Source organism: Lepisosteus oculatus, chromosome 9 (genome assembly GCF_040954835.1).
Source record: "Lepisosteus oculatus isolate fLepOcu1 chromosome 9, fLepOcu1.hap2, whole genome shotgun sequence".
Classification (NCBI taxonomy): domain Eukaryota; kingdom Metazoa; phylum Chordata; class Actinopteri; order Semionotiformes; family Lepisosteidae; genus Lepisosteus; species Lepisosteus oculatus.
In genome coordinates this window covers 14,105,002-14,393,359 of record NC_090704.1, presented here as the reverse complement: position 1 = coordinate 14,393,359, position 288,358 = coordinate 14,105,002, and the positions used below count along the sequence as shown (strand labels likewise).

Sequence of the window (288,358 nt, the reverse complement as noted above, 5' to 3'; positions counted from 1 at the left end):
GGAAAAGGAAATAGAGAAAACCTCTTCTATTTTTCAATTTCCCCCGTCTTCTGAATATTGGCTAACAACTTGCTTTACCTTATCTGATTTCAAAGGGAATCAAAAGTTTTGCAATTGTGAAAATGCCCCTCATGCCGAGAGAAGTATTAAGTTCAGGTCATCTTTTTAATAGTACAACTCATTCCTTGCAATATTCAGCACAAGCAACCGAAAGATTTAGTTATTAAGGTTCCAATGTATTTCTGTGGCTCTGTCTGACACACATTAGGCAGGTATATGTTATTCCACATTCTGTCCGCTGCACCTAAGGCTAAAGGAGAGTGGCGATACAAGGCTCAGCCTCTGACACTATCACTATCAATTGTCTTTTGCCAGCTCCGATCATCACCTCAATTATCCGCTGTCCAGCCTACCTGATAGGTTTTTGCCAACTATAACTCCTCTGTCGATGAACATGGAATAATGACAGCTGGGGCCAAACAGACAGAATACAAAGGAGAATAGCCAGCAGTCATTCCAAAAGAAACACCAGAAAACTAATTTACTGGCTGGAAAACACAGAGTTTCAAACAGCATTTCGAAATCATTTCAAGAGAAGGAAAAATACTGATCATTAATCAGCATATTCTTGTTAAGTATCTTACCTATGCTTCTTTGCTATTTGTGCACATATACCGATTATGATTTTTTCCTTACATATTACATACACTTTGACAATAATCCAGAATTTATATGCACCATCTAATAAAGGGGAGCTATAATGCTATTTTTATACTGTATTTCTAGGGTTAGAAAGAATCAGCATCGATGAGTGTATTTCACGCCACAATAAAAGAAAATGAGCACAGTAACTTGTAAAACCAATTTACATCACAAAATAGATCAAACTTCCAAGTATGCACTGTACCATATTGTGCGATTTAGAATGAGGCAACAAGACCTCCAGTGAGGTGAGAAGCAGCTCAATTGCATTGTAAACAGGCAGGCTTGTGAATAGATCTCTTTTCATCGAAATATTGCTTTTGATTTCGAGACATTTGTGGACAAATGCTACTCACTTGTTAACTCTGTATGCAGATGATGTTGGATCATTTTTGCCGTACATCCTATAGTTATTTGCTTGTACATCGCATTACATTAGTTCTGGCAGTGAGCAGGAAGGGTCACATCTCCTCGCTGTTCTTAGGAACTCGTAAACGAGTTAGCAACATACTGTACTTTCACAGAGTTCACAATTTTGTGGTTAATTCACATTTTCTCAAATATTTTGTTACCAAGATTTAATAACCGGTCTGAGACATTGGCACTGTAGTTCCACTTTAGAACAAAAATCGTTTTTTATTTAGTTTAAGAGGATGAAAAACAGTATTAAGAAATTGCTGTCATACCATCAAGGCAACCTCCTTTACTGTATGGAAAATGTGTCCCTAGATAAAGATCTAAAAGGTTCTGTTTATATGTACAGAAACACCTAAGAAATGCAACACATATTTTCTTGCCAGATTAATTACGCAAGTTCAAGTTTGGTCTTTCGTATGATCAAATATTTTATATTATATGCCTATAGAATGCTACTATTTAGCATTAACATGTTGTCAGATTATTCACTATCATGGACTTAGGCTTCATGACTATGCTGACTATACTACTGTTGCAGTTTCTGCACTTTTCAAGTGTCTCTGAAGATACAGTATATATATTTTTTTCCGCTACTGTAAACTGTGACAAAAGTGATGTTATTTGTACTCCTAGGCTTCTAACAGTCCCAAATGCGTTACCTTCAATGTTTCTGTTGTTGATTATGTTGAAACATTAATGGACCATTGATCAACTATCACTAAACTCCAAAAGTGGTATCAGCTTACAAGAATGAAGAATGATACTTAGTTCCAAAGCCATTCAACGAGATATATTGTTGGTTAAAAGTTCAGTTAAAAACATAGGTGTTATTTTGGACCATGTACAGTATTTGGATGTTGCATTTAAAGCGCATGTTAGGAAAGTCACAAGGGCATCTTTTTTCCAATTGTGCAACACTACTTACTCTATCTGATGCTGAAATATTAATGTATGCCTTTACTTAATTAAGATTAGAGTTAGATTACTGAGTTAGATACTAAGGTACTAAATAGGCTTCAGAATTATGTACTGTGGGTCATTTGCTAGCCATCGACATAGAACTCCTATCAGATGTAAATTAAACTTGGTGGGTGTCCCATTCATAGTGGAGGTTCTCCTTAAAATTGTCTAGTGGTCTAGCTCTAGGCTTGTTAAAGACTTTATTGTGTGAGTATAACAAGTCTTAGATCTGTGATTCAGTCTTCCTTATATTGCTGACAACTAGACACTAGTGGGTAATTGAGGCTTCTTTGGTCTAGGACCACATCTATGAAAGTCACAGCCCAAGTCCATTAAAGACTCCGCAACTGTCCACATTTAAAAAATTTCATGTTGTTATTGTTCACTTTCTGTTACTTTATGAATTGTGACTTCACTGCTTGTGAGTTTTGCACATTCAAGGTGTATACACATATAGAACACATTTATGACATAAACAATTATGGAACACGTATGTGAAGTATACCTAAATACGTCTATAAAGTATATGTAGGTGCAGAACATTTATGACATATACAATTATGGAACACATATGTGAAGCATACACTTACAGAACAGACATGCAGGTTTAAACACAGTGCTACAATACGAGAGCTCAGTGGAAGACAGAGAAAATGTGCTCTGCAACTGTTGAAGATGGATATGTCATATACTAGGGCATTTAGAGACTATTCATCAACTAACACTCCAAGCTTACAATAATGAAGCACCTATCTTCTGCCTATGTTTAACCAAATAAACTGACCCAGGGTGAGGTCTAAGAGATCACCTCTGCACAGCATCGACTATGGTTGGTACCATGGAAGACCCATATACCTGACTACATGCATCAAAGAATTTACAGCTGCAGCTGAGCAATTTGTACATGAGTTTAAAGACTTTCTGAATATGGGTAAATGTAACTTAGGTCAGGACCCTGTGCAGATGGTATAATCCGGAGGAAAGTGGAAACGGACACAGGGAAGAGCCAGCAAGAACTGGGCAGGTTGGAGAAGTCCAAAAGTCCAGAACTGGGCGATCCATCCCCAAGACAAAAACAAGACAATGTTTAAAAACTTGAACGGGATCCAGTGCAGGGATGGGGAATAAAAATGGGTTAGGAGGTCCGAGCCATAGACCCAGATGGTCAGGACGCCGTGGTGAAGCCTATGCCGTTGGGTCACTCCAGTACCTGCTGCTAGGCGGGCTTCCGGGCGTCCATCTTCCAATGCTGAGCCCAGAATAGTAAGAGCATTTGGCTTACATAAGGAGGGGCAGGACAGGAGGCAGGTTCACATTATCAACTAAAATGTTAAAGAGCCGGAGCACCCTTAAGAGGAGGGATTACGACACACAATATGGCATTTGTTGAAGAACCACAATTCTCTCTCTTATTTTGTGATGGGTGAGTATGGGCATGTTGGAGAACCCTCAAAAGGCATGTTGGGGTCTTTGTTAAAACACAAGTCAATCAATGACAACATTAGGGGCTGGCTTGTTGTCAATAGTAGTCTCACTGCAACGAATTATGGTGATCACATTATGAAATCTGTGGTTAAACTCGCTGTTACAGAGAAGCAATCTCAATAATGTTATACTTGGTAAATCCTATTACAAAAACAATGCCATAGAAAAATGTATTTGTCATCTTCATTCTTACAAAAAGTCTTCTCCTTTTTGATTTCAGTGATAAAACCTACTGTAGGTAAGTAATAGGAAACTAATATTAACAGTAAAATTGAAATGGAGAGTTATGAGACTGCTGAGTAGTTTTCAACCTCCAGAGGACATTTATTTAAAAAATAAATAAAAAGGAATAATATGTCTCGACCAAGACAGCAAAAGCAAAGGCCACACAATCATTCCTTTGAAATCTTTTTTGAATCAACAAATAGAGCACAGTATATAGAAGAGGCTGGTCTGCAAAAAAAAAACTTTTTCTGTGGCAGAGTTCACATAAGCTTTCAGCCTCTTATTGAAATGGTTTAATTATACTGAGAACAGCACTGAAAACGTGAAAGATACGGTAGCTTTAAAGACACGTCCCTCGCTGTAGCCTTATTTAACTGCTGGAGCAGAGCATTTTGTCGACTGCATGCCTAAATAAAATGCCATTAGTATTACCCTCTTAGCTCACATTTATAAATATTTTGATTTCATGAAAGGCTATCTTTGTATTTCCTATCTTTTCTGAAATAATAAATGGCTATAATTACGGTGCCTGATTGGTTGGAAGGTCATTGGTAATCCTACAATTTTTCATTTGTGTTAAGATTTGTTTGTGATGAATGTACCCAACCTTTCGCATCCTTTGTGAGATTGCTCTGTGCATAAAAATGCAACAGCAAATTAAGTTGTTCATTGCCTTGCATTTTTGGAGCCTGATTGTGCAAATTAACAATTGGAACACTACATTTCAATGATTCCCTTAATTAACATTTTGCTCCCATCCCTGCATTTCAGATGTTTGAAATATTGAAAACTGAAACAGCAACAGTGTTAGACAGAGTTTAAATGGCTATCTAATGCATGTATTGTGTTTTTTTTTATTTTATATGTCAATACTGCTGTTTTAAATTCTGTGAAGTCCAACCAGTTTAATTTTCAGATTTTGAAACTTTCTTTTTAGAAATAATTATTTTGTTAACGCATTTCATAATTTGTAATTAAATGGTTATTTTATAAAAATATATATAGAATATGCAAGATGCCATGAGTGTGAGATGAACATATTAAATGAATTTAAATAAAGCGTAAATGGTAAATTTGAATTACAGAGTAAAAGAAACCACTGGTCAGCATATGTAGCTTTTAAGCAATTAAAAAAAAGAATTCTGCGTTTAATGTTTTATCCAATTTCTCTAGCCGTAGCTATATTGGATATATAATCTATTGTTGTCACCATCAGGCTCCAACTTTCTGAACTATCTTTTTAATGATGCCAACCAATGTGACCCTTTACTGTGCTATGCCAAGACAGTGAGTAGTTACAACATGTGTGGTACCTATCTCTCTTATTTATTGGATCATTGTCATTTGCTACACCACTGTGATCTACACCACTGATTCAAAGTTGGACAGTATTTTGATACAATGACTTCACCATATTCACTTGCATGCACAGCTCCTTGACACAAAACAAAAAGTGTTTATGTACATTAGATTAAATGTTCTAGTACATTAGATCTACCAGAAGAGGTGCCACAGTAATAGTCAATTTATTCCAGCATTGCATTGTAATAATGGAACTAGAATTTTAAACTGTAATCATAATTATAGGTAGGATCAGCTAAATACGAAGTATGCTTAACTCTTTGAAAATAGAATAATTACCAACTCCTAAAACATGTTCATTAAGACCTGCAGTACAAAACTTTAATCAAATTATTTTCAGTTAAATTTTATTTAACATAATTTAAAACTCTACTGATGAATTCTAAGACTAGAAATTCCCATTACATGTTTTTTTTTCTTTTCCTGACAGGCAATACTGAGGTTTTTGTTGAAATACATTCTACAAAGAAAGAAAACGGCGCAGGAACAGAAATAAATAAGTAAAGCTCGATTTAATCACATTAATTTAATAAAGCGTAATCAATTGACATACTGCGTCGAAAGGTCTAGTTCAGGCAGCGATTACGATCTCCCCATTCTTTAACAACAATAGGCTTTAAGGGCAACTTAACATTAATAGGCTTTCACTTTACTAATCCACACTTCCTGTAGTAACTGAGTTTTGAGCAAGAGCAATTTAAAAGCTGTCTTATTACTGATCTAAAGAAGGCCTGTGCCGCCTTCTGGGATCAAGCCCCCCTTCCTTGTCGAGCAGCACAACAAGGAGATTCTACCCTTAATCCAATTTATTCAGCTGAATCAGTTCTACAGTCTCAGCCTGCCGCAAAATTAAAACCCTGCTTCATAAAAACACCTCGGATTTCAAAGGTATTGGCTGCTTCGCTAGACTTGAAACTTCATTTATTCTGGCTAACTTCTCAATTATCTTCCCAGTAGTGGAGATGTGTAAAAGTGCAAAAATCAATAGGATTCTATTCCCCTCGTATTGGAAAGGGAAAAATTAATGAGATAGGACACTCTCTTAATCAGAAATAAATGTTTTAATTCAGATAATGACATAGTTTTCCCTTGCAGAAGGATGACAAATGCTAGGTTGCACCCCCAGCAGAAGCAGTTTCAATTTTATTGTAAATATAAAAGGTATTGATCTGTGAGATGTACAAACCCTATTGCTTACAAAAGCCATTCAGGGGGACTGGGAAAACTATTAAGCGTTGGGTCAGAAATCAATAAACAACACTGAAATGTAGCCACGCTTGCCCTTTCTGGCACCTTGGAAAGCAAAATGGCAGAACTAGTGACAGAAACGTCTCTTGTGGAGCAATGTTAGGGATGAAGGGGTCAGATGTTTAATCTCTTCCGTGGTTTGACAGGTCCAGTGACACTACAGATGTAGTCCTGCCAATCTACCATTTAAACAGACACTGATTCATCAGAGTGTCACTACAGTTATTGTAGCTCTATGGAAGCCCTTTTCAGGCAGCTACTGTAGGGTTCGTTCTGTCACAACAAAATTGTGCTTGGTAATTTGAATTAAATAAATTACAAACACAGTCCAGTGCTTTTAATTAATATCAAAGTTTGAATTCTGTGTTGAAATCACTACATACAGACACCCGTGAGTCTGCAGCCATAACAAATTCTGAATTTTACTAATGGAATGCAGCTTTTAAACATTAACTATACCTTAAAAAGTGTATACTGTATAAAATGTGTCTTAAAATTGATCTACGACATTAACTTGCCTCTTAAATTTACGATAAATTATTTACAGTGTTTACTTCGTTTTTAAATGGTTCTTGGAGATCATTTTTAAAGATTGTATTTTTTTTTTGGTGCTTTAAAGCTTTCTTTGCATTTGTGCATTCCTGTCTCCACAATGGAACCATGAAATATTTTCGCACTCCAGTAGTGTTTTCTGCTATTGTAAGAAGTTTATTATTGATGCAGCTTAGTTTGGCTGGGAAACCACACTTGTCATTTGGAAATTCACATTTATCAGTATCTCTAAAAACTTGATCACAAGTATTTCAAATATAAAACATAAATAAACACAAAATGAGTGTTGCAATAGCTAATTCAGCACCTTTACCAACTAAACCTAATTGACTCATTTCAGGTGTTCCTTATTAGTTACCTTTCTTTGTCTACTCTCTACATATCCAGAAAGACTAAGTGTACCTTTTGTACTGTAAAGTACAGGAGTAAACTGTTAGTATGGTAGTTGAATTGTGGCCTAGAATTGTGCTTCTGCATTAAAAAGGACACGGAAAAAAGCAGGGCAATAAAACATTTCGCACAGCACCGTATTTGTCTGGCTACATTCTTATTTTATTTCTATTTTGGTGAAAATGTTTTAAAAGGGGACACGAGTTCTGAATATCAATCAGTGTTACGATCCTCTAGCTCTGTGTAAATCTACTTTATATGTTATTTGTTGGTGAAGCACACCAACACTAATAGCGTGAAGGGGTAAAGTAAATAAAAAAGAGAAGGAACTTGTGATGAGTGTTTAATCAGTCGCAGAAACTTTCAGCCTCTGCTCAGTAATTATAGTGAGGAGGGAAGATCGGGCAGGGCAGATGACTTAACCTCAGATCTATCAGTTATCGGACACATGGAGGGTCAAAACCTCAGTCATACCTTCTCCCTGAGCTTCATTGACCAAGCCTTAGGCTATATTCTCTGTGCAGGTGCAGCCGGAGACCAAACTTGCAGCTCCAGTCGAATTAAAGAGAAAAGCCATCTTAACAAACATTGCAAATTGATAAATCATTGCAGCCAGTGGGGACTTTATCTGGAGGGAATCCACAGGCTTAAGGGGGATCAGCATGTGAGTATTGCCATCCTCAGCTACATCCTTTAAATAAATAAATAAAGGTATAAATATATACAAATAGAAAAAGCAAGGAACATTGTGAAAAGGCTTTTGCGGGGCACATTTGCCTAGCAGAAGATCCTTGTCTAGCGTGCTCGTGATGATGGGATTGAGGAGGGTCAGTGTTACCCATCAGCAGGTGAAACGTTTGGGTCTTGAGGATTTCAGTTCCATCTCACCTCCGTTATTGTGTCAGCTGCATGTCACTCTCATCACCACACGGAACGATTTGGAGGCTTGTTGTGGCCCCCCTGTTGTCACGGTCACTTGACCTCCCATGTAATGCCTGCTTAATGCCATCATATTAACAAAGCCAGGATATGTGGCATGCACAGACCTCACTTGACCTCTGCTGCCCAACACAATGCAATTGGCTAAGTCATTATATCCACCTGTCCTTTCCATTTTCCAACGCATACATGCAAAGAACTGTATAAATTGATTTCCAGCCACCTTAATGCCAAGCCAGCCTAGATGAAAGTGTGCTAAATGAGAAGGAAATTGGTAATGAAAGGTCACTAGATATTTCAAAATATATTTGGAAAAAAAGGACACTAAATAAGGGATATGCAGGAAAAAAACATTTATCTTTCAGAATAAATCCCTTAAACTATTTTCTATAAAAATAAAGTGACATTCCATATAATTAATGTTTAAAATTCTTTATGAGGTTTACCTAATATTTTTGTTTAAATTGGTGATTATTGAAATTAGTGCTTCTCACATATAATTTTATTTTAAAATATTTCTTAGAAGTCTAAATCTAGCAAATAACAATGCAGAAGAAAATGCATAAATGCCATATGTTAATTCTGTACTGTAAACAAATGTACCATACTTTGAGTTAAATAAATGAGTAATTTCCCCTTTTCACATTTCAGCACTGGGTTTCGTGTGAATCCACTGAAGTCTCTCTACCTCTGTTTTTGTATACCCATTAAATATTGTTTAAAGTCATTAGACAGTTGTTTAATTTTTCTTGTCAAGAAAAACCTCTGTACACATAAGATCATTTTTCTTTGTCTGAAACATGTGATTATGTTTCAACAAGGATCATTTACAAATGGGGTGTAAGAAATAAAGCTTCTGGAATTTTGGGATAGAGTTCTGATGGTAGAACTGTACAGTGCATTACAGGATACAAGATAATTTAGCTCTCTTACATCTTACTTAGGAAAAGCACTTTCTAAGGTGCACAGTCACAAAATATATGTATATATTTTTGTCCTAAAATACAGCTCATCTCCAACCACTACAAACTTTTTACATAGGGTGCTTGCTTTTCTTCTATTTTATAGCAGAACAAACTCCCCATTTTTCACAAGGCTGATGTATATGGAGCCTGTGACTGGTCCATAACTCAGTGTAAAGAATACAGGCACTTTTCGGCACTTTGTTGTCTCATGAACGAGAGAGCCTTGCACGCCACAGTACCGGAGCGAGAAAGAGGGAGAGACAATTTATGATTCAGCGACACAGGCAGAAGGTGTGATTTATAGTTTAATTTGCTGTCGTAATGGACAGAGGATAATAACATGTAAAATATTAATCAATGTGTAGCAACAGCAGACATCATTTGCTAAGCTTGTTATCTGCTGCTCTACCCCTGACAGTGAACAATTAAACTGACATCTGAAAAACAAGGCAGAATGCATGAGGCAACATCAGGATAAAACAGCACAGGCTACCCAAGGCCAAGGCAAATTGAGCAGATCAGAAGCTAAATGTGCTGTTACTAAATTGGAATAAATTCCCTTTTCAAACACTCTTATTTAATTTCTAACTGACACTGTTTTCCTTTATAAGACCTTTGTTTCTTTAGCTAGGGTCCACTGATAAATTAGCTGCTTATTAGCACTTGAAGGATATGCAAGATATTTTGAAATATGTCTAAATAATGGCTGCGGCACAATAGCCAATCTTAAAACGGAAATTGAATCAGTTAATCACAGGATAATCTAACACAGGTTGGATAAAGCAGCAATTAAATGTCAACAGTATCTAGCAGTGTTAAACGATAGACACTAATCAAAGCTTTCACACGTACATGGTAAAGCCATATCTAGCATACACTAAATTCCCTGTAAGCACTTGAGAAAATAAAAAAAAATCCACAGAAATATAATCTAAGAGGGGGGAAATGAGTGCAATAATGCCCTTTATCTATTTGCACATAAAATAAATATTGAATTAAAATGAATAGTGTGGTAATATAACAAGACCACAATACAAAAACAGAAAAGAAACGGTGAATTTTCCCCCAGTGTATTCTTGAGTGGTTTATGAAATAAAGTTGTTCTAACTTTCAGGATAAAAAAAAAACAGGAGGTTTAAAAGGCAGGGTCTGAGATCAGATATATTGTTACAAGCGCACTAATGCCACTCTGCTATTTTTTTATTCTCGGTCCTGAAAATCTTTCTGCCTTCTTTTTTGAGCTTGTTTTTTTTCCAAATTCCATCACCACACTCTCTGCCAAGGGCTATATAGGCGCCTGGGAACTATGGCATCAGATCTATGGAAGGTCAGCATGGGAGATGAGCAAAGCAATGAGAGCTTAACAAGAACCTTTCAAAAATTCAATTACAGCCAAAGAAATTAATAAATCCTTTCTGTTGGTATGGAACAAAAATTTGTCAACCTGTCCATTTTTCAGCATCTCCCCCTGACCCCGGTCAATTACATTGCTTGTAAATAGTTTTTATACATGTTCAAATAATTGCTCATCCTAATGTGCAGTGATCTGTATTCGTCATGCTCTATGGCTTTAGCCCATCACTACTCCGCCACCAGGAGCCATTACTCGGCTGTAAGTGAAATTGAAATTGAAGTTATAATTGATATCGGGGCCCATCACCATAATGGGTTCATCATAGCGCCATCTAAAATATTAATTTTCTAATTATGGATAAATGATCAGACAAGCTGAGCCAGTGCATGCAATGGAGCCCCTGGGAATTGGAGCTCTCCGGATGGGAGGACAGGGCCTTGTAAAGCCCACAAATCTTCTCTAATTCTCTGCTGCAGAACTGTGAGATTCAATTCGCTCAGATAATGGATAAATAATAGTTAAGAATCAGGCTGTTAGGCTCAATTTTCTATCCTTTAGTCTCTCTTTTTCTCTTTTATATTTCACTGTTCTTTATTTTCCTGCTGTTCTACCAATGTTGCTTCAGCCAAAGAACCGTGTCACAAGGCCTGAAACATGATTTAATTGTAATAATTTAAAGCCGTGGTTATTTAGAAACTCTCCTATTTCTAACACATCAATTTCTGTGCTTGCATCTAGGTGTGCTCTGTAGCTTCATAAATCTGTTCAGGCTTTGTGTTTGTACTTCATATACAGTAAATACAGTGATACTATCTATGCTTCCCCCTGATTTTAAACTAAATAAACTGAATAACATCTGCTGGAATTTTGAGTAGGATATTCATTATCTGCGAAGTGCAAACCTAAGTAATTAAACTTGCGGTAATTGTTTAAAATGCAAAGCAAACAGTAATTCAAGCTTTTCCTGTGTTAACAATACATGAAGAAAACAAAAGGTATTATCGCACGGTTGAAAGTTTATAGTTACGAGGCAAAAAAAAAATCTTTTTAAAATGTTCAGATGATTACGAGACACCTGCACGCACGTGGAATTAAATATGCTCCGCCAGAACGTAAATTTCAGTTTTATGTGGCGATACTTTCTGCTAATTGTTTCCCTGCACCTTGATCCCATAATTAGGACCTTACTAATTATCTAATTACCCAGTAGCAGAAGGGCAGGTTGACTGCAACATTTCAGCCATCTTTCAAACCCTCATTATCCTTGTGAAAGTCATGGCTCTCCTTTCTTTGGCTGCAGGGCTGCAGGAGTCAGGGAGAGCAGACCAGAATGCTTTGCCACCTTCAGCATTTGTCAAGCTGTCCATTACAATAGTAAGTTTGCCACATCACAAATGCCCCACTGACAGGCAAGTTTATATTGCAACGGGAAACGGAATGTAAAAAAAAAGGCAGAGAAAGGGAGCGAGAGAGAGAGAGCTAAAGGAAGAATGAAAGTAGTAATTTATAGGTGGTGAATTTGATTTGCACTAGTGGTCTTGTCTTAAAGCAGAATATATGTCAGTGCTTGAGGATAAGGGAGAGGATCAGCCACAGCAGAAGCTCGCCCAGTGCCTGAGGGGATCTTGGGCCTGCTCAGGTGCACAGAGCCTGGCTCATTTCATGACTCAGTGGGGCTCCCAGACACAGAGTCGCTGTCATCCCGGACTCTAAGACACAGCCCTGGTCCAGCGAGAGACCCTGCATTTTGTGCCTGGCAGGAATCTAAACTGACAGGGACAGTGGACCTTTGTGCTGCCCAAACCATCTGACTGGATTTGCAATACTGCAGTTAATTGCTAATCCAATTTTGCTTCCTTTCAGGTGGTCTGGAATGTTCCATATTGTTGTCACACATCATTAATGTCATTACCAGTAATTACCTTTTGTTTTCGGGTTAATGCTGTTACTTGCCCTGCTTGCAACAATCAAGCTCTTATCCAGCAGAGGGGGTTGATACCTTACTAGGCAGGAATCAGGAGCAATCTTAGAGTTACGTTGCAGGGAAAATAATCATTTGAAAAAAGATGGACTCCACGTTATCATTATTAATTTTACGGAAATGCAAATAAAAAAAGAAAGCTAATTCAAATGAGTAATCACCATAGAGTTTCCACTGGTGTGTGAAAAAACCCTGAATAGTGTTCATGTCTTAAAAGATTTAGGTACTATCCACATTTTACGTAGTTGTTTTGTACTATCATGGCATTTATATCAAAAGTTAATCTGACTTCATCTTGCACTTGAATATGCATTTATGCTCTAGCCATGTGTTGTAAGATTAAGAGTACTATAATACCTCATCTTGAAATCACTGATGCGTCTACTATGACTGTATCAAACGTGTCTAATTGGCATGAAAAGGCTCTAACAGAGAGCTTGTGGGGTTTCCATTATCTCCTTAGACATCTTATTTTGGTTAGACTATGAAGAGAACTGCGTGTCAGCTGCATTGTTTAGCATCATTGAACAATCAGTGTGTAATAAATTTAGTTTCATAGTAATGTGCTTTCTTAGAAATATTAAGGATTATTACAGCATCCCACAATATTTTGAGGACAGAAAAAACACAGGGGCACAAAGAAAATATAATCTAGCCAGCATGCCTTTTCTAGAGGTGGGAGGGAAAATCCATGTGGACAAAGGAGGAACGTGTTAGCACCACACAGAAGGTTGCCCAGACCAGTATGGAACCCACAGCTCAAGGGATGTGAGGCAGCAGCGCATACATATACAGTATATATGCAGTTTATTTCCATATTATATGGTGAGATATATAACGTGGCAATTTTATATTTGTCTTTATGCCTCTGTGAGACTGACCATTCAATACTTTAAGAACAAATGATTGTGTGAAAAAAAAGACACCATCTCTTAATAACAACATTCCTGTTGCAATTGAGTTTTCTAAGTATTAAGAACAGTGGTTCTAAAATGCATCCATTAACTTCACAAAGATCAATAGAATGGAGGTGGCTGAAATTGCAGAGAAGGGAAGGATTTATTTATTTCTGAGATGTTGCTCAAACGGTGCTACTTATAACTGAAGGCCTCCTAGACCGCGCACACAAGATTAACAATGCGGCTCATTACAACGTGTAAATAAAGATGGATGGCCAGCAATATTAATATGAATTTGTATCCCATTACATTCCTGCTAGTAATTGTGTCTGCAACCAGCTCCCTGGTGTGTTCTTACAGTTACATTCATATTACTGTTAATAAGCTTCTTAACAAATTGTTACATATCCCAGTGGTGGGAGTTTACATTTATTCTTGCAGTGGGGTCCTGCTTCCACAACACTTCAGCTTTTTCCCTGAGGACCCTGGAGAGTTAGTGTTTCCAGCTTTGGCACACAGGGAAAGGCAGGTTGCTCTGTTATGACATGTGTGGTTTAGCCCAGGCCTGTGTCCTCAGGGCCTCCCGTGTTCAGATCTTGCTTGTTAGGGAAACCTCCGAACACTGTCATATCTCTGACAGCCTGGGCTATGCTTAGATTAGAGAATCTCAAGAAAAATAAAAAAAGACACAACATCATATCAAAATGAAAATCGTCTACTACAAAAACTGCACAATATTAATATTCTAGAGGTCACTGTTATAGTTTCTGCTGCTTTTCAGTACAGATTGACCAATATAAATTTCAAAAACTGCTGCTGTGACAACAAAATCTTCCATCATTTCTGGGAAAAATAGAGTTTCAGATCCTACTTATTTTACATTAGATGGTTTACATTAGATCCTAATGTTTTTACACATTTGTAAATTTATTTTTCTCTAGGTTTTTCTATTTAGAAAAATCTAGAACAAATCCCCCAAATCTAAGCAGATGGAGCACAGCTAAGTTTTCCTCATTTAACTTGATTTTTTTTGTAACATTTATCAGTTCATTTAAAACATGTCCAGAATATTTTATAAATATAGTCTTAGTCATATATAAATGGTATGAACTAGATACTAGTAGCCACTGAGAGCTGTTTCACTGGTCAAAGTTAACCATGTCATACTATATCCATTTGTGGTGGCTAACTGTCACTTTTTGACTTTATATATGCAAAACATGGAATAAATAGTTTCTGTTTGCATAGTCTTGCCTCTCTCATTGTGAAGAGTTAATTCAAAATGATTCCCACAATGCATAGCCACTACATGCTCTAGAAAGGAACCCATAATCCTTAAAGGAGGTCTTTGTATGAGACACATACAAAGTAATATATATAAGTATATATAGTTCAGGTGGGTAGCTGCGTCAGCATGCGTAGGCTTCAAAGGAACAAGTAATAGGTTTATTCCATGCTGAGGAACAAGTAATAGGTTGAAGAAGGCTCCACGGCCGAAACGTTGTGTTCTCTTTCTTCTTTTTTTCAGCATGGAATAAACCTATTACTTGTTCCTATAAGTATATATATATATGCCTGATGATGCATCGGATTAAATTCTTGTTACAGAATATTAAATTGTCTGTACATTTAATATATTAATGTTTTTGTTGATATCAATGATAACAATGATATCAATGTTTTTGTTTTTTTATATATTTGTAAAAACATCTGTCACATATTTATGCTCACTGTAGCCTTTACCAAATCTTACAGACTTAACCCAAATTTGATTCAATAGCATATGTTATTTAGATTTAGTTTATTTTTTATCACATACTTTTCATGTGTGGCAAACATTTTAAAATGATCTGAAAATATATTTCTTTGACATATGCTGGAAAGCATGTTGTTGATGAACATTAAAAATATTTCTCCAATCCATATTCCATTTTCCCCGTGAGCTTCAAAAAACCTGATGAGAGAAAGTAGCTCATACACAGAAAAAAAAAGAACCCTCAAGACGTCAACCCCAGGTAAGTAGAAATAGCTCTTTCAGTTTCTATCTATTGATTTCCATTCTATCTTTCTGAAGAAAATATATAATACGTGCTTAGTAAGAGGGAGGACTAGTGTGGTATTGAGTCGTTTTTCCCGTCTTTTTTGAAAAACCTTTAATCAAAGTTAAAGTGAAATACTAACATGTCACTTGACATGACCTTTTAGCCCTTTATGAATCATGTGTTTTTGAAATCTCCTACTGACCATCTTTTATCAGCAGCATAATAGATATTTCCAAATCAGAGGATCGAAACAGAACAAGTTCAGTGGTTGTAGCTAATAGTTACCAAAGGGGATTGGTGACATTGACCTTTGACAGTGCTGGTCAAGGAATCTATTTACTAGAAAAGAGCAGAAGAATTGGTATACAAAACCACCTCAAGTTTGGAATTTGCCTGTAATAATGAACATTACACATATATATGGAACCACACTGTTCAGTACACATATGATTTCTTATAAGTAGATGTATGAATGTGAATATAAAAAACAGCCAATCCAATGATAAATACAAAATCAATATGGTGACCTTAATTTGCCCAAAGCATAACGGCGTTGTAGTACATGGTCATTCATTTAAAAATAATAAGAGGCAAGACAAAGTGCAGGAATAGGCCATGCCCTTTTGAACTGGAATATTGGGTAAAAGTATAAATTGTGAAAAAGGGCTGGCTGGTAGTGCAAGACCACAGTCTGATCACATATTGGGAGCTTTAGGGCAGACAATAATGTAATGCCTGAAGTAATCTTTTTCAGAAGAGTGAACAACAGGAGATTGTAACAATTTGTTAGTTCAGCTTGATTATAAATCATACTTGGAACAAAGAGAATCATGGGAAAAATACATATGCAGGCAAACCAATGTACAAATAATAAGAAAAAAAACTAATAATTGTGGAAATATTCCTAGTTCTATATAGTTCTACATCCTAGTTGAATAATTTCATAGTTAAAAACCCAAAAGACTCAAAGAAATACTATGAGTAGAAATAATGACTGGCTTTAATTGTATGAAGTAACCTTACCTAGCACAGCCAGAGGGCTGTTTGCAAGGGTGATCTGCAGCTGAATAAAGATGCTTGAAAGCTGATCTTCAGCTTAACAAAACTGTACATACTATTAACTCACACATGGAAAGTGCTGGAGGAAAGGTTGAATGGTCACCTGCTGTGCTGTCCCCCTGAAAACACATTTGTCCTGACTGTTCTTTTCTCCTGCCACTCCTATTGTGGCAAAGAGGAGCATCATTATGAGCTTGAGTCACCCTCCTGCTGCTTCAGATACTCCAGTCCATTCGGGCACAGAGCCACACAGTTGAGCAAAGGTTCTTTATTTGTGCTGATTTGACATCAGAACCTTCCACACTGATGTTTTATTAACTTAACTTACTAACTTCCTTTCTGTTTAAAGCTTTAATTAAATGCACAGAGGCTTGGAGCCGTGACCAAAAACAAAGCGTTTAATGGTTTATACAAAAAGATGTTGATGATTCAGAAATGCCATTGCCGCAAATATTACACTATTTAATGGGATGGAAGGATACACAGACAAACCTGTACACCAATATGCACCAGAATAAATCATTTCGAGTATACTGTATTAGTGTTCATGTCTTAAAAGACATGTAATGTTTTTCTCAAGACAAATACCAGTTACACATTCTATACAATATACAAATATATTTCATGAAAATATAATACAATCATAATTTCTTCATTCATTCTAAACATTATCAGAACAAAGCTAATAATTTTGTGCTTAAACTTCCAGCTTTGGACAGATTTGTAAACATCAGTGACAAGGCTGAAGACGAATAAAATGGAATTAAACCAAACAATAACTGATTCAATTAGAGATTCTGTACATCTATCCATCCATCTAATAACCAACAGGTTCACTACATACTGTCTATTGTTAGAAAAAGACTTTAGCAGCCAAAGTAAATTATTCCAGTTATATCAAAACCATTTATGTGGATCAGATAATTCAGTTTTTGATAGGTTTGTAATGGACTTTTCCCGTTCATTAACTGATTTATAGTGCTTGGATTTTATGCTTTGTAGTTCTAAATTGAATAATACATCTCTGATGTTAAAGCAACGTTAATATTTTTAAATCAATATTAGTAAAATTTTATGTACACTGTTGTATTTGTTGATAGCTGGTAGCTGCATAGAAAGTTGAGATTTATTGACCCCAGTGTTCTTTTTTACACTATTATCACAAGCCAAATCCAGACCATAAAAACTTAATTAAAAATTTAATTAACACTGGTAATCAATAGGGTGTAACATAACATCTCACATATTTTCATGACAGAAAGAAAAAAAATAATCAAACAAATACCGTGGACCAAAATATTAGTTTATAAAATTGAATAATTTTGGCATAGCCTGGTGAAATGCACATCATGAACTGAAAATACTTTATCTTTTATATAGATATATCAAGGTAATTAATTGATTACAAAAAACAGCAGAAAAGCAATGAGACAATTTGCCAATAACAAAACTCAGCAAAAATATGGCAATATGTTAGCTTTTATTTTGTAGTGATGGATGACATTTACATGTTTGTCAGATTTTGTCACGTGCTTATTTTATTCTGTTCTGTACAACATAATTAGCTTCTCTATATATGTCTACAAATACCTTATTTTATTCATTTGAATTTAAGAAAAAAATATAAAAACTCAGAGCCTTCATATATTTACACAGATTTTTAAATCATATATTCAAAGGCTTTTTAGTGTCTTCAATAAAACTTTAATGTAAGATCCATCACTGTCTGATGATATAAGAAATATAGTTTTTATCATTCATTATTTTTCTAGCCATATAGCTTATTGGTGTCTTCTGGGCACACAGCACATGCGTTTCTGAAATACGTGAACATTTATAAGCCTGTGGCCTTTTTGAGGTTTAGTATTCTATAACTTCCATTGCAGTATCATATATAAGTTTTGTAGGTTAATTAGTTTTCACAGCATGTGGCACAGAAACAAATAAAACAGCACAAGGCTGTGTAACTGAAGACTAAACGGTATGGCCTTGTGGGTGTGGATTTTGGTTAAGGTGGTACCTGTTAATTCACTAAAATGTTTGCCTTTATTTTTTCTGGCACTACTTTTTCAAGCCCTGAAATGTCTCTCTCTCTTTTGATTTTCCATTCCTTCACATCCCCGTATTAAAAGTACACCTTGAGAAAAGAGCTTTCAGCAACTAATAGTCAATGATGAAGAGTGTCACATAAAAAAATGACCTTTTGCTCCTCCAGAGTTGGGAGTAAAGTAATATTAGTACAGTGTACTCACAGCTGTTCTTTAAACCTGAAAGGAGTGCAGGAGAAGGAAAGCCAGGACGCGCAGTGAGGGAGAGAGACTGTCAGGAAGATGGTCCTGAGAGACTGGTTGTCTCTTTTTTTAAAACTAATCTTCACCAGCTCTAAGCAGGTGCACAACAGCCTGCGAAACCATAAATAAATTGGATTGGCAACAGAATAGGAATCGCATGTAAAGCAATAAAGCAATTTTCAATCACTCCTGTGCCAGGAGGCAGGTATACTTGTCAGCCCCAAGGTTAAGGAAACAATTCCTGAAACACAGTGCCAGTATCATGATTTTAAAAGGCAAAAGCTCCATAAGTGGTGCCCCATGTTTTGTTGCTGTAGTTCACCACAACTTATGATTCTTGCCACAAAATTACTGTTGCCTTGCCTTTTTACAAACAATAGTAAAAGGTTTGCACGCAGACTGTATGCAAAGCTATCTTGTGCAGTCACGTGCTTTACAGATTGCGCTCATTTTTTGAACCCAGGCCGCTGACTGACTCCCGGGCTTCTGAGTGATGTGCTGCTCCAGCTGTGTTTCCTTTTAACCTCTACGTGTAGGTATGTGTGCAAGCTCCAGACAGTGATAAAAGGCCTCTGCTCCTCGGACCTCTGAATAACCCAGCTATGACAAATAGTTTCCCTCACTGTCCTCTCATCATCACACTCGACCCTGGCTGTGAATTTCTTCAGCAAACAGGTCGATTGAATGGGCAAATGTTTGCCCAGCTTCGAAAGAGTGTTTGGTCTGAAATTTTTTGAGTAAACGTTGACCCTTTTGTTTCTTCTTTTTTTATTTATAGCTCCTTTTTCAATGAAAATTAGAATCTCATGCTACTTTAGGGCCGTAAATCTGTACAATCTAACTGAGCTAGGTGTAACAGTTCGCATTTTTTTGTTAACTTCTCATTTATTTTAAAGGAGTTATTTTAGAATGATATGGAACTTACCTATTAACTGCAATAATTGAGAACACACAGATGGTGGAAAACCTCAGTAGACAAACAGCCTCATTCATGAAATGTCCCCTGTGTCAAATCTTCCAGCTAGCATTTGCCTGAACAGATTTTTACTGCACAGATTTAATAAATATTTTTGCGTTAACTCAATGAAACACTGTGATGATGGAAATACAAATACTTCTTTGTAAATTATGTCCTGTCCAGCAGACCAATTTCAGCATCCTGCTGGCTTATATTGAATAATTCCACAGAAAAAAAGTATTGTTTTCTTTTTTGTTTTATCAGCATGTTTGTTTATATATCAGTCTTCAACTAACACATCTCCCTCAGTGCATCAAGTGCTGTCAGACCAGGTTTGCCTGAATCAGCTGCTCTTCTGCCTTTCAAAATCACAAAGAATATAAAGAAAAACTGTTTATCTTGTATTTTGCTTTTATATCACCCTTCTGAAAACTCTGCCAACTGCATTTAGATCTGTAATACCCACTAAAAAAAAAAAGAAATGTAAACAGCAGGAAGAGATGAAGATCAGGACATTTACAGGTATAGATTATGGGAAAGCGAATATTAATTAGCACTGATTAATTCAAAATATCAGAATGCTCAGTCATTAAAGCTGCTTCTAATTCAGTTTCTTGTATTTAAATATCCACAGTCAGTTGTTTTACTAAGATAAAAGAACAAGCTTCCTTACAGTGAAATAAGCATATATATATATGCTCAAATATAAGGATTTTTGGATTATTTTAAGCAAGGAGTAATATTCACATGGTAAAAAGGATATGAATTAAGTTTGACAATTTCATTATTTGATATTATGTTTCTGAATTCTGAATGTAAAAATCTTTTTAAAACAGTACCTCATAGCACTGTGAAATAATCAAACTTGCTTTCTGTTACAACTTAACAGAATGTGGTCCTTGTGAGAAAAAAGATTTTAGATAAGGCTACAAAATATTTAATTCTCCTACAAATACATTTGCAACCGTACAGCCCAACAGCACAGTGGACTGCAACTACACTCTACATACTATTTATTTCATGGAGCTGCTGGGATGTAACTTCAGAATATTGCCAAGAATGAGGCATTTCACTGTAGTTTTACCCCTCTTGCTGTTTCTATAAGGCACGGTTCCACTGCATTTTGTCCGGATGAAATTATTCATTTGAGCACATCCCAGCCGATTTCACCATTTTGCTATTGTCTTCTAGTGCTACAAAGAAACACGTGTTAAACACTTGCAGTTCTTAAATGATGATGTCTGCTTCCCCTTAATCCTAAATCGCCACTATGTAATAGCAAGACCTCCCTCCCTCCCTACCCACAGCATATTCACCACCTCTTCAGGAGCCAAGCGGCCAGGCTCTCATACATATTTGTTGCCTTTTTAAAGATTCACAATGGGTGTTTTCTAATAACAAATCATTTCTTTTTGTCTAACTTTAATCTGGCCCTGTGTGACAAGTACCATCCTTTTCAGTGAAGGGTAAGACCACTTAAAGAAAGGCCAATAAGCCTTTGCACTGAGGAGCTGACTGGGGTGATTTGTCAGCCTGTGCGGTGGTGGTCACACCAATGGATTTATCTCAAGGTAAATGGAGATACTGAGACCTGGGACCTGGAGCTTTGATTAAGGCCCCTTTTTTGTTGTGTTGATAGATGTTGCTTGTGTTTATCTATTTGAAATGCCACTAAATCTGTGAATACAATGGAGAAAAGAGAGTACTTTGCACTGGAAAACATAGTGATTTATGCCATACTAAGCAGAGCAATATAGAGACAGGGCTTGTAGGTGAGTGCCATTTTATGGTACAGGTACTTTAGGATAAGAGGGGTGAATTTTTATTTCTTTTTTCCCCAGCTACACATTATAAGAATAACAGCACTAAAAATAGACTAGAAACTGATCAGAAGGAAACAGCAGTTTCTGAAACCAGCCCCCAGATAAGCTTAGAAAATTCCTCTAAGCATCATTCAAGACGAAATAAAGTTCTTAAGGGCTCATCATCCTCACAAATTATGTATTTATCCCTCTTATATAATATTCTGTAATAAATTGTATATTTGGTTTTATAAATTCCTATCTACATTTTCTGGTCCTAAAAACTGAGATTTTGTCAAAATAACATCATAAATTGAGCTGTTAATTAATTTGTATAATACGTTATATACTGTAGTGCATGTACTGTATAAAATGCTACTGTATATAGGGTGTATACTGATTATTAAGTGTTTATCAAACAATGTTTTCGCCACATAATATTTCAGAAATGTGATTATTTAATGTTTATGTTTCTATATCCATTTAGTGCTTAAACAACTCTGCATGCCGTCATTAAATTCCCTTCCTCATCAGAAAGCCCTTCTCAACTGTAGCCTGACTTTTTCATTTGAATTTTTAGAATATTATATTAACACACATTTCACCCCTTTCTCTAAATGAAACTTGTATTTCATTGACCATTGTTTCCTTGGCCTCTTCAACTAAAGATAACTTGTGGTGGAAAACTGAAAGATTATACATCAGTAAAATAACGTGGAACATACATCACTGCCACCTGGACACACCCATCGAAATAAATTGGATCAAATGAAAGCAGTGCATCAGCCTGACTGGGGTGACAGTTACTAATGCCTTACCAGCAATGTATAATAGGAGTGTACAAACCAGGAGAGGTTTGTAAACTTTGCTTATTCCAAGCAAGACCCACTAGAGCCTTCTGAACAGTAACTAAATCAACAAATTCAGACATGGCAGAATGCAAGGGCAGGACTCTATTTAAACAGACCCATCTCTGGAAATATTCTTTCTGAAAATGAATATTTTTCAGAAATGTTTTGTTTTTATTAAACAGAAACCGTGCCGACCTGCAAGAGCTATTAGCAGCACACATTAAAATGTAGGAATTTCATCGGATATGGGATGCAAAGGAGAAAGATATTCTGTTAAAGAGTTTCAATAATTATAATGACAGTTTCATTTTCTAAGCGTTTTGGATATAAACACTTTCTCCAACGATTGACTCATATTGTCTCCTCTCTGCTTTGAAGAAACACAAAACATCACAAGGGCTAATACGAAAACAGTCACATTTCTAAATCATGAAAACACAAAGACGCTCAGCAGCCTCAAACCTGAAGCCGAACAGGGTGAATAAAAATCAATATGGGCTATTTTGTGTAAAATAAATCTATTACATGCATCTGTGACGCGCACGGAAGAGGCCTGCCGATTAACACGGGCGTGACGCAGTTTGCACTTCTGCAGAACGCAGCGCGATAAAACAGCTTTGTGCGATGTCTCGGCACCTGGAGTGGGGGCAACCGAGCTGCAGTGAGCTATGTACCAGTAGGGTGAGACTCCGGTTGTGGCTTGGCAGTGGACTGACAGTCTAAAAGCAGTGCTCAGATGTGGACAGCACCTGTATCCCATTCACTCTGCTGCAGCGCCCTGACCTGACTGCTGATTGCGAGCTTCTCTCCCCATTCCCCTTCCCACCCCCCCACAAATAGCCCCCCTTTCATCCCTGGGATTATGACAAGTTATTAATTGCCGCCATTATCCGCAGCAGCTTGCATGAGATCGCCGCCGCTCTCTGGAGGTGGGAGGCCGAGTGTAGCTGAATGCAAAAGGGGGGAAGCAAAGGCAAGAGGTGTAATGCACCACAGCAAGCGACGCAACACTCTGCCCAAAAGGGATTGTGAGATTGTGAATAATTTATTAGAAAACATTTTTCTTTGTCCTTTGCGCAGACCCACAAATCCTCCCTAAGCTCTCTTTAGCAGCCTTGTAGATAATGTACTTACACATCTCAGAGCTTGCTAAATAGACTGCAGAGGCCTCAGGGTGCAGCCTCACACAGCTTCTTGGAACAGGAGTAGGGGCTGGCTCCCTGCACCCCTCCGGAGTCCAAACCACCCTCCAGTCTAGTCCAAGATGCAGCATTTGGGGTTTGGGGGCCCTGCTTCATGGGGACAGGCTGCCATGCGACTGCATTTCCCCCAGGCTCAGACAGAATTGCTCATGGAGTTGTGTTTTTGTTTAGGAAATGAGCGTTTTCAAAAACGTCCAGTACAGCAGGGTTTTTTTTTCTTCTAAAAACAGTAGGTTCTGTTTTTAACTTTTAGCTATTTTTTTTCTTCTTTTTTTTTAGGACTGAAGCCTTTCCAAAACAAATTGTACAATCAATGAGACATTAAGGCAGTACACTGAGACTGGTAACAAAAATTAAATTTATATGTAGCTACTATATACCCAGCTACTGACAAAACTGAATCCATTTCTGTAAGGACATCTACTGAGAATTAAAGGCAATGGACAAAGAAACTAGCAAATTACATCTAAAAAACACAAGGATTTTACATAACATAAAGTGTGCCTACTGTCCTACTGTAACTCCCCAGCTTCTGATATGTATTGATATTTAACTGAAGTGAAATATTTTTGACTACAGTGCATTTCACAAGGATATGATTGTCAACTGCATCCTTCTTGTAACTCCCTAAACCCATCCATCTGAAACAGAAAAAAAAACAGTTACATGAACTGTCACACCAAACTCTACTGTTAATTTAAGGTAATTAGTGTCAATGTGATTCCCAATACATCATGGCCAAGCTGGCAGACTCAACAATACAACAATATTTCACAGACGATCTGCTTCTCATCCTTTGTCTTTGCGAAATGCAAGCACATCTAAAGTTCTTTATCTTCCCGTGGAGCCATCCTGGCAACTGTTCTGTTAAACGCAGGGGGAAGACGTGATGATTTGATTTCCACAAAATTAATTTTCTTTTTAAATGGGTCATGTGTTTAGGAATGCGCTCAGAAAGCCATGTGCATAAAGGAATTAAGTTACAGCTACGGGTTTGTTATTCCCTTGAAATGGTGGAAACATTTGTTTTAAATGAATCTTATATTCAAAAATCATTTCTTCATTTACCTCCATGAACCGCATTCTCCTTTGCTTCATGTTTAATTGTGATAGCTTTTTAAAAGATGACATAGGTCTGCATTGAACAAGCATTCACTTGTTAACATGAACACTCAGACTTGCACATATTTTAAAATTCTGCTGTCACTTCCAGCTTTATAGAAAAAAAAGGACTAAAGTTATGACAGCCAGCAGTCCAGCAGTTAACTGGAATGGCATCTTCAATACACATGCTAGCTATGTTTGTTTCTCTAGGAATGAATGGGGTGACTGTGAGCGGACGAGTGTTATTTTAGCACCTATTTTCATCTTTGTACTCTCCGGCCAGTTCCCGGCTAACACAGCAGCTCTTGGTGCAGAGCTTCCATCTGTGTTTTCTCACCTGCAGGTGTTACAGTTTTAATTAAAAGCCCTAACTAATATGTCAGTATTTTGCAGAGGGATGTGAATTATGGCAAAGACAAACTATGAATGATAATGTGCGCCAACGTGTGCAGCATTTGGAATTGCTTTTTTTTTTTTGGTCTTAAATGGCATTTCTTCAAAAACTCCAGGCTTGAGGTGGAAGCTTGCTATGTTAGAGGGCATGAAACACAGAGTACATTGCTGTACTAGCATCAAATGTGATGTTAGCATTTTATCACCGTTGGCCAAAAAGCTCATTATCTCCTTTTTAAATCTTTTCCAGATATTTATTTTAATTTAAATTTCAATGTTAAAAGTGGGTAGGGCTAGAACTGAAAGCTATATTTTAAAATGTTTTTCAAGAGAGTGAAATAATGTTTTTCCTGATATGCTGGTATTTTTACTCAGCAATGCTCTAACCAGGGACATTATCATCTTACCTACTGGATATGCTACCTTCTTAGAGGATGTTAGTAAGGCAATAATATGTTTAACAACATTTTGTAAAGTTGTCTGCGTAAATTAATGGTGAGTGTCACTTCAGCTTCAGACATCACAGAAAACTTATCAAAATCTAAGTAAAGAAAATGTGCACTGCTGTCAGCCCCAGTCCCTGTTCCCAATTACATTTATACTTCTGTCTGGAGACTTGAGTCATAGATAGATAGATAATACTTTATTAATCCTGTAGGGAAATTGATGTGTTACAGCAGTCCAGCCCAAGACAAGCAAAACAGACATCAGAACAATTATAAAACAAAAGACAAACAATTTAAATAAAAATAAATACATAGGTGTGTGCAAAATGTGCTGATCATAGTCACTGTAAAAACAATAAAATATGTGCAAAATGTGCATAGGTTTATACAGACTGATTGTCCAAAAAGTACAATGAAGTAAACATGCTGTCCATAGAGGAGCAAATGAAGGGCTAAAAGTCCTAGCCTAGGGCAGCGTTATACACCCTGACAGCCGCCGGGAGGAAAGACCTGCGGAAACGTTCCCTTGAACACCGTAGCTGGAGCAGTCTATTGCTAAATGTGCTCCGCTGCCCAGTAACAGTCCCATGAAGCGGATGAGAGGTGTTGTTCATGATGGCTGTGAGCTTGGTCAGCATTCTCCTCTCAGCCACCACCTCCATGGGGCCAAGGCTTATCCCCAGCACAGTGCCAGCCTTCTTGATGAGTTTATTGAGCCTATTTGCATCTTTTGTCATGATGCTGCTGCCCCAGCACACCACAGCGTAGAAGATGGCCGCCGCCACCACTGATTCATAAAAAATGTGTAGCAGTGTTCCACACACACCAAAGGATCTGAGTCTCCTAAGAAAATAGAGTTGGCTCTGACCCTTCTTGTACAGGGCATCAGTGTTACCAGACCACTCCAGCTTACCATCCAGGTGTACCCCTAAGTACTTGTAGGAATGTTCGCCCTCTATGTCCTCACCCTGGATGGAAACAGGGTTCAGCGGAGACTTATTCCTTCGAAAGTCATTTCAAAAGATCAAAGATCATTTCTTTGGTCTTGCTGGTGTTAAGCTGGAGATGGTTAAGATGACACCACTCCACAAAATTGGTAATCAAGCTCCTATATTCCTCCTCCCTCCCTTCTCTAATACACCCCACAATTGCAGAGTCATCTGAAAATTTCTGCAGATGACATGTCTCAGAGTTGTACCTTAAGTCAGAGGTGTAAAAGGTGAACAGGAATGGAGCAAGGACAGTCCCCTGTGGAGCCCCAGTACTGCTAACAACCTGTTTGGACACACAGCTCTGTAGCCGTACATACTGTGGCCTGCAGGTCAGATAGTCTATAATCCAGGACAGCAGAGGAGTGTCCACCTGCGCCGCCCTTAGCTTATCTCTCAGTAAAGGTGGATGGATGGTGTTAAAGGCACTGGAGAAGTCAAAGAACATAACTCTCACAATGCTCCCCGTCTTCTCCAGGTGAGAGTTAGCTCTGTGTAGCACTCCCAGGTGTGACCGGTAGGCAAACTGCAGTGGGTCCAGTGCTGTACTCACCAGGGTTCTGAGGTGGTCCAGTACAAGCCTTTCCAGAGTTTTCATTAGGTGTGATGTAAGTGCCATTGGTCTGTAGTCATTCAAGACTTTAGGGTGCCCCTTTTTGGGTACTGGCACCAGGCAAGATGTCTTCCAGAGCATCTGAACCTTTTCTAATCTCAGGCTGAGGTTGAAGATGTACTGCAGCACTGAACCCAGTTGGTCTGCGCAGATCTTTAGCACCCTGGAGCTGACACCGTCAGGACCCGCTGCCTTCCCTGCATGGAGTCTCCTCAACTCCCTTCTGACCTGGTCAGCTGTGATGGATAGGCCGAGGAGGGCAGGGGAAGATGGAGTAGGAGTAGGAGGGATCACATGATAGGGTGACTGAGGACATGAAGAGGGTGTCTGGGGTGAAGGCCTGTGAGGTGAATGGACAGTGGGCCCTGTATCGAATCTGTTGAAGAAAAGATTAATCTCATTGGCCCTCTCCAGGCCTCCCTCACTCTGTTGGCCGCCGGACAACTTGTATCCGGAGATCTTCCTCATGCCATTCCACACTTCTCTCACATTGCTCTCCCTCAGCCTGTCCTCCATTTTCCTCCCATAAGCCACCTTGCTTTCCCTAACTCTCACCTTCAGCTCTTTCTGTGTTCGCTTCAGCTCCTCCTTGTCACCTGCCTGGAAAGCCCTCTTTTTCCTATTTAGGATGGCCTTCAGATCACTGGTGACCCAGGGTTTATTATTGGAGAAGCAGCGCACTTTCCTGGTGGGCACTGCACTGTCAACACAGAAGTTTATGTAGTCAGTGATGCAGTGGGTAAGACCATCAATGTCATCTCCATAAGGCTCACAGAGTATCTCCCAGTCCATTGTTTCAAAACAGTCCATCAGTGCATCATTAGCCTCAGCTGACCATCTCCTCACTGTCCTGGTGGTTACTGGTTGCTGTAGTACAAGAGGCTTGTACAGAGATAGGAGGTGAACAAGGTTGTGGTCAGATCTGCCAAGGGGGGGGAGTGATGTGGAGCTGTAGGCATTCTTGACATTAGCGTACTAAGAGTCATGCCACTCTGCGTAAATGTAGTGCATTTATTTTTCTTAAGAGATAAACTCTTAAACTGTCCAATTCTTGGCCGGGCTCATCACATGCTGGCAGAATGCCAGGCCTCCACACAGCCCCTTCACCAAACCTGTAGCCTACCAAAACAGTTACACCATCTGCGAGGGGTGTGAGGGTAGTTTAGCTCGCTGCACCAGATCAATCCACAACTCTCCCTTGAGCAAAGACTGTCATGTTTGCTACTGCAGTGGATTTGTGATCCAGGCAAGGTGCCAATGTGGAGGATAACCGAAGCAGAACCTGCATCGCACACGCTTAACGATGGCACAAGCCCAGCGAAAAGGAGCCATAAAGAGGCAAGTTGAACGGAAGAACTGATTTTAATTCAGAGAAAACTTTAGGCTGACTAGGTTTCTTTCATTTTTCAGCCCTAAATATGCATTTGGGTATTTGGAAGAGAAAGGAAACTCATTAGTTTATTTTGTTTGTGAATGGTCCCGCTGTTTGTGCATTGCTCGCCAGCTCGCCAGCAGCCATATCACCCTGCAACTCACAACTGGCAACCCACAGAAGATCAGCAGGTGTAAGTCTGGTCACTACGTGGTCAAATTTCCCACTGGTCTTTACCAATCATGGCCTCCTAATAATCCACATTTATGAACATGGCTCATCTAGGTGGTGCTGCATACTGGTGGTGGTGGAGGGGAGTCGCCATGACCTGTAAAGTGCTTTGAGTGGAGTGTCCAGAAAAGCGCTATATAAGTGTAAGCAATTATTATTATTATTTTATCATATTAATCTGAAGAATATATTTATAAAGAGTTGCCCACTGTATAACAGTATACACTCATAAACATAAATAAATACATATATAAAGGTGTGTGTCGGTATTGAAGAACTTTATAGAGTTCTATGGCAAATGTACTTACATGTATTAGTGTTGTAGTGTGTAGTATTCTGGCCTTTCCATAAGTATGTAAGTTCACGGTAGGTAGTAAGGTCACACTGACCCATGCAGATGAAGCACCTTTCAGGGTCCCTGAAGGCAGGCTGGCAGAAAAAACAGAAGCAGCAGTCACCAGTGACACAGACATAGACATGGTTGTGTTGAGAACTAGATCTGAACACTTACACCTTCTCCCAGATGTGGTATGCACCTCGTTTATATGACATAAATACCACCATTCTATTTTTGGATGTCTTGCAGGCAAAATGTACTTACTCTTCTATCATGGCTTGCTATTTAAACCTACACATAAAAGTACATGTATTTTATCAAAGTGAATTTATATTAAATTAACTGTTTATTCAATTTAGTGCCTTTATTGCTGATACAAACCTGACACAAATGCCTTTGTAATTAATTGATATTATTATATTACTGCTCACTGCTTAAAGAAAGCATAACCAATTTTAACTCTTATCATTGACACATAAAGAAATCCATATACATGTCATTTTGAGGTGGGTGTAATTTTGGCCAAGCAGTTCCCAATTAAACGTTTTAAATGAATCTCCAAAGGGTTTAGTCATTTGTGCCTTGGAAATCTTTTTAAGAGAAGGGTATCAATAAAATGCCAGGAACAGGCTGTAATGATTCTTGTACCAATCCAGATTTGATTTGTTTTTATTCTCTATCTCAACAAGGGTCTTCTGTCTTTGTGTATGTGACGATTCAGGTCACGTTGCTAGGTAACTGACATTTGTGCGCATACATGCTAGCTAGGCCTATCCGTCTCCCTGCTCTGTCTGCCTGGCTCAGGGTGCCTTGCTTCCCTAGTGCTGGCTGCTGGCAATGCAGCTGCTGAAGATGAGCATTTATCAAAGCTCTGCACAGTAATGACCACTCAGCACAGGGGAAATTGAGCTGACCCAAAGGGCAAAGCTGTTAGGGAGACTGGTGGGAAGGGTAAAGGGGTCATGGCATCCTTGTCCCACCCACTTAGTGGGCAGTTAGCACCAGAACAGTAGTTTACTGTTGGCCCTTTATATCCTTAGGCTTAATACGCAGCACAAAAATGTTTATTTGACACAAGTTGTTTAAAAAAATAAATCCACCAAGGCAGTAGGTTTCAAGGAATGAGGGACACCGCTATTAGTCCTGATGATTATAATTATTGATGATATTGTTTGTAGAAGCAGTCAACAGTATCACAACAGCTTTCATCGAGAACTCGCATTTTTCCAACAACAAACACTGTCAGATGCATTTTTCAGATTACAGATTAGGATTATTGTGTTTTCTTGTGAATTGTGCTAAAAGGGCCAAATGAGTTGGTCTTTAAAGTAATGACCAGTATGTCCTGTTACCCTCTGTGACTCTGTCTTTCTGGGCTGGAGCTTGTTTGAGTTGATGTATGAGGCTGTGGGACATTGAGACACCAGTCTTCAACTCTCGTCTTGTCAAAATTCTCTTGACAAGGAGCCTTTGATGAGGAACTGGCTGCCTTGTGGTCCCTAACCTTGTCACTTGGTGATTGAATTCAGTCCTTTCGCAGGGACAACATTCAGCACACTGTGCCCAGAAATGAAGAGCTTTTGCATACCAGTAATTCTGTAGACGAGGGAGTGACAATTTTAGATTTCTCAGTATCTTCAGAGAGAGTATATATAAATTTGTATAAATTAATTTATTCTTTTATTTTCTCCATTTCCCAGGATTACACGGACATCTGTCCCACGCTGGAAGGTTTTGTTTTGTTAAAGGGTATCTAATTTCACCAAGCACAACTTTTATTAATTGCAAGTCCTTAATAAAATCCATTCTTACACCCAAAGGAAGACGACAGAGGTGTATTTACAAAAGGTGTGTACTTACAAAACCGCTTGCACTAGAAGAGAATATAAAAAAAATAATCTCCATGATATGCAAATTACATTTCATTGAAATGTATGATATTTGTATGAGATTATAGAAAAACATACACACAAAACAGGGAATATACTTGTTGCAAAAGTTGCAAATTAAACATTTTCTTAACAGCTTCTTGCAAATTAACTCAGGAACTTTCTATGGAAGATTTAAAGTGCTTGTAAGGGCAGACATTGATGTTCACCAGAAGTTTAAAAGGGTTTATCATTTCGCAGGGATGACCTTTCTGAATATCCACATATGACAATTATCAGATCTAGTTAATAGAGGGAGACACATTAAGACAGATCACTAGTCTTAGTTAGCATTATTTAACTCTACTAAGCTTCAGCCTTGAGGCCGAAACAGTAGCTCACGAACGGCAAGAAAAAAAAAGACAATCAATAGAGACAGATGGAAAAAGAGAATAAAAGTCATTTTCAGTTTAAGCGATTCCCATGAAAGTCATGAAATAAAAATTTGAACTTTAAAATTGATCAGGATTGATTTTGCTGACACTGAATCATAACATACACCTCTTTAGAGACCCATTGCATAGGCTACAGATGCACGGTACATAAAAGAAAGAAGTAAATCAGAATACACCGCAGCAATTAGACTTTTACTGTTTAGGATATGGGAAATCTTTAGTGTTTCATCAAGCAGCATTACACATCATTAGACTCCGAGTTATTTCTGAAGACAGATGCTAAAACAAACTGGTTAAAACACAGATATTTGATCTTTCAACAGATCTGACATTACCCTTTAAACAAATTCATCTATTCACTTGCAACTGATTTTGTTTTACATATCAAAATGTAAATTTTATTTTTCTTCATGAAAATATTAAACATAATACCTGCAGCTCAGTGCTTGGCTTCATATGGCATTCCACTCTAACCTGTATTGACTGACATTAATTGGGATTATTTTTTTTGTTTCATCAAAACAGAAACACATTAACCTTTTCTCACAGTACATACATATTATTGCCATTCAAATTATAATTGTCTTAGAAGACAAATACAACTGGTATGTACAAAGATAGCTTCCCCTGAAATACATAAAAAAGGAATTTTAGCAAAAGCATAGTATGAAGTGAAATATACTTTTTACTCAGCTGGTAAGAAAAAGTCTAAACATTGCTGAAGTCCTAAGGTTTACTAATATGCAAATAAAGGGAAAAATGTATAATATTTAAACTTTTAATAAGTATATCTTTTCATTAAGAGCTGGAATCCTACTCTGTTTCTAAATGCATTCCTTGGACAAAGAAGAATTTTTCAATTAATCATATAGAGATGTATTATAAATAAAATGCCTTTGTGAATGTACAGTACAGTATGTAACACTAATCAGAAGGCTGTTTTAATATATTATATATTAGTCTAAAGACAAATGTAATGATGGCTTCCAGAATGGCACAATATGAAATATCAGTACAACAGACCAGACATTTTTGTCTCAGGTTTGAGGGAAATCTTAGAAGGATGTGCTCGAAAAAGTTATTAGATTAGTGACCAAAATTTTAAGATAGTTATGATTTATCCATGTGGCATGTTTCAAAACACTGGTATTACAGTACGTCTAAAAAAATACATGAATAGCAAATATTTTTAAACAATGCAAGAAAAGCCTATATGTTATGTATATTTGAGTTTAAAGTCGCTTCCAATAAGAAAAAATGATTATGAACAATTTGCAAGTAGGTAAGTATATTATGAACAATTTACAAGTATATAGAGTATGTATATATGGTACATACAGTATATAGTATGCAATACACTGAATAACAGATGTACAGTAGTGCTCTCTATTTCTCCTTATATGTGGAATGATAAAATTCAGTATTTTTATTATAATCTTTCATTATGAAAAGGGAAACATCGTCATTATCTTTGGAACTTCATGAAAAAATAATAAACACAATAACTTCAAGTTTCTTGAATGTTTTTCTTCTTGTTTCTCCAACTAAAGGAAAATTAATTACTCAAGCTTACATCACCACAATTATTGTCTTAAAATAATTATAATCTGTATACACTGAGTGTCTGGATGCATGCCAAAAACTGCATAAAGCATTTAGTATATTACTTCCATATTAATTGCTTCATATACATGAATAGCAGAAACCAATTGACATGCTGCACTTTTACAAGACTCACAATGTATTCAAAATGCTGGTGTTGGTGTTTACTTTATGTTCTTTTTATGATTTAAGATATTTACTTTTTGTACTTTTCCTATTTAATGAGGATTTGTTTTCATGCTCTGAAACCTCATACATCTTACTAACACTGCTATAGTATCTAATGAAGTCTATATTATTGAAATACAGTATATTGTTCTTCTCGCTCTCTGATTTCCTTAAAACAAAGAATTATCCTGATCTGTGGCAGTAGATAATGAACATTAGTTTTACCTTTGTTTTGAATTTATCCAGACAAATGCATTCTTTACGTGAGTTCAATTAACATCTAAGCTGAGTGATCACCTAAATATACCTAAATATACATTTTTGTTAAAGATTATTTTAGAATTCCACTGTTGAGACCTCTTTGTTGAAACCAATTTCATGGTTTAAGGTTGATGCTGTTTCAGTTGATTTAATGCTGCACCTTGTATTGTAGAGTTCAATTTTTAGAGAAAACTTTTCTCATTTCAGTAGGATGGCTATGCTGACTGATTTTTCCACCATTATCAGGCTTTTCCTGATGAAATACAGTACTTTTAGGTGTGGAAAAAGATAAGCCAATTGTGATTTACTATTGTGATGCCTTACCTACGTGGAAAATCTATAGTTGGAATATTAAATATTCAAACTAATAAATAGGCCAGCTTCCATTAATCACTGTGTAGCTTAATGTGAAACAGAGAGAGGTAAATATACAATATTTATATATACAATATAAATATACAAATACTATATATACCTTGTTTCACTTTTTCATCTTTTGCATTGTGAAGATTAATAATAATAATTACTTACACTTATATAGCGCATTACTGGACACTCCGCTCAAAGCGCTTTACAGGTAATGGGGACTCCCCTTCACCACCACCGATGTGCAGCATCCACCTGGATTATGCGACGGCTGCCATAGTGCGCCAGAACGCTCACCACACACCAGCCATCAGTGGGGAAGAGAGCAAAGTAATGAAGCCAATTCATAGAGGGGGATTATTAGGAGGCCATGATTGGTAAGGGCCAATGGAAAATTTGCCCAGGATGCCGGGGTTACACCCCTACTTTTTTTGAGAAACACCCTGGGATTTTTAATGACCACAGAAAGTCAGGACCTCAGTTTTACATCTCATCCGAAAGATGATTAAACCACAATGATTCGATTACAGGTGAGGTGTCCATCTGATTTAAAGCAAAAATTCTAATATTATTTTTTGAAAAAACTGGAGGTGTCCACAAGCACGATGGTGACTTGGTGAAAAAAAGGAAATATTGAAAAGAACAAGAGCATCAAAAATGCAAAGAAATAATGTTTTCTAGGGGGAAAGAAGTTCAGTGTTGAGCCCATTTGACCATTCTGTTTTGTTCTTTGGGAACAAATTCAAGCATTACTTCTACTTAAGCTCTCCTGCTCACATGATCTGGGCAAGTTATAGTAGCTAATCATTCCTAACCTGCATGGCTTTAGAAGGCAGGAAAGGACTCAGCAAAACTCAATGCAAACACCACACAGAGAGGAGCTCCAAGCTAAAACCAAACACTCAGATTCTATCAATATGGCGACAAAACCAAGGATACATAATTACTCCAACGCTGGTCATAGAAGAGGTGTCAAGATGCTGAACATATAATTTTGACACAATATTGTGTCATGATTTGCAGTCAGGACTGTCATCTTTGCTAATAATGTTAAACAACTGTGACTTTGAATTCAAATTCCCTGCAAAGGAAAAAAAAATAAAAAATAAAAATGAACAGTTTATTTCATGGACGTTTCCATCACTTTATATAGAAACTAAGGTTCTCTATGGAGGGACAAAGTAGACCTTTAAATAGCCATTTTGCCTTTTCAGTTATGATATAGGTTGTGAGTTGAGCTGGTGGTTGACCATAGGGATCTGCCTACAAAGAAACTCTATAAGCTTTTCTTCAAGAATAAGAATTCCAGTGATCTTCTACCAGCCTGTCAAAATTTTCAGTGTCCAGCTCAAATCTGTAGAGAACAAAGGATATGAGAAAATCACTAAGATATCACTAAGATAACCCCAGTGTGTCTCCCTGATTTAGGTGCTGCACCAGAAATCTGTTTTTTGGGGGCATTTAGTGTTTTGCTTTTGAATGTGGATGTCTATTTGCTTATAAAAAGACATAAAAGGATGCTTTTAAATCATTAGTACATCACTGACAGATACTTAACAGATGCACAGAACGAGAACTGTCAAGGAAATCAATAAAGGATCACAATTGTGTCAATATCTTTGGAGTTCATGTTAATTGTCTTGGTCTCGGAGTACAACCAGAGATTCTTGTGTTACCCAGTGGCTGTTTTCAGTCCTACCACTACTTGTACATAACCAGTTGCAGTATTTAGACATCATTCATGAGAGCTTGCTATATTTAGCAACACTCTAAGCATACAGAGTTACACATTGACAATTATCTACAAGCCTATATAAAATAACACCCTTAGTGTGTTTCGCCCTAAGTCAGGATTGCAAACACTAGGGAATAAAGAGCATTCCTTGATAATGTCCTTTCTGAAACCTCAAGTGTACTTCCTCTCAGTCTGACAAATCCTTACTTTGTGACGTGCCAATGCCCTCAGTGATTTATATCCCTTCCGTTCTACACTGAGTAAATGCCAAAAGGACTTTTGAAAGAATGTGGGATTATATAGAGTCTTCTATGTGCATGTGCTTTGATCCTTCTGTGGTTTCAAAGCATTGCAGTGCAGAACATGTTCTTGTTGAAGAATACAGCTACACTAATAAGATAAGTGGGCTAATGCTAACTCTAGAGGTTTGTAATGCATCTTAATCTGTTGTGTTTAACACTCTCGCAGGAACAGCCCGATTTTAAATGCATGTTGGCTGCCAAGACGAGTCATGTAAAACCACGGCTCACTTTTACAGAACATCAGTTGATACAAGAAAAATACAGCTGTTAATAAATCTCACGTAACAGTCCCGGACTCAGGTTTCTCCCTATGATATATCGGAGTTGTTCATTTTAGACTTGGCATTTGGGAACTCTGAGCCCTGTAGGTCATTTGTACAACTTACTTTTAAACTTTAATACATCAAGAAGCATAAATGTCGAGAGATGGGAAGCTGGCCTTTCTGAAATGGAACATCACCCGCTATCATTTATCTTTGTTGCTTGTACTTCTCTGTTTCAAAACAGTATCTCAGATACTCATTGCTTTGATTTCCATGTTTAGATTTAACTTCTAACATGCCAAGCAGTTTTCTAAGCATTGCCAGCTGCCTGTCATAGTATTCTGCCATTCAGCATAATTCTGCATATTAATGCGTTTTGAATTTTTAACAAGATACCTCAGTGAGTGTTTATTTCTGGACGTCTCCAGCATAGTCAGAATATATCATATTGCTATGGATTAATTTATTTTTACCTCTCTCTTTTCTAAGGATTTAGTTGTTGCTGCTGTATAAATTTGGAATCTCCAGTTATTTGTACTGTTTTTATAACGTGTTTGGGCCTACCATTCGAATCCTCAGTACTCAGAGAAAGCTATGCTCTTCAAAACAGAGACATCATTGAGACATCTGATTTTTTTTTGTTGAACAGTAAAACAAAGGTGTACAGGTGTCAACAAGAGAACAGATGCAAGCTTTTCTGACTTTTCTGACTATGTTCTATAGTTACCTGGGCAACCATGTTACCAGTATGAAGGAAGTAAAGTTTCCCCATAACCTCATCTTTCAGCAGAATACAGTAATTTCTGTGTAGCCTGAAATAAAACCAGCACCCTCCCTAGTGTACCGAGAAAAGGTTTTTATCATAAGAACTAAAGTAATCCCATTTATACATATTTTCCTAACCAACTAAGTGATATTTAAGCAGGATGTTAAGAATACATTGATGAACACCCTAAGTAAGTCTCGCTGCAGTCAGTACAGAAATGTTGAAAACTTCTGCGAATCACCAGACGAGGCAAGTAAGTGTTGGATTGTCCGCAGGAAAATCAAGGCCTGGTGGTGTTTTCGCATAACAAACTGTTATCTTCACGTTTTCTTGGTCGCTGCGTTGCACGTTGTGTGATGTGCAAACCTAATCCTTTCAAATTCAAGCACTAAAATAATTAAGGGGCACATGCTGGAATTACAATGTGTATTTTAGGCCGTCGGGACATGTGTTTGGAGTCTTGAGATGCCTCAGATCCTCTTGACGGGTCACTTGTTAGGAAAACTGGGTATACTCTTTCATTTCCGTTGACATGACTGCGGTATTACTGGAGCTCCTTCAGTGTCAGCCACCCCCTGGCAGACCCTTGTAGGATGTTCATGTTTACAGAGATGTTCTTACAAACATTTGAGCAGCACTGTGTGTTTGTCCCGGCACTAATAAGTGTGGTTTACAAACTCTTAACTCAAAAGAATTTTTTTTTTCATTCTGTGTGTCTCTCGGCACAGTGACTAACAAGGCAAAATCTGGTTGTTTATCATTCTTTTTATGAAGATTTTTGGAGTTGTTGCTTTCATGAAAATTGCAAAATCAGCGTATCATCAACATCATAAGCCAATGACTCAAACCACATCTGTTAAATTAAATGCTAAAGCACAAATTTCCTTTGCTAGAGGGGATGGTGGAAAGGAGGCGTCCCATTTTGTATTGAAATCAAGGCATATATGTATATGTCACAGCTTTGAAAGACTTAGTCAAATGGAAAAAACACTTTTTTAGTTGAGGGAAAAGTCTCAAACATGTTACATATGTTTTCATAAAGATGTAAGATAAAATGAAACTGTCGCTTAATTTCATGGTATTTCTTGCAGCTCTGGTGTCTTGCAACAGTATAACACATTCTTCAAATGCAAAAAGGCTACTGAAGATCATGTCTCCTATTAATGTTCAATTTGTTTGATAGAAAGTGCAAGCACTGTGTGGAAAATATTACCCTGAATATCTACATTTACTTTTGCATGTTAAAAGACTACAATAAATGAGAGTAAACTGTCTTACAATTCTTCTTATCTAACTGAAATGTACTTAAATTACTTTCCTTCAGAATGAAAAACCACTTCAAGTTTGACTGTCACTTCTGCCAGCTCTTGATATATAATTCTTCCCTGTGTGAGTCTTCCTGTTGTTCTAACTTCTACCCAACTAGGTGTCAAAGCATCCTGCCTTCAGACAAGCTGGGCAGTTCTCACCTTCCAGAGCCTCAACTGGATTCTTATTGTATGAATGAGCTGCTAACCCTATTTAAATCTTTCATATAGACACCATCTTACATTGCAAATTCTAATTTTTCAAATACGTCTTTTAAACTTCAAGGGCATCAAAACTTTTCATGACATTGTTATTATCTGCTTTTTTTCCTATTGCCAAACCCTTGGACTGTATTGATACAAAAAATGGTTGTAACATTTTTTATAAAACCAAACAAAAGGTCAGAATTTTGCCCAATTGAATTGCCCGTGAAAGTCAATCAGGAGTAATCAGGAGTAATATACAACAACACAACATTCAGGACTACAATTTACCTGATTGTATTGCAACTGGGTGACAATTTTATTCAGATCAGTGGTACAAAAATATTAAATAAATTGCAGAAGGAAAAACAAAACAGAAATAATATATATACCAATCAAGAGAATCACCCCATGACTTTAGTATACATTCACCCATAAACCTACAAATATCTTTAATGCTAACATGTACACATAGGGAACTGAAATCATGACAATCTTTTGGTTGCACGAATATGTTTGTTCGTGATGTTTACACTGAAGCAGTCAGGGGGCAAAACTATTAGCATTCTTTCTACTCACAACGTAATGCAAAACAGCTTAGCACAGGCTTGCTGTGCTTTTGAAAAGCCGCAGTCAGTAATGCTGATCTCTCTTTTCTGTGGATTTACATCACCTCTTTTCAATGTGTCACTGTAAACACACCATGCTGTACATGTGACATCAGGTTTATGTTAAATGTTCCTCAAGAATTCCATGCTTGGTTTAGAAACCACTTTATTCTCTCCAATACTGAAATTAAATTGTTAATTTGAGTGGTCTGACTGGACAATCTAACAGAATCTAAATGACACAATGAAGGTTTAATAATAATAATAATAATAATAATAATAATAATAATAATACATGAGAATGACATACAGAAAATGAAGACAGTTTTAGATTAGCCCTGCGTTCTCAACACATATTCAGGAACAAATAATTTGCTAGTTACTATACATGTGCCAACAGTTCAGTTGTGTAAATTTACTGATGGAAAAAAGAAACGCAACACCTCCTCCATTCTCTGGCCCTCCCGTCTGCGTGGAACAGGCTGAAGAGTGACTCATCCATGAAGAGGACCTGATGCCACTGCTGACGAGTCCATCACAGCCTCTGTCTGGCCCAAGCCAGTCGGGTGTGATGTCTAGGAGGTGTGAGCAGAGGGCCTCTGACAGCTTGCCTTGCTCTAAGGCCAGCACCATAGAGCCTCACTGTCCTGTTACTGATGCGGGCATTGTGTCTGCCGGCAGTTTCAGCAGCAGTAAGGGTGGCAGATCCGAAATGATCTCTCAGATGAACAAGTCTGATGTGTCGATCCTGCTCTGGTGTGGTCACTCAAGGGCGACCAGATCATGGATGGTCATCTGGACTGCCGGTCTGCTGAAACCTTCTCTGTAGCTGGGACACAGTGGAGCGGCTTACTTCATAGTGTATGGCAACGCTGGCACATGTAATTCCATGCCTGCAACATGTCAATGGTCCTATCCCTTGCTTCTGGTGACATTCGAGGCATTAAGGAATGCACAGAAAATTGTGTGGCCTTTTTCTTGCAGTGACCTAAGCTTTAAATTCAGGCCTTTTTAAAGGTGACCTAATCAGGCATTGTTTCACCTGGACCTCCTTGTGTAAAAGTGCACCTAACGAGCTTCCATGTAATTGGCAAGTTGCACTGCACAAGCTGTATTGCTGATCAGAGGGCTTAAAACAAATTGGCAACTTTTTATGAAAGTACATAAGCTATAACTATATTATTCTCATTCCAGAAAATGTTGCGTTTCTTTTTTCCATCAGTATATATTGAGAGCTCATTGCAAACATTCACACTTTACCTGTAATTGTTGGTGGATCACGAAAGAAGAACAAAACCAAGCTGCTTTTTCAAGCACTCCTTTTCTTTCTGCATTCTACCAAATAGATTTACCTTTTCCTGTGTCACATTATGTGATCTGACACTGCCACATGAAATCCATATTATAGCACCAATGAAAGAAGCAACTACAACTGTGATTAATCTGGTTCAAAAATTGACTTGATCATGTTAATGATCATAGATTCACATTCAATAATAAAGCTTAGGTTCAAAGCACCTATTAGGTCTTATTTGAATGACCCTACACCCCCCCAGTGAGAGGGGGAGTGATGGGCAGCCTACTGTACGCTGCATGTCTTTTAATAGTCACTTGAAAATTGCTGTTTCAGCTTTTCATCATTGTCTTTATGATTTCCACTTGATTGCAATCAACTCTATCAGTTACGCCTGCTCGCAATCACCTCAATGTTAAATGCGCTGTATGGAATCATATAGAAATGTGGCTCAGCAGGAAAACTGCCAGAATGAAGGGAAATAACTTTCAAACTGCAGTTTGCAGAAGTGAACCTGAAGAAGCCTGTAAGTAGCACCTGAAGAAGGCTCCACAGCTGAAATGGAGTGCTTCTTTTCTTTTCCTATTAGCATGGAATGAACCTGTACCTGTACCTGTGCCTTTGCAGCTTAAGCACGCTGACGCAGCTCCCTACTCTTGTGTAAGTTCCAGCTGATGATCTCTTAGACACCAGAAAACCACAGAAGACACAAAGTGACATGTTGGATTACGAGATTAAATATTTTCAGCTATCACAAAAAAAATATTGTTATCCATCGATCCACTTTCTAACTGTTTCTTCCCATGCAGATTTATAAGGGAGCTGGAGCCTATCCTGGCAAGGAAGGGGCATAAGACAGAGTACACCCTGGACAGGACAGCAGTCCACTGCAGGGAACATCATAGCATACAGACTCCACACAGAGTGTGCCCGTAGTCAGGAATTGAACCCATGGCGCCAGATCTACAAGGTAGAAATGCTAACCACTCTGCCACAGCCCCTTCTTTTATATTTAAATATTATTATAGTTTCTTAAATGGATTGTATCCAAAGCTGGTTGCACATGACATTACACTGTAATTTTGTCAGCAAGACAAAATTGCTAGGTCCACACATCACGTGAAGAAAGAATCTGATTGCACGTAACATCTGTGTTTTAAAATCTACACAATTTAAATACTTATAGGACTTTGCATAAGAACATGAATAAGTGATCAACTGGAATTATGTTTTTTATATTCATGATGCATCGGATGCTTGCATTCTCATAAGCTTGGCAAAATAAGGCACGGAGCAGTGCAGTTGATCACGTACATATAAAACAAGGTTGAACAACAGTGCGTGCAGGGAATGCACTCCTAGGCAACAGTGTGGACATCTGGAATTCAGTGCCAGAAAGCTATCATCTTCTCCATCAGCTGGGGATGGGGTGAAACTCTGATCTCACTTTTTCTCCACATCACTGCCCCTAGCAAATTTCCTATAGGGTTCATGTCAAATATTGAAATTGGATGAAGAATTATGGTTTGGCGTAATAATGTAAAGGGGGAATGCACTTAATTATTGCTCAACACAACGTGCCCTTAAAAAAACCCTGGTCATTTTTCTTATGGATTTGAAGTATGAAAACAGATATTGTAGCTAGCGGCAAATTTGGTCAACGTGTGTACTGTATCAGTGAAGGAATGCTTACTTGGTGCGTTAAAATACAAAGCAAACTTTCCAACCACATGGAGAGAAACAACATGAGTAACACTGTATAAAGTTTAGAACATGCTATTGTGGTTTTAACTACACTTAAACACACACTTTCCTCACAACAGAAGCTTCATATCTTACTGAGACATATAATTCTATAAGATCAGGCTGGAGATGAGTTCTCCCACTACAAACAGAGGACAAGCACCAAAAACAGGAATTAAAATTAGGGGTCTGTCTTACTCTAATAGCATTTTAGAATATCCGTAATATTTTACAAGTGTCATAAACTGTGGGGGTGATATTTCAAAATGAACTTTTAAGATCTGTGAAAAAGGATATCTGAATAGTAGATTAATCTCCTCTTTCCTTGTAAGTGCTATAATATGGACAATATTATAGCATTTACATAAATATGTGACATAAATAATATTTCACAACTCAAAAAATAAACAGTTAAAACAACACTGATGATTAATTAATGTTAAAAGTTCGTCCTATTAAAATTAGATTGTATTGTTGGAAAATGAGCATGGAGGCACAGAGCCTGCTTCTGTAGCAATAGTGTAAAACAGAAGACAGAGCTGAGTTTTGGAAAAGAAAAACTCATAAAGGCATTTTGATAATAATTATGGTGAAACTCAGAAATATCATTTAGTCACTAATGTCTCAATGGATATATTTTTAAGATTTATATTTTAGCATTAAGGCACCGTATTAGTAATCTACCTCATCCTTCAGGGTCAATAGAGATGAGTGATAATCTTATGCAAATATATTCTAGAGGAGAATTATTTGATTATCCCCAAATCCAGTAGCACTGTTCATTGACATATTCAGGATAATATCTGACTTCCAGAATATATGAAAGCAGTCTTTAACTTGGTTGAAGGAAGATCTAAGAATCTATACAAGCTGATCATATGCTGGTTTATAAGTTTAGATTTAAAATGAAAACTGTTCCATATACTACAGTATATTATAAGATCTGTTCAGCACATAGTGTACTTTAACTCATCGATGGTATTGATCATATTCACTTTTAAATTGTATTGATACTTTATATTATTAAATAACTCACAATTTAATATATTCAGGAAGAAAATCTAGCCTATATATTTTTAAATGCAAAAATCATATTTGTCAACTTTTATCAGTTCATCATCATTAAAGAATAACTGCTGTTGCTGCAGTCTTTTCTTTTTATCTAAAACCTGTGCAAAAATAATATTTTTGGCCATTTATGCCTTGCATTTCACAGCACTGCAGAACATCTTTAGTTATGTTTCTGCTTAAGTTTTCCTTTACTTTAGGGGTATTACAAAATCAACTCAACTTAAACTTTAAACCCCAGCTAAGGAACAAGATCTTCATAACTTATACTAACAGTTGTTACAGTCAATCAATTCCTGATTTTTATCAGAGTAAACACAGTTGTTTTTATGACAAGCAGCAGATATTGTTCAATAAATTCAAATGTACAGTACAGTCAGGGTTTTTCAGAAAAATAAATGTTGCCAGTTGCATCATTTAAGGGTTTAGTAGCTGGACAATTAACATACAATTCAATCATAGGATCTTCTCAAAGGTAGTTCCTTCAACTGTCAAAAGGATGCTATTGAGGGCAAGTAGCAAAATTCTCCAGATTATATGCTGTATTGTTTAATATTGTATTTATAGCAAGATCCATCCACCCTAACATTTTCTTACAGTATTATTAAATTCAGCATTGTAGGGATGCCGGAACCCATCCTTGCAAACAGCGGGTGAAAAGCAGGATAAAACCTAGACAGGACGTCAGTCCATCACAGGGCAAAAACAGACACAAACATGCACACACACTCACACCAGGGCCCGTTTTCCCAGAAGGCAATTAACCTACTGACAGTGGGAGGAAACCAGAGCACCTGGAAGAGACCGACACAAACTCTACACATTTAGAACCCCAGATCTGGATTCGAACCCAGGGCCACTGCACTGTGAGGCAGCAATGCTAACCAGTGCACCCCTGTGCCACCCATTCATGGTAGGATGTGCCTATTTTATATACTTTCAATAACCAATAAAGAGAAATGGGTTTAATTTTTTTTTCTGGGAGTATGAATCCTTTCTGTGTGCAGCAGAGTGACTCCCGGGTTAAAACAATCAAGATACAAAACCCTAACAAACACACACCAGAACAAAACCCTCATCTCAACATGAATTGAAACCTTGTAATCCCACTCAGAAATTACTGCCACATAGGCCTTTTTGTTTTGTTAGGTGGTGACTTCAGAAATAACATTGTGTAAACAACCCATGCTTACCATTTCAATGGGACTGCATGGGTGTTTTAATTCTTTAGCACTTTTTTCATTTCTTTGCGTAAGCCAAACTTTGGACAGTTTCCTGCATTGCATTTGTCTTTTACGTTTGCGGAAATGCAAACAAAACACTTTCTTGTTTTAACCCGACTTTGGTTTCTCTCTAATTGTTGTTTGCACATTTTTGACTCAGTCTAAGATTTAAAAAGATTGCCCTGGTGACTATTTAAAATTGTGGTTTATAAATGATTGATCTTAATATGTATTTATTTTGATACTGTAAGTTTATTTTCATTTGAAAACAATTTTAATGAATACTAAGACGATAATATTATGAGTAAACGTATCCTATTAAACAGACACCTTTATATAAGATATGTTTTATCATGTTTCTTACTTTTATTAAATAAAAAACACTGAAGATTGTTCTTTTCCCATTACAGGTTTACTGAGAACATTTTTTTAATAGTGTCTAGTTATGTACCAGCACCAAATAACACTTTATTGCCCTTAAATTAAATATTAATGACAGTGTCATTACATTTTCATTTATAATTAATGCCGGTTAATGACTGACATTGCATATTAATGTAATTAAACATTAGTAAAGCTCCAAAGCAATTTTGTTCTACAATTCTGTAACTGCCTTCCACAACTACGTGAAATGTTTGAAAACCATAGTGGACCGAAGGAGACAAAAATATGAAGGCAAAGCTGGGAGATAGCAAGGCTCAACATTCCCATGCTTTCAAGCTCAATTTGGGCCCATCTTGTTATTAATTAGTGCAGTATTAAACACAGAGGGGGAATGGTGAGGTAAAAAAAGATTTGTTCCACAAAATCAACTCCTGTGGTGTGAAAATGGCTTCTAACTGATAAATAACAAACTAGATGAATAGCACCCACAATGAAACCATTTTTATATGTATTAGCCCTATCAACAGGACCTTTACCGATCTCCTCTCACCCAGATGTGCTGGGTAGAAACAATGCGACCAACACACTGCTGCTATTGTCTGCAGTTAGAGTACCAGGGAGTCATACCCTTAAGGGCTAACTTCGTATGGGCATCATCAACTGTCTTTCTTCTACATGCCGTAACCTTAGACCTTTCATCTAAAAGGTCAGGCCAACTTATTTCTTTGTGAATAAACTGATGCTATTTAAGTCAGCAGTTTCATTTCCTGCTCATTTTATTTTTACACACTTTTTTTTATAAGTGAATTTCCAGCAGAATTCCCAAATTACAGCTCTTCCCTGCTTGTAAAATGTACGCTGGGCTTTGAGGTCTACACTGAATATGTTTCTTCTAACTGGGACTTCATGTTCACCCTCTTGCATTGCTGACCATTTGGTATGAAGCATAAAACCAGGCAGTAATGTGATCAGATGGAGTCTTATATTAATCCTGTGGAACAAAAAGCATCTTTGACAGATCTAATGATGTGCGCTGTGTTGTTTTAATCACATGATGAAGTGATAGGGAATTTGTCTTACCTTGACAACAAAAATGGAGTACTTGGAATAATCTTTTGTTTTATCTTCTAGTAGCATTTCATTTGAATACCTGTCTCTGGCGACACACATGTGAGTTAGGATGTTCAGTAGGATCACAGGATGTCCTCGAGTCTAAGAGTCTTTCAAGTCACTCTTTGAGCTCAACTGAAACAAGAACTTTCATCGAATTGCAAAAAAGTCACAAACTTGATCTCAAATGTGGGATAGAAGCCAGGGACGTTTTGCAAAAGACAGACATACAAAAACCCTGAAAGAAAAGTGATATCATGAAAATCTGGTCTTCTTTTTCACAACATGCAAATTCTAGAGCAGAAATGATTATGATTAAATTATAGATTATAGATGCAGCAAAGAAATCTAAAGTACATTAATAGCAATCGACATTTCTTGGTGCAGTAAAGCAAGAAGAATTAAATTAAAAGTTCTTGTGAATACAAAAATGGGAAAGATCAAAGTCTTATAATAGTCTATAGAACATCACAATCTTGATTTCAAATATGGGATAGGATAAAATGTTTGTAGTCCTTGGAAAAAATAACATAGCTGGTGCTTCTGCCTAAAGCAACAGAACATGACAGACAAAAGCAGAATTCCTGTCTTGCAAAGCATACTGCAGCACTGTGGCAAGATATCTAATGACAACTGATGGGGAAAGAATAAACATTTTCCGAAAGGTAATAAAAATAAATTCTTCGCCTGGGTATTATTGAAAACCGTGCAGGCATTTACCATTAAAAAGCAATCGACACTCTCACTGGAAAAACAAATAAATGTGAATATTCTGCATTGTTATTCTCTGATGACATTAAGATATCCCGTGATTAAGGGGATTCTGCAAAACACAACAACGTAAACAAAGCATTTTTAATCACTCAACATGTTGTATCAACTGTTTGTCAGCACAAAACGCTGACACTGCTCTTTCTGACCTTCTTTGATCCACATTTGTAAGAGGTAGTAACTTCGAAAGAGGCCGATACACAGTCTGCATTGTTTGTGAGTTAGTTTATAACTTGAAAATGAGAACCTTAAGGGCTTTCTCAAGGCACTGTGAACTGGCCTCTCAGTTAGGAGACATGGTGCCCAGACCAATTCATTTCAAAGGTCAAAAGAAGCGGCATCCTTATGTGCAAACTCAAATTCTACCCCATTTCAAAGCTTCCAGTAAACCAAAGCACAAATATTTATGGCCCTATATTCAAAACACTTATGTGCTTAAATTCCCTTAGGAAACAGTGGGAAATTAAGTCTCTAAGTGCTTGAATATGTCACGCTTATAACTCTGACAATTTAAAAGTGATCAATTTGTATTTCTATAGCTTAGATGCTGCTCTTCGACATGTCCAATCTTCTAAAAGATGAAGTTTTGTTACAGTTCAAGACGCTTGCAAGAAGGAGAATAGCTTTATGGCTTAACTTACAACGTGGAAAACTTTCATGGGTGTATGTGGGTTTAATCACATCATAGAGAATGGTACGTAACTGATTGGTGTTTACTGCAATAAGAACACCATAAGAGATTTGGACAAAGAATGAGCATTAAATATAGGTTCTTTTAACCTGTGAGAAAAAAAAAGTTTTTCTAAGAAGTCTGAAACAAGAACAGACTTTAGGTGTTCCTTGAAAACTCTTGCTTTGCCGTCCATCTTTAAACTTGAGTTTTTGGTGATCTTCCACTTTTTTCTGTGGCACAAGAAATTAATTCACAGCTGGCAACATACACATCTGTCCAGTCATTTACTTGACCTAAAATAACAGGCAAATTTAACTGGAGCTAGATGGGTTATTTTTTCAATCCCATCCTTAATTCCTAGTTAGTATTCCTACATATATCTAGGCAGCAGAAAGTACTCAAAAGGAGTCTTTGTAAGTTTTTCCCAAATCCATTTTGCTAACAACTTCACTTTTGCAAAAGTGTCTTCTGATCTTATTACAAGAACTAAGTTATCTTGTAAATGCGAATGACAATGCTGTCTTGTTTAACACACATCTCCAATTTGGTACCACAGCTGTGTCATTGATGCTTTACAGATGTCTGAGATATGAAAAGGTCTGATATGTTTCTTTTAATTCAAAAATTGAATTTGTACATTTTATATAATATTTTGTATGCATCACACTTTATGCATCTCATTCCTGTTCTAAATCAAAGGCACATGCTGTTCATTAGGATGCAAAGACATTTCCACCTCTTTCTTTAGTCCTCATACAGAAATGACACCCTTTGAAATACAGTATGCCTTCGTACAGTCCTGTCCAAGCAAAAAAGTATTACACCACCCCTAGCTTGTGATGCTCTCCCTCGAACAAAACTTTAATATTTATTATTTCTTGTACAGTACCATTCTACGAAAAGTGAGATTTACTCAAAACAATGGATAATACCTTTTTGTTGACTTGGTTTTGTAAAAAACATCAGTGACATTCTGGCACAGTTCTGCTGACTGGCCTAAAGAAGAGACTTCATTTCCACTTCTAAAGTCGAGAAATAAAACTAATCTAAAAAAATATGTAAATAAATCTTGATCATTGTTCATGATAACCGCTGTCGTATTTACTAATTCATTTTTGATTAATTTCGCTGAATTTATTTTCCAAATCGTCTTACATTTGCTCCCACTTATACAGCTTATACCCCAAACACTGGTCAGCAATGGAGACAACACAAAAAACGTTTCAAAAACTCAAGGTATGGAACATTGTTTTTCGTTATACTTTGGTTTAATGTTATTAGAGTCAGAGTGGCTCAGCTGTATTGCAATATTGTCAGACATCTCATGAGCTTTACACCAAACACAATATTAGATGAACCTATAGCAAGTAAACCACAAAATGTTCACAAAGCAATAGCAGCAGGAAAACAAGATTTTCTTTTTTTTTAATTCAATCTCATTTGCTGCACAAAACTATCCCACAAGCACCAAACTGACACTGTTCACTCCCACAGTGCCCCACTGTGCTGAGCCCTAGCCTCACAGTTCTACCTGACAGCAGGGGTCCGCTGGAAATGAAATTCTGCAGCTCTTTCACACCCTAAAGGGATGAATAATTTCAGGGATAACAGAAAGCAGTAAAGTAAAAATTAAAAGGCTTTTTCCAAATAGCAAAGTTTTCACTTGATAACCCATGACTAATCGGTTGTTTTTGAGCCGTTAATGCTAAGACCAGCACTGATGGCCTGTTTATCAGTGTCTATTACCACAGTCACTAAACTCCAGCTACTCTGAAGAGCCTTCTCTGGGCTGGTCCCTCTCTGGTCATGTGCAGCTTGAAAATCAAGATATGAAGTTTAATTTCAGATTTCATGTTGTTTGTCCTATGTTACAGGCTTTTAGAAAACAATTCAAAACCCCAAAAACAATGTTCTTTTACTCATAATGAATACAGTCATCTATACTACCATGAATAAAAAGATATCACACTCAAGATATTTATCAGAACTTAGAACTGTGAGGGCTCTACATTTATGAAGCAGATTCTTCCAGGCAGTTAGTGGAGAGGAGCAAAACAGGAACTCTATCTGATAATTGGCAAAGTAATCCCAAGCATGCTGCTTAGAAAAGATTGAATTTACCAGCACATTCCTAAGTGGAAAGCACTACATTATGAAGAAAGGGGTATTCATAGCTAATATCACAAAAACTGTTGTTGTATCTTTCCTTTTGAATGTGTTAGCAAGCATTCATTCAATATTAGATGTGAATGTACAATTACAAGATGATACGCAGTACTGTGTTTCTAAAGCTGAAAACATATCACTTCATTTATATTGAAAGCCGCAACTAATAGATGCAATATGCAAACAACATTTTCATACAGAAGTAGTTACTTTTCCTGCAATACTCTATTTTAATACAGGTGGCAAAACCTTAAAAAAATATTTAGCTCACTTGTAGCCTTGAACTGAGTTGCAGGCTTGTGGAATTGGGCGTTTGTCATTGAAAATTACTCTGAATTATTACAGCTGAGCTGAACATTAGGTTTATAGACAAGTGCTCGAAGACTAAGGCTCCAGGCATGTGAAATCTGGATAGATTCCAGGTCTGATGAGGCTCTAGGCTCGAGTGCGGACTTTATTTTTACTTTATTTTTATTTCTGACACGATTCAACAGATGATCAGAATAAACTATGTATATAGTCGTGCTTTAGGATTATGTTTCAAGAGTACTTTTTATAGAGCCAGTCCTACCTCCCTTAAATGCCTCCATAAGATTTTTGAGGGCCGATCTGAGCTATGTGTTCATTTCCCTCACTGGATCTTATTAAATTATCATCATCAAATTTCGACAACAGAAAAACAAGCCAAGTGCAATGAGTGTTTTTGCCAAGCGTTTATTAAGAGGATATGATATTCTGGTCTCATAGCTGGGAGTATTTGTTTCATTTGGTCTGAAAAAGACTTGTATTTCTCTTTCAAACAGATGAGCTGCTCTTGTTCACGTTTTAAATAATTCACCAATCCTTTGGTTAGTAAATTACTTAAATGCAAACGAACTCAACAGCCATTCATTCCCTGGACATCTTGCCAGATAATTATAGTGAGCAATGCAACATCTAATAATCTAAAGAGATAAGCCAAATATGTACTGACAGTCAATGTGTTTTGCCCGTCTGCCACTGCGTTGTTCTTTTTCTCTTGACAGAGAAATTTTGGAAGACAAAACAATGGAAACACAGCAAAATGTTCAGCAGAATTTCTTGGCAAAAGGAGTCTAAGCAAAACTCTAACAGAATCACCTGGGCAAACAAATTGTTTGGACAAATTGAACCCCTTCAACCAGTTCCCATTACTTCCATTTCCTGTTTTAATAAATGTCTAGATCTTAGACTGTACCCATTAAAAAGAGTCAAATCTAAAAATAACATGATAAATACATAAATTGCACTTTATCCCTCAGTAAGGTGATAAATGCCTGTTTCCCTATATTGCCAGATGGAGCAAGGTCAGTACTGTGCCTCCAGAAGCCAGAGAATGAGCTTTGCTGCTGTTGCTGTCTTTTCTGTATCAGGACCTTGGATGTGGACCATGTGCTCTATGAACTAGTACACTGAACACGTTTTACAAATGTTAAGAAGCAGAAGCCATCAACTTCTCCTACAGTTTTCTTATTACTGTTTTGTACAAACATAACTATGGTTGTGTACATGAGAGAAAACACAAAATACTGTGGTAAATGTTTCTAAATATAAATTACCTATTAGGTATTATTATTACCTATAATATCGTTATAATATCGATACATGCATATATACACAGTACATTTATATGACTATAAAAGTGAAATGTAGCAACACTGTACCATATATCACTCTATGAAAGTATATTTTTAAACTTTATTCATTAATCCAAATAATTGTTGTGTGAAAGACAGGTTAACACATTCCTTTCTGCCAATTTGAAGACAATAAGATGTTTCTTATAGCATGAGAGTCATACTCATTACATTAAAATGACAAAGGCTGCATTGCAAGTATGGTGATTAACGTGTTAGTAGGCCCAAAATTTGCAATAACTCTGTTTATCTATGAAAACTTTCTTTAGCCTGTTGCAACTCAAAATGTCTTGCCTGTTATACAGGGGCGTATGGTAAAATATACTGAATAAAAATTTACAAAGACTGATTTTTCTCCAGCCTACAAAGGATTCCTGCTTTTGCTATTCATGCAGCTGCCTAGAATAGACTACAGTGGGTCTTTTGTGGAGGGATTCAAACTGAGTGGGTGTGAATACATTAACCCTCCAAACAGAATTATCCTATTCTTTGGGTTTTTTAAATATACTTGAATATGTTTGTGGCCATATTTGGATCATATCCGGCTTGAACTGCGATGACAAAGGAAGAATGAGGATCATTGAGCTCATAATTAGCTTGGACTTGTAAGGCTAGGATATAGCGCTAGGAAGACAACACTAAAATGTTGTTTTTTGCCAATGACAAAGAGCTTTTTAATTGTGAGTGGACATATTTAATGTCTGACTCATGTCTAGAGGTCTTTGCTGTAGTCCATAAACCTTAAGCTTTTGTGTTTATTCATTTTAATCAAATCTAATGGGTAACTTATGGTTTCAGGCAAAAAAAAGAATGAATGGGTTCAGCAGAGAACATATTATGCAGCTATGTTTTCCAGTATAGAAGGGACTGTTTTATAATTGTCATAAACCCTTCCTTTTGTATTGCATTATTCAAATGGGCATCTTTTAAAAGACTTTGGTTCTATGCTTTGAAAGACTGAGGCCATTACACATAAAGGCCAACTGATTATGAAGAGTCACAGTGCTTTAAAATGAGTCTTGTAAAGTGGCTCAGTTTCTTTCTGTTAACTGTTTGCACATTGTAATGAAGGTAGAAAGGAGGAAGCCTCATAGCTGAAGGGACAGAAAATGCCTTGTGTTTAAAATATACCCTGTTTCAATTACATTTTATTGAATACATGTTCCATCCTGTCTTTAGAAGTAACACTGAACCCAGTAATAGAATAACTGTGATCATTTTGGAGGAGTCTGATCTTTAAACCTGGTGTGGGACACATAACACGTGTCACAATAACAACCGCTTCAACAGCATTAGTGCTGACATCTGATGCCACAATGCAGTAACTGAAGCTCAATAATTGGTGTCAAAGTCTTACAAATTAAATAAATGGGGTAACGCTACGCTGTATTAAACATACTAAGGCATCTAATGAACAAGCAAATGCTACCAGTAACTACAACACAAATAAAAAAGATAAGTGTTCTTACATAAATGAAAAGCCAAAAAAATGGAATGAACACAGCTCTAATTATTGTGTCAGCTAGTCTACACTGAATGTAAGACTTAACGCTCTGACATCCCAGTTATGTTTTTTGTTAAACAGAATGTTATTTGTGATATCCCATTTTCTGTGACCTTATTTTAATAATTCAAACACAATAGTTTAGAAAATTTGAAAATTCAGCAATTATTTGCCAGTTAAATTCAAAATTTAATAATAATAATAATAATAATAATAATAATAATAATAATCTACAGAAGCTGAACAAATGTGTGTGTGAAACCAAAAGCAATGTTTCCCTCTAGATGTTGGCTTTGGCTCTATTTGAAGTGAGAGACTGGAATGCAAATGCTCAAGGTGACACAGCGATTCAGTGGCTCAGTGAAAAATCAAACGAAAAACACGCCATTTTACTTCAGCAAACAGATCATAATGTCTCCTTCTTAGGCCACGCCACCTTCTTTTACTTCTGTGCCTGAGCATCTTAACTGCATTAATATTAAGTACAATATATAAGTGTTACTGAATTGTGGGAATCAATACACCAGTTTGTCCATTTACAAAGCAGAAATATTTCAGGAGCACTGGCCAGACCTGAGCTGATGAGCAAATCACACGTTTAAGCAACCACACAGTGGAGGTGATAGCTCAAATTTAATTAAACACCCAAAACAAACCCATTTCTTGACCAAGACATTTGTTTGTTTTTAAAAACCTCTGTTGTATGGCATTGCAATAATAATATGTGTTATTTAGAGATCAAGGTGAGCAAACTTTTGTTTTCTTTTCCATAACAGGGCGTACTAACAGTAAAACTGTGTACCAGATAAATGCATTAGCTAGTAATCAGGGATCCCTCATCATAACCCTATATAAAATCTTGTGTTTTGCTGTAGGAGGCAAAATGGAATATCCATTGTCTAAAAAGGGGTTAAGTACTAAGGTTACCCATCCAAGGAGCATAAAATGAAGGCTCTCACTTTGATGGACACCAGTACCGAGATCCCTGATGTCCCAAAATATTAGGTTTCTCTTCTAATAATGTTGGAAATATTGCCTACTGTCATGATTAATCTTAGCAGGCTCTTACCCTGATTGCAGGTGACACGGTCACAGCACAGTGCCTGTGTTAGTTTCCACACACCGTCAAGTCTGCTACAAGCACAGGGTGAAAGGAAAAGAACTGTGATACCAGGTTTCCTAGCGACTAATAGATTGTGACAAGAGAGAAGGAAACCTTTATTTTAATTCAAAAAACAAAAGCCAAATAGCAAAACTTATGTACGTGCCTAACTTTTTCTTTTCCTTTTTTTTTGGGGGGGGGGGGTTATCATGTAGAAAACAACATTCACTTTGCTTGCTGCCTGGCTAACAATTCTTGGCCGCCACTGAGAGAAAGTGGAGGTATTTGCAGATGTGGAGGAAGGCACAAAAACATTTGTCAAATCAAAGGCTTGAATTATTACACAGAGTTCATGAAGTTTCACAAGGCACTTAGACACACCATTGTCCTAGGCCTGGAACAAGCCTCTCTTTCTTCGGGGTGAAAAACAACCTACCGATTCTCATAATCAGATCTGTATTTTCCAGTAGACCATCCCCTGTTTTTGGAATTCTTCACATTGGCCATGGTTAGGGTGCACTGTTTGGTTCAACAATGGCAACATTGATTTTAGTGCTCCGAGAATTTTGGTTGAGCTGTGCAAACTGAGCGGAGAAAGAAAATTGTCTCTGCTTGCGAAGAGGCAGCCAGTGTCCCAATACAAACCAGTCTTGACGGCCCGGTTGGTATTCGATTTGATCCTTTCAGTCAACGTTATTGAAAGCCATCTATAAGAAGATTTATGCTGCATTCGTGCCGCCAAAAAGTCACTTCCTTCCTCCTTTCTTTTTTTGCTCTTACCACAGCATAATCGGCAGAGATCATTTACCCTGTTGTTCCTTAACAATCGTTCCTTGTTTATGGAGTTGCGTTTAAGAAGAGAGTATTTTGAAACTGATGTTACATTGATGTTTGGTTGCCATGGGCAGCGGCCATTGCATAAAGTCATGACCTTCCTGTTTTGCCACATAGTAACTTATTGAGATGATACAAATTACTCTGATTCTTTATCTACTAATTTAGCTGCTGGTAGTGGACAGGGGTCAAATGGCCCCTTTTCATGAGGCAGCTTTTGAAGTATCTGCCACCACAGAGAGCCGCCTGCCGCAAAAGCTGAGAGTCCTTGCTGCTCTACCACATACCGAGGGAGGGAGGGGAAAGGCACCAAAAACAATGGCTTGGCTGCCTATCCCCCCCCCGATAATGGACATCAAAAGACCCCCCTTCCCATCAGTTTGTTCTTGTCGCCAGGTCTGGACATGGCTTTCCAGATGGAAATAAATGTTTTATTTGGGGCAACACTTCAGGAGGCCTCTTTGCCATCCTTCCATTAAATATCGGCTATGAGTGATCCCCCTTCCACATTGAAATAAATCCAGGTAGTGCAGGACTTTATTTTGAACCAAAACAGTTGTATGTTTGAGTAGCCAGACATAGCTATGACTGGGAGTCATTATGCTATATCTTTCCCTGTGTTGTTAGATCTGAATTACACAACAGAAATTTCAGTTATATACCTTATCGCTTAAAAAATGAAATATAAAATCAAACAGAAATTTTGCATTAACTTATTGTTGCCACTACATGACTAATGTTTGCTGAAAACCGTAAGTCACAAAATCTGTCAATGCTATTATCCAGTAAATTAACAATATGAAACCTTTCAATGCTATTGCCTGTTAATATAATATAAACCAACAGTACGAAACATTTTAATGTACTAAATGTTGTTTAGGTGTTTGAAACAGGTTTATCCATAACAGCCAGGCGTAATGCTATCACACCACTTTAAACATGGGTGAATGTCCTCCTTCACATTTACATAGTTTTAGTGCGAAATTTAATTTGTTGACAATTGATACGGATCATCCTAAATGTCTTTTAATTGATAACAGCACGGGAGCGATGAACTTTAAATAGACATTCTAATTATTGAATAAAAAGCAGGGGCTTTTTTGGAAATGTTATGGCATTTGGAAACAGATTAATAGAGCAGTAAGGAGACTGCCACCCTGCAGCTAAATGACATTAAATACAGTTATCAGCAGTATCCTGAAGGGAGCAAACCCACTAGTCACAGGAGCCAAGCCCTGGACATACTGTGTGGTTGGCAGTAATCTAGGAATACATTACTTTATTTAATCGGGTCTCGCTTTGGTGTCATGTCCTAAGAGTGAAATGTGGCTACTAAATGCAGGGAATATGAGACAAGAGGGGGTTACTGAAGACAAATGGTTCCTGAACAGGGAATCCAAAGACATGATCCTTAGAATATTCTGGATTTTTTTTTTTGCTCAGTCCAAAGAGACACTTGAGCAGTGAAGGAAAAGGATATTAGTTTTATCATTTGTTGTACTGCAACGTAAATCGGGCATTTACAGGCTAAAAACATGAGTTTCTATCTCTTTGTGTCTACTTTACCATACTTCTAAATATTTGGAATTGTAATATAGAAAACTAATGGTTAAATAATCTCATGTTTGAATGACGGCGATCTCTGGTTGTCAGCCTTTGATTGTCCAGTAAAAGAAGGACTCTCTGGCTCCATTCAGTTTCCAGACACCTCCGTTTTTCTGCCGAAGAATCAGCTGAGTTCACAAAGTTCAGTTCAAACTATGGAAGTTGCGTTCGCCAAGCCTTCAGCTGAGCATCTGTACTGGAGGGCCTTTTTTTTCCTCTCAATGAGCTGTTATTATGGAACTCTAATCCCATTACTTCATCCCACCCGCAGGGGCTTTCTTAAACAGCAGTGCATCAGACAGCACGGCAGTATCTTAAATTGCTTGTGAAGTTAGGAAACCAAAAGGACCAGATACCACTTTGGGTATTCCAGGGAGTGATCTATATTCCCCTGTCAGCAGCTGTGGCAGCTTGGGGATGGATCTTGATGGATCTAGTTCTTTGTGAAGGCATGGGTACAACTCCTGCTTAAAGTACCCTTTCATTGTTTAATGAAGCAGTCAAAACCCTAGGGGTGAACAAGGTGAAGAAAGGAGGATAGCCATCACAAGACCTTAAGTTTAAAGTTTTCTCTTGTAGTCCAATTTCCAGCAAATGTGTAGAAAAAAACATTTTTTTGTTGTTGTTTCTAATTCAAAACTAGCACAACTGTTTATTGGGCTATAGGGGATGAAAAAACAAAATTCTTCATTCTGAAGGAAATGTAAACAAACAACAAAATAAATAAACAAGTTAACAACAGAAGGCCTGCTTTCCTGACTTGAAAACTGCAAGAGGAACCTTAAACTTGCTCATATAAAGAAAAAGTAGTCAGGCTAACAGGGTTAAAGAGAGAATGGGTCCCTGGGAGTAAAGCCATAGTCTGTCACATATGGGAGTGTACTCTCTTTACTAATCCATTAGGATTCACTGTCATAATGACCTGATATCATTAGGTGGCCCAAACAGACAATGGGCCTCACTGAGTTGAACAGTCTTGTAGTCTCCTTTAAAGAACAGCAGCAGGCTACAGTCACAGAAAGACCAGACAATTCGGCACACTTCGGCACAAAAGGCAGACTGTCTTGCCAGGCAGAAGAGAGGGCATGGCTCGTTAGGCCAGAATGGAGGTGTGATGTTGAAGCAGGCATTCTTCATGTCTCCTGCAGTTGATCCATGCTCTTTAAATCCAGTCTAATTCTTCCGCCTCAAAACAAAGTTACCTACTGCAGGATAAGAGGACATAAAGCCTAAGGTAAAAGCCACTGATATGTAAAACAGTATTCTTAGTGTGAAAAAAATAAAAGATACAACATTATTATAAAAAGAAAGATGGCCAGTGTCCCCTCCTGACTTTTTACCTGGTACTGTATGTTAGAATTAATGTCAGAATTCTCAATTTGCTGTAAGATATTTACAGAATATTTTAGTCAACAGAAATTAGAATAAGTTGCGATGTTGGTGCAAGGAGAGAGTCAGTTTCTCCTTTCTGAATAAATATGCATAGTCCACTTCCCTTAAGATAGTGTACTGTTTTCACATCACAATTTTAAGCTGACTTTCTAGTTCAAAGTGAAATAAAAGGTTTTTAGGTCTAGTTTTAAATGCCATTTACAATGAACTGTATAATTAGAAATAACTGTAGATGATTGTAGATGATTTATAAATGAATAATTAGAAATAACTGTAGCGAGACATCACTTATGTGAAAGAAAATCACACCAACAACATACAGAGAATTTTCCAAGAAATCTACCTCAAGCACCATATGTAGTCATGAGATGTTTATCATCATATAACAGACAAGTGAAAACAAAATATTTGCTGTTATAATCTTTCATTTATTTTCAAACAGACCTACAGAGAAAGTAGTCTGTTGATGTTCCACTTTTTTGTTTGTATTTGAATATATAATGAGGTACTATATACACAAAGCAAACATGGTACAGTAGTTTGAAACTAAGAATGATTGTTAAAAGTCACACAAGGCCCAAATGATCATAACGATATTTGTGTAGACTTGGAACCTGTACGTAACTAATCTCTATCATCGAGATTATGATTAATTATGATTAACGATTTGCAAGCTTGAAATTGTCTCACATAAAAAACTAGCTATATACAGTAATCAGGAATATGTGTTACCATCTCAGGTCTTTTGCATGTAAACAAAGACCGGTAATTAGTTTTTTTTCAGAATAGTTTAATCAGAACCGGTCTGATGAAAAAACAAAACACATAAAGTGCATGATGTCCTTTTTAATTAAACAACCACCAGTGTAAACATTATTCTGTTCTTTATTTTTTAGCTTACATTTCAAAAAGCATACAAAAATGACCATGTGAATCAGTATTTATAGTTTGTTGTGCTGTATAAATGAATTATTTAACCCTACATATCTTATATATACTGTACATATATTTCTCTAAACAATTAGAAACATTTCACAAAAACAGAAACTTTCTGTGAAAGAAACCAAATGAAAATGAAAAATATTTCCTCAGAGAGCTCAGAACATAACTATTAGATGTTGAAAGGTTTCGAGAGATAACAGTCAGAGATAGCAAACAAATATCGTGCAAGGATTTAATTTTTGTTAATACTCAGAGGTGTCATTATGCTACAAAAAAGTATTGAATGTGCAATGTTATACTGAACAAAAACTTGGATCTTAGTAGGATTTGTCTTACTAGTCAGATGTGAAATAAGAAAATAATAAAAATAAGTGAAATCAATTTAATGTTAGCAAGAAGAGACATATTTACAACTAAATAATTTAAATAATTGTCACTAAATTTACAACTACCATATATATAGTAATTAGATAAACCAGAGTTGTTAAAATTATTAAGTTAATTATAATTATTAACTTCTGTTGCTTTTATCTGAAAAAAAATGTCCCGTGGATAAAATAATCAAATTTAATGTATCACAGATAGATGAAAACTGTTTAAAGGCGCATAAATCTAACAACACTTTAAAACATTAAGCAATTTACATAATTAAGTACAGACGTTTACAGTGTCAAGACAGCAATAGAAAATAAATATGGGTTTAATACAGTAAAATGTAATGATTCTAATCTCCCCAGAGAAGTAAAAATATATAATAACGATGACATTTTAAAAGGTCAGTGGTAATGAAACAGGGCAAACTTTGATTCAAAACAGCTTTATTAACACTCTCACCTGTGGAAAACAAAAACACAACACAGAATATTTTAATGATGACTTTCTACTAAGGCAAACAACAAACTGCAAACACGCCCCTCAGTGCAGGCATTAGGCCTGAAGAAAGTGAAGAGATAAGAGAGCAGAGATCCAGACGAAAAGGCCCAGGAGGTAACAGTTTAGAAGTGACAAGATCTCACGATAAGATAAAGTGTACAGTAATTTGATATATAAACCATATCAAAGACCAAAGCTAATTTTTCAATAATTTCCAAGTTAATTTTAAAAACAGGTTTGTAATGTTAAGAATCTAGATAAGGATTGAACTAATACTGCAATTCCTGGGCAGCAAATAATATTTTAGAAATGAACGATTTTGATAATGATCACCCAATAGAATGGAATTAAGATTTTTAATTGCAATTGTTTCAATATGAACATGGACATTGTCTGCATATCTTCACAATCACAAACACTTAGAACTTATAGAATGTCAAAGAACTTTTGGTCCATTTAAAAATATTTACATGGTTTGGTTTTTCAAAAATGATCACCACTAATGTTTTTTAAAGAGTGTGTAAAAGATAACAGAAAATCGAGCGTGGCTCAGTGTATCATGTTAATGAAGCTTTTCATTTCTTGCCAAGAATCCTTTAAAACACGTTAACACGTCAAACCTCACATAAGTCATTCCTAAAAAGTAGCTTAAAGAATAATGATCAGTAATGAAATTATTTATATTGCATTTATTGCTCTTAGAATGTATTAAACCTCTATCGTGAATTTTAATTTCAATTGTTTCTATATGAACATGAGGATTCTCTGTATTTTTCACAATTTCAAACACTTAGAATCCACAGTACATTTAAATTATTTACAGCTTACTTTTTCTTAAAATTACAGTATTAGCACTGTACTGTATGCAGAAATGTACAGTCCCTTTAGAAGACTTAAATATCTTTACGTGTATCAATATCAATATCCACTCATATAAACTGTAATGTGTACTGTACTGTATGTTTCCATCCGTGTCTGTGTGTATGCACTACTGGCCATTATCGTAGCACACACATTATGACAGCTGAGCAGATCTAGAATGCCTCCTTTTTAAGTGTTTACAAATTGTTTTTCCAAGCTGAAGCTGCCAAACAAAAGAGTTTGGCCTGACTGTTGATCCTTCTGACACACGGCCTTATGGTGTTGCACATGCGAGCCATTAATAAACAAATTAAAATTCACCCCAGGTCTGGTGCTCAGCTGGCCCATCTGTGCTCGTGCGGGATGGGTTTTGCAAGGGTCTGGGTGTCTGTCATCCTCCCCTAACCTTGTCTTTGTCAAAGGGACACAAAAGGCTGTGCACTAGGAGCCTTACGATGCTGATTAGTGTGAGTGACAAAGTGGAGCAGTGAGTCCACTCAGGCTTTCATAATAAATCTATCAAAGAGTAATAGAATTCCATCAATCCTGCTCCATCCCTGAGGGTCACTGTGCAGGGATGAAGAGCCTGTTCCTTTGGGATTGTACAACTGTTATTATTCAATTACGCTCTTTTCTTCCCAGTTAAAAGACCATGATATCATTATCACTTAATGAATATATATAATTGGATCTGGACTCTTCCTTTGGCTGATGAATACCATTCACTATTCATTCAGCCTCAGCTCATCTTCCAAGCATTTATTATAGACTTTTAGCTGGAAATGATGATGACAGAGGGAATTTAGAATTAGCTCAGTATTCATTCAATGCTTAGTTAAACACAAAGGATAATAAAAATGAAATTCAGGGCGAAGGCTGGAGGCTGTGTGTTACCTCTAGCTTGTTAATGCTTCAAGTAGTCTTGGAAAACACATGGACCAGCCCTGAAATTAGGAACCTGTCACACTTGAAGGTGGGCAGGTTAATCCTATGGACAGTGAACATACATGTGTGTGTGGGAGGGGGGGTTCTGATTTCAGTGCTACTCTGTGTTTCTACTATTTTTGCATTGATTACTTTCCTCTTTAATTATATAAACTGATTGGCTAATACCTTTCCTACAGTAAAACTGCATGTTTCTTTCAAACAAATTCACAAATATCAAACAGCAACAACAAAAAAGCAAAAACAATGCCAAAAAATACTCTTTTTTTCATATAGTAATTAAACAATATTTTTGCCATGTGATTAAAAAAATTCTACATTAAAAAAACCTAGTAAAATGTTTAAATGTAGTTCATTCCAGTCATTAGGAGTTCATGGGCAGAAGCCACAGCCAAGTATATTTTGTATCTTAAATTCAAATTGTGTCCTCCCATTGGCAACCAAAGGAAACTGACCCTCCCATTCACATTGTTGGAAGTAAATGTAGCATACCAACCTTTAGATCAGTGCTGAACAGACACTGTCATTAATCCTAGTTAGGCAGTGCTGTTGGCAATGTGGAGAGGCCCATTCCAGATGCTACCCACAGAGCCACTCCAGGCAGTGAAGGGATCTCACACAGTAGCACCTCAAGTCTTCCATACATCACTTCAAATTAAATTTACATTAAGTGCTACTCCATCAGAGCCCAGAGAACCTGACATCATTAGAAAATGCATGACGATAATCCATTAAATCCTATTATACACATGTCTCTGGATTTTACTAAAGTTCATGCATACCTAAGTGCAAGTTTATGTTAAAAATTAAAGACTCTTTTACTAGAACAAAAGACTTTATGAACTGTTGACTTTGAAAGGGTTTTATTATGCCGTCCCACTATTCCTTCAAGGCAGACAGCTCTCCCTTTTGTCTGTTCCTGCTATTTTGGGAAATATAATGGTTTTCCCTCTTTATCCCCCCCCCAATATTAACACTACTCCTGCTCGATTCATTATAAGCCTCGTCACTCAGATCTCCTGATATTCTCTTGGAATCACTGCAGATCTCTCCAGCCTAATCAAATGTTATCGAAGGAAACACAGAGGCACATATTGTCTCCTTTCGCAATTAAGACAATATTTGCAAACAGCATCCAAAAGCAACCCAAGTGAAGAGACACTGTAAAATCACCAGAGTGAACAGCTCGTCGTTTAATTGCTTCATTATCACACACACTAATCCCTCTGCAATTTTACAGTTTCATTTCCCTTCTAATTTGTTTTAAGTCTCCCTTCATTTCTTTGTGGTACTGTTGCTATTTTCTTTCTAAGTGCTGCTAACATTTAATGTTTCTCTCTGCTACTCTATTTTAATAAAGCTTTTATAGCCAAAAAACAGACATTAATGTGTATTGTATTTAAAATGAGCTTTTTATATGCTACAGCCACAAACATTAACAAAGAAATAGGCCTGTGTTTCATTTGTGTCCCTTCATGGGAGAATGCTTCCATGCATAGTATTTGGAAATCTCGTTCTTCTGTCATTATGTCTGCAGAAAGTTTTGTTTATTTCAGAAAAATCCCATTCAAACACAACTTTGTCTGGTAAGTAAGTTCGAGCTTCTTCACAAATTTAACTAGAAAAGGCTAAATCTAGCCTTTTTTAGAAAATACATTTACATTTCAAGTGCAAATTATTAAGAACAGAATATATTAACATGCTTTTTAAAATAAAATACAGATCCCTTTCCACAATAACTCTTCAATGTTGTATGACTTATTTTGCTATTTGTTCTTTACAAAATAGACTAAAGTAATAAGCAAACTTAATTTTGTACTACAATAACAATAACTAGCAGTAAGACAAGTCTATATTTTGTTAGAGAAAAGTTATTCATAAGCTCTATTTGAAACTACTATTAAATCACATATCAAAGTTGTTTATTTCCAAGTCCCCACTATGTCAAAGATTCTTTCATTGGGCATTTTAGTGTTAATTCGGTTTAGCGTTAACACAAAACATCAGTTACAAGCATGAAGTTGACTGGGCTCTGCCAAAGCATATTGATATATACATATATTTCTGGAACTTTTTAACAGATGAAAGAACTAATTAAAGATCCCTGACAGTGTGCCAAATTAAAATCAACCCCATTTTTTGCAGCTTGGGTTTTACAATTAAAAATAATCAAAAGAAATGCTGAGTCGTGTAAATTCATCACGAATCATACAATTCTGTAGATTGCAGATTTAAGCCCCATCAACTGCTCATTGAGCTATTACTCCTTGCCCATTTAGTCAAATACTTGTGCATGTAACTATTGTATCAGTCAGCATATACAGTAACTCAGACAGACTGGGCCAACTGATTAATAATAAAAATGCCAAAGTATCATTTTTCCACAAGTAAGCTTAAATGACTCATCAAACCAAGTGAAGTTGAATATATTTAATATACATCATATTTTGTATGCATTCATACTGTATATATTCCAGCACTGTATTTACACGAAATGTGTATATACATTATATATACATGGAACAAAATACTGTCTAAATGAAGGTTCTCATGCAGGGTCATATCTTATTAGCTAATAAATATCTAATATGATATTTTCACCCCACAGATAAATATTGATAGATCCTCGATTGTAACATAATAAAAATATTTTCCATGACTGTGGAAGTCACAAGCTGATTGCTGACCAAGCAGACAATGCCTCATTAAGAGCATTTTCTCCAGTTCCCCATCAGCACCACAAACATGAAGTAACACCCCAGGGCAACACATGGAAACACAAGGGGAAATAGGACGACTTTATAAGGAGTTCGATTTTCTTGAAAGGGGATTAACCAGGATGTGTGTGAGGCAGGTTATGTGTTTTGAAGAGAATTTGCTCTTTTTTTTTTCAGGAACCTTTTCTAGTGACTGGCGTTTCAAGAAAACAAAGCACTTCCAGCACAGGGTGTAAGGTACACAAGCAGAAAGAAAAAGACAAAAATATTTGAAGCATTTTGTTTGACATTGTTCTGTTGCTTGAGAACGTACCAAACTCATTTCAAATACACCAGCAGCAGCTATTAGATGGAGATGACTCCAATCTCCTCCAAGCCCAGGTCTGGAGGTGAGAGGCTTCACATCCAATTGCCATTCCACTGCTCTCTTCTGCCCTTTGTTTTGCTTTTTCAATTTTCTACTAATGCATTTCACAGCTCTGACTGTGGACTGGTCATTGTCCTTTTTCCATTTGGAAAAGTCTCATTCAGGCCACATGGAAATGCATGGCATCTCAAATCTTTATTCCATTTTATTTAGTCGCTTCATGATTTACAGTCATACAAAAAAGGCAATTCGTTCCCATGGATTGTTGTAAATAAACACGCCAGCCAACATTTTCTAATACAAAAGCTAAAGCAATATGTACATCTTCTTTCTTGCCGCTGCTGTTTTTTTTCTTTTCATCCACGAGTTCATTTTAGATAAATAATGTTTATGAGTTGAGCTGAAATGGGCTGAGTCAGGCACATTTCAGATGCGTTAATGAATAACTTAATATCCCAAAAGTGTCTGTCAATGGTTTGCTAAAAACACTCTATTAAACAACACATTTGCAAAGCACAGAAGTCATACAGTTAAAGATCTTCAAAGTATTTTTAAAGACCCTCTTTTGAGTTGATGCATTTGCCTCTTAATGTCCTTTCCTGTTGCACAACCTGACTCCAGTGATCAAGTGCACTAAAGTCTAGAAATCACTATACCATCATTTATTTTGATCTTTTTAGGAAAACACCAAAAGAGGTTCCTAGGGACATATTGGATACATAGATCAATATCTATTTGGTGACCTAGCCTCTGTCTAAATCAGCAGGTTATCTAAAAAATCTGAGAGTCATTTTATCTTGCTGACCTTGCCCTTTGACATGGTGACTGCTATCTACTCACTCCTAAGGGCATTGTTCTCAACACCATTAAAACAGAACTGAGAAGTTGTTCCACACTTGTCAAAATGTTGATGGCAACAGACGCCTTTGCTTTGAAGACAGTTGTGTCCAATGTCATGACACAAAGTTTCATTACTGGATTACACAGAAGCATTTAAGGGTGTGTTGGTTCTCAATTTTCCACAAAATCATTCATGTACTCTTAACAATTTAAGAATCGTGTGATGTAAACTGCAATAAAGGCATCTGTCATATTTTGTCATCCTTATCAATTGAGAGACTTAATTTTAATCTTGAAGAGGATTAACACTTTAGATTAGAGATTACAAATTCCAAAACGTTTACAAATTATAACATATTAACGGCACATTAATTTGAGTGTCAATAATTTTGGTACCTAATCTGTACTTATAGATGACTGTATGTTGACTTAAACATTTTGAGATTTTTCTTGTAAATAAATCTTTCGTTATATTGTATTTTTTTAAAATGAATAGTTTGTTTGATATGTGTAAGGTGTCATTTGTGTTTGAAAACACAAAGGTGTGTGGAAAAAAGGACTGAATGCTTTGCCTACCATTTTCAAAGAGCTCAGAGCTGCCTGGAAAAAGTCCCCTTGGTGCAACTACAAATGAAAGCCCATTATTGCTGGAAAGCATACCTGTATGTGATTCAGATGAATGCAAGGAAAGGTATTTATTTCCTACCTTCCTCCTTTTTTATGAGGTTTCTGATGTAACACTCCTAGGGAACAAATAATTAATAAGGGTAGCAATAATTAATAACTTTTTTTAACGAATCCTAGATGGAAAAACCCTAGCAAGTAAAATGAGCCAAATGTGGTTAATAAAATCGTCATACTGCACTGTATATCAAAGAATTTACAATAGATAAAAAAAAGGTAATTAACACTTCATAGGTTAAATCATTGCTTAATTAAGACATTATCGCATGGCCAGTCTACCTGCTGTAAGGCCTTTTTAAACAAAGATTTTTGCTGCCTCATTTCTTACATCAAGCAAAGGGAAGACTTATGTTTTTTTTTTAAAGATTTCTTCCTAAAAGGAACAAAAAACACAGAAAATGTTTTTGTCTGAAGCCATTTGCTTGGGAAAGGCATTAATGATTGGTTCAGAGGTTCAGTCATGTGAGTGACATTTAATATTGGCACACGAAAAGGCAGGAGAAGTCAACATTGCCACTACAAGGCCCCACAATATCAGATATTAAATGAATGTAGATCACTTCAGCCAAAGGCGCCAAGAGCAATGGATTGTCAGCTTTAGTAAGGCAAACACAAACATGGATAAATCCAGTAACAAAAACATTTAACCAAAACTTTAAATAAAGCTAACATGACATTGTGATGTTGACCTATTCTTTTTTACCTTTCCTTTTAAAATGTGGAAGCTGCATCTTTCATAATAACCAGGTATTAATCAACTATTATTGATTAATAGTTAATCAATAACACTAGCTAAAACTGAACTGCCACCAGCCACTTGTACAAGCTTCTTTACCCCAAACATATATACTGCCACAGTCAGTTGCCCCTTTTACACTGTGAGCTCCTTAATGCCAGCATCAGAATTAAAAACACTAAACACTAACACAAGGTCTACAGGTATTTGACAAGGACAAAGTGTTCATTTTGCATAGTAAGACAAAGATACCTTAGTGGTCTCAATGCAAACCCTCAACAGTCACTGGTCTGCCTATTGTGCCTCATTGCTAACTGGGGAATCCAGGACAGTCACCCACACTATTATTACTCTGTTAACGTCTTGTTTTAATACAATTTCAATTTGCAATGATGTTAATATGCTAATTCTCAAAAACAGAAAGTTCTTTTCAATTTTAACAAAGAGAAGAATTCTGAGGTGTTCTGAAAGAATTTTAATCTACCATCTGATAAGACATTGATTCTAATTAAACTGAATAATCTCAGGTGAAAGTGAAGGAGAAATCTGATGGTGAAAAAGGAACAAAAATCTGCCATTCTCCTGTTCACCTTTTATCAGTTTAAGAATCTATCAGCGGGTCTCTGACTTCTTTTTTTTTAAACTACCTGCATGTCTGCCTATCTTTTATTTTCCCAGCAGTCATCCATTCTGTTTCCACCTCTTAATCTCATCTTGGCTTTGACTTAGCAACAGAGGCCTTCACCACAAGAAACAAATGATCTGGCTGGGAAACAGAAACAATTCACTGTGAGCAGCTACCATTTTATAGAATTTTAAAACCGTTTTCTGTTTCAAATATGTATTATTTTAACAATATTTTTTAGAACGGTACTCTTTCTGCAATAATTAGCACTTTGACCTTCTTCTTGAACTTGTCTGATATAAATCATTTATGCCCTGAAAAAACAACATCAGTTGCTTCAGTTTGTCTTCATTTGTGGCAATTACATCTAAGCCTGGAATAAAAAAAATGTTGTCCCATCCGCCAATAACATATTATGAACCCCAGTGCTTGGTGAAAGGTTTTGTTTGCACAGAGCCAAAAAGCCTATGACAAACAAAAAGTATGCATATAGTATTCCATTTACCATTTAGGATTTGAGGATTTGATCCAGGCCTAAGCACTATTCTCAAAAGATGTTCATCGAGGGTATCTAGGCATTGACATTGTAGTTATTTTTTTGCATGTGCAGCTGTAATACTGTGTCTGTTACACCTCAGTAGAAAGGAGATGTGAACAAATAGGATTTCCCACACGTGGTTGGCAACCTGGGGTGTCACCAGCCTTCATGATCATAAGCCATAATGATCATTTGCTCACAACCAGCTGGAACCGTGCAGCAGCAAATTTACAAATGTTTTATCTACTAAATGGAGCCCTGAAATATTGTATAACCACCACAATGATGCTGTATGTCTAATGAACGTTTTATAGAGTGATTTGTTCATGGTTAAAATATTCTGAAATCTATTGCCAAAATCCATAAAACAATACTTTAGGATGAATGCTGAAGATATTATCATGACCGGCATCAAAGCTGTAAGTAAAATCATTAATGACTGCATGCAAGGCATGCCATTCACTTATTACAATTGACAAGAGCCAGCTGTTTCCAATCAAACTAAAATGCGTTATATTTGTTAAAAATGGCATAGTAAAGACAAATACTGTACATTTCCAAGTTTTCTTTGCAGCAAAGTATTTCAGTAGATCAATCACTAACTCATGGCTGGCTACAAGAAGTACCAGTCATGACTTTAGGAAGCCATTGGTATAGAGAGCTATTGTCAAAAACAGACAGAAGGGGTCATTTTAAATAATGTGTCACGAGTCAAAGTCAAGAATAAGGGTTAGTTTATACAACATTAAGTAGTCTGTACCACTGACACTAGTTAACAGTTTTTAGCCATATTACTTATTGTATTTCAGTTTTGAAGCTGTCTCAGATTTTAACAACATAACAAGTACCAATTGTAAAAAAAAACATATATCACAAGTTACACAACTTCTACGAGCTTTATTTTTATCATTTGTCTTTTAATGGCCACGGGTTTTTAGATAATTATTGGAAAAACTCTTGGAAAACAGAATAACTGGTGCCAAACACAGTTAACGGCGGGAATATCTAAGTGATTTTCATTGTTAAATTACATTCTTTTGTTTTGTCTTTTAAAAAACTAAATAACAACTGGTTCACATAAGGAGCATCTCATTCATTCTAACCTTTTTTTAGTGTGCACAAAAACATTTCTTTGCCATTTACTACTGCTTACACAAGCAATGCACACTGAGCAATATACCAGACTATATATGGAGGACAAAGTAGGCTATTGAGACTTTTCTTTATACACGTTGTCCGTATTTTTTATGTTAAACCAGTGATAAAGTCACTCTCATGTGAGTAATGAGTAAGCCCCCTACTATACACTCAAGACTAAAATGCAGAATGCATTGCATGTCAATGTATAGCAGCAAGGAGTATTGCTTCAGTTTAAAGTGTGGAGACCACTCATTCTTAACAGTAAAGCAAACAGTCCATTCTGCATGATAAACAACAAAGAAATAAAAATTGTTAGACAGGCATATGAGAACTGTCCTGGAGAAGAGTCCCAGCCAAGGAAGATTAAGTATGACTCCTTGACACTAAACCTATAATCTGTACGTTATACAGTGTTCAGCACAGACACAGAGGAGAGAGAGACTTCAGTGTCTTCACAGAGCTGCAGAGAACAGATTCAACTTTTAGGTACTACCAGCCCTCAGCAACCCTCTACAGGTTCAATAATAGATTAAACATTCGGATCTGTAGAAATGTTAAAAAAGCAGACTAAAGAGATGGGTAACACTAGTAATGGACTAAAAAGCAGTTTAAGACTGTTTAAATTTAAGATATCAAAAATACCTTCTCTCTAGCCATACCACCCAACACGCAATTTCATTGAAAAGATAATACGTCAAAATTTTACATTATCAGATCATCTGTGAAGGAAAACAAATTTCACAATGGAAGTGAGCCAGCTATGCAGATATCACATTAACCTGGTCCTCAATAACTTTCTGAGACTAAAATGTTATTGAGTCGTATGTTATTTTACGATTAATATACTGTATATATATTCAACTAAAATGTTGATAAATTACTACTTACAATACCTTATTCTGTTTTGTAATAATCTATTCTGTTTACAAATGTCATACTGAAGTAATAACTGCAATTGTAACTCTGAATGCTTAAGATTCTGACATTTTGCATGCTTTGTTATGATTTGCAGATTTTCTTGAAGGGAAGCATCTGTTCATATCAGTCAAGAGATATAAATAGACTTAAGATATCAGGACAACTACTTGTAATTGTTCAGTTGTCGAAACGAAGCCTTATTCTTATTGATGCAATCATATTTTATATGTTGTGTTGCCATCTTAAGCTGCAGCATTACAGCTTTATTAATTAGAACTACATTTAGCCCACAGAAACGACAACATAATTTAACGTTGATTCTGAGAATCAGCCCTCAGTAAATCATAAAGAAATACTTAAAAAGAATTGAGTGTCTTTTTATTTCCATTGTAATTTTAATGTACACATTATTAGGGAAATTTGGCATATTGTTTTGTTCTGTTTATCTAAATATATTTTGTGCTTGCAAACGTACAAGGGATTTGTAAAAATACCAGTATTATACACAATACACTTTGGCTCTATATATGTTAAAAACGTAGTAGCAACAGGTTTATACATCAAAAATGAATTTATACAAAATATAAAACATATTTGTTTTTTTTACATATATATACATCCAGTTACTTGCAAATTCATTTTTAGCAAATATGACTTGCAAACATTAACACATTTATTACCATGACTTCCAAATAGATCAGTACAACTTACCATTACTAACAACAATATCAATTGTCGTTTAAAGCAGTGTGACATATTATTATGTAAAGGACCATTATCTTTTTCCCTGTCAGTGAAATTCAATTAGATTTGGATAGTGGTAAAGAAAAGAAAGACTTAATTTGCAAAATTAAGAACAAAATGGTACACATTTCAAAAATGATTTGCATGTGGTGTGGTACAACTAGCATTAAAGGCAATTTAACATATAACAAAGATACGTTATTTGAAGAACATTGTTAAAACTCCTTGGATTTGTTCTTGATTTTCTAGTCAGAAAGAAAGACTGCATAAGGATTTCTCGTTTTCTAGACCTATTTTCTCAGTAACACTCTAGTTTTCCATTTTGAAGCAAATGATTTGCATGAAGCTAAATGTGACATAACTGCAACATGTTAAAGGTTTATTCCATGCTGAAAAGAGAAGAAAGGAAACACAATGTTTTGGTTGTGGTGCCTTCTTTGGGTGAGATCTTTTTTGCAAAGAAACTCGACTTTACCTTCACGAAAGGACAGGTGAAAAAGAGTATTTACATATGTGACCATTTTTTCATCCACATCCTTCTCTATGTCTTTTCCCCACAGATAATCTGACAATAACTTATCTGTGAAATCTGCATTTGAAATTCACTGTACTGAAGTTATTTTATTCAATACCCTGCCGCATTCATCATCGGAGTATTCAACTGCGCACATCATTTGGACTATTAATTAAAATGACATGTTGCTTGGGAAGAAAAAGAAAGGCAAAATGATACTGAGGAGATTATAAAACTGTAATCAGAGTTTCTTATATATGTCATATCTTTCTACATTTTACACTGAATAAAGGTTATTGGATCCATACGAAATTACATTTAACACATATTTTATCTTTCTTTAAACATCCATAGAGCAAAGATACCATTAAAACAGTCTTACGACAGAATTTGGCAGAATGCCCCATGTAGGCCTGATTTGGAAAAAATCCAGCCTCTTCGCAGTTTAAAGGAAAATGCCTACACATTATTAATGCTGTCTGTCCCATAAACGAAAGTCTTGTTTTAAAGTGCGTTTTTAATAATTTAGCAATTACACTCTGCACCACACTCACCAAGCACCACATACAAATTTCCAGTGGAATCACTGATTACACTTATCAGATTAAGCACTTTGTAAACATTTGATAACTTTAAAGAAAGGCTCGGTTGTTCGAAATGAAATTATCATAATGTAAGTCATCTGACAGGAATACTCCTAATTACTAGTATAGATTGTTTTCATGCAGAATTTTTAACATGATAATTGCATTTTCTGTTCTGCGCTCTGAAGTCACATGGTCCCATTACCCATTTAGCAAGTCCTTTGGTCAAATCATGGGTGCTTGTCTTCTACAAGACCAGGGCTAAGCTGCCAAATAACAATTCAGACCCACACTTTGATGATTTTATGAGTTTAAATAATATAAACGGCCCAACACCCCACAAATTCCCAGTAGCTAACTGCCATTTACAGGAAAGAGCACGCAACTTAATCTCATTGAAGACATGTAAAAATAAACTTTAAAAGTTGTTTAAAAACATGAGCTTACAGATAGAGAGGGTGTCTTTGTGTATTTTAGACACAGATGAGTAGAGTATATTTATACAGTATATTTAAGAGACAGGAAAAACACATTTAAACGGTTGAAAAGGAGCATTATAAATCTGCTCAGCTGCCTATAATGTGTGTGCAACTATAACAGCCAACATGCTTACAAACAGAATTGGACAGTATGGCGTATGTGTTTAAATCGAGAAATGTAATCCTCGTTAATTTTTTTCTATAGAAACTATAGATTTATTTTGGATGAGTAATGAAAACAAGATTATGATCGAAGTCAAAATAATTTTGCAACATATCGCATTACTACAGTACATATTCCTACATTGATCACTTCTCATTACCATTACCACTTTTAACCAACAGGTGGCAGATCACTGTAAGCACTAAAAGCAACGTTTTCAAGAATTATGGAGAAGCAACCATCCATTTTCTAACCACTTCATCCAATTCAGGGCTGCAGGGGAGCTGGTGCCTATCTTGGCAAGCAACAAGCGCAAGGCAGCCTATACTCTGGACGGGACACCAGTCCATCGCAGGGCACATACAGCAATGCTAACCACTGCACCACAATGGCACCTATTATCAATAAGATTCGTACATGTAATTGTATTATTTATAACTACTCAAAAACTCATATATATGTAACGACAAAAATAAATTATTAACTTCTATAACTATATTGAGTTCACGTGGAATTATATGTTTAAATCACAGTAATGCACATCAGGTTTTTGCATAATAGCAGTATTAAATATAAATTTTACTTGAAAATTAAATACTTTTAGCATAGGAAATTAATAAAGATTTAGTATTCTTAATTGACTTTATCATCAGGACCTACAGGATGAGGCCAATTAGAAGCAAATTAATTCTTCAAAAAAGGTACTCTTTGTATACTATACCTACAAATTTATATACAGTAGCTACAGATTTACTTAAGACATAAAACAAAGTCCACTTGTTTGTTTTCATGTGGGGAGATTCAAAAGCCTTTCAGTAAAATAGTTGTATCCTAAAATTACAATTTATTTACTGAAAGTCTTCAGAAGAGTATGAAGGTCATTATTACGCTGGTGACAAAACATGTTGAAACACATTACATTGAACGTTTGCCACTTAAACATAACTATGAGATTCGAAATCGGCTCTTTTTTGAGAGAGAAACATCAGGGCACATTTGGCATGAGAGCAGGATGCTTTAAAAGCTGTCCTGTGAATCATTTTGACACTAAAACACCTTTTCGACACTTGGAATCGCTTCTGTGTTGGGGTTTCTTATTCTGGTTGCGTTTTGTGTCGCCTAATGGAGAAGAAAAGTCCAGAAATGGCACTTATATTAAAATCATTTTCTTCTTTAAGGGCTATTGAGTTGTTTAGCATAAACAGGTATTAACACCTGCTTCATGCTGGAGTAACTTGTTGTCTATTTTATAATTATTCAGAAATACTATTATGCCTGGAAATACTGTATAATGCAAGTTGCTTATGTCTCCTCAAAAGACTCTGCTCTCTTTTCAAACACAACAGTTTTCATTTTTATAGTTACGTTTTTCCTAAGTACCGGTCACCATAAGTACAGGACAATACACTGTTTAGCTAAATAAATCACAATGACAGGGAAACAAAACTAAATAAGGCTTGGAAAATCTTTCTTTACCTGATATAAATATAATTTTAGTATGCCATAAGAAACTAATCAATAAAAATTCACACTTCACGATTTTGCTCAGTGACAGGTAGTTATTTCCACTGTTATATTTTCTTAGGACAGTATATTTTAATAAATTGTGTAAACTCATGGAGCTGCAATGGAAACCTATTAATCAACACGAACCTAAGAAGACAAAATTAATGTATCAGAGGTTGTCTTCTGCTACTGTATCAAATCCATTTAGACACCCCTTATTTATCATAATTATTAGGAAAAAATGTTTTCATAATTTTCTGTTTGCTTTTAAAGTGTAATATGAAGAAATCATACATTTCTTAATATTGCAATAAAAAGCATTTTCTCCCTTTTAGCAGTAAAAAAAGGAAATCAAACATTTTAAACAAAAAAAGTGCTGTTATTGGATAAGAGATGTGTATACTTTTATTATGACAGATATACACTAACAAAAATATTGAACTTTATTAAGAAAGATTATACAGGATCCTAAATGGCTTCAAGGAAACTAGCATTAGCTGTAAATAATACATTATGTTTTAAGAAAATAATGAAAATAAAAGGCTTTTTAAAATACTGTTTAATATCATCCTATGCACTGCATTCTACAGTTCTGTGTTTGTTCTCCAATATGCCTCAAAGACCTGCTAATTCAAATCTGCACAAATCCAGTACAAAGCTTTTTCCAGTTGCGACAGGCTGTATTATATGTGTATATCGCTGTATATGTTCAGGATGTTTTTAACAAAACAGTCATTCTTTCACTAATCAAAGTTATTTATAAATCGTCACCGTGTTAAAACTGTTCAAATGTTCAAATCAGGAAAGCTTGTTGTGTCATTAAAGTGAGCTATTTTTGTGAAAAAAGCACACAGTTTAACGTTCACTATTGCTATTATTTACTACTTTTTACAGTTACAGGCCCCCTTGCATCCTGTGCCTGTTGAGACAGGCTCCAATTCTGCGAGAGTAATGAAAATGGATGAGAAAATACTGAAAAATATTTAAGACAAAATATTTGTATTTTAATAACAGATCTTCGTAGCCCACTTTTTTGCAAATGTAACCTTATCACAAATCTTGTGTGCTGAAAACCACTATCACAGAAAAGTGGATTAAGATTGCTCCACGTTAAATCATAACCAAATCTTTGATGCGATGAGGAAATGTCATAATTATATGCGAGGGGGTACTTGTGATCTTTTTAATTATTCCGCACTTCATTTCAAGCCCACCATTCAAAATGCAATATGAAAATTGATTGCCTTAAAAATTCAGCCTTGGAATCAAGGAAGACCATAAATAATCCACCTTTGCAAAGAAAAAGAAATGTTAAAGTGGAGACAGATCCCTTTAATTTTCAGAGAGATATGCATTTGGGATAATTGAATGGACTGGTCTTTGGTGAAAAAGAAAGTACACTTGTTATCTTGTGAAACTCAACATGTAAGATAGGAATCTTTTGAATGTCAGCAACAGAAATGGAATTAACAAGAGATCTTTTTATTGTTCTGGAAGGTCATTAGGCTGCAAATTCGGTAATTATGGAAATTATCTGTTCGGTTCTGTGGAATGTTTTCCCCTTTCCATAAGGAATTGAAATGTTCAATCAGTTTCTCTCGTGGGAAAGTTCGGCTATAACTGCAAGTGTACCAGCAAAATCAAATTAAGCAAAGAGATTTCATTAGTATTTATAGCCTGAAGGCATCTGTAAAAGTACAGGGCAAAGAAGTTATGTGGGATTCAAAAGAGGAGAATGATTTGCTAATGACAAAGGCCAAACCTAAAAGACATACAAGAGGATAATGAATAAGAGCCATTGATCGTCTCTTTCAAGAGAAATCTGAAGAGATGTAAAATATTGATGTTCTTGTGCATGACTTTGGACTTCATATATAACTGTTTGGGTTTGTTTTCTTTGTTACTAAACAATATTTGCCATTGTAGAAGGTTACAAAGCTGCATTTGAAGAATGCTTTAAAGTACAGTTTATGCAAAAGGGGAAAGCCTTTGTAAACTATTACAAAAAGAACACCTTTAGCACAAATAGAATGTACAAGCTATTGAAGAGAACTCCTCAATCCTTTCTGTTCGAAAAAGAATACAAACATTTAAACAATATGCTGCACATTTAAGATTTTAATTTGTAATTCCAAATAAATATACATTTTTGAGACGCTCCCATTCCACACATAACTTATGATCTATTGCTTTCAGGGTCATTGGTCATGCACTCAGAAACCCATATAATGTATAGTGTAAAAGAACCTAAAATATCTCATACTTTTGATTTTATTAAGTTTGTATTTTAAGATTCCAAGACAGTGAGAGCTGAAATATCCTTCCTCATCACAACCAAGTGGCTCAAATTAGATTCAATACTACTGTTGCTCTAAGTAATTCCACAGTTTTCTTTTTTGTATATTATGGTGGTTAGTGGTTATAAATCACCATTGGAGGTGACATAAAATTTATTGATACTGATTAAATCAAATAAAGAGAAAAACGGGATTACTTCCTGCAAGAAGAGGGTAACTCATTTGGAGCTATAAAATCAGAACATGCATAGAAATGTGGATACAATGTTACATATGCTATTGAACCTGTTAAATAAAACTTGTTAAATAAAGATCTGTAGCCCAGGACACAGATTTTGGTACAACATGAAACATAATATGATAATATTTCAGAACACTGTGGAATGCAATCATTGACAGACAATAACCAGTTGAACCCTGCCATGATTAACAGAATTAACCGCAACATCATCTTCACATTAGGCCTCTCAGGCAGTGAGTGGTCCTCCACAGTGCCCTGGTGGGAGACCTCAATGAATCTCCAGTAAGGACTACAGGATTACAGTATTATAAGCTATGCTTTCCACAGCCAAAGATTTTCTCTAATCAGGCCTCATTCAGATAATTGGGTTTAGAGGTGAGCAGGAAAGTGGGTAAAACATAGTGGCGGAAATTCTGACAGATTATTAGAATGAGCCTTACTAAATTGAATGTAATTTACTGTGATATTATAGATATGTATGCATCAATAAGCAGCAGAAGATTGAGTTCAAAGGTCAGCTCCACTGCTTATCAGAAGTTGCCACATTACCAGGTTAAAGGAAGACAGTTTCCTTTAACCAAAATTAAAGACCATGACACTCAAGGTTTCATGCCATGACACTGGAATCTGAAATGGAAACAGATACGACACTGATATACAATAGGCACCAAGCCCAAGATTTACTCAATGGCTATAAAATGTGGATATGCAAGTATTCACATTATACAGCAATTACTTTGCAAAATACTCAGTCAAAACACTGAGCTGATATTCCACAAAAGTGACATGTAATACTTCATGAATTTTCCCTTTGAGAACTAAAGGATTCTGGGAAGTGATTTTCACACACAGCACAGGAGATATTTGGCGCTACCATTTTCTAATTTTATTTCAAGGCAATTTACATTACAAGCACAGTTATCCACACCAAGAGGAGCTCTAAGATTTGTTTGCAGAAGACAGTCTTGCACAGATATGAACATAGATATGAAAAGAGACATAGGTACTAATTTAACAAAACCTTTCAAACTCTTATCAAAGTATTTAGTCCTCTTTACCTTAGAATTCTGTCGATTTGAATTTTTCCCTTTTTTATTATTCACTGCTTTATTCATTCTCAGAGCGCAATGGGGTTTGTAGAGTGTAACTTGACATTCAAGAAACTTTTGAACTTTGAGTTTCAGAGAGATTATTGTACAAAAATGTTTTCTGACATGTTATGCGTGCCATTTTTAACCTTAACAAAGTTCTCCTAAACTTTTTGTTCTCATGATTGAAGAGTGTTGTCAATATCAGAGACATACACTAACAGTGAGTAGTTTCATTTGTTTGCTGTCAAATACATTCCTATTTTATACTAAGTGTGATCTCATTTTAAAATGCTGCCAATTCTCTGACATTTTGGGTTCCAAAATACTTGAAATGTCTTGTCTGCAAGGCTACATTCCATATATAAATAAGATGCAAATAGTAATGCTCTCTCTAAGGACTATTTTTTGTTCAATTATAATGATAAATCCATAAATATAATCTCCAGGCAAATGTATGTTGATCAGAAAGCACAACATTCACAAATGTTTAAACTTGTGTCTTCTAAGATGATGTGAGATTTAAGAAATAGTGTTTTTCAGATTGTGTATTTATCTGATAATTGAGATAACGGACTTTTAATTAACTCTCTAGCAAATTGTTTTTAACTTAAGGGGAGTGTCAATTTCATCCAAGAATTGTTAATGTTAAGAATTGAAATTGATAAGGCCTTTTACCTGCACAAATGCCATTTAATATACAAATCCCACTATAGCTTTGACTGGTTTTATACATTTAAATCCCTAATGTCCTATTTAAGAATTGTCAATTCCAGGTGTACAATATTCCAGTAATAAATATATAGGAATTACACTGCATGTTCTCATTTGCTTTTCTTCACATCATTTACCAAGACTTTATGACTTTATGAGGGGTCATTATACAAAATTCTACTTTAAGCTTAATGTTATAAGAAACAAAAACACAAATTGTATGGAACCACTTGCATTCTCTCACACACACTGAAACTTGTTTCAGGTTTAAAGATCATTTTTTTTATTTGTTTTAAAAGTAGTAATTATGCTATAGCGTAGTTCTTGTGTGTTCATTGGCAACACTTTGACATTCATCTCCTTAAAACATACTATACAATAATGAAGAATACCTGCATATTAGGTTCACAGTATTTTCTAAATATCTACCAGCGTCGTAATGACATTACATTACATAAAGACAGCATCCTCTTAAGGACAGTTTCTAAAGAGAAAATGGCCCACGTGCAGGTGTGAGGGCAGAAATGCTATCGATTTGAGGAAGATTCAACTGCCGAAACATCGTGTTTCTTTACTTTTCAGCATGGAGTTAACCTCTGCTTGTTATTTGTACCCATCTCACGCTGACGCAGCTCCTCGACTCGAACCGCCTTTGTTGTACTGAGTTCTACGTTTTTAAACCCCAATAAATGTACGCCAAGAGCAGTGGTCCCCTGTTGCTTAAAAACTCAAAATAAACCAAATAATCGAGGTCTTTGCACTTTCTAAGCCATTGTTATCAAATAACACTTCCTCGGTAGTGTTAATGTGCTACACCAGTCGTCTTAATCTGAATGACAAAAAACACACCTCAGACCTCACACACCTCTTACATAGCAAGACACGTTGGCATGCAAATGCATCCAACACATTTATCTCAAGGTGTAATTTTTCTATGGCACCACTCCATTCCAATGTGCACCTTCTCTGAAAATTTGCTCTTTCGGGGCCAACTACCGAAAACCTCCTGGTTGAATGTGTTTGTTTTAACAGTTATACCATACCAATTCACTCACAATATTTTTAATATTTTAATACAGTGGTAAATATATCAGACATTGCAAAATGAATGAACCAGTAGTTAAGGTTCCCTTATTTCTAACACGGTGTTTTGGATTATTTTAATGTCTTTAGCATTTCTCAAAAGGAATAGGAAAAGTATTGCTCCAAAAGTAAATACGCTGGGCACGAATAATATCAAATCACCTCCATCAACATTTCAAATTAGACCAGTGTTTCAATTACTACATACGAAACCTTCACGATTTATCTGACCATGTTTCGAACGCAAACATGTTTTGCATATTAGATTACAACCTACTGAATTCGATGCGTAGAGACTCATGTTAATATGACCTCCTCCTATCTAAATGACAACGATTTTTAACAGAGCGCACAAGTCTTCCACAGTCCAAGTACCTCGTGACCTCAGTCACAGACAAGTCTATCATTATTCTGAGCATTAATAGTATTATACGCCAAGAAAGTAGATTTTGTTCTGAATGAAACTGTTTCAGGGTGAAAAGGAATCCTTCATTTAATTCTAACCCCCCACGTATAAGAAAGTTATTTTTAATACCAGCATCCCGAATTACGCGTTTTTGCACAGGTATACTCCAATATACCTTAGGAAAGAAATATTATAGGGCAATCGAAATACCTGTGAAAGACTCATTAATCGACACATATATCTGAACCACAATAAAGAATAATATGGTGACATACAACACAAAAAGGACTGTGTTATGGATTGATGTTATTACAGGTAAATTAAACGACTGTATTCCTTCAAAAACGAAAACGAGACAAGAATACGTCTTTCCCAGTTGTAAATCCATAAAAATCATTCTTAGTCTAACGCTATTTTTTAAACTATAACTTAATTTTGCAAAATAAAACTATTACTTATGGTAATGTTCCCGTCACTCGAAATCGACGTTTAATTAAACGTCATGTTGACTGTTGAAGTCTGCTTGAACATTTATAATGTATTTAAAAAAGAAAACATCGTGTAAACTGCAGCATACTGTGTTTATTCAGCATCTGTGTGTTTAGATTGCAATTGTTATTCAAAATTAACATTAACGTTATTGAAACAAGCCATCAGTGGCAAATATAAATATATGCTGATTTCCGAAAAAAAAATCTGATTCAGACAAAATTAAGATTTTTCTTTCGTATTTGTGATTTTCGTTTCAGTTATAAGCGAGTATCTTGTCAGGGCCGATTTTGAAAACCATTGCATTATGTCCTTATTCAAACTTACGGGGATGCGCGACATCTCTACATTTTCTGTTTTGTCCCCGACATTGTTGCGACGGTGAGCCGCCTATGGTTTTGCAGAAGAGAAGATTAAAAATGAGCAACATCATATTGTTTGACAGAAAGTTGCAGGATGATAGAGTGGGTTCTTCAAGGGGGTGAAAATGGAGAATTCCTAAAAAAAAGCTGAGATTTTGCCTTCTGGAGGGTATAGCCTAGAGGGAATCACGGTGTCGACCATACAAAATCGCATTAAGGATTACATTTCAATGAAAAGTCATTTTTTAACGCAAATATGACGCAGACACTTCCCTTCGGAGTAGAAAAGAACAATTTTCCAGAGAATAGCTCGTTTTGATTAAATCTGACATGCTGATAATTCTGCGTTGATGTAAAATAATTAACATAATAGCCGTAATTAAAACCGCGCTAACAATGCCATTAATTTATCACAGTTTTACTAGCTTTCTGCCCCCAACTGCGCTCTCGTCCTTAATTAAATGAGTTGCCTTTCATAAAAATCTTATTTTCTACGAACTATAGTAATTCTCTTCATCATTATTGTACAAATTGAACATTTAGCTAAAGTAAAATTTCCGTTTTTAGATGTTTCATTTCGGCACAATATTAAAATGCATGTTTTCATTGATTTGTCACCGTACTCTGCATAGTAGAATTAAAGATTAAATAAGGCCCATGCCAGGTACAAACTATAGAATGCATCAATACTGTGACCCATCTTAAAAAAAAACACCTGGAATAACGAATAATTATGGAGAAGTGTTTCTTATGACCACAATAAAAGCTGTTTGACGAAATTGTCCATCTCTCATCATTACGAAACCGCGGCTTTATAAGTAAGGACTATGAACTTGCTGGTAATTCTCATACAAAACATAGTCTTTACATTACCCCCACATTTCATTTCATATCAGCTCAGACTGATTTCAAATCGATTTCTCAGAATCCCTATAAGTCGGAATAAAAAAAGGCCCATAGAATAATAAAAAAAAATCCATGCAAAGGCATAACACCTGAGACAGAAACAGCCTTCGCTTAATGCCAAAAGGCTTAATCCTTCTCAGCTCTCAGTTTTACATAACTTATTTACTGAAGGAAGAGGTTTTAAAAAGATGAGAGAGGACGCCTTTGATTCCAGGTTAGCTCTCTAAAGCGATTACATGACAGTGTTTTGGGAATCCAGAGCTCCTATATCATTTCCAGTACCTTCCATTCACTGCAGTCAGGACACTTTCATTCTTTCGGGGAGAAAACACAGAAAGGTACAGAAATCGTACATTTCAAACATTTTTGTGTGATTATTTACCTTCTTTAGAAAGCATCTACCCTAGTGGCACTCCATTATTCAACACAGTAAAGCCTTCAACGACTACCCTCCGATTTTCTTTTTATTTTCTACTACCTTGGAGAGACACGTTTTCTATCCTGCTCTTCCGCCGCCACCCTCCTTCTTTATTTCTCAGATTTAATTAGGCATAAATCTTATTCCGTATTACTATTTGCGAGCTATCTGTTTCTGACCTTGCTTGGTTATCACATCCAGAGACTGTATCCGCACCGTCACCTGCTGTAGCAGCGTCCCCTAATAGGTTCATGCTGGAAAGAGTTAGCTTATTATTCTAAAAGGTTTTGTCGGGCTAAGCCGTGCATATGTGCTTAAATGTACATTTCATTAACAAACTGCGAGACTATAAAACAGGATTTATGAAGCTTCAAAAGATCAGTTTAAGAGGACGGATTTTATCTACTTTTTCAACAATAAGGCCGATAACATTCTCTTTCAAAACCCTATGACACAGAAATTGAAAGACAAAGATCTGAAATAGACTCAAGAATCCCTTTAAATGTGTTTCTCTCTCACATACTTTTGCATTCTTGTCTTTACGGGATTTCCCGTCCACTCTTAAGTTTTATTTGCTACTCCTTACTCCACCCACGCGAAACTCCACACGGAGAATGGATTCGAAGCAAATATTTTGGCTATTAAATTTAAGTAAAGTAGATTCTATTTTCCTTATGAAATAAGTGGTTTACACTGTGGGGGCATCTCTAGATTGCCTGATTGTCAAGAATTGCTATCTCTGTAAGGCCATTTTCACAAATGATGTGTCTAAATTGATAATAATACACGCCCACATTAAATAGCATAATATAACGAGTTTGTCCAATCCTTCAAAAAAGAGGTTAAAAGTGTATATTTCGGTGTGCCCTGATACACAACGAACTGCTAGTTCTACTATGTGCTATATTGTTGTACATGGTGACACGTTTTTAAAAAGGAACTAAAAGTATTTAAAACGTTGAATGAGCAAACGACGTGTAAAATAAATGTTGGGTTTTGCTGAAAGGAGACCAATTTCATCTGCTAAGTAGCCGGTATTGACAGAGTGGAGATCACACAGGTCAGATGGTACCCCGCCTCAGAGCCAGATTAGTACAATACATACTTAATCTGGGGGAAACGTTCCTTTTGACTCAAGCCCCATTATTATTAACGATGATATGATTTAATTAACACGACTTTTATTGTGATGTAGAAAATAAACGAATCAACGAGATGCCGAATTACAGTTGTGATTTTTTATCTTCTGCCTGGAGAATAAAAGATACACTGCATTGTGGAGTTGTTTCATGAAGGAGGAGCTGTGTTTCGGATTATATCTTAATATTTGCTAAACATCGTGTATACTGCACTTTGCAAGGAACATCGCGTTATTCCCTTTATTTTTAAATAGAATGAATTACAACAACAAACAAAATATACGAAGAATATTATAAGAAAAACGAGTATTAGAATATTAGGTTACTAAAACGGGTATTATATAATATATAGATTTGTACTCGCAACGTAGTCTCAAATGAAAATAACAACCTTTATACATTTTATATTTAATTGTATTAGACTACATTCACGTCAAAAACAACTTATAACGCTTTATCTAAATACAATAAACAAAATATTAAGCTGTCCAAATGTCATTCGTTGCCTTTTCAACAGATGGGCGCTTTATTACATATCATTTCATATTCATTACAGTTATTGCCTGGTAATTAAGAGTTTTTTTTATCGAGTGTAGCCTACGAAATCTACCGAACAGAAAATGCAAATCCAAACATAAAACGTATTCCTGTTAATGCTCGATAAGAACGTGGTCCTTATAATACTTAGTACACCTTTTGCATTTTAATAAAAAGACATCTCTACAACATACTTAACAACAATATTACTTTTATACATATTGATATGAAATCCGAAACCTTGCATGAACTCCCATCTCCGTAATATTTGTGCTTATTTTAATTCATTTTTATTTAGCTTAATTTAGCCAACTGCACAGAGTGTCCAAAAAATACTGGAAATTGCGACAAGTGACGCTTTCAAGTTATTTAAAATAAAGAAAATCCTTCCATCGCAACCACAATACACTACGACGTCTAATTCATTCGCCAGCAGAGGCCTGAAGAATTTTGTTCGGTACAGAATAAGCCTTGTCACAGTTAACTGCTGCTCAGATCCCATCGTAAAGTCATTTACACATTTTTGTTAGTTCTAATAGAGGGGTGGTAAGAATAATTGATTCTGTTGTCAATTAAAGATATTTTCATTACGGCAGGAGGAGACTTGCAGACCAAATCAATAGGAAGTTATATTGCTAGTGGCACACAGATAACGAATTTAAAGCTCCTGTACTCTTTTTCTCTGGGCTACACAAATAGAACAATATAAAAGTTATCGAACATTCTGATAAACTCGTTTACCTCAATATGCAAGAAAACTGTTCGGAGGACAAAAAAAATCATTTAAAAGGTACGTGCGTATTGTTACAATTAATTACAAATTACACTGGGATAGAGAAAGGTTTTAATCTTTCTGAGGTCTGTGAAATCTATACAAAGAACCAGTCATTTTAAAGTCAAGGCTTTTATGTTTTTATGACAAGTTGTGTGGTGGTTCTGTTTTTCCCTCCTCTGTGTCACTGATATTAAACGGTTTTCTCGCAGGAAACGTATGAAGTTCTGTGTACGTTTTTGCATCCTTTTCATGGAAAACATCCTACTGACAAGACTTGCTTACCTTCATTGTTGTGAATAGACTCTTCAAATTCACCTACTCTCTCATTTCCTACTTTTTCATATGCTAACTCCAGCAATGATTAGGTCGTTAACACCTCTGCAGAGCCCGTTAGGAGTTCTTTATAGTTTCCCATTATCATCGCACGCCTTTCCCCTTCTCCTTTTCATTTGGTGAATGTAATACATTAATCGATTACCCTCCAGCACTTGCACTGTATGTTCAAGTTCAACTAAGATTAACATTATTTTTTATGCCGAAAACACCATAATCTTGGTTTCTAACTACACGGCAAATGTCCAAAAATTTCCACGTATTAACAGTTTTTCAGCGCATAAACATCCCTCTTCTCATTAGGAATATTTGCTAATTCCTGTACTTTTTTTTCTGGCTTTATACGCGTTGCCCGCGATATTTATTGAAGACGAAACGGTGAGTAGCTGCGAAGAGGTTTAATGAACTTAAAATGCAGACGCTTTCGCTCATCGTCTTTCAGCACAATTTGATTTAGCCAAAATTGGTTTTAGAGCTGCAGAGTTAATTCATAACTGCTACGGAGATTTCAATCAAGCAGGCCAGTTGTCTTTTTTCCCCCAACTGCTACTGTGAAATGGTCTATGACAGACGAATAAAGTAGGGATGTAGTGGCAAGTGGTATTACCGCTGTCCCTTTGTTGACAAATCCATGAAACAACTCCAGTTTGCATGGTTTAACAGGGGGAAGTCTGACGTCAGGCCATCACGTGACGGCACTGATAGTATATCTTTAACTGAAAAGTAATCTATCAGACAGTTCTTAAAACCGGCTTTAAAGCATGTGTCATCTTTACTCCCCACTCTGAATCCAGTTTCAGTTACTGGGAAATACGATTTGAAGGTGAGCGGGCGTGAAGCAAACGAGACTGTTACAACTTTAGCTAGGCGCTTCGCGGCTAGAGAAATATTTTCTAAAGTTTAAGTTTCACTGGCAGGCCGATCTGACCTGCATTTAGAATTTGTTGACATCCGATCCCATCCAGACGGGCCACGGCACTTACCTTCGTTTGTTCTTCAGTAAAGTAAGCTGTGATGACCCTGTCTGGAGGCAACAGTGCCAACGACATGTCCGGTCAGACGGTGCTTACAGCTGAAGATGTGGATATCGATGTGGTCGGAGAAGGCGACGAGGGGATGGAAAGGGACAGCGACTGCGAGAGCCAGGGAATTCACGACCGCGGCGAAGAGGGGGAGGAGATCGGGGTGAAAGAGCTGACGGGGAGCCCCTGTGAGAGCGCAGCCGAAGGAGAGACCAAGGGAGACGGCCAGGAGACCGCATCTGCGCCCATTCAGAGCAAACCAAAAAACAGCCTGGTGAAGCCACCTTACTCTTACATCGCGCTCATCACCATGGCTATACTTCAGAGCCCGCAAAAGAAATTAACCCTTAGTGGGATCTGCGAGTTCATCAGCAACCGCTTCCCCTACTACAGAGAGAAGTTTCCAGCCTGGCAGAATTCCATCCGACACAACCTGTCCCTGAACGACTGCTTCGTCAAAATCCCAAGGGAGCCGGGAAACCCAGGCAAGGGCAACTACTGGACTCTAGATCCCCAGTCGGAAGATATGTTCGACAACGGCAGCTTTCTCAGAAGACGGAAAAGATTCAAGAGACACCAGCCAGATGTTCTCAGGGAGCAAACCGCCCTAATGATGCAAAGTTTTGGGGCGTACAGCATCGGGAATCCTTACGGGCGTCACTATGGAATTCATCCGGCAGCCTACTCCCATCCAGCGGCTTTGCAGTACCCTTACATCCCCCCTGTGGGTCCAATGCTTCCCCCGGCGGTCCCTCTCTTGCCCTCCGCTGAACTCAACAGAAAAGCTTTCAATTCACAACTCAGCCCCAGTCTCCAGCTGCAGTTGAATAGCCTGAGCACAGCGTCGATTATCAAATCGGAGCCTTCCAGCAGACCCTCGTTCAGTATAGAAAACATTATTGGGGTGTCCAGCACGTCTTCTAGTGCACAGACTTTCCTGAGGCCTCCTGTGACAGTTCAGTCTGCTTTACTCAGCGCACAACCTCTCTCCCTTACCCGGACATCAAGTGCTATAGCGCCTATTCTGAGCGTGCCCACAAACATAATCTCCGGACAGTTCTTACCGACTGCGTCCACCGCAGGTGTTTCCAAATGGCCTTCTCAATGAGAACTTTATTTTTTTATACATAGAAATATATGTCACCTGTTCGATACCAAGCACTGGACTTTGACGGCAAAACTGTAGCCATTGTCAAAAAGTTAAAAAAAAAAGGAATGCTTTCTGTACAGGTAAAATTTGTAAATATTTGTACAAAGAAACTGATTTACTTGTTTGGTTTTTTTTCTAATTATTTTATTGTTTGAACTGTGTAACAGTTGTTGTTCACCGAGCTTCCATTTTTTTATTGTTGGGAGTTCACTGCCAGTAGTAATATTGAAATTACATTTTTTTTGTTTTATAAATACATATAATGCAAAAAAACAGGAAAACACTTCGTATTCTATGAAAAATAAGTCTGTTTATAAAAACTGAAATAAATGTATTCTATGTAGCTCTATCGTGTTGTACACTGGATAACTTTGTTAATAAATCTGGATAAAAAAAAACATGCATAATGTATTTTTTCCCCTATAAATGCATTTCCTAAATTTAGCTTTATTTTATTTTCAAAGGTTGGGATGACTAAATGATTGGAATTAATCAGTATTTATAACACACGGATTTATTTTAGATGAAACTATAACTTAATATTATATCCCACATGCTTAGAAAAAAAACTTCTTACGCACAAATGTATATAGAATTGGGTTACTTATATTATTTTAATATCACTATAGTATTTCTCTTGCTACATTGTTTTGCATACTCGCTATGAAAACGAATACATACAGTTGTTATTATTAAACTGAAACAAAAATTTAATTACATATATACGGCTTTTGTTTTTAGCTTGTTTTAGTTGGAGATTTAGTGTATTCTATTCTAACCAGCATTGGGTTATATATAGAGGCGTATTCCGAAACAAATGTCCTGGTATTTCAGAAGATGAAAGGTGTTTAATATTAATGCAATATATGTTCTAATATTCATAATAATTTAAAGGCTCAAATAATTTAAAGTTATACACTAGATACATCTTTTGTAAAAGTTATATAAATTTTAATCAGCGCTGTATATACCAAAATAGTTTAATGGACTAAATTCCTTAATCTGCGAATATAATATTTATTTTTCTATTACCCATGACTGTAAGGTAGCTACCGTGTATTTATTTTCGAAATCTGAAATGACTTTTTTTCCAATTTCGTGATAATTATATTACAATAGGTAAATTATTGCTATCTTAAAAATTAAACATATATAAATAATTACACGAATAAAATGTCTGCTAAACATAAAGTCGTTTTATTTGAGTGTTGAAAAGTGTATGAATACAATAAAACAGGTCTTCGGCGCTGAGCATATCATTTTATAATGAACAAATTAATTTGTGTAATGCGAATCAAACAGCCTAACATAATCACCATTATTATTATGCTGTTATTATTATTTGCATGTTATTATATAAGTATAGATTACAGACGTTATTATGCACATACTATTACATATATACACTACATTTACATGCTAGTTTTGAGTGAATGTAAAGGACTTCAGATGTTGTCTGAAAATTGGTGAAGAAATGGCTTTTTCAAAACTAGCTTTGGTATAATTTGAAACGAAGAAGTAAAAATATTAATGTAGAATTACGGTAGCGCATACAGTTCTAAAATCAAGACAGAGTCCGGTAATGTCCAATATTGCAGTACTGTTCTAGTACGAATACTGCGTATAAATAACACATACAGATATATACACTGTATAATGACAGGAACAACAGCTTTTTAAAATAAATCAGATCGAATAACCAGGGATCTCAAGTAAGCCCTCTAAATGGGGAGTTTCTGCAGTATCTTTTTACATAAAAAAATGAAGTGATCTAAAAATGTTTATACGGTGCTGCTATAAAAGTAACACTTCGTTTCACAGTTGTGTCTGGCTAATCAGTTCTACACAAACAGCAAATGGTAGATGATTTGTGCCACACAGGGGTTACTGCTATATTTAACTGATACCCATGGGAAAAGAGAAAGGGGTCTCTTCTTGAATTCACTTTCAGGCTCAAGAAGCTGCTGATCCAGTACTTCTCAATGACACTGGATAACAGGGGGCTCATTCCTGGACTGATTCCTTATTCCTTAAAATTAGGTTAACATTTCTATGTGCATTGCTATAATGCTTCCTGTCACAATGCAGTTAGACTGCCCATACCGCCAGTGATTTATTGTACTATGTCATGTTCGGGATTTTCTTTTAAAAGAAAGCTTTAACAAAAGAAACATGATCAAATATAAATCAAATATATTTTGTTGGGTGCCGATTTTGTGTAAGTTAGGCTTAATTAATGTGCGGGTTCATTAATTTACACGCGCCACACGGTGCATTTCACAACAAACTCACATTTTTTATATACGCATTTATGAAAAAGTAATTTTGATAATCGATAACATTGGTATACAACTAATTTCTTTGGCTGTTTGAGTTAAAAGCCGTGTTTACGTACTCATGAAAATATTTTATCAAGATGGAAGGCCACTTCTTCTTATCCAAACGTACCTTTCCAAACACAAAGGAGATGCACTTTTGCAGTCTCCTGTTTCTGTAAACGTTTTAGTGTTTTATTTAACACATGTTTATATTGTCTATACCTAAATTTCGTCATTAAAATTATAGCAACATATGGAATTGTTTCTTAGTATTACAACTACAAATGATACAATCTTACATAGGCGTGAACTCACCACGATTATGTTTTCCAAAATGCATAATAAAGAATAAAACCTGCAGGAAAATGATTTAATCAAAAATTACAATTTCACAGATTTTCTGTGCTGATCTGTATGTTACAATTTCCATTTAAATATCCAGTATTTCACTTCCATAGTCACAGTTGACTAAATCATCTGAAACCCGAGCGGGTAAATACTTAATCGGGATCATTACTAGAAATAAGCTTTTCTTTGCATTTTTCAGAATGCAAAAATGCAGAATGTATACATAACGGGAATATATGTATATGAACAATTGTCATTATGTTCTCTGCAATTTACCTAATGCTCCTAAACCTATTTTTAGAATTAACAATGAAACAGAAGCCACTGTGCCAGTCCAAAAGACCATCGCTAGGTGGCGTTTACTAGTGTCCAATTTCTTTTCAAACAACTTGAAAAGATATGAACTTTTGAAATACCACCGTAGCATTATAACAGTCTTTTAAAACTGGCATGTTGAAATTGATCAGCGAGAGATATAAAGAACCGAAGTTGCTTCAGGGATAGATCTTTATTTTGGAGTAGGAGCACTGTGAAATAGTTTAAATTCGGTGGGTTTTTAATCAAGTAGTTCATTTAAAATCTGGTGTGGGAAAAAGTCGACTCTTCAGCAAGTGCAGGATTATTGATAGATCCCTTTTTATAAAAATGAAGTCACGTAACAGCCATTCAACTCAAATTTGGGATAGTAATCTATATATCAATATAAAGAGCACCTTTAGTGTGTCACCCTCTGTTTTAAATGCAGTTTATTAGTAGAATGTAGATATAGCTATGACGTCGGTATGAACTACAAGCTAACATACAGGTATATATAAACAACTAAACCTCACGTTTCATGTTTATTTTCCTTACTGCGTACTGACAATAACTCGGTTTAAGACAGCAGCAAGAATTAAAAAAAAAATACATCGATGGTGAGTTAATTTCACTTCTAAAAAGTAAAAGTGATTGGAGTGGGGAAGTTAAAGCGGAAATGTGGAAAAGGTTAGAAATAACATCCTCTCTGAGCGTTTCCACTTGAAACAAAATTTCCAGGTATTTGTTTTTGCACAGTTCATTCATTACAGTTAAATTGGGTGTTATCTATGAAAAGAAATAAATGATTTCCCATATCCTACAACAAACGCGCGTTTTATTTTTATTCATTAACGAGTTATTTTTTCGTAGAAAAGCAGCAGGTAACCCATTCTGCGTGTTTTAATCCGAATGCGACGTCGCTAAAACGGAGAGGCAGAAACCTTCAAGCAGGCACTAGTGGCTGTTAGGGTATCTGAAACAACAGGAACTACATGGCATGTAGCCTAAGGATGTGAATCGTACTGATAAAGTTATTGTTATTGATGCTTATGCAGAAGATATCATATTTGACTAATGCCAACTCTCATTCCTAGTAAACGTTACTGTATGTGCCGCATATGTGCGTACTGTATATTGTATATTGTCCTGCAACGGATTGCAGGCTAATACCTTTAACTAAAGGGCAGACTGATATGAATTTTAATATTAGTACTACTCAAATATGTGACTCATACTTTGATGCATTCTTAAATATGTATATGCATTGTCTTTTTTTCATTGTCTTTGATATTAACAAAAATAAATTCTCAAAACAAAATGATCACTATGTAATCTCCGTTTAGAAGCGAGAGGTCGAATGATGGATAATGTGGAAAACTTGCTCCGCTGAAGACCACCGACGTGTGTCGTATTCGAGCCTGACCTTTGGTGCTGCACCTGCTCCTCAGCTGAGCACAGGTGGGGTGGAGAGAGCGCGAGAGCACTTCATTCCCACACCCTCGTGGAGTAAAATGCTTCAAGGCTGAGGGTCGCCCACTCCACATTAGTTCCAACCTTTGTGAGAATGACTAAAGATTACTTTTAAATTAAAAATGTGAAGCTCGCTTTATCAGAATATCAAATGCGAATTTAATTTTTGTATGTTCTCCGTACACAACGTCAAGGGAATGTCGTTTAATGAGGCTTAAATCTGAGGAAGTAGCATACATCTAGTCCTAACCGCCGCTGAATTATTTTTAGTATAAAATGAACAATTCGTGGTTCTACACTGCATCCAACACGAAACTAATGCAGTTTTTCTATTCATGACACATAAGTTTCCTACTGACACGTCGGAGCAAAAGCTATACAGAAGTGCTGTGCTTTTGCTGCTTATAATATAAATTTTGTTGAAACGAAATCGCTCAGATGCAGTACGCTGCGGTTTTACTAGGCTGGAAGGGAACGGTAATTTCAAACAAAGCCAACCCTAGTAGGTAAACATATTACACCGTGTAACGGTAAACAACACGACTCCAGCAGTAATAGTAGGTTGATACTCTACGGTCACGATCAGAAATTTCGAGGCACGCTTTGCCTCTAACGCCGACGAAATAGTCTTTAGATATGTGGGATCTACGAAAAGTGAAAACACCTTCATGACCAAATCACAGACAGTAAATGTAGATACAGCAGTTACTGAATATTTAAAAGGGGAAGAGATGAAGCAATAAATGACAAAGTAAAGCTGGCACACAGTGCATTAATAACTAATGGACACCTTCCAATGACTAATAGGCTTCCCGTTGTAATGAAAGTGTCGCTGCAAATCAGCGGTTGTCCAAGGTTATTATTATTTATAAATATTTGATGTATTAACTACAAAGGAGCACGTCTTATACAACAACTTTTTGACCCATGTAGAAAAGAACAATGGAACGGACGAACACACATATATCCGACTATTCCTTGGGGGCAGACTTGAACTTCTTTTTCAGAAATAAGCCTAGAGCTACCCGATGAGAAAACTGGTGGTTTTTAAACCGTTTTTTTCACCTCCATTTAAAAATCCTTCTTAATTCTCCACTCAAATGAATACTCCATACCAACTAGAATCTGCATTCCAACTCTTTTCATTAATTGCGTGAAAGATTATACGTAAGATTATAAAGTAGGGTTAAAATGAAATATGTTAACAACATGATCAAATGCTACCAATAATATCAAACAGTAGTTTTAAGAAATGTGTGCTGTCTTGGAATCTGCAATGAGTGCTCTTAAATGGCGTTTTTGAACACTGCAATCACACAGTGTATAGTGTCTTAAAAAGCTATTGACTTACCTTGTATTTGCATTACAGATACAAATTGTCAATGTCGAGCGGTACTTGACCTAAAGAGAACCGTGAATTTATGAAAATTAGTTCCACTCTTTTTGTTAAACAAAAATCAAATAATATTTCCACTTTTTTCATATTTGGAACAATGGTAGATATCTGATGTGAAATAAAGTAATTTTATGTTTAGCATGTAAACCATTAAATTGTAGCCTAGTTATGTAAAAAATAAAAATACATGATCTTAGTGCAGTTCAGTACAAACACAACTCTGACTTCTCACAATTGATCCACAAAGGAAAGTATTCTCCAGATATTTAACAGATTAATATCATTACACTGTATAGTGGAAGTTACACCTTTAACTAATAAGATGCTAACTGGGCTGGCCACTAAAATGCACCAAATGCCCCACAGCCGAAACGTTGTGTTTCCTTTCTTCTCTTTTCAGCATGGAATAAACCTTTACTTTTTCCACTTAAATGCATGAAGCTTTTTTTTTTAATTAGTTTTGAACATCGCCAGGTACTCGGTCTTTTAGTTAGGAATTTATTACTTATTGTACTTTTTTTAAAACGGGAACCAACATTTTACAGCTCACCTTCCCAGGTAAAACAAACTCTCAGTCCTGTGACGTCATAACTAAGCGCCGGAGTAGGAGGCATGTGTTTTGTGTCCCTAATGCTGACGTTTTGAATAAGGAAGTGTATGAAGTCTTTATGAAAGAAAGACGTGTAGTGGTACAATGAGCTGTATCTGCAATCGAGACGAAGTAACGTTTTGAAATAATTTAACCCGTAATGGAGAACTGGAGCCTTATATCGCTTTGTGTTCTGTTGGCTCTGACGGCGAGATGGGCAGTCTCTTTGAGCTCATATTCAGGTTGTAACGATAATCTCGGCAGTTAACGCTCCGATTTGTATATATCTTTTCATTTTTAAAGCTGTTTCTTGAAGTATGTTCACATTTATTCTGCTATTTTATGTGACGATGCAAGCAAAACTATGCAAAACGCTCCATATCAAAAGGATCCACGTTTTAGTTCTGTGTTTAATAGATGCATTTCTTTGGATGTGAATGAATGGAAACGTGTTTTTACTAACAGTTTGGAAGTGCTTAGTGTTCTGACGTGTTTGCTGCATACGTGGTCATGCCAAATTGCTTATTATTGCATATTAACGAGACACTTTTGTCCATTGCTTTGAGAATTTAACTTAATTGAAGAATCTGGTTGTATTACTCTTCTAAACTTATATGGTAAACAAGAGTCTAGGGAGCCCTGGGGTCTCTACAGCGTAGGACGTCCCTTAAAAAAAGAAAACATTGCATGTCCCCTTCTTGCAAATCAACAGTCTCCCGCAGTGCACAGTGTTAAGACATAGAGATGTGTTAAAAGGTGTTGCCTGAAAGGGTACGCTTGTGTTGGAGTGGTGTTTGCTTGCTAGAAATCACCTGGAATGTAAATTAGTTTTGCCTGTTGCAAGAAGGAAGGTGCATGAAGGAACTTTTCATGCCTTCTTGTAGGTGCAGGCAAGCCACCAATGTTTGGGGACTATGAAGCTCAGAGACACTGGCAAGAATTGACCTATAATCTTCCTGTTCAGCAATGGTTTGTAATTGTTTGTGCAATATGAATAAGTTGATGGATAAAAGCAGCAATACACTCTGCCTCTGGGTGTCTTTCACCAATATATCTGTGTTTTGGAATTTGAAGTCTTGTTAAAACTTTCCCTTTGAAGAATTCCCTTTGAGGAACTTGTACATAATCAATCTGATTTTGCCACATTTCAGACTTGGTGATGGCCCTCAAATGTTTTGCATTATATAAATCTCAAATTTATTTTTAAAAAGTCCTAGGAGAATAACAGTAACACTCTTCACTTTCAGTGTTGCAATGTTTTCAGGTCAGAATTGCATCCAGACTATGGGTACAGTAGTTAATTGCAGTTACCAGCTTTGATATTATTTTTGGATTCGAAAGACTGTTTTTGTGATTCATGATCTAAGAATATATAACTCTTCAGTTTCCTCTGTGTGTTCTCAATTGAGGTACTTCAATACCAGTGACAACAACCTCCTCTACTGGGGTCTTGATTATCCACCTCTAACAGCTTACCACAGTCTTCTCTGTGCTCACGTGTGAGTCTCTCTTTTCTCCTACAAAAATGAACATGGTTTAGACCGATAACTCCAGCACAAGTAAGTGTGCATTTCAGGAGTTGTGATGTAATGCGTTTCAGGTACTGATGTTTATTTAAGAACATGATTTACAGTTTACCATATATTTTGTTTTTAGTAACATTTTATTGAAGTGTCTGCCTGCAAAAATGTCTGAGCCTTTTTGTTTCCCCACAGAGTATTCTTTTTAGTCATTGTGGCCGAATGATTTAACATGAGAAATGGGCCAAGCGAATTACTCCAATGGGGAGTGCTCTTTTATTTTTACCTAAACCTTCTTCCTAGCTGCCACAAGCCTCCAGATATTTCCCTGTGATGCAGCAGAAACACTTTTGAAATGGATTTTATATGGTTTCTTTTTGCAGAGCTCGGTTAATAAATCCAGACTGGATTGCCTTGCACACATCACGAGGTTACGAAAGCATCACTCACAAGTTATACATGCGAGCCACAGGTAAGGGTTATTAGCATGAGCCATTTATGGAATTGACAAAAGGAATCCCATAATCCCCTTTTTTAATGAGCAATTACTCATGTGATGCAAAACGGTCAAACTGAGTATGCATATGTATGATATATAGTTCAGGTAGGTAGCTGCGTCAGCATGCGTAGGCTGCAAAGGAACAAGTAAGAGGTTTATTCTATGCTGTAAAGATAAGAAAAAAAACACAATGTTGTGTTTTCTTTCTTCTCTTTTCAGCATGGAATAAACCTATTACTTGTTCCTTTGTATGATATATAGCTTTCAAATATTTGAAGAATGGCGCATTTATGCAAGAGCCTGGAATTTTCATGCTCAGTAAATGCTGTAACTACATAGAAAAAAAACGTTGGCTGTAAATTAACACTGTTTTGTTTCATTCAGTTCTGGTTGCCGACATCTTAATATACATTCCAGTAGTCCTTCTGTACTGTTTCTGTTTGAGTGAAGGGTCTGCAAAAAAGAAGGTATGGGATTTTCCTTTCAAAGAAATGCCTTACCCACATATTCCAATTTGAGATAATTTCATCATCGTATTATTCTCCTTTCAGGTTTCTACAATGCTGTGCATCTTGCTGTATCCAGGACTGATTTTAATTGATTATGGACATTTTCAGTATCCTTGGAAGCAGGAAAAAATACATTTTTGCTCATGAAAAGGATGACCACATTTAGTATTACTTGCCTCAATTATCTTTCGTCAGTCGCACCGGGAAAGTATGAGTTAATGTACTTTTGTTTTTGAAGTATAATTTCCTTAACAACTGCACACATATAACTGTGTGAGTCTGGGTTTGGCCCTCTGGGGAGTGCTGGGCCTGGGGCAGGGCTGGGATTTGTTTGGCTCCTTCGCGTTCAGCTTGGCTCTGAACTACAAGCAAATGGAGCTATATCACGCATTGCCATTTTTCTGCTATCTCCTAGGGAAGTGTACTAAGCAGGGTCTGACAGGCAAAGGGTAAGTCAAAGCACTGTGTGTATTTCCGTTTTCACCCACAGTAGTGTACTGCAATTCAAACAGATGAATATAGCAGGCTCTACATATCTTCTACATACATTAGTTACAGAAATAGGGTTTGGCACTCTCCAGCTTCAGCAATGCTAGTCACTTAGCTGGGAAGCATCATGGGAGCTTTGTTAAACTCAACTTATTTGACAGTGACAATCTCTTCTGTGTTTTTTGAACTCTTGTTCACCCCAGCAGCTCAGAGAACTGAATGGCTTCTTCTTGTTTGTGATCGATCTGATGTTTTGAAAGGGCAGTTAAGATTTGAGATAGAAAAAAACAGTTTAGATGTCATCTTCATCTGCCATAAGGCATTTTGAAATCTAAGCTTGTTTGTGTTTTAACCAGCCTTTATCATTACGGTATCTAAATTATACACAATTACTCAGTTTATCAAGGCAATGAATAGTACCTTTGAGCGCTATACTAATCTTAATCGAAGATGTTGTATTTTAATGTGTGTGATCAATCCTGTGACTGTCCAGAATTACATCACAACCCTGTTACTGCACACCATAATGTTGAACCTTCTAACAATTCAAAAACATACAGTGGTACTAATAAATGCTTGTATGATGTGCATTTCAATGCATCAAATGCATTTCATTAGGACAGGGACACAGGTCAGCTACTGCTGAAGTACAACACCCATTTGGTGGCAGCCATTATGTGCTGGCGTCTGCCACCACACAACAAATCTGGTGATGAAGTGAGAAATTGCTTCTCTAATTGAATTAATGGAGAGCTTTTGGGAGGCCAGATTGTGCAAGCCCACAGTGGAATTTAGCCAGGATGCCAGGGTTAGCAGGGTTAGTTCCTTATGAACAGTCACATGGAATCTTCAATGACCAAGCTGTCAGGATGTCAGTTAAATATGCCCTTCTTTGGATAAGACATACTACAGCACAGTGTTCATGTTCACCATGCGGGGACCATATTCTACTGCTGTGTTAATCCTGGTTCATAGGGTAGAGCACTAGCTATTGGTCTGCCAACACCACTCAAAATATAATGTACAGTACTAACACACTTATTCTTTTTATTTAGCATTTATATTGAATGGTTAAAAATAAATACAGATTGGAGCCTGTGGTTGCTGGTAACAAATTATGCATTAGGGTAAATGTGCTATAACGTGCTTTGTATATGCAGTGGTGTACATTAATTTAATCTGCTGTAAAACCATGTCAATTGGAGACTAAATGTTTTGATTAAGTAACAGAATATACAGTATGTACTATCCATTAACTCATGTTCCTGTAGTAAGCCGTATAAAGTGAAGTGTCAAAGTTTAAGATTCCATTTTCTGCAATCACATCAGAAACAATGAGAAAAAGGAAATGTGTATAGATAACAAAAACAAGAAATTGCTTTTCAAGAGCACATGTACATTGCATGCTGGGCAGATATTCTTTCAGAGTATTTTTTGAAGCAGTAAAATTTAATGCTGTCACTAATGTCCTCACATTTGTTGATTTAGTAACAATGTACCAAGGGCATTTGGTGGCAAATGTATCAGTGGATTAGATTGCTTGCAGCAGAAATGTGCAGATGACACACAAGCTATGCAGGAGTTCTTCAGCTATTCCTGTTTGAACGACTTCATGAGAACACGCATTGACTAGTGGGATAGGCTGTGCTTCAAGAAAATGTTTTAATGAAGAATATAAAATGACATGGCCCAAGTGGCATTTTTCAAGATCTCAGCATTTGCAGAATAATTTAATCTACTTCATTTGGTTTGAACTGGTTTGATCTGAATCCATCTTTCTAACACATCTTTCAATTATGCAGCTATTGTGATCAATTTCTTGTGCATTGTCTTCATTTATAAAATACATTTGGGTCTCTAAAACTGTACAGCTTTCCTAAGGAGAAGTTTACTTTTGAATCAATGAATTGGTCAAATTTAAGGTATTTTGACATCCTGTACCCGTATGCTGTTGTGAACATTATTTCTGTAAGCGAATGTTTGTGTGCTGCAGATTGGTCCACCTGATGAAGATTGCAGTCACAGTGATAGGCTCCTTTGCTCTTTGCTGGCTGCCTTTCCTGTCAGACTCCCAGCAGATCTTTCAGGTTCTCCGTCGGCTCTTTCCTGTGGACCGAGGTCTGTTCGAGGTGAGCTCAAAGCACCAAGGTCACAAAGGAGAAAGGGACACATTTCTCTCGTCAACCTGTGTCAGAGTCTTTTTCCTTGTGGCTTTGTTCATGTCATCTTTCTCACTTCAAAATTCACCTTCTTCTTGCTTCCTTCTGCTGGTTTTAGTTTGTTTTTTTTGCTGTCGTTTAAGTGGAAATAATTTGTCTTCTAGTTAAAAGGCTATGGAAAAAAATAGATTTCAAGACAAGTCTTTGTTGGATATCAATCCACATAATTTATTGGGTGGGCATCTCATCACTTCATTGAGATCCGTACATAAGCAGTGTTTTGTTGCCAGGACGGCACTGTGTGGGTCTGTGAGAGATGATTTAAAAACTTTGGCAGCGGTACCTGTCCTTGAAAACCCTATACAGAATGTGAGCCAGCGCTATGAAGCAAAGCATCCAGTGTATGTTCACATCTGAAAAAATGTAAACCATGCGTGGCAAAATGAAGAATTAAGATGCATCTGAATTGGAACTGGAAAGTGAAAGTGTAAAAAAAAAATCAGTTGTACTTGAAGCCACTAAAAAAGAGGTTGTGTTCTTCAAACATCTCCCCCCCCCCTCCAAAAAAATTGTTTTTAAATTGAGAACCTATTAAAAAATAATAAGTAGATGACGTAAGTCTTTATTTATGGAATATAAATACAAAATAACAGGGCATGAGTGACTTTATAATAGAGCTGGAATGCAAGTGGCTCGATTGGATGTCAGACTGAACTAATTGTGAAATTGTACACGTAAGCAGGCCTGAGTAAGTTTATACTGAGGCGCCTGTAGAACATTCTCTGTCTCCAGTTCCCTTTTACGAAAATGGCAACAAATGCTGATGGCTGTAAGATTCTTCGCTGGCTTATAGGTGAGGTGCCTTACACATTTGCCTCTGTGGCCTAACCCAGTCTTCATGTGTTCCTTTCAGCAGATTCAAGGAGCATTCTCCCTGTTATTTCGAGTGGGTTGGTAGCGAAGCTGTTGGTTAGCTAGCCTGCGAGCAATAATGTTCACACAGCTGTGATTTGGACAGCTGTGTTTGAGAAGAGTGTACAGTATCATGGCCACGATAGCCAAGGCTGTCAGTTTGATATCAAATTTGATCCAAGCACAACTGCTAAAGTCTTCAAGCCTTTTATAAATCGCATTGCACTTCTTCATTCACCACAACCAAAAAAGGGAGGAAAATGCTTGTGTTTTGGAATCATTTTAACAGCAAGAACTTTGAGGTTGTATTGAGTGTCGGCTCGCCTTTTAATATTGTTCTTCTAGATGGTTTGCTTCCAGAGTGTATTTCTGGTGCGCGGAAATAGAGCTAATCTGATTAGCTGGATATGCTTAACCCACTGTCCTTTACGTTTACAAATAAGCACATACTTTTTTTACCTCCCTTGTGTTCGATTGACAGGAAAATTTATTGCAATATAAATTCTTCAGTGTGACCCCTCCCATAAAACAGAACCACAGAATGTCTCTGGAATTTTCATTGCACATTCATTTGGGAAGTGATTACAAACCAGCATACTACTTTTATTTTAAACCGCTAACTACTTTAAAATAGCTTTATGTTCTGTGTATGTTTAATAATTCTAACTTGTGGATGTTTTGTAATTTAACGAGTCACTTTTTCTTCATCTTTTTGCCAAACGTGTAATCAGAATAGTAACAATATAAGTATGGATTTTGAGGATTGTGTATGAAAAATGAGGATTTCTTTTAATGTAATTTTGTATGTTTGTTAGGATAAGGTGGCCAACACATGGTGCAGTCTAAGTGTTCTGATTAAGATAAAAAACCTGGTGTCTCCTCAATCACAGCTATATCTCAGGTAACCTTTTCCTTTTCCTTCTTTTAAACTTCTTTCTTAATCTTCTGCTCAATATCCTTGACAGAACATCTAAACTACTTGTACAAAATATAGTGCAGGGAGAGTAAGGGTAAGATATAATGACAGCTGAAAAGAGCTCTTGGTATCTGATCAACAGCTGGTAGGGACACTTTAACCAGAGTGCAGTTATTTTAAACTAAGCAAGGTGCTGCTGCATTAAGGGGAAACAAAAACATTTTAATAATTTATGGGATTTTATCTTGAGTGGTAAATATTTTCAATTTAGGTAGTCTAATCTCAAAGTTCTGTATCCAGCCAAGGTGTGAAGACTATAACTGAATTATACCTTTCTCCTTTCTTGTTTTAAGTGCCCTTGTGTGGGGATCTAAATTCAGAGGTTCTTTCAATCCATAATAGAGCTATTCTGCTAAATCTGATAATACTAAGGATTTAGAAGGCTCAGTTTACTGCCACATTAAAAATGTACAAATCATTAGTTTTTTTAAATAGGATAACTAACTACTTTAGTAAGATATGCAGGCAGATTGTTCTGTAGCTGGTCTAGGGATTAAAGGAAGGATAGATATCTTATGGATTATGGAAATATATGTATACTGTTTGACTTTTTGTCTGGCTCAGTCAGGGGCCGAGTCATGTTTAGTGCAGAATGTTATTGGATATGTACAGGTGCTTTTTGTCTCCTATATCTGCATCCATGAGTTCAAGTGTTCAGCACTTCAGGGTAGTTAAGAGCTTTGGTACATTCAAGGTGTTCTTCAAAACTCTGTAATTTACAGTAGTGAATTGCAGTCAACGACTGTAATTTCTCTGTTCTTTTTTCAGTTTTGCTGCCACTCTTCTCTTTCTTTTGCCCTCTTGTGTAAAATTGTTCATTGATCCTACATTCCGGGGATTCAAACTAGCACTGGTGAGTATTGTGATACTACTTAAAGTTTCTTTCATTTCTAGATAAATTTTGCTCTTTATATCCCAGTGCTTGAATAATAAAATAATTCATTCTTTTTTCAATTTTAGGTGAACTGCTCATTGGCATTTTTTCTATTTTCCTTTCAAGTTCATGAAAAGTCAATTCTTCTCCCTGCACTGTAAGTCAAAAAACTTTTGTTCCCTTTTGTGTGTGTCAACTAATGCTGGCGTCGAACTACACAACTTTTCCTAAGATTTTCAGTAGTAGCCTTCATTTACGTAATCGTAAGAAAATCACAGCGAGATGTAGAGAGTCGCAGCACGCGCTCGTTACCCTCTGTTTGTAGTGTGACACCCTCAGCGACTAATTCATAGCGCTCTTAACAGCCCCTATGACTCTCTGCGACTCGCTATGATAAAATCAAACTGGTTGGATTTTCTCGTAGCAAGTCACAAGTTGTAGGGGTTGGCTCTTGTGTCTGCGACAGTCAACAGCCACTCAACCGGAAGTACAATGCAGCTGCAAGGAAAGAAGGAAAGCGAGTGTTTTGGACTGCAAATGGAGGAGAGGCTCGTCGAACTTTGGAGCCAGCACAGATGTCTGTTTACTTTCGTGCCATGCCTTTTCTCTTATTCCGGTGTGCTCCATGTTAATTGGCTGCCAAAATGAGGTGAATTCGCAGGACTTTCGCAGTGCAATATGAGATTTGGAACCGTGATGAAAAGTCGTGAGGGAATCGTGTAATTAGTCACCCCCTGCGATTCCAAGTCGTATAATTGACACCCTCTAGGACAGAAAAGGCAGCAAATTTCAGCAACTGCAGTCATTAAATTTAACATGCTCTCTGACTAGAAGTGGTGAAGAGTCATGTAGTGTGGATTTTGTGAGAAAAAAAACCCACGGGAAACAACAGTTTGTTTAATGGATTTGATGAACAATGCATTAACCAAAAAGCCTACATGAACCAAGCTTCCAATATCCATCTTAAGGGTACATGTTCAAGTTAGGGCCTGTCCTTGAATCTTTATTCAGAGTCTGAAACGCTCCTCAGATGGACTTAAGCCATTGAGTTCCTGAATATAGACTACACATTACACTATAAGCATCCTTATCTTTACTTTTTAGGCAAACTAAGTTTACCTTTAAATAACAGCTCTAGTTAGAAGTGGACCCAAATGGAAATGGCTGACCAAAAGTCATACTTGACTTTTTTCTTAAATTAGGGATATTAATTGTTTACAGCACAGTGTATAAAAAGAGAGAGCAGCTGTATGCTTAGTTCTTACAGCATGGATTTTGTTACAGATTTTACTTATCTATTAATCTAGATTATCCAGATTGTTGCTTTATTAACTATTGAGTTATGTCTTGCACCTGTTTAAAAATCAATCAGTAATGCGTGGTCCTGGATTTGGAAAGAATGCATTTCAGCAGCAAAGTATGTTGTTTGAATAGGATCAATTATGAAGCTGTTGGAATGGGTGTAACAAGATCAGGAAAGCAGGACCTATAATTACTTGATCAGTGTAATATGGAACCTGGCTCAATGAAGTATGCAATCCTATCAGTAAAATACATATTTAATCTTGATTGAAATAGCTTGGCCTTGAGCTGTAATGGTTATATATTTTTAATTATCCATTCAGTGTGAAGCAATTTCCACGTTATTAAATTTAATTTGTCTGTTATTGGTATTTTACACGCCATCAATAGATATTAACCGTCAGTACTACTGCAGTTTGGCCTTAATATAATTTTTAATGCACAAGATTGTTTATTTTTTTTAGGCCAGTTTGCTTATTAATCAGTGAACTTCCATTCATGACCACCTGGTTCTTACAAGTGACTACATTCAGGTATGTTTTTGGACTCCCCTTTAACTAAATTATGTGATAAAATGTGAAGTTTTAATGTAAAAATTGGTACTTTTGTCTCTGTTAACACTGATATTGATTCAAGTGTATTTATATTTCTTTTGTAATAAAATATTTGTAATTAGAGATTTAAGAAATCACAATCACAGTAAGTTAGTTCAGTTCAACAATGCTAACTTTTGTCAGCTGGTAAATTCTTACAGCACATATTATTATGAGGATGTTACAGGATTATGTGTCCTAGGGTAAAACAGGACCTTTTTAACTACTGGTAACTAATTGTAAACTATGGATTGAATGTTCCTCACAGCCAGAGAAATTTTACTCAATCATTTTTTAAACCTGTAAAATGAAATTACATTTATGAGTTTAAGTGTTTTTTTTATTTTTACTCTGTACACCTAATTCGTTAGTAACCTAAGGGTTGCACTGAATGTGGAATGGGATGCAGTCTCATACATTTCTTTTTCATTTGTGTAAAAATCTAGCATTGTGTATAGCCATGCGTGTTTCCGATATCAAGTACTGTCAACAGCTGTCAAAGCCATCCTTTGTATATTTAATTACATGTCCATGTATTTTTAAACTTTTTTTTATCCTATTCATAACTTATATTTCTCTTCTGTTTTTACAGTATGCTCCCTCTTCTCCTTAAGGATGGCTTGCTTTTACCATATATTGTCACAAGCCTGGCGTTCCTTTTAATCTGCATGTCTCCGTTACCTGTGCTGGAACGTGCTTCTGAAGAAGACATGAAACTGAGATCACTCTTCCAGCGGATAACAAAATCTGTACCATGGCTAAACACTTCATTACTTGTTAAGTCTGGAGTAAGTAACATTTCTGTTATTGCATTTATATTTTTATGTACACCTGGTTTCTAGAACACTACTGAGGATATTCATTTAATGGGTAGCACATCTATTCCATTCATATTCAGTAACTGTTTAGTCCAATACTGCTGAACCCAGCAGACGGTGGGTACAAGGCAGTAAACTGTAATGGACAGGCATGCAGGCTGGGTACATGAGCACAGAGATGCACACACAAGGGGAGACAATTTGGAGAAGCCAATTAACCCAGATGGTATGTCTTTGGACTTTGAGAGGAAAATGGAGCACCTGGCGAAAAAAAATCAACAAGGCCACATGGAGAACGTATAAGCTTTCAAACCCAGGACTTGAAAGCCAGGAGGCAGCAAACTAACTCACCATGTCGCCCCTTAACGAGACAGATGTACATTTATTTTACTTTTATCAGTTAATATCAGTATAGAAAAGGAGCCAGCACTGATTTCAGGATGTGCAGTTTCGTAACGGCATTGAGGCCCATGAACACTAAATTGCACAATACTACTACTGCAGTTGTAGAAATACAGAGCCACCATATAAAAATCTATTAATTTGAATTTAGCACCGTGGTGTTTGTGTAGGTGACTTGGCAAAAGAAAAAAAATATCAAGTAAAACATCCCTCTTTAGTGTTTTAATGGACACTGTGCATTTTTTTCCTCCATGAGCTCTACTCCCAAATAAGTCATGTTGGAGACTAGGAGAGATAGCTTTATATAGTGGGAGTCATTAACAGGTTCGCCTAAGAATATTTACACAAGGGGCATAAAGAGGCTATGTGGTGTGTATAGTGTTTCATTAGCGGCTGGAACAGTTCTTGTCACTTACTTTAGTGATCCTTTGGTTTGCTCCTAAATAGACATGTTAATGTTGAAAGTACTGCAGCATGTGCCGTTTTCCTTCTTGTCCAAACTAAAATAAATGTTGGCCGCAGGGCTGTTACAAATGTTCTTGTGATGTTTTAACTTCTAAATTAAATTCTTGATCTTATTTTACAGTTTGTTCTTTCTGTTCTCTCCATGGCCGTCTTGAGTTTTATGAGCGCAGCACTGAGCCCCCCAGCAAAACTGCCCGATTTGTTTCCCGTTATGGTGTCTCTCTGCTCATATGTACACTTTGTGGGATTTTTGATATATTTCAATATGACTCACCTGATGGAATCACCCATTAAAAAGAACCAGAAGAAGAAAAACTGAACTCTTTTACTAAGAATGTGGTCTGGGCAGAGGACCAACCTGGTTTGAGAATCTCCAGAATGGGAATTCTTTAGATAAGCTGAGCCTAACATTTTCATGATGGGTAAGAGTTTTAACTTCCAAAAGGGATTAGATTTACAGAGAACAACTGCTTTAAGGTTCAAGCAGATACATAAATAATGTGGACATTCTTCTCTGTTGAAAAAATATTCAATTTTATTAAAATACTGTTTTACAATTGGTGTTCATTTTTTCTATTGATATAAAAAACAGCTGGGTCTGCAAAACATTTGACGTGTTTTTACGGTTTTGAAAAAGACTACATATTCTATTTTTAAATTTACATCTCAATTCCTTATTTGTATCGTTTCTTCAAAAGCACTGAAATTTTGCTTTTTGCTCACTATGAATTTGTCAGATACAGTATACCCACACTACGTTTAGATAATGATTTATAAATAATATGCTCTAAATGCATTAATATCATAAGATTGCAGCTGTACAAAATTAAAAAAAAAAACAGTGCCTTGTGGTAAATTACTTTTGTGAACATGTCATAAAGCTAAAATACCAGGGAAAAGTATGAGCAATCATTTTTTCTGCAAGTTAACGACTGGCATTAAAAAAAATCCATTACAACTATAAATGTTATCAGGTCACAAAGGAGCCTATGTACGTTCATCGGCTTCTACCCTCCAGTTATTCTGTGGGTTTTAAAATTGCAGAGAACACAGACTAGGGCAGTGCAGTGGGATTCAGTGTCCTTAACTGCTTTGGAAAACTGCATACGTGGAATTGTGACCCACAGCAAAGGAGGAATTCAAGAGGAAAGATGTCAGCAGAGCGAGGAAGCTTTACTTTCCACTGTAAATGAATGGCAAGAGGTTAGCGTTGGTCACTAAAGGGATGACTCGTCACAGCTTGCTTTCGCCTTGTCACATTCACAAGGGATGCCTGGCAGAGTTTTTGTGCCTCCAGCCTGCTATATAAAAACATTAGTTTTGATTATGGATATATGTGCTTTGTCCTTCAGATGGCCTCTAAGGGTGATAAAGTGAGAGCTATATGATCTACCTTGGGCAGAAATAGGAAATGTTTCTGTGCAAGACCAGCTGTTGCATAGGTCCGGCGGCTGCACCCCACAAGCACTCCAAAAACGTTTTACCACACACTTTGGTGCAGCTTGGTACGACTAACATCCCCTTTCAAATTGCTCAATAATCCAGTTACTGCCTAATTAAAAACCTTTATACTTAAGATCCTCATTTTGATTGTTTTTCCAGACCTGGTAAAATTGACACTTGTTGTACTGTCTGACGCAGTCTTGCATACATACTGTATGTAATACTATACATTTAAATTAAGAACCAATACACCGTTCTCTCTTCATTGTTCTGTAAGCTGTAAAAGAAAATGAAAGGCATAAACATTAATCACACTCACACAAATATATTTGATCATTTCCAACCCGTATACAGTCTAAATAGCACATTTTCAGAAATAAAATAAGAGGCAATGTTTTAATCATAGCCTCTTGCCTTTTCCAGCATATATGAAAACATTTATATATATATGAAAAGTACTAAAAAAACAATATTGTACCTAGTAACATTTTTAAGGTATTATTTGTTTTTTGGACCTACATTTACATACATAGATTAAATCACTACTGGAAATTATGGCCAAAAGCGAAGATAAAACAACTGAGTTTAAAAAGAAGTATTTGTTTAGAATGCTTATGCAAATGACCAAAAGAATTACCTTAATTCATGACTGATTTTAGGAAATCATAGGAGCTGCCATGCTGAATAGAATCTGTGAAATAATCAGAATAATCCCTCATTAAAATCATACCAACATGATTTTAGAATCATTCTTGTTTTGAAGTGCAGCAATGAAATGAACTTCCACGTAGTATTTGTCAAGGGAAGTTTGTTTTGATTTCCATTTCCACTAGAAGTGTTGCCTCAATATGCATACATATAGTTTTATTATTATTATTATTATTATTATTATAAGAACAATTTAAATTCAGACTGCCAGTATTTGTTTAATAAAAACAATTTTATCATTTAGCACATAATGCATTCAAATGTCATATTACATAAAAGACTTCCAGGTTAAATGTTTAAACAAAAACCTGAAGAATAATACTGAATTTAGAGACAGCTATGACCATGGGAACACTCCAGTGAAAGGAGACATCTTTAAACAAATGGTTGTAGGAGATTGGAAAAAGTCTATTCAGGCATCCTGTCTTCTTGCGAGAAACTGCTGGATAAGATTTTGGATCAATTAATTACTAAAATCCAAATGAGTTAGATAGGCTGCTTCCTCTCATTTTCAAACTTTAAAAATAAAATACAGAAAAATTAATGTTATTCTATCGGTATTCAATCATGCATCATAACTCTTTGACATTAAAAAGTAATTGCTGATCCTTCCTGTTCAAAAGTGGTTTTATATTTAATTACTAATTGCAGATATGTTCAATCGTTAAAAATGAACCAAACAAGTAAATTCTTTCAATCCAATGTAATTGGTTTACTAGATATTTGATCCTCTGCTAAACCACTGTGAAAAAAATCCAATTTGTTTTATTACATTTTAAGGAATCTTTCTTTAATACAGCCTATTAAAGCTGCCATACAAATCTCTCACTACATGCTCTTATCCATTAACTGATCAATTTTTATATTGCTGATGTGTCCCCTTTTCCCTCATTTTGTCATCTTAAAATTCATATTATATAGGATTTTCCTATGGAAAAATTGCAATAAAATTTGTAACTGCTGGCAAATGTGAATGAGTCAGTAACCACACATGACTAAAATCCTACAGAGAAAATAAAATTTGTTTCTGTAGTAAGCAGAACTGTTTAAATGTTATTTATTTTTATGCTCCAAAGAAAATATATTGTGAAGTGCAACATTGATTTAGCACATAACAATGTCTCTGTACAGGCCGTAGGTGAAAATTTATGAAACCTTTGCACAACTCCTTTAATTGAATTTTCCAAATCTCTCACCACACACAAATAATCAATACCTTCTGCAGAGAAACTTGCTCAGAATTATTACAGTCTTTCTTTTCAATTCTGTTGTCATCAGCACATACTAGGCACCTAGATATTTGTAATGCTTGGACAGCTCAGTAATTTATATCTACCAAAAGCCTAATTGCTCACAAAAGTGACTTTTCTAGAATGCTTACCAAACTTTTGTTAACCTAAAGTGCTTCTTTTAAAGAACACATACAGTTAGTTCACTGTAAGTCTGTCTGTTACAGCTACAGACTTGATGTGTGTATTCTGCAGGTATACTGCTCTACTAATTATTTTCTTCTTCTTCATCTGTGTTATTATCAACTACCTAGGTACAGTAGGTCTGAATAGTTCATAGAGAAAAGTCCAGTATCAGAAAAACATTGAAAAAGTTGCTTAGTTTCCCCCCCCCATTTGAACTATCTTTTCTACTAACTGAAGTCCCTTTAATTATACACAGATCTATTGCATGTTGATGTTTTTTTTAAATGTCTTGAAGGACAGAGCTGGCTGTTATATGCTCATTAACTCCTCCAGTAATATTACTGAGTTCTTGTCAAAAGGATTAAAGGTCCATACAATTGTCATCAATGTTCATCTCTACCCTAAGTCTGACTTTTTAAATTGATTTATTTAAAAATACACTTTATGCCACAAACTTGTGAGGTAACCATATATTACATGTGACAAATGTTCATACATACTGTTCATAAGATCATGCTTATAGGAAGTATTGTCTAAAAAGCATCAGCACATTCACAATGCATGTTTCAGGAAATCACAGACCACACAGATCACTGGCCTTATGCAGTAATATTAGCTTTAGAAACATACTGTAAATGGTTAGGTTACACTTCTCTCTTAAGTCAGTAAAAGGAGTTCAAGTCGTTCTCAGGAATTTTAAATAAACATTTTACACTGCGTAAGCTAATGTCTTGCAGACATGATAGGTTTTGGATTACAACTATCTGTCCAAATTTCACGCTTTAACAAATACTGTACTGTTTCCTTACACAGCCTTGAAAAACAATTTGTTTACTCTAAATGTAAGTCTCCAGGCAACAATGGCTCTATTCTCCATCCAAGTAATGGGAAAAATGATAAACGGATTCCTTAATAATGCAGGCTATTGACTGAAAAATGTTCTGTATTTTGTTGTTTTAAGTAGGTTGTTTATGCAAAATAAATAAATTTCATGCTTAACCATGTGATAAAAATGTGACATTCCATCTGGACTTAGCCACAAACAGCACATATTTTAAGGTTCTTGACTGTAACTAATTAAAACAATTTTGGAGTACCATATCTAAAAAAGCTAACAAAACTGAACTTCCAACAATCATTCCATTCAGTTTCTACAGATCTCCATTACGTGGTTGAATCACAAGTATAATTTGGCTGAAGGCATAGTGTGTGCCTGAAATAATTTTGTTAATGACCAATGCAGCAAGTAACAGACTTAAACTAGATTTATGTAAAAACAAAATGTTGTTTTTCCTCAAAATAATTGTTGTCCGGACACAGAGTTATATACATTCATTAAAAAAAATAACATTAAAAGTAAAAAATATATATCTGTGCTAAATAAAAGTGTATTTTGATATTGAATGGTTTGGGTGTTTGTCTCGACTGTATCCTGTGCCTTGAAATCTAAACACATTTAAAAAATAAAGCTTAAGAAAAAGTTTTCATTTACTAACTACTTTTCTAAAAAAGAAAAGGTCAGAAAAAAATTAGAATTCATCTGAATTTATTATTTATAATAGATGAGAAATGTTATCTTTTTGATATGATATCAAAACATTTCCTAAGTGCACAACAGCATTTTCTGTGACAATATTCAGTATCTTTTTACAGCTAAACAATTTCAGTGTGGTTTACTGTAGGTATTTCTGATAAAGATATTTCATATTTAATTAAAAAATATAAACTGTTTTGTTTTAAAATGACTGCTGCCTTTAAACTCACCCTTATCATATTCTTAGAAGCTGCAAAATGGAACAGTGTGTCTGTCCTGTGATCTTAAGGCCATTATTACCCCTGGAGGTTAGAAACCTAAAATACCTTCAGCAACCAATGAGTCAATTTTATGTGTAATTGGAAACAGCTATAAATGCAGAGATTAAAAAAAACATGTTTGTATGTGATATACGCCACTGTTCCTTACTTTCTTATGTTTGCAAGCTATTTTTAAAAACAGTGTTGTTTAATTAGAAATGGTTATTTGACTTATGTCATACTTTGGCAAAGAAATTAAAAACATTTTTCTATTTCACTGCAAAAATCAAAATTGTAGTCAATTTTATAGAATGCAATTAAACATAAAAGCTCTGTAATCAAACATTTTAGTTTCACATCCTAAGGAGTAATCAATACTTGTGCAAAGTATGTGTCTAGTTTCTGGAGAAAAGAAGCATTGAAAACATTTCCAATCATGATCATTTTTGGAAGCAGGCAGCATTTGAAAATAAAGTAATATTTAGAAAATTTAAAAAGTATTTAGGATGAACAAAGATAAACCACAAAGAGATCAGTACCTTTCAGCCTTGACAGGTGAATTCCATTCTTATTGAGATATTCTTCCATTTGGGCAACTGAAAAGAGATGTTTTTAATTTACAAAATGAAAAAACAAAAACAATTATACAGTCATATTTGGTGAAACATCATACTGTCATATGCACGGCATTAATTACACATTTGACATTGCTTGTATAAGGACTATATGAACATATGATTAAATTTTTAGCTTCTTAAAGTTATGAAATGAAAGTAAAATTGATAAAGTGATACTCACTCAGGTCCCTGTGTCTGTGGAGTTCAGCCTGTAGGTCAGCAGACTCTCTTGAGAAGAAACTTTCCAGCTCACAGCTGCCCTCTACAGGCTACACAAGAGACAAAAATGCAAAAACATCTGTTCCTTGGGTTCATTCACAGAGGTTTTCACTCAGTGGCAGGAATGCGTGCTATATAAATAGTCTAGTACTATTTTCTTCTTTGCCAATCCTTTTTACGTTACAGTTTCTCTCAGTTATAAATATGCCACTGTTAATAAATCTAGAGCAGTTAATCGGGCCACCAAGATTATTGCAGATCCCTCCCACCCTGGTCATCCTTTATTTCAAAAGCTTCCCTTCCGGAAAATGTTTCAAGGCAATCAAAACCAAAACCAACAGACACCTGGACAGTTTGTTCCCAATGCCATACCCTTGCTAAACCAGCATCCTCCCCCAATGGCTCCCCATTTCAGCTGAAAAAAAACTTTGAACTATTATAACTGCTTAGCTCATACATCTTGTATATCTTGCGCTTAGGAACTGGCGCGTCTTCCCTACATGGTTACGTAGATGCATCTTACTCCTCAGACCATACTTTCGCACATTGTCTGGACTTGCCATGTGTTTTGAACATACTAAAATGCTTATTGTTCGTATATTTGCACTGTACTGTAAAATGTGAATGTGCCCATGTCCATATATGCGGTAATGTCTACATGTTCCATACCGTAAGTACATATTGTGACTGTGTTGTGACTCACCCATCTTTTGTATATTGTCTAATGTTACTATGTCAGTAATGTTAATGCTCTTTTTGCACCTGTGTGGGTTTTGTGTTGAGCAGGTTCCAAAAGTACCAGGGCCACTTCCTGTACCTGACACGTACTGGCGAATAAAAGCAATTCTGATTCTGTTCATAAAGGAAGTTATCACTTCAGCCTCAAAAGGCCAAGCATTCTCATGTCTTTAAAATATGCTAGAGATCGTGATTATAAAAATATACTGATTAACAAAATCATAAATGCACTGTATAATGATTTAACACGTATATAATTTTGCCGATACTAGAAAATAAAGATATATAAAGGAAACAAATCTATTTATCTATTTAAGATTGCAGAACTAGGACAATCTTAAAGAGCATAAAGAAATTTTGCTTTGCATAATTTTAGTCTTTTAACACTTTAGTTTGATGGATAAATTGATTAAAGGATGACACGGTGGGACAGTCGTTAGCCTTGCAGTCCTGGGGCCCTACATTAATTACAATTCCCATCTGTGTGGAGTTTGTATGTTCTCCCCATGTTTGCGTAGGTTTTCTCCTGGTAGGTTAACTGGCTTCTGGGAAAAATGCCCCTGGTGAAAGTGCATGTTTGTCTGTGTGTCTGCCCTGAGATGGACTGGCTATCCCATCCTGGACACTAATTTGCATTGTGTCCCTTGCTTGCTGGGATAGGCTCCTGCTCCCCTACCACCCTGAAATGGATGAAAGCTTTTTTTAAAGGCATTTTCCTGCTTCTCATGATGCTAGCGAAACATGACAGTAATACGTACCAGTAGCATTTCCAGCTGTTCCCTAGCCTTGAGAAAATTCTTAGCTGATGCTTGCAATGCAGTTCTTAACCTGTTTAACATACAAAAAAGCAAAAGCCATTTTAGACCTTTATCAATCTGATATTGCTGGATGAATACAAAGTATTGCCTCTTCTTGTATCTCCGTTTAGCATTTCTCCGTTGCATTTTTTTGGGGGTGAAGATGTTATCAGAACATTTCAAATATCATAGTCTCAAGCTAAATCACAACCTACGTTTCAGGAATATTATAATGGACGAAAACTGTCTTTTTCGATTTCAATTGAAGAAGAATTTTTCTTCTTTGAAAAACCATATCCAATTGTTGTAGAGCCAAGTAAACTATTAAACACAAAGGGTTACTTAAATTAGTTTGTCCTATGCCCCAAATATAACAATTTGTTTGCCAGAGTCAGTAAATAAATTTAAATGGGGAAAAAAATATTTTTCAGCTGAGCATACACTAGACCAGACATTTTCCTTCTTGTTTACGTGAACATTTCCTGCTGCCAGCAGAAATACAAACCTTTCTGTTTGTGTCACGGACATCTGTTTTTTTAAACAATCAGCAGTAATTCCATTGTTATCAGAAGAACCTGAATAAAATGTATAATATTAGAAATGTTAATTGGCAAGCAGCACTACAAAACAGCAATACTGAATATTATTACTCAACAGTATGAGATACAGTATACAGATATAGACCAAGTGCCTACAGACCAAGTACCAGGTCTTTCAAGCAAGGGTTTTGACTGAGAAAAATAGTACTCATTAGATATACAGAATTATGTAGCATCAACTGTTCTAAATGAATTTTCTCTAATGTATTTTTTTCTTAAATCCATAACTACAACCTGCCATGCATTTACAATCATGACCATGACTGAAAACATACACAATTGTCAAAAGCTTTGAATGTCTTTAAAATAGTCAGCTGAACTTGAACCAAACTACTGTACATCTTAAAAGAAGAATGTTAGCCTGCAACACCTTTTCTTTTCCCGGCAGACGTGGGACAGGGATGAGCTGGACTCATCTGACAGGTTCCTGTCGTGGGAGAAAACGCTTTCCAGTAACCGGGCAAGCATTGTTTTTTAACTGGTGTTGTTCCATTCTGCTGGGGACAAGAGAACAAAAAAATACTTAGTTGAAGACAGCACACCATTTCAAATGTCATACTTGTCTTGTGTTGCCTGCTCAGTGAATTCCCCAAACTAATATTTTTATTAATCCATTGATAGGCTGGATTCATTAAATTATATGTAATGCAAATAAGAGAAGTGAAATAATAACTCACTATTATCGGGTCTACTGTGAATTGTATGACTTTCAAGTGATTTATTTACAGATAGAAGGTGTATACAACACTTTAAAAAACAGCTTGCCTTTAATGTATTTAAGATAATTTTAAATTAAGAAGTGTAGGAATAATAAAGGACATACTCACTTTTTCTATTTCGGGATCTTCCAGACGGAGTGATCTTTTAACCCTACATAGGTTAAAGAAAAAGAATACACTGCCATTGTATGTCTAAATGAAACAATGTGTCTAAAACAATAAGGTTTTTTTTAGAACTGTCAGGTTACGTTTCCTCCCTGCGAGCTTAACCAAGCACTACAGGCTGTAAAATCACTTTAATCTTAAAAAAAAACACACTAAAGCTAATTTAGTTACCTATTCGCGATACAATCTGTCTTAGAGACATATGTATTAAAAGCAACAAAATCCAATTATTTTCGAAATAAAATACTCAATCAGGATAGTCCGCTTCTAAAATGTATTTTGAAACAAATTAAGACAAAAGGTATGTAAATAAAATTCGATACACCTACGGTAGTTTAGATTTCATTTCAATTTTATACGCTTTCCCCCGAAAAACGAGCCGTTTTTTCAAAAGTGTTTGGAAATTGGCGGGTTCCAACTTCATATGTTTCCGTCCGGAAACGTGAACTCAAATCACACATATAGAGATAACGTATTTTAAAAACTGACAAAAAATACATAATACAAGAATATATAATATTATTCTTTGATTAATGTTATTTTTATGCATGTCTTCAAATACGAGGTATATGTTTTTTTGTTTCTATTAAATCTTTTTTTGTATTTTGTTTGCTGTTATCGAGGAAGTCTGGTCATTTTCTTTGTTTGCTTCCGTGTTATTATAGGGAGTGGACCGGATTTAAGATTGTTTACATGGCAACGGGATTTCGTAGGGCTTGTGTTTTCCTCTAGGTTTCTAAAGTAAAATAGAAAAGAAAATGCTGTAGCGATTTTACGTTTTCGTTATAAAGTAATGTTACAAGTTAAAAATAAGTTTTAAAAAGTTAATCAAGTATACCTTAAACTAAATACATCACAAATCTGAATATAATACATTTTAACAGTATTATTTGTCTTTCGGTAAATATTAGTCATTTTTTGTATTTATTACATTTGAGAATGACATCGTATACAGCACCTGTAGCAGGCAGTCATTCCGAAGAAGGGACATTCTACAGGAATTGCAGAGCGGCGTATGTGGCTGTTTTTAGATCTAGTTTAGTGAATATTTCTTCCAAGGAGGAGCTATGTTTGGGTAAATACACGCAGTTTAAATTTGCCATGAATGTTTCATTTCAAACCATCCTATTTGAGATATATTTTTCTATATAATGTTATTTCTTTGAAGCCTTCTTAAGGATTTCTATCTGATATTCTGTCAAATCTCAGCCAGGAATCCCTTGTCCAAAGATCAGGGCTTCACAGACAAGGCAATCACAAAAAATCTTGTCTGATTCGTTAACAGTCCTGCAGCAGGCTGGGCGGAATCCTTCTCGGAAGGTTCTCGGCAAGTACTGGACTCCACGAACTACCAAGCTGAATTTTGACGATTTCTGTGAAATACTTAAAAAGGAAAAACCGACAGAAGAAAGTGACCTTATCAAGGCCTTCAGAACGATAGACCTAAACAGTGATGGATACGTGACACACAGTGAACTTTTCAAAGTCTTAACCTCTGTAAGTAAAATAATAAAATACAATATACAAATGAGTTAAGATTAGTTTCCCACTTCAATGTTTTTTTATAACTTCCTTCCATAGGTAAGGTTAATTTTTGATGTTATCGTACAGAATATGAAATGTCTTAATAGACAACAATTGTTTGAGACTTTATTACAAATTGTTGCCCATCTAGAGCTTTGTACTCTTTCAGAAAGTAACTGACTGTTCAGTAATAGTCCTCACTATTAACCAGAACACTAAACAGCTAATTTTCCATTCTGTTTGTGTTTCCAGAGGGGTGAAAAGATGAGTCCCGAGGAAGTCAACAGAATTTTTTCTGTAGCTGATACCAGTCGTGATGGGAAATTAGACTATAGTGAGGTAATACAAGTTAATAATAATAATTATTATTATTATTATTATTATTATTATTATTATTATTATTATTGCTTACACTTATATACCACTTTTCTGGACACTCCACTCAAAGTGCTTTAAAGGTAATGGGGACCCCCACCTGCTTAGCTTCAGTGGGTTGCCATTTGTGAGTTGCAGGGTGATATGGCTGCTGGCATGAAGTTAAGGTCATATTGTCTGCTAAAGAAGTAATTAAAAAGCTGTACATGATTATTTACTATTCTCTTCACAAAGTGTTTTACAGCTTCTTTTTCATAAACCATATTGTAATGCTGACTTAAGACTCTGATATTAGTTATAATTATTTTTATCATTTCTTTATTATAATTCAGTTATCTATAATGATAGTAGTGTGAGGTGTAGGCACACTTTAGGAGACAGTCAAGACAGACATGCACACACCTCTAATTGTATTTTTAGTTTTGCAGGTTGATAATGTCAACTTCCAACCAGTGTCATAGAGCAGCACTGGAGATACTTGAGGCCGATATTCAGTCGAAACGTCAGAATTTGGGCAGTGAATCAGGGAGGTCTCCAAAGAGCTTGTTGTCCCAAGTCGTTAGCCCAGCAGAAGGAACTTCCCAGAAAACGGGACAGGAGACCACTCCAAGAAAAGGTGCAGCTTCCTCAGACCTTGTTTAATCTTGGCACCCAAAACCATTATCACATAATCGCACTGGTTTTCTAAGCAAAGCTGAGATTTTACACTAAAATATTTAAATGAGCATTTTAATGATATTAGCCATATATCAAGTTATACATGAGATGTAAAGAAAATAATTTCATTCTTCCCATCATAACATACTTGAAGTCCTTTTTTAAACTGTGATATTTATTTGTCAGTTAAAGTAGCAAGGAATGTTGATTTTTTTAAAGCAATATAGTGGCAAAAATGTGTAAAAACCAAAACTGTGATGCTTAAATAAATAGGTTGTAGTTGGTCAGTCTATGAATGTGTTATTGATTGCGAATTCCCTGTGTGACCAAGAAGGATTACTGATCCATCTGAAGGAGGAGTCGCAGTAAGGGCTGAAAAAACAAACAAATTAGTTTTAGATAGTGTTTAGATTAGCACATTATGGTTGTTATTTAACATATTGATTTGTATGTATTAGTATTGATGTTCTTCTGTCTGTTCTTACATATTGTAAAAGTTTCTTAATAATTGTGTGCTTTTTTAATTTTTAACATGTTGATTTACAGTATAAAATGTTTTGACTGATTTCCAATCACATGAATTAGTAATATATGTTTGGCCATTATAATTCTTCATTATACGTGGGTTCTTAATTATTAACTAATGAAATCTTGAGTATTTTTACCTATTTTTTTGTCACTTATTGAAATTCTTTGAAAACCCAAAAATATATTCTTTCAAGTGCTGACGATGGGCAAATAATTGCCTTTTAACAGCACTCCAGGCTTTTGCTGACTGTTCTGTTTTGATCTTGTTGTTTCTTTGACATGGTAGAAAACAGATCTGCACATCCCCCTTCGGCTCGAGGCCGGAGATCATCAGTGTCTTCCACATTCACAATGGGAGCAAGTAGTACAAGAAGTGGGAAGTTAATTGAACCAAAATCTCTTCAGGTACTGAATACTTCTAATAATACTCGCTTTAAGAGGATATTACTGACTATGTTGTTGCCCACTATACTGCAAAAGTCTTGTCCACCACTCTGTACTCATAAATTGAGGAGTGATTCTAAATGTAGTCATGACATAAAAGAAAATACTACATCTTTTTAATTCTGTATTATCTCACATTTATTATATTTATTAAATTTATTAGAATCCATTTAGCTTATTGTTTCTTTAAGAATAGAAGACAAGCATTGCTCCATCTAGATAATTTAATAATAATAATAATAATAATAATAATAATACTTATAATACTTATAATAATTGTTGTTTTTTACAGTATAGTGTCCCTGCCACTATACTGGGGTATTAAGACCGCAGGGTCTTCCAGCAACAACCTTAGCTTTCCCAGGAAGTCTCCCCTCTAGGTACTGGACAGACTCACACCTGCTTAGCTTCTGTGGGTTGCCAGTTGCAAGGTGATATAGCTGTTGGCATTTGGTACATTCTTTGAAATTAGATAATTACCATTAGAAAAATAAGAATATAAATTATATTATGATATCCAGGTAGTGCCAGGAGATGGTCAGTGATCCTCTGTGCACCTGCCTGGTTATAAAAACAACAAAATAAATGACACAGGGCATTTGTTCAGAATTTAAGTACTGAAAAAACATATTTAAAAATTGATGCAGTTTTCAGAGTGGGTAAATGTGATCCCACTCAAGCAAATTACATAATATCTGTGTCAAAATCAAATAAATGCTTTGTTGTTGTTCAAAACAGTGTGAAATGTTTATACTCTTTGCCATTGGGTTTCTTATTCACTACTGTTGCTGCTTGGGTTGAAAGGAATGTAGTAAGATCAAATTTACTCCTTGAAGTCAATAGGTATAGAGTGTTAATATTGATCTTACTCTTTTTGTTTTCTCATTTTTTGACATAACCACTACTAGTTTTCTTACAACAGAAAATAATAGCTATAAATGTCATGAACAGTAATTGGAAAAGGTCAGAATTCACATAACAAATGTGTACTCCAAGATTACTGTTGAAAGTTCTTTTACTTCAGTCTATATCGTTACAGCCTACAATTATTATTCTGAGTGGAGAATCAGTGCTTTTTGTTTTTTAAGAAAAGGCACCCCATGGCTCTAAGGCATTGTAAATCTGTGAAGATACTGGTGAAACTGACATGGCTCTGTATTAAAGGGCTAGGTGACCTATCTCTAAGGGACAGTATTTCAAAGTCTTTAAAGTGGACTCATGCCTAAGGCAGTTTACTTCATTTGATATTTGGTGTACAAAACACTATAGTGTTATGATTTGATCCTTTATGTATTTCACAACCTATCATAAATACTTTGGGTAAATAGCTTTTTTAACAAAATGACATTTCACCACATATGTATTTTATGCTCTTGTTTAACTTTAAAATTTATTAGTCATCAGAAAGCAGTATAAGAACCAATTCAGAAAAAGAAAAGGCTGTTCAGGGCAAATACATTGACATTTTTCAAAATAAAATAGTTTGTGGTGAATAGCCAATAATTTGGATACTTTTCAACACATATTTCTATGACGTAGTTGATTTAAAATCTCTTGTTTTTCACTTTAAAATCACCCTGTTAATCTTCCATCTGTTTCTTTTCTGCCAAGTATGTTAAAGAAAATAATCATTTTAAGTGTAGTGGACAAATGTCAAAGTCTTAACACACTGTTTTCTGTAAAAGTTGTAATGTGACATTTTCTTTCATCCATATAGTTTTTTTCTTTTAAAAATTACTCTTCTAAACATACCAAAAACACTCGTACAAAAAGTTTAAATTGCAGTTTTATTTATTTGTTGTTATTAAATATGCTGGTGTCTTTGTTTAATAACTAGTATTACTACAGTTCCATCTTGTGGCTTTACTTAGTATGTGCAAGTAGTATTCCTGGAGAAGCAAACAAAATCCTTTCATATACAGCATGTACTTGTGTATGTTCATTTTAGTATAACATAATAGTGCATTTATTTTCTGTAAGAACGTTTCCTTTTATTTTATAACAGTGGTACTAATGTTTCAGGAAGTATTTTTGTTTTTTTCTTTCTTAAAAGTTCTAACAAATAAAAGATTCACTGTGTGCTTTTTCATCTCTTCAGGAGTGGCATCACATAAGTTCAAAGGGCTGTTTCTTTCTTGAAGAAGATGGTGGAATTCCATCTCTGCAATACAGACTTCACATCCCACAGACATCAGTGGTTTATCTTACCATTAAACCGCTGAACCTCAGCTATACAGAAGGTGCAGAATTCAAACTAAGACATTTATAGAAATTATTTTTTTATGTATTAGTAGGTGGATGATGAGTTATCATTTTAACACATTTTAAATAAGAGCCTTTAAAAAGCAAGAAGTGAAAACAGGGACATTAATTTTTAATTTCTATGTTACATAAACATTGCACTGAAATTGGAAAAGGCAAGTAGTTTATTCAATAAAGCATTGCAGCTTGGAAAACTGTGTACATTAATATTTCTAGAAAAAGTTGCTATCTTTTGTTTTAAGTAGAAGAATATAAACATAAAAAGGTTACAAAAGAGAGGAGACTGTATTATATAAATGGGGCAGGTGGGCATGTAAAAGACAATTTATGAAGAATTAAACCAATAGATGAGGGTATCTAACACAGCTGTCAAAAAAGGCAAGTTCAAATGTTTGCATTGATGTGCAGCTAAGCTTGTCCCTTTTCTATGACTTTGGGTTAAATTTACACTGTGGCAACTCACCAGTTTATTTATCAGGAGGGTAGCAATATCTGTCTCACATGCCCCTCTTTTTTCAGAGAAGCCTTCTCCTTGGATGACAGTAGACACTGCTCTTTTTCTTGTAACTGCAAATGAAAAAAAAGAAGATTCAAATCTCGTGTGTTTTACAGATGCCCGGGACAAAGAGGTTAGCTGGGATCTTCATATTTTGTTGATGTGAATTACTGGACTGAAGAATGTCCTTTCCTGTGATATTTTTCTTGTGCTGTTTCACTCTGAAGGTCAACACGTAAAAGTAGTTTTCAGTTAAAAATAAATCCTAAAATGTAGAAAATCACTGTTTTTTTTTGTAGAACTAACTTATTAACTAGGATATGTCTAAACATAAATGTCAATGTGATGAAACATTCGTCAAATTTTAAAGAGGACCAAATGAAAGACATCCTCTCTTCTTTGACCTAATTCTCTCTCCAGTCAGTTACACTTTTTAGATATGTACTGGCAAAGCTAGACATTTTTTTTATACAGTGCTCTATGTAGTCTTGTTGCATGTCAGTAAAAGGTCTATTTAATTTTGAGCTGCTTAGTGAAGGTGCTAATTGTTTCCTTTGAATGGCAGACGTTTGGATGGAAAGGGGAACTAAGTGCTGGAGTTTATTACTTACTGCCCTTCACCACCGGCTGCAGATTGAAGAAGAGGAAAAAGCCTGTTAATAAGCAAGTTCAACTTGTTTACCGGACTGACAGTGGTGAACTGGCACTTACCAAGGAGTTTAAGTAGGTTTCATTGCTTTCCTTTACAAGGCAAAAAATGACATTTTTGAGGATATACATTGTATAGTATAGCTGGAATATTATTTTCAGTTTATAACTTACATACTGTAAATACAGTTTTTAGTTTATATGAATACATATAAGTTTCAGGTTATATGAATACATTTCTATGTTCATTGGTACTAATAAGTTCGTATATATATTATTTAATTGTCAAATTTGTTTTCAGTGATGACTAATTTTGATCTTGTGCTTTTGTTTTTCTGTGTATTGACCTAGGATAATGTTTTGCTGGAAAGCTGAGTAAACAAAATACCAAGTTGCAGCATTATTTTGCTGTAAATAAGCATGTTGATTTTAAAATGTTTACCTTTATGATGCCATTGCCAAATAAGTCAATACAAGTCTTAAACCAACTCTAAATAGATATAATCAGACATTGCAACAACTTTATTGGTGTGTACTTTATTCATTGTTTAATTTTCATAACTCAGAATATGTAAAAAATATGTTATTCAAATTTTTTAATTTCCATTTGTAAAGGTCCTGACAGTATATACTTTTTCTATTAAATTAAGTAACCATAAGAACCAGGTTGTTCTATAGGACATGACTGACAAATAGTTTCTAATTTAACTCATTTATGTTAAATGATACACTTGAAGGTAGTTTTTTAAGATGATGAAAATGAATGGAGTTCAGAAGTTCTTATATTAGATGATATGCTATTTATCTTCTTTAATAGGACAGCTCTCTCTGATATCTTTGAAGTGATCGATTTGGATGGGAATGGCCTCCTCAGTCTGGAAGAGTATAATTTCTTTGAGCAAAGAACAAGTGGAGAGAAATGTGACGAAGAAGCCTGGGCTGTTTGCAGAGGTGTGCTGGCATTTTAGATTACATGCCCTTAGACTTTCTTTATCATATGGTGTGTTGAATGTGCATTGGTAAATAAAGCACAAATCAGAATTCATGTAACCTTGCTTCTTCTTCAGAACAGCAGCAGGTTAGGTGAATTTCTGCTTGTGGAGTATAAAACACAGCCTTAGTGAAACTTAATAAATAATTGTACATTTTCAGAAAAAAATATATTATCTTTTGTTATCAGATAAAATATCAACACACAGTAGGCAATCAGACACATTTTGATGTATTTTCATTGGAATGAACATGCAATATAAGACTAACATATCATACTATTGTTGAGTACTATTAACAGGTTAGTCTCAGTTTCTTTTTCATATTCTGGACCTGTTTTTTAAATGAAAAAAATGTTATGTAATGTTTACTTTCTGACATCCTAAATTTAATTATTGCAGCAAAGTAATTAATAAATAGTCAAGTATGGACCAATTTCCTGGATCCTACCATTGCAGGGCTGAATTAAAACAGGAGTGCAAAAGAAGGTGTTTATGACTCTTCTGAGAGCTTGCAGAGATGCAGATTTTGATTAATTATATTTTGCCCAATCTTTCCTGTAATGTGAGTGTACAGTAAAAAAGGAATATAGTTCAAAGCATACAGCTAAACCATTTCAGAACATGCTGTAGCATTTTATAGTGCTGTAGATGTGCACTTCTTAAGTGCACTTATGTTACATAAACGTTTTCCCTTGAAGGACATTTTGTCCCTTCCTTACGCTTAATCGCTTGTCGTCTATAGAGTTAGAGATTATAGGGTGTTGATAATCTGCCATAATCTGAAAGCGTTTGAGGGACTAGACCACCTTTTAGTGAGAAAGACAAGATTGGAATGTAGCAGTGTTTGCATGACATGATGTTATGCGAAAGATCCAGTGGAAATATAGTTAGTCTTGTGTAAATTTATACATTTTTTTTACTACAGAAAATTTTGATACCAAGAAGAATGAGCTAACAAGGCAGGGCTTTATGGAACTGAATTTAATGGAAGCCACTGACCGTGAAGGAGATCCTGCAGACCTGTGGATCACTCTGGAATCAATGGGTTACAACAGGGCCCTTGAAATGGTAGAGGTATGCAGCAGATAATACAAACGCACCTAACAGGACATGAGTCCTGTTTGCCACTTCTAACAGTTTTGTCCCTACATTTGTTTTTTTTACATCATAATGTAATTCAGTTGTATATCTAAAATAATCAATTAATATTTTTCAAGACCAAAAGTTGAATGTTCCAATTCTTTCTGCAACCTGGAAGAAAGCAATTGACAATAAATGCTGTTTGAAATTGTGCTGCCACCCACCTTATTTTGTGCAATGTTTTCTGACACAGGCATGTCCTTTTATCATCAATGTGTATTCAGAGGAATGCAAACCTACAGTGAAACCAGTCAGTTTGGACTCTGGCAGTAAAATCCTGAACACGGCTGTATACAGATCAGTAATTGCCAAGGGGGAGGCCAAACCAATTAAAGGCTATGAAAATATAATTATCTATACATACAAGAGTGACATGAGAATTTCATCAGTTATTGCAAATAAGGTAAATAAAATTACATACTTTTCTCCCAAAAGCTATTAAATAACATCAAATGCTTCAAAGGGTAACCCAGATAGGTTGGTATAGGCACATAATCTCTTTGCCCTCAAGCATTCAGATGATTAGAGTGTAATTAATAATTTATTGGACAGTGGTACAGTAAATCTGTAGTTAAATCTTAGGAACGTAAAACATTGTAAATTAATTATCCGCAATAACAATGACAATTGATTTGGTCTTGCTGTTCTATGATTATGTTTATTAAAAATAATTAAGTATCTATATTGGCTTTGTAACTTTTTAAAAGGGAAAAAATAAAAATAGGCATAATTTATTAAACATTTTTATAGTGTATTAAAAGCAGTTTAAAGGCTGTGCTAAACAGAATGTGAAGCTTTGTTAGATTCTTTTTTAAAATGACTTGTACAGAAAGCTAATTGGTTCCCACACTGCATATTAACTTCTTGAATGATTTATGCTTTTTAGCACTGGAAACCAGTTAGTGCTGAACTGACTTGTTCATATACATTTTAATAGTTTGTTAATGAAATAATTTTCTTTTGAACCTAAACCAGTGTACTTCATTAGTTTACTATATTATATTTTTTTATTAAATAAAAATATTTTGAATAGTCTTATAGTCTTACAGTTAACCATAAGACATTGGATGCTTGTGTGTACCATATATATGGTTATGTGACTCAAGCACTAACAAAATACAAACAGCCACGCAAAAGACTGTAAATAATACGTGCTTTCTTCCACTGACTTTTCAGCTAGGAGAAGAGAAGGGATTTAGTTCATTATATAGAACATAATATTATGTTATTGTTAAATAATAACCAAAAATATGAAAACTTATGGAAATGTTACCATTTTGTTGAAAATTCTGATGTTATGAATTTTGCTTTTAGTTTAATTATTTTGCCAAACCAGCCAAAAATCCTGTATGTTCACCAGCATCCACATACTGTAACACAATGGCACAGTAAATGCCCTTTTGCATTCTTAGGTGCAATTATGGAAAAGGAAATGAATACATTTCTAATTGAAATTAATACATTTTAAAAGATATAGTATGTGCACACAGACCAGTTTCACCTTTAAGCCATTTGAACCTTTTCATTCTTGTTTCTTGCTTTTGCAGTCCAATAGTAAAGTGACAGTCCATGTCAACAATGAGCAGAGTAAGAACTGTAGCAGCAGCAGGGGCATGAATGTCTTTGCTGTCGAAGTTCCACCAAGAACCAAAGTGGTAGGTTCAAGATACTTCATCTTTTTTCATTTTAGTATTTTTACTGAAAAGGTTTTAGACCCTCACTATGTTGGTATGTTCATTTTGAAAGTTTAACGTATTCTAAATATATTTGAAAAATTGTATAAAGTAATCAAACAAAAGACACCAATATGTTTTCATGTTAAGAAATGGTTTATTAAGTATAATAATGACTTGTTTGTGTGCGCTCCCTGTGTTTGCGGGAGTTTCCTCCAGGTGGTTTGATTTTCATCCACAATCCAAAAACTGCTGGGTTAATAGGCCCCTGGACAAACTGGCCCTGGTATGGGTGTCTGTGTTTGTGTGTTTGCCCAGCAATAGACTGGCGTCCTGTCCAGGGTGTACCCTGCCTTATGACCTTTACTTCCTGGCTCCCCCACCACCCTGAATTGGATAAAGTGGTTAGAAGATGGATGGAAGACTTGTAATAGACAAAAATGCCAAATGTCAGGAATAAAAATGAACACTTTCTTTTAATTTGAAGGAATATGCAGGTCAAGGGAAAAAAAAGTGACTCATTTAAATTCATTATGTGGATGTTCTCATTAAAATGGAAAGTGGAATAGCTGGGCCAGTCCCAGTGCTACATTTCATGCTCTGTTTCCCCTTTTGTAGGAATGCTCAGAAAAGAAAACACTAGACATGACCCTTTACAGTTAATTGGCATTTCTCTTCTGGAAAAATAAAATATGAAGTTATTTTTAATATTTTAGAATACCTTCTGATTCCCTTAATGATGAGATTCCCTCTTCTATGATGAGATTTTACATATGCATAGAATATTTTCTACTTAAATTATTGTTAGATATTCTTCACCGAATACAGAGCATTGTGTCTTTTTGGCAGACTTTACAGTTTTGCTTTTGTGTTTGTAAAATATGGGAAAAAAATGCATTTTTTATTAAGCAGAAAAATGACAAAATTGTTCATGCTTGTCTTATTCTGTCTTTATTGTTTAGGTCTGCCAACATGTTATGCCAGTGAACGAAAGGCAAGAGTGGACGTACAACTGTGTTGAAAGCATTTTGCCTTAATTTGACACAAGAATGGATCTAATATCTTTATATGCTCCTTACACTTATTTAAATTAAGTTAAAAACAGGAATTTCATATTTCCTTTATTTTGACTGGGACTATTGTGTAAGTTAAGAAAAAGACAAGAGTACCCTTTAGCTTTCAGCTGAGCTTCAGTGTTACTCTGGCCTGGGATTTGAGTTTGATGTTTCATGTATTTATGATGTGCAATTTTTGAAATCTAATTCAATCTGCTAAACCTTTAAAGTAATCATGAGTTGATTCAAATCCTTTCTATTAGAAATAGAAATTTCTTCCTGTGACTCGACGATAAACATCATGCATTGTGATACTTGTAAGATTATAATAATTAAATTATTGTGTGGATTTCAAGAATAAGTGTGCCAGTTTCTATGTAGAGCATGCTGTTAACCTATCAACTGTATCAAGTTTTTAAGTGAGCATTATACGGTACCCATAAGCTTTGTCATTTAGCTTGTTAATTGTTTTTATTTGGCTACTATCAAAAGTCTGAGTGGCCACACTAATGAATGTTAGTCTATTGTATACTATTAAGTAGTTAATGAACTTTGTGTACACGTAGTTTTACCCTTGTGATCCACAGGGAATCTGTGATGATAACCGTCTGCAGGTTATGTGTTAAATCTTTGCTTCTCTTTCTGTGTGCAAAATGTGATGGTTTATAATCACATGGTAGTGTGGTATGTATATGTACTGTAAAACAACAACATGATTATTACCTTTAATGATATGACGTGTGGGTGGCCTGATAGTGTAGTGGTTTGGATGCTGCCTTGCAGCACTAGGGCCCTGGGTTCAATTCTGGGACCAGCATGCTGTCTGCGTGGAGTTTATGTGTTCTCCGCCATGTTCATGTGGCTTTTATCTGAATGCTCCAGTTTTCTTCCCCAATCCAGAAATACAGTTAGGTTAATTGGCTTCTCATAAAACTGGCCCTGGTGTGAGTGTGTTCTTCTCTGTGTGTGAGTGCCCTGGGATGGACTGGCGTCCCATCCAAGGTGTACTCAGCCTTGTGCCCCTTGCTTGCCGAGATAAACTCCGGCTCCCCCACAACCTTGAATTAAACTGAAAAATGAAGTGTCTAGAAAATTGAAGGGAGGATATACAGTATGCCCAGCCAGCTCCCTTCCTCCATCTAGTCTGCTTGGGACACCATTATCTGAAAAACAGACACTGTTGATGACTTGGGCAAAAGTTTGCTTACCGCTAATATAGGGTACTTGGAAACTATACTTGTATTTGGGTACTAAGAAATCTTGGAAACAAATTTCCTTTTTAGAAGCCATCCTAAAAACACTTAGATGTATGTTTAATGTAATAGGAAAATGATTTATGAAAAAATATATTTCAACAATGCATACTGTACTGTATATACTGTACAGTATATAAAAAGTTCACTAACCACTTCAAATAACAGAGTCGGCCAGTATGGTACTTGGCAGCTAGCTGCATTCTTATATGTTACAGACAGGTCTAAAATGTATTTGACCTCAGCTCTTAATGCCTAAAGTAGTCTTGACCTGCTATTTATATCCCTGAAGCAATTATTTTGCTCTTTGACTTTCTGTGCTGTAACCGTAGACAAGGCCACTAAATGTCACATGGTAAGAGAGAAGCCGGTTACTTGCTGTGCATTTTTTTCTATTACATTTCCTAATAAAATTGAAAACATTTAAGCACTTAGTATAGATTTATTTGAAAAATTCCTACTGATGTGGTATTTAGCATCTACAATGACTAAAAACATAGCTGAATAATGCGTGTATAATCTAAAGTATAATACAAGACCTATACATAGCTTTATGAAATTGTCTTTACAGTTTGTTTCTTAGCAAAATGACTTGTTATAGCCTACTGTACTTCTTCTACAAGCTGTGTGTGCCTCTTTTAATAATTCATGAAAACATATTTCAGGGAAAATAGCACTGTTCAAACAAGCTTCATACTTTTAACAATTAACTTTGTGCTCATATGTGGAAAGTGCTCAAACAAAACATTATGCAATTGCCAAATAAATCTCAGACTTCATGTTTGGTGGTAGCATCATAAGAGATAAGAAGAGTCTATAGGCCTCTTGTTAATCGTTTACAAAAAAAAACTGTTGGAGCCCTCCACATTCTGACTCATGTTGACTCCATATTAAAAGTTTTATCCAAATATTAAAAATTAGAATTAAAATCTCTAGAAGCTCCTAAGCACCATGCTGGAGTGTCACATTGTATTTTCCTGTCGTTTTTTGTAAGATAGGGAACAACTGCCTTTGTGAGGGTGTATAGTTATATTATTAAAGTGACCATAAGTAAACTAACTAGTTCTAAGGAACCTGCATTGCAAGAAGAAAATGGATGGATGGAAGACTAAGAACGGCAAAGCATTCAATACCACGTTCAAAATCTTCCTTGTATAACGAGCTGGACTTCAGACGACGTTTTTTTAATAGTGTAGTTAGACACAAACACATACAGCAGGTAACCAATTAAAATAGTTTTAATTATTTTTCAACTGGAATTCATCGTTCCAGATTTGTAGACAATTCTAAATAAAATGTAATCCTTGCTATTTCCGTGTCGTCATGCTTTTATACAGTCCTGTTTTTTTATCCTGAATTATTTTTAAGGGTTACGTCTTCAAAAGACTTGATAAATAGTGACCTTAAGGGTCAGGTCAAAACTCAGCTGCTCTCTTCCTGACCTTGGTAGGAAAACTATGACTTTTGACTTTAAAACATATCGACTGATACTGTATGTCTTTTAAAGATGATCTTTCTCTAAAGAGTTATCTTAAAACCATGAAATCATTAATATCATGAAAGTATCAGGGAAATATAACTTATAAGAAAGTTCGTTTTTTTTATTTTGAGTTTCCCCAGTGAAGTAAAATCATGGATATTAACTTTAAAATTTGAATAAAATCAAAATATATAAGTATATACAAAGTATATATTAACTATATATGATGATAACCGACTGAAAGTAAAACCCAATTTGGCATTTTTATAGTGTTTCAAATTCGAATTTAACGTCATAGCAGAAAATATCAGATTCAGAAGACGCTAGGTAAGTTGTATCACCTGTGCGCAGTGCACACCTTTTTGATAATGTATTGGAAATATTAGGTTAAAGTGATGTAATCGTACATTTTGGAAAAAAGCAGGTATCATAAGACCCTTTAAGTTAAAACGTATCAAGAAATAATTGTAGTCCTCTGTCGCTTTAAATCCTCTTGTGGGTGTGACCGGCCGAGAAGAAACTAGCTAGTGTGTACGTGGGGCAGTTCGCATCACTCTATACACGGAACACACAGACAACCTTTGGGGGGTGAAAATGACGAAAATAACGACTGTCAAAACCAAGCCTTACACCGATCAAAAGCCCGGAACCAGCGGGCTCAGAAAAAGAGTAACCGTATTTCAAAAAAATGAGAATTACGCTGAAAATTTCATCCAGAGTATTATTTCAACCATTGACCCCGCTGAACGACAGGAAGGCACGTTAGTGGTGGGAGGAGATGGGCGATTCTACATGAAAGAAGCTATTCAGCTCATCATCCAAATTGCTGCAGCAAACGGGGTAAGAAATTCAGTTTGGTGTCCTTTTTTTTTGCATTGTATCATATTGTGTGTCGATATATGTCCTAGGCCTAAAGTATGAGTACGTGAATTGCCTAAACCCTGTTTCAAAGCTCCACATACAATATTTATTGCTTGGGACCACCTGTAAGGTCCAAGGCAAAACAAGTTTATGTTCTTTTTTATTTCTGACACCTTTTACTATTTTATGGCCTTGATTAATATTTGCATGCATACAGTGGATTTTTAAATGGAATCTTAGAATTAACTTTGTGTATGCTTTTCTGTTAAAGGACAGTTTCAATGAAGATAAGTTCTAAACCAATGTGATAGTTGTTTAATTGATTTTGTTTAATTGATTCTTCAGACGTGGTTTAGTTTTATTTTCCGAATGATTTTTGCTAAGTGGGCTTAGTGATCCTAACATTAAGGAGTACCACGACTGAGTTCGGTACCTTTGACATTTTACCTCCTGAGATATCTAGCTGGGAATTAACTACACATGCACAAAAATACCAGGATGTCTGTTATATACCATGCATCTATACATTAAGTCTTTTGACACTTGCTTCCTTTTGTAGTTGCGTAATTTCTGCATTCCATTTTGCAGCGAGACGAGTAATGTAATACTGTGAAAAACCTCTGCGAGAAGAAGCGGAAGTTTCTTGAAAGAATCCTCTATATAATCTTTTATTTAGTGTTTTCTTTAGATTATGCTGCTTCGGTGCTACAGGTATATTGTAGTTCAAGTGACTGTCATCTACAGCCGGGTCTTGTTGCCTCGGTGACGGAGAAAAAGGGGGTGTGCCCGTCTACTCGAATGCTGCAGCAAGTCTGCTTTTGAAGGTCAGAGTTGGCTAGGTGAAAATAAAACTAAACCACGTCTGAAGAATATTAAGTATCCCTAGAAGACTTTCAGTGTCTGCAAAACTGGGAGACTGAACAAAATGTTAGTCATGGACAGTTACTGCTACCACTTTCATGACTTATTTTATTCAGAATGCATGGCCACCCTTCAAAAGCAAAACAGCCTTCTTAAGAGTGTGAAGCTAAAATGGCAGCATACAGACAGGATAGCCAGGGGGAGCAGAGTCTTCTTGGCATCTTTGATCATCTGATGGATGACAGATGATTCCAGGTTTGACATGAGAAGGTCTCTGTGCATTAGGGTGGTTTTGTTTTTCTCCTTTCGATCTTCTTTTGGTGTAATCTAGGTTTTTTTCTAAATCAACAGTTGTGAAATGATTTCTGTTGTAATACTGCTTCATCAGAGTTCCCCATTTCTGGTCCTGGAGGGCTAGAGTGTCCATGGAGTTTCAGTCCAGATGGTCTCTTAATGACTTTAATTAGCTCATTGGACCAGTTTAGCAGCTCTTCAGGTGCTCTTGCTTAAAGAGACCTAGAAAACCTGCAGGCAGACTGGCCCTCCAGGACCAGGTTGAGGGACCCCTGCCCTTTATAGGTACTCTAAAGATAAATAAAGATTTCCAGCTCTCACTTCTGTTGATTAGTTAAAGACTCTAGTTTAAAATCCCTCATTCTGTCTTATTTTTCTGGGTTCAGGCTGAAACTGCACAACCTGTTTCCTTATGCCTCCATATCTTTTATAAGATAAGATCACTTTATTAGCCATATACAATTTCTTGCATTAGGAATTTGTGTTTTCACATACCCCAACTTGCTCTCAATGAGACACACAGACAGGCAGAGAAGCTTGGGGTCAGAGCGCAGGGTCAGCCATTTATATGGCAGCCTTGGAGCAGCTGAGGTCAAGGGCCTTGCTAAGGGGCCCAGCGGAGTAGGATTCCTCTGCCGACCATGGGATTTGAACCGGTAACCTTCCAGCCACAGACTCAGATCCTTAGCCACAGTGCCACAATCCTGATATATCTTTCACGTGGTATTAAGGCATGGAAGGAGGGTGATAAGGGACAGAAAGTGTTGATACAGTAATAGGAGCCAGCTCTCAAGTACTGGGTTCTTGTAGGTGTTAGAAGCATCTTTAAATTTGTATGTGGAAAACACAGGATATTTGGCTTCGTATCCACTTAATTTCCTGAATGAAGCCATTAAGGTCTGTGAAAACAGAAACAAGCACAGGACTGGAGATGCCTAACTATTCAGGGAATTCAAAGTGCTGTCAGTGTTAAGTTTATTATTTTTTTTGGATATGGCCCGCAGTTGTATTTAAAATGACTGAATTAAAACGGCATGTTGGCAAAATAAATTATTTCTCTGTTTTCCGGGTGCATTGCCCATTTTTGTATGGAAAACGCTGGACCGTGTGAATGGGTTTCCCCACAGAAGATAACTGCCTTTGGAAAGATTTTGATTTATTCCTTGAGATTTTCTGTGAAGAGGAGGAGGCCACTTGCTCACTAAAATGCTTAACAAAGCCACATTTCACCTCTAGAGGGAATCCTTGTGCAAGCTTTCACAAGTCAAAATGGAAGGTGCTGAGCAGCCACTGTTTTTCGCAAGTGGAAAAAAAAGTGACAGACACAAGGATAGTCCTTATGCTTTAGAAAGTTTTAAGTCTTACTTTATTCCATTTTACATAGTACATGCATTGTACCCTTGCATTCTCCTGTTTTATAGGCAGCACTGTACTGTAGTTTATATATTTATGTGGTTTGAAATGGTTAATTAAATGCCATAAGCCTCAATACTAAAATCATTATTTTGAACATTTGGTGTGTAATTACGGCTAAAAGATACAAGGCATGTTGTGTTCCTTTCTCTTAAATGTTCTTGCATTCCACTTCAGATAAGGTTTGTTCAGTAAGATGTCTAATTGCCCTGTCCTGTGTTTATTGCTTTTATATATATATATTGGAATACGTTTGAAATAATTTTCTGCTCCTTTTTGGCAACTGTCTACTTCATAATTTATTAGCCTGTGGGATTAATATTATACCAAAGGCTTAAGAAGTCTCAGAGTCTGAAACTGTTTCAAAAAATAAAGTTTAGTAAAACGGCTAAGTTTTAAAGTCGTTTTGCAAAACAATCGCATGCCATATTTTTCAGCGCTATTTTCATTATATAAAGAGCTGGCTAAAAGCATGGATTTATTTGAGTTGATGTATTACAAAATACGTAACTTACTGTGCATAAATGCATCTCCAGTCCTTCCCATATTCGGTCTGCTCTAGAATACCATTTCTGTTTTTTCTGCTTTAAGAGTGAAGCGGTCAAAGCCCAGTTGATCGACAGGTAATCATGGGCCACCATTTACAGCTCAGCCCTACTTTATAGAATGAGGCTGTCCCTCTACTGCTTGAAATGTTTCAAGCGGCACAGAACAGCTATCGTAAATCAATTTCCCAGCCTAGTTGTCTGTGAGCTGGATTTACTGTGGTTGAAAGTCCTCACCATTGTTTTCCCTGGTTGGACAAAGACATCCACTATTGGATTTGAAATTTTTTCCCTGTTATTTCTAAAGGAAGCAAAATTGCCTGTTTTCTCAATGATTTGCTTCGATCTCTGTCTCTGACAGTGATCCCCCTGGACAAGTGCAGGGAAGCTTCTTCAGTTACAGAGTCTGCCTCTCAGAGAGGGTCCAGGGAGTTATTTTTGGGCGCTTGACTACTTCGCCTGAACTTTGAATACTCAGCCAGCCATTAGCCTTCATCTATTCCACCTTCTCAGTCCAGAGTTTCAATCAAAAGTTTCCCCTTTTTTATGACTTTTCTGATGATGGATGACAGCCCTTTGCAAATTTTGACATTGCCGACCGTTCCATACAGTGACCAGAAGCCCGGAACCAGTGGATTGAGAAAGAAGACCTACGTTTTTGAGACCAAGAAAAACTACTTGCAGAATTTTGTCCAGAGCATATTTTTTTCCATTGATTTAAGAGACCGGCAGGGATCCACTGTGGTTGTAGGAGGGGATGGCCGCTATTTTAATAAAATGGCTATAGAAACCATTGTGCGAATGGCTGCTGCAAATGGGGTCAGTATTGCCTCAGTGGCTGTTTAAGTTAGTCATTTGAATGCATGCTTTTCTGTCTCTGTTTTAGCATGGATTCATTTTTGTGTAAATAACAGCTTTACTTGTTAAAGCATCAATATATCTTTGATAATAGTACAAAGCCTTTAAAAAGCAGGAAGCACACTCTGAACTCCAGTATATATTTCAGCGTCCATTGGGATGCATTTCGTTAGTCCGGGATGTGCATTCTTTGTTTTCCTCTTTGAGTATGACACACCAGGAAAATGGTATCGGAAATAAAACATTCCCGAAAACTAGTGGGACGTGACTATGAAAAACACCAGAGTGAAACAGAAAGTGCAGTTGTATTCAGTCAGAATTCTTAAAAGAGTGAATAAGATATTCACAAAATACCCAGCACATTTGAGGACTTTAATAATGTTTTACAGACAAACATAATCCTAGTAATACTAATTCAGTTAATGCAAGAGTGTTGCATTGGAAATTAGGTTTGCCTGGCAAAGGGTGATGATCTTATTATGGAATTAAAAACTGGGTTTAGTGTATAAGATTTCACAGATCGTCTATATAATGCTGATCAGATCAGGCACTCTGATAATGTTAATCTTTACTACATAAAGCTGTGACAGCACCATACTGTACATTGCGGTTAAACAAGGATCTTACCTATGAGCCTGGTTGACTGGAGTCTTCTTAGACAGCATCTTACTTTTATCAGTGTTATTTTTTACATGCATTCACCTGCTCTGTTCCTTAACCTTCTTTTCTCAAACTATGACTGGCAATAATAGGTCACTCCAAGTAATATTTTTTTCATTTCAAGTTAGAATTTGAAAAAGTGTTGCTGTTGTTGGAAATTAGAAGCAGTGTAATATATGTTTCAAAAGTGTGTAGGAAGATATGAAAAGCCAGTTAAAAAGGGGAAGAATGTAATAATTGCATTCTACCTGGGTAAATAATTGGGCAGCTGCTGTCTCCATTGCATAGTGAGGAAATACCAGTGCTGGTGGAAGCAGGGGTGATAATCATTCTCTGGATGGAGATGCACATCCGATATCGGCAAAGATTTGCTTTTGGAAGCACAGATGTGAAGAATTTCGTTATGGTGTTTGGTGGAAATCTGGTCATTTTAAATTGAGATAATTACTATTAAAAGAAATCCATTGATGTCATATTCTCCAGATAAGATGTGAACTTTTGAAACCTTGTACATTGACAGAGGCGCCTCATCACTTTAATCATAATTTGTAAAAGAAGAATAGTCAAGGTTCCGCAAAACTAGAATAAGAATGTAAGAGTAGGAATGCAAAGATAATAAGAATGAGGAGTGATTTTAACAAGTAATATTGTGCTTCATATAGGTTTTTAATTGGGCATTGATGGTATAAGGTGCCTGAAGATGCTGAAGACAGTCTTTTTTGGGTGTATATAGGGTCTTGTTTTTCCTTTTGTTTTCACTTTCCTTCAATGTGAGTCACAGTATTGTCCAAGGAAGACAAATTAGTTCCTTTCAGAACTCGTGCTGTCTGCTCTCGGGTGTAACCTGTGTTTCTGTCTCTTATTGCAGATTGGTCGTTTGGTAATTGGACAAAATGGGATCCTTTCCACCCCAGCAGTGTCCTGTATTATTAGGAAAATCAAAGCCATTGGAGGCATTATTCTGACAGCCAGCCACAACCCAGGTGGACCCAATGGAGACTTTGGTATTAAATTCAACATTTCCAATGGAGGTGAGCTTGGATTTTAGAACTTGTACAGACTTGGTCACTCTCTAATGTTACATTTATTTTCCATTTAAACTGACAACAGGAGGTACCTCTACACCCAACATGTTGTGGGAGTATGGAACAAGCTACCAGGCTATGTTATTGAAGATGATACCCTGGCTTCCTTCAGGAAACAGCAGGTCGTGATCCTTGGATCAAATAGCTACTCGCTATCAAATAGGCTAGCAGTGCATAATGGGTTCTTCTTGTTTGTAATTATTCTTATGTTCTTACCAAAAGATATTTTCATATGACAGGTGGGAAGGTTTACAGGCCGACAATACTGACACAAAGTATCGCAGATTTTTTTTTTTACATCAAGTGAACTTAAAGAAGGTTTCAGGGTTTACTGACTTATTGAATCAAACAAACTCCCAAATTACTTTAATGTTGAATAGAGTAAGAGTAATTTGTAAGTCAATTGTAAGTTAGGTAAGTTAATTTGTAACTGAAATAAACAGTAAAAAACAGTCCTTTACTTAATTCTACTCTGTGCCACCTCTTTTCAAAGAAGAATCTACACCTGTTTTCTCAAAGTGCTGGAGTAAAAAGTTATGCTAACTTTTTAATCTTGTACAGGCTTTAGTATTGCCATTGTTGCTTATTTGGAGAGTATGTGAGGAAGAATTTTAGCATTTACCTTTTATCAAGTATATAATATAGTGACTATTTGCCTTTGCTCATATGCCTTTTTGCTTAGCAACAGTATAAAAGGACAATTCAAGCATATTATTTAACTTTTTGATATTAATGCTAAATATCTAGCTCATTTTACACCTTCTATTTACTTCTTATATACAAGGTAAAATTACTTCTTAAGAAGAATGTGGTCAATTACAAAGAAACGTTTGTAGAGAGAAAAACAACTTCAAATATGGAAATTTAGAATGAGCTTTCCTGTGTGAATTTGCTGTATAATACTTATTGCATTTACCATCTCATTTGACATATGACATTTATTTAAAAAAATAAAGGGGGAATTTTGTGTGAGTTCAAATTCAGATTACCCTGTCACAAAAGTGGGGAAAAATATATTTTGGTTTGGTTTTAGAGAACGGGTTTGTACCATTCATAAAACTAACAGTAAGAATGTTGGCATCCTATAGAGCCTTGCACTGTGAAATAGAGTAGTTAATCATTTGTAGTAGTCAATGAGCTAGACACTGAGATGTCAATAGTGTCAAGTGACCTCAGGCTAGAAATAACAGCCATGATGAAGCGAGACTTGAGTTGGTGAGATCATCTTTGCAGGCACAGCTTGAATTTTTTAATAAATAGAAGAAAACCCAATTTATCAGGGGCTAGTTGGCATTTTTCAGTTGTTACTCAGTTTTGAAGGGGCTCAGATTTCTTTAAGCTGATTTCTGCACAGTTAGAAATACTTGCATTCATTTGTTCCTTCTTACAAAGAACCTAAGAAGGACTGAGGTCTGCTTTTTTAAAATTGGTGATTTACACATGGATGTTTCTCACAGACATCTATTCCTCATTGTTGTTTACTGAGCAGATCCATATATGAGTGAAATAAGCGATACCAGGTGTTAAAAGATGTACGTGACATTAATGACGTATTAACATTATAGCTACCTGATATAAACCATGATCTGAAACATTGCAGAATTTTCAATGTTTGGAACACTGCTGTAGTTAAATGGTATACTGCATGTGCAGTCTGGCACAGAGATGGAATTTCGTCACCAGGCTTTGTCAATCTGACTGTCAAATCTAAATTTAAATGAGGCCATATGTAATAAATGGCATCTCTTAGCAAATGTACTCCAAACCATTATTTTGGTTACACATTGTTTTGAAAAGCTGAAGTAGATTTGTTAATGGCTGACTGAAATGATTTGGGTAGTTAGTCACTATCAGATGATTTTTGTAGGATATTTTCTGGAAAACACAATTCAGAGTTCTGCAGGCAATTGCTTAATTAATTTGGGGTTTATTTAGGTGGTTATCTTTTTAATTACTCTTTTGCAGAGGCTTTGTTTGCTAGATTGCAGAAAACCAGTGTTAAAAGGTTATAGGGTTTTGAATATCGTTTGACATCATGAAGAATTAACCCAGGGCCTACAGTACGTGACAAAAGGTGTACGTCAGACACAAAATCAATTTTCTTCCGTTTGTTTCGTCACAGGCCCAGCTCCAGAAGCTGTCACGGACAAAATCTTCCAGATTAGTAAAACTATTGAAGAGTATGCCATCTGCCCTGACCTGAAGGTTGATCTAACCACCATTGGGAAGCAGCAGTTTGACCTCGAAAACAAGTTCAAACCCTTTACAGGTAAGAGAGTATATTTTGTTCGATTCTTCACCTTTTGGTCCTAGAGCATGCTTGATCCCTTTTGGGTGGAAGAAGATCGGCTGTGATTATAACTGATGTACCTGTTTTTTTATACCATAAGCCATTACAGTACTACTTTGAAGCTGATAGGTGAAGCTGTTTTCTTGCTTCTCTGTGTTTTGCAGTGGAAATCATTGACTCTGTCGAATCCTATGCTAACATGCTGAGGAACATTTTCGACTTTGCAGCTCTGAAAGAGCTACTTTCGGGTCAGAATCAGCTCAAGATCCGGATAGATGCCATGCATGGAGGTAATGAGTTTTTTTTTACTTTAGTCACAGTTCTCTAAATGGAAAACTTTGCAATAGTCTTTTAATTTCAAGAGATGCCGAGACCTACGTTGATGTTCCAAGACCAGAACTTACCGAAAAACAGGCTAGACAGCCTTTTTTTTGTTCATTTGAAATAATAAAAGGTTTAAAAAAATTGCTCTCATCCTACCACCTGTTAATACCAGGCACAGTGGGTTGTAAAGCAGTTCATCTTCAAAGTACCTCTTAACATAGAATTGTATAAAGTTCAAACAAGTCGCTTTTGGAGTTTACTTGCAGCTACAGTCAGGACTGAATTCAAATTGACCAAATGATGTTGTCAGTTTGGAGAAGGGGAACTGATGTAACAGTATGCATATGATAACTTTCTGAAGCCCATATAATGTTTCTTGCTTCAAGCTGTTAGCATGCCTGTAAGGAACACTTCTTGAGATAACTTTGAAATCAAAAGCTGGTTTGACTGCAGGCAGTTAGCAAGTGTCTTTCCTGCTGCATCAGTGGATCCTGAAAATGTGTGGCATTTTAAAGAGGGTTATTCATCTGACCCTGAAATAGCAATTTGTAAAACATACATACAGGAAAAGAGGGTGGCATTGTAAACTGAAGGCTGGCTCTGCACATTACATCTTAGGGATTTAATTCCTTCTGCTCATAATGCCTTAGCCAACAGATGCTTAGCTTCAGACTGAACCATAATCCTATTTTTTTTACATTAACACTATTGGACTCGAGATGTGCACAGAACAAGAGCACTGGTTAGATTTTGGTCCCATTTTGTTCCGACACCCTAATCCAAAGAGTGTGGACTAAGTGGCTTGAGCATGGTTCTAATACTGCGGTTATGAATCTGGGCTTTATTTCTTGTCTGCTAAAAGCAGACCTGCACATGAGTAGCCCTGTCTCCACTCACACCTAAAGCTACAGATCTTCCAGAGAGAAGGACAGATGTTAAGCCATCTGGCCACGTTTCTGATCATTAGGCAGCCTAGTTGCATTAACACCTACACTTGACAGTGCCTTCACACTAACCTGCTTAACGCAGAACTCCTGTCTGATTAACTAGTTGTGGGACCGTATGTGAAGAAAATCCTTTGTGAGGAGCTGGGTTCTCCGGCCAACTCGGCTGTCAACTGTGTCCCCCTGGAGGACTTCGGTGGCCACCACCCTGACCCCAATCTGACCTATGCAGCTGACCTTGTAGAGACCATGAAGGGGGGCGAATATGACTTTGGTGCTGCTTTTGATGGAGATGGTGTAAGTTTCTGGGCTATTAACTTTTATTTCTTACAAGGGACTAAGAGAAAAGCTCTTTTATATCCCAACGGGTCAAGGAGCAAGAGGGAGCCATTTATTTTCTCTACTGGTGCAGCTAAAACTGTCATTTTAGCACTTTAATATAGCCTCACTGAAAGCAATGAAATTCTAGCCAGCAGGTCGGACACTGTGTTTCAGTTCGTTTTCGTCTTTAATGTTTGTTCAATTATGAATGTGTGTTTTATTGTGGAAAATTAACTGTGTAGATGACAAACCCTTTGACACCTTTAAAAGGCACAAGCAATTGTTCATCCCACACATTGTTATTTTTGCTGAGTTGCTAAGTGGTGAGGGCTCTGACATATAACGAGAATGTCATGGAATATTGGTAATGGTGGCCATCTTAAAGTATTGGAGACTAAAAAGTCATCATATAACTCTCTCTCTTCCAGGATCGTAATATGGTTCTTGGGAAGCACGGCTTTTTTGTGAATCCCTCCGATTCTGTGGCTGTGATTGCTGCCAATATTTTCAGTATTCCTTACTTCCAGCACACTGGAGTGAGGGGCTTCGCCCGGAGTATGCCAACCAGTGGAGCCCTGGACAAGTATGTCTGGTCCAATTTCCTGAGAGCCTGTCGGCTTGTGTGGTGATAGGAAAAATAGAAATACAAATTGGAATAAAGCCACTTTGCCAAGCATTCATGTCCCAGTTTGTTTGCATTAGTCTTGAAACCAGTTTGCTGCTTGCACTGCATGTGTCTCTGCCTTTTCAAAACTGTGTTAAACCTCTGGACCTATAACTGGGTAAAAGACTAACTTTTTCCCAATTCTAATGTCCAATATACAGCCTAATTATTAGAGATCCTTGTTTATGGATGTTACTGTTTTTACAGAGATATTGATTAGTCATAAGAACAGAAGAGTGGGGCGGAGTGGTGGCTCTGTGGCTAAGGATCTGCGCCTGTGACTGGAAGGTTGCCGGTTCAAATTCCGCGGCCAGCAGAGGAATCCTACTCCGTTGGGCCCCTGAGCAAGGCCCTTAACCCTAACTGCTCCAGGGGCGCCGTACAATGGCTGACCCTGCGCTCTGACCCCAAGCTTCTCTCCCTGTCAGTGTGTCTGTGTCTCCATGGAGAAAAGCTGGGGTATGCAAAAAGACGAATTCCTAATGCAAGAAATTGTACAGGGCTAATAAAGAAACATTACATTAACATTACATTACAGAAGAGACCTCTGTTATCAGTTGCTTTCTTTAAATACTCTGTGTTTGGGCTGTTTTAACTTCTTGTTGCATATAGAGACCCTAAAATAGCCCTGTACGTCAACATACAGTATCTCTTAATATCACTCTCCACCCTTAAATTGTCCTGCAAAGGTTAAGCATTATCTTGGGACAGTGATGGGCCAGAGAGGAACATTTGTCTGAGTATCTTCCCCCAGTGACTCATTCCTCTGGCAGGATACACAGTTAGACTGGATAGAGATGATCTTTTATCCTTGTGGATTCTGAAGCAGAGCACCAAACCCTGATTACATTCAGCAGAAGGACAACAACCCTAAGTGTTCTCGTAGGTTCCCTGCTGGCCTCAAGAAATGTCATCTCGGCACGTGCAACCTCAAAGGACAGAGTCCGAAAAAAATGTGGCACGAGATCGAAGCGAGAGAAGCAAAATTGGACTGCTTTCATTTTCTTAAAAAGTGCTTCCCCCTGCTCTTGCGCTCTGAGCCCCACCTGAGCAGCTGCTCCTCTGTTTGTTCAGGCTGCATATGTTTCTGAAGCCTAAAATAGGATTGCACTTTCTTCGATACCAGCATTCCCTGCCAGGAAGGCTAATGATAGACTGGGCTCTGGCCAGGTGCACCCCAGCACATAGGCCCGAAAAACCAAAATGTCAGGACTTGCATTTGAAATTTAAGTTTAGTATGTGACATCCTGGAGGGAGATTATTAACATAGATTTACCAGCATTTGGGATTAAATCTGAATCCCTGACTTCTATAATAACCTTTCACCAAACAATCTGGTATCTTAAGAATAGATGGTATAATTAACCTGCAATGAAACCTTCCTTGGTTTGTAAGAAACGTGCACAGGAAATGCAGATTCAGTGCTATCAAGAGAACAGGGTTAAAGCCAAGGCCTGCACTGTATTATATATGATGTGGTTTCGTTTCGAATTGGAGACTTGATCAAGAAGGTGCAACATTCTAGAACAATGAGGGTTTTCAGATCTGGTTGTGGATATTTAAAACGGAGGTCCGAATGTTTTGAGACTGTCATTAAATACCTTGAGAAAGGCATAATGCATTGGCACCTTGCAGCAAATTAATTCAGCATACCTTCGCTTTGTGTAGGACTGGAACTTGTTTTTAGGCAGTAAGGAGCAGGCTTTGCTTTTTGTGTGTTGTCTCATCACACTGTAGCAACAAGTCAGATAAACCTAAACAACCAAAAATATGAGTAACTCCTTGGAGATTAAAAATACTCAAGGAATTTGACTTGAAATATTCCATATATAGTTTTCCCTATATTATGGAACTGGATACGTTACTCGTAGACTCCTACTTTCAGTAGTCAGCTTTTATTTTTAAAGACTTACGAGTCATTTTAACCTTCTGTTGCTGTGTTGTATTGTTTAGGTGTGAACAGTATGTGTTTTTATTTCCCTTTCTGTTTCAGCGTCGCAAAAGCTACCAAAATCACGCTATACGAGACTCCCACTGGTTGGAAGTTTTTTGGAAACTTGATGGATGCGAACAAGTTGTCTCTCTGTGGAGAGGAGAGTTTTGGAACTGGTGAGTGTTGCTGAGTTTCAGCTTGCCTTTTTTCTTTAGAGGAGCAAAGCGAACTCCTCACCTGAATAGATGAGCATAAAACTTGGTTAAATCACTAAGAATACGAATGCACTTATATAATCCTTTCACTTATATAGCACTTTTCTGGGTACTCCTCTCAAAGCGCTTTACAGGTAATGGGGACTCCCATCCAGCACCACCAATGTGCAGCACTTACCTGGATTGTGCAGCGACAGCCAGTACGTCAGAACGCTCACCACACACCAGCTATCAGTGGGGAAGAAAACAGAGTAATGAAGCCAATTCATAGATGGGGATTATTAGGAGATCAAAATTGGTAACTGCCAGGGGGAAATTTGGCCAGGACACCGGGGTTACACCCCTACTTTTCAAGAAACGCCCTGGGATTTTTAATGACCACAGAGAGTCAGGACCTCGGTTTTACATCTCATCTGAAGGACGGCGCCTTTTTACAGTATAGTGTCCCCGTCACTATACCGGTGGCACTAGGACCACACAGACCGCGGGGTGAGCACCCCCTGCTGGCCCCTCTTAACACCTCTTCCAGCAGCAACCTTAGCTTTTCCGGGAGGTCTCCCATCCAGGCACTAGCCAGGTTCACTCCTGCTGAGCTGCAGTGGGTTTCGAGTTGTGAGCAGCAAGGTGATAAAGCTGCTGGCTAATCGAAGTATCGATACCATTTTTGCGCAGGCTATGCAGAGAAAGTGTATGACTCCTGTCCTAATGGTCGTAACTGCCTTCCTTCGTTTGTGACAGGCTCTGACCATATCCGAGAGAAGGATGGGCTGTGGGCAGTGCTCGCTTGGCTGTCCATCATTGCCGCACGAAAGCAGAGCGTGGAGGACATCCTGAAGGAGCACTGGCAGAAATACGGGAGGAATTTCTTCACCAGGTGAGCAGGCTGGGCTGTGCTGGATCTGGGTTCACAGCAGGCCCAATGGACCTGTGTCAGAAAGGGTTTATCGGCCACAACATTTGTTTATACATCCTTCACAAGCTATAGCCTAGCTTAAAAGTTGAAACCTTCAAATGCATGTCAGACTGATTCATTCTGAAAATGTAGTATAAAAAAGTCACTGTGTTTGTAGCATTTCTATATGTTTACAGGGAAAAATAGTTTTTTTCAAAGAAATAAAGATGCAGTAGGACTTACACTTGTAAGATGGTGAGAAAAGAGTCCTGTAGTATTGGAGTCCTGCAAGACTAGAACATTGTATCATTCTTTTTGATTTATTATGTATAGACTTGTCCTGCTATACATGTCATTTCAAGTCCGTATTACCCAGGGTCTGCATTTCCCCAGTTCCGTTGTTCTTATAGGTTACCCCAAATCCCTTGTTATTCAATATTTTGTATTGAAAAATTTCTTGCAATTGATCAGTTAAGTAATTTTTCACAGAAGGGAACACTGGTTGTTGAGGGCTGATGGATATTATTTTTATGGTATCAGGTGATTTCTAAATCATTTGGACATACCGCTTTTTTAATTTCTGATAGTTAAATTGCTCCATGTCTTTAGAAAGTGATCGTTTAAAGGTGACCTATGAATCCTGCTAAACTGGGGCTCCCAGAGACCAGGGTTGGAGACCAATTCCCTGGAATCATTTTAAGCATTTTCAGGTCTGTGACTTTACTACCCTCTGGTGGCTGCCCTGGAAACTACAGTGACTTTGCAGAGGTGGAGGCTGCCGTTGATAAATTGAGAGAAGCTGAAACTAGCATTTTTATATTTTATCAGCCACTCAAATGAAGAGCACACAGAGCTAGGTTTAATTTAATTATTGGTTTACAATTAACTATACATCCAAAATATTGTAAATATGTAAAATTTTGATTACTTCAAACCATTTTATCTACACTTTTTTACATGACTTAAAATGTGACCAAAATCAGGTGTTTTACATACATTTCCTCTAACCAACTGGTTGCAAAATATCTAGAAGGTATTGCTTAATCTGTTGTTTTAAGAAGGTTGAACAGAAATGTATGGTGCCAGCAAGGGAACCAATGGTGGTTTTCATTTCAGGTAATAATGTCTGCATAGTACCACATTACATTCTTTTACATGGAATTAAATCTGTACATTCACGCCTCCATCCATAGATATGACTATGAGGAAGTAGACTCTGACAGTGCCAGTAAGATGATGAAGGACCTGGAGGCCATGATGCTCGACCGGGCCTTCATTGGTCAGAAGTTCTCTGTGGGAGACAAGACCTACACCGTGGAGAGAGCGGATAACTTTGAGTACAGTGACTCTGTGGATGGAAGCATCTCTAGAAACCAGGTGAGACTGCTTTGGCCAGAGAGAACAAGCTGTACCACTTGAAGGTTATAAGGCTGTCTGAATCATATTTTATATGGATCTTGACCACAGTATTAACACCTCCTGAGGCCCCTCAGGACAATTCCTTATCATTCAGATGACATCTTGTACCTCCAGCAGCCTCATTTACTGTATCTCTTGCAGTAATTTCCCAGCCATCTACAGTTCATTGGAGAAACAGGAAGGAGACTCGGAGACCACTTTAGAGAACATGTTAGGGCTGTGAAGATTAAAGATTTCTCCAAGCCTATTGTTGCTCATTTCACTTCTGATGGCCATGATCGCACTAATCTCTCCGTCTGTCTTCTCCAAGATGGTTTTCCTAACTCCTACATCAGAAAGACTACAGACAATAAAATTATCCTGCAGCTAGGATCACACCTTCCTCCTTCTCTCAACGACGGACAAATTTTCTTCTAAATTCGCTCTATTCATTGTTGTTTTCATTTCACACCTCTGTTTACCTATCCTGACTTCACACTACCTGATTGGCCACTCTGTCAGTCCCCTCGTCCCGCCTCCCGCCCCTCCTCTCTCCCAGCTTGAAGAAGGCTCCACGGCAGAAATGATGTGTTTTCTCTCCTCTCTTTTCAGCATGGAATAAACCTATTACTTGTTCCTTTGCAGCCTACTCATGCTGACGCAACTACCCACCTGTATTAATACCTTGTCAGATCTGAGAAGTTGAACCAGGCTGCGCCTGCTCACTACTGGGTTGGGATATTTCACAGGTTGCTGGTGTGAATGGTATTAGTGGATCAGCAGTGGCACTTTTTGGCCACGAATTTCCCAGTGTGGTGACCAAGACACTGCTGCAAGCGGTGCTCTGTTTCGGATGAGATGTTAAACCAATTTCCCTGACGACTTGGTTGTAAAATCACAGGGTATTTTTCAAAAGACAATGGGTATTGTAGCCAGATGTCCTGGCTAAATTCCACTTTGAGCATGAGCTATCTGGCCTACCTGAAGAAAAGTCTAATTTCTCCACCGCATCTGCTGCCTTTAAGATCTGCTGGCACATTATGGTTAGCAGACACCTGTTTCTTCCTGTGTGCAAAACCCTTTGTTGTGGAACAGTTGTATAATTTTGCTAACTGTGTGGTTTTGAATATTGTTTAAGGAATGATTTATACATCTACAGGAATGTTTGTAGGAAAATAGTTAAATATGTTTTATAGTCAACTTGGTTCTACTGTAGCTCCTAGCTGTAGCTAATCTACGTCCATTTTATGATTAATGTACATATCTAGTAACACATTGCTAACTCTTTGTTTTTGTTAGGGTCTGAGAATCATTTTCTCAGATGGCTCTCGGGTCATTTTCCGCCTCAGTGGAACAGGCAGTGCTGGGGCTACCGTCAGGCTCTACATTGACAGCTATGAGAAGGACCCCCAGAAGATATACCAGGACCCACAGGTGAGATCTCCCAGACATCCTGTTTAGAAGATATCATCAGTGGTTCCTTTTTAGGTGACAGGTCTCATTGGGTTATAACTGCCTGGAAAGTAAGCTTATTCATTGTCTTGTCTGAACAAAGATTATGTTAAGAGCATTGATACATTTCTTGAAACAACTATAGGGTAAGAGGTTGGAAATTTAAAAGCTGTATTTCAAGCGTCTGGTTTTTAATTTGAGAAACAAGTAGCCAATAGAAGTAGTTGTGGTTTTCAAAGGCAAAGATAGCATCTAAAAACAAATAAAATAAAGATTGGCATAGACTGTGGGATTGAGTTTTATTGTAAAAGCTCCTCAGATCTCATGCTTGGGCATTAGCTATTTCTTTTCATATGCATCTTTAAAATACACATACAATTGCTGAATTGCTAAAAATGTGCTTATATAGTAATTAACTTTAACATTTTTACATATATATGAGTTACATTACAACTAATTTAAAATTTTAATTTATTCCAACAGAATCTTAAGAAGTAATGATGTAGACCCTAATATTATTTAATGTAAGAAACCCCAGTAAGTTACATGAGGTGAGGGTTTCTTTTGTGATTGTTTTTAGGTCATGCTGGCTCCCTTGGTAACCATAGCACTCAAGATTTCTCAGCTTCATGAGAAGACTGGACGTACAGGCCCCACTGTCATCACATGAGCCGTTCCAAGATGGAGGACATATAGCCTTGCAAAGATAAGAAAGTGCTAGAAAAAGATTGTCTCTTTACCTAGAGTCTAGTCTTCCAAATATGCAGGATTCATGGCCGATGGAAAAATAGAAAAAAAATTAATAAAAATGAATAAAATTCCACTCAAAATGTACTAGCAGTTGTTTGTATTTTTTGTATCCAGTGGGCATGCTCGTGGAAAACCTCTAATTTGCACAAAGTTGCTTTTTATACTTTTGTTTCCTGTTCATTTCCAACAGAAATGAAGATCACTCTGATCCATTTAAAGCTTTCGTGCTTAAACCATACAGTGTCATTGTGGCACACAGATGAACAATGTTTCAACATAACATCGTTTTTAATGTTTTTTGATGACATTGTGTATTTTACATATCCATTTTACATTAGGAGTTAACGGAGTTAGGAGTTAATAGGTGATAATGTCAAGTTTACCAAGACCTCTGCATTATTATACAAGCATTTGTCATCATTAAACAGCCCCATAAAATAATTGGACTTTTAAAAAAACCTTCAGTGACAGTTAGAATCAGAAAATATTTTTGCCCAAGCTTGTATCTCTATAGCAGAATCTACACTTTACGCAAAACTTTTTATCGCTATAGCATTGCTGAGGCCGGAAAGAGGGGAAGGCTAACACAAAAGGGCGCTTCCAGTCTAGAACTGGTGGAAACCATAGAGCAGGCCGAGTTGTCTTAATGTTCTGACCTGAAGGATTCTCTTCCTGAAGGACAGCAATCTCAGCCTTGAGTTTCCAGCTAGTTTTATTTAGCAGTAATGTGGACGTGCCGATTTCACTGACAGGATTGCATCGTCCACATCCTGCAGGTGGAGACCTGATCCTTCTGGGATTTTATCAAGCCAGTACAAACCCCCCACATAAATTAACAAAGCATAATCTACAGAGTCCAAAATTAAAATCTGAGAGGAAAATGCTTATTTCCATATTTTAGATCAACGTGGGGTAGACGCTAGAGCATTTGGTTTTAGGTTTTCTAAATTTCTGATACTTTGTTATGAATATTAAGTTAACAGTTGAAATTAATTGAGTCCTGAAAGCTAATCCTCATCAATTTGAGATTGCTGAGCTACTTATTGATGTGATAGTGGCACAAGTGATTTGTAAATTGAAGGGTTTATTGTGTTCTTCCAAATTAACAGATTCAAAAAATCTTCTTGCATCTTCAATGAATGATACATAGGCTTCAGCCAAGATACTACTGGCTATTGTGCAGTAGGGCCTCAAGGCAGCCCAGTCTAAAGTGTTAAAACAGCTAGCTCATTTTATATCATTAGCTCCCATGACAAAAGCAATCCGTGTTACCAGTTTTGTGTCCCATACAAAAACAACACCAACACTTTTTTCCTTGTACTACAAATTCCAGATGAACAAATTAATACCTCTTCATTTGAACTTCTTTCAAAACAATAATTGTCAAGGAAATTTTAAGACTCTAATAAAATAGATACTGTATGACCCAAGCCTGCAAGTATCCTGGCTTTTTTTCCCCAATGAGCAGATCAGCCAGGATGAAGCATGCGAATTTCAATTCATTTTAAGCCTCGTTGATCAGGCTTCTATTCTCAATCCTTGCTGAGAAAAGAATTAGGTGTTCCAAGATGGCAATGAAAAGGTAAAAAAAAATGAAAGGTTTCTCCCGCCATCATTTTATTTTTCCACTCTCTGGGTTGACATCACTTGTTGCATAACTTCTGCAGTCCCTGAATTGCCCAATTTAGTTAATAGCAGGAAGCTTGGAAAGAACAGTGAGCCAGAGCATAAAGATCTCTCTTTTATTAATGTTAGAACGTACTGCAACACAGACTCTGGCCTTCCACTAGGGGCTGCCTTATTCAGGGATTGCTGGTCCACATATATAAAAACCTTTTTCTCTGGAGCAGTACAGCAGGAGAGGGCAATTAACTCAGTGACACTTCAAAGAGACGCAGCTGGCACTGGGACACATTTCTTGAAATTGTTCCTTCATGCACAGAGATGAATAGCAGTGCATTGCATTTTGTTTTTTCACTGCAAAGGCTCTGGTCCATGGCATTTAAGCTCTCACTTCTGAGATGGCATGACACATAATGCATTCCTCTGTGCAAACTGTAATGGCTTGCAGGCTTTATTTTGATTGGATGTCATTACGTCAAGCAATCGCAGTAACGCTCGCATTTAGCTTTACCGCTCCAGAAAGATCAGACTCTAAAATTGGTTGTTGTTTTTTTTTCTTTGGCAACAAGTCCTTCCTTGTAGAACATTTTGGGTAGTATATTAGCCATCAGGAGCGTACGGTCGTTTGAATTCCGAATGGAAAAAACGACAAAGACAGTTTTAAAATGGAAAAAAAAGAATCTTGGACCATTCTTGGTAAAACAATAAATATATCATCCGTTTGTGCAAGATTGAGTTTAAAATTAAAACAGATGATTTGGCGAAGCTGCACTTTGAAGCTATAAGTTTAAATCATGTGCCGATCACAGTAACAAGCTTGGCTTTGGTAACGTTATCTTTCTGTGAGCATCAATGAACTGACCAAAAAAATTGAACTATGGGACCGCAGACTTATTAGGATATGTGTGAGCATGAAGATTAAATTAGTATTCCAGAGCAGGAATCAATATTATAGAAAAATATTATAGTGACAAGCAACATCCTTGTTCAGCACGGTACTTTAAGCAACCTTTCATGACTTTTCAGAAAGTGTTTAAACCATATACAAATAGATTCCCAGTCCTGTACTGTAGATCTTAACAAAAAGGGGAGTTTTAAGGTCTAAAAACTGTCAAAGGATTTGCCTCCGGAAGTATCGCAGGAATTGCATTCCATAAAAATGGAGCAACAACAGAGAATGCATGGCTACCAATAGTCCAACACTAAATCCTAGCTACAATGAGCTAAGGACCAGCCTCAACAGAACAGAGCCTATGTTCTGTTGCATTATATCTGTGTATATAGTGGATATGTTCCATGCAATTATGAAAGAATCCTTGTTCTTGTGTTTTTACATCAAGAAAACATTACCTTTTAAGAAAGTGTAAACACCTACTGTAGAATCACTTTAAAATATTCTGCTTTGTTAATATTTCTTCATCATTGACTCTAAATTGAGTTAATTCATGGGAAATGTACTGCAACACAGACAAATGTACTGCAATTACCAAATAATTAAGGTATTTCCTTATTAGTGTTGTCACATAACTTATTTAAATAATCAGTCTCACTTGCAGTATTAGACCCAAAAGACATCATTTTTCAGTTTATTTAGGAATAGTAACACCACAGTGTGGGGGATCGTGCAATTTAGTTAATGCCGATATACAGAGGTGACGTGGTCCATACATATTCATCTTTTAACTTACTGTACATGTATTGTACCTCTTGATTGAGCTTGAATTTATGATTCAATGCAGCATCTGCTGCGAATAACTGTTTCTCTTACTACAGGGGGACTGAGGAAAAGCTTTTGGGGGAAAGAAATTATCTGAAGAGGAGTTCTCCTGCCATAAAGCAAGTTCTTACGTATTTATCACTGTTAGTGACAAACTTTATGTCCAGGCAGTTCTCTCATGACAAGTGTCTCCTGTCTATGACTCTACAGTATATGAAGGTAATGGCATGCAATCAGTAGAACTAATAGCTCAGCACAGCAATAGATGATATTCTGTCCCTCAAAACAACTGCATACTCTACGTGCTTCAGCTGGAAAGTACACAAAGAGTTTAATCTAGCTACAAGTCATCAACAAGTTTCTTATTATATACTGATGGAAAAAAGAAATACAACATTTTCTGGAATGAGAATACTATAGTTATAGCTTATGTACTTTCACAAAAAGTTGTCAATTTGTTTAAACCCTCTGACCAGCAATACAGCTTGTGCAGTGAGGCATTGCAACTTGCCAATCACATGGAAGCTCGTTAGGTGCACATTTACCCAACAAGGTCCAGGTGGAACAATGCCTGATCAGGTCACCTTTAATAAAAGGCCTTTATTTAAAGCTCAGGTCACTGCAAGAAAAAGGCCACGCTTAGCCAGTATTTTGTGCATTCCATAATGCGTTGAATGGCACCAGAAGCAAGGGAGAGGGCCATTGGCATGCTCCAGGCAGGCATTACATATGCCATCATTGCCATACACTATGGAATAAGCCGCTCTACTGTGTCCTGGCTGCAGAGAAGGTTTCAGCAGACTGGCTGGACAGATGACCGACCGAGATCTGGTCACCCTGGGGAGACCATACCAGAACAGGACCGACACATCAGACCTGTTCATCTGAGAGATCATTTCAGATCTGCCACCCTTACTGTTGCTGAAACTGCCGGCAGACACAATGCCCGCATCAGTAACAGGACAGTGAGGCTCTATGGTGCAGGCCTTAGAGCAAGGCAAGCTGTCAGAGGCCCTCTGCTCACACCTCCTAGATGTCACACCCAACTGGCTTGGGCCAGACAGAGGCTGCGATGGACTCGTCAGCAGTGACATCAGGTCCTCTTCACCGATGAGTCACTCTTCAGCCTGTTCCAAGCAGAGGGGAGGGCCAGAGTGTGGAGGAGGAGGTGTTGCATTTATTTTTTCCATCAGTATATATCTCTCAATATTAAGGAAATCATTTTTACACATTAACCTAAAATGGTGAAGCATTAGGGCTTTGCTCCACAATGGTGCTGTGTTGATATCTTGCTCCGTAGAACAGACTTTAATCACAGAAATCAGAGATATGGTAGAATCATTTACTTCTAGGCTTGGAACAGATTGGCTGTTAATGCAGCTCCCTCAAAACTCTTTGGTCCCGAGTTTGATTCCAGGCCGGGGTGTCCTCTGTTCCCTTGGGTGCTCTGTTTTCCTCCTTCCTCCAAAAATATGCTGTTTAGATTTGATGGGCTTTTCTACATTCCTCTGTTCCAACTGACCCTGCAATGTGTTGGTGTCCCATCCAGAGCAAATTAAGTCATGCACTGCTCTCAGTCATGCCTTGTGCCCTGTCCCTCGGGGTAAATTTTAGGGGGTAAGGGGTCATTTTATTGTCTTTCATTTCTAATGGACTCCAAACCAATTCTAATGTTTAACACCCACTTGACTTCATTTGGCTTGTACAAGGAGCTGGGCAGTAAATCTCCATTTGATTTGATGTTTCTGACCTCAAAATATGCCTTTATTGTTCTTAAATTATAGGCCAAGTTCTTGTGGGTGTAACCGCATCAAGTAAACTGCCTATTTTCAGCTTCAGAGATCTCAAAGCTTTTCCTCTGGCTTTGTTTTCTCTCCAGCCTTCATAGTTTACTGGGGCAGGGTAATTTCGTATTAGAGTTCATTCAACAACAGCTCGCTAGGGCTGGTGCGAGACTTCAGATTTGTTTCAAATCAGAATGCATATGCAATGAATGAACAAGTATGCAATTTATGAGGTGGTCCCTAATCAGTTGGGGGTGAAATGTAATGTACTTTGGGCCACATAGGCCCACCTCCTATAGCTATGTCTCGGTTCAACATAGCAGGGAATTGGTTTGGAAAGTCCTACTTGCCGGTCCAGCAACATCATCTCACAGATAATCTATCATTTGGTACACAAGCAGCATGGCACACATTTGATACACAAACAAGGACATGTGATTTCCTACTGCGATGTTGTCGTGTCAGGTTGTCAAATGTGTATTTACACTTTTCTATGGGTACTCTACCTGTAACCCTTACATATTTTCTCATCTAAGATCTGCGTTTGCATGCTTTACAACTTCTCTATTTTAAAACTGTCTAAAACCCTCTGTGTGATTTCAACCGTCAGATGGAGGGTTTGGTTTTGCTGTGCTCTCTTTCAATTACTCTATGGCTGACTGACTGAACAGTTACAGTGTTTTACCGAACAAGCCGCATACATCTCTAATTAGGCTCAGATGAGACGGGTAGGAAAATAATATGATTTAATAAAAACATCATTGCTAATGTGTTTAATCTAAGCAAAATAAATGTTGCAACATAATCCCTACATCCTGCTACTTATGATAATTTCAGAAGTCCCCTTGGCAATGAAAGTGACAGATTTTCTTAATGGCCTTCACTGCATGAGGGAATCATACAAGCTATTTCTGCTTCAGTTTCATGGAATCATGTGTGTTTTTCCTGACTGTCAAACAACAACTCTTGTTAGGTACTGACAAATCGTATTACACCAGAGAGGGACCACACAGTGGTTTACCCTTCCTCAAATGACAAATGGAAATAACTACCTTTCAATTTATTTTCATTTCTCACTGGATAAATAGATTTACGGGCTCTCGTGAGACTAGTTTAGCCTATCAATTAACGCTAAGTGATTTTACCAGAATGTTACAAGTGGCCTGTGTCATGTACCACAAGGCACAAGAAAATACTCCTTTTTGTCAAGCTAAGTGGTAGAGAATGTGAAATCAGCACAAAACCTTTTATATCTTGGGACCCGAGATCAAACCTGGAAGTGGTGACAAGTGACATGAATTTCTCTGTGTGAACTAAGACAGTCTCACCATCAATCAGTAACACAAAATGAGATACAGTACATGTCACCTGGGGGCAGGTAAAAAATGAAACATTTTGTGGTGGTGTTTGGAGCATTGAGTCTAACTGAATGATTCTCTGAAATGCATTTCAATGTAAAAAAATAAAAAGGTTAATTATCAAATTATCAAAGACAATAAAACCAGTGGTTCCTAATTGTTACATAAACTCAACTTTATAAGTAACAAACTCACCATCGCAATAGAAATCTGTGATGTGTTTCATTTGGATATAATTTTAAAATAGAAAATTTGTTTCGTAGGGACAGAAATGTAGAGACTTTAAAATGGAGAACAATGAATTCTTCTGTTTCTCATCATGTACTCTGGTTCCAGGCTCAGCAGTTAGGGAGTTGAAGTATAATGAGGAAAAATGTGCATCAACCCAGATTGTCAATCTGTGGACATATGGAATGAGAGTTATATTTTGTACTATCTGCCACATTTTCCAGAGAAGAGAAGTGATTTCTTTTTGGACATGTTTACAATTTGATCCTTTTTTCACTTTGGGAAAATCAAGCAGATATACATCAGAAAATAAGGCACATGACATAAGTATTACAGTGCTTTAACTCGTTTTCTGTTAATAGTTACCAAATGTTTAATATCAGATATAATCTTCTCTATAAAAAACATTAATAGTAAAAACAAGCATAAAAAGCCAAGCTTTTAACCCAAAGAAAACTTCATGAATAAGAGGTTCAAGATCACTTTGAATTAAATACTAATTTTATTTAATTTATTTTTCTTTTTATTGAAGTTGGGGAAATCTTGGGTATTTTCCAAAAACAATACTATCAGAATTATTTTTAAGAATTGATTGAAAGGAATTTGGAGTTCATTAAGTTACTCTACTTTCAGCCCCTAGAATACAACAGAGAGTGGTAATGTGCCCTCATTCTGAAGCCTAATTATCTATAGTGTTTAAAGAAGTTGAAAGTTTGAGTTTAAAGTACTGATTAAACAGAATGAAAAGATAGAGTAAAAAAGTCACTTTTAAGACAGAATTTAAAAGTGCTGACTAACATGCAAGATAAGTTATGGGTTGGGAAATCATTCCTCAGTCTGGGAGTAACAGAATATAAAAAGACAGTCTACTAGTGTTTGGATCTTTGTTTTGGGAACTAAACGAAGACCAGCGTATGAAGAGCAATGATATAGCCAGGAGCCAAACTGTTTAAGCTATTAAAGGTGAGAAGTAGTAGTTTGAATTTTATTATGAAAAATGTTTTATCCATTCCATCCATTTTCTAACCATTTCTTCCAATTCAGGAATCCGAGGGAGTCAGAGCCTATGCTAACAAGCAATGGGCACAAGGCTGTGTACACCCTGGACAGGACACTAGTCCATCGCAGGCCGCACACAGACACAGACACAACAACGCACCACACTGGGGCCTGTTTTCCCAGAAGTCAAATTAATGTACCAGTATGTTTTTGGACTATGTGAGTGAACTGGAGCACCCGGAGAAAGCTCACACAAACACAGAGAAAACATACAGTACAAACATGCAGGTAGCACCCCAGGTCCTGAATTAAACCCAGGGTCCCAGGGCTCTGAGACAGCAATGCTACCCACTGTGCCACCATGTGCCACCTCATTTTAGTTTGAAGTTTTAATGAAAAGTAAGGATCTCCAAGTGCTTCTTTACCCACCTGTGTAATGTGCGGTGGACTAATGTGCTAGTATTTCACAGCAGAAAAAGTCAAAGAGTGAAGAATCGCTTCAATAATGGAATTAAGAGGGAAATGTAGGGAGGCCATATTGTTCAAAGTCAGAACAGGGTGTTGCCAGAACACCTGTATTAATGCTACTCATTTCACAAACAGTACCTCAGGAGCTTAAATGGCCAAGAAGTCAGGACCTTACCACCTACAACAGGAGTTCCAAACCCAAACCCTGGGGACACATGTACCTACAGGTTTTCATTTCACTTGACTGAACTTACAAGTTGATTGAATAGAACCTTTTCAAGTTTTTTTGTACTTAAATTTCTCCTACATTTTTAGGTTGTGAAAGTAATTAAAGAGGTCATTAAAGGGCTTGGTGAAGTAACAAGGTGCACTACTGGAACAAAAATCAGCTGGATTTCAGGTTTCCAGGACTGTGGTTGGGAATCTACAGTATGAATTGACTTCATTACTCTGCTCTCCTCCCCACTGATAGCTGATGTGTGGTGAGTGTTCTGGCGCACTACGGCTGCCGTCGCATCATTCAGGTGGATGCTGCACATTGGTGGTGGTGGAGGGGAGTCCCCATTACCTGTAAAGCGCTTTGAGTGGAGTGTCCAGCAATTATTAATTATTATTATAATGTCTCTCCTAAAGTATAATGTCTTTAGTCACCATGCTGGGGCCTTGGTTTAGACATTCTGTCCAAGAAGGAAGAGTGCCACCTATTGGTCTAACCACATTACTTCCGGCAGCAAATTGGTTTACCTTGGAGTTCTCCCATTCCAATACTGACCCGGTCCAAATTGCTTAGTTTCTGGGATCTGATGACAACTAGACTCACAGTGCAAAGTAGGAAACTGGAATGGAATCCATTTCTAAAATCTATTTATTTTATTCATAAAAACAATATGAGCATTCAAGAAAAGCATAAATAAGATAAAGCCATTAAACCTTGTCCAAACGCTTATTGTAATCTGTTTAAAAAATGTTTAGAAATGCAACAAAGGATAGTGTAGCAGACCATGCAGATTTCAGTAGTATATTTAAAAGAACAATCAGCAAGCAAATCTGATCATAAAGCAAGCATGCCTTCGGCAAGCACCGTCCACCACCCCTGCTTCAATTTTATGGGGGACCGCAGCATTTTTATGCCAGCAGGCATGTATAATTTCTTTCTTTAAAGCAACCTTGTATTCCTGCTGTTCAAAATGACAGGCATCAGTATGCCTGGCCAGTACTCATTTCAAGAGATTTCAACAAAAATTACTTGGCTCTTATATCCAAACTAGCTTGTACAAATGAAACATGACTTGAAGTGGACTGTGCCGGGAAAGAAAACAAAATCTAATGAGAGCATGTTATTAATGAACACTGATAAATATTGAGCAGCCAGTCAGTCATCAGGATCCAGAAATGTGTCTTTTGCTATTTTTCCAGTGGCTGCCGGTAATTCCTCATTGATTCTCCATTACAGTTTTTTTTTTCTTTCAGGCTTCGCCCTCCACACATAGAGACTCTATTATATATTAATACACTATATTTCGAAGGCTGTGTTGGCCTGTTTGTACATCATGGAATTTATTAATGTTTGTTAATGGCTATCATGGTAGCACCAGTAGTTGGTGCCTGCCAGAATACACAGTTTAAAGTTTAATTCCATGTTTTTATATGCAAGTATGAAAACTGGTTTATTTGGGGGGCTTTCGGTAAACAACAGGTTCAGAATCGTTAAATTTTACAGTACTTTCTTTGAAAAACATTGCTGTTCAGCACTTTCTGCAGTGTAAAAACACAGTTGTCAATAAAACAATCCCATATGTCTGCCAGGCTTAACTGTTAGTCCTTAATAGCGTAGGATCAACACTCAGTGCTAATTTAAAACACAAATAGATCACAGTAGCAGAACATTACAAACCTGTTTTACTACACCAAATGAAAGAGCAAAGAACAAAATTTCTTAAGTCTGTAACACTTTATAAACATTGTGTGGTGCATTCCTGCTAAATCTTGGATTAAACCTCACCTTTGTCAATTGTACTCTTTCTCCTTTCATGGCAGACAGAAAACCCCTCTGTATCTGAATGTGCTCTCAGTTTATCTGTGTTGACAATGTACTGAGAGGGATTGAAATACAACAAAATGAGTATTTGAGACAATAGCATTGGTTTCATTTTTAATACCTCTCAGCATATCATAAAAGAAATGTACTGAACATCTTATGGCTTTGATCAAGGATCAGACCTGACATATGTAACAATCTGGATGAAAATTAAGGAAATTGAAGATGAAACCTTATTTTTGTAATGTGTAGTAAATCTTACTTCAAATGACAAGAGCTCAAACGCTGTCCTTTGGTGTGACTAAAATGAACAAAATTAGGTCAGGGTGTAAGCTCTAAAGCATGTAAATTGCTAACACTCATGCCTTGATCTTTGCACGGCCCAATGTAGCACAGAAATAGCTCTACTAAAGTTGATCTCAAAAGCAGGATAATAAAAGAGAGTTTAATAAAAAAGGTATGGGTGTGAATGTGAGATGAATACATCATGTATTGAGCAAGATTGTATGCAGAATCTACCTGTCTGACAAATCATTTTCTCTTTTTCTTCAAAGAGTAGGCAAATTCAACCACATACAGTACAATATGCAGCTGGAACATACTGTGCGTGCTATGATATTCACAGTAGGAACAGAAGCATCAGTTATGCTGGAAAATGTTAGGGAACAGATAAAGGTTTATTCCATGCTGGAAAGAGAAGAAAAGAAACACAATGTTCACAAAGCTTCTTTGGGTGACACAGGAGAATGTTATCTTCTAACCTGATAATCTTTTTTTAACAATCATAATTGTTAACCATAATTATCATAGTAACTTGAACCTCCAAGTGGCATTTCAGTATGGGATCAGTTAACAATAAAAATTGAGCACATTGTTATACGTCTACAGCTGTGTTTTTTTAGTTTATTATTATAAGATGACTTACATCTTATAATTCAATTGTATCATACCAGTAACTACAAATAAATTAGTTACATAGTTTAACTGGTCAAAGAAAACTGAGATTGCAACATAAATGCCTTAATTTAATATAATGGTCTAAATACCAGTGCTAACAATTAAGCAATTTGTCATTATGGCAAAATAGCTTATCACTATTGGATGATTATGTTTAGCATTTTGAAAAAGAGTATGAATGAATATGGTAGTCAGAGGATAGCTTGTGCTCAGTTCCGCTTGCTTAAGCTTTGCAAATGGAGAGGTAGCTGAAAGGGGTCTGGAGATTAAATATATATATATATCTGACACAAAACACAACATATCTGAAAAATGGGATAATAAAATCATGAATGTTTCCTGAAACATATGGCCAGCAGTAATTAATTACAGACTAAATTCTCAGTAGAACATCTATCTATATAATAATGTCTTGACCATGGTATAATAGCTAATTTAGGAGCCCTTGTCTTACATCACAGTTTAACCTCTAATGTTACCCTCTTAAATAACGCCATGTAAGATTTAATGTTTCATTGCAAAGCCATAAAGAACACAAAACTCTGGCATATTTAGCTGTGACCTACTGTAACTTTAATGCACTTTTCCCTTTGCCAGTCTTTAGTACCTTGAATAATAAGGTCCAGACTCATTTGTTTTGACATTGTTTGAAAGCCTGACTTCCCCAGATCTTCTAAAGTTTCCTGGGCCTGGGATAGCTGTGACTACTTAACAATGAAACACCAAAACCACTTATACTAATACTAATACTAAAAATAAGCTCCTAGATGCCTTCAGACAAAGTCCAAAAAGAAGCTGAACTCAAAGTTGAAACCCAGTAGTTGTAGGAAACCAGCAACCAGGACCAGCATTGTCCTGATCAACAGAGGTACAACTGGTGTCATCCTGACAGATCTTAAGGATCATAACATCCCGTCCATTGACATTCTGCAAGATACTGTACAGTAGTCTTGGGCACATTTCTATGTCTTATCCAAGTAATCAAATTTTTCCAGAAAATAAGCAAGGCAGAGACTTGTCAGTATTGGGGTGGGATACCTCTTAGCTCTTGCTGGTTGTGCTGGTGGACCAGTGGGAGGAGTCTTTCCTCTGAACAGAATTTCCAAAGCAAGGCCCTGTTGCGGTGACAGGAGACACCCTGCTGCAGTAGGAGGTGTCATTCGGATGAAACATTAAACTTGGGCTGAAGTACTGAATGCTTGTTCATTAAAAATCCCATAGCACTGGTATGGGTGTGTTTATAAGAGTGTCCAGCTTAAGCTCTACACTGGACTTGTACAGTCTGTTCTCCTTAAGTTTTTGCTTTGAGTCAATTAGTGTAGGAATTTCTCATGTCTCTCCCTTGTCAAAATGACTGCCGCAGACCATCCAGGTTGGTGCTGCACTTCAGTGATGGGTGAAATGGGTCCCCTTTATTATAAGTCAAGCACTTTGGAATTCTTTTTGATGTAAAGTGGTATACAATGTAGTATTATTAATTAATGTCCATTATGGAGACTAGAATTGGGATACAGGTTATTCCCCTTCATAACTTTAAGCCATAGAAACCCCATCCTGGTAATAATAATTAGGTGCATTCATCTGCACATATAAAGAATGGACTTTACCTTTGCATGACATCAAAATTAAATCTGTATTGCTCCCACTGGATTGTAAACATTGTAAGTGATTTCTAAATGTTTTGTTTCAGCTTTGACATATGCTTACAATTACGAGTTAGCCAAGCCCTAAATGAAAGATATGCATTTGAGATTTCAGCACCGCATAATGAACATGCCTAGAGAATGCTAGCAATGCAAATTTTCCACGACGAGGAGCAGAAAGCAGTATTGTGTGAACAAAGATTGATTTGAAGCATTAGTATGATTCTTGCTTTGAACTATTTTATATGTACCAAAAATTGCAAGTCAATTTCTTTGTTTCAGAAACCTGCTGACATTTTTTATGTTAAATACATGTACATACAACATATATGTATATAGAATATGAGTGCATTTACTGTACATACAGATGTGGTGCTACTGCATGTACACAAATAGCTAAAATACGATGGTATTTATCTTAAACATTAAACGTAATTTTGAATTATTTTTAAATTCGCTATGCTTTGTAAAACGGATGAACACAATATTGCTAAAATACTGTAGCAACTTCTGTAGCAAAAATCTGATGAACTGTGGCCTATCACTGTCCCTTATTTAGATTTTAAAAATCCCTGCGTGCTTCTGACTGAGGTTACTGTCTGGAACTACAGTATAACAAGAAATAAGAAACAAAACTCTTTGTTGCAGACATAACCACAGGCTGTCAATGCGATGTAAATCTGTTGGAATCTGTGCACGCAGTTTTGCAGTCTGACACGTAAATTTACAAAACAAGTGAATACATCACAGTACTCTAAAGTAATACTAAACATGCAGGCGTTTTCTAAACACGAGGGGGCATTATAAACATTTGCAGAAGAGTGGTATACTGGCGCATGTCAGTAGGACCTTCTACTAAATCTGGTTGAGCGAACTGTTAATCTGATCAGGAGCTGTAATGTTTTTTCAGATTGTTTTCCCCAAATATAATTTAAGACATGTACTTCATTAATATTTTCTTAGGAAAGGCAAAATTCCGAAATAATTTGAATTTAATTTGGAAAACTTTGTCAAATCAATAAATCTTTTCTGTTTTTTAGAAAACAAACTTGCTATTGTTATAATAATGAAAGTATTTGTTGCAACGAGGACCTTTTGAACAAAATAAAAAGCATGTTACTCCCAAAATTAAAATATTCCTTTGAGGAAAATAAAATCCAGAGCCCTTGGAGTGAAAAGAATTCCAGATATTGGAATTTCCCCTTCTTTAATTTATTTTCAGGTAACGTTAGTAATACTACAACTACCGAACAACTACCGAAACTACCAATGTGAATGTATTATTGTAAATGTTCTTAAAAACAGCAATGCATTTGCCATTTGTCTAAACTGAACAGATTTTCGTTTAAATTAGAATTATAAAACTTTGTTTCCCCCAAAATCTGATGATAAATTTCATTACAAATTACCAGCCTATTCTACTGCAAAAAAAGTTTGCGATTTTTCGGTTTTGTGATGACTTCAGTGCTGCTTGGTCTTCATTGAGCTTTGCAGATATTTGCTTGAACGCCGGGGGGCGACACTGGGTAGATTCTAATCAAAGCCATATGTCTTGAACTAAAGCTGCAGTTTCAGAAGAGCACGCCGGACGGTGGAAAGAGCAGCTTCAGACTGTGAGTAGGATAAGAAGGACTCTTTAGCTCCAGCCTTCAGACGCCAGCGTATGTGGTGAGCTACTGAAATTCGAGAGGTACGCGAGGAGACAATATCTGAAACGCAACTCTGAGCTGCTAAGCAGAAAGAACAAAAGTGTGGACATAAACTTGCAGTACAGTGGATGTAAAGATAACTCAGCACACAAGGCTGCACAGATTCATAGGAATGTATCAAAAAAGGCAAAAAGTAGAGCGTCTTCGGCGATGTCAATCCACCTTTCTACGATTCATCTTGATATTAGAAATTTTAACTGGGAAGCACACTGCCCTGGGTAAGAGAATGAAATCATTTATTCATTTGCTGAATGTGTGCTTTGTGTGGCTTCGTTTTATGTAGCGGTTTCACATTATCCCGTGAAGCTACAGGTATTTCATGTATAAAAGGTAGAGACAATGAAAGAAAAGCCACAATATGCACCATATATTAAGTGATTGTCTTCAATCATTAAAAATGCTTTTCTTTAATAACAATGATATTTCATATTCACGTTTTTCAGATGTATTAGTATGATTAGCAGTAACGAGAGACAAGTCAACGTAGACCTTAGGTCCTAAAACATCTTTTTTTGTTCATCATCTTGTTCATGTTGTGAAACTTGCAGATAATTATAACAAGTTACATGTTTTGTCAACATTATGCAGTTTTAAAACGGAAAGTAAATTGGCAATGCATAATATGATTTTGGCGAGACGAGTGAAATATCCAATATTTCAGTGGCGTGCTTAAGATTGTTACTTTACGGGCACATACTGTACACGGCGTTCTGTTGCAAGCACAACGTAATAAACACTTAAAAGTAAAACAAACAAAAATCTGAACATTTATTTGTGTCTTCTACCATTATGTTATCATGTTGGGTAGATTTAATGTATATCATTATTGACAGGGAAGATTCTCTGAACCAGCCTTCCTTTCATCAAAGCAAATGTAAGCACTAACTTAATTTGCTATAGTATGCAAAGACAGTGCTGTTCTTGAAAACTCAACATAATAGGGCTCATCGTTTCACCTTTCTCTGCTGGAAGTCCATTTACTGGAATGCTTTTTAAGTATAGATACAATGCAAGCTTTTACCACACGGGGTGATGCGGGCAGTTCTTCTTGTAGTACGTTGAGTTCTATAGAAAAACGTTAGCAGAGCATGATGCCTTCTCCTGCTGATCATATTAAATAAGCATACACGCAAACAAATTACACGTATACCGTTCAATTTAGCTCTTCTATAATTTCAAGAATGTTAGTGCTTGAATCTACGCAGTGAGTAAAAAAGCATTTGTCAGTGTATTCGGAACTTATTCGGAAGTGTTTTTTTTTTCAAATAATGTGAAATGTTTCTTACTTTTTACACCCGTGGTCTGTCGATTACATTTCAGTATTTTATAACCAAGATAAGGTGCAATAAATTAAGACTCTCCTGTTCAATGGTTCATAGAATAATCTTATCACATTTGTGTTCTGTTAATTCAGATCACAAAACGGATACAACATACTGATAATGCAGATCCCAAAAGTGTTTGGAAGAGAAAAGTGTAATAAACAGTGTAAAATAACATGAAGCCTACGTTATATGCTTTATTTGTGTGTAAGTACAGTAGATGTGTCTCAGTATGGCTGTTCTAACTGTACAGAGTAAATAACGTGAAAGAAAAGCCTTTGAATGCAGGATTAACGCTCTGTAACACTAAGCAAAGTGTTTAGATTTAAATAAACACTTAGCAAGTCAAGGAAATTGTGACATTTGTTCCAGGTGAGAAAGGACAATGATTAGGTAATGAGGGTTTGAATAAGAACACATCTGAAAATCATAGAATTCCTTATACATTACTTGGAAATTTTGTTTAATATTCCACTTGAATAGATACAGAATAAAATATAACAAAATGAATGCAATAGTGAATATGTTACCTTGTATTTATGATTGTAGTGCCTCTTAGTAGTTTTAGCTCAATCCAAATATCCATACCTCCTTTGTATCTGCTATTGTAATCTTCCATCCAATTAGGGAGACAGGTTTTGCTTCTATTCCAGACTGTTTACATTTTTTTAAATGTAATTTTAGTTTCAGAGACAAGAGCTTCCTTGCTCTATAGTGCAGGCATCCACTTAGCCTTTCTGGAATACAGTTTTAGTCTTTTGCTTTTACTTAACCCATGAAAGGTTGTGAGAGTTGTCTGTGTACTCCCATTCCATTACAATTCCAAGAAAAGGAACAGGTGTTCAAATAAGTATTTTTTCTTCTTTTACTTTGAGAACATTCTGAAAGGTATCTTAGCATCCGGGCTAGTTAATGTGCCATCTAATGTTTCTGAAGACAATTTGTTTGGTTTCATTTGTTTCTAATTTGTTTCATTTATATAGCAGTATATAAATGTTTATTCTCTTTGTTTTTGTTATATCCCAAACAGAAGACAATTAAAACAGTTGTTTTCTTATCTAAATCCAATAGTTGCACAAGACTAAGGCAAATGGTCATTGCAAGACATCTATCTGAACTGCTAAGCTCACAAAGTCCCCATCAATTTCCCTTCGGAATCAATAAAGTCTTATCTATCTTATCTTCTCTTTCAGTTGCTGTGCTAGAGTATTACTGTTTATAATACAGAATGCAGTGTAATGTCTGTGCCAGGTATCAATCTGATTTCAGAGTTTAGGGAAAGACAGTATAATCTTTCCTAATTGATATAAACTCATTAAGACTTAAAATTAGCACTCTTTAACCAATTAGTTTTCATTCAAATTGTCAAAAACTCAAATGGAAAACAAGACACATTGCTGAAAAAAAGACATTCTTATAGTTCTTGGGAATCTGACCATCACTTTGTTAAGGACTGGAATGCTTTTTGGAACTATTGTTTTGTGTATTTCAAGTTAATAACGGTAGTTGTGTATGTCTAATTATCAACATTTAGTATTTAGACTAGAAAGACTAGAAAATGAACAGGTTAGTCTCATGCATCTCTACATTATTAACACAAATGTTGGATTGCTGGATTGAGGCCCACTGCATTCAGTGAATCTGTGAAGTGCGACTCAAGTAGAAACTACAGGAAAGTGTATTTAATACTGAGAATAGGAGGTACGTCTTTACACAAATGGTTGTGAGAGTCTGGAACAAGATATCAAGTCATGGAATGCAAATTCCCTATGGTCTTTAAATAAAAGACTTATTGAGATCACAAAAGTAAGGAACTACTGAAAACTAACAAGGTATATGTAGTATTTGTAATAGGCTTCTCTCATGTTCTTTTGTTTCTTAACCAAGCACAGATCTAGTTTGGAGTTGCTGTTTTGGAGCATACAGGTTCTGAAAGGAACCTAGAAAGGAACAACTTAGAGATCCACTTCAGTTTGGTTTTGTAACCAATGTCAGGCGTAATGTGAGAGAAGATATGATAAAAAGGTGACAAAATACATCTGTAAAAAAGTATCATGCAGTGTTTTTCCATCTTTATACAGAAACAGAGTAGTCATCTATGGATCTTTTTAACCATTTTGTTTTATGATAACAACACAGAGAGATCAATATTTTGTGGTACAATACATAGCCTTTTAGATTTATGTAGGCTTAGAGAGTAACCAGTGATGTTAATGATGAGAAACACCTGACAGTGAGTGAATTAGATTGGTAAATATCAGTAATTAGCAGCTGTAACAGATGCTCATATATAGTTTACGAATATTTTGACTCTTGATTTTGTTAAAAGACTTTTGTACAGCAGTGTATGTGCTTGGAATGCTTATGGGTGTGTATTGTGAGAAGCTTGGGGATTAGTGCATGGTGTCAATTTAATCTGTTTCTCAATTGAATCAATATAAGCATTCGATTATTGATTTTGTTTTTGGATGAGAAGTATTTTTGAAAAAGGTCCTGTTTTTAAATGGGGGACAATATTAGACATGAATGGCAGATTAAAGATATTTAACCAGCATCTCTTAATGTCCCGAATAAATAGAAGCCTAACCCTTAAGTAATATTGATAGTTTTAATTTTAAAAAAATAAAATAAAAACAATACTATCCCCAGATACAAAGTCTTAAAGCTGAACACTTGTAAAGAGGTTATACATCATTTTTTGTGGAAGTGATTCAACACAGATTTCGAGAAGACAGCATGTTGACACAAAAGGCACTTTACCTTGAAAAAAAACCCTAGAGGCCAGTTTCTTGGAGGCTGTCATAATCTTTAGTTAGAACGGATCTCAGACCTATAAAACGTATGTTGCGTTACTACCGAAGCATTAATGATTACATCTTTAAAAGTTTTCACAGACATTTTGGAATGCTCTATGTGTTTAACAGATGGAAGCATTTATGTTTATTATTTTATCTCAAAGGGAAGGGATTATTTCTTGATAAATTATTAAAGAAATACTACACTTTATTCAACCTCATGTTGTGGCAATATTAATATTTACTATTAGTTTTTTTTTCAAGTAACTGTCTTCATTTTTGGAATTTAATGATTAAAACTTGCATTTGTGTAAGGCTTTAATGGCAAATTTTCCAATACATTTATTTAAATATTTAAAGGGATCCTCTATATCCACCACTGAGGTTGCACACACCCGGTGAGACATTACAAGCTAGCAGCCCCAGGTGGACAAGTGACAATTGGCTTCATGTGTGGAATTAAAGTGGAAGTGCAGTCCCGGTTTCTCAGACCGGTTATTAATTCTCTGTAACAAAATAAATTCATCGATGGTATCGCAGACTTTACATATTCTGAATCAAGCACAAAATTGCAAACTTTGTGAAGGTACTGTATAGTTGTAATGTTGTTGCTAACCTCTGGTCTCGCTACAGGCGAAAGCGAGAGTTCTGGGCGAATTGGACGTGATGCTGCCCTTCCTGCTCACTAGTCACTGTACATGACTATTGTAATATGATGTACAAGCGAAATAAGTACAGGCTGTGTGGCAGATATTCATAGCAGAAATGTTCCAGTGTGATCTGCAACTCTATTTACAGCACCAACCTGTTTTTCCTTGGACATCTCCCCTCTAGGAATATATAGAGTAGGCAAGGTGCCTGAGTTGTGAAAATCTAGTAACAATAAAATGAATACATTTTACCCAAATAGGCTGGCTGATATAGCCTCTGGCTCTTGTCCAACCCTATACTGGATAAAGTGGTTAGAAAATAGATGAATGAATAGTTCATTGTCGCAAAGAATTTCTGCGTAGCGTAAACATTTTTGGTAGAATTCATACAAAATTCGGTCACTCACCCCCAAACACAAAAGAAGAGACAAGCAGCAGTGCCTTTCCCTACAGCTGAACTTGAACGTAAGCTGCTGTATTCAGCCACACAAGCATGTTCAAAGTTATAGTTTCAGTAATGAGAGAGAAAGAAGAACCATGTGACACTACCTTCACCTGACTCATTCCAGATAATAGTATTGTGTGCGTATCAGTGGGGAAAAATGCAGTGGGTTAGGCACAGACCACTTCTGCCTTTTGGAGTGTGTCCTCGAGTTACTGCTCTTGACGAGCAATTTAGCTAACTATGCTAAGTTCATTCCCAACACAACCAAAAATGGGGAAATTATTTCTTAGAAGATCTTCTCTAACATGGATATTCTAGCGAAGCAGTGGGTGATGTTGAAGATATGTAAGTGCATGTGTTTACTTGTTAATTGTCGATTACTGGGGAGCAAATGTCTAAGGAACGGTCACGTGTTAACTGTAGACTTGGACGTTTATTTCAGTATTATCCATCCATCCATTTTCTAACTTTCAGTTCAGGGTTGTGGGGGAGAGCCAGAGTCTATCCTGGCAAGCAATGGGCAGGATACACCCTGAATGGGACACCAGCCTATTGCTGTATTTCAATACTTAAATGACATTAAATGTGTTCAGTAAAGCATATTTATATTATTTATTATTTATTTAGAGTTTGATATCTGTGAATTTAAGATTCGCAAATTTGCTTATTTGTGTCTTATTTGTCTGGCCCGTGGAAAAGTACAGAGTGGGATGAAATTGAGTCGAAGGTAGCGGTGCAGCAGTCCAGGATCATGAGACAAATCTAGCTACTCTCTCTGCCACCTTCCCAGGTAACCACTGTCCAGCCTCCTCGTCTCATTGTGGTCTTCATTTGGAATTGTAACGAACACACCATGTTCTATGTTGGCAGCATGGGGCATGAAGGGCTGGAGACAACTTTACAAGCTCACTGACAGTTTTATTGCCCTTGTCGTTACAGTTGGGCATTCTATTCACAGAGCAGGGTACTTTGATTTTCATATATAGGATACTTCCTGTATGTCTTTTAACCATACATACTATGTACTGTACTACATTGTGCTATGGTATAGGATTGGACTTGGTTATATGTGAATTTGGCTATTTGTGATGATTCAGCCGAATGATGAGACCCTGTTGAATATGTTTTACAATACATTCTTTTCTAGACAATAGTATCTATCGATTTGAGAGAGATGATATGATAATAAAGGAGGCACTTAAATCCAGATGTTTGAGTTATATACCGGGAAATTTGTTTGCAGTTCTGTGTAAATTACATTGTGAGAGCATTGAGTACCTACCAAACTGATGTCCTCACTCCAAGTTACTGCCCAGTCCCAAATTTGTTTTTAGCGTCTGAGATCTAATGAGGTTAGGTTGCTTGCAAGCTGTTGTTTATCTGCTGAAATAATTTTATCTCCTGTATTCTATATAAAAATGTAGCAGAGTACCTATTCCCCGATTTATGAGCATAATTTGTTCAGAGAAAGGACGGAAATTTTTAAACCGAAACCAAAATTCCCATTACATGCAAAATCTTTCGATTCATTCCCAAGGTCTAGAAGATCCCTCAGTTTTACTTATTTTTACCCTAACACTGCACTGAATTGTAAGAACATTTGAGCTTATAGTAATAACTGTATGTACCTAAGTACAGTATAAAACAAGATGCACATGATAAAATGTCATACAAATTCTAAGAACATAGAAACATTGAGGAACTGTGCTGTGTAGGGAGATCACGCTATGAGGATGGTGTCTTCCATTCAGCTACTGTATGTAGCAAAAATCTCAACTATGAAATATAGGTATAAAAATGCAAGCTTTGTTGTAGTGACTATTTGTTAACCAGGTATTTGTAACAGGACGTTGAGGTACTTTTGTGTACTGTTTTGCATGCAAAAATTAGTAGTGCTGAAGTCTTCTGCAAGTTTGTTGGCATTACTAAGTCCATTATCAGGCAACAGTTTATTTGTGGTAAAGGCTACAGCAACCCAGGAGTTTATGTTGGAAGCACAGGGCACAGCACCAGATAAACAGCACTTGAACCAGGACATTTTTGAAAATAAGCCTTGCTGCTTAACCATTGAGTCACCTAGCTCCACAAAATAGCAAGAAGCTGCTCAGATAATATCTGTCACCCTCTTAGAAGATCTGTAGCTTATTTAAGCAGCTGCTTTTGATGTTGAAGCATAGCCTGAAATGAACAAGAAGAGGGACTGATCCACATTAATGACAAAGAAACCATAAATCTATAATTATTACTTTGATTCAATCAAGATATTTACTGATGCTGTTGATTTTACGTTTTGGTGTGATCTTGTCTGGTTACACATGTACTCCGTCTCTTAGGTACGATTTGTTAATTCAGCCATGCATATCAAAGGCAAATTTGTGCTGAATTAGTTATTTGTCTGAAGCTACTGAACTGCTGTCTAGTTTTTACTATGTATAGTAAGGCCTTTAACATCATGCGCAGAAGTTTTCCTTGAGGATTTCTGCTTAACTGTGTAACCAACAAATGTCAGGGTTTTACTAGGTAGAAAGGGTTTGAACTAGGAGAAAATGAGACAGAATATTCCCTCCCAGTTACAAGGAAAATTCCAGTCTTCCAGTCCAGTATAAAATATCCTCTCTAAGTCATTAACTTTTTGATTGTAAGTTTCAGTTCCAGTGCATTTGTCAGTTGGGTCTTTATTACTGCTGCTTAACAAATCACTGAACACTTGAAACTCTTGATCATGTTGTGTTGTTTTTACATTTTAAATGGAAACTGATGTTTGTTTGCTGTTTTCATAGAGACCTCTGATGGGGTTCTTGTCGTGGGTGGGTTGAGGTGGAGAGGCTGTGTAGTCTAATTGTGGTTTGCCATGTATACATTCTGTTTTGCTTACAGAACTGAGTTCATTGAAAGCAAATCTTGGAGACATTAAGTGCCCTTGATGTCTAATGAAAAGCGTAGCAGTGAAGAGCTCTAAGTCCTTATGGAAAAAGCTGTCGACTTTCAAGGTCACATACAGTACAGGCTAAATGTTTGAAAGCAGAGTTTTAAATTAAGAAAAACACAGCAGGGCAGTGACCCAAAGCTTACTCTCAAACTGGGAAAGTACTGTGTAAAGAACAAAGAGAAAAAGGTTGTTCTCCTAAGCTTGATCTAGCTAACTTAATCCTCAGACCTTTCACCTGTTTAACTCTTGGGGGATGAATTCAATTAAAATCCAGGGAGGTGATGCCAAAGAACAAAATGCATCTTTGGGAATATTTTTCCAGAATTCCATGCATTTAGTAGTTATAAAATACTGAGTGCTAAACTCCTAGGACTCTAGTGCTACAATAACAAGTTTAAAGTATTTTATTTTTTGTCAGAAACCTTTTGATGCAAAACAATATTTTTTTAAGGATGCATCTTTTTGCTTTAATTTGTCATGAGTACTCCTGTGTTCAAATATTTGGTCTCTAAATCATCCTAAAAAAGTATATGTCCTAAAGTCTTTAAAAGTTATGTAACACTTACACATAAATACAGTGTTGAGCATTACTGATATTTTTAACACTCTGAGATTATTTCTCTTCTTGAGGAAACAAATAAGAAAAGCATTTTCTTACAGGCACATTGCAGAGCATTTTTGTCTTTTAAACAAAGCCCTGCTTTTTGAGCCAGTTTCCATACCTTGACAAGCTGGACTCCACATTCAAATGTAGCAATCATTTCCTTTCTTGAACAAGGAGTGAAATGCAAGAAAAATAACCTCTCGTCAAATGCCTTTCGTAAGAAAAACCTCTTTGTTTTCACAGTGTATGTGATCAAGAAAACTTAAACATCATTCATATCCTTGTTGAGACTTCATAGGGAAAAAGGTTTGATAAATGTATTCCAAACTGCAGGCAGAAGCTGTGCATGGAGTCCCTTCCTGTAATTAACGGTGAAAATGAGAAGCCATGAAATTTCTGGGGCAGAAGCATGGAAAAAAATGCCATTCGATCGGGATGGTGAAACTAATGATGAAACAAGAGGTGGAAATAGGAGAAATTTTGAAGTTCTCCCTTTCCAGTTCTTTAATCCTGGGTTAAGTTCTATTTCTGTTTATTGTAGTACAAACAACTTTTCCTTTCCTGTGGTTCTGGAAATGCTTGTAATGTTGTATTTCTATTATGCATCGTTTTCATCTCTCCTTTATTTGTAAAGACATTTTTAATGGTGGCGTGGTGGTGCAGTGGTGACCATTGCTGCCTTGTAGTGCTAGGGCCTAGATTCAATTCTGAACCTGGGGTGCTGTCTGTGTGGAGTTTGTATGTTCTCCCTGTGTTTGCGTTGGTTTCCTCGGGGTGCTCTGGTTTCCTCCCACAGGCCAAACAACATACTGCTAAGTTAATTACCTTCTGCAAAAAGTGGCCCTGGTGTGAGTGTGTTTTACTGTCTGTGTTTGAGTCTGTGTGTGCCCTGTGATATAGACTGGCGTCTCCCATACAGGGTGTATCTTGCCTTGCGCCCGTTGCTCGCTGGGACAGGCTGACTTCCCTATGACCTTGTATTATATAAAGCGGTTAGAAAATGGATGGATGTTTTTTAAGGAAACATTCTCATTTAGAGTGACTGTTTGGTCAGGAGGCATACACCACTGCAGAGAAAATATGTAGCCAAGTTACAACATAGTCACAGCTCATTCAAAGTAAATAAATAGCAGTAAGTCAAACAACATACTGTACATAAAGCAATTAAATCACATCTCTGTGAAGTACAGCATGTACGTCATAGCCTTTCACATCGTGGAAGGTAGTGATGTACCATGTTAGTGCCCACATTACAGTGCCTTTCTCAGTGCTTTCAAGGAAAGATAAATGGTATCAAGCTGTATGACAAAACGTATGCCAAATGTATGACAAAATGACAAAAAGCATGCTTAAGAGCTTGCGTGTGCACAAGTGAACTCTGTACACATGATGTGTTAAAAATGCAAAGATCTATTGGTTTTAATTATGCTATAATTCTGTGGCACTGTGAAACTGAGATAATGCACTCTAGGAATGTTGCAAAGATGTCACTAGGATCATGTGATCCATACTCCAAGTGATCATCACAGTCTAGGGTTGTGATGACAAAATTATATTTATTTGTAAAATGGAAGTAAGAGATTTGTAAGAACATTTTATTAGAAGCAGTTTCTACTTCCATAAATCACAATTAGTTATGTTAGAGTCCAAGAGATTAGAAACATGGTTTGGGAATTTGGGAGCCAAATGTGCAATCATTTTAGTAATAAACGATATCTTGTTTTATTAGAGCTTATCAAATGACTCTGGGATTGTGAAGTGACTTTTGGCAAATGCTGAGCTTCTGCCTGTTGTTGCTTTTAAGCTGTATTTATAAGACTTAGAAATCATTTTACATTTTGTTTCACAGTAATCATGACAAAGTAGCACTTTTAAAATTCGGCAATAAATGTGTCATTGTAAGCCTTTAAAGTCTGTTTGGATTTCATTAAGGACTTTAGAAAATGTATAGCGTGAAAATTGGCAAAACTTTCACTTGCCTGAATCGGGCCTTTGTAAAATGCCACGTTCCTAGGAAGCTAATAAATACCTAACCTTTACTTAATTTAGAATTAATATTTATTTTAAAATAAAAAAAACCTCGTTCAATAGTAGGTTGTATCAGTTACTGCATTGAAATGGGAAACTTTGGAATAGATTTATAAATATAACATCTATATAATATTTTTTATATTCATTGTGTTTGACCCTCTAAAGAAAGATTCAAGAGTCCTCTTTCTGTCAAAGTGAGTGTTTGTCCTTGTTAGTCATGTAAAGGAAAATAAATGTGCTTGATTTTAGAGTGCCTGAAAGTAAAGAGGTTTTGAGATGTGATTTTCTTTTTTAAAACATATTCCTCTGGTGATTCTACTTAGAAACCCTCCTGCTTAGTCAGTGGTTTGGTTGGCATGTCCTTGTGCGCTGGCTCAGCTCTTCTGTAGCTGACGGTTGATTTCACGGTTTTATTTGAGTTAGCTGTATTGGTGTTACTTAGTTACGCTGTATATTCTGAATTAAAATCACATATTTAAGAAATGCTCTGTGAAATTAATAACAAATTCTCCCTTTTGGGCGAACTCTTTCCTTACAGTTTCCTTACTTCTTTTTTCAGTCGGGGTCTTTTATTCCTGATGTCAGGGGAGACTTTTAAAAAGATTTCAAGTGCATGTTGAACTATGAAGTCTCTATTTAAAAAAAAAGGCCTAACAAGAAATGCAGTTCAATAAAAGCTATTTTCCATTGCTGGAAACAATTGAACAGTAACAGAAACAACTTACTCACCATTGTTTCTTAAAAAATGGAATATAATTCAGGATTTTTAATTTACCTTACAGTTCAACATATGTCTTAGTTAAGCGGTGTACTCCTTCCTATGGTAAATATGAAGCAGATGATGATGTGAGATTTTTCCTAGGTTGTCTATGGGGTTTGCGCTTGATGCCAAAGTATATGATTTCAAGGAATTAAATTAAACATTCTCTAAGAGACATGTATAATAGGCTCGGATGGTTTCACCTTTCACCACCCACTGATAACAAAAACAGAAATCTCAGCTCAATCTCAAAATAAATTAGTCTTTCATCTAACAAAATCTGCACAATGAATTTGATTCACACCAAGACAGAGTGTATACTTTTCCTTATTCATTAGTTTTGCTTCTTTTAAGCTCTTCTGTGTCCCTTGGTGCATTACAAAATCGAGAAATACCTGTCTTTCCTTTATTTAATATAGAATGAATGCTTACTGCATACAAAAAGCACAAAGCATGCAGATTTAGACTATTGAAATCCAAAAAACATTTATTATTTTACTTTCTTTAACATCTTAGCTATGGATTTGCTAGAATACATTATAACCTTAAAAGCATTATCGACAACAAAGAATAAGTTTAACTAAACTATTACACAGTGCATAATTGTGTATAGTTCTTACGATCATTTTATTAAGCTCTTCCTCTTCTACATTTTTTACTAATTGAGCATCATTCACCCTATTTTGATGCACTGATCAGTGAATTTACAGTACATGTTTCTAAAATATACTTCCAAAATTGTAAAAGCAGTTTATAAACCAGCCTTCCTTCACACACTGGTTATGTAAGGCGGTGAAGTTTATATTACAAGAAATTAAGTTTAACAGCCATCTAATGATTTGTTTCAAAAAGAGTGAATGTTAACAGGAAAGTATAGTATAGCTGCCAATATGTCGGGGGGCTCTTAAGCTCAATATTCTCATTTTCCCAGTCTGGTTGTTCGTGTACTTCGGATTAATTCCTTGAACTAAAAAGGGTTATAATTCAAAGGCTTCATTCAGTTCAACTATTCCATATGACAAGCAATTACAGTGCTGGCCTGTTCTTAGTTCTTAGTTGATAGTTTGAATTGTGTTCATCACAATGTTAGACCAAAGGATATTATATACAGGTACAGTATGCATACAGTATGTACTGTATACGTACAGTATGAAATGTAATGTTCTATTCCATTTATTTTAGCCTTATTATTCCTATAAACTGCCATGATGTACAATTGTGAACAAAATGAATAGATTTGCAAGATGGATGTTGCAAGACGTACAACATCTAATTGTGAAAGAAATTACTTTATATTAAAATGTCTACACAGAATGTGAATTCAGTGTCTTATAATTTTCAGGAGAAACAAACTGGATGCACAGAATCCAGAACAAAATAAAGAAACAAAAGGAAAATAATTTTATTTTCACTTTTTGCATCAGACATGCTGCGACTAAATTCAACAGAGAGAAAAAAGTTTTGCTTTGGTGTTTACAGTTGTATGGTTGTGCAGTGTTTCTTCCTAAACACTTTATTTTAGTTGTCTACACTTTTATACTTCAATTCCTGTTTGCTCTCTGAGTGGAGGAGCAATAAAAAGAAGAATAATAAACTTAGCGGAAAAACTGATAAGCAAAGTCTGTGGCTATATTGCATTTCTTCAACAGTAAGCTGTTAGAAAAATCTGTAGCTTTAGCTGTGATTTTCTGTTTTGTCTTTTATTGGTTGATAATTACTATCAGTATCCATAGAAACTTTAATCCTGTTGTAGTTAGAAGCCTAGGAATTTCTTAGTCTTTGAAGATTAGTTCTCCTAAAGAGGTTTAGTTTAAGCTCAGTAGTTTAACAAACTGACTTTAGCTACTGAGCATATACTGTAATGTTGGGAGAAATGAGTGCCATACTTTAAACGGATTGTATGAGTTAGGATTTTTTTGTGTCCTTTTAATTGTTTTTCAATGTATTTAAAGGAAGTTGGTTCCAAGCAGCTTCTGTTGCTCAAACACCAATTAAAGTCATATTACACAGAATTAATCTTTAGTAAACATGGTGACTGATATCTTACCAATCCGTGGTCTGAGTGATTGCTTCATATATAAAAATAAAACCAGTTTTAATTTGCAACTGGATGAGTCTAAAATGTGACCGAATAGTGGAAACCTGCTGCATGGGCATCTGTTTGTGAAACATCAGAGGGATGAGGTTTTGACATTTGTGTAGTGAACCTAAAAAATAATATAATAAAACGATGATGTCCTTCTGGGGACTTTTTCACTTTTTGAAAAGTTGTATGAAAAGGCCTTTTTTTTCACTTTTTCTCAACTCCTTTGTCCATGTTCTGTTTAGAAAAGATACGTAAAGGTACTTTAAATAATTCTTCCTTTTTTTCGGCTGTTTGTCTGGTCTTTACCGAGTCAGGCAGCCTTTTCTCTTTGACTCGGCTTTGACCCAGTTCAAATTCTGCATTAAAGGCTGCTTGGGGGATTATGATATCCAGAGGCCCCCACTAGTTCACAGGCATCAGCCTGCATGTTGCATTCATTGCTAAGGAGAAATAGCTGTTTGTTTAGGCTGATCCTTTGTCTGATTGTTACCATCAGCAGCTTACAATTAAACACCAGTCTTTGTTTGCTTTGCCACTCCATTCCAGATAAAAGCAAGTAATGCCACTACTGTTCACTGAGCAGAGAGCCAGTTGGCATTTTGACCCCAGCAGTGTTGCAGTTGCCTGCTAGTGAAAGGGGGAGTCAGCAGCACAGCCATGCTTTTTGGAACCATTTCTGTTTTTCTGGTTTCCCAGTGTTCACGTCCAGACAGCCAGCAGTACGGCCCTATTACCTCTCTCGCTCGCTCGGTGGTAAGAAGAAATGACTCCTCGACCACACTGACCATGGAATTCCGAAATAAAAAGCTTCATTTCCTTAATTCCTTGTGATCATTAGCCAAGTGCAAACAACCAATGATCAAGACTACTTCCAATTATACACAGGCGGAGGAAATTGCTGCAGACACGCGGTGCCAGTCGTTGCTGGTTTTATTAAAACGCCATGCCGTGGCATGGAGCACAGAGCTCCAAATGTTCTCTGTTAGAAATCAGCTGCGTTATGAATCTTTGTGATTTCTTTTTTTGTGTGTAATTTTGGAAAGTGAACTGCTTCATCAGGCACTTGTCAAAGCATTGTCAGTATTCTTTCATAAACACATGTCCTCTTGCAACTGGAGTTTGAACACGTAATAGATAATAGTAATGCTTTAATAAAAGAGCTGTCGCATTCATTCAGGTAAATTTAACATCCTTTAAATGGCTTCTTGCACATATATATGCGCTATCCCTCAAGGTTGAATGTAAATATGTACAGTTTCATTTAACATTGTAAGCAAAACTCAGTCTCTGTGGTTCACTTATGTGTGGAAATGTACCGAATTTTAATTTTAACACTGGCGAGCTTTGGATTAAAACAATATTCTGTGGGAAACAAAATGTTTTTGACCCCTGTTGAAATCTTTCAGAGGTGGATGAAGTCTTGGGAGTGTTGAGGGGAAAATTGAGTTTGCCCGCCGAAAGAGCTTTTCATATTTCCAGTTTAACAGTTATTTCATTTCCTTTTGGAAGTTTTTCAATCCTGGCACTGGGTTGCATTTGGACTCTGACCAAGGCTTAGTTCAATATTGGTACCTTCGGCGTTGGTATTCTGCTTGAGCATCGATTTCAACCATACAGGAAATTAATCTCCATCACCATGGAGTGCTAAGTTTCAGTCTAAGTTTCAGTCTCGGTGGAAACTTGACAAAAAGTGTCCTTCTGGTGAGTTAATGTATTCTCCTTCCCTGCCCCTAATGCCTTTGCAGTGCATGCGAGTGAAAAGTAATTTACTAGCAGGGTCTGGGCTAAAGTTGGAATCACTCTTATAAAAAAAGAACAGAGACCAAAAAAATAGAGGCTCTGAAATATGCACCATCTGTTTCTGAAAATTCTGATTTTCTGTAACACTGAATACATGTTAATTTCAAAAGCAGACAAGCCTACATCACATATGTTAATCTCTTATTTAATCACACAGTAGGTTGAGTTAATGAGCAGGTTCGGTGTATCTTACGTGCTGTTTTTAAGCGGACATGTTGTTAATTTTCCTATATTTATACAAGACAGAGCTGGCACACCACTTGATATTTTATCTCGCAGGAGATTAAAGGTGGAGATCTATGAAACCTACAATACCTCATGAGTGATACCAAGTTTGTAATATAATCCTGACAGTCAAGCATTCGTACCACATGCTGTGTTTTACTTTTTTAATCAGATAGCATTATGCCGTGGGGTCAAAGTTTAACAGCTGCTGTGGATGACTTTCTGAAAAGGCCTCAGGTGCAGCTCTGACAGGGTGTCATTAGCAGAGATGCAGGGGAAGTTCACAGTCTTTGTTCCTACATTACTGTACATCTGTAGAACAATGAAACTCACAGGTTGTAAAATCCTTTTGCTTAACCTTTATGAGTTACAGCAATATTTGTACATCCTCACTCCTTCCCCACTCCCCTGTATTTTGCGAGATTATTCCCCTTGAAGCCTTAATTTATGACATCTTCTCCTTGGTGTAACGCCTCAAAATGACAAGTACTTGAAATAAAGCCCTGATATAGATCTTCACGTTTTTAACTTCCACCTTTTATGCCATTAGATCTTACAGTTTCTAAACAAACATTCCAGAAGAGCACTTCTGAGTGAAAAGATCTTTTTACAGACATGGTGCAAACTGCACATGTTGTAAACTCGGACAATGAAGGCATGAACTGTTACGGTCTGAGCAGCATGTCTTGTACTTAAAGACAAAACTGCCAACTTGCAAAAACAATCTCTTGATGATTCCATTGCATTCTAATAGGCAGTTTCAAAAGTGTGTATGAGATGTTTTTATATATTTTCTTTTCTAACTTTGGGTTTAATTATCTCATGAAAATGGTATTGTCGTGTTTTCTTTCCTTGCTCTTCCCTTGTTCCTCTTTTTTCCTCTTTTCTGCATCTTACTTTCTCATCTGCTTTATTATCATCGCCAGTACCAAGCTTAGCTTCCTTGTTGAACCCTTAGACTGTGTGCAAATTATCAGATTTTCCAAGACAGATTTGTTTTGTGTTCGAAAAGACATGCAGGACACATGAATTCTGAGCAGGCTAGTCATATGGTCTGATGAAGACCTCAAAGACCCAGGAAAGAGGCAGCTTTTACCATTTGTCCCTCTTTGCAGTTCTGCAGATGCCTAAAAAATGCTTTTCTCTGATGGTGGTGCGGCTGACAAATCGCTTAACACTCAGCCGGCGTTCTTTTTCTTTAAAACAAATGAGAAAGCAATTAAAATTTCTCCTTTGGGTTTAAAGTTTTCTTAATGTCTCTTTGCAAAAGAAGAAAAAAAGAAGACTGACATCATCATATTGGAAAGACTAATTGCCGAGCAAAAAACAGGCGCTTCTGGATGAAATTAATTACAGTTGTACACACATTAAACCAGTGGTAGCCATCGGATTTACAATTGCAGAGGCAATTGGGAACTGGTGATTTGGAAGTTGATTTGAACCTTTAAAAATGTCAAACATGTTTTGTGATTTTCATGCTAAGGTGTTTGAGCTTTGATTCTAATCTAATCAGCGTTTGATCCATGATTGCTTTCAAGGATTACAAGAGAGCATTCCAGCAGTTGCATATGTTAGTCATAGAACGGGGCCCCCTCTCTCGTTTCTTTTTTTTCCCTTGGAGAAGGATGGATAGGGATCACAAAAAATTAAAGGAAGGGTCCGCTTTGAGTGTTATTTAATGTGACGCTACAGCACTGGTCTTTATTTTGAATCTACGGAGGTTTATGAAACCCTTAGAGTAATTCAGGCATAAGTTCAGTATAAAAAATAAAACGTGATTGTTCTGACATATTTGCTTAACTCATTTGTTAATTGCCTTCGTGGGGTGTGACAGATTTGCTTTTAACAGGTTATTTTTTATTATCGCAGTTACTCAGACTGCGGAAATGCGGATGGAATTGCAGAAGAGGTAATGGTTTGGCTTTGACTTTAGACAAAAAAAGGTCACACAAGAATTGTGCAAATAAGAAATTTAAGTGAAAATGCTCATAACCAGAGCATGAAAAAATAAAAAGAAGCACAGGAATGTATGTTTCCTTTAAAAGGTATCCCATTGTGGCTCTGGCATTAAATGGTTTTAAATGAATTAGCAAGGGATAGGGTTAAACATGCCAAGTCTGAGTCAGTATTACTCCTTATGCATTCAATTCTATATCTTAACATATCAAGTTTTGAAAAATAGTAAAGGAAGTAAAAGAATAGTATAAATCAAAAAATATATTAATTATTTAAATATAATTTGTGGTAAATCACCTTAGGGCCTAAAAATATGATGCAAGATTAGAAAGTAGCTTTTTAACTCTTATTGCTTTAAGTTTAAAAAAATGTTAAAACATCAAAAACTTTAAAAAAATGTTGCCTTAATTTTTAGAAATGGCTGTTGATGTCTGTAGAAATACCTACATATGAATCATCTGCTCTAAATGTTATGCTTGAAGGATTAAGTCATGTATATCACACTGCTTAGAAATGTATAAGTTACTTTAGATTTCAATTTCAATGTGCAAAAAGAAAGTAAATATCTTGTATTTTTGCGTTCTGTGCTTTCACCATGTAGTTCATACTAATATTTACTGGACCACTGGATAAACGTGCTACTTTTAAAGACAGTCTTTAACTCTTTGGCAAACTAATGAAAAACTTGGTGAGAGGTTTCTTGTGTTTCAAGCCTATGAGACTGTCAACACATTTGCTTTCATGTAACAGTAAATTTTTTTTAAAAATCAAATATTCAAAAAAGGATTCATTTTTTAAAAATTCTTTCATGACTTACAACGCTAAAGTCTGTCTTATAGGTGGTCTTGGAAGAGACCCAAAAAAGAGATTGCCTTGATGGTTTGTAATGTGAAAGCAATTAGTAGTGGTTTCTCTGAACACAGAGATATGTGAAAAAACACAGAGAATGTAGGTCGCCAGGGGAAGATGTTAGTGCAGTTAATGCCATCTTAACATATATAATGTAGATAAACACTTGTGCCATGCATTCCACATGAAAGATTCCTTTGAAGTTTCACTAGTGCATGTCTACCTGTGGTGTATTTTAATAAAGAAGAAAGCTTTAAAACCCTGTAGTAGGTTTGTGCATATTGTGCACATTTCTCAACCAGTCAGAAGCACTACAAATAATTGGTACATTTATAACAAAGTGAGCATGCTTCTTTTTGCCTTTTTTAACCTTTTAGACTTCAGCGTATTTTAAAATTTGTTACAAGAAGGTTTTCCTTAACATAAAAAATAGTGTTCTCAAATGCTATGTACAATACTCTTTGTTTTAAACAAGTTCGAGTTTATATAACATTTCTTGCTACAGCACTTAGGAGTGTATTCATTTTTTATTCCTACAAGTATACTAATGAAACAAGGAAATACTCAAGAGAATGCTATTATTGACAATTCTGTAATATTCACCTTGTTTCATGCATTTATACCATGTGTATGTTTCTTGTTGCCATTTGTCCTATAACTGTGGCAAAATCAAGAATATTTAATGAATTAACCTGTTGGACAGTACATCACAATGGGAAATATGATTAAACTGAATCCCATAGTTGGTCTTTAATTTATTTAAAATGACTGTCTGATGTGCCGCATAGTTTAAGGTGTTTAAAATTTTAAATTATATTCTGTTGCTCTGCTTGGTGTTTGGTACTGTATTCACCTAGTGTTTGACCTGTTTTGTTAAGTGCTAAGGTGGAGAAAAGTTCAAGCAAACTTTTCATAGAGCAGATATTGTTCAGAAGGTAAAGCTATTTTCACCTCTGCCCCTCCGAGGAATGCCAAAAAATCTCTTTTTAAGTAAAGGATATTTCAAACCTCTATGGGAGCCCGAGATTATTATTGCTTGAAAAAATGTAGCCCTTGCTTTTATTCCAGAGGCCCTGTTACCAGAATACCAACAGCAAGGGCAGAGTAAGAGAAACGAGAGGAGGAAAAAAAATCCCATCAGGTATTGCTTTAGGCTGTTTCAGTGGGTAACAATGAACACAGCGCTGGGAGATGGTCCTGTGCCTTTAGAAATAAAGAGCACTCTGAACTCCAGTGTCTCAAAGGTAGTTGCAACCTTGACTTTTTGCTCTGGTAAACTGTGAAGTTTTTCATTAGAGGTGAAAAGGGGGTTAACACAAACCACAAAGCCATGCCTGTTCACAGAGCAGCAGGAGGTGTGGCGTGAGCCCAGCGAGGAGGGCAGGAAACTGATAGAACTCTCCGGCACTGTGCAAGGAAGGCTAGTCGAGCATCTTAGCCTCCCACTGTGCTTCGTTTCTTTTGTGCTCTGCGGCACTGGCACTCTGTTTTAGAATAAGGAGCCAAAACCCAGTCTGCTGGACTGCTGCTCCACACAGGAATAGCGAAATCATTTTCGGTTCCTAAAATAACCATGACAGGCTTGTTCCTGGATTGTTTTTAAATCGTCTGCGCTACCCAGGCATGTTATGACTGGTGGCATTTCAGAGATGGAGATTTTTTTTGTGTGTTTCTCACAGGAAATGGGCACCTAGTCCAAATTATTTGGAGATTTGGAGATTTGGGGAGCTTTCTGTCTTCCCCTCGCTTTCATTTTGCTGAATGTCAGGGCTCAAACAAATTAAGAGGCTGAAAAAAAACAGCTTGAGGAACTTGTGAGGTGCTGCTCAAATTTACCAAGAAAGTTGAAACAAAACAATAACTGGTATTCACTTTAAAATTGAATATTATTTTACGGAGCTGTGTACCATTAGATATGACAGGGCTCACTGTTCATTATGAGAGTGAAAATGTAGGAACCTGTTGTCTTTAGCTGTAGATGAACTGGCTTTTACACATTGAAGGAATGTATGAAAGGCATAAAATACTGTTCCTACTGTTCTGCATTAATTAAAATTAATCTAGACAATAAAACACTGAATCAAAACACTGGAATTAGTCTGTAAATATGTAAATAGCTGAATGAAAATATTAATTTGCCGTGGCTCATTGAATGTCTTAGTCTGCCATGTTTAGATTTGTTAAAATCCACTTCATAATCAGTAAACAGAACTGAGACGATTTGTAAATGTTCAAAACTGAATTGTTACAAACGAACAAACATACACAGCCTACTATATGCATTATTTAAAAATGGTGTTAACTGGTGGAAAAAATAGTTTATTTTTCTAGAGGAAAGTTCACCACTGAGTAAGCAGCATTGAGTGTCCTGTTGTTGGGAAAACTGCCCAGTGACAATATTTAGAATTACTAAAGGCTAAACTAAACAATAATTTGATTATTCTTACATATAGCAACCTTCTCTATTACAAAAGTGTGCTGACATGTTTTTTACAAATGTTTGCAGGAATGCACATTACATTTTCTTTAGACAGCTATATTCTATACAAGCATAATGTACATACATTTTCAGCACTTGATTAGGGTCTGATGTTCAGCTGCACGAGAGAAAGATTCTATAGCAGTATTTTTGTAGCAGGAGTTATTTAAATTGATTTTAAGTGGTACTGAGCAATCAAAACAGACTTACAGAACTTTTAAGTGCATTGTGAAGTAAATGAAGCAAAGCAAAAAGAAACATCAACTGTCCATAATGCCTGTCTAATTTCCTCTGTGACATACCATTAAACAACTTGTATTCCAGATGAGGAGGACCCACTGCTAAGAAAAACGCCCTTCAAAAGCCATTAGTGAGGGAAAAGATGGACAATAAATCATATTTAGGAAACTATAAATAAGAGGTAGGGGGGCAATGGATGGCTCACAGTGCAGTCTTCTTGGTTAAGGCCAGGCTTTTATGAGATGTGTGGATTGAGGCCTGTGGTGGGTCTTGAAAAGACAACCCCATGTTCCTTTTAGTGCGATGTGAATAACTCTTGACCTAGCAGGGGCATTTGATTGGCATAACGACCAGTGGGGGTGAGCAAATGGGGGAATGGGCTGTCCGAGACAAAACTGCCTTGTCCTGCTTCTCTGTGAGCCCCCCAGCTGGCTGATTTTTCTGGGAAGCTGAAGGGCTGGAGACCCTTTCCTGCCAGGATATCGGGTGAGATATTGTGAAGAAAAGCGCTGTTTCCAGAGAACCCAGGGCCCCTGTTGGTCTACTGACCCAATTGAAAGAGCTAGCTGAAGCAGAAAGCCCCAACAGGGTTAAGTGGAGGCAGGTGTTCGGTAGGGATGATAAGTAATGTACTATGACTCACCAGAAGCAGGCTTTAGTCTGTTTTAGAAATCACAATACATTGATAAGTCTTATCAACCATTTTCTGTACAATTTTATGTTGTACTAATTTGCCAACTGACAGAAATGCCTGACTCGATTTAATGACATTACTAAATAGGATATTTGGGGTGTTTTAAAGCGATTTCTGTGTTTACCTTGCAATGGCCCACTTCATGAAAGGGTGCAAGTGTAAATTGCCTGGGTTGAAAGCATCAGCCAAATAAATTAAGAATACATTGCAGCTATAGACATTTGGAAAGAAAAGTGCGTGGAATTGGTGTGCTCAATCTTTGTTTCGTACAGACGAATCATAGAAAAGAGCAGTTAATAGCAAGCTCTTCTTATTACACATACAAGGTCCGGAGGGTAAGTATAGTCCAGAAGAGTAAGAATAACATTATTACCTGAGCTATAACTTGTCCTGTATGGAATATTTTTTAAAAAGGTCTTTTGTTGTGAGAGTAATGTTCTGAAAATCGCACAATGCCGTCTTTGTTTTGCCTCTATTGCAATGCTACTGTGCAAATATGACAGGAATGTATTTAAAGAGAGTTTATTTGCATATCTAGTTAGGAAAAACAAAAGAGACCAAAGTAACAGCTGATACGAACTTCCCATAAAAAATCTTAGACAATGGATCACTGGGCAAGCTGAACTCAATATGTGAATGCTGGTACACTGTAATGATGGGCACAAACGAGTCTGGGACAGATAAGCAACCTTGAGGGCAGGGAGGCATTTAATTCCCCACACTTCAAAGCTTGTTTCTGTCCCTGACAAGAAACTGAAGAGCTATACTTCAGTAGAATAGAAAGATAAGAGATGGCCTGCAGTTATCTTGTTTATTTGTAGGTAATTCATACTTTCAGTTAAGCAATAGTTCTCAGTCTTATAAATGCTGTCTCACAATGCCTCAGTTAAGTTTGTGGTTTTAAGCCTACTAATCTCTCATCTGTCAGCCTTGCCACCAATAATAAGTGTTTTTGATGTTCATTTACAATTGCTGAAAATACACAGTTTATGCATTGCAACACCAAACTGTAGTATTTTGAGCTATGAGATTATCAGGCTGTTTTGACAGGATGTTTGAAAACAAAGATGATTGTTAAAAAGTTTACATGGTATTAAGCAGCAAGAAATGTCACCCTGTTAAGCTTTTTAATTATTAATAAGGGTCTCATCAGTCCAGAGTCTTCTACCCAGAACACATTCTGGATGGGATGCCAGTCCATTGCAGGGTACACTCACTTAGCTTTAATATAGAGACATTAACCTAGTTAGCATGTCCTTGAGATTTTGAGAAAACCCACATTCAAACATGGAGTGAACAGCAAACACCACACACTGTCGCCCCCCGGATTCAAACCCAGAACCCACGGCAACAATGTTGTCTGTGGGGCAACAACACTTCAGTGCTCCATCTCGGAGCTACCCCAAAATATTTAAGCATACAAAACTATATTTCTGTTTCACTCTAAAAACCAGCACGTGACCACAGCTGTGAGGCATCTTCACATAAACATGTTGGAAAACAAACATATGTAATATATAGGTAAGATTAGAATTCTTAAATAGTAACTTTTTCCATTAAACAGGTGGAATTCTGTGCATTGTTATGGGATATGTTGACAGATTATAACTACACTCTACAGTAAATCACAGAAGATGAATAAATCATGTTAAAGAATTCCTTGGTAGTCTATGTATTTTAAGTACCTCAGGAGAAGCTCCGTTATGCACAAAAGACCAAAAACCTTGTTTTGTGGAAACAAAAATCACTACTTTTAAAGTATGTTCATTTATATATGTATATTTCTAGAATATTTTATGTACAGTATAAATGACTCTGGAGGTGTTAATATGTCTATGCTCCTTTTTTGTTTGAAGAATTTTCTAATAAGCAAACATATTTTTTGCAATTGTTGTACATGCATGAGAACTAGTTGACTTTAATTTCCTCCCACAGCTCTGAAAAATTGTTCTTAAATCTGAAAGAAATCTACAGCAGAACCTTAAAAGATCTTATTTTCTTTAAAACGCTGAATTAGACTGTGTATTAATGACACCTGGAACATAGACTTTCAGAACTAAGAACAAATTATTAGATGAATCCCGTTTCCTTAAAAAAATAGTATTTTTTTCCCCAAGAAATAAATAAACATGCTGTCTCTTTTACACTCATTCCATCACTTTCTATATCTTGGAACAAGGGATTATCCATCATAATGAAATGGGAGTCTGTGCATTCAGTTTCATGGGGAACTATAGAGAAACACATGTGTGTGAATTAGTCTTCCCTGGTTACCCTTATCAAACAGATGAAGATAAATGAGGTGAAGAACAAGTCAGGTTCAAACTACCTGCAGTTTAGTGTTTTCTGGAGTGGAGGATAGAAATAGAGTCTTTAATCTTATTACTCAGCTTCCAGGCATTTTACTTTAACATAGGGAAGAGTGCTAAAATAATACCAAAATATGATTAATTAATGATGGTCTGCTATCTAAATCGCATTGCTGGTCTTTTGTGTAGCACATGTGCAGATACAGTATATTGTGTAAGGCATAGATATCTAGGTGAGGTCAGTCCTATTTTGTCTAGAAATAATAATAAAATGCAAATGACAGAACATGCATGTAATGTGTATAGATTAATTAGAAGTGGTAAGATGTGTTTACATCTTACTATTTGAATTACAGCTTTTCAGATTCATTGTTCAAACAACTGCAATTAAATGTAACTTAGTTTTTAGCTTTGAGGAACACAGCATTTGCAGTCTACAGATCATTAAAAGCTTCTTTATATTGAAGCGTATTTTGAATTATGAATGTACAGTGTTCAGAAAGACTTCATGAAACCCTAATATAAATATGAGAATTACAGTTTATTACTATGCTGCCCTGGTTTAAATGAAACCATTTTTCTTAAATAACCTAAAGGGGTTTTATATTTACCAGTTCAAGGTTTTATGAGAAGCAGTGGTATATGAAGCAGAATAAAAATGAAAAATTAAGAGTCATTATATGTCAAATAAGTTTACTTAGCTTGGAATGTTTAACAGTTAAATAAGGGAATTAGATTGAAGTGGTTAAATATTTGGGGAACAGGAATGGGCAGCTCTGTCTTTTGATGGTTGTAAAACAATTTCTAAACATTTCCTGGGGCTCTGTCCATCCACCGTCAAACTACAAAAGGAAAATAAGCAAGACCATGGTGACTCTACCCAGGATACCTGCCAAGATCTCCCCAAGAGCCAAGAGCAACCTGGATAATCATGAACAAGTCACAAGCCCCTCTGAGCAAGGCTCATGTCAGCGTTCATGCCTCAACCATCATGAAAAGACTGAACAGGAATGGTTTTTGTGGAGAATAAACCATTGCTCTCTAAAAAGAACACTGCTGCCCAGCTCACTTTTGCTGAAGAGCAAAGATCTTCCATCAATACTAGAAGAATACTTTTTGTACAATCTCGTCAAAAGTTGAACTTTTTTGTGGCATAAACCAAATGCTGCCTTCCAACCAAATAACCTCATCCTAGCTATCAAGCATGGTGGTGGGAGTATCATGAGAATGACAGGCCATTCATTTGTCAACTGAAGTTGAGCTGAAAGTGGGTCATACAGCAAGACTATGACCCTAAACATGTGAGCAGATCTATTGTACAACAGAATGGCTAAAGAAGAAATGTTGCATTTTGGGGATGGTCAAACCCCAGATCTAAACCACAGTGAAATGTTATACTGTAGCAACACCTGGAGCAAGCAAGGAAATCCTCAAATGTCACAGTCCTGAAGCAGTTCTGTAAGGTAGAATGGGCCAAAATTCATAAAAGCTGATGCCAGAGACTGATAAACAGTTAAAGGAACCATCGAGTTGAAGTCATTGCTGCCCAAGGAGGTGCCACTTGTCTAAATCTTAGGATTTACAAACTTATTCACACAAGGATGTTTACTTTTCATTCATTTTGCTAAATAATCCAAATATATTTGGGACTTTGTGTTATATGTTTATTCATGTTATTTTAATATTGTTTAAGTCTTTTATGAAGTGCTCATTTTACATTTTTGGCTTACAATATACAAGAATACACAACAACCTAGGGGGTTCAGAGACTTTTTCACAGCATTGCACTAAGTTTATCATTGTGCACAGAAATGTCAGCATGTTTATATCTGAATTCTACCGTTTTTAGAACGATCTTAAGTTTTGGAAATATGTTAAGATTGACTGATGCCTGTCAAATTCTTTTGGAAACCATATGGCAAACCTACTTGGGTACTTGGGTATTTATACTGGTGGGAGAGAACAGTGATTAAGAGGACACAAAAGCAGCTTGGTTTTGAGTGGCACAAAGATTAGATGTCCCTTTCAGAAATTACTTTTCCATGGTTACAGGTATCTCACTGACAGTAAGCCCAGGATATCCCTTGTTTATGCTAAAGCAAAGATGCCAGATTAAGGTAATTGGTATTTACTTGATTAAAATGACCTTATGTGTAAAATCTGGCAGCCTGAATTACCTATAACAAGGTCTGTAGAAGACAATTTGACTTGCCTTTTTGAATAAGCTTATACAACTAATTAACCCAACTGTGAAGAATCTGGTTTTGGGTGCTACTAGAATGTATAAGCTTCAGGCACTGTTTTTGTTTAGGAAGAGAAAAGAAAAGAGCTTCTAGTGAAATTGAGGTGCTAATAAACTACTTATCTCCTCAATGGGATTTCAGACAGAATTGGCTTTTGTAGTAGTGTGGCTGAATTGCATTTTGAGAGCCCAGTGAGTGACCTGAATCTGAAATTTGAAAAGACAAGTCTCAGGTGCTTTGAAAGTTTGCTGGGAAGTGAACTCTCATCTGATGCAGCAATATGACGTGTTCACTCTTGTTATACCAAGTTTGTCTCTGTATATTGTTGTCTATGTGTGCTTTGTATTGACCAGTACTTATAATGCCCATCTCTGCAATCTAATCTTGTTGATGAGAAGTAGTATTTTACATTGAGTGAAGTCAGATTTAAGTCTGTACTGGTTTCATTAAAGATTAGAATTAAGGTTAAAAACTGTGTATGGTTAAAAATATGTGATCATTAGGCTAAAGGATCATCTTTTCATCCACAGTTCGAAAACAACAGTAATTGATTACTTAGGTGCTAGAACTAAATTATTTTCATGATTAAAACTGGCCAAGAGAAATATTATAATACTTGACCTGGACTTTCTAATGATGTAGAGTCCATGCTTCAGGGGTGTATTTTTTTCCTTTTTTAGTGTCAGACGTTGCTTATGAGAGTTGCCTCAATGTCTTGACTTTTGGTATTCTGCATAGAAAAAAATGGGGACACTATTGGAGAGTTTAGGGACAAAGAATGGTTGAAACTAGTCTAAATGTTCCTACAGTACCTTGAAGGTTTGTGAATATTTCCTCTAGATTTCATTCAGAAATGCCACACTGTTCGAAACCTTATACTGCTACATCTCTAGCATGTGCACCATCTCAGAAGTGTCCAAAATAAAAATGTGCAGCACCAGGAATGTAATTTTAACCCCTAGGCTTCAGGCTCAGAGGTTTTCGTCCGAGACCTGCTTTAACAATCTGGCAGGCCTGATAAAAATCAATGCCTTTACCCTTGTAAGGTCGTTTTCATCCCTGCAGTGGTGTCTTGTTAGTGGGCCACTGGGACTTATGAGAATGTGTGGTTCACGGAGACGGGGGCAATCACTGGGGGTTGGAGAAGTTGGCCGTTCACTTCATTAATTTCCTTTTAGATCTGTGTGTCAACAACGGCGTGCTGGGGCACCGGGGCTGACAGCACACTTTCCCTCTCTCTCCCTCTCTCCCTGTCTCTGTCTTGCTCGCTTTCTGTGTACACTGTCTGCTACCACGATGTGAAATTAGCAGAGATTTAGTGGACGTGACAGAAACTGCATTACGTCTAATGCGAGTGTCTAACCAGATTTGGAACAGTCCTTGCAGGCCAGGGCAGATGCTGGAAGCTGTTTGAATGTCGAACAAAAAGGTTCATTGAAGGAATGCTAACTTCCCGCTGGGCTAATCCAAGTAACAACAATTGAAAAATGTGGAAAGAGAAGAGTGGCTTACACTGCCTAGGGCCGCAATGAAAAGCCCAAGGAGAGAGCAGAGAATTGCATCCCAGGACTCCAACTGCAGGGCCAGACGTAGTCTTTCTTCTCTCTTTTTCTCAGTCTGTGTTTTTCCACAGCCATTAACCCAGCCTTCTGTGGATATGAAATGTAATTGTCACTTTAAACTCACAATTACATTTTTAAATAAATGTTCTGTTGATATGAAACATAACTGTAATTTTCAACTCGATTTTTAAATAAATGTTCCCTCCCTGTGAAGGAAAGCAGTACTTTTGATTCAAGGTTTTATTTAATTATCAACCTACTGCACGTGTTTTTTGCCCCAGCCTGTATATTTCTTTGTTCTAATTCTCAACTTTAGGTAAAAATGTACATGGTTTTACACTAGAATACATTTTAAAAACGTGTTTGTAGAAAATGTAACGTTTTTGCTCTTATGGAATTAAGCCTTCGTTTTTTTTTTAATTCTGAAAAATGGAAATTAAAGGAAAGAAGAGAAAGCTGAAGGGAGAAAACTATATTCTACTACTGAAGCAACTTAATTGTGTAGTTAATTAAAACCAGCAATAATTTACCTGTGAACATGAATTCTTCAATCTGTTTCTCTTTATCTAGTTTTACTGTCATTTCTTTGAAGAAAATATATAATTTGGCAAGTAGAACAGTTTTTTATGTCGGGAACTGATTTTTGTGTTGCTGTGTTATTAATAATAGTAATAAAACATGTTCTTTCTCTGCTTTATTTTCTGAGTACTCAAAAAGATATGCATTGTTTAACATCCATGTTCCAATGAAGGGCTGGCCACAAATCTGTTGAATATGAAGTGTTTCCTGTCGTTTTTACTGAATCTGCTTTTTGATCTCAGAGTCTGTGCTCAATCTGTAGTAATTAAAGACTTCAGTGAAAATTTCACTAAAGCCTTCTTCATAACACCTTCATTCAAAATTTTAATGCTGCAAATCCCAAAGCTATCACTTCCCCAGCAAAAAAAATTTTGAACCAAAAAAAAACAGGGTACACCTTTGGCAGGGTAAAACTTCCAACATAAAAAGGAGGTCATCTTTCAACAGCTGAAAAGCTGAAAGAATCAGAATGTTGTCAGTATTTCAAAATTAAATGAAAGATTTTTTTAAAGAAATATTTGTTTTGCTGCACATAGCTCTTTAGGGCTATATTGGAGGAATGGTATCACTTGGGGCACAATTTTAAGTGCTTGTCTCTTGTGGCTTTCAAAGTTTGGAAATGTTTGTCTAGCATACCCTCTTATCTAGATATTTTCCTTCTCCATGGTGGAACCTCATTTAATTTCACAACTGAGATTTAATGATAAAAATTTCAGCTCTGGAGATGCAATCGATTGCAGCACACATTGCGGGGAAATTTAATATCTCAATGGGGGATGAAGAAAAAACTAATTTTAAAAAATTACCATGATTGCAAGATATGGATTTCATTAGAGCATTCATGAATATTTCGCTCTACTGTCGAGCAGTAGATGTTTGCACTGTTTTTATTGTGCTTGTTCTTAAATCCTCAAGGCCGTACCTTATTAGTCATACCCTTCCCAATATGAATCTTATTTGTCTATAGCTGTCTGACACAGAGATCAAAAGGACAAAAGAGTCTTTGGTATGTTGACAGCAAGGTCAGTGATTTCAATGTGTGTCAGTCATAAGCCAACATGATAAATGGAGGCACTGAAGTGATGATTTGCAGATAGCATTTGGACAGACGAACCCGATATGGAATATGGACTTATCTTTTGCTTTCATCTAGCCTTGTCTTAAATTGTGCTTCGTTTTGTTTACAAAGAAGCTGGCAGGAGGGAGGTATGTATATGTAGGTCAGAAATCCTTCAGATGTGGTATGAAACAGGCAGAGCTGATTATAAAGGGAAAATTTTTTTCCCTCCCTCTAAAAGCTCATAAGGAAATGCTCCAGACATTTCAAAGATTCTAATTTGCCAGCAAAAATATTAAGAAGGTCTCTTGTCTTGTTCCCCACTGAGCTGATGTTGCTGTTGTAGATTATTAATATAAGATGGAATGTAAAGAGATTCGTTTTGACAGGGCCTCATCTAGGCTGGGGACAGCAGTACAGCTGCACAGAGTGGTAACAAATGGAAAAGAAACTTCAGAACCATTTACATAAGAACTTGTCTGGCGTCACCTGAAAGATTTTACCAGGAACGTCCTGACATTTGTATGCTTTTCTTTTGTTTCAGCTAATGGAAAATGTGTCTGTTTTTTTAATGATCTATCATGACTTGCATAGTGTAAATACATCAGTATATACAGTAGGTGCATAGAAAAAATGCTGTCCACTTCACTGTAAATTGACTTCTGAGAGCCTTCGGCTGATAGAATAGCTCTCCATTCCTCCATTTTGAAAAGCTCGAAGTGTTCATTATCCTCCAGATCCCAAATGCTTTGTGTGGGGGACACCAGTATTTGCTCAGTGCTCTGCGACACAGGGCAGGCATTGACATATTTATTTTTTTATTGTTTCAGAGGTTCCCTTTAGACACAGTACAACATTCTATCAGTGTCACTGGATCTGTCAGAGTGTTTGCCTACCCTTGAGAAGAGATGTGTTCCAGGAGGCAGCGGGAATCAATCTCTATATACTGACAGGAGGGGAGCCAAACAGGGCTGTCTCAGTTACATCCTATCCTGGCATGCAGTCTGCTTTCTTGTGTGTCACCACTTGTGTTGCTCCTGTTTCACTCATAAAACCCCTTGTTATATACAGTATATTTTTTTCCTGTCAAAGCAGGTTGTCTTAGAACTGTTTGTGAAAGATTCCAAAATATCTGTAAAAACATAAAAAAGGCCTGCTCCTTTTTTAAATTTAGAACAAATTTAGACCAAATTTAGATTCTGGTACAAGTTTAGATTGGCTGCTGTTTCCCCACAGATTTCTATAAGCTATTCACATGCAGCCTTTTTTACTCTGTTTGCGAGTCTTAATTTCTAAGGTTTTAAGCAAACAATAGGCTTTCTACTTACTTTCTTAGTAAGTGGCTCAGTAAATGTCTTCTTGAAGAATACGTTTTGAGTAAGATTTTTCAAAATCTTTAAGTATATCCTTTCAGCAGATGTCAGATGCCTTGAACACTTGACTGTGGCAGGCGATAGGCTAGGGTCCGAGTTCTCTTCTGTGTTTCAGAACAATGATGGCCAATAAGAAGTTTTAAACCTGAAGAATATGCACAGTCCCTACGGGGGTGCTTGTGCTTTCCAGTGAAAAACATGATGACAATATAAAAACTGTACCTCTTAACTTGGAAATTTGCAAAACAAACAAAATAAAACTAACTGCCTCACAGAAGCCAGCTGAGCGAGCTGCAGTTCAAACAAAAAGCTCAAACCTAAAGAGACTGGGATTTACATGGAGAGTCGTTCTTTCCTACTAAAACTGTCTGACCGTTGATAGCAAGTAGTTCTGACTGTTCAAGATTGTTTGAATAGCACAGACCTGCCCATGTACCATACATAATGTGACTCAGCAAGAGCTCACATGGTAATCCTTTACTAATCTCTGCATCTGGGTCTGCATGCATAAGGAAATTTTCAAGTACAACTGGTCCTACATTCTTACCTACAGTACAAGTAAATGATTAGAGTGCAGTTTTTTATAAGGATACAAAACATTGTGCTGTATGAGAGCATATAAAACTGTTCTTTTTTTTCCTCAGTCCTGTTTTCAATCTTGTGGTGCTGTCTCTCGAAGAAATCTTTTTTTTTAATTTGAAAGGAATACTCCTTGTTAAATTCCCCAGGGGAAGCTGCACCTTTCTGCCACATTTATAATAATGTCTATAAAAGTGCACTATTCCACAGAACGAAGACTGCAGTCCCTTGAAGTGAACTGTAAAAAAGAAAACTCCCACAAATATACATGCATATGCAAAATGGGTCTGTTCCTGTTTTTCTTCAAAGCTGTGAAAATCAGGAATATTCAAATAATTTTGGCAGGCATCAGTGAAGTTTCTAATACTGATGACTAGTTTCAAACCCAGACATCTGGTGCTAATGGAAAATATGATTAGTATGGAGTGTTTTCCCGATAGCATTTTATCAGGGCTTGTCAGAGACTTCAGCATGAAGAATGCGGTGGAAAAAAATCCACCCGTGCACTATCACATGCCATAATGAGTTTCTCACTGGATATCCTGAATGACAATATTCTGCTCTTATTTCCACATCAACCATTATTTCAAGATTGTTCCCTAAGTTTTCAACAGGATCTTCAGGGCAATGAATACCGGTTTTATTCAAGACCAAGTTTGTGTTGAATTTGATTCATATTGTTTGTTTCTTTAGTACTCATTTGTAGGTAACATGACACAAAAGGAAAAAGTGGAAAATCCCATCTGGTTCAATTTTCTGTTTTGTATCACATAAAGCAGCACAAAATGCACTGAAAGCAGTTGAAATAAACCTCTGTTCCCGCTGTCTTAATTTTAACTTTCTCCTGTGATCAAATGGCTTAATTTCACAAAGAAATGTTTATGGTGTCAATTACAAATGACCTATAATATTATGCCGTGAGAACATGTCAATGTGACTATAAGAATAAGTAAACAGTTATTGGTTTGAATTTGTGTGTCTTACACTATCCAAAGCAAGATTTATACTAATTTTTTACCCATGTGGGATTTGAACTTGTAATTTTCCAGTTCTGGTTCCAGCTCCAATCACTGCCCCACTCTCATTTATATCATATTATTGTTGTTTGGGTGCTTACTTAATGTTTATGGCAAGATACTGTATATTTACTGTGGGAAAGAGCAATCAAAAGTCAAACTGAAATTATTGACTTTGAATACTTAGTGACCAACAACAAAATGTAATAATTTATTCGATCCTGCTGTTTTTCACCAACATGACCCAAGGAACAGAGATCTGAGAGAGAGGTGTGGAAAGCTGAAATCTGAAAATGAATGGAGAGGTTTCAAAAATAAATTAGACGAGAGAAAGGGGAAGGTGAGATCCAAGATTAAGGACAACCGTCGCTCTTGAAGTCTTTCTAGAAAAGGAGTCCTGGAATCCTTGTAGATAAAAAGGCCAGCATCATTATGGCCAGTAGTAGTGAAATGTGGAGCTATCAGCTCGGAGTGATCTTTGATCCTCACTGCTCCGGTGTGTCATTTAATTGCACATGAAGTCTTTTTTCTGTAAGGTGCAGTTGTTCATCAGTAGCAAATTGTGGGTATCCTAAAAAGGGATTATATGGATAAAAGTGAACATTAGACAATGAGCTTTATGAGTAACCTGAAACGTGCTCTTCTTTTTCCCAAGCCTTCCTTGAGAAGCTGCAAGTTCTAACAGATTCCAATTTCCTCTCCTTATCTTTCACTCACAGAGCAGTGTGTGCAACGGAAATGTATGCCAGTCTGGTAATGTGCTCATGATTAAATGTAAATTGTAGCTTTGTGACTGAAAGTACAGGTATCTCGCATCTAAAAGCTTGAACATCCAGTACGTTTTTACCTCTTTGAATACACTTTAAAATGACTTGCTCATAGTCAGGCAACCAGTTTTATCTTGCTCTTCTATCAAAGCAGATTTGCTGTCTTTTTGTTTCCTTATTTGATTTTATTGTTGGAAAGCTTGGGTTTCTGTCAGAATCTATGTATATTGCCTATGTTGCTGAAAAAGCTATAGCGAAGTGCTAATATTTTCATCTAGCCTTGTGCTAGATCTATGGGTTTACCCTTCCTTTTAAAGGCTTAAACTTAAGTTTAATTTATGGTTCATTAAAGAGCCATGACATGAGATGTTTTACAATGATTTTCGTTGACTAACATTGCCCTCCTCAGTGAATGGAGGGATTTGTTTGATTTTCTCTCTCAGTTTATTTGTGTATTGTGGTGAAATACATAACATCAAATAATGTTATTATATTATACGAGCCATGAAATTTGAACTTTAAGAATGACAGATTACTAGCTGTTGCGTTGTTATCAGAACTTCTCAACTTTTTTAAAGATTAGTATGTTTCCTTTTCTGTTTCTAGTAATGTAGCAAATACAAATAAAAAGATTCATATGCTATTTGAGTTAAATGCGTCACTTTTCTCATCGGTTGACTATACTTTTTTGATTTCCAGAGAGATATGCTTTCTGGAAATGTAGAATTCCTCTTGCTGTGAATAGAGCTGATTGATGGCATGGTAATCATATATGTGCATGAGTTTAAAAGATCAGAACTTATCTGACACGTTGTCTAAGCAATTTGTTATCGTGGTAACAGATTGATCAATTCTTAATAAGTGGAAATCAAGCATTTAGGTTTTTAAATGGAACGCTAACTTGGCTTAACTAATATCTATATGTTTGTGTTTGGGATCCGTTACAGCCATGTAAGATTTGTCAATAAAGCACTGCAGGGGGTCTCTGAAGGGAAGATTAGCTCCAGAGACTGAGGTATCTATTGTTTTGCTTAAAGCGTTTAATTACTGAGGCATTAGCCATTCATGTCATTACCAAGCATTTCCCAAGGTTTAACTTATTGTTAGATGAATACTGATAAAACAGAACCGTGAATTTTATGTTAAATTTTACCATGTCTAAAGGATTAGTTGTCCAACCATTGAAGTGTTTGGATGACTATTGAAATCAGAACAATTTTAGGAACTATAAACAATGTCTACATTAGGGTCATAAAACTAATTATTGGTTTTTCAAAGAAAATTAAGGTAAACATGCGATACTTAATCAACATATATGTGCTGCATTTGCTTTTCCACTCATATTGAGACATGGAATATTAAACTCCCGACAATTTTTACAAGGTTCTGATTAGCTCCAACTATGTTCAAAGGTTTGGTTTTCAAAGTGGGGTGTAAAATTTTGAACCTGTTTTTGTTTTCATCACAGTTAACGTTAATGTTTGTTGATTTGACCCTACCCACAAGTCCAGATGATTTGAAAACAAATAATTTCTCTTTCTAAACTTCTAAATTCCTGTCTGGTCAATGCGCATCATAAAAGAGTGCATAAAATATTTCATAGAGGGTGAGAGAGCTAAACCAAAATCCTAATTCTGGCCTGTCTAAAGGGACTCCTCCTCCATCCTAATCAGGTCTTGGATACAGTCTCTGTTTCCCATTCCATGCTCTCTCTTTGGGCAGTTCCCATAGCAAATCTTCTATGTGGTTTTCTAAGTCAGATTGGCTGCAGTGTTCCACCACGTTGCCCTTTAATCCATAATTGGTGGTTTGGCCAAGCCCTGTCACTTTCAGATCCTTAGATGTTATGAAAATAGCGTGTGAGATTCTATCTTTTAAAATCTACAATTTGAAGGGAAGGCTTTTTGTGAATTAATTATCATTGGAGAAGAGGAATGCATTTTGGGCACAAATGAAACAAATGTTTCCTTAATAGTAGAAATCTATAAGTAAATTAAAAAGGTAACTTGCTCTTTGGTGATGAAGAAAGCAAACTGTGAAGCTTAATCATCATTTACCTCTGGTTTCTTTTATTTAAAAATTAGCATGTGTTGAATTAGGTTCCTTTTGACACTAAGAAAAATATTTGCAATTTGTATACACATCATTTCAACTGCAAAAGGCAGGCGGTTCAGTGCTTTAGCTTTTTTAAAGTTAGGTTACATACTGTAGTAAAAGCAAAGTGTTTTTGAAAAACAAATAGCATCACCAATTACTTTTGCTTTGCTCACTCAATTTGGTTTAGCCATTTGGGTGTTTTTCAAGTCTCGGCTCCTTGAGCGTAGACAGGAGCGAATAAGAATAAGCAGTTTCCTCCAACCCAAGCCACTTTAGAGCCTCTTGTCTTTTAGCATGTCACAGGCAACACAGCCCTCCGTACTGGTGCTTCAGTGCTACTTATGGAAGTAGCTCATCCTCTCACTGACAGCATCACCAGCCTGTAAGTTTGCAAGGAGCCAGGAGAGCCCTGGCCAGCGATTCTTACCTTATCTTCAGTAGTGCTAAGCCAGTTGTGTATGAATGCCTGGGTAATCCATGGCTAGTCACGTGACCCTGGCTTGAACTTATTGAGACTGGATCATACAGGACATCCCAGCCTGGGTGGACACCTTTACCACTTTACCCATTTACCCTTCCTTAAAGTCACTTGCTTAAAGGAGGCCCTTAAAATCCACATTTAACTGTCGACTCGTGGAACAAGCCAGCAGAACTAAGGATAAAGGATAGTCACAGTGGAGCAGAGGCAGGCAGATTCCTGGGGTATAGGAAATGAATAACAGAGAATAAGGGTCATGCTAACATCCGAAGGGGTTCTCTCTGCTTCCTGTCCCTCATGCACACATTCTGATTTTCTTGTTTTGATGGAAAAAGTCACCTTATTAAGCATGCAAAATCAGGACCAAGTGGCGGGGCGCATGCATGAAACCCCTCACTGAAGTTCTCAGAATCTGCACGGGGCAAACAGTTCACATCTTAATCAGCACGGCATTTCCTCCCTCTGAAGGCCAGGAGGCACACCTGTGTTTTTCTTCCTCAGGCACCGGGGGTAGATCGCTGACAACAATGTCATTATTGAAACTATTTGTTCGGGGTTCCAAACAGAAAATTAATTAAAGCGACATCTGCGTGCAGCCTTTCCAAGTAAAAAGTTGTTATAGCTGTGCCATGAAACATCAAAAGCTCTGGTCAAAGTAAAAGACATCTATATTTTAGCTTTCTTGATATACTGTATTTCCTTTTACCAGAAACAGCTAATCCTGTGTCATAGAGCATCTGTGAATAGGACTGTGGTATAGGATTCCTGCTGATGGTTGCTGATGGTTCAGAAGTTAACTCTTCTTCCTGTTTCAATGAAAAAGTCATGCATACGAATGTGTTCATTTGATAGACAGAATTGATAATCTCTGCGAAACCTGTCTCTTCAAGGCTAAATGTTGTCACTATCAACTACAGTATGATCAGTGAAATATTTTAACTTTACAAGCCTATACTGGAAATAAATATATCGAGCAAATTTCTTTGAATGTGTGCACATATTGGATGTGTACTGTATATTATTACTTGTATGTATAGTAATAAATTGAAGGGCATAATGATTCATCATAAAGTCAGAATTCTGTTTTCAAATGGAAGGACAAGGATTTTAGAAGCCTCACTGTAAATTGTTCTTCAATTACAATCCCAGTTCCAAATGATTGAGATGTTAGTCCTCAGCTATATTCATTATTAACAAAAATATATATAGTATCCAAAAATAAAGTGAAGTAACACAAAACACACAACTGTAGTTGGACCAGCTGACCTACAAAAATGGCAGCAATCCTAATTGATTCCATATCCCCGGTTATAAATGTCTGAACCCCAAATATGTATATTGGGACACAAAAAAGAAAAGTCTACTTTGTCAAGAACTGAAGTCATTAGCAGCTGTGCCGATGCGGGCTGTCACTCACTTCAATGCCAGCTGGCTCATCCTTGTTCTTTATTGCTCTTGGATGATGATCAGTTGACAGTTGTGACTGAGTTGAAGTTCAGTCGCTTGCTTAACACCCCTGTTTACCATAAAATAGTCCTTAACTATCCTTAATTTTCAAACACATCTGATTTCGCTGGACATTTCATCGAAATGTGATTGGAACCCTTTGCTGTCGTTAATTTTGCTGTTTATTTACTTAAACAAGATGGCAATCCATCAGTTTTCTTTCTGTTTTAGAGATATTTCATTATTTTGGGATTGTGTGATCAAGCTTACTTTGTGTTTTACCTCTGAGCAAATAACTGCACATCTTGCAAGCAGCTGTTAGAAATACAGACTACAAAATGCTGTTTAGTAGTGGATATGCTTACACCACATAATCATATAGAAAATCGCAAGTCGGTCAGTATTTAAAAAAAAAAGCCTACACTTTCTGATGTCTTACGGGTCTGATGGTAACTTATAGGTTATTTTTACTTTGAGTGTTTATATGTATTTTGTTTCATGTGGCACAGTGCTATGGAGGATAGAGCTGCTGCCTCACAGCCCTGTCTGTGATAGTAGGCTTCTGTGTGGAATCTGCATATTCTCTCTGTGTTAACAATAGAAGGTGTCTTCCTCCCACCTTCCAAAGACAAGTTGGCCATTCCGATGAAGGATATCATGAAAAACGGATGCGCGGTTGGTTAAAAAAAAAACTTCAGTTAACTGCAATTGAAATATTCAAACGATGTCTTGAAGGTTTGAAACTGATTTTAAAAGTTAATGTTTTGAACATGGTTTCCTACATTTGAAGGCTGTCATGCAATCCTTGCTTGAACAGAAGTGGACCTCTTTCTTCCAAAGAAAACCTTTTACAAAACGACTCTATGCAGCCTAAACAATACGCAAGAAACTCTGTTTGGAAGATTTATGAAACAATAATTAATTCATTTAAATAATTGAATAATTAAATAATAAATACAAATTTTTATGATCTAATTCATACATTAAATAATTGAATCTTGCGTATTGTACAGTCCCCAATTAATATATTTTATCATCCCCAAACCCAATTATTCCTGGAAAGCTCACATTTGTCCAGAGTCTATCTGGGTGCATAAGGGACAAAGAGAAGCTCCACTTCTTATCAGTCTTATCATTTTTTGATAAAGAATTCTTGTTTATAAAAATGCCTGGTTCCATGAATTTAATGAAAATAGCACATAAGCCTAAAAAAGCCAAAAGGCAATTGCTAAAATCTTTTTTTTTCTTTTATGATTTACAGTATAACATCTAGAAAAGTATCATAAATAAATACTTGTGTGTATTTTTATATATTTGCATGTGATTCCAATTCCACAAAAGAGCTATTAAGGTCTGGCTGTTCGGGGTTTTTTTTTTATAATGTGTGGTATTCCAGGTGGCATCTCTCTTGAGAATGCATAATTGGAACGGCCTGTGTGGCTTTTTTTATTCGTTGTTTTTTCAAACTCTCACATTACAGCAAACGTCAGCCCATAGGTTTGGTGTTTGAAGCGGCTGGCAGGATCTTCCTAACTCCTGTCTCCATGGCCGACAGCCCCTTGTGATGGAATTCCTCATGTCCTATGGCCGGTTTCGTCCGTATCAGCACTTAGTGCTCAGTGAGTGGTAGCCTTCCTGGGGAAGTGTCGCTGCTGCTGTGCAGAGCCCAGAATTAGAATTATTGACGATATCTGTCATGGGGCAATGTGGCGCTCAGAGTGGAGGGAAATCCCACTAGCTTGAGAGCTGGGCTCTGGAGGAGTGAGAGCTCATTTTAAAAAGTATAAGCCAGCACACAATAACAAGTAGTCAACAAAACTGCAGCATGAAGTGTATACAGTATAAGTGTGAAGAACATAAAAACATGGAACATGGCCTCATGGTGGCGCTGTGGTTAGCATTGCTGCCTCACAGTACTGTGGCCCCAAGTTCAGTTCCTGGGGTGCTATCTGTGTACAGTTTTTTGGGTTCTCCCCATGTTCTCGTGGATCTGCTCCAAGTGCTTAGGTTTCTTCCCACAGTCAAAAGACATGCTTGTAGGATAAGTGGCTTCTGGAAAATGGCGTCTGTGTCTGTTTGTGCCCTGCAATGGACTGGCAATCCTGCCTTGTGCCTAATACTTCCAGGGATAGGATCCAATCTGCTATCCACCTGAATCAGTTATATTTACAGTACAGAGCTCTGTGCAGTTCCTCCATGCCAGAAGACAAATAAAAAAGGAACTTTATTAACAGTCCTATGACATTCTTAAGACAAAATAAATAAGACCTAACCTGCATAATTATTTCAATTTGATTGTGTTTGAAAAATATGGTGCTATATTTATATTGTAATGTTTTAAGTTTGGGCATTTCTTTTACTTTTAATTTACTTTAATTTTTTGAATGATGAATTTAATGATTACAGAATGAAGTAGTGTTCGAACATATGAATGCAATTAAAATTCTTATTGAAAGTTTGTTTATTTTGTGGTTTAAGTCCAAGCTTTTGTATTTGAAATCATTATAAATAAATGTCATTCTTATTATTTTATTTATATAATAAATATTATTATAAAGATGGTTATTTTATCACAGCAGGTCTGACTGAAAGGTTTAAAGTAACGCATGACCTGCAAGTTTTATCCACCAGGAAATTGTACAGTATTAAGGTTGCATTTAAAATTGCATTGGCAAAGAGAAAAGCTCTTAATTTCCCCAAAGAATAGAAAACCAGGTCTCAGGTGTCGTGACCTTCAAAAGACATCCTGTTTATTCCTTCAAAAGAATGTAGCTGGACATGATGTCAGGCTCAGTCCAGGCTGATTTAATGACTGCAGCCAACATTTGAGTCATGGGCCACTGGAGGTATAAGCTAATGAGTCCTGAGACACCGAATTTGCTTAACATGAGGCAATTAAAGAGCTTACCACTTAACCTGGTCTAGAGTTAAACAAAAGCAAGCATTTGAGCTTTAAAGAATTCTTCAGTCGAGTGTTAGGATTAACTCACAAAAGAAAAGTGTTTTCTTCAGATGATGCTTGAATTCATTGTGAATTGTGTACTGTACCAGGGTATTAGTGGCTCATTACTGTACATGGAAGTGTCTTTTTGTGAAGGTTTTAAAGCAGGTAGAGTGTTTATTAAAGATGGAGTGAAACATGCTGGAAATTGTTCTGAGCAGTAGGTGCTGAAGCCCAGAATAGGAGAGGTAGTAGAATCTTTAATTGTGTGGTAGTATCAAATGACAGAAATCTAATACAGAGTGCTTTTCTGTGGGAAGCAGAGGTAAAGACTATAAAGCAGATTATCATCGACAACAATTTTGAGGTTGACCTGAAAACCTCACATATATATCAAGTTTTTGAAAGACCTCAACATATTCCTTCAGCTACCCAGTGGAGCTATAAAGAGATAAGGACTTGTCAAAGTGAACAAATTAGAGAGAAACAAGTTGGGGTTGCATTTAAATTTAAAAGATTTTCCACTGTAGAGAATTGTTTTGGATTCGTTTCTTCCTGAACCTACTCCAAGTCTCCATGTAGGCATTAACGGATTCTTGCTTCAGAGTGCCAAACTGTCCAACCCAGAGTTTACTGGAACCAGAGAAGGATGAAAATGGAAACGGCACTGAAAAACAACCAGAAAATGGCCACAATGATAGTGACATTCTTTGATGTAATATTCACATATGATATCTACAAGTATAATGGAATAAGGAAAGTAAATTGATTAACTGTTTGTCAGTCATTGATAGCAGATGTAGACGGGAATATAGCAAAGAGCTACAGTACATGTGTTTTGAATGTGTAAAAAGCTAGAAAATTGCAATGAAAAGGGAGTGTGACTGGTGAGAGGACTTGGAGAGAGAGTGTGTTCTGGAACTCAAACATTTTTTCAGACAGAGAATACTCTCTAGATGACCTTTCTTTATGGGTCTTTTATAGCCGTAGCTACTCTGTCTTATGTTTGCTTTAATCTTATCAGTCTAATGTGGATTAGCATGTTTTGCCCATTAAAAGCATGGCATAGGACCAAAACCAACTAACTACAAATGACTGGAGAAAAATACCTAAGGAAACCTTTAGTCATGCGAAGTTGGTGATTATGTATTAGTAGAGAGCATACAGTATATGGGAACATTACCCAACAAATGTTTTCCTGTAGAAGGAATGCAATACCATTTTTAAAGGAATTACACAGTAGGTGATGTCTTTATCTGGAAAAACAGAACAATTTTCCAAATAAAAAAAAGGAATTTGAAGTTTGTACGGTGAATTAGTTTGAACTGTACCAGAGACTACAATTACACTGATGATTCCAAGGTGATTTAGTAAAAAGATTGTAACTTAATTTAAAAAAAGGCAAAATAATGTCAATGGAGCTTAATAATGGCAACCTGCTTGCATTCATTTTTCTCGTGCGTGGAGCAGATCTGGGAGAAATAAAAGGACATATCAAGCTGGAAGGAGACTTTTTGTGGGCCTGACATAATATTTGTCAGGGGCCCTCTGGAGAGTGGAATGCGAAATTCCTCCTAGACTTTTAAGCAATGGCCCTAATTAAAGTCCACCGACTCTGCTAAACATGTTGTGTGTTACCCTAGAAATACAGCAGGACAAGCTGAGAGTCATTAGTGCAATATAAGGTCCTGGATTATGTATTTGTCAGTAACATAAAAGTTTAAGTAAAGTAATGCCTGATACAAGATTTATACATGCTGTATATCATCTTTGCAGGCCATGTAGATTTTGAGTAATTATTGATGAGTGCAGAATTGAACGAGCCAGGAGTTGTTTTATGAGTACGTTCTGTTTTTTTATTTCTTGAAAAACAGCTTTAGGACATCTCCGTTCATAGTCACCCAGTCAACCCCCCCCCTCCTCACCTACTTCCTCCACTGATTTAAAAACCCAAAAGACAGTGTTGTGTGGGACCCTATGGTTCTATTACCACCACACATTGCAGAGCTGGCCAAGAGCGACCCACTCAGAAAACAAAAGCAGGTTGTCAGTAGTTGTTTGGATAATGACTGGGAAAAAAAGATGATAATAAACTGGGCATGGAAAAAAAAAACTGACAAGTTAACTAGAGGCTAGCTTATGACCAATAGTTTTGTTTTATTCATTTTTTAAAATAAAATAAGCGGTTCATTATGAAGAATTCAAATAAATATGCCCAGTAAATCCAAAAATAAACCTGTAGCACTCAGAGCTTTCTTCCCCTCCTGCCCTGGGGAAATGGGCTGTTCTCAGAGGCTCTGGTGGCTAGGTAACTTTTCTGCACATTTTCATTAAGGAATGCACAAACCAAAAGAATCCCAGAGGTAAAGCTGTTATGTATATATACAGCTCCATTTTTCGTTTTCCACAGAAGTACTGGCACTAATATGTTTTCCACAGAAAGTGGAAAGTATAGCTGAAGTGAGAGAGTGTGTATGTATTGTAGGGAATGGGGTGTTGGAGATATTCAAAAGGCCTTAGTGAATTTGTGAGTCGCTTTGCGGAAAGAGAGAGAAATCAGTTTAAAAAAAAAGGTCCTCTGGTTTTTATCATTTTTGCCACACAAACATGCTGGTTATTTAACTGATTTTGTTTGCTTGCAGTGCAATTTCTATAACGGCCACCAAGTGAAACTGAGCAGGTCAGACAAAGCCCTCAGCACAACACTGCGTGTGAACTGCTGTCGTTTAAAGGAAAACGGAAAGTCCTTGGATTTGCTATCTGTATGACACCATAAGAAGTGCTTAGAAGTCGCTGCCTGGTATAGTGATTCATATTCTGAAAATGTGTAATAAAAATAGGGCTGATTTTGTGATGTACAGTATGCAGGCAGTATTCACAGATTAAAAAAAAGTCCCAGCAAAGTCCAACAAGTATTGAAGTGTTTGGTACCAGGTTATGTTTTAGTTACTTTTTTTTAAGTAATCATTGAATGATGTAATTGTGTATAGATCGTGCAGCCATTTCATTATTCATGTGCACTTCATTTTAAATAAGGTTTAAATATGATTGAGATTTGACTTTATGTTATGAGCTGTAAAAGAAGAACAAATTATGGTGTTGTGATTTCTAATGAAGAGGTCTCTTAGCTGCTAACTACTGTACATTAGATGAATGCAAACCAAGAATCTTTGTTGATTTTTACAGAGATGGTTAGTTGCAAAGGGTCATAGATATAGTCTTGTCAGTTGGTTTAGCAGCATCTTTAAAAACTTTGTCTCTCATTATATATCTTTTTTTAAGAAGTTAAAAGTTCATTTTATTTATTCCTATCTACTGTTGTCTTGCCAGAACGTCTTGAAGACATACATTCCTCTGATAGTGTTGTTTAAAGTTTATACAATTGACACAGTGCCTATTCTGAAAGGTTGCACCTCATAAGCTGTAATGCCAGGGAATTTGAAAAATAGCTACACAGACATGGCTGTTGAAATGAGTGTGTCATGAAAGCATAGGAAACTGCATTTCCTTCCGATTCTACCATTTGTTCAAAAAGTCTATATTAATTTCTGTTGTGAACATGAAGGAACATGTTTAATGCATAATTATATTTAAATTTTTGGCTCTTACACATATATAATTAGTATGATATAAAGGTGATACTGTACATAAATTATTTTCATGAGATGTAGATTTAGAACTTTGTAATTGAACACTCAAGAATTACAAATTGGAAAGCGATGAAGTCGGAATATTTTAACATACAAGGAGTTTACATATAAGCGTTGTGATTTTCAAGCTGCACTACTTAGGAGGGAAAAAGAAACAAGCATGCATTTTTACTGAATTATCTGTGGTGGTTACTAGAGAGCTGGGATAACTCAATGTGCCATGAAGGTATTGTAGTAGTTTAACAATATAAACAGCTCTAGAAACAGCTCTTCTCTACACGGTATTCTGTAGAGATCTGGAAGCAATGCTTCTCCTTTGGGCAATTCAAAGCCCCATATCAGGAGGTGGAGTTTCTGGGTTGCAGGGGAGATATCCAGATTCTGCCCATTTTGAAACAAGGGAGCTGGGACAGTAACATTCGGTTCTGGGTCTGGTCATTCTTCTGTCAGTGACAAAAAGGTTAATATCTGCATTGAAGTCATTAATGTTAATGAAGCAAAAACATCTGGTAAATGTATGACTTTTATTAAAATCACCTTTGAAAGGGTTTCTGATCCAATAGGTCATTCTTAAGACTGACTTTCCCCAAGTTACTTTCCCACGTTAGTTTTGTGAACTGTGCCTGACCTGTTAAAAAGTGATTAATGCTACTGGTACACAACTTCATCCTCTGAAAAACTCCCAAAGGAGCCAAAAGATGTGTAGTTAGGCTCTGTGCCTGTCGATGCTCAAAGCAATCTTATAGTGCATGTATGAAATGTGCTGAATTATGGGTCTGTCTGCAAAATGTTTGTTGTGCTGACTCCAGTTGGAAACTTTTTATTATGTATCTGAATGATAAAGTCCAGTAGATCCTTCTTTAGTGGCTCGTTTAAGAAGACAATACCATCCATATTATTGATCCATATGACCGTAAATGTAAAAATTATTCATTCTTCTATAAAATATGTGGTCTAGGTTGTAAAGGTATAGGTGCTATTTTCAGTTTGTAGACAATGTCAAGCCAGAAATGCAAATACGAAACAGAAAGTCTTACACCTATGTCATGTAGCATAACCCTGCAAACCACTAGCATAATCGGTACATAAGATTGTGATCTTTGATCTTTCACAGATCAAATTTACAATATGATATAGTACAGTCTATTAGGCAAAGAATGGGTTATGATTGTACCATGTCCATTAATACAGTATTTAATGAGGACACTAATCCAGGATGACACATTTTTAGAGGTAGCCAGAATTTGTTTGCCCTTTTAAAAAAAGATAATTCCATGGCCGCTGAAACCACATAGTGTGAAGAATTAAAACCCCTTGTCTTTCCATGTTAAATCTGTTAAGAAGATGGCAAGCATTGGTCATATTATATGGTCATGCAGAAAAGACACAAAGCTGTTCTCGATGTCAAATGCCACATGGAGAAGTACTCGCTGACACACAGAGCCTAGGAAACGGTTCAGAGAGCTTGATGGACTAAACTGACCTTCTCCCAGCTGGAGAGTCTTAGTTGAGCCAGTTATCCTAAACCATGACATGTCTTTCTGTGGGAGTAGAAATGCATCTGCTAGCCTTTTTAAAGCCACTGACTGTAATCTTGGGTAGCTGCCTGGCTTAAAATTTTTTCACATTTGACAATTTTTATTTAATTTGTCTACTGTTATATGTTATACTATATTGTATATAAACTCAAGTGTGTTTCAGTGTTGGGAGATGTTTTCATTAGCCATTCTAGTCTATATCCAAAAAAACAAAACCTTTCCAGTAAAGCACATTATTCATTTAAAATCTTTACTTTCCCCATTAGAGACACTTTAAAGAGAGATTCTCTGACATTCTCTGATAAATGGCATTACCCCAGACTTTTATTAAGATTAGAAAAAATAGAAGACATATGCAAGGTGTAATTATGATATAGGATGGTTTCTATCTGATCCAGCTCTTAAGTCATCAGTCTTACAAATTACTGTCAAGCTATTCTGGGTCAAAGCCCTTAGACATGCTTTGAAGAGTAATGGGACAAAACCGAGAACAAACATCTCTTGAGCCAGCAATGACCCCTGACCCTCCCTCTGGCCAGAGACGGAGCCAGACTGTATTTCAGAAGGTCCCTGGCATTACCTCCCAGCACTTTACTTGAGCAGCTAGAACTTCAGATTCCAGGTGATTTGTGAGTGGAGCTTTAAAGATACAAGAGATCTCCTGCCTTGAAGTGGATGGAGCTTGCTTCAAAGAGCAGAAAATATCCTTTGTTGTTTCTAAAGTATAGCCGAGTCTTGAGGTTTCTGGGAAAGACCTGATCTCTGTTTAAGACCCATATAGTAGTTTAGAGTTGATTTGAGACAGCCATTCCACATATCTTTGACTACAGCATGATTAAAACCACCGATTTCCATTACAGCATGAAATGTGTGTATAAAAGGAAACCAAACAGTGAAGTCATTCATCACAGTGGTTATCAGGATAACCTACAAAATGACTGTTTAAATTTGTGATTGTAAATTTTACTGTGAGTAAAATGGTGAACCAGAAATAAACACTGGAACCTCCTGCATTTAAGATTTATTCTCACATGATTTAGTAACAGATACTGTATATGAGGAGCAGGAAATGGTTATCTACATATACTGTAGTCATTGTGAGTTTGTTCTTGATGCTTCCATATGTCAGTGGTAAGTGCTTTGAATCTGGCCGGTAAAGTCCGGATGACTGTGACTTTCACAGCTCCTTTAGAGCACTGTGACCCATATCCACCCTGCATTTCATCAAAAAGGGATTATTCAAGAACACATCACACATGAGTTGAAAAATGCAGCCTGGAAGAAGTCTCTTCTCTGCCATGAAGTGTATTTAGCCTCTCCTTTCCTTCTCTTGCTTTTCTTCAACAACAAAAGACTTCATAAATCACAGAATATGTGAGACACTGTGAGCCTGGAAAATTGCAGTGAATTGTTAAATGCCTCAATTATCCAAACAAAAAATTGCTTTGGGAGTAACATTGAGGAAAGACAGGTGACCAAAGGAGATGCTGTCTGAGAGTCATAAATTCAGCTCTTTCATGTGACCTTTCTCTTCTTCTTGAAGTGTTCCTTACAGCTTAGAACAGATGTAACTATGACGATCGTGAAACAGCTAACAGGCGTGTCTGTGCTCATGCCCTGCATTGGTTCTATTTCTTCAATGTTTTCTGCAAGGTTGATTTGAAAAGATATGACAAGTGAACGTCCCACCTTACATTTCATGTAACGTCTCAGTCTTGAGCCACTGATGAAGCCTTCTCACTGCTCAAATAATATGTACAGAATAAGATGTTTTGAGCTTTTAGAAAAGTTAATGTAATTTAGTTGTGTTAAATTTGCATTTACTTATAGAAGCTGTAACCTTGCAACTTTGACTGTAAAGCCTAAACGTTGTATTATCTTAGTCATTTATTAAACAGAAATAAGTAGGATCTATAGCAAGGGGTAAAAGTGAGCTCTCTGGCCCTTAAGAGGGAGAGAAAAACTAGTATTCCTGGTCATGTATGAATTTCTCCGCAGTTTACTCAGTTATTCAGACCTATGCAGTTAGATGGGTCTTCCGCCTGTGTGCAGTCTGCATCGCAGCTGATAAAGTAAAGTTCCTGGTGGAATTTCAAGCATGCATTGTATATCAGGGAGAGGTAAAGAATCCTTTTATGTTTGAGTCTGACCTTTTTTTCTTCCTGTGGACCCAGATGAGAGAGATAAAGTTCACAGCAGGATAAAGCATCTCTGTTACTGTCAGGGACTGAGGGAGCAGTCAGGTATAGAGCTGGCAGCAGGGCAGACACACATTGCCAGTACAAAGGCGTACTCTGCCCTGCGTACAGTAGGGCTGCTGTTTCTTTGTTAATTTGGCTTCCTGTCAACAGCTGCTGTAAGCTTGACCGATTGATTACGTATCATGTCTGTCAGGAACATGGGCCAGCGGGGGCTGGGATTAAGAGAGCAGTGCTGAGCTGTACCATTTTATAATGCTTCTTCTTCCTGTTAGGAATTCATGTATGGATCCTTTCCTGAAGATTTGTTGTATACGTGATGGGTATATTGTGATGGGATTTGTGAAGGTTATATTGTCCTGTCTCTGGTTTTGCTATTGTAGAACCTATGAAGGAGCAAATATGGTGCAAAAATAGGATAGCTCCCCCTTTAAACAGATCACAGATAAAACCCTAAAATTAAAATAACCTGTTTAAGTTTGTAAAGGTTTGTCATTTCAAAAGGCATACAATACAAGCTATAGTCAGTTAGGCACTCATTCCAGGCATCATAATAATAAACTTTTTTTTTATATAGAACCTTTAAAAGTGGCTGATGAGGATGAGATTAAGTTTTCTGAGGCACTGAATGGTGAATTTGGGACAAAGTACTGTAGGTGAAAGCAAAACCACAGTTGCAGGAGTTGCATCTGATGTTTCACCTGTGCATTTTAGTCAGACCCATCCAATTTCCAACTACTTTATCCAACACAGGGTTATGGAAGAACCAGAGCCTGTGGAGCCTGTGAGGGCGTAGGGCAGGATACTCCCTGGATGGGACGCCAGTCCGTCACAGGGCACACACAGACACTAACACACATAAACACTCACACCAGGACCGCTTTTCACAGAAGACAAATATCCTGCCCTACAGTAAGTATAATTAAGGATCATGGGAGGAAACCGGAGCACCCAGGGAAACCCACGCAAACATGGGAAGAACATACAAGCCCCATGCTGATAACACACCGGGTCCGAAGTGAACCCAGGGCCCCAGTGCTCCCAGACAGCAATGCTAATCACTGTGTCACCCGAATCAAAAAAGAATAGTAAAGGCAAAAGAAGACACTGAAGAAGCAGTAGGGAGTGATAGGCCGCAAAGAACAGTTGGTGAGATCATTACAACAGTGCAGAAACTATGGTGGCGGTGGGCCAGACACATTTGCAAGAGGAGTGAAGCATCGCTGGACCAAAGAAATACTTGACAGGATCCCAGGAGAAAAGAAACAACCAAGAATTAAGACCTCCTGCAAGACAGCAAGATGAAATCAAGACATTTGCTGGAACACGCCTAATGAGGGTAGTTGAGAAGACATTTGTGGATGGCTCTTGGGGAGGGTTTCATCCAGAATATATATAGTATACTGTAATCTGAGTGATTTCATTAGATGGTTGTTTTTCAGATGTTTTACAAATTTACTTCAATTTTCTGAATGGTCCAGGGCACCGATACAAGATTCATGTCAGATATGCTGTTTTGTAAAAGAATAAATGAACTGTGAAGTTTTTCGAAGAAAAACAAAGGGGAGAAGAAAATATTAAGTGGGCGCTTTTTCCATATGTCTGTTCTATAACAAAATCTGTCAAACAAAACCGTTAGAATGTGCACATATATCAAAATTCACATCACATCTATCATGTCTGTATTTCTCTCCAGCACAGTTTGGGAAAATTAAGCTATACAGATCACTTGGTGATAGGACAAAGTGCAGAAACACCGAAGGAAAAAAATGTTGAAAATTGTAAATGCTTTCTGCAACATTAACATTTAACTATTATTTTAAAATTTTACATGCACAAGAAGTATATTGAAATAAGATTAATAAAAATATCATATAACCAGTTCTTGAGTACTGATTTTTACTATAGTATTTTTTCTTTTAAAAAAAAAAACAAACAAGATCCTGATTAATCTGAACTTGATTGCAGTGGTGAATGTATTTCCTAAAAACGTTCATCTGTTAAGCATAAACATATTAATTATAAAAAGCTATTAATCTACACTTTTTATATGATTCCGTACCGCTCTGCTACTTTTTTTTTTAAAAATGAATTTAGAGAAATACACATTGACTTGAATCATATTAGTATAACCCAAACTAGTAGATGTTATGCTAAGGAATTTATTCCCGTACCCTTATTGAAAATGTGTTCGCAATATGTTAGGACATTCTGCTAAAACACTAGTTCCTCTGTTTGACAACTGTGCTTTGAATGGTGCAGCCTGCAAATGAAAAATCCATCTCACCAGCAGATCAAACAGGGACGTGAAATAATGAAGTGAATGCAACAATAGTGTTGAATAATTAGAAGTTATTTTCTCCGGGGTACAAGTGACCTGTTGCTTCAGATGTACAGTACAATTGAAAAGGTCTACTGTTGGAAAAATGAACAAAGACAAAGCCCTGGAAAGTAATGAGCTTGGCCATTTAAAGCAGAAAATACATTAAACAAAAACAATTTTGTATTTAAAAATATCTTTGATATTTAATATTGTTAGGTAAATACCTGAAAGCTTATGTTAAAAGGTGATAGCTGTATATGGAGCTGCAGACATAATTAGTTCCTAGTACTAGATGAACAAATTGAAAGATGAATAAGAAGTACCCTTAACCAAGTAAGTTATGTTTATAACCAAGTTATAAGTACAATTATGTCCCGCTTACTTAATTATTTAATAACCTTGCTTTGTTTATAATGGGCTGTACCACCTAAGCCTTTATCTGAAAATGTATTCATTATACAGTTTCCATAAAAGAGCCGGCTTGTTTAATGTAAGTGAAAAAGAGACAATTTGAACCTATTCATGAACAACAGAGCTTGTTATAATCAGAATTTAGATTATCCAGTTTTGTTAATAGTATGGAATAGGTAGGGCAGTTTTCCTATTCCTATGTCACTGGACTGATGAGTACTATAATGTCTTAAAATATCTATGTTATTTGGTCTAACAGTGTGAGGTCTTTGTCTGACAGTGTATCCTTAGAATAAGAATAAAGAGTCTTTATTTTTTATTATTACAGTATGGAAGAGTTGCATCTGTACTAGAAAACAAACACAGCCAAGCGGTTTACTCCTTGGTTTATATAAATCTGTTGGAATTGACCTGGTAGCAATTTGGCTTTATTGATAGTTTCACTGCACAGTTTTGTTTCGTTGCCCAGAGTTCAGCTGCTCTAACTGTTGGCGAGAAAGCAGGGGTGGCAACATTATATGTGCAAAACTGACTGAGAATTCTTTCAAATTCAGTTGTTGCAGCAACAAAATCTTCACTGTATACAAATGGTCTCCCTCGTTAACCCCTGATGCACTTAACCTGACAGCAATACGTCTTTGCCACAGAGGTGTTACTAGGAAAAACGAAGAAGTTCTCCCTAGCGATTTCGGCTTGTAAAAGACTTCTTGACAAATGAAAGGATAGACACTATATATGTTTCATATGTAGGGCTGTCTCCTCTCTGAGTACCTTTAGCTGTGAGGTAAATGTGATTAATGAGCTATCCAGGCCTTTGCCCAAGCCTGCATTTCTGTAGTACTGGGGAAGAGCAGCTTTATACACAAACACCTCTGACCTCTGGCTCAGCTTGAGAGCTCCCCTACCATACTTATACCTGCATTCATTTTACTGCTGTCAATCAAGGAACCTAGATCACTTACAAAGGCATTTAACTGTGATCCTCAGTGCCTCTGCTAATTAAAGAACTTCATGGCAGGCCTGTCAGCTACATTGCGTCAATGTGGGCCTTGCACAAGAAAATCAAAGACCTTTAGCTATAAAAACAAGAGGCCCAGCCTTAAAACGAGAGATTTGTGGTAAGAGAAGTCTGTTTCTCCGTTCGGTCAAAGACCCAGTTAGATTGCGGGCCTTCATTAGGAGTGCAATATGAGTTGGAACAGGGAAAGAACATCTCATTGAATTCATTACCCCACAGGGGAGGTAAAAAAGAGAGCAATTTAATGCTGTTTTCTTTCATTTGCAGCTGAGGAGGTACAGTATAATTATCTGGGCTTAGTCTTTTTATTTGTGCTGCATCTTTTTGCCTAGTTGTCAAATAGGATGAAGAATCTCATTTTTATTGGTATTATACTATAGTTGTAATAGAAGTTAATTGATGAACAGCGTTATTACATTTAACTGCATATATTACATTTGCCATTTATATCTCATATTCATGCATATCTTGCTAAATACGGAAAAGTAAACCATTTTGAAATAGCTGTTATTTAAGAATTAAATTGGTATGAAGTATGTGTATGAGAAAAATGGTGTCCTTTGCCCCCATTCCCAAAGGGCCTTTATGGCCTGAATAGGGACCTACCTACCTATGAGTATGAAGATGATGATCGTGACTGAAAAGTGCTTGATTTTTTTTCTATTACACTGACCTATCCAAATTGTGAAGAAATAAGCTTGTTTCTGCACCAAGTTTGGATTTACTTTCATAAGTTCAGTTGTGGGATTGTTTATGATTATACATCTTACATCGGTGATTTCATGAGCAGTACTCATGCAGTACTAAGCTAAAATAATTGGAGCTTATTAATTGTTTTTGTTTTGTTAAGTGTTGGCCTTGTATGATGAACAAAACAAAGCGTCTGCCTCAGAAAAGGAACACACATCCAACTCCCCACCATTGATTCTTGGCTGAAGATGAACAACAATTTAGTTCATCTGCAAGCAATTTAGTTCAGCACTTGATGGGATTTCTGCATGTGCCAGAAAGTTTCACTTTTATTAATGATGAATACAGTGTGGCGTTTGGTATGCTGTTTTAATTGGAAATAACAAACATATACATCAGAAATCATTTTCGAAAACGTTAGTCAAATATTTTTGACATAAAAGTAAGAATAACCATCAACCTAGAATGAATGTCACTCCTTTTCTGCTTTATTAGAGGTCTTAGGAAGCTTCGTGATTCTTGGGTTTGAGCATGATGGTGATAATGCAGGCAATGGTTGGGTGCAATGATAAAGGGCATGGGCACCCTGCCTCATTGCCTAACTATGAAAAGAGTGGCTTTTGTTCCTCTATCATCTGTGATCTGCACTGCAGTTAAATATGCGCTAGTAATTTGACTGCACATGTAATTCATATTCACAAAAATATTCACACAAATACAAATGTGATGCAAATGCTGTTTCAGTCTTTTACACTTAATTGTCTTCTGTTCTGGGAGAGATGCATGAATTAAATCCATGTTGTTCAAGAGAGCGATCTCTAGCCCTTTTGAAATGCGGCAAGCTCACTAATTGTAGATACACCTACCTGAACTGTTCCGTGGAGTAGTTTATTAGGAGCTATCCCATGTCAATTTTATTAAACATTTGGCTCAGGGTACTTATATTTCTTTCACCAGCTTTGCTGGTCCTTTATTACACACTATTAAGAAGTGTGGATGAATGGACCTTTTGTACCAACTTAAACTGTAATTGAATATGTAATAACCTGTGACAAGATATCATTTTCTTTGGCTGTTTTCTCCTTTTTTAATTTTATAGATGCTTCATTTTTCATAAGACCCTTCATAGGCTTGGCAGCTGGTTTGACTTTATTATGCAGTGAATTATGTCATCTGAAGCAGTGATTATGGTAGTCATTAGGAGTTTAGCCATTCTTGTTTTTCATGTTTTTTTTTATTTGCGCAACAGTTAAATATTTGAACCAGTTAAAGAAAAAACTTATTTTAGAGAGGAGAAGGCTACATTAAGAGGAGTTGATTTCGGGTGTTGATGTCCATTGACAATGTGCAGACATCTACAAAATGTTCTTTGAAGTTTTGTTTCAAAACTTAATTTGTTGTTAGCAAAAGTTTGATTTCAGTCCAGAGATATGTCTTAATGAAACACACACATTACACTGCAAAACACCTCAGTGCTTAAATGTCACCAAGTCCTTTTCCCTGACCTTGTTAAGACAGCTTTGTTCTCATCCTCAAGATAAACTAAAAGGATCATCAATTATCATGTTCAAGTTTCTTCATTTTTCCTTTATGAATCATTGACTGTATTTGTGATGACAGCCTCTGATGTCCATTTTTGATTGTTTAAAATGGCTTTTAAGATGTATTTCACTGCCTAAAACCTTAATTGAATCTAGCAATTGGCGTGCATGTTCCAGTGACAGGAAATGCTGTATTGAGTATGTTGACATTCTTAAAAAGTGTGCTCTCAATTTTCCACATCTGCTCTCAACCTGTGAATTTCTTTCATTTGAAATGATTTCATAACCAACTAGATTTTTTTTGTTGTTTGCTGTTCTTAATTTAATTTAAGATACAGTTGTTTTTTCCCCCCTGTACCATTTACAATCCAGTTATGAACTCATGAGAATTTTTTAACTTATAGTTTAACTTGCTTGGCTGTATCTTGATTTGTGGTGTAATAATAATAAATATGGTTTGCGCCTTCAGTATGATCACTGTGTCCTTATTGTCAGAGCTAAGTCTTGGTGCGTCAACATCTTTTTTTTAAACAAACACCTGTCAAAATAAAAGGGCAGGAAAAGGGTGATCCTGTCAAAGTCATTTCATTCAGCAGTAAACAGATAACTGAATGTTAAATTTCCATTATATTAAGTTTCTTTTGTCAGCAAGCAAAGGTTTTGTTGCCTTTGGCAACATAGAGTTATTAAAACAGCACATGGAATTATTTAATCTTAAACTTTAATTTTGTGCTACAGTGTATAGGAGCAATGTAAACATAAAGATGTACTAGATGTCTTTTTAGTCTTTTAGACGATTGTATCATGTAAAAAAAGAAACAGAAGCCTTAGTCTATTGTCAAAGAAACATTTAATATATACTTAAAATCAATCTATCAATAAATTCAAGTACATTTCTTTGGTTCAGCATGCTTTTATGTCTGGAGTTTTGTTCTAAAATGTAAACTCCTTATTATTTTAGAACTTATTATTTAAAAATAATTAGTCAGGTAGCCATGTTCATTTAAAATGTGGCATCTTTGCAAATTCATAGTAAAATTTGTCTTTCACAGTTTTTCAGCTTCAGCACTGTTGCATTTGGTTATGTTCACTGTTAGCTCTGTCAGGTTATTTCTAAACGTATTGTGAACACATTTCAGACTATCACATAAATTAGTATTTAACACTGCTGGATAATTGCCTGTTTCGTGACTCAATAGTAAAAAGTTAGAATTTGCATACTCCTTTGAGTTTCTCATTAGGAAAAAGAAAGTTAATGAATAAGAAGGGAGATTTCCTGAGGGCAGGAGAGGCTGAGAAAGAGAGACGGGAGTAGTTGTTTATTTGCCGAATGGAGGGCTTAAATAATACTGGAGTTTCCCAAGTGGTACCTACTGGTTTGTAATTGCAGTCAAAGGAAAAGAGAACTGTCACACAGAGGAGATTACAGCAGTTGCCTTTCTAGCCCTCTTTTGTTAGGTTTGTGTTGCCATGGTACCTCCTGGAATACATAGAGAGCCTTTCATTAATTGATTACATAGTCAAAATTATTGTGGCTGAAATAGAATCAATTGACTGCCTCTTTTTCTTGTCCTATACTGTATGCATGAGACTATAAGGAACTGTAAGTTAACATTGGGATGTAAGTGAGATGACAGTCAAGTCTATATTACATCTTTACATATTAAAGTCTGTAGATGAAGGTGCATCATGTTTTCTGAACTTTTAAGTTATACTACTTCAATTTTTTGTTAAACAATATTCTACATTTTCCCAAATAGAAATAAACAGTGTACTACTGTTGTGTACTGCTTTACTGTACTGTACTACTGTTGTGTACTAACAGTGTACTACTGTATTGATCAAATAAGTTGTATTTTTGTCTCGGATTTCAGTTTTGGATTTTTTGTGTATTTTCCTCCAGTGATTTGCTAAAGAAATGTAAACCATGTTTCCTTTAAATCTTCTATTTGTATTGATGTCTTTTCATTATATTCTTACCATTTAATTGCCTCAAATGAGGTAGATTAGTTGTTGGCTTTTGCTTGCTTTTTAGAAGAGTTCTCGTAAGAATCTGGCCCAACAATGCATAGTTCGTGAAGCGTGGCAAATGGATTCTTTGTTCAAGTGTTTGTAGTTATCTGTGAGAAGAGCTATTAAAATAGCTGTATGCTAAGCATCTATATCTTCTGCATTGTCTAGTAGAGTGAAAAGGAGGTTCTCTATATCAGCTCTCATGCATTTTGAAACGGTGTGTAGCTGAGAGTGGAGTACAGACCAAGGTTCTTTTGAAATCTGGGGTATTTACTATGCAATAAAGGAGCTGTCAAAATAGATCACACAAGTGGAGATGGTAGATAAGTTGATAGCATTGGCCTGAATTAGTGAGATGCCAATCAGAACAGCTGCCTAAGGGGCTGGGAAGGCAGCATTTACAGCTGTTAACATATCATATTTTACATTGCCTGTCATCTCCACACATCCTGAAATTTATGGAACTTGTCCTGCCTATAGGCTTATTTTGCAAATTCCATTTTATTCCTCCTCCTACTTATGCTTGTGCAGTCTGTGATTAAGGCCAAGTTAAGAATGACTAATATGGTTTAGTTTTTGGAAATCAATCATCAATACACTCCTGATACTCCTGACACTCCTGACTTAGCGTGGTTGGATTGTGACTGCTTTATTCTTGTGATTCCTGTTGGGGTCAAAGTTGGGGTCAGAAATGGAATGCCTGAACATATAATAAAAAATGCTTTTTTTCTCCAAAAGGACTCTCTAATTATATATATATAAAGATAACGTCAGTGGCAATAATGTTTTGCATGAACTACATGTACCATATTAAAATCTTTATATTCTTTAGGCAAGTCTTATAGTTTGGCTATGTGGTGTTGTAACTTATCATACTTGCTTTGCTGATTCACACATTTTCCAACTGTTATCAATCATACATAGAGGATAGGAGTCAAAACTTGCAGTATTTTACTCTTAAATATTGTTATATTCAAAATACACTGTTCATGCTTTATCATTAGCTGCACTTTTAACAAAGAAAATCAAAAACCCTTCTGTGGTACTTTGTAGACAGAACACAAGTCTGGATCCTTAATATCCTTTTCATGTGTAAAGTCTAGCCAAGTCAGTATTGTCTTCAGGCTGTTGTGTAAAGCTGAAGCTCATTTGTGGTAATGCTGTCAATTTATGGGATTATTTTAATCTTCTCAATAAAATAGGGATGCGGGTTCACAACTAGAAATCAAAACGTATATAGGTCTAAAAAATAGGGAATATGGAACACATTGCCCAACCAGGCTGCTAAAAGTCTTTATAGAATCAGCAGGATGAACTGAAGTGAAATACCTGCTAATAATCAATATTGTTAGGGTCTCATATATGTATGGTACACCAATGTGTTAGAGAGGCCTGTGGCAACTAGATCTAATAAGTAAATCACTGTGGGTTCTGTGATTTTCCCACTTCTGCATTCTCCTTCTTTCTTACACATACTGTACAGTGGAATTAACCCCAGAGGGAAAAAACCTTTATATACGCCTACAAATCTGTGTGTGGTTGGCAGTTGCATTTTTATACTGACGACTCACATACTGGTCAACATGTTTTATCCAATAAGTTATTTTTTTTGTATTATACATGATATAGAACTGTATCGTCTTATAAATCAGCTAATCATGTTCCAACATGCACCAAGAACATTATATACTGGTTTCACCTGAGGTAACAGGTATTGCCAGGCATCTGTTTGAACACCATGATTGTTATCAGCCTATCTTTCCTTGGACAGTTTCCAAATACATTAAGACAGATATCCCACTGTGTTAAAGCACTTCTTTCACAATGCTAATACTACATATAACAGTGGTGGAAGGTTTACCTGACAAAACACTGAAAACACTTTCTTTTGTAAGGCTTTCAGATTGTATACTATCAGAAGAAAATGGATGGTCTCAATAGGAACGTATAGTCGCTCCAGAATTCGGGAATCACTTGTAATGATTGATAGCTACCCGACCGGAGCACATTCTGGGACCTCAATGGTTCAAGTAACAATGGCTTTCTTGAGAGACAAAAACTGTTACAGATGCTCTGCTCGCCAAACATGAGCCCAACTGAACATGAGCTAGGGTGAGCTAGGATGACCTGTGCGTGATTGTCAAGGCTCTACAAGACAAATAGAACAAGACTTCCGTAAGATGCGTTTTGCTGTAGACTCCCTCTCAGTCAAACCTGCTGGTGACAAATGTTAATCAGCACATCACGTTTACCCATGTAATGTCTGATAACTGGGACTTTCTTTATGGTTATAAGTGATATTTTCTCTAGGTGCTCAGTATATGGTCAGTTGAAATAGCTTTTTACTAGGCCAAGTATTTGATTCCAAGGATGGGGAATTTTTTTGTGTTTGTGTTAAACAAATCACCACAAAATAAGAACACAATAGGGGGAATTTAATTCAAACAAGGCAGTTAGCAAGATCGGAATGCAAACCAGAAGGGAGTGCAGCTTTTCTATTAGCATAGCTGGCTACCTGCAGTCTGTTTAGCTTAAGAGTTTATAAGCTGTTTTTTTCTGTTGGCAATATGCAAGAGTCCATGAGTAAATATTCATCTGAAGTATCCACTGTTTTTTTGCAATTGCTCTTCAGAGGTAAACCTGTCATATATAACAATCTTACAGCCTATCTAAACATCAAGAATACTTAATTTTAACCACACATTAGCTAAACATAATTAACATTGACTTTATATAATTAACATGAAATAAATCAATTTCTGGAAGATTGGCTCAAATAATGATGCAATCACTAAGCCACCAATGGATTCACTACTAGTGGAACCAGCTGAAAATACAACCAAAAGACCCCTTAATATAGCAAAACTCCACTTACATCAGGTAAGGGAATACTGGTGAGAAATGTAAGTATAGTACATGTTAATTACTGAGTAGAAAGAGTACTAGTACCTTTAAAATGTTGCCATGTACTAATACTGAATGGCTTTGCAGAGTTTTACTGAGCATCCTCATTCCTTAATGCCAGTTTCTACTATGAAATTTAGTTATTAGATGCACAAAAATGTATGTTGTTAATTAAACAAATCATAACAGTTCGAAGACAGTTAAAAAATGAAAGATGATTATTTTAGTATTATTAGTAAGTAGGTATAAAGTATTATTAATTATTTTCCACTTAACAGTCAACCAAGAAAAAGTTGGATTACCTCACACAGCTACTGAAAGTGTTTACTGTCTTGTGCAGCTCAGGGAAGCTAGCATCAAATAGTACTTAATGCCATTCTCTGTAAAATAAGTCAGCACAGAAGCCTTAATTTGAACTGCAGAATGTGGGCCAGTGCAGTGAATTGGAAAGACTTGTTCTATTGACCCCTTCTGCTATATATTGTACTATTTTCCCAAACCCTAAAGTTCAGCTAATTTCGTGAGAAGGGAAAATAATTCATTATCATCAGTGTATTCTATTATCACTGTTGCTTTATTCTTTAATGTTTTTTATATTGCCTAACTACCTGTTTTCACTTACTCCAAGTGCTTATTATACAGAGTGAAGCTGAAATTAAGGGATTTTAACACATCTGAACATCTGGTAGTTGAAAATGGAAATAAAATACAAAGACCAGGCTTAGGTATAATCAGGTTCCTTTCTGGTATACAACAAAGCAATGAATTACCTTGCTTTCAGTTACTGACTGCAAATTATATCCAGGCCCTAATTTATGTTAGATTCCAGTTACATTTCCTTCTGCTCTGCAGAATAAAGGGAATGCTCTAATGATTTGAAGAACAAAAAAAAACTTAACACACCTCCTGTTTTGCTCATGGAGAGGATATCAAGGTCTGTGTTCATGTAGCAGTGTTTCCTGTGGTTTCAGCATTGAATACCACATAGTTGTGGGAATTCTTTAAAGACTTACAAATTTAACATTTAAATGTTGAGCAGTCTGCTTGACAAACATATTTTCTGTATGCTCATACAGTATGTGTAAATTATGAACTTTTACTGAACTATTTGCCCCACCATTTTTAAGTGTGATTTTGTTAATTAATTCGGCTGACACTTTCATCCTGCAGTGACTTCCAGCTGTTACAATTGTCTTTACATACACATTTGGTACTCATTTATCCAGAAGGGTTTGATGGTGCAATATGGGTAAAGTAAGTTCGTGATTGGCTAGATTGTGAAAGACTGGGGAACTTTTTTCAGAATAAGGTGATTAGTTGCCATAGGTGCTCAAAAGGTGAAAAAGTGAAAAAGAAGTGGTGAGAGAGCTCACACTGAGGTTTAACTCCAAACATAGCTTTAACTTAAATCTGACTAGGCTGTCTCAATAGCCTTTTTTAAGGCCTAGATTTTTACTAGCCAGTGAGAAAAAGCCATGCCCCAATATTTTCATGCCATTTAACAACTTAGGAATTGTTGGAATTGAGAGGAGACCATTTGACCTTTTGCCCTGTTAAATTAATTTCTCTGCTAGTATCTTATTGATCTGGCCATCCCACCCTGTCATTTTTTTAATTAAAGTACTGATATTGACTTCACAGCATGAAGAAAATGTGTGTTCTAGGATCCCACAACACTTTGTGTAAAAGAGTGCAGCTCCCATTTTTAACTGCATTCCCTTGTAGCTTCCATAGGGCTGAGTTTGTCAATGCTTTGAAGATTTTGAATACTGGTACGCTTGTAGTCTTCTGTGTTCGAGACAAAAAAAGCTCAGTTCTTTAACCTGTAAGTATCCTGAAATTGTACATGTAAAATGTATCTGGTTGCTCTTCTCTATACTGACAAAAATATATTTTTTGTAAGATGGTGACTAAAATTGGACACAATGTTCTAATTGAGGTCTTGCTAATGTATTGCATAATTTGAACTCAACGTCTCCCGATTTAATTGTTGTGCATTTAATTATATATCTTAGCATTCTGTTTGCTTTTTTGCAGCTTTCCCACATTGCTTAGAAGATTCAGATACAGTAAATATCATCTGCCAGGTTTTTGCATAGTTTTTATTTATGTAAATTTGAATATTTGTTTTTTGTGCAGTGTTTGTTATTCCATCTGTTTGATATGATCTGCAAATTAGTTTATTAACTACCAATATCTTGATCATTGACTTAAATCAGGAAGAGCAGTGGTCTTAATTCCAATCCTTAAGTTTCTCCACTAATTACTTCACCCTAATTTGAGCAACTCTGACAAGCAGTTGTGAATCCAAATATATATTATTCGGAAACCCTCCCACCTGTAATTTGAGAATTAGTGATTAGTAAGCAACATGGACATTGTAAAAGGCTTTCAAATGTTAATTTTAAGCATTTCAAAATGTAAAGATTTGTAAATCTAAATATATCAGAATGTTTTTGTATTGAATGTTGTGTTTGTATCCATTTATACTGTTGCTTGTTCAAAGGCATGTTTGTAGTTAAGCAAAGCCTCTTAGCCAATAAATAACATTTTCAAACAATGTGTAGAATAATGTCAGGTCCTAGGGATTTGTTTATCTTAACTGCTTGTGCCCTCTGTTCTATGCTAATACTTTTTATATAAAAAAATGTTTTTGCACATGCTGAGGCATGCTGGCTTATCTGCCTTAGTGAACACCTGGATGAAATACTCCTTAAATGCATCATCGCTGTCTAAGACTTTCACATTAGTGCCCCTTAGACACTTCATTCATTACTGTTCTCCTTGCTATTGTCATACTTAAATGAAAAACGTCTATAACTTTAACCTCCATTGCAATATACTTTGGCATCTGTTTTTTTTTAGTATACTTTTTTAAAATCATGCTTGTTACTTTATGACATTTGCTTTCTTTACTGTTCTTTGGAAAGTTATTAAAAAAACTTTTGGGGGAGTCTCTTTTGTCCTTCAGTCAGAATATTTGTTAAATTGTTGCTGTCACCTACTGTACCAATTCCCCATTTTACTGCTCTGTTCCTTCCTAGTCTGCTTTCCTGATACCACAGTCTTTTGTCATGAACTCTACCTGTAGTTTCAAAAATCCACTTTTAAACGTACCATATTAGAAACACATTTTTTCTACGGTTCTCTGGCCCATTTTCCTTACTCTGTAAGATTAATACAGGCTTTCCTTCTAGCATGCTATCTGACAGACTGAATAAGGAAGCAGTCATTACCCATGTTAACCATGTCTAACATTTCAGTTACTGACATCTAACATCTAACACATCTTACAATGCAATCTGTATGGAATATTAATCTCTCACATGAAAGCTACTTCTTTCCTTACAAATATATCTCATAATTTCATTCTACAGTTAAACTGTCATTGATATATGGATTTGGTGGTCTGCAGCATAGTCTTAACCCTATGCTTTTTAATGTTATTTTCTGAATGCTCATTTTCTGAGACTCATGATTCATCTAGGTTAGGTTCCTGGGCCTAAATTCTCTTTTTGATGTATAGTGCTACAGCTCCCCCTGTTCTATATTTTCTGTCTTTGTGGAACACTATGTATCCATGAATATTGTATTCTTTAGCATCACTCTCCATAACCATATTTCTGTGATTCCAGTTACATCATAATCATAATCATAATCTCCTTCTAAAATAGTAGCTGCTATCTCATGCTTTTACTTCCTAATACTCCTAATGTTTAGGTATAAGCACTTAGTTACCTAAGTGCATATGGTTATCCAATTCATCCAATTTCATATGGATATATATATGGCTTTCAGTATGGCTCATGTAGGGATGTATATATGGGTGGTGCAGTGGCTCTGAGGCTAAGGATCTGCACCTGTGGCTGGAAGGTTGCCGGTTCGTATCCTGCAGCCGGCAGAGGAATCCTACTCCACTGGGCCCCTGAGCAAGGCCCTTAACCCCAACTGCTCCAGACCTTGCGCTCTGACCCCAAGCTTCTCTCTCCATGCCTGTGTGTCTCATGGAGAGCAAGTTGGGGTAGGTGAAAATGACAAATTCTTACTGCAAGAAATTGTATATGAACAATTGAAGTGATCTCTCTTATCATGAAGTACAGTATAGCTCATATACAGTACATCAGCTCCAGGTAGATGGCATGTTGTTCTTGGGATGTTCAGGAGTTCTTGGATCTTCATCCATGTGTCACTTTAGGTGTTTCTGAGCTTACAGCAACCACCACGTTTCTTTTTTCATTTTGGGTCACTGGCACTGATTGAAAGTGTGGGGGCTTTGAGGACTTCGGTGACTGTAATGATGGTATTCTCAAATGTCCAAGCTAAACAAACAAGTTGGCAACCCTTCCACATTAACTACTTAGGTGAAGAAGCCTCAGTATGTGATAACCTTGCACAGTTGTGTCACAACTTTGACCCACTTGGAATTTGAACCCATAACCCTCTTGTTTGGAGTTAAAAATACAATTTTCTGACATAAATTATGTTAATCATTCCTAAGAATTAATGGAAAATAATGTGCTATATTGGACTTATAACTCAAGTAAAGGTAGGGATCAATACTGTATTGTAGTTGTAATTCTGTGACCATTGTTGTCTATAATGCATCTTCTATCTGCAAGATCTTTAGTGAAAAAGCCACGTTTAATCAATATGTACCTACAAATTTATATTGACTGATATTCTAATGGTCATCTCTTTGTATATTGTCTCAGTTTACTGGAGATTGATGCCATGACAACTTTATTTGTTTTAGTATTCTAAGTAGTAAAAAGCAAAGGACCACATTTGGAGGGTTACACAAATTCCTTATTCTCTTGCTCTATTATTAGAATCAGGTAATTAATTAAGACTATCACTAATGTAAGGGTCAAACAAGTCATAGTAATTTGAGGAATTAGGATGTTCTTGGCAGGACTTCAAAAAGGTTTTTTTCTATGTTCCTTTATTGCATGGTTATAATTGCACAGGGCTATTTAATGGTAATCACTTGATGAGCTTTAATAGCATAAATGTTACTGCTCTGCTTTCCAAAAAAAGAATTCCTGTTTGCCCTGCTCTTTGAATTACAGTGTGTGGTTCTTGTCTGCATGAGAATTCATCCCTGTGCAGAATTTGGCTTTTGTTGCGCAGATTGTTCAGATCTCTGGCAATATCATTCCTTTTGACTGGATTCTTTGATGTTAACAAATTCCATACATTAAGCCTGAAAGCCAGTCTGTAATGTAGATCATTTTACAGTATCTAATCCTTTCTCCATGCTCCTCTTTTACTTCTCTCTCATAATTGTGAGGAAAGAGCATTACACTCTCCATCTCCAGTCTGGGCTCTGTCACTGGCCTTGCCTTTTTTGATGTGAAAGCAGCAGGTCTGCCTCTTTCTGACTTTCTAGAGTTACAACAAGCCTTCCATGACCATCCAGATGAGAGGTACTAGTCTGTGAAGTCAGAGAGAACAAAAAACAAACAAGAAGTTAATTGTCAAAGAAGAAATTTCAGGCAAGTAGTGCTGAAAAAACATTGTGATAAAAAAAGCCTAGCCTGAAGGAGGTTTTTTTTTTAACTGTTCATTAGAAAGAACAGGAAATATTTTAGTCTCAGAACACAAACAAAATTGACAGATGTATGTGGAATAAGTAATCATGGGGTAGTGTAACAGCTTAGACGTATATGTAAAGGAAAAGAGAAGTCTAATTGTATTAGGGAAAATATATAATAAACAAGAATTGTGTTTACTTACTGTCATGTATGATATCCTTTTCATGCACATGCAAAAATTTTCTGTTTTTTAAAAAATTCAGTCACTATTCATTTTGAGGTTGGAGCTGGCAGTGTTCACCATTTGCTATTTGTAGGGGTATTTTATACACAGTCTATATTTTTCTAAAGAATCTGTATCATAATAATACCTTTTATTTTTATAAAACCTCAAACCCTCAAACACTGCATTATAAGGGATGCATTTCAGGGCTATTGTGTCTTTAAAAAGTGTGCAGTCGCTATTAATTATTGAATATTATAATAACTATGAATATTAACATCTTGTAAGTTACACACACATTGGTTTTTAAAGAGGTCTGAACTGGACAGGTTCACAAATAAATGTGAAAGGATTAGAACATTTTTATATTGATTAAAGTGGTTAATTAATCTTTTTTTCTGCACATTTTGGATGAGGGAACGTAAACATACATTTAAACATATAAGCAAATTATAAACAGGAAAGACATCCAATAGTGTGTTTATAGCTTTAATATCAAAGAGGTGGAAGAATCATTATCAGGTTTTATCTGCTCTCTTGACTCTGGATGGAACTTCCTGTCCCTGCCCAAAGTCTCCACCTCAGAGGAGGGCTCTGTCAGAAGCTTCCTCCCTGTGGCTTTAATGAGAAAATATTCTGATTCTGATTTTTCTTATTGAGAAAATTGTCCTTTTCCTAGAAAGGTTACGTGTCTTATACAGCCTGTGATTTCGAAGCACATTTGATAGCTCTGCTGCCATTAGTGATGAAGACTCTTGAAAAAATCCCTGCACATTCTGTGCACATCCCTGCAACATTTTATAGCTCTTTCACTGAACGTCTTTTAACTTTTTCCTTTATCTGTCATCACTTGGTTAAAAAGACAAACACAGCCTTCAAAATGTTGTGAACCGCTTAAATCTTTGGTGAGCCTTAATGACTACTGGACAGCTTCGTGTCCAGCAGATCCTGAGGAAAGCCTGTGCCTTCACTGAAGACTCATCATATTCATTTTTAGTCTTTTGAACTGTTGCCTTCAGCAAGATGTTTTTGCTGTCCACAGTGTGAGACAAGTAGAAGGGAATTTAGCTTTGTTCCAGAAGCCATCAGGCTCACAAATAATGAGTGTAAAGATTTTTTAACAATAGAGTCCCCTCTGCAAGTACATGTACTCTAATACTTAAATATCTAATGATTCCATTATTATTTATTTTGTAGTATATGACATAGTCCTTACAAGGCACATACTCTCTCTTATTTCCATTATCATTTTTATGGACCTTTTGCCTTTTTATTTATTTTTTTTCTTAGAAATGTTGGGTGATACCATGTTTTACCAGTTTTATTTGCAATATGTTGTATGTTGCAAGGCTTGCTGATTAAATTGTCTCAACTGGTGAAAAAAAGTATTTTGAATGAAATCGTATTTATATATAAGCCCATTTTAACTGGGTTAAAGTTTTGCTTTAAAAATCTGTAAAAAGGCTGCAAGAACTTAAAAAAAGATTATATGTGAGAAGAGATCATTTGGCCCTTCTTGGCTATTTTTTTGTTAATAGCTTCTCCATCATGGGTATACGGTTTCGTCATCCTTATTTTCTTTATGTGAATTATTGAAGATGGCTTCTGGGATTCTTCAAGAAACAGATGGATGAGATTTTAGAATAGAGTATCTACTAGTATCCAAAGAAGTAATATGGAACAAAAAGGCCTCCTCTGTTGTGTAACTCATGTGTTTTTTATGTATACTTTCATACAGTGAAGCTGCGTTCATACTGTATGTTATCATAAATTCAAATGTTGTTTTTGAGGAGCTTTTCACAGGCAACAGGGTCAGAAGGTTTCAAGCATTTCTTTGCAGCTATTTATGGTGAGCACCTCTAATGTCATTACCTGTATCAAAATGAAATATATATCTAAAACATCAAAGGTACATTATGGCTGTTTCAGATTCCAACAAAAAAGTGATCTTCATGTGTGACTGATCACAAGATGGTCTATCACAACACAGCTTTGTTTTTACTGCTGGGGTTTTTGGGTGATCTGATTGATTTACAACTACCCAGACCCTTAGATCAGATGATCAGTGAGACCCTGGAGATGGAGCCTTTTTGAAGCTCTTCTTTTTCTGCATTTTATATTATGCTATTACATACAGAGCAATGAATCTAATCCCCCGTAAATACTCAATTTATTACCAGTTTCTCTGATGGTTTGATCAACAGTTAGTCTTATTTTCATACTAAATCTCATTTGTAAGGATGTATGTGGAGTTTATTTATTATTAATTTATTGATATATGAACAAATGGACTATAGTACATCTGACTTTGCTTCAGTGGACGGCACTAGTAAATACTAGTAAATTTGTGTTGAAAATGTGAATGCTATTGTCAAACACTGATAGCTTGATGTGGTAATGTATCATTATACCACATTTCAAGCCATTTGCACTTAAATATCTATTCAGACATGCCCTTACACTATCTTCAGAATTTAACTCCAGTTCCACATGTGCACAATTTTTATAGTGCAGTTGGTAAATATAACAATGCACTTAATTGAGGATTAAAGTATGGCAGCAGGAGAACTTAAATTATTTTGTATTTGGTTTGTGACTTGGTTTGTGACTTTTTGCAAAGTATAATGAAAGTATCAAGTGAAAAAGAGGTTGTCCAAATGTATGCATGCAAAGAACTTCTACGTTATGAAGTAACACCGTGGTGCACATGTATGTAGGCAATCTTATGTGCTATTTATTCATGTTAGTGGCTGGATAGTGTTAAAGCCTGCTTGGTGTATGATGTGGGTTATCAAGATAAAAAATGAGCCCTTTTCAGGAATTGTCCCTAAAATACACACGATTTGTAGTCGGGATTTCTGTTATAGTTTCTTCTGTTATCATTCTTTTCTCTGTGTCCCTATGCTTTTTTTATATATATAAACAGAGGTGTACTTCATACAGAATGTGTGTGCCTATATGCATCTGTTGAATTCAGCATGTCCAGAATGTTGTGGCTTGTGTGCTACTTAACATTTTAAGGGATATTAGCAGAATTCTTGTCCTCTGTGAATTGCACAGACTCACTGTGAAGTCTAAATGGATTTTAAGGTTCTTTTGCATACATATAAGGTCTAACTCCAGGTTATCTTAGAGAGCTAATGCATGAGTAGTCCAACAGATGATCAGAAATCTGCTTATTCAGGCCTTTTTAGTCTGCCAAAGACAAGGCTCCATATAATTAGTGATAGTCTTCTATACTATGGCACTACATCTGTGGAATCCACTGCCCAAATCCATTAGAGATTCTGCAACTGTCAACATTTTAAAACTCTCTTAAAAACCTAGGTTTTCAAGCATATGATGTATAATTTAGCTGTACTCATTAAGAAAATTTACTGTGCTCTTTTCTGTTTCTTTTTTTCCTGTGTGGCTGTTTTTGTTTGAACGGTGCTTATAAATACAATTTGGTTATTATTTTTTATGGGCATGTGTATACTGCATTAATCAAGTATTCTGCTAATCAGAAGAAACAACAGTCTGTTTTCCCCCATGTAATTTGCATGGGGCTGTTTTAATCAAATGTGACTTTTGAAGGAACATGTAGGTTATTTTTGTTGGCAGGAACAGCTTATAAAATCCTTAGCTTCCTCCAAAAATCCTCACACATGAATTCTTTATCCTTTATTAGATGTTTACAAAATGTTCAAAAATTAATCTAACCCTTAGGTTCCTCCAGACCCTTGGAGAAAAGAGTAAGATCTTGCAGTCTTAATACACTGAGATCTATTAGAATTCAGACGTTATTTTTAAACAAATAAGTCTTTCAAATACTGAATAGATGAATGCTCTTTAATTTTTCACTCACTACTTAAGTGCAATTTTTGAAGTTATTTGTTGTTCTGTTCTATTGGGGTAATAACACTGAATGGGCAAGGCCTTTGAAACCCTGTCTCTTTTCTTTTAAGTAGTATACTGGTGTGTCAGTAGGCTGAACTACAAACAGACTATGCAAGCTGTAAAAGTCATTACTGTTTTACTAGCTCACTGTCTGAGTTTTCCGAGTTCCTCCCTAACATGTATAAACCATCAGACAGGGCAAAAGACAATGTTCCTTGCCTTGACCTGGCCATAAGATGGTTATTGCAGGAGAATGGTTTTGTGATTGTTTGAAGGTGCCCCCAAAACATTTACAGCTATGTATATTTTTAGAATTGTGTGTTTGTTTCAATGTAATATGGATTTATAGAGGGAAAAAAATCCAGTTTTATGTAGTCATATGAAAGTTTGTAGGGAAGCTACAGTTCTGCGTATGGAATAGGCAATATTATTCCAAAAAAATTCTCCAAAATAATTGATCCTTGGAATTTGAACTGAAACTTTCCAGTCCATTTATAATGTGAATTTTGTTTAACATTATTTCACATGATTACAAATGTCTTTAAACACATGGAAATTAAGACAGGGAGGAAGAGAAAGAGAGCGATAATATTTTGGAAGTGGTGTAAATCTATATGGCAGCTTTTCTGAGTTGTAAAGGTAAATGCTGTTTGGCAAATTACTTGTTTATACCTGCGCCAGCTTTTCCTAGTCAGAGAGGAGGTCGGTGGAAATCATCCCAGCAACTTCTGAAAATACTTCTTTGACAGGCCACAGAAAAGAGTTCGAAAAAACGTTATCTGCTTAAACTAAAACAATTCTTGCCTGTGTCTTCTACACTATGCAATTATTCCTTCTATAATGACTGTGTTCCTGGAAGGGTTAGGCACGCAGCGAAGCATTCCACTGCTCTTAGTTTACGAGGTGTTGTGTTTAAACCAAGAGTTTTGGAGCTGACTAATTTTGACTGATATGCTAAAAAAAAGTGCCGAAACAGATTGTCTCAGGCCTCAGGACTGAACAACTTAAAGCCAACACCCCCCCCCACACACACACACCTTCCCTCTTCCCCACCACCATCACATTTTCTATTACTGTTTGCTGGAGACTTGATAAAACAGCCTGTGCTGCTAGTGGAAAGGGGCGGGTGGAGGGGAGGTTAAAATCAATGAGGGAATCATGGGCCTCTGTGTAGTGTCAGCAGTGACTGCTTATTTCGGAGTGTGCTGGATATGGACAGGCTCAACTGCAATGCACAATTTCCAGATGTGGAACCTCATGTGCATTTAAATGCATTAAATCTGTAAATAGTATGAAGCCATCAAGAAGCCTTAGTAAATTAGCTCTTTTCCCACTGTGGCATGGAAAATGGCACTTCTCCATTAACTTTCAGCTGGCATCTTCAAAGATGCAGCCCCTATTAAATCCTGTTTGCGTTCTTTATTCATTGTTGTTTCCCAAGATTCCTCAAAGAAGCTGCTCTTCTTACCACTAAGGAAATATTTGAACAACCGTCCTACCAAATCCTGTAAATCCGGGTATGGATACTGTCATGGGCCACAGTAAAAAAATAAATTGCAGGCCACAAACCCACACACACAAATAAAAAGCAACTTTTGGCTCAGAGCAGCATGTGTTGCCAAATAGCAATGCAGTTTTAGTGTGTCTTTCCTCAGTTTTGTCACTTATTGTCATCTACAATGAAGAGCCAATAGTATTTTTACCAGAGACAGATTGTTGCTGTGAGTTCACTGTTGCTTTGCAGCTCTGTGACTGCCATTTTGAAAGTTGGATACTTCAGCTTTGAAAGGTGTGGAGAATATGTTAAATGCCAGTTTCTTCACCTCCAGGTCAGAAGTAAATTGAGACCTTCCTGTTGAATTATACCGTCAATGCAGGTTTTTGGTTTCTGAAGGTTGTATGTTCCCCACCCCTGCTTTAAGTACAGCCTACATAAATCAGAACAAGTAAAGAGAAAGAAGAAATCACTGTTAATGAAATAACCTGTATAAGTATATTCATATCAGATACATTTTTCTAGTTTGGAAATGCCAACCCCCTAATTTGCAACCTCAGAAAGAATTTGTTGTTGCAAACCTCATACCAGCACAGGAGAGATGAGGGCTGTGTGTGTTTTCCTCACTGTCAGTGATCTGTCACCTTTCATAATACAAGTCATACAGTACGTCCACTGTGCAATGCATCTCTATGTACAACACCGTATGCCCTCGAGGGTCCAAGTCACGGGAGTTTGGCTTTTGGGCAACAAGACCGAGGGAGACTTAAGCATTACCGAATTCTGGCACTGCTTAGCCCCTTGGAAAATAAAAGACACAGTTGTCCAATGGACTGTATCCTAAACTAATGTCAGGACTGTTAGCAGTACACTCCTTTTAAATTACTCTTGGGTGGAACACTGTACAAACAATTTACATGTTCTACGACATTAGATTAAGATGTTTTTTGCAGGTGTCAAATGAAATACTTGTCAAAAAAAGAAAAGTGAGCACAGAACGGTATGTGTATGTCAGGACCTCATCCGTATTTTGTGTCTATTTAACAAAAACTGACTCAATGATGTATATATATATCCATGCACTTTATAGCCATTTCTTACAATTCAGGGAAGTCAAAGCCTACCCCGGCAAGCAGCAGGTATAAGGCAGACACACACTCACATCAGGGTCAGTTTTCCAGAAACCTGTTAACCTACAGTACCAGTATGTTTCTGCACTGTGGGAGGAAACTGGAGTACCCGAAGGAACTTGAACCCAGTGAGAACATGCGTACTCCACACAGATAGCACCCCAGGTCCACAACTGAACACAGGGCCCAGCTCTGCAAACTGGAATTAATCTGCTTCACTGTGCCTCCCATTAGTATACATATTTAAATTAAAAACACTTCTAAATGATATGAAGCAATTCAGGTTTTGTCAAAAACGTTTTTGAGTAAACATTAATATTTAGACAGTTATTTATATGGGTAATATATTTTGATCAAATATGTATGGATGGTGAGAATAACGGAGTAGTGAATGGAATTGATATTAATATTTAAAGATAGAATACCAGATGTTTTCATCTGTAGTTCTCTGTACAATGATTTAGAAGACGAGATCTTGAGAAGAGTTCCAAGACTTTGATCATCCAGATTGCTACTAATAATCCAGCTGTAGACAAATCAGATCTGAAATGCTTGTTCCTTTGCCCTTTTGAGAAATTGCCTACATCCAATGGTGAAGTTATTTAAAACCTAAAGACACGTCTGATATTTTGTATAGAGAATTCTGTTTCACATGTTGTGATGAGAACGTTTGATCCCCAAAGTGAATGTTCATGATAACATTGTGGAGGCAGGATAATACTGTAAACATGTTCCATATGCGATCCAATGGAGGCTGATGGTTTCTTTTTTTGTGTTTTATTAAGAACCAAAACCTTCGGACTTCTGAACATTTCGATTGAAACTAGCATTTGATCTTATCGAGCCTTGACAGACTATCCTAAGGGGTGAAAGGGCAAGTCTGGGTGCACATGTGTCCCCAATTACAGAGCTGTCATGCCACAGCTATAAATGAAACAGCACAAATTTAGTACTAGGTGCTTGGCAGTGGCCTGGAATTAAAAAAAAAGAAGTTAATCAGCAACAGATCTCGCTCCTGTCTGCAATGGAAGATTCCTTGTGCTAGAGGCAAGTATTGGTTACCTGCATGCTATTAACAATTTAAACATCGTCACAAAGAATTACCAAGGCACTGGCATATTGATGAAGAGCGAAGAATAGAAACAATATGTTAGCGCATGCCAGGGAAATATTACATGCAGACCGTATTTTATCTCAGCAATCTGGGAGATTTCATTGGAAGCTCTGCGGGAAGTGAAGTAATACAATAGAGATCTTTGTCTGTGCCCTCTTTCTCCTTCTTCTTGTCACTGGATGGGCTTAAACATATGAAGCAGTAATGGTGAGTTATTGAGTGTTAGTGTTGTTTTGTAACAGAGGGAGGATGGGAGCGTGCTATTAATGTCCTTGAATTAATGGGAGGTTATGAAAACCTTCTAAAGGCCTGTACAGTAAATCGTTAGCCAACGGAAATGTTGAAGCACCTGTAGTCATTATGTTGTGTTCTGTAAAAAACTGAATTTTGCCCTTATAAGCTGCTAAGCCTGTTTTTTTAGAAACCGACAGAAACAAGTAAAACTGAGCCTTTCAACAGCGGGCCCCTAGAGTATTGCTTGTCTGTGTTTTCTGTCTCGAAATATGTTTCTTTCAGAAAATCCATCTTAAAATAACCAGGCTTTTTCAATGAGTAACCTACTTTGTACATTTTGATGTAATTGCATTCGGTATGTGAAAGCGGACTGTTAGTAACGGTTCTGGAAGATTTATGCAAGGTTCTTTGTTCAGTTATTTTTCAGCATGATGGAGAACTCTTAGGGATTTTTTCCTGTTTTTTTCCAGGCAGGCTGTTTGAATATTTTGAAGAGCTTTCAGGTAAAATCTAGGTAAAGACACAAAAAAAATAACACTGCTATGTTTCTCCTTCTGTTCTTCCACACTTATTTGGAAAAGTGCTCTCCTAGGGACAAGGAGAAGATGTGTCTCACCATGACAGCTCTGGAAATCCTTCCGTTAGCCAGCTTTCTGTTCGGCACATCTTTGTGTATTCCAAAAGTGAATTCAAATTTCATTCATATATAAAACGCTGATATGATTCTCTTGCATGAAGCGGAAAAGGCTTTTATGATAAACGATTCCTCCCTGGTTAATTAGATACACAAGTATTCAATATGCTTTTCATAAAACCTCGCTGAGCAGTAAATATACAATACTTAAATGTGGGAAAACACTTCCCATAGTCTTGTTCCAACAATCTTCTATCAACCTAAATATTTTTAAAGTATATGTGTGTCTAAAAAAATTGTGATATACAGAATATCCCCATGTGACATACAGTATATAACATTTCAACATCTCATACTTTTTGATGCCTCTTTTGGTTTATTATGAAGCCAGTCCTACTTATGACAAGTGTTTATTCTGAAGTGGTTCTTCAGTAATGTACTGTTGTAAACATGCACAGTTGTAAACTAAAATGAAAATGAGGAAAAAGAAACAACAGCTGGCTTAATTTCTACAGTGAGCAAATTTAGTCAGCATTCCTGACTAAAGAAAGTGAATTCCTTAGTCCGTAGTTATAACAGTGCAAAATGTTTTTTTGTTCCAGGATCAAACATCGGCTCTGCAGGTGTTCCTTGTAAAAAGTAACTTATGTAACACTCATTATTAGAAGGGCTAGCTCTTTTTCCTGCATGGTCTGTGAGACACGCCTCCAGGGCAAATGTGATACAAATTGTGCCTTCATTTTGGGGCACACTTTTTGTATGTTGTGGGTATTTGAATTATTTTGCCTCTGTGAACTAAGGGGGCAAAATTAATGGGAAAAATTCCACTAGCCTCCTAGTAGAATAGAAATGAATCTGGCTATTTTTAGACTTCCTAGAAAGTGTATTAGGCTGTAGAACCTTGGGCAGAGCCTTCAACTTCAACCTTTGCTCTCCCCTTCTCCTGGTGTCCATCAAACACTCTCAGGAATGCTTGCAATTATTTTGCTAACCTTCAGCAAGAGAAATATCAGGAGCCTGGTCGTGTGATTGACAGAGAAATGTGGGACAAAAAGAACGAAGCTTCAGCTGTGGCTGCCTATGAATTAAGTCTTTTTGCACTTTTTTTGATCTGAAACAGCTCATTGCAGTAGTTTAAAGCCATGATCTAAACTGCTTAGAATTTCCCTTCTGCGTCTTTGTCAAAGGTTCTGCGCAACATAATGCTAAGAGACTAACATTTTCTAACTGTGAGAGATGCTGACCTAACTTTCAGAAGAAATAATGCCAATTAAGTAAAAAAACAGTGCTTAGCAAACCCACTGCTTTGTTAATAGATTAATCCTAAAAACAGTTATTTTGCATAAAGGTTTACAAGGTAGATTGTCGCTCGACACTTCAGATAATAAAAAAATACGTTTTAATAACTCCTAATAATTATTTAAAGGAGGGCATAAAAGTCAAGTCAAAGTAAATGTTTAAGGTATTCTGGCATGCTGCAAGCATCTATTTGTTTGTCTACTGAGTCTCTGCTGAGTTGTGTCATTATGAAGTAATTGACAGCTTTCACTAAACAAAAGCATGTTAAAATCAGAGGCCCGGGGCTTAGCATCTGCAAGCTTTGGGAAACCAAGAGGAGTTCGGAATACATGGGAAGGTCAGAGGTTTGATGAAAGATGGATTAATGATGCCGGCAGGAACAATAAGCAGTCACCACCAACCGCTACCCTTTGGCAAAGGAGACAGTAAGGGCCCTTCTGTGCTGAAATGTATTTTGCTTGCAAGATTTGAATTAAAACTGAATTTCAACCTGTTTTGGAGGGCATCTGAGTGTGCTGCTTTCTGCTTCAAAAGTGATGTTCTCTTTTGATGGCATCTCATTAAGCATGATTTTGGCATTCGTTTGGACCATCACAGGCACAGTAAATCAGGTTACAAGACAAAAACAAATTTGCAAACAGTTCCTTTCACAGCTAATACACCATGCCCCAATAATTCTCATTTTGTAATGGAATGGCCCATGGAGGTATAGCCATAATCCACAAAATATTCTATAAAGTATTAATTATTTGGACTTTCCTGAATTTCTTACTTACTGAATGAAATACAGAATCGATATTATTTCCTCTTTTTTTCTTTTTGATGCATTTTGGCTATGAGGAGTATTAGACAATGGCAGTATGTGTATTCTGTATCAAAACATAAAGCTTTCACTCACCTTTTAGTGCCTTGTCAGCGCCCTGGAGAGCTTAAAAATGTTAAGACAGTAAGGGTTCTGGTGTTGCTTCTGTTTTCCACTTCTACATAAGTGTGATTAGCTGCGTGTTTGTTTCAGGATGGTGGGTCTTCATGTCTACACAGGTTACTGGCTTACTTTGTCTGTGGTGTGAGCTGCAGTTGATCTCAGTGGGCCGCGGAAACAAACACCTTTTATGAAACTTCCCCTTAAGTTTTCTGTGTGTTTAAGGGTGCTGTACAAAGTCGCTTTAACACAAGGAAACATTTAGGAGTAAGGATATCCATATTTCATTCTTGAGGTATTTCATATTTAAAATGGTTCATACAATTAGCTCCCAGTTTATAGATTTGAAACGCGAGAAAGACCACTGATACTGACCTGGGGACCGATCTAGTCTCATGTTAAATACACAGTCAGGAAGCTAAAAAATTGAGCAGTGGAATAGCTTGTGTTTTGATTTTGGAACAATAATACAAATGATCAAGCTCCTGTTTTTATTTCCAAAATAAATACAGGCTAAGGGGGTGGGGATGGGGGAAGTGAGACGAATCTGAATGAAGTCAGTGTGTTGATTGGGTTCGTGATCCTTTCAAAGTAATAAATGGATTTCACAGAAGGTGGTAACATGCTTGGATTTTCAAATATTGCTTAAAGCCTCTGTAATCCTAACTGCTGAAAGACTGCATCCCGTACATGAACCAGTCATTAAATAGTAAAATGATATCAATTCATTGCCATTCTATATTCTGATGAAATGTAAAATCCCAAGAATATGTCCCAGATCTCATCATGTTAGGCGGAGTGTGGTTAAGAGACATAATAAACACCATTTTCATCTGGTACAGTGTGATTCTGTAATGGAAATGTGTTTCTCATGTTTGGTTTGAATGTAATATTTCCTTCTGCAGGTCCGTGTCATGGATAGTATTCAAGGCAACACCAAAGCTGGTTATCAAGAGCACTAAGAAAGTCCATTATATTTTTAAAAGGACAGGTGATAGCACATATCACTTAGTCTCATTTGTGAAAAGATGAGGTGCATTTTAATTTTTAAGCACTGAGAATGATCACATTTCTACCCGGGATTTGAACATTTCTGCATGGTTTTCAGACTCCTTAAAGTTCACTGTCGTAAGTGAACAATATTGCTTGTTCCTGTGCACTAATTCCAAATTATCTTCGTAACATGTATGCCACAGACTCTCATGGTTCATTGACCTGCTTTCCCCTTGTGTACCTTTGTTGTAGGAGGTCATCAAGTTACCAATGTGTATATTGAAAGGGGGGGGGGGGGGTGTTCTCAGAGTATATTATGCACTCAGACTGATTTTGCTGTCTCCCAGTTGTTTCCTCCTAATTTCAACTCTGCTACCCACAGTTGAGTGGCCAAGGACAAGCGCACTCTTTTCCCTGTGCTGAAATGGGAAAATGAATTTCTCAGTGGCTCAAGGCATTGCTTTTATTTATTCCCCTCGGTGTGCATTTCAGTAATCTCACTCAGTAGCCAAGCTTGAACCAACTCTATAGTATTTGTTTTAGAAGCATTGGCAGTAGAGGCACATTATGCCCAAAACAAAGTACTCAATGTGAGCTCAGATCTCATTGGACCACAGAATGCTGGCTATATTACTGGTTTGGTTTTTTTTCGACTTTTGCTTTAAAGTTTGGATGTTTTTATATTCTCCAAACCATTGTGAGCCAAGATTATATTTTCCACTTGTATCAGAAAGTTCTTTGTAATTACCTTAATAACTCATAAAGGCAGCATCCACAGCCGTGAACCAGCCCTATGGTATCTGAGATCCGAATGTGAGAATGTACCATTTCCTGCTGTTTTTTTTTTATTTTTCAGTAGTTTTTTCATCAAATATTTTCTGTTCCCTTTCTGAAATGTCTTTGTATACAATTTCCTTCTTCATCTGTTAAACCAACCAAATGAGGAGCTGAAGGAATGAAAATAAAAATATATAATGAATGAATCCTTGGTCATTTCTTCAGTGTTTTCATACTTGCACTGTTGTATATTTATCTGAATGTAAGGATAACCCTGAAATTGTTCATTTGACAATCCCAAAATCCCACAAAACATGGGTTTAGTTTGTCATTTGCATAGCAAGATGCATGGACGCACTGTTACATTTTAATTAGGTGCTGAATAAATCAGAATTGCTTATTCTTTAGTCTGGAAAAGTGTGTAACCCAGTGCACTATGTAACAGGGTTCGTGATGCTTGTCAACGGAGAAACTTGAAAAAAGTCAAACGAAAAATTGCAGCAGGAAAAGAAAATCACATGTTTCTAAAGTGAGCAGCAATATAGTTCACGTATCATCCATTTTAATTCTCACATACATCATTTTAGTCCGAACATGAAGTTTATTCAGTTAAATAGTTATAGGGTAGGGTGACTAAGCCAGCTACCCCTCTGTGTCAATGTCAAAGATTTGCTTTGTTTCATCTGCTCTATTTCATGGACAGCCTGTGTGACCCATACTATTTTTGGGACATAATTAGCAAATGTTACTAATAAAACCATCCTTTGTTGCTGGAAAACATTAAATGCTAATCTCAAAATAACCCCCACAATTTTCTAGATATTTCTTGATTGTATAATGATGGGTTAGCTAGCAGATGTTCACAAACTGGAAAAATGCCTTTCATTTGTTTTGATATCCCTTTGGCTTACCTCGACTTTTTTATTTGGCCCTTACCTGCATTCCATTGGTTTCTTACTATTACAGAGTTAACCCATGCGTGACATCCTTTTACAAATAAATGTGAAGTACCACAGTGGCTAAGAAATCCCTCAATAAACAGATTTGCACCGCAGATATTTAGTGTTTTGACTTCAGTATATCAGGAAGACATTTCTAGGTTTGCAAATTTACTTTGTGGTAATTAAACTTCAATTATTCAAGTGTATCCCCACTGCGGGTTTGCAGGTGGGCTTTTTGTGCTCTTGTTTTTTCAGTATCACTTTATTTGTACCCGGGCCCAGTTTGCACAGAACTTCAAGCCATCTCCTGTTACAAGACAAGTTATAATCTTTTTAGTTTTTGCTGGCATTTTTGTTTTGGAAACCTGCAATCAGGCTCTGTGTTAGTAGATTTTATTTGCTGGGTGCATTTAAATTTGATTTCACCCAACCATTGACCTGCATTCATCAAAGTCAGATGAACAGGCCATTTTATCATTTGAGTTCACTACTACATATTCGTTAGGCTCCCCCAAACATTATTATAATTGACAAAATAAAATGATATGAAAGGAGTTAGTGATAAGAGTTATAGTATTATATAGCTGGCATATAGATTATATGCATCTTCTAGCCTTTAAGCTCCTGGAATCACATGTGACTGCTTTACTCCATGTCCTCAGTAGGTTACCCACTAAGCACTGTAGAAGAGGAGAATCACCCAGTCTTTCATCAAAAAAAATAATTTAATGATTGTTTACACATTGCTTTATTCCACTGTGACTCTAGCAAGCATTCAGCCACCTGTTTTTAGGCAGCTGTCGTGTGCAACGTTATCCTATGAGTACAGTAAGAAAACAATTCACATGCGCCGTTCAGCACAGCACCCTCAATGCTGACTTGACAGTACTGAAAGCAGGGCAGCCTGACAACTTTCTGCTGTGGCATGGTGGAGGTGCAACCTGTGACGCCAGGTGTGAACTAATTTCCAGGCCTCGTTAAAGGCTCTTCGTTTTAACACGCGTCATGTTTTACGACAGATTAACACCCACTTAACAGTTTCACACTTGCGCCACAACAGTGTCTCTCTCCCACACTTGCTCTTCCAACAACTGTTGCCCTTTACTGAGAGTGGCTCCTTCTGCCCGATGGCTTTGCAGAACCTGCTTACTCTTTTTGCCAGGTTGGCTGTTGAGAATATACTGCAATAGAAAGATTATTGTAAAAGGAAAACAGATGTGGAAGAGGACTTTCAAAGAGTACCAATTTACTTACTTGTACATTGTGTTGGTCAACTGGTGTTTGACAGTCCTATTCCACGCAAATGTTTACTCTGTACCATGAATGCCGTTGATGTGTATGTTACATGCCAGATCCACTGACTGAAAAAGAGAAATTATTTGGACCTTGGTGTAAGAAAAAAGAAAATGGCAGATTGTTGCATCAATATTGGCATCTCTTTTATCCCAAAATCAAACTTTGGTTCTCTAACTAGATGAAAAGAGAACCATATCCCTGTGCTTCAGTCTCCATGCCTCTGAAAAGAAACAATCCAGTTAACAAATTCATCGGTGCTCTGAATTTGCTTCTGTGTTTGCAGATGTCAGTGCTGAGTTCAGGAGACCTGTCTGTGGCAGTCAGTAGGTTTCCAGGTGTTAATTAGGGCCAGGGGATACCAAGAGAGTTATTTCTGCACATTGCAGTGCCAAAAGAGCTCTGAGACTGTCAGCACATTGACAATTTATTCACTTAGCAAGTAAAACCTGCTGGGAGCGGAGATGATATATTACTAAGTTAATTTTACATATGGGTGAGTTTTTGGCTTTGGAGAGAGGAAACAAAAAACAGATTATAATAAAGGCTTGCTGGCCAAAGTTGAAAACTTAATTCTGCAATGTCGAGGGGGATGTCACGATACGTCAGCACTAAGTTGTGATCAGCAAAAGCAATTTTTCTCTCTGCAGAATCACATCTAGATAGTATCTGCAGAGACAGAAGACAATATGGAGATGAATAATAGCAGAAAGCTGCTGGAAGTACATATTTGTGTTTTATTCATTGTCATAAACTAGGATTATGGCCTTCGCATGCTGTTTCTATACCAGACAATGATCCCACACAGATTGGTGATTGCATTGTTTTTGTTTTGTTTTGTAGGATCTGATTTGCTTCCAGATCCTCAATTGACAGCAACTCCATCATGGAATATTTCCAGTGATGCAGACAAAGGTAAGGAGATATATTTTATTTTGTTGGTGTGCTTTTCTTGGAAATGCATCGCAATCTGGAAAGTGTTGCATTCAGTCAGTATAGTCTGATGCCTCGATTGTGATACCTGACAGCTGCATCCGGTGAGAAAATATAGTTTTGGGTAATAAGATAAGATCACTTTTTTGGCCATATACAATTTCTTGTATTAGGAATTTCTTTTTTTGCATACCCCAACTTGCTTTCCATGGGGGACACAGACAGGGAGAGAAGCTTGGGGTCAGAGCACAGGGTCAGCCATTTATAACCCCTGGAGCAGTTGGGGTTAAGGTCTTGCTCAGGGGCCCAACGGAGCAGGCTTCCTCTGCCAGCCACAGGATCCAAACTGGCAACTTTCTAGCCACAGAGCCACTGCACCGCCTGAATATGTTTAGATATCTGTCTCTAAAAAAGCAATCTTTTCAGAAACCCAGGAGGTTAAGGTAAGTGCAAAACCTTTGAAATGAGGGGGAAAAAAAGACAGCTTAAATTCTGTTAATAGTTTTTGAAAGTGGAGGTTGTCAATATATTTACAACTCCTCTGCTGCAAAACCTTATGTTCCAGCAGAGCATCTTTAATAACTTTTTTTTTCCATGGAGCACCATGAGAATTCAATGCCCTGGCCTAGGCTGCAGGCTCGCAGTGGTGTCAGATGGATTTAATTAGCCTGGTCTGTCTTTGTTTACCTTCTCCAAACTAGCAACATTCTGTAATGTTATCCTTAGGGCAAAACATGTAAATTGGTCTTGCTTCGCATTTACACATATACGGTTTGGATTAGGGCTGGATGATATGATTTTGGTCTTACCTAAAAATCCTGAGGTAAAGCTTGTGACAGATCAGTAATTAAACTACTGAAAGTTTACTTTATGGTTGTTTTTTCCAACCCTGGTGTACGCTGTGCTTTGTTTGTCCCCTTGCTGCACTCCCATAAAAATGAATTTAATTTATCATTACTTGAGGAGCTCCAGTTACAGGAAGCCACTGAGCTCAGAAAGCCAGAGAGTATAGAAACAGACTGACATTCTATGGAAAGCAAATCTGCATTGCTCTAGAGCTAGATTGTTATTCAGTGGCTTTGGTGTTTAACATTGTAGACCTCACAGTTCTGAGGCATACCAGGGGGAGAAACCTTAGCTGGCTCTGTCACAAAACCAAAATAAAATATATTCCTTGCATCGATTTAGGATCTGGTGAGCAAGTCTAACAGCCATTCTTCTTTATTTTTTATTTTGGACATATTATTCACATTTTATTTTAATTTTTCACATTTTCCGTTGGTTGAAAACATTAGAAACATTAGATTGTTAGGTAAGCTTGTCAAGTGAGGGACTGACACCTCCAAACCCAAGGATCTATTAACACCATGTTTTTTTTTTAATTCAGTTATCTGTTGTCTCGTTTTGCTGGTTCATTTTCAGACTACTCAACATTGAAGTGGAAACAATAGTGGGCAAATGGTAGAGACATTTCTTTCCTAGCTGAGATGACCTCTTGGAGATGCACTCCATTGTTCAAATATAAAATTTAAGTCAAGAAATGCTGTTTCACATTAATCCTGGCAGTGCAGGAGATATCAGACTGATGATGACAATTTCAGATGAAATTCTTAAATTCCCCCAACAGTCTTGTAACTGTCCCACGCTATTATCCCCAATTATCGGCTGCAGCAGAGCGTGCTTGGATGTTTCTCTGAGTACCGTTATTTGCCTTTTCGTTAGTAATCTGAATGGATCAGTTTAAAGGTGAAGAGTGCTAAAGGTCACACTCAGTATTTTATTGTTTCTGCTCTAAATTTCCTGAGGTTTAATTGAAAGTACATATTGAAGTTGAAGGCAAAGGGATAAGAGGGACCTCTGAGAAAAAGAGGACTCTTCTATATCTGGAAAGGTGAGATTAGTCCAGGAGGGTTTTTTTTGTAGTCGTGTCTAACATGTAATCTGTCTGAGTTGCACTGTGGGAATTGATCAGTCTTTTAGAGTTTTCAGAGTTGTTAGTCTTGACAAAAGCAATCCCCTTGACAAAAGCAAAACAGTTTTAGGCTGTTTTAAAATATCTGCTGTGTTATAACTAGACTGGGTCAAGTTCCACACAAGACCACCACAATTCTAGTCTAGTTTAATGGGAAAGTGATGGTGGCACATACATCTCATTGCTGTTGTCAGAAAAGTGCATGAAATAGTAAAACAATTTTTTTGTGTGTGTATGAGCTATGCCCAGAGTTTGTAGACAAAAGTACTTCTCCAAATAAATATTCAGAACATTTTAGCAGAGCTTTTAATTCAAAATTCACTTTAGTAATATTTTATTTTGTTTTTTTTTTGGCTCCATTATTTTATTTACTTGTTTAATTAAACAGTTTTTGAGCCTTAGTATATTTTTAACTGTATTGTGAAAAATGATGTAGGGTCTTGCCCCTCTATTTCTTATGCTAAATATTCACAATAGCAAATTAGCACTTCATACATTACGATCATGAACTTTATTAATGAGATGTTCTTAATGAAAGAGAGAGCGTACTGTCAAACTGAAAAGGGTGTGGACACTGAAGTCCTTTCCACAAATTTGTTCAGGCTCCTTGGGAACAATTAAATCTAGACATATGGTCAATGAGCCTTTAGGCTATCATTAAATCAATTTGATTCATGCCTCTTAAACCTGGGTTTCTCACATAAATAGTGATATAGTAATAATAAATTTAAATGTAGTCCATAAATGCACCTCAGCATCAGTGAAATGATTTTACAGACAATGCCTTTGACTTTTCCCCTTACAAAAGATAGCACTGTTCCTCCAAAAAATATTTTCCCTCTTGTTTTCAGTGATATCACCCCCAGGACGTTGAGAAATATTTTTTCCCCAAATTAAATCACACGCTGAATTGTTTCACATTAAAATGTGTGTTGATGAAGTTATCAAAAATCCTAAGAATGGCCTTCAAGGATGTGTTAAATCAGTGACCAAGGGATGGTCTGCAATCATTTCTGCAATGTATTCTATATTGTTTTTAAACATTATGACTCAGCATTTGGAAGATTAAGTTATTTATCGGGAAATAATTACGAAGAAAAGCAAAGCTGCCTTTTCTCTGGAGTTATCGCTCACTGTGGCCTGTCTGAATAAGATAGGGAAGATGACGAGAAAAGCCAGTCATCTTATTGCACGCAGAAAGATGAAAAAATCCCTGTAGAGTCTGACATCAGTCTGAAAGAGAGGACACAGTCTGCCAAGAAAAACGCCAGAAGGGACCAGTTTATGTTCTTTAGAAAGAATCCATGGAAAGACTGAAGGCCCCCTTTACAAAATAAAACGAAGAAATTATTGTCTTTAGATTACTATGACTCTTGAAATAGGTGCCCTGGATAAGGAAAGCCAAGTGTTCTCATGCATTCTTGAGAACTAATAAAACCAATAGTTTATTGAAATCCTTCTCTGTGGCTGTCAGATAGCAATGAACAAATAAATTCTGGACACGTGAGGGCTTAGACTTGGATTCAAGGTCTTGAAAAGCCTTAATGCAAGCTTTTGATTTAAAGCTCATAGATGTATGTTTTTGCATCTTATAATTAGTGACCGGAGGGAAATGCTGGTATATATGATCTTACACCATGATTAAAACACGATGTACAACTGTTCTGTCCTTGCTGTACTTACATAGAAGTATTGCCACACCTTTGACAGATCTGTTGTGAATGAACTAACACAATTAATCAAAGAGTGTTTTTGAATTCAGTGTTCCACAACCATTTCTGTAGTCACAAAAGCAGGTATTGTAGGCCAATGTTATAACTCAATTAGTTAGGCCAGTGTCATAATTAAATATCATAATTTTGTTAGGGCACTGACTCCTGACTAGAAGGTTGAGGATTCAAATCCTAGGTATGTGTACTGCTTCTGTACCCTTGAGCAAAGTACTTACCTAGGTTGCTCCAGCAAACTCAATTGTATAAATGGGTACCAAAATTGGCATGTAAAAAAACAGGTAATTGTAACTCCTTTGAGATCCTTTAGATAAAATGTCAGCCAAGGAAATTATTAAAAAGAAACATGCAAGTTACAAGTTGCATGATTTTCATGTCCTAACCTCATAACAACACGTTTTTTTAATTTGTTTTAAAAAGCTATGGGAAAGAAGGAAACATGCATGTAATAAAAAAGCAGACAGTGAAATGGTCTGACTGACAGATTTATTTTTTCCTTCTTTCACATCTTGGATCCAACTTTTCAACAGCCGTACAACAAAGGTATTTGAGAAGTGTGTCTCCTAAAAAAAGCAGTTGGCTGCCAGGCTGGTCTCTTGGCTAAGTTTAATAAGTTAACGGTATATGATCATCCTTCCTTTCAGGGCAGTAGTCATCCCTAATGCAGCTGTGGGGGGTGCTGCCCCCCTCCTTGAAGCTGCTCTGAAAGCTACACAGAAGATGTTGGGATTCTTCATAGTCAAGTTCTTAGTATTGCAATATCCTTCCCTGAGCCATTCACAAGCTGCTTTAAAACAGACACCTACATTATGTACACACAGATGTGTATTGGAGCAATAAGTATTTGAATTTACCTACACTGCCAAATTCATTCATTTAGTGCACAAATGACTAATTTGCATAGATCTCTAAGGGACCTCCACCAATCTTGTCGCATAGTTAGAAGGTAATTTTAGGGAACCATCATGGGATCAGCCTGGCATCTCCAGTGGCACACCAACTCCACTGACATACACACAGCCACGTACACCAAGGCATACTGTCAGTGACTTTGCATATTGAACTAACCGTGGAAAATACAGGTTTTCATTTTGTCTGCTGTGTACACCATCATTAATAGTTTGTACCATTACATTCATCAAAGTCAGCTGAAATGATTCCTGCTTTCTGCGCTGGGCTTCTGAAGAGCTACCACAAGCAGTGTTTGCTCTTCATGCAGTTTAAAATGTGGAGATGTCATGTTTATATTGGCAGACACTCAAAACCAGGAATATGTCTGGCTAGACTTAACAGGTTTGGAGGGTGAGTTTCCAGGGTTTTCTGTGACACAAGTGTTTTTGAAACCCCTTTGGCAAAGCCGTCTGATGGTGAAAAGCCTAATAATTTGCTACCACAGCGGCAACCACAAAACATCTTGTAAAGGATTTTTAACCAAGAGTCAAAGTAATTACACACACAAAAAAAAGAAAATTGTTGCAATTTTGTGAGTTATGCAGAGCAGGATTCAGAAATGTGTCTTCAGTGTGGGATGGAATTTGTGTCAGTATTAAGAGTTGATATTTCCTTTGGATAAACTGTGGCAGAAATTCTGGGATTTGGTATTTATTTTTGTGTGGGTCATGCTCATTCAAACCCAAGGTTGCACAGGCTTTAGCTGGAAGCATGGGAGTGGAACAAGAGGTAGCAGGAATGTTATTTGAATCAATCACTGCTCCACATCCAGATTTTTCAGTTTGTTGGAGGATTTCCTTGTAATTTCATTTTCGTTAACCACTGAACTTACTGAGGAGAATAATGCAACGTTAGGAAGGCGGTTCTGAGAAATAATGACAGGTTCTACTGACAAGTAACAGATGATAGAACATAAAAAATATTATCTTATTTTTTATTAATGAAATGGTTATTTTCCTTACTTTTTTTTCTGAAGTAAATTAAATCAGCTACACTGTTTAGAAAAGCTCACCATAATTGAACCTACAGTACAGGTTTTTAGTAAAGGGCACAATTGTGTGCCTCTCTCTTTTGGACAGATTATTTCTTGAAGCTGGAAGCCCCGATGAACAACATCACTACATCTCAGGGCCAGACTGCAGAGCTGCACTGTAAGGTGTCAGGGAACCCCACTCCTGTCATCCGATGGCTCAAGAATGATGCCCCGGTAGTCCAGGAGCCCAGGAGGGTATCCTTTCGTGCCACCAGCTACGGCTCCCGGCTCAGGATCCGCAATCTTGACACGACAGACACCGGCTACTTCCAGTGCGTTGCCACCAACGTCAAGGGCACCGTGTCCACAACCGGAGTCCTCTTTGTCAAGTTCGGTGAGATTTAACAGTAACCTCGTCTTCAAGTTCAAAGCAAAAAATGTAAACGTTGTGCAGTGTTTCTTACCTCCAATCAAAATGCCATCTTTTAGTCATACCTAAAAGCTAGCCTTTGCACATACCTTATATTGTAAGGTAAAAGAAAAGCCTGATCCAAAGTAATCTGACCTAGAGAAACATCTAATGTTTAAAGCCAGCAAGCAGTTCTGAAAAGTACTTTTCACTTTCTTTTTACATTTTTTAGTGATAAACATACAGATATTTGGCTTTATTTGAATGAAATATAGCAGTAACAACTTGCATAATGACAATGTGAGTAGCCAGTGTGTCTTTAAAATGAATATCAAAATGTTTTCAGTTACGTACGTATTGCATGTGTTTATTTATGTATTGTGGTCTCCTTGAACTGCGGATTCTAAGTCGTTTTACCGTACTGGGGAAGGACACCCCAGTTAAGAAGCAAAAAGCTGCAATTGTAGCTGAGGAAAATGCTATAAACGTAGGACACATGGTAGTGGATATTTTGACAAGCTTCGGGCCAGCAATACAATTAAAGTAATTTAATGTGTAACTTCATGTTTAACTAAATAAATCTATATAATTTACCCAGTACTGATGATCAAAGGTAAATCTCTACTCCGTCAACATGAGCTTAGTAAAACTGTCTTATAAAACCACCCATGGTTTGCCCTAGCAACATGTGTAAGAAATCTGTGGTCAACTGATCCAAAGTACATTTCTGTGTTCTTTTTCAGGCCTAGTTTCACCCCCGAACCCAGGAAAACCTTTGCCGTAAGTGTATTTTACTTTTGTGTTGTAACCTGCCATGTTTCTAAGCTTTTAAGTGCCTAATATATACCACAAAACCATTCAAGGAAATGTGACAAACTTAATAAGACTTATCACGGGTAAGCCGAAGGCAATAACTTCTCTCGTGTGTCTTCAAATGGTACACTTGACAGTTAGCCTAATGCAGTTACAAAAAGACACAGATCACAGTGTTCATTCCAAATATTATGTGTAACATCTGTTGACAGCTCCCCTTTAGACTGCCTGGTTTATCTTTTCATATTTGTGTTTCTTGTAATGTTGTGAAAAATCCAGATATGTTAAGGTGCTAGTATTTTAATTCTGGATTCAGCAGAAAACAATATTGTGTATATTTTATTTGATTGCTCTATTTATTAAGGCAGTTCTTTTAGCAGTTGCATACAGTAAATTACTATTCAGACTGCATATCTAGTTAAATACTTATATGACATGATATATCTTCATACTGTATATAAGTCATATATTGCAAGATATCCAATATTCAGTACCTATGACAGGAAGGATTTTAATTACATTTCTTCACTTTAAAAGGTTTCAGTTTAAATACCTGCCTTACTCAATTTTGAATGCTTAAGTATAAATTTTAGGCAAAACATGTTTAAATATAAGAAGATTTAGATTTAATAGGGAATTTTGAATCCTTATTGGATATTAAATCATTGTGGAGAAAAGGACACAGACATACTGTACCATAAGCCAATGCATCATCATAAAAGAAGATTTTTTACTTCACTTGCAATACTAGTTCTGAGCAGAAATGTTTTTCTTCCTTCTCTGCACATCACGCCACTGTGAATGGATGGTATCTGAAGGGATTTATCACAGAATTTGTAATGTTCTGTCTAATCTATAACTACAACTGTAGAATATGTGTAATAAAACACAAATACTCACTGGTATTCATTCTGCTTTCAATTTGTGAATATATTGAAATCTATGCAGTGCGCATCTGCAAGGTGCAGTTATGAAGAATGACAACTGCTCTGTAGCAGTTCTTCAAATGCTGGAATGGTATCTGTGTTCAATGTAATATATTTTCTATTTTTACTTGAAATAGTAGACGGTGCTTTTATGTTTTTATTTAAAAGGAGCTCTGCTAATCACAAATTTTTAGGGTTTTTTAGAATAATTAACACCATCAGTCAGAATCTTTTTATAGATCCGTTATTGCCCTTAAGGGCAGCTCTGATGTACAGCAGTTGCACATTTTTATGAAATGATGTGTGACGAGGCTGTTTGCCATTTTCCAAGGAAATGTTGGAAAAGCAGGATCATAAAGATTGGCCCACTTACAGATTCAGTTTCATTTAAATTTACACTGAGCTATCTTTCTGTTTTTAAAAGCACTAATACTTTATGGCAGATCATTCCACATTTTGCAGCAGCAGGAAAATAAGTTGTTGGTTGAACTCTTTTTCTGTCAGCTTGTTACCTAGTAAATCATATCAGTTGTTGATGTCTTCTGGATTGAGACCAAACAATATTTTTTTTCCAGCATACTTTGTAATCTCACAGGATACCATTCCTCCCAACATGTACTTTTGCTCATTTTTATAAGAACTTTTATAATATTATTAAATTCTTTAATTTACTAATTTGTCACAAACACATTGATACATATTGATTCTTTCATTCAGAGACCTACAGTAATTGTTAGGTAGTGCGCCAGTTTAATATTAAGAACATCAGTGGAGCATAAGAATGGTTATGAACAAGAGCAAGCCATTGAGCCCTGTCATATTGGTAGTTGCTAACTTTGCCGGATGAAATCCGTGCTTTCTTTACTCCTTGCTTAAAGAAATGATTCCTGTTCTAATGAACTTCCACAGAGTTTCCACTTGTGTCATCTGGTTCATGTTTCACTGTTCATTGGGTTAACTTTGTGGTCTTCTCTGTATAAGACTAAAAAGGTTTAGCTCTTTTAACCTGTCAGAGCAGGACTATCTGGTTGTTCTTCTCTGGGCTGTTTCAGAGCAGCAATATTTTTTTGCCAGTTGATGACCACAGTTGTTTTAAAGAAGGTGTTAATAGTGCATTATGCAATTTGAATTCAACATTATTTCATTTCTACTCTTATAAATATGTATCCTGACATTTTGCTTGCCTTTTTATTGCTTTCCCACATTGTATAGGAGATGTAAATTTGATCTCAATATAAACAATTTAGTTTTTTCCAAAAGTTGGTCTTTCAAGTTCAGCCTTTCCCGTTTTGTATTGATAGTTCATATTTTTGCTACCTGTATACAGTAATACAGTATGTTGCACTTGTCTACACTCTCTGCCAGGCACAGTATCTGCCCAGTTATGAACTTCATATAAATCTTTTTGAATTTCATTTGCTGCTGCTACATTCTAATTCTCTTATTTTTGTATTGAACAAAATATTGAACAAATTCTACACAATTATTTAGGTTTGCATCATTTCCATTAAATACAGTAATTACCTGGTTTCATTAAGTGACATAATGCTTTCATTGTGCTTCATGTGATTAATGTCATCGTCCTTATGATTACCCTAATAACCTTTATTAGATTACTCCGCACAGAGCACATGGCATGAAGGAAAATCATTATGACAGGACTCTTCATCAAGACATGAAACCGCTTGGCATTTTTATTAATCTGTCAAAACTTCAGTCCTGATCATTGACTAAGTAAACAGTTAGTGTTGGTTGACCTCAGGCCAGGTGTTAGAATTCTCTCATGGCTTCTAGGATTCTGCTTAATTGAATGCTTTATGACAGCAATAAATTTATGAAACAGCACGAGGTATATATCATTCAAAGAGAAAAGCTGCGACAGTTGTGAGTAAGCCACAGATTTCTCCAGATACCCATTTTTTAGTTCCAGCTGCACACAACATGGAAATGAAAAGAACTTAAGGCTCACTGAACCTGAAAAGACATAGATTTCATACTGTAGGTTAACACAGTAAAAACCCCTAAAAAAGTGATGAGGGAACACATTCTTTAATAACATGAAGCTTGGGGTGGTATACACAAGGGTGTCCTAAAACACTAAAATCACCTCTTGGGAGTTTTATGTGTTGTATTATTGATACTGTTTTTTTTATTTAAACACCTATTTGTGACATTAAGAACTTAATAAATTGTGACATAAAATAATCTTTGGGGTACAGTAGTAGTTAAACCCCCATGTCGCTATGATAACTAACATCTCCATGCAAGCTGAAGCTGCTGACGGAGCTATCTGTACACAGTATGGGCGATTATCAGTGCCCCATGCATCCAGTTAATTACAGTGCCTTGCGAAAGTATTCGGCCCCCTTGAACTTTTCAACCTTTTGCCACATTTCAGGCTTCAAACATAAAGATATAAATTTTTTATTTTATGTGAAGAATCACCAACAAGTGGGACACAATTGTGAAGTGGAACGAAATCTATTGGATTTTTGAAACTTTTTTAACTAATAAAAAAATGAAAAGTGGAGCGTGCAAAATTATTCGGCCCCTTTACTTTCAGTGCAGCAAACTCACTCCAGAAGTTCAGCGAGGATCTCTGAATGATCCAATGTTGTCCTAAATGACTGATGGTGATAAATAGAATCCACCTGTGTGTAATCAAGTCTCTGTATAAATGCACCTGCTCTGTGATAGTCTCAAGGTTCTGTTGAAAGCGCAGAGAGCATCATGAAGACCAAGGAACACACCAGGCAGGTCCGTAATACTGTTGTGGAGAAGTTTAAAGCCGGATTTGGATACAAAAAGATTTCCCAAGCTTCAAACATCCCAAGGAGCACTGTGCAAGCGATCATCTTGAAATGGAAGGAGTATCAGACCACTGCAAATCTACCAAGACCTGGCCGTCCCTCTAAACTTTCAGCTCAGACAAGGAGAAGACTGATCAGAGATGCAGCCAAGAGGCCCATGATCACTCTGGATGAACTGCAGAGAACTACAGCTGAGGTGGGAGAGTCTGTCCATAGGACAACAATCAGTCTTACACTGCACAAATCTGGCCTTTATGGAAGAGTGGCAAGAAGAAAGCCATTTCTCAAAGATATCCATAAAAAGTCTCGTCTAAAGTTTGCCACAAGCCACCTGGGAGACACCCCAAACATGTGGAAGAAGGTGCTCTGGTCAGATGAAACCAAAATCGAACTTTTTGGCCACAATGCAAAACGATATGTTTGGCGTAAAAGCAACACAGCTCATCACCCTCAACACACCATCCCCACTGTCAAACATGGTGGTGGCAGCATCATGGTTTGGGCCTGCTTTTCTTCAGCAGGGACAGGGAAGATGGTTAAAATTGAGGGGAAGATGGATGCAGCCAAATACAGGACCATTCTGGATGAAAACCTGTTGGAGTCTGCAAAAGACCTGAAACTGGGACGGAGATTTATCTTCCAACAAGACAATGATCCCAAACATACAGCAAAATCTACAAAGGAATGGTTCACAAATAAACGTATCCAGGTGTTTGAATGGCCAAGTCAAAGTCCAGACCTGAATCCAATCGAGAATCTGTGGAAAGAGCTGAAAACTGCTGTTCACAAACGCTCTCCATCCAACCTCACTGAGCTCGAGCTGTTTTGCAAGGAAGAATGGGCAAGAATTTCAGTCTCTCGATGTGCAAAACTGATAGAGACATACCCCAAGCGACTTGCAGCTGTAATCGCAGCAAAAGGTGGCTCTACAAAGTATTAACGCAAGGGGGCCGAATAATTTTGCACGCCCCACTTTTCATTTTTTTATTAGTTAAAAAAGTTTAAAAAATCCAATAGATTTCGTTCCACTTCACAATTGTGTCCCACTTGTTGGTGATTCTTCACATAAAATAAAAAATTTATATCTTTATGTTTGAAGCCTGAAATGTGGCAAAAGGTTGAAAAGTTCAAGGGGGCCGAATACTTTCGCAAGGCACTGTAGATACTTACCTTATTATCCCTGGTATTTTCTCCAGTATTTAAATCCTGCCTCATCTCCTGCTCAGTGCTCTGTCATCCAGGTTATTCCCTTGAGTGTCCGGCATGTTCCCAAACACTGCTACCCTTTCTCTTGAGGGGTTCCCAGCCTCACGATCTCGGTGTGTATGCCAGTTTTGACCAATTGTGTACTGACCCGTCGCTCGTACCTTTGATCATGCTCTCGGAGACCGTTGCTATCTCTTTGAGCATGAAGTCTGCATCTTCCTTTGTTGTGTTCGAACTAAGTGTCACTGCACCCAGCTTCCAGCGCGATGCTGTCATTTTTACTTTCACCTGCCACTTGCTGATCACTCAGAGCCCTGCTCTGCATCCTTCAGCCACTGGGTACTAAGGTTTCCTCCCACAGTCCAAAGACATACTGGTAGGTTAAATGGCTTCTGGGAAAATTGGCCTGGTGTGAAACTGTGTGTCACTGTGTGGCCTGCGATGGACTGGTGTCCTGTCCAGGGTGTAACCTGCAACCCTGAATTGGAATGGAGCAGTTGGAATGGATGGATAGAAGTATATAATTAATACATGAAAACTTTGGACAAGGAACTTTTGAATGGTGAACTTCATGCTGTTCTGTGTGTGTTTTCTGAGCATGAGAACAGTCAATTTGTAGGATACAGTAACGTGTTTTTAATGTCAACCCCAGCCCTTCTGCCTTGACCCCATGATTCCAACAGTTTCTGTGATGTATACATTAAAGCAACTCATTCACAGGCTAATAAATGCAATATGTTTTTTTTTTTCATTATGGAGACCACCTGGAAATGCGGCCACTAAGTACAGAGTAAAGAGAAAAGTTCTCATTTCAAATGAACAATGTGGTTCATTGTTGTGTGGAGATGTCAGTCATGCACTTAACTAGTATTGATTCACCTCACACTTCTTTACTCTTTAGAGCTGGTGTGTTGTTTCTTTTCTGGCACAGATGTTTTTACAGTCCAGAAAAAAAAAATGACATGGGGAAAAAAACTTGCTCTGTGTCCAAAAATAGCCCTTTCTGTGACAGTAATGTTCCAGAACAAGCTGGAAGCCACAGGCATAAAAAAAAAAGAGGAAAGGATCTTTGACACTTTTGAGTATCTGTGCTCCTTTAACTATGGTCTGCCTTTCTGTAACCATGGCACGCTCATATAACAATCAGGGCACGACACCTTAGGTTTGAATCTCAAAATAACACTGTTAATTTGTAAAACTCCCTTAAACAAAATATCCCAGAAAATATTGGACTTCTCCCATGATTATTGTGTTTCCATCACATAATATCATATTGTTTTAGCAAGAGTTCAATTCCTAAAAAGTTAGAAAAAAGAATAGTGAACAGTACTGAAACCATAATTTGATTACAATGTTGATTTCACAATATAACGTCGAAAAATGTAAACCTCCAAGTTTTTTTTACCAAGTTTAATCAATAATATTAAATATACAGTAAATGCTATAAAAGTATACAGTATATATATTATTATTATTATGGGACCTTGAAATTTGGAAGGGGGATCATTTGGCGAGGTTTTGAAAGCATTCTAAGATATGTTTTTAAGTAATACATTTCAGTATTGTTTAATATTTTCGACAGTTGGAAAAGATTAAGGTTGTTGTAGTTACTCTGTCAGATTTGTTTAACTTTTCCAAAGCCTTTCTGAAAAATGATTTTGGCCAACCTTTTGCGCAGTGCATAAAAAGCCATTAGAAAATGTTTTCGTTTTTTATTCTCTCACTCCCTTAAACTGTGATAAGAGTTTGTGTTAATGCAGAACAGACTTATGCTGTGCGTGATTGCTGCTCTATTGATATGATAAAGATCCTCGATTAAAGCCAGAGAAGAACTGTTGCAGTTAACATGTGAATAATATAATGCCTTCTTGTTCTTTATGTTTAACTCATGTCTACTATTATCCTTCTAAATGGTATAAATAAAAATGTATTGAGGCTAAGATTATGTTTTTAACAAAGGCTTGACCCACAATGTGATTCATTCAAAGCCTAGAATTATTACGTACACCATAAACAACATAAAAGAATCCTGTAAAAATCAGTTAAATGTACCTTTTCTTAATAATGTTAATACAGTAATTATATTACAGATTTGGTTTGGAATTTTAGCACAAGATTATATTGAAGTGATTAAGGAGAGTTGGATAGATGTATTGAACCTGCTCTCATAAACTTACCACAATATACAAAGTAAAAAAGGAGAATTTGGCAGTTTAACATAATAAAAAACTGTTTATCAGCTTCAGGGGCACAAAGTTGTATGTGAAATAAATGAATTAATAGAACTTTTACTATGAGGTTTACAACGATTTCCCATTGTAAAATGTTTTATTTTGGTTTCAGCTGGGGACATAATTGAACATAATTATTGAATCGCTTACCATTACAGATGAGGTGTGGCTCACATCTATAATCTTACAATGTTGAAAGAAAACAAATGCTATTTACATCTTTTACACACTCCAACATTCATAGTATTGCATTAGTGTAGAGTCTTGCTTGTTTTGTTCTGTGATATACTTTGGGATGTAGAAGGGGTATTCTTCAAGAACATGTTTATTGATCTAGGAATTAATATGCAGTATTTTTCCATAGCGAGATGGCCCATTTACATATGGAGGGCGACAACGAGGCTGGCGAATGAAATATGAGCTGTATGAACACATTTGTGTGTTTTTTTCATTGTTTTTTTTTTCTTCATATGCTTTCATATTTGCAGGCAAGGCAGGATGTTTAATGTTACAACAAATGGTGGAAATTAGAATATTTGTACAGGGAAGCATGGGACACACTTCAGATAGCACTCTTTGCCTACAAATCTTTGTGCTTCTGTGCCAACTATGATGACCTTTTTTACTTATAGGCTTTTTAAATCCCTACCTGTGATGCTCATGCTGGGACTAAGAATCCCATTTAACATCCATGGAAGACCCAGTGGCTTTTCAAACCAAGGGCTTCTCTTCCTATTTAGATTGTGGGTGTTGGTTGCTCCACAGGGAGCACATTTGCTCTTTGCTTCTTCACAGTTTTACATGAGAAATGTTGGAAAACAGAAGAAGTTCTTACAAACCTGGTGATCTTGCCATACCAGCAGCCTCGGGGCAGTTCCAATTTATGAATGATTCCAGTGTTTTGGATACTGTAAACTAATGCAGTAACCTATTCCACATTTGTCTTACTCTAGTGGTTAAAAATGCATTTATCTTCTGTTTTGGCGTTACATTTTCCATTTATTTCCTCTCAACACACTTTATTTTCTGTGCCAGTTTGAAACATGACTTGAACTAATTTGCACTGTGAGATTTTATACGTTTCAGTGAAGATAAATCCGTAGGGTTTTTTTTTTCCAAACTGGCAAGATTTTGTTTTTATTTACAGTAACATGCCTGCCAGTTACAGTAAAACAGAGAGGCAGCAGTTGGAAACTTGGTCTGCTTCTGAGAAAAGTCCCTGTAGAAACACTTAAAGCATGGGCTGCAGTTTACAAACACATTAAACTTCAATCATTGCAGGGCCATCCCATGACATTTGTTTCCATGATTGCAGGGAGATGTTTTTTATGTCTTCCAGAGGAAATATAACCAACATAAAAAAACAGATTGTCCCATTTACTCATTTAAATGTAGTGAAATGTTATCTTGGAACCTCCAAAAAGCACAACATAAAAAAAATTCTTGCAGAGTTATTTGTGGCTGCAAATGTCACAGACCAAATTGTTTATTTTTCCACTAGTTCTTTCATACGTAGTGCTTCAAAAAGAGGGAAAAGGAGAGGAGGTGGTGTTGTGTCCTATACCCAAGAATATATCCTATTCTTCTAATTCACTGTTGCAGGGAAGCCTGAGCTTGTCCCAGCAATCAACGGGAGTGAGGCATGTCAGCTCATCCAACACACAAACACACACACTCACAGCCAATTTTCCCAGAAGCCAGTTAAGCTGCCAGTATGTTTTTGGACTGTGGGAGGAAACCACCTGGAGTGAACCCATGCAAAGAAAGGGAGAACATACAGTGTAAACTTCACATGGATAGTTCCCCAGGTCTGGAATTGAACCCAGGGCCCCAGCACTGCAAGGCAGCAATGCTTACTACCATAACACTGTACTGACTATAAAAGAGTTCGAGAAAACCGATTTACATGACACCACCATGTGCATAACACAATCAGTAAAATCCAACCAAATTCACATTTTTTTCTTAGATAATAAGTACTTCTTGGCTTAAATGAGAAATTGAAAATACAAATACTCTATATTGGTGGATCTTTCATTTTCTTGTTAAATCACTTTGGCCCTGTACATGGTTCTATAGAAAATAGTGCCAATAACTATAAGTTACATATTGGTTAAAATTTGACAGAGAACAATAATGCAATGTCTGTGTTTCACATAAACAGTGTACAAAAAAATTGAGTACATCCTAGAAAAGCTGATGGTTTACACAACTGTGCTATGACTTGGTTGAATGAGAAGGAAACAGCATTTTCTTCAAATAAAGCCTGATGTCAGCTTGTACCAAAGAAGAGATCAAATCAATAGCAAAAGTCAAATGAGAAAACATGATAATGAGCTCCTGCCTTAAGTGAGTTGAAAAATGGTCATGCTGTAATTGAAGAAATCACAATGCAAAGTTGTGCTGTCCTTTGGCGCAGTAAGAGAAATGGGTCCTGTCACCATGAGGTTTCCTGTGGGTGGGCTGAGATGCAAATAAGTTAGGCTTGAGTTGAGAGTCGTTGCCAATAAAGTTGACAACATGAATACCTGTTGTCAGCCTTAGTGAAACACTGTATCATGTGACTGCCTTAGTCCAAGTGGGAAAAACTGCAGAGCAGGCACTTTAGCATGTTTGCCATGTCAAGCTTTTGGAGGAATGTAAAAGGACAAAAAATTAAATTGATGGAGAATGTTTTGAAAGGATTTGTGGTACAACAATTGGTCTTCAGAATGAGGAGAGCTTGTTCCTTTTCCTAAGGCCCAGATGCCAGTGAATAATGTCCGTTTCACATAGTCAAGAAGAAGCCCACGAAGTGTAAATATTCAAATGCAGAACCTCCCAAGAAGGCAGTGAGGTTCACTGGCTCCTAAGCACTACATTTTTCCTTAAGTGTTTCCATGAAAAACATTGCCTGCCAAAACATTTTCTTCATTTCTCTATGTCTTCAACATTTTTCCATGTGGAAATATTTGGAAATCAAACTGTAAATATGAATGAAAGGTGTAAAGGTTAGGAGTTTTCTTTTAGTTCTAAATTAGGTCCAATACCAGCATGGCCAAGTACCTTTATCTTCAGATCCCCGTCTATACAGTATGTGTATTTATTGTTATGGGTTTGTTTGGTTATTCATCTTAAAGTTATTTTTCTATTTATTAAATATATTTATTAACTTGTTCTCTTGGAGTAGTTCCTTTACATATGAAGTATGTAAAGTGAAAATTATGTATCAGACTATGTTAGAGTTTTTCCTTTCATTTTTGATCTCAGATAGGTTGAGAATGTAAGAATGAGTAGCGATTTATCTTTATGTCCATTCATTTAAGTTGGCTGCGTTTCGTTTTCCCAAAGTTGAGCCCAGAGTGTGTCTTTATTACAGTTCTCCAGCATCAGATTATTCACACACTCCAGGAAGCAGACATGGTGCCAAACATGTGTGCTTTTGTTCCTCAAGTACCAGCAGTTTGGAGTGCTGTGATTACAATCTACAGGCAGTGTTGTATATCAGCATTCAAAATAAAAAGGATGCTTTCTTTCCCTCTCTCTCACATAGTACATTTAGAACATGCAAACGCATAACACAAAGTTCTGAAGTATTTGATGATATTTTGTCCTGCCATCTGGGTCACAGAAACAAAAATATACTACTGCATTTTCGGTGTGATTATTCTCTCTTCTGCATATCCAGTATTGTTTAGTGCCAAGTTATGAAATTAATGGTGTTGACCCCTGAAGAAGAATCCAGAGCTGAAATGTAGTGTTTCTTTTCTTTACCTTTTATCATGGAATTAATCTTTACCTGTTCCTTTGAAATGGAGTCAATTAAGAAATGTACTTCCTGACATCTGTGAGGCCTGAACCAATAACAAAAAATGAAATTGGACATTTCACCCCTGTTCATTTTCTGTGGGTGGTTCCCTTTACGAACTATTCTCAGGTCTATTCATCGATTTACTGCCGCCTGGAGCAAACTCAGATATTAAAGATCTGGCTTGATGTTTGAAAGGAAACCTTGCTTTCCATTCTAATGTAATCAGTTAACTTTGAGATACAATTTCTCAGACATAATCCTTTAATTCTTGTAGTATTTCATGTATTTCTGGAAGGAGGCTCAATCTGTCACCTTCAGGCTTGCTTCAGGTTTGCTGTTGGGACCGGAAGTGAGATTAGAGAAAGTCAATTTTCTTACTTTACTTTAAGTTCTCTCCTACCCTTCAGTCATTCCGTCTTAAAAATTATTTTAAATTAAACACAGAAGTAGAACATGGGCCCTGTTCAGAAATGATGGAGCAGTGAGGAATTCTTACAATACTGCCGTTAAGAAGTATGACATTACCCTTGCAAAATACAGCCCAGTTTCTCCATAAATGCATTGCAGGTACTGTGTTATCAAAATGGAAGTACTTAGCCCTCACTTCATCTCTCTCTGAGGAAAGGTTTATACAACTTATGAAAGGCATCCCTCAAAGTGCACTTATTATTCCATTCTAACAGAATGATCCGTTTCACCATTGCCCACAAATAGAAACTCTAGAGCCTTTTTGCTTTATAAATGTAACTGCAGTTGCATGTCACTAAATTTAATTTCCTTGGTTGATTAAAGTGATTGTTATTTTTGAATGTCAAGGAAATATCATTATTGAGGTACTCACATTAGTAGTTAAACTGCTTCCCTGAGTTTTAATGCTGGCTTGAAAAATGAAACTTATTGTATTAAATTGATGAACATGTAACAGTCAATAGAGCCCCCAGGTGGAATTTGTTTTTAGATTTATTTTGTTTTATTCATGTCATAGAAAAGGAGCACAAATGTGCTTATTTGTAAAAGGATAAAAACATAATAGTGGAGAATTCTAAAAACCACACTGTTCTGTACAAGTGCAAAAACTTGTTTAAGTATGAAATCTAATATGTAGTCTTAAACTGCATGCTTTTTCTTTTCCGAATTTTGGATGTCTTTAATTTTAAGTAAAGCTTTTCAAAAGCCAAAAGGTTCCCGCAGAAGACAGGAAAGCAGATACCCCATCAGGAATGTAAGGCAAATTGAAAACAGGAAATTAAGAGAAACTTCTTAACTTTGGCAAAGAGTGCATTCCTTCTTGTTCACCTATGAACTCTTAAATTGAGCTTCAAACCCCTGCAAACTGTGCACAAGATTTGAAAGCATCATGAGAATTTTATTCTAGAAATTATTTTCACAAGCTCTCAAGGCTTGGTTTCTTTTCCAGTTCAGTTATTTTTGTACATTATTTTACTTTTTACCAATCATCCTGTTGTTCGGCTTGGTGGGGGGGAAAAGTCAGAATGTGTTAAAAGTAAAATTGCCAATATTTAAGCAGTACAAAATATTTTTGAAATCATGTCAAGGAACATTTTTTTCTAAAGAGATTTGGACTTTTTTTTCCAAAAACCTATCATGGCTGAAAGTCATACTTTAATGTTGAAGCCATAGGCACTTTAATAACAGTGAGAATAGCCCAGCAGGAACAATAACATAGTGCAAATTTCAGAGTGATTAATATGAAAAACATTCCCTGAATGGAGAATTCGGGGATGTTTATTGGTCCCAAGGGATTTTGTATTAGCTTTGGTCAATGAAATCCATTATCTCTGTGCAACAAGCATACAAAATTGATATCTTCATAGCCTAAACCTTCTGTGGGTATCTGTTTGATGTTGGTGAAAAGTAATTTTGCCACTCACCAGCATGTTTACGGTCATTGCTCCTGTTTTGTTGGTGCTAATAACATAACTTTACAGCAAAACATCTCTGTCACCTACAGATAGAACTCTGCCTAATAAAAATTGATACATCTTCACTTTGGCGTCCTTTTTGAAGAGTAGGCATTCTCAGGGTTCCCAGTCTGGGAAACTGGGACATCTCACAATGTCTGTGCTGCCACACTTGGTTGCTTGGTTGATCATGGCTCTCACACTTCCTCTTGTACATGTACCTGGTTGAATCACATCTGCTCCTCGTAAGAAATCCAGCTGATGTGAATAGAAGACAGTCCTTGCTACTTCAGACCGCGTCAGCGAATTGGAACTTAAAACGAAAAGATGGAACAAAGAAAAATAAAATTAGAAGGAGCATTAAATCAAAAGTCAATTTAAAGTCTTTTTTTATTCTATTGTGGCAATTTGAATTTGATGAATAAGTTTCAATCAGTCCAACGCAGTGAAATTGAAATGGATTTTTCCTCCTGAGCACCCCTGCCATTCTCCCATGAGATGATTCCCCACAGAGTGCAAGTCTGGCCTCTGTAAGGCTTTCAAGTTGCGAGGTGAATCCTTTTTATCAAAGCGAGATGAGAACGCACAGTGGTCGATTCCTGCCTGAACCCCAGTGTTCCTTGACTCTTCTGTAATGATAAGCACATGAGATGCATTTCTCCTGAATGGCGGGCCAATATATATCTGGTGTGGTTTATCCTCAGTACATTAAAGGGGGCTACATCATAAGTGCTCGCAGCTGCTGTTTTTATATGCAACTCTGCCAATCCCAGGTCAGGGAGATTAGAAAGCCTAAGATACCTGTAGGGCTTCTCCGTAAAATCGGTCAACAGAGTGTTTTCCTTTTTGTAATCATAAAACAATCCACGATACCACGAAAATCCACGATACAAAATACCATCCAGGATTTTTGAATGACTTTGAAGCTTATTTCGTATTATTTAGTGAAGTATTTAATATTTTCATTGGAAACATCTGTGAAAAATGAGAAAATTGTTCTGTAGCTGAACTGGGAGTTGTCCGGAGTCGAGTGATAAGACCCACCTGGCTTGCAGTATCTAGAGACCTTTAACTACCTGTTCCCTCCCTGACTACAATCTCCATTGCATACAGATGAGACCCCCTGAAAGGGCACCAAGCGTTTTGGTCCAAATCCTGCTAGAGAAATAAAAGCTGAGGTACTCTAGGAGCAATCCATAAAAAACAAGTCTTACATGCTCCTAATGAAAAGACACGGTGTTCTGTTATGTCAAAGGCCTATAATCATTTAACTGTCTGACAGTTCTTATTAACCAATTTAAAACTATGGCTCAGAGGAATGTCAGACTTTTATTATAATATATTGAGAAGTATGCCGATCCATCTTCCCAATGTGTGGCTGTATGTCTCTCTCAATGCTAACTTGGCACAGAACATCCAAGTAGTCCCAAGTCAAACATGTGTTTAAATATCCTGCTTCTTCCCCCTGATTCTTTATTGTTTTACCGTGACAGGATCCACAAGGATTTGTAATTCATATCCACAACGGTGCTGCCGAATCCATCCATGTGTGTGTATCCCAACTGGGATGCTTCTTTTTAACATGTTCAAATCTGCCTCCAGCAAAAATACTATTTTGTGCATCTGAACTGACCGCTGTTAGATGACTATTGTATTTGGGGAGTTTATGTATATTTTTGTTATGTTTTTATTACATTTTGTGTAGAAGATTTATGATCCAAAAGACTACAGCATGCTCTGTTAAATGTCCAAATAACTTTAATTAAAAATTAAAAATGAATATATGTGGCTAGTATGAATGAAATGTGAAGGGGGGTAGTGTCTATTGTGAAAAAGACTGGATAAACCTTACTGTGCAAATAGTGAATAGTTTTTTTTGGGTCTTCTAGCTGGTGGCTCATTTCCTCAAAGCACAGACAGCAGACAGCCTTGGGTTTGGATGAGTGAAAGTAGTAATTTGCTAAAAATTGAGTAACGGTTTTGTGTAGTCTTCGTGTCATTTGAAATTGTCTTTTATTTAGTTCCACTACCTATGCTCTAGTTTTAAAGGAACATGTCCTTTAAAGAAAAGGAATGAGTGCGGGTGAAGATCAGAGTTGGATTATGTTGCTTTTAATCTCATTTTTTAGATGTCGGAGGTGGGGAAAGAGTCTAGCAACAAACCAAGTAATAAATGGCCGTTTACTTCATGTTCATGTTAAATCATGTTCATCTCATGTTCTCAATAGGAAAACAATATTCATCTTCTAACATAGAACTATAGCCTAAAATTATCATCTCTTTTATTGTTATTTTTGTTTTGGTAACTCTTCCGTTGTTGGATTCAAACAATTGGATAATTTGACCTTTAAGTTCTCCAACAAACTTTTCATAACTCATGCTGTTTTTTGTGCGCTCCATACTAATGTATAAATTTCACGACAACATAAGAGTGTCTCTGGAAAACACATAAGCTGCTCAGGGCGAGGGTGATGATTCATGGGTCTTTAGTGGAGACACAACCTGCAGCTTCACAGTGAAGACGCTTGCATGCCAGATGAGTGGCGCAGTCTACAAACGTCTCTGACTCTTCATTACACCCTGTTGAACAGCATCCAACAGCTGGCAACTGCCCCTGGGGCAGGAAACTATTGGGTTACAGTGCCCAATGTTGAGCGCTATGGCAGGGGTGCGCAGTCTGTACCACTGCATTTTAATAAAGTCAAATGGGTCAAAGACGTTTTACTGTAACTTTAAAGGTTTTTCCGTCTGTGATGAGACAGATGGCAAAATGTAATAATACAAACATCTGCTTCTTATCTCCTGCCCCAGTAATATTCTGACACCCAGGCTGTGCAGCCACTCAGTTTCAGTCTGAGTGTGCCTCCATTTCCGTGTTCATGTCTGTATATTTTTTTTAAAAGGACAGATTTGAATGTACATCAAGTTTGCTGGCAGAACTCCTAAAATTTCCTCTTGCTTGCTCGTTAAGTCAGAATTAAGATACTTATTGTTTTACCAATATTATACAAAAGATGGCGCAGAGCTTTTATATAATGAAAAATGACCTCATATCCCCTTAGTTAATGATTTTCAGTACCATCTCATGACAAGGAGACTGCTCAGTGCTTTATAAAAGGCTTATAACAGTTCAGTAAGGTTATATCTTTGAATGTGTTCTGGATATTATGACTTGCTGTGCACACTTGCCAACACATACTAATAGTATAAAGATTTGGTGTTCGATTATATTGTAGTTCATTTGTTTTAAATTACATGACATGCTTCCAAGAGAAAGACATTGTATGCAAATTATACTGAATTTCAAACACAAGCACAAACAAATCTGTTTCATAATACTGTGGGGAATTGAATTTGATGAATACTCTTCACGTAATTCAACTCTGTGGATCTGTCCGTGAATTATACAGAGTTCTGTCTTTCTCTCTTCATCCCTATAACTCAGTTTGCAACAAAAGTCTGCATGAAAGTTTTTTTTCCAGTGAAAACTACTGCTCCCTAGTGGCCTGTTGATAACTAGCTGTAAGTAAAAGCAGATGTTTCGCATTCGGCCAGGACTGTATAACTAAGGAATCACGCTGCCGTGCATACACACTAGGATGTATCATTTTTTTAGAATTTAACTGAAAAGAGCTTTTAATACCAATTAAGTCCAGTTAAATAATAATAAACCAGCAGGATCACTGTAAAAAGTGGATGAGTTGAAGTAAAAATGTAAGTGTAAGAAGATGTAAGAAGATCTTTTTTTTAATCCCAATCCACACACGTGTGAGAAGGTGGGGATGAGGGAATAAGGGATCTTATTAAGTTTCTTTACTTTTCCTTTTTATTTGGTATTGTACAATTATTCTCCCTTCACAAATATCACAGTTTGTATACTCAAAACGTACTCACCTTTATGTAAATCTGACATTATATGCTTAGTATTTCAACATGAACATTTTTGACAGTATGAAACTGTAAAGGTGCTTTTATTTGTTTCTCTAGTGTTCAGTCACTGCTCAGTAGTGGTAATGGGGACAGTGTCCAGTGAATGCCCAGTGTGATCTTTATTTGCTTTCCCAGGGATGAGTACGATGAGGAAGGATTCTGTCAGCCCTACAGAGGCATCGCTTGTGCAAGGTTCATTGGCAACCGGAGTATTTTTGTGGATTCACTACAAATGCAGGGTGAAATTGAAAATCAGATAACAGGTATTTATGTACTGTATTTGGCTTTGTCTTTTGTTAAAATATTACAACATTTTATTTTTATATTCCACCTAAAATACACACATATCAACGGAAATCGGATCAGGTTGAATGTTTCTGAGGCGTATTTGCAGTACTTTCAAGATTTCAACCCAATTAAAACTCAGAAGGAAAAAAAGACATAATTATCCACAATGGTTAAATGCAGATGGACTTAATCTGTTTCATACAATTCAAATCTCGTATTAACAAATGCATTCTTATAGGGTATGTGTCTCTTAATAAGCATTGACAATGACACAATGACACTGGAGTAAAGTATGAGAAATAGATGTTGATCTATTGAAACAGATGATCCACAAGTTTGTGGCATGTTCTACAGTGACCATTTTGTATTGTTCCAGAATGTTACTTTTGAATTATAATAGGGAGCAGGTTCCAAAAACAGGTGTAATTTAATCCAGTATGATGTGCATAAACTAAAGTGTTTTTTTTTGCACTTTGGTTCCAAATAAAGTGCATAAATCTTGTTTTCTATCTTTGTTGACACAGCTTGTTTAATATGCAATATTTTAAAATTAATTTACTCTCAAGGCATACTCTAAAATCATGATCACAAAGTGCTACATCTGTTAAAGGTCCAGTATATCTTCAGGAAACATGTCTTTGGCAGCCAGAGTATTCTCTTCTGTCTTTGTCCTAAAGTTCTATAAAATGTAAAATACTTGACAGGGACAAGGTCTATACTGTCATTTGAAGTTTAATAACCATTGCAGTATAATGTCTTAGTAGCCAACAAAAGGTAGTGAATGAAATAGTCTGGGAAAAATTGATATTTCTTTGACGGCAGTAAAATTATTGCAAACTTACACTTAATTGCATTACTGTGCTATACTGTGTGTGCTGCATCTGAAGCTTTAGAAATATAAAGACAGTTTTGTCTGCTGTGACTAATGTACCCGAGGAAAGATGTCTGAAATAGAGAAGTTGGAATTGGAGAGTGTGGAGTGTGGAGTGTGGAATTGAAGACGGAAGCTAGGGTACTTATTGTGATTTAATATATATAATACGTTTTTATTACAAATGGTCAAAAAAGTTGTGTTTTTTACTGAGGAAATAGAGACCTCTGTTGGTTTTCAGAGCGGCTTTGATTTTTTTTTCCTTTTCTTAGCGGCTTTCACGATGATCGGCACCTCCAGCCATCTGTCAGACAGGTGCTCCCAGTTCGCCATTCCCTCCCTCTGCCACTTCGCCTTCCCCTTCTGCGACAGGACATCCGGAGTGGACAAGCCCCGCGACCTGTGCAAGGATGAGTGCGAGATCCTGGAAAACGACCTCTGCAAGACGGAGTACATCATCGCCAGATCCAACCCCGTCATTCTCAAGAGGCTCAAGCTGCCCAACTGCGACGACCTTCCTGCCTCCGACAGCCGCGAAGCAGCCAATTGCATGAGGATTGGGATCCCCATGGCGGAGCCCATTAATAAGAGTAAGACCAGGAAAAGTGGATTGTCCATTGCTGTGTGCCAGTGGTGGTCCTTCCTCTGAAAGCTTTTCGAAATGATTGCCCTTTCTCTTTTGTCTCCCTCCCATCTCTAGCTGACAGCCGTTATTAAAGTACTTATAATTAATAATAATTCCTTACACTTATATAGCACTTTTCTGGACACTCCACTCAAAGCGCTTTACAGGTAATGGGGACACCCCTCCACCACCACCAATGTGCAGCCCCACCTAATTGATGCGTCTGCAGCCTGGGTTCATGAGCAGCTCAGCCAGTAAAGGCGCAGGTGTAGAGAGCAGTTTGAGATCTGTGATCCAGATGTCATTGGTTCAAAGTGACCGACTGTAACTGACAGTGCTACAAAACGGGCTCAGCGATGCTGGGGGCAGGGCTGGAATGACCTGCCCAGGGCTCCTTCACTGCCTAGTGATCCTGGTGTCTGCACGTTTATGGTGGACACAAATCTCCTCAAACCCCTCCTGAACCTCCTGTATGTGGCTGCTGTGTAGCTCCGTTTAGTGAGTAGCTCGTAGCTTGTCAAAAGAGGAATGGCTCAATGGAGCAGACATATACGGTACTTTCTTATGTTTCCCTTTTGGGTCCAGGGATCATTTCTGTATGCCAAGACAGAAAGTCGCAGTTAGCAAACCCAAATTGAACAGGTATAAAAAAAGCAATTGCCAATTCTAATTTTTCTGAAAAGGAAAAAAGAAATCTGTAAATTTGACTGCTACAAAATTGTCTGGAGAAGGGTTTAAGGAGTCATTGTTTCTAATATTAACATGCTCTGTCAATTTTTCCTTTTTTTATTGTATTCCTTTTACAAACCGTCTCTTTGCCAAGCAGTCGTTAAATTGATATGCCTTTGTGCACATCTGGCACATCTGTACTTGAAGTAGTTTGAAATGGGTTTCTCACAGGGTTGTACAGCTGTTCTGAAGGAGACTGTGCTGTCTGACTTTTCTAGATCACAAGTGCTACAACAGCTCTGGTGTTGAGTATCGGGGGACCGTCAGTGTTACCAAGTCAGGACTGCAGTGCCAGCCCTGGAACTCCCAGTACCCCCACAGCCACACCTTTTTAGCAGTGAGGTACCCAGAGTTGAATGGGGGGCACTCGTACTGCCGGAACCCTGGCAGCCAGCATGAGGGTCCCTGGTGCTTCACCCTAGACGACTCTGTCAGGATGGAGCTGTGTGAAATCCCAGTCTGTGGTGAGAACTACATATTAATCAGAATTCCACTCAGTATTTGCTTATGTAAACCATAAACCGTCTGCACCGAATTTTATTGTCAGAAAAGCCTTATACAACTAAAGGGATATCAAATGTGATCATTGTTCAGCTTTTCACTGCCACATGAGAGCTGAATTATTTAATTCTAAGTACTGTTGGTCAGCTTTGATTGTTTCCTTGTCCTACATTGTTTCTTTGGAAATGTAAAGTTCCTGCATTTTATTTTGTCTTATGTTAAAGGAGGCCTAATTAACCTGCATTTATGAATTAAAAAAATAACACTGTCATTCCACACTACAATTACTTGGTTTCCAAATAATTTCCAAAGTTCAACTACATGGTACAGAAAGATATTTTTCTAGGTAATTTATATATTTTTTAAAATAAAAGAAAGCAATAAAAATGGTGCCCAGACCTCTTTTATCTCTCCTGGGGGGCACATAAATAAAATATTTAGCACTATATTTAATTTACACCTATTCCTTCCTCAAAAAAGCCACAGTGAAGAGGTTGTAAAGTGCCAGACAATTCTTTTGGGGTACTAATTTAAGAGTCCCTGTGGGCAGTTATAACAGTCTAAAATTTGTCTGTTTAATTGTGTAATGTGAGGATTTTTTTTTTCGTTTTACAAACATGTGGGGAGAGTGTCTTTAAACAAGAGAAGGCATTATCTTTTCATCCTCCAGACTTCAAGGAGAGCAGTAAGATGGGGATCCTCTACATCCTGGTGCCGAGCGTTGCCATTCCTTTGGCCATAGCCCTGCTGTTCTTCTTCATCTGCGTCTGCCGCAACAACCAGAAGACCTCAAGGCCCCCAGCCCAGAGGCAGCCCAAACCAGTACGCGGCCAAAACGTTGAGATGTCCATGCTGAATACGTATAAGCCTAAGGTTAGTGACTGTAGCACAGCCCGTGTAAAAATGTACCATCTTCTTGGCCATGGATGAATATAAGAACGGCCTAAGAACTTCTGATTTCATCATATTCTGTGGTATGAAAGGCCCCAACTTCAATATGGTTCCTCACAGGGCCGAAGTGAGCATTGAAAAACTCACAATGGCTTGATAATCCAATGGAGACATCTTTTTACCGCAGCAAACCCCGTGAGTTGCCCTGTTCCAACTAACCTCATGACGCCCTTTTTATACCAATCATTCCTTTAATCACACCCATATGAGAATTCACCTTCTAACTCTTCACCAATTTTCCAATTAACTAATTGTCCCCCAGAGTGTCTATTTAGAGAAATTTAATGGCCTAAAGTGGCATGACAGCTGTAAATGTTAGTCTATCCTGACCCGGCCTGCTGCACATCGCAATGTAACTGCAGAACACATGAGATGGTAAACAAGGAGAGCTGAACTCTTGTATGTGTTACTTTATAGTTGTTGTAAGCCAGCTGTGCCATAGACTTTCATGGTCCAAATGCTGGCATTTTTCGGACACTGATTTTTCTATGCTTTACGGCTTGAGATGCAGCAGGCAAGTACATCATGTCCCTATCAACTCAGTGCAGTGAGTGGCAGTCTGTGGTCATCACGTTTAGTTTTATCTAATATACAGTGGTCAGAAATGAATATAAATGATGTGCTGTTTAGTCTAAACTTTCAGTCCCAGCATCAGGAACTCTCAGGTGGCACAAAATCAGGGAAAAGCAAGCACTTTAACTTGCAGTAAACAAACAGCATTAAAAGTACAATAGGCTATTAATTCCTCTTTTTTCCCTCTCCTTTAATTTACACTGCGTTTGTTTTGTCTTTGAACATTTTAACTGTTTTTCTTAGGTTGCTTTCCTTTGTGTTCAAATTGAGATGTTCGTAGCTTTTTGAAAACTTCTCATATCCTTTACTTCTTGATGCAGACATCCAGCATAAAGCAAAGTTTGCCACCACATGGAAGTCATTTGCCAAAAGCCCAGGAATCTTGGTGTGGTGGTGTTCTTATTATTTTGCATTCTTCTGGTACAACGCGGCATTCTCTGGATAGTATATAATTCCCCATTGCTTTGACAAACCAAACCACCACAAACCCTGTGGTATTCTGACTTCTGAAGTAACATTGTTGTACACTTTCATCGACTTTCCAAAACAAACAGTGTGGAAGTCAGTTTTAAAAACGGCATCCGAAGAAAGCACAGGAGATGGTGTTGTGTATCTGAAGTTGTGAAAGCTCTGTCTGAAGCTCGAGGTTTGTTCTGCTTGCTGTGTGGCCATGCTGAGGAGCTGATTTCTGGCCTCCAGATCTCCATCGGTCAGGTCACAGACCTTTAGGAGTAGGGAGAGGAAGGGGGACTTTCTTCAGGAGTCAATCAAAATCTATTTATAATAAGCTCTGTTCTTTTTATCAACAAAACCATAGCCAGCATCACAATGACATCTTTTGTGTGTTTCCTGGTGTCTCTATGATCCTATAGAGATCTCTGTTTTCCTTACAATAGACTCAAGTCCGTACTCATTGCATAAATTTCTCATTTGCACAAATATTATAATTGTGGTGTTTCTGTCCATAGGGTTATGCTGTTAATTTCAGTATCCTTTGCCCTTTGCCTATCTCTCACAGGCTGTTTACTTTCTAACTATTTTTTATTTTTATTTTTGGCCAGCACATGCATGAAAAATAACTCAATGTTTATAATGCACATATTCTGAGTTTAAAAATAGTGTACTATTTGTCCTTCTTTTGTAGTATTTCTTAAAAGAAGAGTAATTTTCTGTATTATTCTAGCCTAAGTAAATATATGTTTTAGGAATGGGCATACCACAACAAGGAAGTAGCTGAGAGGTTATATGCAGTATCCAAGATGTGTAAGAGATGACTCTTGAACATTTAGTGAGGGAATGTGTCTTTCTGTCCTTAGGACACTTCATCTGAGGCACGTTTTTTTACACTACAAGATTTAAATGTTTTCTAAGATTCATCAAATGTCACTGCTGATCAGTCTTCCTCTACTGTACATCACAAGATAATCAGGAACGAGACAGAAGCTGGGAAATGTTTTCCATGACATTGAGTTTACATTGGCCAGTAGCACTGTGCATTCTTCAAAAAACAATTTACACTGGGTACAGCACAGAATTGTCAAACAACAAGCTTGCAGATTTATAGCCTCTAGCTTAGACATCTATTTAATTTCTGCATACTTATGGCCCTGGGTATCTTTCCCAGTGTCACTGCGAACAAGCCCAATCCTGTTATAGGTCATAGAGGGGTCACTGTTTATGACAAGTATTTTGTAAACCATGAGGAAGATTGAACTGAGCTTTGGCTTCAAGGATCTTCTGTAACATAAAACATCTGTCCTTTTTGCAATAACACTGATTTCCGCTTGCTTCCCCACAGACTGTGGCTTCTGTCAGGAATTTCATTTTTTCATTTTGTGTTATTGGGGTTTCTCATCCTCTCTGACCTTTCATCTCTTGTTCAGAACTAGCCCTTTAGTCTGTAACCACACCGAGTGTATTTTGGTAATTAAGCAGTTTTATCTACCTGAAACGTATCATAATGGTAAACAACAAAAAAGGCAGTAACAAACTTACTGTATCAGATCTCTTCCAAACAGTCCAAGAGAAAGAATAACAAAATTTTTGTATAACTCATTGCACAACAGAATTCTCCCTCTATACACAAAATGTTTATATGACAAAAATGTTGAGTCTTTGAGTTTATGCAAATTTACATCCTCTGGTAAATTTAATCTACAATTTAACTCACCTCAGTGTTCACATTGAATAAGACTTTTTTCTTATAAGATTTTATTTAGTCAAAGTAAGATCTGCTTAAGGTTGTTTTAATGGTTATTGGCTAAAGGAGCTGAATAATTAATAATCTTGTGAGATAGAACCACAACTGTAGTGATACAAGTAGGAAAAAAGGCTAATGTCTACATAATTCAAAGAGTGACATGTAAGTTTTATCTTTATTTTGTGTATAGGTAGTGTTTGTCCTATGGGGTCATTCCACTCTAGGTTTGAAAGCTATAATTAAATAATTCAGTATTTTATGACTGGTCAAAGGTCAAACTGATTCTGATTAACCATCTGAGGAGCGCAGTGCAAACAATGAGTATGACCAGAAGGGTCAAAGTACATTTCTCTGAAGATTTACAAGGAAGGATAGCTTGAAATTTTATCCTCTGAAAATATATTCATTCCAACAACAAATGCAATAAATTCAAGTTTGCTTCATGGAATGCTATTTTAACTTCTTTAGCTTTTATGCAGTTCAGAAGTTCAATGGTTCCATAAAAAGTGAGGTGCAATAAAAGTACTATAGTTGTGCTATTGGAAACGTTTTTTGTTTCAAAACTGTAACAGATCTGCACTTATTCTCTGCTTACTGCTGGGGTCTACAGTTAAAACAAATGGTTTGACTCAGTACTTAACTGACTATTAACTGACAATGCTATTTGGAGATTGCAAGCATCTGGTACCACCTACTGGTGCTTGCATGTAATTTCAGTTTAAAGTAAAATGTTCCAGGGTTAATTTACCAGAGGAAGTAAATTTGCAGAAAGCAAAGACTCCATATTTTTAGCATATAAATATTTTGTGCATAGCTAATCCCCCTACACCTGGGAGCTTCATACTAAAAACTGTATAAATGTCAGAGAGCGTCAAGGCCAATCACAAATGTTATTCATTTGGTGGTTTTAATTGCTATATATAGATACGCTGGTTTAAATAAATGAGCTATATTTTTATGTAGGTTATAATCAACATTTTTGTATTTAGGAGTCTGTATAGTACCTACCAATTATAAATAAATATCACATTTGTATAGGTTCTCTGTGTATTACATAATTTTAATTAGTTCTTCTAAAAAGACAGAAAAAGTGTTGCATTTACAGATGGTCATGAAGTGCTAAACTGAATTGCTAGCTCAAAATTATTATTATTATTATTATTATTATTATTATTATTATTATTATTATAACCTGTTGTTGTTGTTATAGCTTTTCTGGACACTCCACTAAAAACATTTTCCTCTCAATTGTGTGCTACAAAGAAAAGGTGGATTGTGCCTTACTTTTGAAGTTGATTTTTTTTTAATCTGCATTCAAAACAGCGATCTCGCCTGTTATTTTCTTTTACACGAATTCACTCTCTGAATCAGACCGCTAATACGGTGTTCCTCGTGAAGAGGAAATTCTCAATAGTTGCTTTTGAGGCAATAAGAAGCATCTGTTGACTGTTGAGGCTTGAAATGCTACCACTAAGCAAGCATCTGAAATCTGAAATCTGAAATCTGAATCTGAAAATTAGGAAACTCTGTGAAAACAGCATGTTAGTGCTGCTTCATCACATCAGACACCACACCCAGACACAAAGTGAAGAATGTACAAAATAATAACTGATAATTTGATTTCTTATGTATAATTTCCCTCCTGTAAGTTTCTTACTTCCCTTTTGGCATAAACCACACTTGACCTGCACAAGAGCCATTTTATTCACCCTATAAATGCATATTCTGTACACCATTATTTCAGATTTTCAGTTTGCTGTATTGTCTCTCCTTTTACGTATGCTTTTCATTACAAATCCTGCAGCTAAAAAAAAATTTTATTTCCAAAATGGAAGCAGTGATAGCTGTATAATAATAAGAATTATTATTATTAGTATTATTATGATAAGTGGTATCTGTGTTTGTTTCTGTGCTCGCTGGTCACACCGCTCTGTTCTTCTCTCTCTTCCTTTAGAGCAAAGCCAAGGAGTTGCCCCTGTCAGCCGTACGCTTCATGGAGGAGCTTGGCGAGTGTACCTTTGGGAAGATCTACAAGGGACACCTCTACCTACCCGGTATGGACCACGCCCAGCTGGTCGCCATTAAGACCCTGAAGGACTATTCCAACCCCCAGCTGTGGGGCGAGTTCCAGCAGGAGGCTTCCCTCATGTCAGAGCTTCACCACCACAACATGGTGTGCCTCCTGGGTGTGGTGACGCAGGAGCAGCCCATTTGCATGCTCTTTGAGTTCTTGAACCAGGGCGACCTGCACGAGTTCCTCATCATGCGTTCCCCCCACTCGGACGTGGGCTGCAGCAGCGACGAAGACGGCACTGTCAGGTCCAGCCTAGACCACGGGGACTTCCTGCACGTGGCCATCCAGATCGCGGCAGGCATGGAGTACCTGGCCAGCCACTTCTTTGTCCACAAAGACCTGGCCGCTCGCAACATCCTGGTCGGGGAGCAGCTCCAAGTCAAGATCTCCGACCTTGGCCTGTCACGGGAAATCTATGCCTCGGATTATTACAGAGTCCAGCCCAAGTCTCTCTTGCCCATCCGGTGGATGCCACCGGAGGCCATTGTGTATGGGAAGTTTTCCACGGACTCGGACATTTGGTCCTTCGGTGTCGTTCTGTGGGAGATATTCAGCTTTGGCCTGCAGCCCTATTATGGCTTCAGCAACCAGGAAGTGATCGAGATGGTGAGGAAACGGCAGCTGCTACCCTGCCCAGAGGACTGCCCCCCCAGGATGTATGGCCTGATGACAGAATGCTGGCAGGAGAACCCCTCAAGGAGGCCACGGTTCAAGGACATCCACACCCGGATGAGAACCTGGGAGGGCATCTCCAGCCACGCCAGCTCCACCACGCCCTCCGGTGGAAACGCCACAACGCAGACCACCTCCCTGAGCGCCAGCCCAGTGAGCAACCTCAGCAATCCCCGCTACGCCAACTACATTCACATTCCGCAGGGGATACCACAGGGTCAGATTGCAGGATTCATGACGGCCCAGATGCCTCAGAATCAGAGATTCATCCCGGTAAACGGGTACCCCATTCCAACTGGCTATGCCGCCTTTCCCGCTGCCCATTTCCAGCCCCAGGGCCCACCGCGGGTTATCCAGCATTGTCCACCCCCCAAGAGCCGTTCCCCCAGCAGCGCCAGTGGCTCCACCAGCACGGGTCATGTGACAAGCGTGCCCTCCACAGGGTCCAATCATGACGCAAACACGCCCTTGCTGGCCCACTGTATGACCCTTTCCAATCTCCCTAGTGGGGCTGCTGTGCCTGTATTTGGACACATGAATCAAAAGCCTATGCCAATAGACCCTACGCAGGCTACTTTGTTATCGGACTCAAATAGACACATGTACAGCGAATCTGTAATTACTGCAGATCTGTAAACAGTCTCTTTATTTTTTTAATTCGTATTATTATTTTAACTTTCATGTGTAAATATATAAACCTGAATGACATGTAAAGATTTATATTCAGAAATGTTTTATAATGAAAGACTTTTTTTTTTCATAAAGCCTGTCTAATAGTGTCCTCGCAGACATCACCAGCGCCCTTCACAGTTTCGCTGTGAATAAACAACACCAGGTGCTAGCTTTTTGCTTGAAACTGTCTCCTGAACAAGACTATCAGCTGTTACAGCCTAAACGTTTCACAGTTTCACATCTTTAAAAGCGATTTCGTTGTGAAAAACTAACTAGAAAATCATAGTGGTATTTCCCCAGTACCACTGGTCTTACTGTTAGGTCTTTTTGTGTCACCTGATCAAATTCCTGTTATTCTTTCTGCATCAATTTGTATATTTCACACATTTTCACTGTTGCAACTGTTGCAGGAATTCTTAAAAGACAACTGCAAGGTTGTTGCCAAAAAGCATACAAGAGAAAACAATTTTGATCACTAATATTGATCCAATAGAGATTCCAGTGCCTTTTCTAATCTTGAGATTTGAATAGTCAGCTCACAGACCATTTTACTGGAAGTGGCGGTTCACATATTTAACAAAATCTACGCAAATTCTGGAACACATATTGTTGTGTTGCGGGAAACACACCAACGTAATGATTTTGTTTTAAATCTTTACCTTTACCTTAATGAGGTAAAGTCCTCATAACTGTTATGTCAATAAGCTATTCCTCTCTTTCTTTCACTACCAGCCTCTTTTTCTCAGCTATGCAACATATAGGCATAATACTGGCAGTCTTGTCTTTCAATTGGTGCTTAATGATTACTGTTAATGAAGAAAAGTGGGTCTAACAGTTCTGTATAAAAAGTGTGATTCATTAGAATTTCATAGTCTATAATATAATGAATGTTCTTTGTCAATAGCTGTATTGCCTTAAGCAGAATACAGGGAGATTGCTGAAGTATTGAACTATATTTAGGTTAAATCCTTTATACGTTTATTTTCAAAGGATTTACATAAGCAGCTGTATTTCATTCTTTGAATATATTTGTTGCTATGCAACTATTTAACACAAAAAACACCCAAAATCCATTTGTATAGAAGACAATCACTTGTACAGTGCAGTTCATCAGGGTACAATATTAAACTGAAGAAAAGAACATTAAAAACCTGCTGTGGTCAACAAGCTGTCTCTGGGATTTGTTTTTTTACAGTGATTACAAGTTACTTCAATGGGATAAAACATGTTTAAAAAGTCCAGGGCAGTCGATCCAGTTTGTTAGAAATTCTTCTCTTTGAAGTTTTTGAAAACAGTTTTTACCTACCTAGGTATCTGCAGTTTTATACAGGTATCCTCTGCTTTTTAATAGAAATGTACTCCAGTTAAAACCACTTTTAACAGAAGACTGTGAATCTAGTGCCAGATGTTTTGTGCCTTTGCAAAATGTTTTAATTATACTGTATTTTTAGAAACAGTCTTTTGTAGTATCTTATAGAATTCAGTTTGCTGATACTTACAAAAAGGTTTACAACATCCAGATTGTATTGAACAAGAGGCCTTTTTTGTATTTGTGAGATCTTTGCACAATTTTTTTTGTACGGCAAAAAAATAAATAAATAACATCGCTGTTGTGTTTTTCCTGTTATTTTTGGCCATTAATACTGTTTGCAGGCTTCCAGATCATATCGATCATTGTCATTTCTCAGGTGAGAAATTTATTGCAGTACACACTTCAGGTGAGAAGTTGATTGTAGTGCATATAGAGGGGTCATGTTTATGCACATAGAAATATTACAGGATTGAAGAAGGTGCCATACAGATATTTTGCCACCCCAAAACACACGAGCATGAAAATATCTGTAGAGGTTTGAATGCAGCTGTGTCAGCATGCATTGGCTGTGAAGGAAAAAATAAAGTTTCATTTCGTGCTGAAAAGCTGACAGAAGAAAAACTTCATATATTTTAATATTTTTTTTCTGCTGTTGAGCCTTCTTTAGGTGTGAGTCACAGTTAATTCTATAATTTCTCATTTCTCCACATGGTGTCATAATGGTTACCATTCATGAACTGGGTGCTGTACTCCAGTGGAGGAAGTGGGTCCATTCATACATGTGAGGTGCACTGGGTTACTATGTGATGCATACAGACATCCATCCATTTTCTAATGGCTTTATCCCATTCAGGGTCACGGCAAGCAACGGGTGCAGGGCAGACAAACAGACACAAACATACACACACTCACACCAGGGACAATTTTCCCCAGAGGTCAGTTATCTTACCAGGATGTCTTTGGACTGTGAAAGAGAACCAGAAAACACCAGGGCTAACCATCGTGCCACAGTTCCACCCATAATTTCTATTTTTACTTAGATCACATACTACATTTTAACCACAATATTTTAATCTGTAATATTTAGTTTATTTGTTTTTTAATAAGGTATGTTAAATTGCAATACATGATAACAATAAGGGGGAGGATTTTTTTATTTTTCATCTTCTGTCCACTAGATGGTAGCAAATAACTCCTTTAGTGGCTGCTTGTTGCTTGACAACAGGTCGTCGCAAACACGACGTCATTCCTTTATCAGGAACAGAAAAGGTAAGTAGTTTTAACGAAAGCTGTAAAAGACATTCCCAACTCAGTCATTTTTTTTCAGCGGTTGTTTTTTCTTGGCATGGTCTTTGTGATGTCTTGGCATAAATCGAATTTGGAAAAATATGATTTTACAAACACCATGTGGTATCAACCTAAATACAGTTACAATACGTTGTTGTGCCTATTATATCATATTATATACAGAGATATATATCGTGAAATTACGATATTAAGTGGAAAAACGTTTTTATTTTATTTTAAATCCTTTTTAATTGTCTTGTACAATATATTTATATGTGCATATACAGTATATACAGAGATAAAACTGCGATATGGCTTTGGTTTTTTGTAGCTTTGTAACTTCGCTTTTTTAATCTATATTATACCTAATTTAATATATACCTTTATGAACTCAGGGTGACATGCACTCCAGATCTTATTTACTGTTGGAGAGAGAATATCTTGAGCAGCAGAAAGCCAATCTTTTTGTAAGTAGTATTTCTCTTACTTGTCCTGACTTGCATTGTTTATTCAACGAAGGTTAAAATATACGTGTGAATGTAGTTTTTATATTACAGTTTTAAAAAGGGAAGGGAAAGTGCAGATCACTTAATAGTTCCTTAGATCTATTTCCTTTTGAGGTCGGGTTGGATTTCTGTTAGTTCACCTCAAACCTTAAGGTTTCGGAGATTTGCCTGGAAATCAGATGTCGTCTTGTTTCCACCCATTGTGCTATGTTCTTTCTAAATTAGATGTGGCTCCAGATTTACTCCCGTACAAAATTAATTCACGGCCACTGAACTAAAAAGAAGCTTCCATGCTGGTCGTCTCAGTCTCAACAGTAATGTAAATGCAATGTAAAGCATTAAGGAGAACTAATGAATGGGAAACCCCCCTCCTACATTACCTGTGTCTGGAGCGTTTGCATAAATTAAAGTTCCATGAAGTTGCCACATAGCCGCATATTCCTAAATAAGGGTTAAGGTAACTCCTCCAAACCTTGAGCGCACACACACACACAGAGGGACAATGTCGACACACCACTACGATTGATATTGTAAAAAGAAACTGATTTGAGCTACTGTATTTAATCTCTCTTTCGGCAAAATGCAGGACAGGGAAATTGAATTGCTAATTGAAGGATAACCAGATTATTGAGTCATTAGGTGTGAATCAGCGTTCTAAACTCCATTGTTCATTGTTCATGAGCTGATGTTTGTGAATTAAGAATATTCAGTGATACCTGATGTGAATTTTATGATATCGTCTGTGTGCCATTAGGTTGCCCATGGTTAGGTTAATAAAGTGGTTTGATATTGCCCTAATTTATCTCAAACTGATTTTTACCTATCCCTTTTCTGTTCGTTTATAGGTTTATGAATAAAAATGTTCTGTAGACCACTTGACAAATGGAAAAAAAAATATTCTGTTCTGGTCTGTTTTGGGTCAAGTTAGCCATTTCATTAAAGGATGTGCATTATGTGTGTTTAATGCAGGGCATAGTAGCAGAACCAGTCAATGACAACTTGCTTGAATGGGTAGCTAAAGTAAGGGGGCTCAAGGATTCTCTATGGGAAGGTGAGGTACAGTGCAACTTCACTTTTGTATTATATGGCAGAATCTGTAGTTTTTACTTTGAGCAAAATTCAGGATATCATTAAAACAGCAAGCCTTGAGAATGCAGGAGATGTTTAGTTATAGTGTGATATTAATACTTTGTCTACAAACATTAAAATACTAATGCATAAAAATGCCCTGGCATAGATTAAAATTAAGTGTGGCAAGTGTGATGAAAAATCAAGCTATGAAAGAAAAAAAAAAACATACTTCAATGTGACTATCGTACTTTAATATTGTTGAAAACATTTATTAATGGAAAACATTTTTGCAACACAAGGTGGCACAATCCAGCTGTCCATACAGTACAGCGAAGACTACAACACTGTCCCACCTGTGGTGAGATTCAGCACTATCCCATTCCATCCCAACGGTATGCAACAAACCTATTTTACTGCTGTGCTTTTTTTCTTTTGGGGCCAGGAGAGGTGTTTTTTTACCTATATAAAAATGCCTGTTACTTTCTCATGAAAAGTGAACAAGGACACTGGCCGGCCATGCATTAGCTTCCTGGATAATAAAGACGAGTGGGACTCAAGATTTTCACTCACCAGCATTTTGCTTGCAGTTCAGGTATGTAATATATTAACAGTTGCAACAAAGCCACAAAGAGAGCATTTTTCTAACTTGCATTTGCATAATACCTTGAACCATTTAATCAAGAGGTGCTCAACTCAAGTCCTGTAGTGTGGAGGCTACTCTGAAATCAAAGGCGATGAAAAGCTGTCAACCTGTTGTAGTTTAGCCAATAAATAATTCACCTGGAATGAAAACCTACAGACTTGTGTAACTGTCATTTAACCCTGTTACGCATCACTAGTAAAACCAGAAAGAAAGAGAGCTGATTTTAAATGTTGGGCCATTTATGCTGTTTGACCTGTTGCTCCATGTTTCAGAAATCCTCATCTGTTTGAAGATCTTCATGTCCTCATGATTCCCTTGGAGAGGCTTAAGCAGTGCCTCCCAATTACTTCCCTTAAGACTTCCACTTACTTAAGATAAGATCACTTTATTGGCCATATTCAATTTCTTGTATTAGGAATTTGACTTTTCACATACCCCAACTTGCTCTCCATGAAACACACGGACAGGGAGAGAAGCTTGGGGTCAGAGCGCAGGGTCAGCCATTTATACGGTGCCCCTGGAGCAGTTGGGGTTAAGGGCCTTGCGCAGGGGCACAACGGAGTAGGATTCCTCTGCCGGCCGTGGGCTACGAACCAGCAACCTTCCAGCCACAGGGCCACTGCACCGCCCATATAAAAAAAAAGGAATTGAGTGGCAAAGAAAGGGGACCCACAATCACCCCTAAATCTTCTCACATTACTTAATTAAACCATAATTGTAACCCTTTCCAGTTATTCAGCCACTTAAAAGTTAGATATTTATTTATATCATGTAATTGTTTAAAGGAATCTTCTAACAATGTTTAGGAGCTGAACAGTCCCAGCTGTGAATGTTTGAAATGTTTGGAGAATGTGAGAAGGATAACGGATCGATAAGTGTTGTCATTGAAAATAACATCCTAACATATTAGGTTATAATGTTGTTTTAGCTGCACATGTTTTTTTGTTATGGCAGACTAACAAGGACTTCACCTTGTGCTCATGTACAGTATATTTAATTTGTGTATACATTATTTTGCTTTTATATTTCCCATATCTTTTATGGGAAAGGCTGAAGAATCTGTCAATAGTACATTTTCTTTAAAAACTTTCAGTGAGACAAAAGAACGTATGTTTACCAAAGAATGTGCACATATGGAGAGATGATCAGGCCGATACTTTTTGGCAGAGGAAATGGGAATTCATATTTGGAATGTGGAGTGAATGTTTTGTAAAGGGGGTCTGATAGCTTTTGGAAAGCTTTTGATCTCTTCTGTCTTTGAGTCCCAGGATTCTCATATGGACTAAACCCATAATAGTTGATGTTCTGGAATCTGAACGCATATTATCATCACAGTGTGGTTGTATGAAAAGAATGTATTTATAGCTGTCTAGATACAGTGTATTTTGAATGTGTGTACAGTCATTTTGCCGGTTTGAATTGTATAATACCATCGTATCGTGGTATGTTTCCTCCATAAATTAATTTTGTGCACACACTTACTTCTCAAATAAAGCCATATATTGCAGGATTAAAGAAGCTTTTATAAATGCAGAGATGCATTTTGTTTCCGTTTCCATTTAATCCTGCTTTATTAGTGCACCAAATTTCCACGTTGTACAGTGGTAGCTTCCTCTGTACCATGAATTACAGTCTATATGTTATCTTTTCCTCCACAACAGTACATATCAAGAACTTTTCTCAGTGTTGAGCTATATATTCTCTGATAGATTTAATACCAACTATTTTTGATCATTATTAATTTTCAATAAATTATATAAGAAAATCAACACTTGTGCAAGAACAAATCTGCCCTTAAACAACAATAGAGTTTAGTTTAGTACAAGATTTGTTAGAAACTGAAGTCTTGCCTTAATGTTTTGTACAGGTAATGTTATCCAACCCAGTCCTAGAAAATGCAGTAAATCTGGAGGCTGCTGAAATGCTAAGGACCAGCCCATCATTATTCAGACAGGTGGTGTTAGACTGTGTCAGGAACAGCCGACAGCTGGAGAGTAAGAACCTTTGGAGCTTCTGATGGAAATGAAATATTGATAAGGCCTTGAAATTTTTATATGCTTTCGGACTACAGCTTATCAGTCTGCACACACGCCAATTTCTATGCCATATTACTGTTTTATCACTGACAGAGAGGGAAATTAGATTTATTGATACTATCCCCCAATTCATCGGAGTAATAAAAAACACAAAATAAAATCTACACAATATTACTAATATGTTTCTGAATCGGAAAATACCTAATTAGCAGAAACAAAAACTGAAGCTTCACCTCAGTTACTTTCTTGTAAAATCATAAACTTAATGAAAAAATAAATGAAAGATAAATCGTTGGAAATGAGGCATGCTTGAGATATTGTTTTACCATATGGTGTTTCTCTGCCTCAAGGATAGAAAATAAGGAAGGAGCTATAAGTACTGGAACTTTAATGGTTCCTGGTTTTTAATGGTTGTGAACTCCACTACTTCCAAGAATCTGAAGAACTCTGGAAGCATAGGATGAGGAAATTTGCAAGATTGAAAAAAATATCCCTTGTTAGATAGGGTGTGTTTTCTCATGTAAATTTGTAGCTGCAGTTTCTGTCTTTGCCTCTAGGTGGACACAGCATCCACGAAGATCTGGTTATGTCTCCATGTTTTCCAGGATTGGAAGGAGCAGAGATTGGCATGGTGCATGTCAGGTGAGCAGAAAATGCAGTTGTTACACAGCTGTTTCTTTTATTGTCAGTTTTAAGAAAAAGAAACATAAAAATGTAACATACAAATCCACTAACAGCCTTTCACCTTCCCTTCAGATATTGGAGATATTCATAATGGTAAAAGTTACTGTGATGTGATGACAGTGATGATTCATCTACTGTAATAAACTCAGTCTTCCAGAACTTTCCATTGTTTAAAGTGCCTCCAACACACACCTGAAAACTCAGATGTGGACAGTCTTGAGTGCTATTATATTCCACACATAACAATGCACTAGAGCCCACATGGGGATTGTCTCTGATTGCTTCCATTTGTGTTAGCTGGCAAGAGTACAGTAGCTGGATGTAAAGATGTCCCCTGAAGAACACAGAGGGGCTTACTGGGAGAAGGAACGGTACTGGATTGAGTTGGACCAAAAGAATTACAAACAAGTCGCATGCCTGAATCTAGGCATATTTTCCACACCGCTCCACATCAGCTTTATTTATTTCTGCTCCCATAAATATACTATTTCTTTGAATGTTTTCTTGCGGAGGTTTGATGTTATTATAACACTGTTGTCTAGTAAGTGCATTTGTACTGAAACAGTTAATTTTTATACTCTGTTTCACATTTAGTCAACAATGTGAGTGAGAAAATGTAAAACTAATTCAGGATCAAACCTAAACATTCATACTCTACCCCATTAGATATATTTTTGCTTTTGCTTTTGTTGAGCTTATATTTGGAAAAGTTCACTTAATGTGAACAAATTCAATGTGAAACATAAATGGCTTCAGCAGGGCTTTGTTAAAAGATAGAAGACACGAAATAGGATCAAATAAATGAAGGGTAGGAGTATAAGCTTTCAGGTTGTGTTGTAGGGCTTCACTCCTCAGAGAATCTAATCCTTCAAGTTGGTGACATTTCAACAAGACCCTATTCTCATGAAGCATGAATAGTTATTGTTCAGGGGGATGACAGCAAGATGACCTTCAATTAAAGGACACCTTTGTCAGTGGATCAATCTCTGACCTAGGCCCTTGAAAATGTTTAAGTCAAGTGCCTCATCTTGTGCTGTTTCGTTCCCAGTCATTTTTGTAACTTCCCAGCATCAAGCTGTGAAATATACAGTATTTATTTGTCATTTCAGCTGTTTTCCCTTGATGGGCAATCACAGACATTGCTCTGTTGATTAGAATGCATGTGGAGAGAACTAGAACTTTGTTGCATACAGAATAAAATCTTCACATAGCTTCTTATCACCTGTGTGTGTAAAATTCTGCCTTTCCCATTATTTGACAAAATTATATCCGATATTAAAGCTAACAACATAGCTTTAATACCAAAATAGATTAGTACTATTTTGAAAACTGTACAATACAATTCTACGTACATATGAATAATAGCTGCTCGGTCTGGGAGTTTTCAACATGTGCATCACGTGGAGCATGTGTGAAAAGCGCAACAAAACCCACTTTTTCCGAGAAAAACTTAAGGCACTACAGATGCAGGAGCTGAGGTGAAGGAACTGGCTAATCCCACATTCACCAAGGTATAAACCCCACGAACTAGAAGAGTGCCAGCACAGAGAAGCTGATGAAGAGGTATTTGTCCCTTGTGAAAGGGAAAAGAATACAGCAGTCTGTCCTTTCACCATCTATAATGGCATGGAGGTGGACTGTGTAGATCTCGCAGTTTTAGATGGGAGCTCCCATCTTAACTCCATCACTGCACCTTAAATCAGTTTCAGGGACATCAAAAACACAAGACAGGAGTAGTGGTGGTTAAAAACTATTGACAGGACCTCTGCAAGTGAGGTATGCATTTGGCACCCTAAACCAACCATAGTCTTCCCCGAGCCAAGATGGCTATCCTTGTTTAAAGAGTAGCAGGTTCATAGCAAAGAAGGATTTTGTTGTTTACGTTGGTTCCATCACAAAAAAAAGACATTCGAAACTAGCGGAAGAGCGGGATCAATTTAGTGTTTTTTTTTTCTGCCTGCACCTTGCAAAGGTGAGCACCTAAAAAATGTTGATCTCTAAATACAGCACTCAGCTGAAGACACAGTGTGCCGAAAAAGGCTTGGGCTTTCTTGGTGGCTGTGCACCCTTGTATGGCAAAGGCTATTTGTGTAGACATGGCAGATTACAAATGCACAAAGTCAGCTTGAGGCAAGGCTCTGCACAGAAATTCAAAGCCATTCAACCTAGAATGAAAGGGGGGAGGATCCAAAGAAAATCTGCAAGGGAGATACACCAGGAATAGAGTCAAGAACAGACCCCAGAGGGAAAAACACAATATCAAAGGACCAGGTAATTAAATGCTTATACCTAAGCACTAGGACTACTAGGAACAAAACGCAAGAACTAGAAGCTACTGTGTTAGCATGTGATTATGATGTAATTGGAGTCACAAAAAGATGGCTAATAATGGATGGCGATGGTGAAAAATACAGCAATAATGGATACACAGCATTCTGAACAGACACAAGAACCATTCGTGAATTGTGATCTTAGTAGAAAGCAGTGACTCAAATAACTTAATATGCCAATTAAGAAAAATGTAGGGAGAGAGAAAGCACATTTTAAAAGTGATTGAAAAGAAAATAATTACTTTAAAGAAATGGGAGTTTGATCAATTGCATGCACAGATAAAAAATATATTGTAAATTAGGAACTACAAGGGAAAAAAGATTATGGTAAAGTAAAGGAGGCTTAAATACTTGGGTTTTTTTTTTCAGTTTTGCAACAGCATAAGAACAAGTAAAGTATAAAGTAAAATGTCTCAGAGATCTTCATTAACTACTCACCACAAAACTGCTGGATGAGATCCTTGGTTCATTTACAGAAAAACAAGCATATGAGCTACATGTAGATAGGCCAAATGGACTCTTCTTGTTTGTAACCTTTCTTATGTTCCTGTGTTCAAAGTCCTCTAATAATATACTCACACTGCATGATTTTCTTCCTAGACACTTTTTATGTAGGAATGACAGGGAAATTGTGAAATAGCGGTAGACAGTGAAGAGAACTAAGAAACTTTAAACAGCCACAGTCTTTTCCTTTCTCCATTCTGATGATAAAAGGTCAAGTGGTCTCCTCTTTGTGATGTCACGAGCTATATTACTGTAGTAACTGATTTGTAAGTCATGAAATGTTAAACTCATGGGGCTCACTGTAGACAGACAGAGCCTTTTATGTACTTTACATACAAAGGAGAAAGATTGATTGCTTGGAGACAATATCTCAATGTTTTATCTGAAACGGTAATTGAAAGTTAAGTATCTCAATATGTTATCTGAAAAAGGTAATTGAAAGTTAGGTTTAGAAGTACATAACTGTACTCTTTATTATGTGCCCACAGTTGATGGTCTTTTGGGTTTTTATTTTTAAAGCTTGATTTATCGTTGCTTGTTTAACTCTCACATCCCACATTACTGTAGCAGACTATATTTTGTTTGTTTGTTTTTTCTTTCAGAAATGTCAAAAGAATCTCTTTTGAAGAATATTTGAAAACCTGGTCTGGGATTGCCACATCAAAGGCATCACAAAATCAGAAAAATCCATGTAATGTATATAAACATAACATATATGTCTTTCCAAATGTAGTTTTATTATACATTAATCTAAACTGTGTAAAGAGTAGTGACTGAATTATAATTTCTGTTATTATGTATTGCAACAGATTTGTCAACAGCAGATTAGTCATAAGGCGCATGTGCTTTTTTACAGTGCTGGAGGAACTGCTGTGTGACCCATACTTACATGCAATGCACTATGGACTCCAAGGGACAGGAATACTGGAGGAAGCTCTAGCACAGAATGAAGCGTAAGAACCAATATAACTTAATTATATGGCAGTCAGGGAGTGGTAACAGCACCTTGTGAGATCGGAAAGTGTCAAAGTCCCTTGTCTGATACTGCTAGTGCAATCGTGGCCTTTTAAGACTGCTTAGTCTAAAATAAAACATGCAGTTCAAATCTGGGAAACTCCTGTCACAAAGGAGATGAGTGTGATAAAGGCACATTGTTAGAAGACTTGATACACAACCATACAAAACTAATTTTGTCACAAAGGGACAATTGGACAGCAGTGTTACCTCCTCTCAGGAGTTAAGTAAGGCTGGAGCTGCCCAGTATGGTAATACGAAACTTCTACTGTAATTAAAAGCAGGTTGCTGCTGTGTTGGTAGACGTGTAGGTGACACGCCTCCCTCTGAGCCAAAATGATTAAACCATTACCCCAAGATGGTGAAGGGACATTTTGTCATCCTTTAGAGACATAATACTGAGATCCTGGCTACTTGTCATTAAAAATCCCATTGCACTATCTGGCCTGTCTAGATTTCCCTTAATTCTCTTGTGAAGTGAATAGTGTGTTGTGTAGTGTCACCGCTAGAAGATAATGGCTTTTGTACATAACCCAGGTGGATGCTGTATTTAAGTGATAACTGCGGCAGGTCCGCTCCTGTACATGAAGTGCTTTGGGTTCCTTTGGGATTAAAATCAGTATAGAAATGCAAGCATTCATTATTCCATAAGGCTTTAGTAAAATAATGATATAACACTTAATAATACCTAACCTTGGTTTGGCTTTGAATGTGATATTTTTTATAATATTATTATTATTGAGGAGTTGTGTTTTATCAAAATCAATTAACGTCTATTCACAAGACTAATACATGTATAGCAGATGTTGCCGATGTGTCTGTCTTCAATGGCACTGTTTCTTCACAGGTTTAAAACCATCATGTATGGACCTGCTGAAAAGTCAAAGAAATCTCAGATCACAGTAGATGAAAAGCTAGCAAGAATTCACCAAATGAAAAGAGTTTATCTGCTAAAGAGAACACCAGGTGAGCTCAGCGGGGCACTCCCTCCACGCACAAATCTTGACCTGCATATAATAAATGCTATGTATTCTACAGAAATACAAAAGCTGACTACAAATGGCATCACTAAAGTTTAGTTGAGACATATCAGCAGCTCTCCACATGACATCTAATGAAACTTGCCTGGCAGCTAAACTACACAGTCTTTCGGAGGTTACTGGTATCCAACCAGCCTCTCTATTCTGAGAAGCAGCTGTATTGTTCTGCTGTCTGGACATGTGCCGCTAACATGTTGCACTGGCATACCTCTTGAAGTGGCAGCCCAAACCATGTTTCCTTTTTGAGTTTCAAAAACAAAATGTTAATCGCTGTCTCTCCAAGTCCAGATATCTGTTATTTGTCTTAAGTCATAAGGAAAAAATAGTTGTTGTTTTTTTTTAAAGAAATTGCGTACTTTAATTTGCACAGTCCAGCAGAGGTTTTACCGTGTCTAACACAAGGCTCTTGTTTTGTGATGGTGCGTCTTGCTACTAAGAGGCCGTCACTCATCTTCAGTCGTCACGGGACACTCCCTGCAGCCTACAAAGAGAGGAGCAGTGGGAGAGGGAGGTGGACAACTTGGTCGCCTGGACGAACTCTCTTTCATTGGAAGAGCTGGAGGAAGACTGAGCAGCAGAAAGCTCAATTCCAGCAAAACAATGGCAGCAATTAAAACCACAAAACCACCTCAGAAGTAACATATGGCATATCTGCTTTTATAGCTTGATTTTTTTTAATAATGTTTACCATGTCACAGGCATGCTAGCAATAATAAACAGGTAACAGCTCCACTCGGTTTGCGTGACCATAGTGTATGTTATTGAACAGTTGCCCGTTAAGTCAATGCAATTCAAAGGTGGAGGAAAAGTGTAAGTTAAAAAAAAACAAAAAAGGAAAAGGAAGGAGAAGAGTACAAACTTATTTCCTCCGAGCTAACTTTTTATATATCTGCCTTTAATTGTGAGCTAGGTCAACTTGTGTTCCCCTGGGGCTGACAAAAAAGCCACTTGATTACAAAAGCAGTTTTTTCTGTGTTTATCCATGGACTTGTTTGGGTTCCCTGCTTCTTAGATCTTTTGAATTGTCCATAAATCCTGAGCTGGAAATGTTAGACAGGCGAAGCACTCACAAAAGCAATGAAGAATAAACAAACAATTTTGGCGGTTCGGCTTACTGATGATGGTTTAGTCACTTGCAGTTGATGGATCCCAGAGACATGTTTCTGAAAGGAATTAAACCATAGCGGCAACATGGCTGGTTAATGTTTTCCATGTGCTTGAAGACTTTCTGGGTGAAAAAGTACCTCCTAGATTGCATCCTGTGTCTGTTTCCACTCAGTTTCCAAATATTTTTTTCTTTTTTCTGAGCCCCTGTTTCTAAGTTTAAAAAAGGAAAAGATTAAAAAAAAAACATTGAGAGTTACTGTATGAAACCTAACCTTGATAGATGCAGATATAATTGAACCCTGTCCTGCCTT

The 288,358-nt window shown here is 36.8% G+C and overlaps 7 protein-coding genes across 9 annotated transcripts; 6 read left to right on the top strand and 1 right to left on the bottom strand.

Moving 5' to 3' along the window:
* The first annotated feature begins 85,287 nt into the window (after positions 1–85,287).
* foxd3 (forkhead box D3) lies at positions 85,288–87,116 on the top strand. The gene has a single exon (XM_006634849.3). The coding sequence runs from the start codon at positions 85,577–85,579 to the stop codon at positions 86,690–86,692; it is 1,116 nt and encodes a 371-aa protein (XP_006634912.1). The 5' UTR covers positions 85,288–85,576; the 3' UTR covers positions 86,693–87,116.
* Positions 87,117–93,188: 6,072 nt separating this feature from the next.
* alg6 (ALG6 alpha-1,3-glucosyltransferase) lies at positions 93,189–105,227 on the top strand. Its single transcript, XM_006634916.3, has 14 exons — positions 93,189–93,394; positions 94,037–94,121; positions 94,562–94,651; positions 95,056–95,144; positions 95,556–95,638; positions 95,723–95,787; positions 95,944–96,129; positions 98,163–98,298; positions 100,056–100,141; positions 100,985–101,069; positions 101,177–101,247; positions 102,857–102,925; positions 103,578–103,773; positions 104,792–105,227. The coding sequence occupies exons 1-14, from the start codon at positions 93,313–93,315 to the stop codon at positions 104,987–104,989; spliced, it is 1,521 nt and encodes a 506-aa protein (XP_006634979.2). The 5' UTR covers positions 93,189–93,312; the 3' UTR covers positions 104,990–105,227.
* Positions 105,228–105,233: 6 nt separating this feature from the next.
* On the bottom strand, positions 105,234–114,330 carry itgb3bp (integrin subunit beta 3 binding protein). Of its 2 annotated transcripts, none has more exons than XM_015355645.2 (9): positions 114,214–114,330; positions 113,828–113,870; positions 113,371–113,497; positions 112,907–112,976; positions 112,363–112,432; positions 110,829–110,916; positions 110,570–110,626; positions 106,751–106,804; positions 105,234–106,390 (listed from the first exon to the last, which is right to left on the bottom strand). In XM_015355645.2, exons 1-8 carry the CDS (start codon positions 114,306–114,308, stop codon positions 106,752–106,754), a joined length of 603 nt encoding a protein of 200 aa, XP_015211131.2. In that variant the 5' UTR covers positions 114,309–114,330; the 3' UTR covers positions 105,234–106,390; position 106,751. The 2 variants fall into 2 exon arrangements, with proteins under 2 accessions (XP_015211131.2, XP_015211132.2); XM_015355646.2 differs by having other exon boundaries at positions 113,371–113,494.
* Positions 114,331–114,569: 239 nt separating this feature from the next.
* On the top strand, positions 114,570–126,407 carry efcab7 (EF-hand calcium binding domain 7). The gene is made up of 13 exons (XM_006634917.3): positions 114,570–114,959; positions 115,170–115,381; positions 115,661–115,747; positions 116,204–116,399; positions 117,255–117,373; positions 119,511–119,652; positions 120,194–120,303; positions 120,736–120,893; positions 121,636–121,769; positions 122,736–122,884; positions 123,144–123,353; positions 124,498–124,605; positions 125,586–126,407. The coding sequence occupies exons 1-13, from the start codon at positions 114,824–114,826 to the stop codon at positions 125,658–125,660; spliced, it is 1,836 nt and encodes a 611-aa protein (XP_006634980.1). The 5' UTR covers positions 114,570–114,823; the 3' UTR covers positions 125,661–126,407.
* A 2,499-nt stretch (positions 126,408–128,906) lies between these two features.
* Positions 128,907–146,255, top strand: pgm1 (phosphoglucomutase 1). 2 transcript variants are annotated; one of them, XM_006634851.3, is made up of 11 exons: positions 128,907–129,251; positions 134,772–134,934; positions 137,111–137,257; positions 137,443–137,568; positions 138,653–138,843; positions 139,296–139,450; positions 141,525–141,640; positions 142,418–142,553; positions 143,765–143,948; positions 145,269–145,403; positions 146,002–146,255. In XM_006634851.3, exons 1-11 carry the CDS (start codon positions 129,006–129,008, stop codon positions 146,089–146,091), a joined length of 1,689 nt encoding a protein of 562 aa, XP_006634914.1. In that variant the 5' UTR covers positions 128,907–129,005; the 3' UTR covers positions 146,092–146,255. The 2 variants fall into 2 exon arrangements, with proteins under 2 accessions (XP_006634914.1, XP_006634913.2); XM_006634850.3 differs by lacking the exon at positions 128,907–129,251 and adding an exon at positions 132,868–133,204.
* A 14,320-nt stretch (positions 146,256–160,575) lies between these two features.
* On the top strand, positions 160,576–276,120 carry ror1 (receptor tyrosine kinase-like orphan receptor 1). Its single transcript, XM_015355673.2, has 9 exons — positions 160,576–160,913; positions 240,605–240,676; positions 246,427–246,714; positions 247,473–247,509; positions 264,493–264,620; positions 265,789–266,106; positions 267,089–267,334; positions 268,042–268,244; positions 273,050–276,120. Exons 1-9 carry the CDS (start codon positions 160,808–160,810, stop codon positions 274,475–274,477), a joined length of 2,826 nt encoding a protein of 941 aa, XP_015211159.1. The 5' UTR covers positions 160,576–160,807; the 3' UTR covers positions 274,478–276,120.
* Positions 276,121–277,041: 921 nt separating this feature from the next.
* On the top strand, positions 277,042–287,672 carry LOC102694031 (ubiquitin conjugating enzyme E2 U). Its single transcript, XM_015355674.2, has 11 exons — positions 277,042–277,094; positions 277,508–277,579; positions 278,588–278,669; positions 278,989–279,081; positions 279,184–279,281; positions 281,200–281,326; positions 281,926–282,010; positions 285,489–285,577; positions 285,743–285,839; positions 286,748–286,866; positions 287,378–287,672. Exons 2-11 carry the CDS (start codon positions 277,514–277,516, stop codon positions 287,509–287,511), a joined length of 990 nt encoding a protein of 329 aa, XP_015211160.2. The 5' UTR covers positions 277,042–277,094; positions 277,508–277,513; the 3' UTR covers positions 287,512–287,672.
* The last annotated feature ends 686 nt before the right edge of the window (positions 287,673–288,358 follow it).

What these genes read in the sequence shown, in the direction of transcription:
- LOC102694031 (XM_015355674.2), top strand. Translation starts at nt 277,514, where the DNA reads ATGCACTCCAGATCTTATTTACTGTTGGAGAGAGAATATCTTGAGCAG. An exon ending in GCATTTTGCTTGCAGTTCAG is followed by an intron (nt 279,282 to 281,199) that starts GTATGTAATATA and finishes TGTTTTGTACAG; the next exon opens with GTAATGTTATCCAACCCAGT. An exon ending in ATTGGCATGGTGCATGTCAG is followed by an intron (nt 282,011 to 285,488) that starts GTGAGCAGAAAA and finishes TTTTTCTTTCAG; the next exon opens with AAATGTCAAAAGAATCTCTT.
- alg6 (XM_006634916.3), top strand. Translation starts at nt 93,313, where the DNA reads ATGGAGAACTGGAGCCTTATATCGCTTTGTGTTCTGTTGGCTCTGACG. An exon ending in AATCTTCCTGTTCAGCAATG is followed by an intron (nt 94,122 to 94,561) that starts GTTTGTAATTGT and finishes TTCTCAATTGAG; the next exon opens with GTACTTCAATACCAGTGACA. An exon ending in GTTATACATGCGAGCCACAG is followed by an intron (nt 95,145 to 95,555) that starts GTAAGGGTTATT and finishes TGTTTCATTCAG; the next exon opens with TTCTGGTTGCCGACATCTTA.
- foxd3 (XM_006634849.3), top strand. Translation starts at nt 85,577, where the DNA reads ATGACCCTGTCTGGAGGCAACAGTGCCAACGACATGTCCGGTCAGACG.
- pgm1 (XM_006634850.3), top strand. Translation starts at nt 132,932, where the DNA reads ATGACTTTTCTGATGATGGATGACAGCCCTTTGCAAATTTTGACATTG. An exon ending in ACCAGTGGAGCCCTGGACAA is followed by an intron (nt 139,451 to 141,524) that starts GTATGTCTGGTC and finishes TTTCTGTTTCAG; the next exon opens with CGTCGCAAAAGCTACCAAAA. An exon ending in GAAGCATCTCTAGAAACCAG is followed by an intron (nt 143,949 to 145,268) that starts GTGAGACTGCTT and finishes TGTTTTTGTTAG; the next exon opens with GGTCTGAGAATCATTTTCTC.
- ror1 (XM_015355673.2), top strand. Translation starts at nt 160,808, where the DNA reads ATGTATCAAAAAAGGCAAAAAGTAGAGCGTCTTCGGCGATGTCAATCC. An exon ending in GGCGGAGCCCATTAATAAGA is followed by an intron (nt 266,107 to 267,088) that starts GTAAGACCAGGA and finishes TGACTTTTCTAG; the next exon opens with ATCACAAGTGCTACAACAGC. An exon ending in GTGTGAAATCCCAGTCTGTG is followed by an intron (nt 267,335 to 268,041) that starts GTGAGAACTACA and finishes TTCATCCTCCAG; the next exon opens with ACTTCAAGGAGAGCAGTAAG.
- itgb3bp (XM_015355645.2), bottom strand. Translation starts at nt 114,308, where the DNA reads ATGAAGTTGGAACCCGCCAATTTCCAAACACTTTTGAAAAAACGGCTC. An exon ending in GAAATGAAATCTAAACTACC is followed by an intron (nt 113,871 to 114,213) that starts GTAGGTGTATCG and finishes TAACCTATGTAG; the next exon opens with GGTTAAAAGATCACTCCGTC. An exon ending in TCACCTGTCAAGGCTGAAAG is followed by an intron (nt 106,805 to 110,569) that starts GTACTGATCTCT and finishes ATTATTTCACAG; the next exon opens with ATTCTATTCAGCATGGCAGC.
- efcab7 (XM_006634917.3), top strand. Translation starts at nt 114,824, where the DNA reads ATGACATCGTATACAGCACCTGTAGCAGGCAGTCATTCCGAAGAAGGG. An exon ending in GGAGACCACTCCAAGAAAAG is followed by an intron (nt 116,400 to 117,254) that starts GTGCAGCTTCCT and finishes TTGACATGGTAG; the next exon opens with AAAACAGATCTGCACATCCC. An exon ending in GAACCTCAGCTATACAGAAG is followed by an intron (nt 119,653 to 120,193) that starts GTGCAGAATTCA and finishes CTCTTTTTTCAG; the next exon opens with AGAAGCCTTCTCCTTGGATG.